The sequence below is a fragment of the Heterocephalus glaber genome, unplaced genomic scaffold (assembly GCF_053883595.1).
Source record: "Heterocephalus glaber isolate CG9 unplaced genomic scaffold, H.glaber_assembly_v1.0 deba00001461, whole genome shotgun sequence".
Classification (NCBI taxonomy): domain Eukaryota; kingdom Metazoa; phylum Chordata; class Mammalia; order Rodentia; family Bathyergidae; genus Heterocephalus; species Heterocephalus glaber.
The window spans coordinates 29,182,994-29,471,351 of NW_028258308.1; the positions used below are offsets into that span (position 1 = coordinate 29,182,994).

The 288,358-nt window shown below is 39.9% G+C and overlaps 1 protein-coding gene and 2 pseudogenes across 1 annotated transcript; 2 read left to right on the plus strand and 1 right to left on the minus strand.

The window, feature by feature from the left end:
* Nucleotides 1-5,087: 5,087 nt before the first annotated feature.
* Prag1 (PEAK1 related, kinase-activating pseudokinase 1) lies at nt 5,088-61,328 on the minus strand. Its single transcript, XM_004867644.4, has 6 exons — nt 61,198-61,328; nt 56,474-56,878; nt 52,671-54,463; nt 30,618-30,775; nt 19,644-20,398; nt 5,088-8,883 (listed from the first exon to the last, which is right to left on the minus strand). Exons 2-6 carry the CDS (start codon nt 56,789-56,791, stop codon nt 7,744-7,746), a joined length of 4,164 nt encoding a protein of 1,387 aa, XP_004867701.1. The 5' UTR covers nt 56,792-56,878; nt 61,198-61,328; the 3' UTR covers nt 5,088-7,743.
* Nucleotides 61,329-62,585: 1,257 nt separating this feature from the next.
* On the plus strand, nt 62,586-142,881 carry LOC101701249 (cytosol aminopeptidase pseudogene; annotated as a pseudogene).
* A 143,472-nt stretch (nt 142,882-286,353) lies between these two features.
* LOC101701616 (ATP-binding cassette sub-family F member 2-like) lies at nt 286,354-288,046 on the plus strand (annotated as a pseudogene).
* Nucleotides 288,047-288,358: the final 312 nt, after the last annotated feature.

Sequence of the window (288,358 nt, forward strand, 5' to 3'; positions counted from 1 at the left end):
AACTTGACTTTGCTTCCCCGACTAAATATAGCTGGAATGGATAGAGCCAAGTTATGGGAGAGAAGAGCCAGATCAGAGTTGACTAAGAGCCCAGAATCTGAACCCAAATTGGTCACTGAGGTTATGGCCCAATCTCAGGTTCTCCTGAATTGACAAAATAATTTTGGGGTTAATTTGGACTCTCTTCCCTGGAACCCTGAAATCCACTGGGCTATTGCCTAACCACATTTCCAGGGTGGAAATCCTCTTCCTTGGACATTTCTTATGCATGGGTCACCTTTCTACCCACATTAATTAGTACTGGAAATGAGAAAGAGTAATTTATCAAGATATTCACCCCATGGCAAAGCCCTAAAACTTCATTCTTGTTTTTTATTTTCACCAAAGATATCATGCCAACCTCTATTAAAAATGGCTAGTAGATTTTCATTATAAATCTATGACTCTTCATGAGATTTAGTAGGCTTATCTTCAGATTGAGACCAGGAGATAAAGGAACAAAGTGCAGGCTACTGGTAAACTGAAGGCAAAGGCCTGGATAAACTGAATAAACCTCAGGAAATTAGAGCACAAGGTTTAACTGGAATGAAAAGAACAAAGGACTAATGAAATCTGCTTTTCTGATGACAAGAAGCTAGCAAGTGGCAACTACATACCTTCATTTTCATACTTCCATCAGTTTGAAAATGGCACCAGACAACATCTGCCAATGACAAACTGCCCCTTTGGCACTCCAAAGACTACATATAAACCCCTAGATTTAGGTGCTTCCTGGAGTCCTCCCTTAGAACTCCTCTCGGCTAGTGAGGGCTTTTCCTTGTTCTTTCTAATAAACTACACCCAGTCTGCCCCCTGCTATAGTCCTGTTGCTTCATTCTTCAACATCCTTAGGACAAGATCCTGGAGGAAGGTAATTGGTTACATCTTTGGTCCCAATATGAGACTCAACTTCTGTACGGAGAGGTTAGTGTGGTGGAACAGCTGGATGATACATATACTCTTTTTTCTGTCTTTTTTACATTGTAAGAAATAGTGTAGAATCTGTTGGTGAGTTAAAAAGCTACTACAGTGGCTGCCACTCTCCAAGTAGAGGATAGGTTCCCTAGAAACCTGCTGCTTAATCCTCTGCTGATCCCCAGGGATAGTGGTAATGTTGACCAGACAGAGAGGTGGAGTTCTTTTCAGAGGCAGATTTCTGGATGGGTGGAACTGGTGAAAACTGGGGTGACAATTGTGAGACCCTGGCCGGCGCTATTCCTCCTTGGGTGCTCAAAGGTCCTTTGGTAGAATCTGGGTCCCTATGGCTTGATTGAGTATCCAGCAGAGTCCCACTTGCCCGTTGAGCCCAGCCTGCACTCCTCCATGAGGTGAGAAGTAAACTCTCTCGGTCCTCTCTAGGTATCTCCCTTTCAGAGTGATGTAAGGCCTCTCCATCAGAGCCCTCTCCTAAGCTTCCATTAGGAGTTGAGCTACAGGTTTGGGCTTTTCTCTCTCTCTCAGTATGACAGACCCACTCTTCAGATATGTTTTGACAGATGTACTGGGCCTGGAAACGGATTCTAGCCCACATTCTGGCCTCCCCCAGTCCCTGATGTCCCTGGAGTCTGGTCCCCCACCCTAAGTTTTATAGATTCAATACCTGGCACATAAGCCCTAGATACCCCAAAAAGATTTCTTAAGACAAAAGTTAGAGTTAAGGGAGAGCCTCTCAATGCATTTTACCTTTCCAACACACTGGAAGCCAGCCTCATCCTACTAGGGATCTCCTCCAGGACTGAGGAAGTCGGGGGATGGAGATAATTTTGGAACTTGCTCAATTACTTTCTTCAGACTCTAGAAGAGAGACAGCCACTTCTATAGGCAATAGCCACCTGGCACCACCGTCCCTCTTTTCTGGAGGCTGGGCTAAGGGATATCCTTATGAGACCTTTCTGTCATTACTGGGGGCCCTCAAGATTTATTACTCAGTACAAACCCATCTATCTACACCATGAGGATCAGGCCCTGGACACACCCTCCCAGGACTATGAGTCAACACCTAGAGCAGCTAATGTCCATGAGCTTGCTGAGTGAGGTTCATCACTTGCCTGCTGTCACAAACAGGGAGAAGACGGAGATGGAGAAGAGAGAGCAACAGAGGATGACAGGGGATGCCCTTTTCTCCCAACCTCTCTTAGGAGGAAAAATGCTGAGACTGAGAAGGAGCTTTTCTGTTACCTCTCCATGGGCTGTGTTCATTACCAAAAACATTATTGTAGGGCCAGGGATTTAGCTCAGTGGTTCCGGCACCTGCCTCACAAGCACAAGGTCCAGAGTTTGATCCCCAGTACCCCCCCCCCCCCCAAAACCAAACAACAGATTACTGTAGAAGTTCTAAGGCAGGGGAAGAGCTCTCAGAGGAGCGGTTTGCTGTAATAAACAGAGTCCTGAGGTGGCTGCAGCTTGGTCAAGGCTATTCTAAAATTAAGATAAACCATCACCCTAACCCTTCTTTAAAACAGTCCTTGCTTTCACAGTGTGAAAGGGTTTTTCGCTCTTTCCCTTTCAGACTCTTATTGGTGTTGTTACAAGAGATCAGTTTAGATTCACCTAAAAAAAACCCAAAACCACTAATCAACTCCTAAAAAGCTCTGACTAGTCCATTTAGAGTTATATACCTAACTATAACAAATTATTATGGTTCAACTTGGCCAATACATCTAAGAGTGCACTCTGATTTAAAAGTAATTATTTTGTGTGTTGTTTCTTGTTTGTCCATCTGAAGTAATTAAGGTACCTCTAGCTGCTTCAGTGGTTTTTTGAGCTCATATTAATTTTATTTTTCCTTTTATTTTTGCCCTTATAAACTTCTGGCTTTTTGGGGGCTTTCTGTAAAAAACTAGTTATGTAGGTTTTGGGGATAGTCAAAGTCACTTAAGACATTGTAGGACGAGGGCCAATAGGTTTGAGGCTTGTATGGGACTTGTAAATAAAAGCCTTAAAGTTTGGTTACATGAAAGTTATATATAATTTAGGTTAATAGGTATGTTTCTGTGTGTCAACTTTCAGATATATATTATCCTCCAAAATTTCTACTTAAGTTGGCTTATAGATAAGTAGACACTCATGACATTAGCCCAAATGCTTTTTGGTTCACATAGCTTAACAGTGGGCTAACTTTAATCAGTTGGTAAGAGTAAAGCTGGTAACATGTTTCCATCCAGGCTGTTAGCAAATCAAAAGATAATATCAAAAATTGTTTTTATAAGTACAATGCCTATTGTTGTCTTGTATAACAACGAAAGCTTTTTCTTGGTCATAGATATTATATATCTAATACAGAAGAACAACTGTCAGGAGTGGTTTGTGTTAACTGTTATGATTTGTTTTTTATGAGTCATCCAAAGTAACAATTAAGTAAGTGGGGATCCTGTGTGCTTGGAAAACTGCTGGACAAAACTCCCCCTCTGTGGCTAAAAACAGCAGCTGCCTGAACTAATTTGTTCAGTTTTCTCTACCGATAGGAGACTTTCCAATTTTTTCCGAGTCTTATGGTGGCACATCCCAAGAAATGTGATTATATTATTGTAATATATTTAAGGTATTTAATTATAATTATATTATTGTAATATATTTAAGGTATTTAATTATAATTAAAAGGTTAAGCTTTTTGTGTTCAAAACAATAGTTTTCTTAAGATATTAAGATGCCCTTGGTTAAAATTATAAAACTAAGGGGAAAAAATGTTCTATATTGTGCTAGGATAGTTTCTCGTGTTTTCTACTATTAGACTCAAGCTCTTGGTCAAACCTGTTTCTTCTCTTTTGAGAGCTTTACAACTACCAGGTGCAGACATAATCATTGGTAGGCTCTCCCCCTGATTTCTACAGGGCCCTGTATTGATCGATCTCACAGCTGTAGCCTTGTCTGCTGCCCTGCCCATGACCCCTCTCAGCAAGAAGCAGCCAGAGAGACTGATGCCCCCTACACTCCTAATGGCAATTAAGGTCACCACTGTTGAGGAGGGACTGAGCTCAGCCTGCAGAAGGACAAAGTTCAGGGACCTGGGTAGACTGAAGGAAGGTGAGGCCCCGGATAAACTGAATAAACCTCAGGAAAGTAGAGCACAAGGGACAAAGGCCTAATTGGAGTGCAAAAGACAAAGGACTAATAAAATCTGATGACGAGAATCCTATGGAGTGGCACCTGCATACCTTCATTTTCATACATCCATCAAGTTTGAAAATGGCACCTAACAACACCTGCTAATGACAAACTGCCCCTTGGCATGCCAAAGACTGTATATAAACCTCTAGATTTAGGTGCTTCCTCAGCACCCTCCCTAGGAGCCCCCTTCACCTAGGGAGGGTTTTCTTTGTTCTAATAAAGCCACACCCGGTCCATTCCCCACTGCAGTCCTGTTGGTTTCATTCTTTCTTCTTCCTTGCCCTCAGGACAAGAGCCCAGACGGAGAGAATTCTTTAGAAGATCTTCAAAGATTCTTAGATACTCAGCAAAATGGGGAAGGGCTGCCTCAATTATTGGCTAGGTATTTGAAGAATAAATTCTAGAGAAGTCAGCGAAGAAATATGTCTTCCCTCTTCAAAATCTTCATTATGTTTTGTGTATTTGTGTACATTACAAGAGTCTTCTCCAACTCTAAGCTCTTAAAAACCAGTAAGTGTTGGGGGTGGGGATTTACCTCAGTGGTTTCGCTGCCTGCTGTGCAAATGCAAGGACCTGAGTTCGATCCCCGATACCAAAAAATAAACAAAAAAACTAGTAAGTGTTACACAAACTGGTACCTGAGAGCTGAGCCACGTGTAATGATAAATTATCCCTGAAGTTCCCATCTTGCTTCTGGCATGGATATTAAAAATTTAGATGTGAGACTTCATAACTCCTACAAGCAAGAATTTAGGAGTAGAAAAATTTCCATATATTGGCATGAAAATGGGAAAGGCCTGTTAACAACAAAAAACCCTGTATTTGTGGAAAGAATATGGGTGTGACTTGGCTCAGAGCCAGAGAGAAGAAAACTTGGAGATTTAAATAACAGTGAGATTTAAAGCCAAGGAAAAAAGAAGTTAACTTACATATAGCAGAAGTATTCTTAATCTTTTGTTTTTCTGTTTATTAATTTAGTTTTGGTGGTGCTGAGGACTGAACCAAGTGCCCTTTCACCCAAAGCACACGCTTTACTACTAAGCTACACCCTCAGCCAGATATGTGTAACAGTCCTTTTACAGAGTTTCCTGACTTTTCTGACCCTTAAGCCTGCAGAACAAATCCATTGTTTCTGGGCCGAATCTAATTAGTGCTGGAGTTTTCTGTGAGATAAAGCCTTTCCTCCCAGCTGTGTTCAAGTTCGCAAAAGACCAGTTTTGTTGAACTCTTGAATGTAGTGAAACTGAAGCTGTTTGCCACACCTAATATTTGTAGACATGTGAGCGCCCACTTATGCTAAAGGACAAGTTGTAGAGATGAATGGGTGGCAGTCACTCCAGAGAACCACCTTGATGGAACTAGGCTTGGATCTTACACACTTGGATTTTACCAGCCATAGATATAAGAAATTGCTCCAGTTTAGAAAAATGCTTTTTTTCTTTTAAACTACGGGGACATTATTCAATGTCTTCAAATAAAACCTTCTTGACAAATTTCTTTTAGAACCAAAGCTGGGCAAAGGTTTGACCCTTCTGATGAAAGGTTCCTTAAAATTACACAAAAAAGAATTTTGCAACTGGTTGTTTGTTCTCTACATTAATGGGCATCTAGGAAGTCAGTTTAATTGCGCTCACTCTTTTCAATCAGAATTTATTGCTATAGTTTCTTTTACCACCTTAACTTTCTGCTTTTTTTAATTCTGAAAATTGTTTGCAGGATCTCATTTTTTAAGTGGGTGGCATATTAAAAAGGTGCAATTAATTCAGGGATTGAAAATATGCTTCTTGAGAAGCGTTTCCAAAAGGCACTGCTTTCCCCTGACAGAATGTTTGTTTCCTCCCTCCCCATTGTTTATTTGAAATGAGAAAGGACAAAAAAGCAAAAGACAGCAAAATGAGGGTGGAGGGTTTGCCTGGAAAATTCCCAGAAACAAACAACTGACAAAATAATACTCCCACGAGACAGATAGACCCTACAGTGAATTATGATTTCTATGTTTAAAGACTTTCTTTATGTGTACATAATGGGAAGCTGGTTTTAGCCAGCTCTTTCCTCAATGCTCCAGCAACAATTGAAATTACAAATGTGCCTCCAGGTGCTGTCTTCACCATTGATGCATGGAGATGTAGATGTGTTTACAAGACTAGAGGAAAGCCAGCTTGCAAAAGGAGTGAAATTAACATGCAGGAGGGGACCTGCAGGACTTCTCCATCCTGATTGGTTGCTAACCACATTCCCAGATTTCTTGGACCATCTATTAAGATCTTTGCATTTCTTTGAAATTGTCCATAGTTATTAACAAGGCCTTAGAAATTAATTAGTTTAGTTGCGGCGAGATTATGCTTTAGGAAGAAATACAAGGGTCTTGGGGCTGTTTCTCTTTGAATGAATTCTTTTTTTACCTTGTGTGTGTTTAGTTTTCTGAAGGAAAGATCTTCTGCTTCCTAATTTACTTTAAGCATTATTGAGGGCTTGGGGACAAATATTGGTCTTGGTAGAAAGCAGGTGCCAATAAATCCACTCAGTGAGTTTTGCTTTTAGAAATGGAGACCCAAAGGAGCTTGGAACAGTAGAGAAAGTACTGGTCTGCATTCATTCTCCAGCTTCCCTTGCCTGGGAGGCAGAACCTGCCTTCTCCGAGCTCCCTTGCTGTGTGGTGTCCTGCTGCTCTGAGTGTGGGGACAGATAGTCTCCCCATTTTTCCATCTCTGGGTGCAGAGGCCTCTGCCCAACCAGCTCCCTGAGGTCGTCTCTGTTCGGCAATTTTGGCCCTTGCTTCTGCCTCATTTGTTTGTCCTCTTACTAGTGCCCACACTTTTCTAAGTGGTCTCCTGTTAAGGGCTTCTTGTTTGAACCATCTTGAGTGGACTGTATTTCTGTCCACATCTCTGAATAACGCTAAAAGTGCCAAGCTTTAGCAAATCTGAAATGGGTTTAGAGAAGTGGGGTTGAATTCCAAACCACTGGGATCACACCCCCTGTGACTGGATTCTTTCTAGGTGGCTGCTGCATGGGAAAATAAGTGAGAAAGATGAATTAGTATCAACATGTCCAGGCCTCAAGCTGTGGACCACTGCTCTGTCTCATGAGAAGTAAAAGCCTGGAGCCTTCCAGTGAGTCTGGCTCCTGCTGCAGAGGTTTAGGTTCCTTTTTATCCACCAAGGATATTAGTACACTCAGTCCAATGGTGATAAAAAATTGTTTTGCTTGTGACTAACCAAAAAAAATTTTTTTTAATTGATAGGGGTTTTTAAATTGTCTTTTTTTTTTTAATAACAGTTTGGCAAGAGGGTGAATAGATTCCATAGTGGAGTACTGAGGCTGGGTTCCAGGCTCCATTCTGTTGCAAGAATGGTACTTAAGAGCTTGCACAGAGCTAGGAATGTACATAATTACAGGAGAAAACTGAGGGGAGAGGAGCTGGTGAGGAGAGGTGGCTAGAGTGGGCAATGACTTCCCCAGCCTTTCATATTTATATATATTATATATATTTTATATATTACATCCAAATATGACAGTCAATGTACCATTTCCCTAGGCAAGGCAAGGGTCTGGGCTGGGTGTATGGGGGCAGCACAGTGCAGGGCAGGGCTTTGCTCACAGAAGCTGTAGGAGCCTCAGTGATTGCAAGAGGGCTGTGGGTTGTGCAGCTGCCAAGTACTGGCAGCAAAGCCAGTCCTCCAACTCCACTCCCCGCCTACGGTCCACCGCCTTCTCTGCAAACTTCATCATCATCAAGGCCCGCTTCATGTCGATCCAGTTGTGCAGCGTGCTGGACAGCACCTCCTCGGAGGGCCCTGGAGGCTCCACCAGCTCGCGCCGCGGCCCCCACAGCAAGCACTGCAGCACCCGCTTGGCCTCCCCTATGCGGATGCGCTTGATGGGGTCAGCCTCGAGCAGCAGGTGGGCGAGCTGCTGCAGGCCAGGCGAGTAGAGGGACAGGGTGGGGATCGGGGGCAGGTCTTCCCGCCGGTAGTCCCGCTCCCGCAGCTGGGCCCGCACCTCAAATGGGTTGGGCTGGTGGAGCAGCTCATAGATGAGGATGCCAGTCTGGAACTCATCAAATTTGCGGTACTGGGAGGCAGACACGATCTCTGGGGCCAACCGGGCCTGGCTCTTCTTCTGCTGCAGGTTGGTGGTGCCTCCTGGCTTCTGCTTGGCTTTCAAGAAGTTGCTGATGATGAGCCGGGGCAGGTGCTTCTCACTGGGCACTCCCTGACAGGTGGTGCCAGTGAGGAGGCTGGGAGTGGCGGTGGATGAGGGGACAGCCGGAGAGCAAGGAGATGTGGCAGCGGACAGGGCGGGGGTGGCATGGGAGGGCCCCGGGGAGGCCTGGGGGCTACAGTGCACCAGCAGCAGGTTCTCCAGGCACAGGTCTCGATGGATGATCCCATGCTCCTTCAGGTGCTCCAGCCCATTGCAGAGCTGCAGAAGCAGGAAGCACACACGCCGCTCGTACACCTCGGGCTCAGCCTGGTGGCTGGCGGCTGAGTCACACACAAAGTCTGAGGCAGTCTGGTAGGGCACTTCTCGGGTGATGACCACCACACAGTCCTGTTCCTGGGCAGGGGGCTGTGAGGGTGCCACAGGCAGAGGGTCCTTGGTCGTGTTGGGGGAGGTCAGCATGCTGGAGGGCACTGAGGCGACAAAGTGGCCACAGTCCTGCTGGATGTTGAAGTGAACGGGAACAGAGGGGCTGCAGTATGAGGCTGTGTTGGGCTCAGGGGTTTTGCAGATCTGTGGAGAAAACCAGAAGTGAGGTCAAGAATCCGTGTTGTGTTCAATAGATGTTGGGACATTTGAGAATCTACATCCAAAAGGTAAGCGGCCCCTTATTTCACTCCATATATAAAATGGAGGGGATTAAGATGAAAGGGGATTCCACAGAGTTAAAGGTAAGTGCCAAAATACAAATTTAAAAAAAACATAAAAAAGTCTTGGAGACCCTGAATTGGGCAGTGATCTCTTAGGTACCACATCAAAAGCTTGAAAAGAAAAAAAAATTCATAAACTTGACCTGATAATTAAAAACTTTTGAGTGTTAAAATACACCTTTAAGAAATTGGAAACACAATTAGCAGACTGGAAAATATATTCGCCAAATACATATCTCATAAAGGACTTATATCTAGAATTTACAAAAAAAAACTGTTGTTAGTAGTTAACAAATAAAACTCAATAAAACAAAGATGAGAAACCCAGTCAAAAAATGGGCAAAACAAGCCTGGTGTGGTGGCACATACCAGTAATCCCAGCATTTGGTAAGAGGATCACTGCCAGTTCAAGGCCAGCCTAGGGTACATGGTGAGGCCTGTTGAACAATATAGCAAGAGACCCTGTCTCAAAAAACAAAACAAGGGCCAGGGATTTAGCTCAGTGGTTCCGGTGCCTGTCTTACAAGCACAAGGTCCTGAGTTCGATCCCCAGTACAAAAAAAAAAAAACCCACAAAAACCAAAAACTGGGTAAAAGATTCCAATGTATGGCAATTCACCATAGATACTGTCAAGTGGCCATAAGCAGATGAATAGATGCTCAATATCGTTACATAAAAGTTATTTATATACCTAATATTGTTCATTAAGGAAATGGAAACCACCAATACTTCAGTGAGATAAGTTCTGACCCATTTGAATGGGTACAGTAAAAACAGGACAGTCACAGTTGTCTACTTGGACATGGAGAAATGGGACCTCCCATACACTGCTGGTGGGAATGTAAAATGGAATACAGTGTGGCCATTTCTTAACGGTCACACATAAAATGCCCACATGTAAGTGGGGCCCCTGCAGAGCTGTGTGTTACTGTGGTATGGTAGAAAGATGGCTCTTTGTCCACAGTATGAGATGGATATATTCTTTTTTTTTTTTTTTTTTTGGTACCAGGGATCAAACTCAGGACCTTGGGCTTGCAAGGCAGGCAAGTGGTGGAACCACTGAGCTAATCTCCCGCCAAGAGATGGATACATTCTTAAGAAGCAAGCCAGTATCTGCACAGGACTCAGCCTCACACTTCAGTCCTCTCCACTAGAGCTGCGGCTACCCAAGAACAAATGTGTTTGGCTGCTGGGCTGCTCGTTCATGGGGACTTTCAGGAGCAGAAGCAGGCCCTAAACTGTTAGGACTTGGCCATGTTCTCTTAGGTAGTCCAGGTTCTAAACCCCGAAGAATATGCAGTGTCTAGTGGCTGGTACAAGTGCCATTGGTTATAACACATTTTCCTCCTGGGGTGAGTTATAGCAGCTGCAAGAAAACAGCAAGCTCTCCTGGGCAAGGGAACTCACTGGGCCTAAAGGCAGCCTCTGAGCTGCAGGTGGGAGTAAACAAGACAGGTGATCTCAAGCTCCTCTGTGGGAAGGGAGCCTGGGAATCTACACGTCTGTGCTTTGCTCGCCTCTTAATCTTTTCTTCTTGTGTTAACGACAGCACCAGCTGACTGAGCATCTCCAGCAGTCATCCTGCTGTCCCTCACTGGGGCGCCCTGAGCCAGCCCTGATGGCTCCAATTTCCCTGTAATTATATGGAAGAGGACCAAAGATGGTCAATCATCTCCTCTCTTGTGCAGTGAGATTGTGCAGTGTCTCCTATGCTTTATGCAGACAAGGATCTGCATGTAATCTGGAGAAGAAAGGTGCCTCACATCTACCTTTAAAGTACCAGCCAGGGGCCGGGGATTTAGCTCAGTGATTCTGCCACCTGACCTTGAAGCGCAAGGACCTGAGTTCTGTCCCCGGTACCAAAAAAAAAAAAAAAAAAAAAAGAATAAAGTACCAGCCAGCAAGCAAATACCAGACAACCCTTGCTTTAGTTTCCTGCACAGGAATGATCAGAGCAGTGTTTATGAGGCACCACAATGCTTGTGGCTGCTATTTTCAGAAGTTATATTGCAAGCACCTTTTCACAGTTATTTATATTGTAGCAATACAAGCCTTTCAGCATAAAAGCTGGCATGAAAGGGTTCATCCTCTGAAGAAAGTGTTTTAAAGCTAATTGGGGGAGGCAACAAATAACATATGAATTTAGCAATCTATTATAGAATCAGAAAACAAATAAAAGGGAAGTATAATTGTCCCAGGCACTGCTTCCTATTACACTAATAAAGCTGATTTTAGACTACATGTCTAAAGGGTATTGGTTGTTTTAGACTCTTTTTAGTACCAGCCTACCCAGCAGTACTTGGTTTTTAAACAGCACGCTATTAAATGAAAACAAATTTGGGGGAGAAGTCTTCAACAAAGGAGTCTTGCATAGAAACACTCAGTGACTGGCCAACCACTGCCTTCTGTGCCTCTGTAGACAGGTAGAAAGAACATTACTGTTTCCTTCTCAGCCCAACTGGTGCTCAATGGACTCTGGCAGATGCGAGTAATGGTACCAATGATGCACCCTCCACATGGTGTCTCATTAAATCCAAAGTAGTAGATGCTATGGCAGAGGAGGAAACAGGCTTTAAAATGTTAAGTTATTGTTATTGCCCATGATTAGGCACCTGGGAAGTATTCCAGAGGTCAAAAGCAAGACTTTGGGATGAAAAAGATTTGGTTTAAATATCAACTCTGTAACCTTTGTCAAGTTACAGGGGCTTGTTGTTATTTGAGGCAATTATGTTCTATTAAGTAGCTGGAGACAGTAAATTAGCACATGCTGAACCACTGCTCTTACAGAAAACACTGGGTGAGGTTTTCGGTGAAGCTCTGGTCCCAATATTTTCAACTGATCACAACATAGCTTTGTTTTATCTATATCTGTTTGAGATGCCTCATTTACTACATTTTCTACTTATTGACACTGAACTCAGTGCCAACACACGATAACTCAGAAGCTTAAGTAGCACACATAAGACCCATTATAGCTTTCTTGGGCTTACAAACACTAAAGAGACAACAGCACTATGCTTGGGGCCATTTTAAACAGCAAACTCACAAAAAAATAGGCACAAACATGAAAATATGAAGCACTATGTATACTACGGAAAGGATCCTTGCTTCCAGTATAGGCATGGAAAGAAGAAGGGTGGGAGTCCCTGTGTTCCACCTTAGCTGGAGATGTGCACACGGGGACTCATGTTTTCCCCTGTCCAGACCATGTCCACAGATGACTGGCAAGTGCTTTGAGTACTGATTTGTGGGTTACAAATAAATTTCAGTTGGTGGATGGTTTTGCAAATAAGAAATCCACAAATAATGAGGACTGAGTGTATTTATTGTAAAGTCTATTTTCTCTTCAATTTACCTGGGGTGGGGAAAGTTCCTTCCTGAGGGAGCCAAAGTGCAGTTTTAAATGAAACCATGCAGGTGCTCTCAGCACCACACCTAGCCTGGGGTGAGGCTCAGCCAAAGGTTGCCATGGTGACTGCTCCTGCCATTTCAGCTGGAGCCATGGGGTGGTGCTGAGCCATCCACTGGGAGCTGACCTGCAGGGATTGCACAACCCCAAGGGCACAGCTGCGAGGGGCTTGGAGAAGGTTTCCAAAGCCCCCCTTCCTCAATGGTATGAAAGCCTTGAGCCTGGCAAACACTGGGCCCCAGAGCTCCAGTGGAGCGGCTAACATTTTGCACAGAGTTGTAAATGAAGGGGCAGGGTAAATGGCAACTGGGCTGGATACATTTCAAAACCAGGAACAGGGCTCCTGGCAAGGCTCTCAGCTCCTCACTGGAGAGGGCTGTGGAGGGCCCAGCAGGACACATGTGAGCCAGCCTGGGTGCTCTGGGTGGTACACCCTCCTGGTCCCCAGGTCGTTCAAGTGTTGGATGGAGGGCAAAGGAGGGGGTAAAGAGAGAAAGGCAGCCCCTTCTTCATCCCCCTTCTCCCATCCATTTCATTTTCTGGGGGTCCTGATCTCAGTTTTGGCTTTAGAACATCACATAGACCTTTTGCTCAGCTCAAATTTCAACTGCTGAGCCAAGTCTTATGTCAAATGCAGGAGCCAGGGTTTCATTCATGAGTAAAAATCTGGGCTAGGTCACATCTGTTAAATCAAGAAGGGCCCAGAGGCTTAACACAGGTCCCTAACTATGAACTGGGGTTCTAGATGCATAAGAAATGAAACAATTTTGGAAACCACAAGCTAATGATTCCTGTCCTGTGCCACATATTCATGAAGTCAGGCTACAGGGGCTGGCTTTATTGCTTCATGGCTGTGGGTCACTGAGCCCATGATTTGAGGTTCAGAGTCAGGGGCGAGCAGGTGCCAGTCTGCTATTGTTCACTGGGACTCTGCAACCAAGGCTGTGTCTGACTTCAGTGCCGGCTCCCTGATTAACATGCACAGATGAAGGTGGCTGGCGGGAGGGAGCTGCTTCCCCTTCTGCAGATCCCAGATGACTGTATTCCGTCTAGACTAAAGCGCTAATGAAGTGGAACAGCTGCACGTGCGAAATGATAGTTAAATCCCCACCCCACCCCCAATCACCAGCCAGGCATATTTGCAAATTGATACTGTCATTGTTCCTGTAATCTTGTTTAAGTTTACTATACACTGAATGGTTGACACTATTCACTAAACTTCCTTTTCACATGGTACAGTGCTAGACCTGGAGTTTCCAAATCTCTGGCAAAGTCAACTAGTAAACTCCAGACTGTCTTCTTTGGAGACCAAGGTTTATCTTCTGGTTTCCTTATAGCTTAGACTTCTAATGAAGCAAGGAGCAACGCTTGTTTTCAACATCCTCTGGAAAGCTGAATTTCTTTGCATTGTGTAGAGCAGAATACAGCTAATTCTGCATTATAATGTGAGGCCCTAGAATCCAAGCTGCACTTCACAATCTCTTAAGAATACTTAGGAATAGAGTGAAGCTCAGCCAGTCCCAGCACCCGGAAGGAAGCTCCCTGCCTCCATCCCAGGCTCCTAGGGCAGTGAAGCTCAGCTGGTCCCAGCACCCGGAAGGAAGCTCCCCACCTCCATCCCAGGCTCCTAGGGCAGAGAAGGTGAGCTGCGTGGGCGCCAGAAGCACCCCCCCCATGGAAATGAGAAGACATATAAACAAGCCTCAAAAACAGACTTCTGGATCACCTACAGCAACCCCAAAGGGAAACGAGATGGAACACTCTGATACTCAACTACCTGGACTCTCTGAACTGGCAACAAAAGAGGATCTGGGAGAAATGAAATCAGAAATAATTACTCAAATAACAGCAAAGATTTTGCTCACGGTGCAAGACATGATTAATAAATCTAGAGAGGACACGGATAAAAAAATAGAGGATCTGAGGAATATGATGGAATCCCAACATAGGAAACAAATGGAATCCATAAAACAGATACAAACAGATTTCCAAGAGATTAAAAACTCCATCGAAAGTCTGCGCCAGCAGAATGAACCAATGTGAGGATAGAATTTCAGATATAGAAGATAAGATTGCAATTAGTGACCAGGAAAAGAAAAATTGCTTTAAAATTGTAAAGGAACACAAGAAATCAATCCAGCAGGTGCTAGACAATGCAAAGAAGAATAACATAAGACTGATTGGAGTCAATGAAGAAAGAGGAGAGAGTGCAGATGACATAAAAAAACTGTTCACAGAAGTGATGGCAGAAAACTTCCCAAGGAGGGGAAAAGAACTTGACATACAGATAAGTGAGGCATATAGGACTCCAAATAGCCTTCATCAAAAATCAAAATCTACACACAGGCATATAATAGTTAGGATTCCAGAAATCCAACAGAAGAATAAAATTCTACAAGCAGTGAGAGAAAAGAAACAAATCACATACAAAGGAAAGCCCATTAGAATCACAGCAGACTTCTCAATGCAAACTCTCAAGGCAAGAAGAGCTTGGAGTGATGTATTTCAAGCCCTAAAGGAAAACAGCCTCCAACCCAGATTGATGTATCCTGCAAAACTATCTTTCAAAATTGATGGAGAAATAAGATACTTTCATGATAAAGAGCACCTCAGGAACTTCATGAATACCAAACTGGCACTCCAAAAAATTTTAGACAATACTCTAGGAAAAGACAATGAGGATCACAACCCCAGGAAACCCAGCAGAATGAATCCATTGGGCGTGACAAAATAAATGCAAAGGGGGAGAATCCAACAAAAAGAAAAGTCATGACAAGGCTTTTAAAACTTTTGACTTCATCTCCCTAATGAGTGTATAATTCAATCTTATTATTGTACTGATTAGTATTTTTCTGATTCTAGAGTTGCACACCATTCCTTGTGCTATACTGGCTATTTATCATCTTCTTATGTCTACATTTTAATTGGGTTGTCTATTAATGAGCTCTAAGAATTCTTTATATATTCTGCTCATAGGTTACATGCATTGTAAATACGGTCTGTTTAAGGACTACTTTTCATTTTAATGATGTCATTTAAAGTTCTAAATTTTGATGGAACCTCATTTATCAATTTTTTCTTCTATACATAATATTTTTTGTATCCTAGGTAGTTCTTGCCTACCCTGAATTCATAAATATTTTCCCTTATAATTTCTTCTTAAAGGTTTATACTTTTAGGCTTTCTTATTTAGGTTCATAGATCCCTTCAAGTTATTTTCATGTATGGAAAAAAAGGGTTGAGGTTAATTTTTTATATACAGATACCAGGTGTTCTAGTGCCGTTTGCTGAAGACACTATCTCTTCCTTGGCTCTTGAATCGAGTTTATATTTTATAAAATGTTAATGTTAAATAATCTTTCAAAACTCAGTGGACCATATATGTGTGGTTCTATTTCTAGATTCTCTGTTTTATTCAAATGATCTATATGTCTTTCCTTACACCAACACTGCCTTGATTACTGTAGGTTTAGAAGAAGTCTTAAAATTGGGTGCTAAATGTCTTCCAACACTGTTTTTGTGTTTGTTTCTGTTTTTGGCTTTTCTGGGTCCTTTGTACTCCTACATAACTTTTAAATTTCAATATCCAGTTCTTCATTTATAGCAAGTATACACAGACCTGAATTTTTATATATACCTTGTGTTTTCTAATCCTGCTAAATTCAAGTACAAGTTCTAGGGGCTCCTAGAGATTTCTTAGTATTTTCTCTGTAGAAGATCATTTCATCTACATATAAAGATTTTGCTTCTGCCATGCCAATCATATCCTAGTTGTGTCCTTTTATTGCCAGACTATTTTGGTGGGGACTAGGTTTCAAAGTTTAATGGACAGATAAAGAGTAAGCATATCTGCCCTTGTTCCCCACCTTAAGGAGAAATCATTGTATCTTCTCCATTCATATAAGGCGTTCTCATTGGAAATATGGAGTACATGTCTTTAATTTGTTGAGAAGTTTCTGTTCTACTTCTAGTCTCCTGATAGCTTTTACCATGAACAGCTGTAGAATTTGGTCCAATACTTTTTCTCCAACTAGTGACAGGATCATGTGGCTTTTTCCTTTCCTCTGTTAAAATGATGACTTTTGGGGGTGGATCTTCCAATGCTGAACCAACACTGCCATCCCTATAACAAAACCACTTTCTACATCCTGCCAGATCTGACTTCTAATAGTTTGTTTTGTTAAACAAATTTCTATCTATGTTCATACTTTTTTCTTCTATTATCTTTATCCAATTTTAGGATTAGCACAATGTTGAGTTCCTATAATGAGGGGAGAAGTGTTCCTTCTTTTTTCTGCTTTAATTGTTTGATATAACTTATCAGTTAAAATGTTTATGAGCCTGCTGTTGTCATATAGGTAGGTTTTCAAGCTAGGAATATACTTCCTTTAATAGGTGCTATTCAAATTTTATATTTCCTCCAGAGTGAGTTTCATTAATTTGTCTTCTAAGTTACTTCTTAGGAGTTGTCAAATTTATTTCAAAAAAGATTTTTGTAATATGCTTTCTGTATCCTTTTAAATTCTGTAAAATCTGTGGTAATGTCTCCTAGATCTTAATATTGTAATTTTAAAAATGTATAACTGATATTGTGTAACAGGAAGAAAAGGTCTAAAAGACCAGGGGAATTGGGAGGGGTAGGGGAAGGGAAAAAAGGGAAAGGAAAAAATACGAGAAGAGGAAAAAAATGGAAACAAGGTCTTTGCAAATAGGGAAGGGTGGAGGGGGTGAAGGGAGGGTAAGAGAAGGGGAGAAAAAAATAAGAACCAAGAGACTCATGTAATGGTACAAGATCCCAATGATGAATGTAACTGTATTGTATACCTAAAATGTACCAATAAAGTTAATGGGGAAAAAAAAAAGACTACTTAGGAATATACAAAAACCTTTTGCCCCACGGCTTGGATTCAATGGTCCACCAGGTATCTGGCACCAGGAGGCCCAGGGCCCAGTTTTCTAGTTTTTGCTGTGGTCCCATCACTTTCCATCCCAAGGGCAAGAGGAATTAAGTCTCTTCCATCAAATGTCCACCTCCTAAAATGGAGAGATCAGCTGATCCTTAGACTGAAGGCGTCTCCCAGGTTCAGGGCCAGGACACAGGTGAGGGTGAGCTCAGGATAGTAAGTTCAAAGGGGAAGCAAAGGATGACTCACAGATCAAGTTCTCTGATTCACAGAGGGAAGGACATCTTAAGCCTGTCACCATCATCTCGTCTCTGCAGCTCAAAGAGCTCAAATAGTCCTGGGTCTGGGCCAACGTGATAACCCTTGGCTTTAATTTATCACATCCAGCTCATGTAGATGCCAATTACTTTTTCCTCTACAGATGGGGCTTGACTTAACCCACCACAACTTAACAATTTTCCTGCTTTACAATGGTACAAAACTGATAAATTCAATAGAAATTATACTTCAAATTTTAAATATTGATATTTTCCTGGGCTAATGGTAAACAGCATGACCCTCTGCCTTAACTCTGGGAATTGGCAGTGAGCCTCCATGAGCCACAGAGCCCAGTCATCCAGGTACTTATGAGAGGAAGCCACAGATACTCCACAATGCACCATGGTGGTACGCAAGGGTATTCCGTAGGTAGGTGTACTAAATGCATTTTCAACGCATTATATTTTCAACTTATGATAGGTCATAATAGGGACACAACCCCATCCTAAGTCAGGAAGCAGCTGCACTGGGCACAGCACCATTCTAATAGGAAGGGAAACTGGAATATTTTTCTTTTCACTTTGGTTGGGGGATTGACAGGGCACTATAGCTTCCTGGGAAGGTATCTGTGGGGTTTAGAAAATAAGGAAGCAATGATATTCAAGACATACTATCATAGTTCCAGGATATTTGTGTCTTTTTCCTTCTAGTACCTTTATTTCTGTACAATAAACTGAATCCTCCCAGTAACCACCTCTCTAGTTTTTTCACAGGAGGGCAGCACCTAACTGTAGACAGTCTGGTGAACATATCCATTAAGGTGTTCCCAAACTATTTTCTATAGTGGTGTCACAAATTCCTTAAAAGAAAAATCTCAAAACAAAATTCACTGCCGTTCCTTGCCTGACAATCATTCTATTTTCAAAAATTTTCCTGATTTAGAAGTACCCCACCAAGGCTTCAAGTTAGTTTACTCTTTGCATTTTCTAACTGGAAAAAAAAAGAATCCCAGGGGTCTCCTCTTCATTCTCCACAAAAGCCTGTAAGTATAGCAGGCTCACAGATCTACCAGGTGTCCAAGGATTACCAAAAGGAGATGGGAAGCTAGGTGTGATACACATCTGTAATCCCAGCTACTTGGGAGGCTGAGGCAGAAGGGTCACAATTTTGAGGCTAGTCTGGGCAACTTACTGAGATGCTATCTCAAAAAATAAAAAGGGTTGGGGATTCAGCTCAGAAATAGAGTGGTTGCCTAGCATGTGGAAATGGGTTCAATCCCCAGTACACAGACAGGGACGGAGGGAGGGAGTCTCTCTGAGAGAGAGACTGGAATAATCCATGGTAGATACCATAGTGGCCTGAATGGGCACAGGTGGTTCTACCACCTCTCTCAGAGCCACATGCTGAGAGAGCAATGATCCAGCATCAAAAATTAAAGATCTCAGCCAGGGATTTAGCTCAGTGGTTCTGCCGCCTGCCTCGCAACCTCAAGAACCTGAGTTCAATCCCTGATACCAAAAAAAAAAAAAATTAGAGATCTGTGTTATCTTGGGTTACTGGTAGTCATTTGACTCCTCTCCACTTAGTTTTCCTTAAGTGGTGTGATTATAATACAGACTTTGAAATCAGAGGTCAAATGCATTATAGCTACCAACTAGTTCTGGGCTGTGGGACCACAGGTAACACAGCACACTCAGCCAGGAGTCTAATTGTATAGTGAAGGCTGAGTCAATGTTATCACTTGTCCTGTTCAAGATGTCGCCTAGTTCTCATGTCCATTCTGCCTCTAACACTGGTCCACTTTTCTCACTGGATCATAACTCAAAGGAATCTTACCTTCATCCCTACGTACTCAGAACTTTGCAAAACACCTGGCATAGAGTAGGCATTTAGTAAAAACATGCTGAATAAATGAAAGAATTCTCCCTCGCACTAAGTGTTAAAAAGAAGGGTGGTAGTGAACCCTCCTCCTAACACCGCAAGAGGAGAGATAATTTCCTCAGGTCAGGACCAGCTAGTCATGGCCCAGAGAGGAAGGAGGTGGCACTTACTTTCACAGCATAGGTGCTGCTGGGGTCCTCAGAGCAGGTAGCACAGTAATAAATGGCATCCCCTGAGTCACAGCAGGGCTTGTTACACGTCAGCTTGAAGAGTGACCAGTTGTTCTCATTGAAGTGGAGCTCCTTCTTCTGGCCGCCCATGAAGAGGTCTTCACACTTGGCCACGAGGCGGGCCAGGGACTGTGTGTAGAGCCCCCCCAGCTTGGCGTAGGTGCCTTCCTTGCTGCTGATGCTGCTCAGGAGGCTGTGCAGCTGCAGCTGAGTGCTGCTGGAGGAGGCCTGGCTGGACACACTCAGCTGTGAGGATGAAGTGGAGGGTGCTGCTTTGCACTGCAAACTGGGGCTCCCACAGCTGCTTTTGCTGCCTACCAGCCCCGGAGCTGGGACCCAGTGACCACTGTCTTTGAAAGCTTTCTCCAGAGGCTCAGAAGAGAAGACAGGGTGGTGGCGGTTCCCAGGGCTCACAGAGCAGCTAAAGTGGGACTCATCATGGGCAGAGACGTTTGTTTCTGAGTGGCTTAGGGTCAGCTTTGGGCTTGCTGTTCTTGGCTTGGGGGAGCCTTGGGTCCAAAAGACACCATCGGGAGAGGAGGCCGCACGGCTCACTATCTTCTTCTGGGGAAGGGGAGGGGGCTGCACTGGGCCGCTGGGGGACATATTCTCAGTGGAACCAGAAGGGAATGGGACAGGAGCAAAGAGCTTCTTCCCGCCGAGCGTGGGTGAGTGTGTTGGCTCAGAGGATTGACCTGGAAAAGAGAAGCAGACCTATTAGGCTGGAGGCCAATGCCTCAGGCCCAGATCCCACAGGCTTTTTCTTTGACTGTAGTCAAACTAATTCATTTAATTTTACTTCTCTTCTATTTCTGGAATAGACAATATATGCACAGTGGTCCAAACTCAAAGAACAAAAGGTACACACAGATAATTAAGTCTTCCCTTTGCTCTGTCCTTCGGCTCTCAGTCCCTCTCATCAGAGAGCACCACTGCCAGTAACTTCTCATGTGTGCTTCCAACAATGCAAACAAATGTGCACTATGTGCGGCACATACACACACACGCCTGCACACACATTTACATAAAAGAAAGCACACACTACCCTCTGTTTACTTTCACGGCTCAGAGAGATTCATACAGGTATTCAGATCCACCTAATTCTTTAAAACAGGTATATTACAATATATCATCATACACAAGTATTATACTTTAACTAGTCCCCTCTTTTTTTTTTTGGTACAGGGATCAAACTCTGGACCTTGCGCTTGCGAGGCAGGTGGTGGAACCACTGAGCTAAATCTCCAGCCCTAATCAGTCCCCCCTTGATGGACACTTATGTTGCTTCAGATGTTTTGCAAATAGTGTTGTAAGAGGAATAACAGACTTGAACATGTGTGATTTGACCAGATATTCAAAAAAGTCAGTTTTATAGAGGGTATAATTTACTGAGAGTAAAATACCACTTTGTAGCATGCCGTTGAGTTTTCACAAATACCTCACTGGCTTAGGAGGCAAGGCAGGTCCATAGACATTTTAGAAGCCAAGGGCACATGTTTTTATAAGCGAGGAACTAGATCTAAGGAAAAGTGAGTCTTTCCAAGGCCCCAGGGTTCCCAAACAGGGACACATGGATATTAAATCAGTGCCATAAGTCTCTGCAGAGCACAGGGACATTCCCATAGCCTGTCTGGGCACACACATTGTGGAGACGGAGGGCTGGTTTATAGCAGATGAAGAGTGAGTGATATTTGTCTTAGCATATTACATGGAGGTTTCACAATGAAACAAGCATTTATGGTAAATAAGTATGTTAAACATGGAAAGTTGGAGAAAAAAAGGACAAATGGAAATACATTTCATTTCCTTCACTCTGAAAACTCACTTTAAAATATGTTCATGATTTTTAATAACAGCTTTTAGGGGGATAAAAGAAATGTTAGCCATAGTCATATGTTGTAAAGTGTACCCTACTATCCTGAAGGCTAAATGTCAACAGAAATATGAGTCTTAGATTTAAAGAAATGGCTAATTATGATGTGTCCCTCTCACTTAATCGACCATGCTATGTCACCTGAAAAGTAGAGCATCTACCTCTCCAGTGTTAGCAGTGAGACCGTGATTTAAAAAGCACAACAAAGGCATTAGTCCAAGGCAAGGGATCAAAAGCCCCCAAATGAAGCCCCTGGCCTTTCTAGGACTGCTTCTAAATAGTTAATAACCTCTGTGCCCTCACTGAGCCCTGCCTGCTGTGTCCAACCAAATCAGGCAGACAGGGTTCTGATGCAAAAATGCTGTACCAAGCCCTTCAGATCAAGACTTTCTCTCCATCCTTCAGATGTTCTATGGGAAGGGGGTGACAGATGAGCATGTACTCTGGTAACACTTGGCCCTGGGCAGGGTGGGAACTGACATTCCTGTCCCAGGCTCACTGACCAGGGCAGCCTCAGAGTAGGTTGGCAGGGGCTGCCTTTGTACTATGGTCCCAAATGCAAAGCCTGCAGGAGGACAAAGGTGGTCCACATGACCAGTTGAGTACAGGAGCTTGGAACCAGCAGGTTCATGTACAGAGAAGACCTGTGAAGTCAGGCTGAGCTGTTGGGCACCACACCAACATCCTGCCTGGCTCCATCTTGCCTTTTACCAGAACCAAGAGAGCACGCTCCCCCTTCCAGCCTGCAGTAGGCAATCACTTTTGCTCCCTATTGGTTTATCAAGATCCTAGCAGTCACCCTGTTTTGCTGATGGCAGGCAGAGCTCCTGCCTGCAGGTTGAATGAATGATTTATTTCCCTTACAGGAGGGCTTGGGTTAATAATAAATCAAACAGTAGTGGCACAGTCAGGACCAGCCAGCTTTCCATGCCCAGGAATTTCCTGCTAATGGTCAGAATGGAGGGTATTTAACATAGAGCCAGCGGAGGAGGGGAGACCCTGCTTCCCACTGATCTTGGCAGGCTCAAAACCTGGTGCCCACAGGTCTATCCTGTGCTCCCCAAGAAAACTCTTCTGGCCCCAATGGCTCCAAGGCAAGCAGATCGGCAGATGAAGGCCAAGGCAGCGGATTCACTTTCTCTCCTTCTTCCCTCAATCAGAAGAGACACAGAGAGAGGAGGATCACTTTCCAGCTCCTATGCTAACAAAGCCAGGAGCAGAACTCCTACCTATGCAGCTCTCTAAGCACCAGAAACCTTAGTCACCAAATCTCCAGACTGATGAGCAAAAGGGTGGATGGGTGGTGAAAGCACCTCAATTTCCTGGCCCTTCTGCCTTCTGAGCAGCAGAAAGTGGCCCCACTGAGGTGTCTGAGTCTGGCAGGGGGTAGAGACAGGGGCCTGGGCCTGGGGGTGGGAATGGAATGGGATCTGAATGCCTGATGGGGATTTAATCAGAGCCACCAGGGACAGGGCAACTTGCCTGGAGTTAGAATCCCTTCTGGTCTCAGTTTAGCCAGCCAGAGGGGTTTCTAGCACATTTTTGGACTGTTTGGTTCTTTAAGCCTGCCACTTATTTTCCCATCTTTATTGACTTTTCCTTGGTCTGCAACATCAATCAGCTCTCAGGATGCTGCCAACCTGGCCTTCTGCTTACCTCAGATTTCAGGGCGGTTGGGGGAGGGGCACCCTTACTAGGCTATGTCCTCATTTGAAAAAGGACTGGATTGCATCATTGGGAAGGCCCTCTTCAGCTAGTCTATAATTTCAGCACTCTCCATTTTCAACCTCTCCGAACATGTATTTTGTCTGAAAGTTGCTCCTGAAATAAAATACCTCAAAGCAGACGGTTATCTTGCATCAACAGTTGGTCCCTCTATCTCTAGTTCTCACAGCTTGCCTTGCCTGTGGTAAACTTACTAGTCTGGAAGGATAGCAGGAATCCTCTTTAAAAATAGTCTGTATCATCTCTTATTCACAAGATGACCAAAAAGAATCAAGATGCTCTGGCACAGGCCTTGCATATGGCCCAGCCCAGAAACTCACTCCTGTACACAGGCAGCTGGGAGAAGGGGCTGTCTCCTTTATCCTATGCTGTATTCTCACTTAGTTTTTTTGTTTTTGTTTTTGGTACCAGGGATCGAACTCAGGTCCTTGAGCTTGTGAGGCAGGCAGCGGAACCACTGAGCTAAATCCCCGGCCCTATGCTGTATTCTCTTGCTTTCCATGGGTGTATCTTTGATCAAATCTAAACCCTACCTGACAAATCTGGCAAAGGGTCCCAGGTATTAGGAGGGAGGGAAGGCTCCAGGGATTTGCATCTTCATCTTTCTGTGTTTCTTACGTGCCATGAGTTTGTACCCAACAGTCAGTCTACAATGCTTGCACACTAGTCAGAGGATGGTGCTGCTTAAAAAACTCTCCCCTCTCACACACATGCTCGTCATAAGAAGCCCGAAGTTACACCCCCTTTATTAGTGATATGAGGCTCTCCTGGAATGTGGACTTCGCACGTCTAAGTGGGCATTACAAATATAATGATTTTTGTTTTTTAAAAAAAGCCCAGTTCTGTGGCAGAAACGCCACCTTCCAACTTGTGTATCCTCCTGAACTTCCACGTCCTTAAAGCTTTCTGGGGGCTGAAGGGAAGGTATGCTAGTTTGGTGTACTTATATTTAGAAAGCAAAGGAATCTCATTTACAGTGGTTGGGGAAACTGGTTTAGACCTATGTAGACATGTAGGATAAAAATTGCCCCCATGGTACTGTGAGGTTTACCCTGTTTGGGGCACTTGAACTCTGATAGCTCCACACACCTCAGGACCTTAGAGCTTCTCAGGTATTAATATTCTTAGGTTTACTTTGAAATACATGCTCACTGTGGTCCTGAGCGATGAAGTTATTTCTCCAAAACATGAGGGATAGTAGCTATCTTCTTTGGGACCAGCCGGCACTGCCTGTCATTTCCTTGACCCTGGGAACCATCTTCTTATAAATATGGTCTGAGGCAACACAGCAGCTAGAGCCTCACAATTTGCAGCAGGGCTCATGCTGTGGATTTAGAAAACCCAGAGAAAAGAGGTATCCTGACACCCAAAGTAGTTCACTATTTACAGGCAAACTACTGATTCAGGAAAATCTACCAAAAAAAAAAAAATCCTCAACAACTTTGGCCAACAGCCAAAAGGACTCAGATCTAATGGGATATAAAACAAATTCAACTGCATCCCAGTTTTATGGTTGTGTTGATCACAGTATCCAAATTCTGGCTTACAACTATGAGTAAAAGGGAGTGAGAAACTTTTCTGGTAACTATGTCTACAACACAGCTATACCATGGTGGGTTTTAAATAATTCTTTGTACGGACAGGGCCAGAGGGTTCCAAGCACCAGTTCCTAAATTTTCCTTCCAGTTTCTAATTCTGCATATAAAGAAGGTACACAACTAGAGAGAAGAACACCCAGCAACCTTTCAGTGCTCTGCTTTGGAGGAGAGAAAGCATTTCTAGCAGGAAACCATTCACCATGTGGGGTGGTGCACTAAGGGGATCTTAAGAGATTTGGGGAAAGATATAGTAGTTTGGTGTCTCTATATTTAGAAAGCAAAGCAAAAAAAAAAAATCAGGAATCACTGGTTGGGAAAAACAGGCTAATCCTTGTGTAGAAATGCAGGGCAAAGGTTCACAGGTGGTACGGTGAGGTTCACAGTATGCTAGAGTCCTCTCTTCTTGCTGGCTGTTAATAGGTACTCCCATTGTTTCCACAGGCAAAGGAGAGCTGGGCTGACAGAGCAAGTGGTCAGTCCTGTTTTGAGCTGGATGAGTGCCCTTCAGCTCCTCTGTGCATAGCTCTGCTGGCTGATAGCAGCAGGGCCAGCACGCGGAGGCAAGAGGCAGAAGCCCTACAAAGTCTCCACACTCTGCTTTTTGGCTGTTTTTGAACTTCAGTTAAGGAGAAATGGATTTTTGTGTGTGTGAAAAAATAGAAGTATCCTATAGACGGGTTTTTAAGGAGGATAATGGACTATATAGCAGTAGGTGTCATGCAGATCTGTCTACTCAGCAGTCAGTATTTACCTACCAAGCACTAGGCATTGGGAACAAAGCAGATGGAGAAATCTTTGCCAAGGTCCTATGGCCTAATTCAATCCCCTGCCAGAGGTAAGAAAACCAGAGCCAATTATGTAAGCAGTGAAGCAGGGGGTCTGTCAATCGTGCCCCATACCGAAACAAGGGAACATGAAGGGTGGGGGCCCAGCAGCTCTTGAGCCGCACGTGTAACTTTTTCCTCCAGAGGAAAATTGTGCAGCCTCTTGTTTGGTTCCACAGTCATAACAGGCTCAATGTTACGTGGGAAAATAAAAGCAAAAACATTCCTTTAAAAGGAAACCTTTGCTTTTTCAAGAAGATAAATGTGGTCTGAAACTGGAAGCATGTTATTAACATTTTACAACTGGATGGAAAATGTGGCATTTGTGAGGAATCTCTCCAGACCAGAAAACAATATGAGAAGAATGTGATTTACAACAAAGGCAGAAAAGCCTGTCTCGGGTTAGAAAACTGGCTGTAGGTGGTCTGCTGCTCATGTAGCACAATTGTGGTTCCAGACTGGCGACCTTCCCTTCAAAGCTCCCTTCATATGCTAAACTGAAAGCAAAATTGACATTTTTTTAGATGACAATTTGAAATACAGACAAATTTTCAATGCATCAATTCTGTTTCTTCTGAGAATTTATCTTACAGACATGTCCACCAAATCCTGTCAACGTACAACACAGGATCCTACTGCACCCCTGTAATGAAAACAACCTAAACATACATTGAAAAGAGAAAGGTTTAACTGATTTGTACAATGAAAGACTGCAGCAGTTTTTAAAAAATTAGGTGGACCTAAAGATTCTAACTTGAAACACTTCAAGATATATTAAGTGCAAAAGGGTGTAGAATTGAATTCTTTTGGCATTTGAAATTTGGATAAAATAAAAAAATGTTCAAAGTGGTGATGGGAACTGGCGTGGTTGTCAGAAGACTTGACTTCATATCATATCTTTCTGTATTGTCCAAATTTTTGTCAAACACATGCATTAACTTGATTGACTCACGTGAGTGTACGACCCACTTTGAATAGTGTAAGGTGAAGCTTCACTTTGCTGATATTATAGCCCAGGACACTGAAAATCTTAAAAATGAATATCTTTTCACCTTTCATCCTTCAGTATAGATTTCCCAGAACACATTCCACAAATTGATTTGTCTCCCTGAGGGACTGAGGGTGCACCCTGCATTAGGGCACATCCCCAGTGTAATGTATTAGACCCAACCTGCACAATAGGCTCGTTTTAGAGTCATAAAATACCCTGGGGGCATATTTTGTTTTAAATACCCTTTCCAAGACCTCCTTTTTAAAAAAATGTAATTTCTTCTTACAGAGTCACAGGTGACATCAGTGGAGGTGGGAGGAGACCATGGATTGGTGAAGGTCAGGATGCTGCTCTCAACCCTTTAGCTTCTTCCTGCCTCCTCTTTCTCCCCAGCGCCTATGGCCATTGGAGTCACTGCTACTCATTAGGAAGAAGGACTGGGCAGTTCTCTCCACTGCGGAGTCCTCAGCACATAGAACTGTACCTAGCACATGGCTTGCATCCAACCAGGATCTACCACAGGAAGGACTGAACTGATGTATATATTGTAAAAATCTCTTTGGCACTGAGACTGATAAAAACAAGGTAACTACTGCCATAATATTTCATTGGCTTTCTCTAGCTTTTATTTGCTAGTAATAAAATTAAAGACAACTGCATGCCCTGGCACTTGTATTCATGTGAATTTAAAACCAATCACTGTATAGGTTAGACCACTTTCTTCTCTGTTGAAGTGCTAGTGTTTCAGTTAAACAGAAACTCTAATCTCCTTTCATCTCCACAGATAACTGAACTGCTGAACTGAATTTTGACATTATCCTAAATCAAAGAGGGAAATGATCTCAATGCAACATTAGGTTTGTGTAATTAAAAGTTACCACTTGAAGCACAAAAGTCTTCCAAAGATCATTTTTTGTGACCATTTAGCAGATCACTTCCCTCTCCCATCTATCCATCCACTGCCGGCAGCCCTCCCTTTGGCAGTTTTCACAGTCTTGTTCTGACACATGCAGTGTCCCCCTCCTAAACAGAGTGAGTTTGAGGCCAGCTAATACACAGCAAGACCCTGTCTCAAAAAACAGAACAAAACAAAAAGCCAGGAGATAGATCTCTCTCAAATGGGAAGGGGATCAGAAGATGGAGGGAGGGGACAGGGAGGAGAGGGGAAGGGAATGGAAAAAGGAATTATTATGTACACGTACTAACTCCACACAGGGAATGTAAACATTATAGACTGCTGACATGCACTAATAAAAATATAATTTAAAAAATGTAACAAAGCTATCGGTTTCAATTGTGTTTTTCTTATAAAATTTAAAACTTACTTTTTATCACAAAACCTAAATAGCAAATAACTAACTTTAACCACTAACCCTGATACATATCCAATAAGTTTCCACAAACTGCTATGATGATCTAGCCTGGGGTGACTTTTCCTCAACTCACTCAGGGCAGCCCATACTGTGGATGCAAAAGGCCAAAAAAATGCAGTTTTCATTAGTGAGTTCTTACTGAAAAACACATGGATAGTCTCATGGCATCTTTCCACTTTCCACATAACATTAGAGAAGTAGACATTACATTTTGGTTTCAGAGAACTTCAGCTCAAACGGATTATACTTCTTTTCTGATCCACAGCCTCAGGTTCACTACTAGATGTGAAGTAGTAACAGAGGTCAAGATGGGTAAATACCATGGAGATGGGAAGGATATCTGTGGGAGGAGGCAGGGGGTGGGCAGGGGTGGTGGAAGGAGAAACAAAAAAGATGAAGTTTCCATATGTGTGTGTACCAATTCCCCAAGATGACTGTAATTATTGTGCATCTCAAACACATATGAATATTTTTTTAAAAAATGGGCAAATATTTTAGCTTCAAGATAAAAGGAAGTTAAGACTTCATGGAATGGAAAGATAATTCTTCAACAACAGACCTCAAACACACCACACACTGCCCCAGTTAATGGTATAAAACTGAAGGAAGGATTTCTCACATTACATAACCAGTGCTTCTGTATATTCTCCAGATTAATTCTTTTAGTGAGGTTAAAATGAAGAGAGAGAGTTAGAAAGAGAGGATACAGAGATAGGGAGAGAGGAGGAGAAGGAGGAAGTGGAGGAGGAAGAGGAGGAGGAAGAGGAGAGAGAGAAAGGGAGAGAGAGAGAGAAAGAGAAAGGGTCTTGCCAGTTTCGGAACTGCTTCTGGTATAGAGGCATATGAAGAAGCGGCAGATGGAGATGTTGGGTCATAGATGTCATTCTGAAATAACCATGAACATATATTCATTTTCATTTATGTTATTCAGAAATTGGTATGAGAAAATGTCCTGTTTGGGTGTGACTATGGTCCTTATGCACATCCAGCAGCTTCTCGCTTCCTAGCTCCTCAAACCAGCGCTGGGCCTCAGCTCCCACCAGCCTCTGGTCCCAGTCCCTTTTACCTGCCACTGCAGCACACCTGGCTCTTCATTATGTTGGCATAACCCGAAAAGTCCTCTGCTCCTTGCTCTACCTCCTCAATTCCAACCATATTGCAGACATGAGCTTAAGTCACATTTGTCAAAAGCCCTTCTCAGAGCCTTCCCTCAGCCCTCATTAAGTTTCTCTGTTCTGGTAGCCTTTAGAAGCCCAATTTCCTAGCTTATTCCTTCCACCCATGTGGTAGGTGTTTTAATCTTAACTTCCTCAGCTAGTCCTTAAGAGTCCTGAGAACAGACGTCACGATTTACTGGTTCTGAAAAGGAAAGTGGTGAAGCAACTAAGTCCAGTTCTCATCAATCCCAGCTGCCTGGTGCCAGGCACAGGGGTCCGTCCTCGACTGCTCTCTCAGAACTGGTCTCAGTCCTCTCAAGAGTAGGTTAGGGCTGATCAGCACAGGCGGTTAGGGTTCAGAGGCCCAGCTGTCCAGGGGAATCATCTGCCTGGTTGAATTACTGCACAATGGACTGGAAAAAGGAAGAAGACAGGTGCCCAAAAGCTGCAGGAAAAGGAAATCATTTTTGTTACCTTCTCCCCAAATCAAGACTGAGACACTTCCTCTTTTTAAGTTACAGCTCTTAGAGGTTTCCTATGAGGACACCTCATTCTGACTCAGACCATAGGGTTATGTCTCAGTCAATACCCATCTTTTAAATAGAAAAATGTTGCTGACTGGGAAATTTACAGTGGAATCCCCTAGGGCAAAATTGCCTACCAAGAAGAATTCCATCTATGGGAATGAGAAAGAAAGTCATGCTAGCACATGTCTAAACTTGACTTGCTAATTAATACTCATCTAAGAGGAACAGAGAAGACACACACACACACACACACACACAATGTTGAAAGGGTGAGAGGTTTTAATATTGCCCATCCAGGCCATAAGTATGAAAATGTCAGGAGTTTATTTTTAGGAATTTGCCCAATCAGAATACAGCCATATATTATGCTTTGGAACTTGATCCAGAAAATGCGATGGATGGTGACCTAATGAAGCTTTTGTGGTTTAATTCAACAAATGTTTATATAAACACCTGTTTCATCAGTGTGTGTGCATGCAAATGAGGCAGAGATGCACATGCAGAGGGTGAGAGCTAGTGGCTCTCTTTAGACCTAGCCCTGCTAGATGGTTCATTACTCAAAGAATTAGGAGCCATGCAATGCAACAGGCTTCCAACTCTATCCTGTTCCTCCCTTTGTTGTCATGCTGATGCATTTCTAATTACGGACGGGAATGTGGATAACTCAGCTTGTCAAATATTCAACAGGAAATTAACTTCAACTGTTCCTTGGTAGAGACTATGTCATGGAGAAAGTGGAACCAAGGAAATAGGCTTTGCTCAGCCCTTTCAAATCCTGGCAGTCAACCTAGGCTGGGCTTGTGGGTCCAGGAGAACCTGAGCCTCTTGGTCAAGGGTGAGTCTTACCTCCATCACTGCAGGTCCTGGAGTCTGAGGCCAGGCTGTCCGTGGAGCTGGTGGTGAAACTGATGTGGACGCCCCGGAAGGATGGGCTGAGGCTCTCTGCAGAGCCCTGGCTGACTTTTTCCAAATCAGAGCTGCTCTTGTTCATTTTTAAGAGGTGCCTGGAAAAGGTTGAAAGAGAATAAAAGTAATTCGCTTGGTTTCTTTTCAGAGATGAGGCTAATAGGTCATGAACCTATCAGGCTCTTAAAACCTGGCTGATGCTTAGATATTGAAAAAGAAACCAAAAACAAACAAACAAACAAAACACCATGGGCTCTTCTGAAGTTGTATGCACTCGAATGGCAGGAGATTTCCTGAATGAGTTAGTAGAAGACTCTGTAAAATGCACACAAGCACCAAAATCCTCACTTGGGAGGAGGGACCGAACTGCCTTCACATTCTGAGCCCCTCTGTTAAGCAATTTATGCTATCTATTATATTCAGTGTGTCATCTCTAGGAAGAAAAAGCAAAGCATTACCAAACAGGACAATGTATAGAGCTCTGCAGAGGTTGAGGAGTATTTTCCAGATCCTAAGACAGTGAATTGTGAACTAGGACTAAAAACTTGGGATTTCTTTATTTGCCTGGTACCTTCTTGCGTGGCTTCAAAGGGTTTGGTTGGAATTAAGGAAGACTTCATTTAAATTTTAACCAGAACTCTAGTGTAGTGCTTAAATGGAACCAAGTTAGCATGGCCCTTTATCTAGAACCATGGAATCTGCCCTCTGGCTTTCTGTGAAACCTTTTGTTGTATCTTCTAAAACAGCATTATCAAAATATCAGAGACAGATAATACCAACTTAAGAAAAAAGAATTTGCCCTAGAGAAAACAGCTCCATTATTGGGTAGAGTGCTTAGCTTATTGATTTCTCCTTTCCCCTTCCCAAAACCCACATGAATATTTACCTCTCCTCTGATATTTTCACCATGAAATGAGACAGATCACAATCAATCCAGTCCTTTCCCTGTGGGTGGTAACCCACATTTGTCTGGACTGATATTTCCTGACGACATTCCTATTCTTACTAAGGGAGATCTATATTTCAGTATCTGCTATAAGAAACATACAATACACTATTGATTTGGCATCAGAACCACTGTTATTTAGTGCACATGACTTTACCGTCAAGAATTCATTGATCGGGCTGGGGATTTAGCTCAGTGACACCGTGCCTGCCTGGCAAGCACAAGGTCCTGAGTTTGATCGACAGTACCGCAAAAAAAAAAAAGAAAGAAAGAAAAAGAAAGAATTCATTGATCGTTCTTTGTGTACAACATTGCCAGCCCTGGGTTAGTTTTTAGTCATTGGAATCCCTTGCTTATAACAGAAAAGTTTAGAGAAAGTTTATAGCTACACTGAAAAGTGCTCTTCAGAAAACATATTTCTCTCCCCATTACCAACTTGTAGAACTATATTAAAGATGTTTTAAAGTCATCAAATATTAAGTGGCTCTGGCAACAGTGTTACAGACCAACAGGAGTCTTAATACTATTTCAGTATCAATGTTGGGATCTTAGAAATATCAAATCCTTACGAAGGGAAGTGCTATGGCAGCCAATGATCTTTATTTAACATTCTCCCAGAATATAATTATGGAAAGTTTCTTTTCTTTTTCACATGGGTGTCTCACTATGTTGTCTCTGCTGGCCTCCCAGTCCTCCTGCCCCAGCCTCCTGTGTAGCTGGGATTATAGCCATAAGCCACCACACCTAGCCTTACCACGTCCTCACTGGACCCAACAACAAGAGGCCAGGATAGCAGGTTGTGATAATGACAACTTCCCAGTCTCTGAGAGAAGTCAGCTCCAGTACAGCCCAACTACTCAGCTCTCCAAAGCTGTTTTAGTCCCTCCGGATCCAGGCCCAGAAAGTAACCGAGGAAGAAAATCTGGCACAGAGCCCCACTCTACAAACTTAGAGAACAACCCAGGTTTGGTGCAGAGACAAAACCAAGATAGTCATAAATATGTTCATGTGTGAACGCGCGCGCGCGCACACACACACACACACACACACACACACAAGTTCCTTACAGTAACAGTCATGCTGGAAAGAAAAGAATTCTCAGTGCCAGATGCAAAGAAGGAACTCAGCACTAGAGTTGTACCCGGGATGCTGCAATATTATATGTCCTATTGGTTTTGGTACATACTGTGTATAAACTTAATGAAGTTTGTTTCTATTCCCAGTTTTTAAAAGAGCTTTATATTTTTAACTTATTTACAATTACTAGGCTTTATCAAATGCTTTTTGTTCACCTATGAGAAAAACATATTGTTTCTCCTTTAATTTGCTAATCTGATGACTTACAATAATAACTTTGCTTTTAAATTTAAATTGATTAAAAACTTTTAAATTAATTTTTAACTTGTACGTACAAATTATACCTCTTAATTGGATACCATGGTACGTTACTAATAGCTTTTTTTTTTTGAGACAGGGTTTTGTTGTGTATCCTGGGCTGCCCTCAAACCTGCCATCCTCCTGCCTCAGTCTCCTGAGTGCTGGGACTACAGGTGTGCGCCACTGGTACTAAAAACTTTGGTTAAATCAGACCATGCTTGCACACTCTGAATAAACTTATTGCTGGATTCAGCTTTGCTAATATTTAATTTCAGATTTTTATATTTATTTTCAAATACAGGCTAGCCCATAATTATTCTTTCTTGTCCCGTTGTTATCCCTTTTTGTTACACAGGGCAAGTTAGACTCACAACATGAATTGAGCAACCTTTTCAATTATCTGATGTAGTTTTATAAGGATTATGCAATCCCTGAAAGGGTTACATTTCTTATGACCATAAGGTAGGAAAGGATTGCTTAAATAAGATTAAAAAGAAAATAAAGGAAACGTTAGATCGACTTTACATCTTTAAAATTTAAAACTTCTGTCTAATAAAATATAAAGTACCATAAAAAAGATAAAAGAACAATGACATATATTTTCAGTGCACACGAATGGTAAAGTATTGGTATCTAGAATATAAACAAGAATGCCTAAAAATGTAAGAAACAGACAAGCTCATTTTAAAGAGGACAATGGAGATAAAACAGAAACTCACAAGAGAAGAAGCAGGAAAGGCCAGTCACGTGAAAAGATGATCAACCTTACTAGTACTGTAATCAGATAGAAATAAAATGAGATTTCATTTCGCACCCATCAATCAGGTCAGATCAGACTGGCAACACTAGGCATTGTTAAGGATATGGGAAAATGAGAACTTTATTGGACTGTTTGTGGGACACTGACTAGTGCACACACACACACACACACACACACAACGATAGCTAGTTAATGAACACTGAAAGTTAAATGTACACATTCCTATAATCCAGGGGCTCCATTTTGGGATATAAATATCCTTGGAGAATGTTAATTAAATCACTATAGTAAATGAACAACAAAATCATTGTAGTAGGTCACAGCCATTTACAGAACGAAAGTTTGTTCCAACAAAATAGAACTAACCAGAAAATATGAAACTAAACATGAGGATTTGTGAAACTTTGTTTTGTAAACTTTTTGTTTCAAGTGTGTGTTGGATCATGATATTAAATGTACTTCCTATAGTGGATCATGCTCCTTAAGATATCATTCCTTTAGAATAAGGATCAATACTTTTCCTCAAGCAGCCAGATGGCAACTACTTGAAGTTCATGGACCTCACTGACTCTGGTGCAACTACGGAGTCTACAGGAAAGCAGCTACAGACTGTATCTAAGTGAACGGGCATGTTTTCCAATAAAACTTTATTTACAAAAATAGATGGCTAGATTGTGAACAATAGGTGATTGACTCTTGCTCTAAAAAAGCCTTGTCTAGTAGAAATATAATTGAAGCCCTATATATAATTTAAAATTTTCTAGTAATCAGATTATAAAATATAAAATAGGTGATATTCATTTTAGTGATGTATTTTAATAATAATGCATATCAAATAGTCATTGCAACATGTAATAAAAATTTTAATAAGATATTATATATTCTTTTCTTCATTTTAAGTCTTTAAAATCTGGTATATATGTACATTTATAGTACATTGCAATTTGGACTAACTATACTAAGCTAGTAGCTACTGTACTGTACAGTGTAAACTTCAAAAAACTCTCATTGATAAGTATGTTCACAATGTTACAAATACCAAAAATAAAATTGTAAATAGTTCAACTGTCCACCAAGAAAGAAATAAACTATATTACAGTGTTATGGTGGAATACCATATAGCAATCAGAAATAAACTGGATTATGTGTCAATATGAAAAAAATCTTAAAATGTTAAGAATCAAAATGAGTTTACAAAGTTTCAATTAGAGTGTGATACCATTTATATACATTTTAAAAGGACATGATAATTATATTTTTGTAGATCACAAAATACAAACAGTCCTCATTAACTTCAAAACAGTAATTGCTCTGGATAGCAATGGGAAATTGAATTAGAAATTACAGAGGGAGGGAGCTACCACTCTATCAAAATGCTTTATTCTTTAAAAAATCTAGGGCTGATAGTGTAGCTCAGTGATAAGAGTGCATGTTTAGTGTATACAAGGCCTTCATACCTTCATACAAGGCCCAATACCTAGCATCTCATACACACACACACACACACACACACACACACAAATCTAAAACAAATGGCAAAATGTTAATATTAGAAAAATCTTAGGGGCAACACTTGAATGTCAGATAAATTCCTCTTTGAAGTTCATTGTATGCTTGAAATATCTGATACATTAATAATGAATATTTTAAGCAGGGAAGAAATCACTAGAGCCGAGGGATGGCCTCTCCTTTTGATCTGCTGCTGAGCCTCTTGGGGGCCCAGGACACAGAATGATCAGAAGAGATCTCCGTCAAGCCCTGTGGTGGGAACCAGCAGGCTCAATGAGTCAGTTCCTCCTCAGCAGAGCCTTGTGGATGGAAAAACGTCGCTTCTCAGATCTATCAACTTGCTAGAACTTTGGGGTTAACCTTTCTGAATCTAGCCCTTGAATGAGAGAAGTCAAAGGAAGGCAGACAAAATCAGTCTACTTCTGTGATTACATAATAAATTCTTACAGGGTGTGTGTGTGTGTGTGTGTGTGTGTCTGTGTGTGTGGTGGGAAGGCAGGGACCTCCATCAGTAGACTTGGTAAAATCTTTATATTCAAGGCACAAATAGAATTTATGGCCTCTGGGGATATGACTGCTGCTTGCTTGCTGGAAAAGCTCATGAATTCAGGTTCCCACCAGGTAACAAAAACTCAGTAGACTGTGGGTCCAGTGTAAAATGCAAGGGGACATGCTTTTTCATACACACTGGGGTGACCCTTTTTCTTAATGGTAAAGTCCCAGGAAGGGCTGGGGATATAACTTAAAGCACTTGTCTTGAATACAGGAGGACTTGGGTTTCATCCTCCGCATAGCAAAACTAAAACAAAACAAAACTCAAGAAACAACTATTTGCCACAAACTGTATCAAAAAACATCCACCCTAAGAACCCCTGTTTTCCGCATGGTTTGAAGACCGCCACTTTAATTAGGGAACAAGCAAAACCACATCAAATTTAAAAATGAAAAGCAAGCTTTCCATCAAAGCAGACTTAGAATCAAGGTGCTTTTGATTCTTCAGTCTCTGTGTGCAATAGACTTAAGAATCCTTGGTGCAGGCTTACTGTCCCAAAGGTTTTTCTTCTGAGCCCTCATGGAGTACTTGTCAGATGTATGGCCAAATGATGGTATGAATATACCCAATAACTTAAGGGGAGTCTGTATTTTTATTTAAATGGCATGTTTCCTTCATTAAGAATAATTTGATTTGTCTTTCATAAAACTGGTGCAAACCCTTCATAAAATGAAATTTAATGTCACATAAATTAAGGAAGTAGCTTTAATGGACAAAATCCACATACTCTAGTCTTCCTTCTTTGGTGGGAGAAAAACATTCTTATCAGCTACAGTAAGAGTAGGTCTCCACAGATGGCTCTGCTAACCCTGTGATAAAGGGCTTAGTCTTGCTCAAACTTCCTTTCCTGACTCCCACTGTTGGTCACAGGCGAGCTGTGGAAAAGGCATGAGTCGGTGGTGCAGCGTCCTTCTAGATGCAGGCTTGCAGCTGCTGCCCAGTGCTTTTAGAATGGCTTTTCCCCTCATTGTCCTTGGAGAGCAATGCTTTGCCAGAATGGACCATATTATGATGGTAGAAACCTGGAAAAAAAAATAATCCAGCCGGAAGAGCCATCTGCCAGACTTCCTCATTCATAGGAACAAGCCTCATCTAAAAATATCCTCAGAGCTCCCTGAACTTGAGAGTGAACAAAATGTCTGAAATCCTTAATGGCGTCCAGGCCCTCGTGTGGCAGGGACCCTCTTTCAAACTTCACATGGCTGCTAGACCCTCAGAGGACAGCACAGTTGACAGTGAGACTGAAAAGAAGTCCCAGTCTCACTGCCTGACTGGTTTAGTTCATGCTCATCTGGCACAGACCTTTTTGCCTCGGAAGCTTAAGATCTGAAAACACAAATAATGCTAAATCTTCTCTTTAAATTCCAGCAAATATTCACACAAAGTCTTGGGACTGATCAGATTCACTACTAAATTTAGTCATGATACAGAGAAAACCTAAAGGAAAGTTTTAAAGAAAAATATTAATGCAGTGGAAGCATAACAAGTTAAAAATGCTACACATCTTTTGAAATCATTAGGAGGAACTGAAAAATTTAGATTCAACTCTCAAGTGCAAGTTTTAGACTCAAACAATTAACCTAATGCCTCAGTCAAAGAATGAGAACTTCTTACCATTCTAGACTCCAGCCCAAAGTGCGGTCCTCATCAGTGTGTCTGCCTGAGCCCTGTGACCAGCCGGCTGGTGGCTGGAGGGTCCCATGGAGTAGTCTTTGAGCGTGAAGGGCCAGCTCCAGAGCCACCCAGAGTGCTTTGTCAGGCTGCTGTGACTTCCCTAGCTCACAGCTCTCCCTTTTCCCCCAGTTCCTCTCTGACTTTTCTGTAAAATGCACTTCCTGCCAAAGCACAGGAAAATAGGCTCTGACTCTCTGACCTGCAGCTTTTAATCTCAGATTCTCTTCTTTGGCTCCATGATTAGAAGACATTCAGACATACCCTAAAATACATTGTTTCTATTTTTCTCTACTATTTAACCACCTTCTAAAGTCAAAATCACTGAATGGTTCCTGTTTGCTTAGTGACTAAGAACACCCATTTTTAACTTCTCTTATGCCTGTATTAACTGCAATGCATCCTCCTTCCTGTCTATCCTGAAATCCATCCCAGGTTTCTCAACACTAAACACTGACTGCCTGCTCTGTATCTAGAGTTGTGTTAGCAGCCGTTGAGCTGAGGGGACATGATAACCAGCTTCAGCAAACTTGCAGCCTTGCAGGGAAGTATTTATCAAGCTCCTCTATCTAGTCAGAGTTCAAGCAAAATCTTCAAGAAAGTCCTGAAACTTTGGGTAGATAAAACATCTTTACTCAAAATCTTTCTAAATACTGCTCTCATCACAATGTCTGATCCTGTTGAGTCCCACACAGAGATCATCCTCTATCTTGCCACCATATTGAATCAGCTCACAACTCTCGGATGACAGAAATACATACCTCAAATTCTCTTTGACAATCCTATTTTCGAATATTTCCACTCCCTGTCTATATATTACAAGATATGCCTAGATTTCTGGTTTGAAAAAAGAGTACTGTTTTGGTTAGGACACTATCACTTTCCCTCACAAGTCTTTTTGTTCCAGACAGGTTTTTCTTCTGTTTGTTCCCACAGCACCCAGTATTTCTTCTCCCTCCCCAGAGGAGCCCAGAGGAACTTTGCCCTTCTCCCCTTCAAATCTTCCATCCTCAAAACCCAGGATCGCCTTTACTTACTTGCTAAAGTACTTCAGTCTTCTCTGATGGGTCCCTCCCTTCAGTAACCCATGTGAACTGAGCTTGAACTGTTTCATCAAGCATTTGGTTATAATCCTATAAAATTATTCTAATTGTTTCATGTGAAGTAGACACATTACCACCCCAAAATTATAAACCATTTGAGGAGCTGTGTCACAGTTGGGGCATGCTGGAGCACAGAGTAATTATTAAACACTTCTTGATTAAGTTTATCCGTTTCTGTTTCAATACCTCAGGAGCATCAAGGAGAATAAATGATCTCTTTAAGACAGAATTACACTTGTCTGGCAAAACTCGCAAAAGGCATGAACAATGCACAACAGACAACCATCAGGAATACCAACTAAATAGCTGAAACCTTCCTCATATCTATGAAATACTTCAGTCTTAAAATATCCTGAACATGAAGAAATCTTACAGTTACAAACTTTTTTGGTCAGAAGATGGGGTGAGAAAGGCAAATTACTAAATTGGGAAAGGATTTTACTTTATCTTTGGTGTTCTTTTTTTTTTTTTTTTTTTTTTGGTACCAGGGATTGAACTGGGAACCTTATGCTTGCAAGGCAGGCAGTGGAACCACTGAGCTAAATCCCTGGCCCTCTTTGGTGCTCCTTGATGAAGATGTTGAGAGAGATCTTTTGCAAATGCCCAAGTGCCACCTGAAAGGGCTGACAGGGACAGCCCTGTGGGGGCAGCAAGTTTTGTTCCATGATTTATTTGCATGTATAAATAGAGAAAATAATTTTCATCTGTGGTCAGATGACCTTTATAGTCCCCACGATGCAGGCCTATTAATTTGCATTGCAATAAATGTTCTAACAATTCTGATGGCTCTACCAGCTTAAAAGACTTTTAGTTCAACTTTACACTGAGTGGAAACCATTTAAAAATGGGAATACACTTTTGTTAAAAAATAGAAATAAAACCATGATTATTTTAAAAAATGGAGAAATTGATGTTGTGGAATATTTATATACTGGCACACAGCTCCTGAAATTCTTGCACTCTCCAAAGTGATAACTGTCTTTTGTACACTAAAGACTGACGGTGGGGCAGCCCCTAGGCAGCTTTAGGATGGGGGTCGATCATAGGAAAGGGGTTGGGACTTCCAGCCCCACTGCCCAACCAAGGTTAAATTGGTTACCACAGGTGAACGGTTTAATGAATCATGCACATGTAAGGAAGCCACTACAAACCCAAAAGAGCAGGGTTTGGAGAGGTCCCAGAGAACTGAACTTTTGGAGGTTCCTGGAGGCTGCAGCGCCTGCAAGGGCATGGAAGCTCCATATCCTTCCCCACATATCTAGTCCTCCCACACATCTCTCTCCATCTACCATTCATCACTAGTCTTTACAATAACAGCTTGAGTGGAAGGAAGTGTTTCCTTGAGTTCTGTGAGCTCTTTTAGCAAATTAAAAAACCTGGAGAGGATGTTGGGGGAACCTTGACTTACAGCCAGTGAGTCAGAAGCACAGGTAAAACAGCCAAAGGTCCTGGGTTCAATCCCCAGGAAAACACACACACATACACACACACACACACATACACACACACGCACGCACACACACATGCACATACACAATGTGTAGGTTACAAGTTGGTTTTAGTCAAAGATCTAAATGCTTAAATTGGTCAACAGAAATTTGTAGAGATTTACCCTACGTAAAGACACACTTTGGCATTGAGATATACAAATATTTGTTAAAGATTAACCATTTAGGTGTCAGAAAATCAGTGAGGTTTTGTGATTCCCAACATACACGGCTGTATACTTCCCAGAGATCAGCTGGGATGCCCGGCACATGGGTGAGGACAGCACATGTCTGGAATTTCCTGGGTGGACAGGTTTTAACTAAGGCAGGGGTTTCAGCTAAGGGAGACGGAGTAGTGAGATGTAGAGAAGAGCATTGAAAACCTTCGCTCCTGGACCAAATGCCCAGTGCACTACAGGTTCATCTCCAACACAGTCTCCTAAGAGCCACATGTCTCCAACCACAGAAGGAAGCACAGTCAAGGAGGAAGCCTACACCTGTTCACCTAGAAAGGCAGATGGGAAGAGAAGATGACAAGAGAATAACAAGTGGGAGGCCAACGACTAAGCAACTGCCACCCACAGCAGGGCACTTCCCACCAGCTGCCCTGCCTACATGTGACACTGTATGTTAGGACCCACAGGAGCCTCAGGGAAGAACAGAAATGGAGTCATTTCCTAAACAGGTTTCAAAGTCTTAGGAAAAGCCAAGCATGTGGTAATGAAAGCATGAACATTGGAGATGCCCCCGAGTATCTTGGAAAAAAGCATTCAATCTAACTGTGTTTCAGATTCCATTTATAATATGAAGATAACAACAATGCTAGGAGCAATGTTAGGATGATTTGATGAGTTAATTTTTATAAAGTGATAAAAACAGCACCATGAATATAGAAAATACTAGTTAGATACTGAGTAATTATTTTTGCCACCTGGACAGAATCAGATGGGCTGGAGACTTCACTCTACCTTGATGCCCCTACTTTTATTATGGCATTTTAAGGAGCCTCAAGGAAAGAAAGTAACGAAGATGAGGCTTTGAGGACATACCCTATTCTAAAATAACCAGAAAGAGTTGATCTGTCTATTAACCAGATCTCATTTTGAATCGATGTGTTCAAGAGCTGGATCACTTATAGTATAGCCCCACCATCAGTGGCTAATCTGGTTGCTCAGGTTTGTCAGCCTGCTATCATTGTAAGAAAAACCTAAGAGGAAAAGAACAGTCCCTTTATTGTATTTGCCTGCCTCCTCCTGTATATGAGAATCTCCCCTGAATACTTTCAGCTTTCTAGAATTCTTCTCCCTTCATGCCACCTCACCATTCCCTACCCCCAGCATGTGTTTTTAGTGATTGACTGAACCAAACCAGTAGTGAGCTCTTACCAGATTGGGATTTAATGTGGTTCTAGTCTCCATCTATCCCTGTAAGAATCTATCCACCAACATGGCTTGTGCCTAATGGGAATCACTTTGTTTCCAGAGTACTGGTTTTGGCAATCCCCCCCTTCGAGTTCTCAGACCCTCCTTCTCTTGAATGGCAAAGCCATTTTGCTGATTCAGCACCCAAGCCCAACTATTTGGCTTAAGAAAACTAGATTTCATTTTTACCACATAGACCAATGGAATGGGCCAGAGAGCCAAGAAACAAAACCTTTCCTCTATGGGCAAATGATTTTCAACAAAGGCACCAAGACCATTCAATAGGGAAAAGACAAGCTTTCTAACAATGGTGGTAGGAAAACTAGAGACTCACATGCAAATTTGGACCCTTACCTAACTTCATACAAAAATTAACCCAAAATGGACCAAAGACCTAAAGGTAAGACCTAAAACTGTTAGAAGAAAACAGGAGAAAAGCTTCAAGATACTGGATTTGGCAATGACTTTTTGGGTATCATACAAAGAGTACAACTGACAAAAGAAAGATTAGATAAAGTGGACTGCATCGAAATTAAAATCTTTTGTGCATCAATAAGCACAATCAACAAAGTGAAAAGGCAACCATGGAATGGGAGAATATGTTTACAAATTCTATATCTAACAAAGGATTAATATCCAGAGTATATAAAGAACTCCTACAATTCAACAACAATAATGATGACAACGAAGATGACAACAAAAAAACAATTAAAAACAAGCAAAGGACCTAAAAAGACATCTCTCCAAAGATGTACACAATTGTTAGTAAGCACATTCTTCACATCACTAATAATTAGGGAAATGCAAATCAAAACTACAATGAGATAGCATCTCATACCTTTTAGCATAGTTACTACCCAAAAATCAGAAAATAATTAGTATTAAAGAGCATGTGGAGAACCCTGGTTCAGTGTTGGTGGTAAAACAAAATGGTACAGCAGTAAAGGAAAACAGAATGAAAGTTGCTCAAATAGTCAAAGATAGAGTTACAAAATGATCCAGCAATTCCACTTCCGAGGGTACACTCAAAAGAATTGAAAGCAGGGGGATGGGAAGTGATATTTGTCCACTCATGTTCATAGCAGCACTATTTCCAATAGTCAAAGAGTGGAAGCAAGGCAGCTGTCCACTGATGGATGAATAGAGAAGCAAATTGTGGTATATATGTGCACAAATTATCTATCTATCCGTTTATCATCTATCATTTAATGGAGCATTATTCAGTCATAAAAATGAAGAAAATTTTGATACTTGCTACAGCATGGATAAAACTTGAAGTCATTATGCTACATGAAGCAGTCAGTAACAAAAAATATATACTACATATAATTCCATTTATATGAAGTTTGTAGAGTAAATTCAGAGAAAAAGTCAGGGGCCAAGAAAGGAAAGTGGGAAGCTATTCTTTAATAGGTATAGTTTTAGTTTTGCAAGATGAAAAGAATTCCCCAGTATGAAGGTACACACAGCCTTCTGTATCCATAGGTTCCATATCCAGATTGAAACAACCAGAGATTAATAATCCTTGGAAATAAAAATGGCATCCTCACCAAACCCTGAGACTTTTCATTAGACATGTGATTAGGCATGACATTAGTCATGTGATTTCTCCTTAAACAATCCAGCATAACAGCCATTTACATAGTATTTACATTGCAGTAGGTATTACAAGTGATTTAAAAATGATTTATAGTATATGGGAGGATATGCATAGGTTATATGCAAATACATTTTGTATAAGGAACCTGGGAATCTGTGGATTTTGGCATCTTCAGGTAGTCCTAGAATTAATCCTTCATTATTATCCAGTGATGACCAAATTTGGTTCCAAGTTGTATATGTAAAAACGCCAAAGATGACAAATTTTATGGTATGAATAATTTACCATAGCTTTCTAAAAGGTTAAGAAAGCAGGTTTCTTTATATACAAAAAAAGATATAATGTTACTTTGCACGTTTCCACTGATTTATGCTAATTGTTTTGTGTGATATGTCTTCTTCTTGTCCTTAGTTTTTCACCCCATAATACCTGTTTAAGGTCCATCCATATTTTGTATATACTTTTAGTTCACTGCTTCTGACATCTCGATTAAGTAGTTAATTTCATACTTAAGAAATTTTATTTATCTGTTTTTCTAGAGCAGAGTATCTGCATTTGGTTTAACTTCCTGCTACTGTAAGTAATGTTGTAATGATGTTCCTTGTATACATCCTGTTATTGACCTGTGTGTGTGTGTATTTCTCTAAGGCATGTACCCTAGGGGAGTACAGTGTGCTCCAATGCTCAATTTTACTGGGTAATGATGTATTACTTTCCAGAACAGTTGCTCCAGCCTCCATCTCCAGCAACAGGGTATGGATAATTGTTTTCTTCTGTCTTTGCCAAAATATTGTATTATCTGATTTTGTAATTTTCATCAATCTAGTGAACACAAAGCTTACTGTTCCTTAATTTTTCATTTCTGATTATTAATGAAGTTAAGTAGTTCTTATTCTTGTCACATATTTTGTTTTTCTCTTTTGTTAACTGCCTACCTGTCCCTCTTGCCCATTTTGCTACTAGTTTCCCTACATTGTACTAGTTGATTTATAAAAGTGCCTTAAAATTCTATTAATCTTTTTCAGTCTTTAATATACTTTGTTCAGTCTCACAGTCATCTATTAACTGCCTATGGCATCATCCATTCAACAGAAATCTTTTAATTGGATGAAGTCAAATCCATTAATCATGTTATGGGATATACTTTTAAGGTCTTAAAAACCCTATGAGTGATTTTTAAATTAGCTTTATGGTTTTATTTTTCATATTTGGATCATTATTCCACCTGCAGTCCACTTTCGTGTATGATACAAATTATTCATTCAATTTTGTTTTTTCCATACAATAAGATCTAATAACAACCTGTCCTTTCCCCACCAGTACATGATAAGGGTTCCACCTATACCCAGAGCCCAATATGTAGCGATTAAATGAATGTCAATATAAGGAAATATTAGGCCCTAAACTCCAAGGGTCTGGTATATTCCACACACAAAGTGCTCGTGATCTTTCTTTACATGTTTGTAGGAAACATGAACCTACACTGAAAGCAGATAAAGCAGCAGGATTGGAGAATCAGGGTTTAGAATTCATTGTACAGAAAATGTATCTATTTCAAGTTTAGGAGAGATATAAACAGAGAGATGGCATTTTGAGAGATGTGAAGAAAGGTTGCCAAGTAAGTATGACACAGCAGCAAACGTTGGTCCTGTTTTTCTTCCATTATCTCCTAGAGACATGTGCATCCCCGGTTGACCAATCTAGATGTTCACCCGACAAGAAAGGTTAGAAAAAACCATATGTACTATGTGTCATGAAAATAATACTTTGTTCTTTTCCTCAATTTAAATTCACTATACTTAATTTCTGTGTTCAAACTATTCCTTCAAAGAATTCAGACCCAACTCTTGCACCCAGAACCTCACCCCCAATCCTAGACATATAAAATTAGTGGAACAAGTCCAAGAGGAGAGTCTAAGTGAACATGCATTGGTTAACACAAGATTTAAGGACTGAAAAAGTAAATTTATTTCTGGAAAAGGAAATTATACTTTAAATAATGGAAAATAAACTTAATAGTAATTATTTTTTACCATGGTTTAGTGTTCCAAAGAGAAAATTTAAGGATTATTCACAATCATTCACTGAGAAAGAACAAGACATTTTGATGTTTCAGTATGAAATATGAGACCTTAGTCAAAGACGATTACTTATTTTAGCAAACACAGGTTGGGGCCACTGGATTAGACAGACCAGATGTCTTCTCCGAAAGGAACTCTTCAATTAATACAGGAAACAGGTATTGATCACCACATATTTTGCATTTTAGATGGTAAACTTTAGATTTTAAAGCTGGTTTTGCTGGCATGTATGTTTGAACTTCCACCTCTGCACAACCTGCAGAATTAATTGTGACAAACTTCCCTATAGGGTGGCTTCCCACATGGAGCTCCAGAAAAAAATCTTACCTTCCTTTTGATGGGCACATATTGAGTGTACTGGTCTGCTTTCCAGTTTATGAAGCAAAATGGTCAATATATGCAAAGGAGGAGACATTTACTAATGTGGCTAACAGTTTCAGAGATCAGCTGGCTCCAAGGCAGGAATATCACAGTAGAAGGTGTGGTGGAGCAAAGCTACTTAATTCACAGGGGCTGGAAAGCAAAATGGGTCAGAAAGTGTGCTCAAGAGACATGCACCCTCAGAGGCACTTGCCCAGTGGGTGACCCACCTTCAACTGGGCCCCACTTCCTAATAGCACATTGCCCTATGAATGGATTAATTCACTGATATGTATTTCACCCACAGGACCTGATCACCTCTAGGAGCCTTTTAATCCAGCCAAGCTGACAATTTAGCTTAGTTGGCATGGTTTATGCTCCTATTCTGGTGGATTTTAAAATTTCAGACTTTTCTTTCTTTTCTTCTTGATCTTCAAGTTCATTTTACTTGCTAATATGTCCATTTCTCTAGTAATTCTTATATTTATTCAATGTATTTTTATTCCAATTAATTTTTCTGCCATGGAGTTCCCAAAGAGCAGGAGCCATTCTGAAGGGCTTCCTCCCACTCAGAAACATACGGTGATATCACCACCAATTATTTTCCCAGGTTTCAGACTTTAGAAAAGTTTATAGCATATATATAAATTGGTATGAAATAGGTAAGACCCAAACTACCACAAAGTCAGGGGGACCATTTGACAGGGATAGGTACCAAAATTAACTGGAAGGCAAAATATATGAGTAAAAAGGGAAGGATATTTAAAAAGTAGTCTTCAACCTGAAAGTTCCTCTTGTCACCAACAAAGAACAATTGTTTATATAAGTCTGCCCTTCAGGGAAACAAGATTAGCTATCCAGAGCACTGGACACAAGTTAATTGAAGCAGCCAATTTTACAAAGTTGTAAGGAAATATATGAACACTCTTAACATCCAACTGTTTGTTTTTGTTTGTTTTGTTCTTTTGAGACAGGGTCTCACTGTGTAGTCCCGGCTGGCCTTGAACTCACAGTGATCTTCTTTCTTGCCTCAGCCTTCCAAGTGCTGTGACTACAAGCATGTGCTGCAATGCCCAGCTTTAACACCCAACCTTTTTAGGGATCTTTCCAAAAGTCAATGGAAAGAAATAATGAGCAATTTAAACAAAAGATGACCTTCAAACTCTGATTGAAACTAAATAGCTGCAGAAAAGGGCACCAAGTATCCTCTGTAGTTAATCTATTAACCCTGATAGAAGGAATGCAAAGGCAATTGAAACAATACCAAAACAAAAACAAAACATGTCTTGGGCCACTAACTGAAAACGTATCTCACTAATTGGTAATTTCCACGGACACAAAGCAAGTGGGCCATCCCAGAAACACAGTCCTTTTGATTGTATGATGGACAGAAAAGGGCTCCATCAGACAGCTCAAGGTGTGTTTTCCAACCACTCCCGCTTAGAAAGCATACAAAAAAATCTGTTCTCATAGAAGCAAACCACACCCTAGAATTCCTTGCAACTCACTGGTGAAAAAAGTCTTTAGATGATTACTACCTGAAAGGAACATTCTTGTGGCAAGAAAGGGCTGGCTCACACACCTGCTCAATCAAAAAAAAAAAAAAAAAAGGCACAGTAATAGAATCCAGTTGCAAAAGTGCAATGTACAATCATTGGAGAGTAATTAATCCGAGAAAGGATGCACTGTGCCCTCATGGTGTTTGCCCACCTTGAACACTTAACAATTATTAATCTCAGCTTTTTTAACGAGGTGACGATGTCTTATCGAGCACAGATAGCCACAGAATTGTAATGGGTATCCAGTGAAAACTCAAGCCAAGAAGAGTTTAATCTGTAGTGTTTTATGGCCTTTAAAAACTAGGTTTTCAATTGTACAGTGAATACCTACCACAAATCTGATTTTATGCTAAAGTACGCTATGGAGAAGTTAATGAAGAATGCATGAGACCTGGCCCCTGCATTCTCGGGAGTTTACACTTTTTTGGAGACATGCAAACACAAAGCTACTTTAACGCAGTGCAAGACACACTGTGTTACTTGTCAAAATAACCACATGAACAGAATACCAGGACAACCAGGAAATCTGATTTCAGACGGACACTTCATATTCAGAGCTGCCTGCTTCTTTTTTCAAGATTTCTTGAGCACCTATTATTTGCCAAGCATGAAGTTTGGTGCTTTTCTGGAATATGAAATAAACAAGACATAGTCTCCACCTGCTACTGAAAATGTAATAAATATTTCTTGAGTACCTATTATGTGCCAGGCACCAAGCTAGCCCTTCTGGAATTACAGATGGCTAAGCACGCCCTTTGCCTTCAAGGAGCACCTGGCCTTTATTTTTCTATATAAATTGTTATCTACAAGTCTGTGCTAATCTTGGTAAAAGAGAACTGTAATTACTGCTGCACATCAATCTGAGTTTACTTTTGTGTTACTAAATAGAACACAGAATGTGGTAAGAATCCAGATCCTGTGAACCAGTCTCTTTAAAGGCAATCAAAGCAGAGGTGGAGCTTTGGTTGTCATATTGCACATTTGCTGATTAAATTCTTACAACTCAACCCTTAGAATCCTTAAAAGATAGAACTCAAGTAACTGACTTTTCAGCACCTTCTACAGAGCTTCCAAAAAGTAAGCAATTAGGGGTGGAGATGTAACGCAGTGGTAGAGTGCTTGCCTAGCATGCACAAGGCTCTAGGTTCAATTCCCAGTGAAATACACACACACACACACACACACACACACACACACACACACAGATACACAGGCAATTAGTAGATGTCTGATGAAGGAAAGAATCTCTAATCCTAGCCTTAGCCAAGGATGTATTTTGAAAGTAAGAAGATCTTAAAAGTTATATACTGCTTTCAAATCAGAAATTAAAAAAAATATAGAACTGCAAAATAGAAATCAAGTATGATTGATGGCATAGGAGTTGCCCTGTGTTTTCAGGTTCTATCCATAAACTCCTGGGAAAAGGCCAGCTATTAATTTGCCTCTGCTATGGGACAGAATATAAATTTTCATTGTTGATACATGGGCTTCATCCTATTTGCCAAACTCTGTATGTACTGGGAGGAGGGGTAATTTCGCCCACTGGAGTGCATCCTCTATTCTTTCTCTCCTGACCAGCTCTACTTCCAGCCTGCTTATTTAAATTTGGTCTACAGGCCTAAACATAGAGAAGATTCTTTTAAATACTGTGCTTCCTAATACATACTGTGATTTTCAAAATGCCACATAGAGAAGCCCAGGAAGCATGGAGTCTGGGTTTTCCTTCTAAACTGGTACCCCTGTAATTTGCTACAGTGGAAAGCACTTGGAGCTCTAATCAGATTGGATATGGAGCTTGGAGATGAATGGCCATCTCATTCCTTCTATTCCCATCATCGGGCTCATGCTGAGAAACCATGTTACAGAAGAGACCACACAATGAAGTCACTTTGGTTCCTCATCTTACAAAAGTAGCTGCTCCTATGGACAGAAAGGAGCTCCAACTATGACATCCCTACCTGTCTGTAGGAACATGGAAGGGGACTTAAGAGAAAAGCAAAGCCCAGGGACAGACTCAGCCTCTGCTCTTCAGCATCCCTCAGAGGAAGAGAAGAATTTACCAAGTAGTGGCTTAAAACTGTAATTGTCCTGAGTGATAACTTTAAAACAAAAGCATCTCTCATTTGCTTGGGAGAAACCTTTCTTTTGATTAGTCTCACCTGGGACCTATATAAATCTGGACCTATAGTCACTTAGAAACTGAAGGCATATAAACTCATCTTATTTCTGTCATCGTCAGGCCTATCATCTTAATTTAGGGTGTTTTGGTGAAGCACTTGTCTGCCCTAAGCAGATGGTTCTCCTTCAACTGACCTTGTCACTCAGAAGTCATAAGTCATTTTAAACTAGGTTTGCATCTGGAGATAAATAAAGGGTAGAAAGAAAGTAGATTTTGTTTGCATCTTAATTTCCCTTCAGGCGCTGCAGCTTTCATTAAGCTGCTTTAAGTCTTGAAGGTGCTGTTTAAACTAAAAGTCCATGCTTATTGCCTGCAGTTTTTCCTTTCCTAATCAGCAGTACTTGTCAATTCTCACCTTAAAGCCCCACCCTAGAATGGGGCAGGGAGACCCAGAAATTTGCTGAAGTTCATCATTTTAAGCTCATTTGAGTTTGTGGGTGGAGAAGGCTGCCTTGGCTGCAACAGATAAGGAAGGACCTAGACTCTTCCTTACCTGCCCAGAAGGAGGGCACACATTTAAACACCTCCAAAGAGGGCCCTTCAGTATACTAATTGGGCAAGCAGACTCTTTATCCTGTAGGACATCAAAGAACACAAATGAGAGTTTACAGAGGATATCTCAAACAGACAGAAAAGCTACTGCCAAACATTCAAACAGGAGAACCACAGAAAAGTCAAGTCAGAGTCAGTTTTATAAAAGAGGAAGATAGACAACCCAGAAAATCATGCTCTGTTCTTCCATGATGGCCCAAGAAAGCAGGTGGCTCTGTCTCTCTGCATTGAGTAAGTAGATATTAACACTGAGTTTCACGAAGCGACGACTCTCTCTAGAGTTCTAAGCATATATAACATACATAATGAAGCCAGTCCTTAGAAATAGGACCCATTTAACAGATGCATCTATGAGAAGAAATCAGCTTTACCTCCCATGTTGCTTGAAGATGTTCCACAATTTCCATTTGGACATTAGCCTGACATGATATCAGTGTACAGAGCTATTGGCACTGGACCAAATACGGCCTGTATTCTCACTACCACACAGATTTGCTTATACCCAACCTGACCTGCTAGGTTCAAAGATTTTGGAGTTCCTGGCCTCCTCAAAAGTGTACTCAACTCCAGAGTACTGAGTTCCAGAGTTAGAAGTCAGTTTTATGGTTCCAAGCCTGTCCTTTCATCTTCTCACATGGGAGATGTGAAGATTCAAGAGAATATCAGTAATGCTTAAAATATGAAAATGCTGCCCTGATTAAACTAGTTTGACTTATTTTAAATAGTATGAGGTGCTCTTTTCTTTTTTATGTTCTCTTAATTTTATTTCTTGATTTTTTTTTCTCCCCAGTTCTGAAAATAAGAACTTTTTGTTTTGTTCTTTAAAAGATGGAACCCAAAACTGCTGAGATTCCCACCTAATTTATGCAATATAGAATCCAAGAGTTTTATTATAACATACTGGACCAAAAACTCTGATCTCAACCCAGATGCTAATTAGAACTCTTCCTGAGTCATGTTGCTATGGTTATCAGGCTTTTTCCAGGTCTCATGATTCTTTAGTGAGACAGTTTTAGATACTTCTCCAAGGCTCAGGTGGTGTTTCCAGGGACTGGGCCAGGCTGATTCTCATTTTAAGGCACAGGTGTCAATGCCACAGTTTACATGTCAGGGTGGCTTTTGCCTACATAACTCAGTTCCCCATTAGATTTTGCTGTTCATCTCATTTCGGTGAAATGCTATAAGTGTTATTGTCATCCCATCCTAGAGAAGAGGAACCTGGAGACTCAATGACAGTGAATGGCTTGCTCAAGATCACTCAGCCTGTGAGAGAGATGGAATAACAACTTGGTTTAATGGCAGCACAGCTGATGCCTTCCAATAACCACTCAGGACCGAGGCACACAGGTAGAATGCCAGTGCTTTACACCCTGCTCGGAGACACCAGCTCATGCACTCTGTCTGCTCAGGAGCACATGCTTGGGGCTGGGTTGCCATGGACAGCGGCAATTACACAAGTTACTGTAGTTCTTTATCTCTCTTTTCTCATGTGTGGATTGGGGCTGGTAATTCTTCCCTCCCGGGGTTGTTCCAAGACTTCAGTGAGTTATTATGTCTAACCTCCTTAAATGCATGCCTAGCCCACAGTGACTACTATACAAAAAGGAGCTCATCCTGGCTGCTGAATCACTCATTCATTCAGGGAGTTCTCATTGAAGCCAAAGTGCCAGAGAGAGCCTTGGAACATCTGAGGGTCTGGCAGATGTCCGTTGTGCATGGTGGGCAGCCAATGCAATACCAGAACAAAGTCACAGCCATGAGCACAAGCCACGTTAGATCACACCACAGCCCGAGACACCTTGACGTTCAAAGTCAAGTGTCACAGCTGCTTCTCTCTGCGGTCACTTCCCTTGTTTCTGACAACAACCTAAAGGCACATCCACTGGACAGAACACTAGCTATGACATGACTAGAGAAAGTCTATTCAGAAAGCTGTCATTAAAAAAAAAAGCAGGTTTCTCCTTTTCCCTGATAAGAATCAGTTTTACTTTCACCAGGCTTTTTTCCAGAATTTAAATTCTAGGCAAAGCTCAATAGCTTAAGAAAGGCATTTATTTTTCTGGAGACTTTGAAAGGTACTTTAATCTGGCAGGATAGTGGTGAGGCAGTAGAGAAAGCTGTGAGTTTCAGCAGGCTAACATGAAACTACTTTTTTTTTTTTCTTTGAAAAAGAAGCACATCTGAGGGTTACCAACCTTGTGCTGCTTCCTCTTTTCTAACTTTAGCCCCAGGGCCCAGGCACTGTTGTGGTAATGGTTTATTAAGCATACACTTGGCTTTGTCAGTTTTGCCTCCCCCTGTCCTCCTAACTGCCTCTAGACCTCATTTGCATGTTTAAACAAATGAAGAAAAGTTTCAGAGTGTCCTTCAGAAAGCTTACAGAAAAAGAGTACTGAGCTATAAAAATATGAGCATACAGAAAAAGCGGTAGCTTGCTTCTCCTTTTCTTGCTTTTGCTTTCTCTGTAGCCATACTCAGGGGCTGGCTCTACCACTAAACTACTCTCCAGCCCGAGGTACTTCCTTGCAAGTTTCATTCCAAATACACAATCTGAGCAAGGAACTGCTTGAAGGTTTGTTTGCTGAGCACAAACACCAGCAACAATTCCTGTCCCCTGAAGGCCACACTGGGGATCTGGGTAGGTCACGTAAAGCCACAGAGGCCTTTGGCCAGACAGGGTTGCCTGGAAGACAGGACTCCAAGCTGAGCCCGGCCTGAGAACCTTCCACAGAGGCAGCAAAAGCAAAGGTATCCAGGAACAGAGTGCCTGTTCCTGCAAAAAGGTGTTTCTCCTCTAGAGCCAGGTCACAGGATCCCACAGACACTGCTACTCACCTGGATTTTGGAGGTGGGGGAGGAGGTGAGAATGCCTCCAGCCTACTTCTGTCCTTGGGGAACTCAAAGGCAAAAGAGGCCGATTTGCTCATCCCAGACCCGATTTTGCTGTTCTGCCCAGAGGAGATATCAGTAGAGTGGAAACGGTGCCAGGTAGAAGAGTTTGAATGGTCCACAGTGCCATTATCCATCTCTCTTCCCCAGCTCTGACTCATTTCCTGCTCCACCTCCTCCTCTTCCTCAATCCGGCACTGGCGACTCCAGGCACCAGTCTGGTACCTGGGCCGCCTCTGGTCCAAGGCAGAGGTGGAGGCAGCAGGAGGGGGCCACCTGGCAGGGTCATTGGTCGGGCAGGAAGAAGTGGGGTCAGCTGAGCCTCTGGATGTAGAGTGGGGTGCCCTGCTGCCTGAGGTCCCCTCACTGGGGTCAGTCAGTGAAGAAGCAGAAGGTGATGCCGGGGACCCACCCGGGCTGCTCTTGGACAGCTTGGGGGGAATGGCAGGCCTCCCCTTGGGTGTGTTTTCAGACCTATCAAGAGGATGGCTTTCCTTGGAGCTTGGCCTCTGCCCAGCTACAGTCTCCTCCTCGCCAGCCTCCAAGTCCTGGCCCACAGGACCCTGTGGCCACTGCACACCCACTGCAGAGTCTGGGCTGCTTAGGTAGATGGTTCGGTGGTCCTCCTCTGGGTGGGCAGCCATGACTGTGATGGTGGCCAACACCTGGGGAGCTGTATCTGAGCCTTCTTTGTCCCGGCTCCAGACAGACTTTGTTTTCTGAGCCCTCCCATCACCTGTCCATACCTGGCCCTGAGCAGTAGGTGCCTGCTTTGCCTTGGCCTGTGGCCTGGAAGGCACTGAAACTGCCTTCTTCCTCTTGGTGCTCTCCGCATAGATGGGTTCCAGATGTGCAGCCTCCCTCGGGTGGGCTGGGGGCTGGAACTCCGGGCACCTGCTAGAGGTGACCACGTGGCAGTCAGAGTCCTGCTGCTTCCCTGGAAGCACAGCTTCCTTCATGAGGGAGCAGTAATCATTTTCAAGGTGAGGGGCAAAGGGGCTGCTGGTCCCACTGCTCCCACTGCCACAAGACAGGCCATCAGAACTGGCAGCCTCAGAGTTGAGGGACAGCTTCTTGGGCCCCAGGTGGGCTGGGTTTGCTGAGGGACCCTGGCCACAGCAGTCCCTGGGGAAGCTCAGACTCCGCTTCTCTTCCTCTGGAGACCGAGCACTTGTTCCCCGCTCCCAGCACATCGGGGAAGAGTTGCCCCCTCCACATCTGCCCTGGGAGCCCTCAGCATGTATAGTCTCCTTGGCAGCTGGGGTCCTGGGGCAGCAGTCCAGGATGGAGCAGTATTCTCCACCTTCGCTATCCCCAGAGGGGGAGCACCTTTGATCACTTTCATCCTCCGAGGGCAGGGACTCCTGCGGGGGCTGTGGAGAAGGGCAGGGCCTGGGGCCTTTGTGACAGCCAGATGTCATCTCAGCAAAGGCTGCCAGTTTCTGGCGGAAGCTCTCTTGTGCAGAGGGCAGCTCTTGGCTGGGAAATGTGGGCTTCCCTTCCTGCCCAGCCTTCTCATCTGGGAAACCCACTGGGTGGAAGGCCATGTTCCTTTCCCCCCGGGCCTGCAGGCTGTGCAGACCAACCATGGCATAGGCAGGGGGACAGTGAGAGCTGCCATCCGTGCAGGCAGAGGGACTAGCAGGTTTCTGGACACCACGGAAGCTGCCCAGGTAAACTATGGGCACGTCTTCCTGCTTTGGGAGGGGGAGCTTGCTAGGGGCTCGTCTCCAGATGACCTGTCAAGGTTAAAAGACTTACATTAGATTTCATCAGAGAAAAAAGGAAGAGAGAAAAAGTGAGAGCCAAGTGCTGTGATATTGTCAGCATCTTCTATAGTGCAGTCCAGGCACATAGGAAGTGGACCCAAGGCGAGCTCTGCACACGCCCACCTTCTGATCTCCCTACAGGCTGCAATCACTGCTGGGGCACCCATAGGGCATTTACCTTCCCAGATCCTGAGCTGTGCTCCCCTCATCTCCTGCCCTCCAGGGTCTGTAATGCTTTGGACTTAAGTCTGGAAAGCAGGGAAAGAAAGAAAAACCTCTAAAAAGAACACATTGCTTTCTTTTTCACAAATATCCAGTGAAGCAATTGTTCTACAGGCTTAGAAAACAGAGTTTTAGGTTTTGTTTAATTTTTGTTTTCTGTTCTTTTTAAAAAAAAAAAAAAAAAAAAAAAAAAAAAGAAAATAACACTGTTACAGTGCATTTCTGAAGAAACTCAAATCATAGTGATTTTTAAAATCCCCAAGGTGGCTGGTCAGACCAGGGCAGGAGGCTGAGAGGTGGTTTCAGAGTTAGGTCAGGACTTCCTTTTTTCTTTCTGGGTTCCACCTCAGACCATGGGGAAGAGCTGCCTTTTCTCCCAGTTAACGGCAATGACCTCAGTTCTAGTCTTTGTGTGTGGCCGTAGTAGTCGAGTTATGAGAGAGATATGGACTGGTCATTCCCATCACTAAATTCACTGCCCACCTTCCTTTCTAAAGTCCTCATCAATCTCACTTTCAGAAGCAGCTTCAAAGTAGAGCCTGCATTTGTCTCCTTTCCCACAAATTTTTGAGCTTAGAGAGTCTGCAGCCCCTGAGCTGGTTTATGTAGGTGAAGGTTGATGCAGGTCAACAATCCGCTGGTGAATGGGTGTGACCAGGTCAGGGAAAGGGGGCAGCTCTGAAAGGGACAGGGAGCTCACGGCAATCACAGGAAATGCCTCTCTTCAATTAAGCCTTGAACCAAAACTGACCTTTGTTTTCACATACGCTTACATGCCCTTCCTGGCCCACTCACTGAGTTGGTCGGGGAAAACTAAGACATGCAGAGAGGTCAACACAGAGGGAAGCGTTCCTAGAATATCTCAGACATACTTATGGCCTCTAAAGACATATCCAGAGGCAGCAGACTCCAGCAGGCCTGGTCTATGTGCCCTCTCAATAATTATACCTTTTCCATGGGTCACCTGTGGGGTGCATAGACAGCCTACCTGCTAAGGATGTCACTGTATTAGTGACTCTAGATCAAAGCTGGTAAAATCCAAACTTTAAAACTACAAGTATGATGCTGGCTGGATATTAAATGATGATAATGAATTTATGCTAATATTTCAAGTGTGCTGACACCATTTGGTTATTTTTTTTTATAAAAATCTTATCTTTGAAATAATAGTGGTATGTGCTAAACTGATATGCTGCTTGGGGTTTGCTTTTATTTTTATTATTTATTTATTTATTTATTATTTATTTGGTACCAGGGATCGAACTCGGGTCCTTGCGCTTGTGTGGCAGGCGGTGGAACCACTGAGCTAAATTCCTGGCAGGGGTCTGCTTCTAAATCACAGTGAAAAGATGTAGATGGGGCAGATGTAAAACAAGATGGACAGAGTCAGTTACTGAAGAAGTGTTGGGTGGACGGGATTTATAATACAATTTTTGCTACTTGTGTGTATATCTGAAATTATTTGCTGATAATTTTTTTGCTGATAATTTTTTAAACAAAGTTTCATTTCCATTTGCCCTTATACAAATCTCTAGATCACAGGAGAAACTTATGAGGTGTTGGATTAGTGGTTATTAGCCTAAAGGGACAGAGAAAGGAGGGTGATGATAGCCAAACAGCAGTGGGGCAAAAGCAATCCTGGGGCAGGCCGACTGCAGGATGCTTGCTGCAACAGCCCTCCCTGGCTGCCAGCCAGCCACCAAGTGCTGGAAGAGGAGCAGCCTCGGTAAAGATGCCACAGGGATTAGTCAGCCTCACCTGTGGGACTTCAGCACTCAGGCTGGCCTCTGTCCATACATCCGAGGCCTCAGAGCTCATCATGGTGGGTTTCACAGCAATCGTGGGCTTGCAGTAGGGTGAGCCATTCACACCTTCATCTTCCACGCTCCTGGGAGGCAGGCGAGGTGGAGCGGGCAGGCTGCCTGTTCTGGGCTGAGGATGGCCTGCTGCCAGCTGGTGGTCACTCCGCAAACAGAAGCAGTTCTTGCAGGACCCGGGCTTCCAGATGTGCTCCACAAAGTCACTGCACGCAGACATTTTTGGGCTCTCACAGTTCAGTTGGGTGGTCTGGAGCATCGTGGGCTGAGAGTGTGCTGGATCATCTTGCACCTGGCTCTTGGGTGTAGTTTTGTGGGGGGCAGGAGTGGGTCCCAGAGAAGCCTCCTGGAAAGGCAGGACATGGGTTTGATCAGAGACCTGCCTTGCAGAAGACAGGTGCATTAACCATGAGTCTGATTATCTGATTGGGGAAGTGGGGGAGAAGGAAGATAAAAGGTAAAGATTGCATTCCATTTATTCTGGGCCCTTAACCAACTTGTCACAAGGCTCTTGGACACTCTCTAGCTGTATGGCCTTACTGGAAGTCATAAAAACAAAACACAGCTCTGTTAGTAGAATAGAGAGCATAAAACACATCTCAATCTCCTAAAGCACTAAGTGCTTGGAAGTTTGGAGCAGCTATGGGAAAAATCACATAGAGTTTACAGTGAGAAACATGTATGCGTGGGGGGGGGGGGGGTACAGAGCCTGGGGCACTGTCCCCCAAAACAAGAAGAGCAAAGTAGTAGAGGAAATAAAAGCAATGGCTTCCAGACAACAGCCCACAATTTTTGACCAAGAGCTATAGAGGAACAGAAGTAGGCCTGGGCCTGAGATGGACATTGTTATCCACACACCTGGCCAGGTGGAGATGGGAATGGATGGAAAAGGGCAAGATGAGGTTCAGGGGGACCTTGTTGGGAGATCTGGTTTCCTGGGAATTCTGCCCCCTCCTCTTGTTTACTTTGCATCATTCAACCATAAGCTGAGTGAGGTCAAGAAATCTGGGTGCCATGGGCCAAGGGAGAAAACAGAAGAGAAATAAATACATGGTCTCCACACTCCTCATGTCAGTTATTGGATAAAATACACATGAGAGAAGAGATTATTAAGTAGGAGAAAGTGCTCAGCTTATTGGAAGAGTTCACTGCTTGTGAGAGCAAAGCAGAGGGCACAGTGGGTAGCAAGGTTCCCTGCACATTCACCCTAAGGTGGTGCTCAGGGGCTGCAGACTAACCAGATCACCTGCATAATAACCTATCAGGTGGCTTCTAGCCCCATTCCACAGGTAAGTTTGCCAGCTCTGGAAAGAAAAGCTGACTTTGCTGGCAACCCACTCTTCTCATCTATTGGTTCAAGATACTGATTAGCTCACCATTAACCACCTACTGCTCACCACTCTCCTTCCCTACGTCAAATGAACTGATGCCCCATCAGGAGCGTGTTCCAGAGAAAAAGTCTGCCTTGAGACCTAGAAGTGAACAAATTCTCATGGACCAGGGAAGGGTTGCCGTAGGGGTTGCACTCGTTGCTCCCCTGAGAATGTGCTTAAGGTTATGCTCTCAAAACAACCAACAGGACTAACCAGGTGGAGTGTGCCAGGAACTCCAAAGACCATTCCAAGGTCTTTGTGGGACAGGCTCTCTCTCTTGTCTCCCACACTCACAGACAGGGGTGCTTGTTCAGCCAACTTTTCCCTCCAAAGTTAACAATGAAGTCAACTACTTCTTTGGGCTAAAGGAACACTCTGAAATAAAAGACTGTCTTTCAGCAATCACTCTTAGGGTCTTATGGATCCTTTTCTTTCATGATTGTTGGTGACGTTATTCTCTTCCAAAAACACCCAGGTAGCAGGTTCCTTGCCTGCTTCTCCAGGAGAGAAGTTCTCCAGAAGAGGTCACTGGGCTTCCACAGCAGAGGAACCAAAGCCAGGTTTGTTTCTTTCTCCAGCACTCTCAGGCCACAGAGACCTGTAGGCTTGCTGCTAAGTTGCAGAGGGAAGGGGAAAAATGAAGAAGTACTTTGTTCTTCAGGCCTGGGGAGTAAGTCCCCTTTGGAAGCTGATGGCTGAAGGTTAGGTAGTTCTGCCTGGCCACAGGAAAGACACCATCAGGCCCAGCTCTGTGTAGGCAGAGTCTCCCATTCCCCCTCCAAGGGCTGTTGGAAGATAGCTTAGAAACCAGCTCTGTGTGGGCTCCTCAGCTTCCTGCCAGATCTCTTTTTTGTATTTAGTTATTTTTGTGGTACTGGGAATTGAACTCAGGGCCTTCCCACTGAGCTACATCCTCAGCCCCTTTTCATTATTTTTATTTTGAAACAGAAGCTCACTAAACTGCCAGGCCTGGCCTCAAACTTGTGACCCTCCTGTCAGCCTCCTGAGTAGCAGCTGCTGGTTCTTGCCAGCTCTTGCTCAGGCTGGCTCTCTGAGGAGGAGCTACTTCCCCAAGGGCTACCCCAGATTCCCAGTGAGAGAGTGTATGGTGGCCACATCTCATTTCCTCCTCAAGAAGCAACCCAGAACACAAGCTTCTCACGAGGAAGGGGTTGCTTTGGGCATACATCTTGTTTCTAAGGATCCTCCTTCATCCCTCTTCATTGGCCAGCAGCAGTACTGGGCATCTGGTAGGTTCGAGTTTACTCTTGTGCCAGAAGTTCTTCAGAATCATGTAGGAGAGCCCTCTTTGCTTCCATCCTTAGCTCCAAAACTCTATGAACATTGAGTGAGGACAACTTTCACTACACAACTGCTCAGAGATACAACAGTTTTCCAGGAGCAACTGCTGAACACCAGAACAAAGTGGAAGCCTGGACTTCCCACCATCACTGATGCACTACATTCTGTTAAAACTGGTTTCTCTGTGAAGTTACAACCATGTCTGAGGAGCCAGAAAAGACTTTTCCTGTGGTGTTTCTGCACCTGGAATTATCTCCTGTTTGTTTGAAGCAGAAGATGCTGGACATGCAAGGGGTGCTCAGGAGTAGGGGCAGAGCTGGCTCCTCACCAGTGCTGCTCTCCTCAGCCTGGGAACTGCACCTTCCCAGCCCACATTCCTTACCTCTGAGGGGAAGCTGCCCCCAGAATTATGCAAATTCTCCCATTTCAGTGGGAGGCTGCAGTGTAAGATTGGAAAAAGAGCTAGGCATTCTTTCTGATACAAATCATGATAAAATAGCTTTGCTTCTGCAAACTTCTGCACCAGATTTGTGGCTACAATTTAGAAGACTGAAGCTGTCAGATTCACTCTAACCCTGTTTCAAAAAGGATCTGAAGAAATCAGGGTGGCAATATCCATACAATTAAATATTTTGGCTCAAAATGTCCCTCATATTTGCATCAGAAGTTGTACACTTTACCTTGAAGTGACAGAATTGAGGAAAACTCACTAAAAAAAATCTTTTTTTAAATAAGTGCACCATCTGAAACGGGAAATGTATATGCAAAGTGTTTAGATTTCAATAATCTGCATTGGCCAAGGCTGGAAAGTCAGAAAGGCGAAAGTGACACATACCAGGTTAAGTTATGATATTCACATAACTTTTAATTTTCTTTTTTCTTTCTCCAACCCCATGTAATATAATCCCAGCAGGAGGAATATCACTCTGCATCCACTAGTTTAAACCAATAAGAAGGATACTGAGTTCCACAGGACACCGGGACAGCAAACTAACTGCAGAATTCCCTAGGGCTTCCTGTCAGATTTCCTTCCGAGAAAAGGAACAGGAGAAGGGTGGTAATGATAGTTCGGGCCACTGATCAATAAAGCCTTGCAAATCTGATGCTGGACTGAATGCAGGGCAAAACCCCTGCCCCTAGTCCCCTGGGCTTTGCTATCAGCTCTGCAAAACCATGTGCTGGCCAGGCTTTCCCTGGGAGAAACACGCACAGGGTCCACGCTGTTCGCCGAGAACACTCAGCAGTCTGCATTCTCATTCTCAGGACTCAAAAATGCAGAGGTCCTATTTTCTGAGTGTGTGTGTGTGTGTGTGTGTGTGTGTGTGTGTGTGTGTGAGAGAGAGAGAGAGAGAGAGAGAGAGAGTGTATGTGTGTGTGTGTGTCCCCGGCTGGGGAGGGGCAGCACGATCAAAGGTTAAGAATGTGCGCACAATGTGCATTTCAGCGGGCTCAGCCGAGGCTCTGTAAAAGGGCATCACCGCGCCCCCTCTTGAGTCGCGCTGCTGCAAAAGAGGTAGTCACCCTGGACCCCCAAACCATCACACCGGGGTCGGGTCCCAGCAGCCGGGCGGCCTCTCGCTCCGGGTTGCTCTGACAATCCTCGCGGTGGAAGAAAGCAAGGCGCCCAGCGCTTCGGTCGCCTGCCGCACAGAGCAGCCAGACCAGCAAGACCAGTAAGGCCATCACGGCAGCCGGGTCCCCTCCCGGAACTCGGAGGAAAGTTTCCCCGCTTTTAACAGTGCGGCTCTCCAATGAATCCGAAACACCCCGGGGCTCCCCAGTCTTTCCCGCTGGGCCACCCCGCCGCGGCTCAACCCCCGGACGCACGCGGTCCGGACGCTCCGGTCGCCGCGATCCGCCGCCTGTCACCCGGGGAGGCGGACAGGAGCTCGCTCGCTCGGCCACCGCAGCGCCCCAGCAGAGCCCCCCAGTGCGGCCACGTTTGCCAGACAAAAAGAGGCGGGGTTCAGAGAAAGCGTCACGGGCTCACCTCGGGGCTGCGCTGCCCGGGCCTCGCCGTCGGTGGCCCAGCGATCTGCCGCCCGCCCGGGCGCCTCGGAGCATTGTTTGCAGAGTGTCTGAGCGCGGTGCGTGCCCGGGCCGCGGGCGGTGTCTTCTGCCTGGGCCCGGCGGCCGGGTGGCAGCTGCGAGCACGGCTCCGCCCCCTCCGCCTCCGGTTACGCCGTCCGCCCCAGCGCCCGCCGCACCTCCGAGGTCCGCGCCGCCCCGCGCCCCCAGGCTCGCGCGCCCAGCCCCTCGCCCGCGCACCTCCAGCGCCCTCCCCGGCGGGCGCCGGATAGCTCCAAAATCTTCCAGTCGCGTTCCTCCCTCTAGCTCTCCACAGCGAGGCTCCGCCCCTAGCCCGGGACTTGGCGCCGGCTGACCCCCGAGCCCGGCCCCGCTTTGCACCCCCTTTTCGCTAGTGGCTGTGCGCAGCTCTGCAGGAGCGGGGTTTGCAGCTTTCTTTCACTCCAATGCGTGTGTAGGCACAGGCAGAAGGGCCGTACATCCCTTCATCCAGCCGACTCAGCGGGACCTGGGCTGGGAGGGAGGAGGACCCGAGGAAGTACTTGAGGGGACCGAGTGGAATCGGAGAGCCGGCGCTGACAGGCCCCTGGAGGCGGCGCGGGCTGTGTCACCGTGGGCTGCTCTGACCCTGGCAGGAGGGTAGCTTTGGAAGGCTGGGGCTGGGAATTCCGACAGCGGATTCCAGGCCCTGGGAAGTTTCTCACCTCGAGGCCTCTAGCAAATTGCTCAACCTGTTTGAGCTTTGGGGTTCTGTGTGTGGAATGCAAGGGTTAGAAGGGAGAGCGGGCCTTCCACCGCTCTGGGACTTCAGGTCCTGCTCAGGCCAGTATTACACCTGTGTTCACACCGCTCCCAGTAAGTGAGTCATTCCTGGAGGTACAGGGAGTTCGAGACATTCTTCCTCGGGGCAAAAAATGTTTAACCTAGAATAGGAGAGCCTGCGACCCAATCAGTCCCCTCCCTTCCTCCGGTTGCTTAGGTAGGCCGCCTCGCACCTTGACCTGGGTGTTCCCGGCGCCGAGATCACCTTCCAGGGCCCGGCCTGGGTGAAACCGAAGAGGGAAGGACCCCACATAAACACCTGTCGCCTCTCTCTGTCCACAGAGAGGCGGTTTATTGTAACTCCAGTCGAGGTCTGCTGCCAGGATGAGCCCCTACCCAGAACAGCCAGGGCTGTGGAAGCCCTAGATTCCTTCTGCTCTCCTCTTATGAGGCTGCGAGGTAGCAGAACTGAGGGCGAGGAGACAAGTGGAGAGGAGGAGGAGTAAAGACATGTTTTTGCCGTGATTGACTCGTGTAAGAAATGGAAAATGGTAAACGGGAAAATATTGAATGCTTCCCCATGCTCCAATGTCATTGACTTCTCCCAAGTGTGGGATAGAACAGAAGGCAGTGGTGGTGAACCTATGGCACACGTGCCGCAGCGGCCCACAGAGCCCTCTGTTAGCATGGGAGCCAAGTCGCTCCAGCATTGCCCCAGCGGCTGAGTGTTCATGTTTGATTGCAGTGTTGGCACTTTGCGGTAAAAAAAGTGGGTTTTGAGTTGCAGATTGGGCACACGGTCTCTAAAAGGTTCACCGTCACTGATACAGGAGAAGGTGTAGAGGGATAGGAGAGGAACTAACATTTATAAAGTCCTTGCCCTGTGCCAAGCAACTCCATCAGGGGATCATCATTAGCTCCATTTTATAGAGAAGAAAACAGGTTCAGAGGGTTGCATTATTTATCAGGGCCCTTCAGCTGAAAAGGAGTCGTATTGAATTGGAACCAAGAGCCTGGTAGGCAATTCCATTCTACCATGTTGCTGTCTTCAAGTGCTGATGATCAGTCCAGCCCTATTTCTCCTCCCAACGGGAGAGGAAATCATTTAAACAAATATGTAAAGAAAACTCTGCTTAGGCTCCATCAGCATCCAAGTGAGCTAAAGGATATCGTCCACTCATTTATCAAAACTCAAGAGTGTATCGATAAGCAGGTAGATACAAAGCAGCCTGCACTAGGGAAGTTCAAACGTGTCCTGGGAGATGTATGCAGTTGAGACACATTGGGACTTTTTCCAAGGCTTTTGAGAAGTTTGTAGTTCCCAAGATTCAAGCTGGATATTTCAGCTCTTCCCTGTGACCCTCTGTAGAGCGATACCCACCTCACAGGATAAATAAAGACCATACCGAACACACAAGAGTCACTTCTACACTTTACTTCCTTCTCTTTATTTAATGTATCCTTAATAAACTTGCACACTAAAAAAACTGTTAAAGGAAGCAAAGGCTGTAATGTGATAAGACTGCTGATTCTATGGCATATGGACTGCAATTAAAGAGTTAATTCAGTGTTTCTGCAAAATAAACAGTTCTCAGGTGCTGTGCTCACACAAAATAAATGCATTAGACTGCATTATGCTGACACGTAATGTGCATCTTTTATGCCAGCTACATGGTCATAAAGATGGCTTCATCTTGCCTAACCAAAAGAATCAAAAAATATTTCACGAAAGTTGCTTAGATGCACATAAAATACCCATCCTCTTATGTAGTGCTGTGCCAGTGACTGTGAAGTATGTCATATCATCAGCTCATGCATGTCATGAACAATTCTGGTTGAACTTCCAAAGTGCACCCTGCAATGGAGAACAATTTGTGTATATACAACATTGTGCTTCTAGTTACTTATCAGTCCTTTTTCATGACATTTTTAACTGGTAGCCTTGAACTCCCTGATATAGACCAGATCTTTAACAAGAGCAATTCTCTTCAGTGGTTTAATCCACAGGCATCATTCTGTACAAGAGAGCAGTTAAAGTTTAGGAGATGAAGACAAGCTGTTAGCACAGGTAGTGCTTGGAATGAGTAAGATTAAGAATGAGAACAATGAAAAGGCAGAATTAGGAAATGCACATTATTAAATCATCTTGCAAAAATGCAAGCTGGGGTATTTGAGGAGGATCAGACAGCATAAAGATTGGGTCAAAGAAAATCCACACATTATATTTCCGCAGCTGGAATATGAATCTCGTGTAATACAGAGGTGTCTCCCACCATAAAGTGAGAAAGGTATTCAATTAGAAAATGAGTATTTATTGAGTGGCTTCTACTTATGAAGCACCGGATAAGATTCTATAGGAAAGCAAAGATAGATGAGCAAGAGGCAAAATGTAGCTCTATGAGAGGAAAATGAGCCAGGGACAATGCAGCATAAGACAGAAACACAAGTCATTCCATGCAGCCAGGGAGATTTGCCGATTGAGAGTGATTGCTACTTGTAGACAGCGGGGACTTTCCAGGCTGAGAGTGTTGTATTTGTGAAGGAATGGATGTGGGAGAGGCAGGAGAGTTTTTCAGAGATTTCCCATAGTCTGGCTTGTTCTGGAAGCAAGGCTGGAAATGGAAGGTGTGCTGGAAGGGCTTGGTTTCCAGGTGAGGCATGGAGAAAGCACTGACATTTTTGAGCAGTCAGATGGCACCATCTAAGTTGGGGTTTTGTTTATTAGCACTATCTGGATCTTGTATCCCAGATGGACCTGAAAGGTGAGAAGAGATTAGAGACAGGAGATGCTTTAGACCAGAGTTGGCAAACCCGTAGTACACATGCTGCTGCAAGCTGTTTGTATCATTGAAAGCTCTAAAAGGTTGGCCATTACTGCTTTAAACTTTCTGTGTCTGATTCAGATGGGAAGCAGTGGATTTTGTTAAGGGAGATGACCAGAGGAATAGAAAGGATGGATGGTGTATGGATGGTCTTGAGAAACATAAAGAGGGAGACATGGAGACTGAAATCTACACTGATTCACAGGGCACCATAATAATATATTCCCTAACTAAATAAAGAAGTACTTACTCCGTGTCAAGTGATTTACTTACTCTTGGTTCTAAGTGATTTATGTGGCTTCCCCAATTAAACCTCACAGAAACACTAAGGTGGAGCCTATTACTGAAGGAGAGAGAGAGATCAAAGATGCCTAATAGAATTTTAACTCCTAAAGATTGCTGGAATGATGGAGTCACTGCTATAAGTGAAAAAGTCAGAGAACTCAGTCTGTGGGTTCTTGCATTAGAACTGTGCTAGGGATCAGAAGTGGTGTTTCAAGCCATAAGACAAATGAAAGAGGCAGGAGGACTATTGTGAAGAAGGATGGCCCCTTGTCTTCCTGTCGTTTGAAAATCCAGGTCAATGTGAAAAGAGGTCGTTTGGACCCTTGATTACCCAGCAAGTGAAGAGGTGCTATCAAGGGAATTCCAGGCTTCAGTTAACTGCATGAGGTGGGGAGTGTTTGAGACAAGTTTAAGCTCTTAGTTACTTTGTTTATAGCAGCAGGAGGCTGCAAAGGACCCCAGGAAAGAAACAAATCAAACGGAAGGACAAACGTAGAGATGATGTTTCATAGAGATGAAAGTAGAGAAAAGGAGCATTTAGAGTTAGGGGAGGAGGTAACTGCAGATCTGAGAGAAGAGAGCATCTGTAAGCCATGGGCATCTTAAGAATTGGACCCTGGTAGCTTTTAAAGTCCCTGAACTACCAGGGAGCAGATTGGGAGTGAGTAAGGAGGCAAGGAGAAAGGGTCTGAAAACGTGTTATGAAGAGACATTCTGGGTTCCTCCTTTCCTACTGGATGGACACATCCTTGGGGCCGAGGAAGGCTGGTCTGACAACACTGCTCACTCTCTGAGTCTTTCCTCCCAGAGCGATAATCACCTGTTGCAGTTGCCAACCCAAACCCATCTCTTCCTTTTCTGAAGTGTGGAAGTCAAGTAAACTTATCAGTTGATACCTATCTTGTGATTATAGCATCCCATCCTTTTGTCCCAATTAAAAAAAAAACTTTATCCAGAGTTGGATATGGTAACTTGTGGCCTGTAGTCCCAGCTGCTAATGAGGCTGAGGCAGGAGGATCACTTCATTCCAGGAGTTTGAGGCCAGCCTGGGCAACATAGTAAGGTCCTGTTTTAAAAAAATGAACAACCAAACAAACAAAAACAAACATCACCATACAAACAAAACAAAACTAATATGCTGAGCTGCAAGACAGGGGCATCTAGTTCAGCGGTAGAGTCTGAACATGTCGCTAGCTTTGATTCCCCTCAGCCTGCCAAAAAGATAAAAATAAAAAAGCCCAACATCTCCATCTTCCCTGACTAAAGTCCAGGTACCACCACACAGGATAAAACATTCTAAATAATTTATAGTATATTCCAAGCACTGAATTTTTTTTCTGCCCAAACCGTAAGGCATTCTTTAAATAATAACCATAGGATGTCACAATTTTAAACCACATGGGACCGACAGCCAAAGGATCAAGTTCCTTATAATCATTCTTTTTGTCCAAACTCTACAGAGCTCAGATGTCACCATTGAAGAAGGAAAACCCACTTTTCCCTTTTATGTATAATGAGCATTAGATGTGCTTCAGTGAGAGAGAGATACATTGTTACCTTTTTACTAACCTCTTTTTCAAAAGGTTGCTGTTTTGGTTTGAATTGTGCCCCGCCTGCCAAAGAAGACACGTTGAAATCCTAACCCCTAGTACTCATAATGTGATGCTATTTGGAAGTAGAAGCTTTACAGAACTAATCAAGTTAAAATGAAGTCATTAGGGTGATCTCTAATCCAATATAACCGGTGTCCAGCTAGAAAAGGGAAACCTCTACTGAAACAGACACACAGAGGGGAGAGAGTGAAGACTGCGGGGTAAAGATGGCAATGTGACTGGCATGATGCATATAAACCCGAGATTGTCTTGCAATAGCAAAAAGTAGAAGAGACAAGGAAGGATTATCCCTTGGAGCCATCAGCCAGAGCTTGGCCTCACTGACACCTTGGTGTCAGGCTTCGAATCTCCAGAAGTCTAATGTAATAAATTTCCATTGTTTTACGCCACTCAATTTGCGGCACTCTGTTAAAGTAGCTCAGGAAACCCATATAGTTACTAAAAGGAAAATATTGCAATGACCGATATACACTACTGTTCCTAGTGAGAAGGTGATTTTCAAAAAATCAACTTCTAAGAATGTGACACATGGGAGCCATGCTAATTAGTGCCTGCTGTGGACATAATGCCAGACTACCCTATAACAGGAAAGTCAGATATCCTTTCATTCTCTTGTCCTACAAAAAGAATGATCACTTCTTCTTCCACAGCTCTCTCTTTCTCTGGTTTATGGTCTGTGGTTAGGAGAAAAGGCTGCTTCCTTATCTGAACTGGCAGGTGTTCAGGTGAGAACCTTATGTCTCCAGTCAGACAGCATGAAGGAGGACAAACCAGAGCCATGAGGAGTCACTGTGGTCCTCTACTCTTCTGGAGATGTGAATAGCTGAAGAGGATGTTAAAGATCAGTTAGGTGGAACTGACTCACGGACCAATGAGGCCCTAAATGATCCACAAATGTTGCCCAAGATCTCTTAGGAGTATCCTAACGCCATTCTCCTGAGTCCTCCAGGTTGTTTGGCTTTCATATGAACTCAGCAGTGAGTTAAGGATAGGAAAATGAGACCTACTAGAGGAACTGATCCATGACTCCACTGCTTGGCTTTGTGAGCTGCGGTCAGCATCAGAAAGAAGCAGAATACTTCATATTAGTAAGTGTCACAAAGGGAAACATGAACCCACTTGCAGGATCTGTTCAGTTACCCTAAAGAAAATCTCCTCATAGTACAGCCACTTGAAAAAGTAGTTGGTCAATTTCTTTAAAGGCTAGACATAAATTTGTCCTTTGACCCAGCAATGCTAGGTATTTCTATTCAATGACATGTACACAAATTCCCATACAGCATTATTAATGATAACTAGAGTGGAAACGGCTCAAATGTCCATGAGTCCATGAATGAATAAATAATACATGATAAATCTAAAGCAAAGGTACACTATTCAGTAATAAAAAAGAATGAAATACTAAGACTGGTTAAAACATGGATGATGCTTAACAACCTTATGCTAAGAAAAAAGTGCCAGACACAAAAGATTACTTAGGATATTATTTCGTTTATATAAATTATCCCCAAAAGGCAAATCTATAGAGATAGAAAGTGGATTAGTAATGGTTGCCTAGGGTGGGAAAAGGATATGGAAATGAGGATTAACTGTAAATAGGCATGAGGGATCTTGTTGGGATGAGAGTGTTCTAAAACCAGATTGTGACTATGGTTGGAAAACCTGACAAGTTTACTAAAAATAATTGAATTGTACACTTAAAAAGATTGGATAGTATTGTGTTGAATTGTATCTCAGTGAAGTTGACCATAAAAGACAGAGAATGGAATAGTGTTCAGTCTTGGAAAGGAAGAAAACCCTGACACATACAACAAGATCCGTGAACCCTGAGGATGTATGCCAAGTGAAGTGAGCCAGTCTCAAAGCACAAGTGGTGTCTAGTTCCACTTACATGAGGTACGCAGAGTATAAGGCGCACGGTCAGATTCATAAAGACAGAAAGCAAAATGGTGCTTGCCAGGCCATGAGTAGGGCTGAGTGGAGAGTTCACGTTTAATAGGCGCAGAGTGGCAGCTCAGAAAGATCAGAAAAGATTCTGAGGGCTGGGGATTTAGCTCAGTGGTTCCAACGCCTGGTTTGCAAGCACAAGGTCTTGAGTTCGATCCCTGGTACCAAAAAAATAAAAAAAGAGAAAAGATTCTGAAGATGGATAGTGATGATAGTTGTGAAACAATATTAATGCACTAATACCATAGAAATGTGCATTTAAAATGGTAAGTTTTACATTATATATATTTTATCACAATCTAAAAGAGAGCACATCTTTGTTTCTATTAGTGAACTGTTTTTAAAAGGTGAACTAGGTCTGAGAAATCTCTTCAGCCTGAGTCATTTGAAAGCCATCCTTTGTTAAGCTCCTAAATAATAAATCAATCCATTATTCCATACAATCACAGGCAGAGGCCACTGGCTGCTTGGAAAAGCCTGGATGAGAATGCAGCATGCTTTGTCATGGTTTCCTGGCCCATTCCTGAAAGTTGCCTTCCCCTCACCTTCAGAGTCACTAGGGTTTGGACTTTACAAGGTCAGAGTCTTTAGCAGGTTCTGGTCTCTGGGTTTTCCCCTCCTTGGTAGCATCACCCAAGAGATCTTGTTGTCATTTGCCACACCCAGGTGTGAAAATGTCAGGATGTGGACCACATCTTTGGATGTTTTTCTCACAAAGGTAAGCCCATGTTCTAAATCAAGTGCTCCTGAGGGTTGTTCAGGGGCAGGCAAGAAAAGAAAAGCATTTCCTATTTATCTAACAGAATATATCATTCGCCGCATGTTGTCAGTTCTGTAAACCTATTAAAAAATTCATATCTGACCTGGGGTGGCCTTTTCTCATTCTATCCTTTTCTTCTAAGGGTTCTCACAGTAAACATACCCATAAAAGATTTTAAGACAATCATTTGGACGCAAGAGTATTTCACTAATAATCATCATAGAGGAACTCCCATTTTCACACAACACATCCTGCAGAAAAAAATCTTTTTACCTTCCTTCTTTGCTTTCTTTCCTCCCTCCTCCCTCCCTCCCTCCTGTCTTTCCTTCCTTGTACTGAGGATTCAACCTTGGTTCTCTGCCACTCAGCTATATCCTTACCTCTTTTAATTTCATTTTTGAGACAGGGTTTTATTAAGTTGCCCAAGTTAGCCTCAAACTTGTGGTCCTCCTCTTTCAGCCTCCTGAGTATCATAGGAATGCACCACCATGCCCACTAATTCCTTATTCTTTCCATGGCACACCACTTAGGGGCGGGGAGAGAGAGGGAGAAAGACTTTAACCTTCCAGGTTTCTGAGAGCTTGAATTCAGTCAGGAGACAGATACCTAATTTCTGCATGGGGTAGGATGAGGTGGGCTGAGATGACAAAGGGGAGAAGATAAAATCTGTCATCTGGAACCTGCAAATACCTGTGCTTTTCCCTCAAATTCAAGTCTAGTTACTATAGATTATCTATAATCTATCTATGTCAACTTCAGAGCCTTCAACAACACTGGCTCTTAATAGCAAATTACCTTTCTTCAAGTTGTCATAACACATAGAATTAATATTCTTGGTTTGCTTCTCAGTAAAATGAGGTGGGGAAGGACTTACATAGCCAGACCAATCAATAACCAAGCATGGAAAATGCAAAAAAAGAGAAGTCCTTGTTTTCCAGTTCCCCTGTTTAAACTCCAAACCAGCACTGCACAATATTAGCGCTGCTGCGCTGGTTTAGTCAAAGATGGTTCTGAAGGGGAAGCACACAGAGATGGTGTGGAGTGGCTTCTGGAGGGACACTTTGTAGAATGTCCAGTAGCCACAGAACGTAGCAGAGTCAGTGAGTTTTTCAGTGACTGATGAATGGGGGCAGGGGGCACCATGCCTAGAAAGGGGGAGGGGGCCAAAAGCTTGGACTATTTACTGGAAAGTTCCAGGCCTTGTTAAGGAATCTTTATGATAATAGCTCTTTTGACCAGCTGTTCAGTGTTTTCTCTTTTCAAAGTAGTAGTGGTGGTTGGCAGGGAGAGATGTGGAGAAAGCCGGGTAGGAAGGGGGTCAAAAGCCACATGATGGGGCTGATTAACAAGCAGGCTTTGTGAGCAGTGGCAGAGAGACACCTGCAGAGCTGCGGACAGACTTGCCCCGTGGGGGTAGTTTGAATGAGAGAACAGCTCCCCAAAAGATGTATGAAAGCATAAAAGCACACACACACACACACACACACACACACACAAAGTGTGTATTTGTGAGATGAGGAGATTGAAGAGTTTTATCTCTGATTCTCCTTTAAATAAATCTTCCATTATCTAATATTCTCAACCGAGGTCAGCATCCCAACATGCCTGAGAGAGGACTCATGGCCAGGCTGTGGAGCTGATGTTTTGATCACAAAGGAATTCACTTTCAAACAGACACATATTCTTTAAAAAAAAAAAAAACAAATACAAAATCCCTTCCAACTTAGTTGACTAAGACAGAGTGGAGATGACAGAAACATTCACTTGCAAGGTCCCACCGAAGGAAAATAAATGTGACTTTCATATCAGGACACAGGGTCACTTTGTTTGTAATCCCCTGAAAGAGCAGGCATCATGATACAATTATCTTGTCAGAGGCCATCCAGAGAGCCTCATTTTTTTTTCCTTTTGGTATCGGGGATTGAACTCAAGACCTTGTGCTTGTAAGGCAGGCAGCATAACCACTGAGCTAAATCCCCAACTCCAGAGATCCTCGTCTTGGGGGCTCTGATGCAGCTCAACCTGTGCTTGGCAGATTGGCCTCAGTATTGGGAGCCAGCAGAGCCTCTGCTTGGTTTCCAGGGAGCTACATTTGGGTGGTTTGGAGAGGAGAGACTGTAGGAGTGGCAGCTAGGAGAGACCCAAGGTTTCTCTAGCCAGTCACCTCAGTGGTTATTTCAGCCAGTGCTTGACTATCTGTGCCAAATGCAGGGCAGGCGGCTGAGATGTGACCCCCTCCCCGAGTTCAAAATCGTTCTGAATCATTGGCAGCAATATCTTTAAGCTCTGAATGCAGCGAGCTGGAGGCTCCCTACAGAGCTCCACCCCTTAACCATCCGCCTGCTATTGTTTCGAGCCTCTAGGTAAAAAACTGGAGACAATGTAGAGCAAAGAAACAATTTACTTTGTGCTGAGGACACACAGCAAGTTGAATCACCTGGCTGAAATTGGGGTCTCATGACTAGATAAAGCCTTTATTGCTTGTGCCAAGTCTTCTTTCGGCTACTCCAAGATAGGACTCATGTACTCTCTCTGAAGGCTTTTTTGGTGTGTTCTTAAAAGACCCAGTACCCAGAGATACTATTGTTCATGCCAGCACCTTTCCTTGCCTCTCTGCCTAGTGCACACGGTTTTCTCCTTACACTTTTGTAGAAAATTTAAATATCTTTCCAGTTAAATATATTAAGGAACAGAGGGTTTTTATTTGCTTTTCTAGTAAAAGAAAGGAATCGTAATAAAAATTGTGCTTTCTGTCTCTAATGTAATTTAAATATATTTAAGTGTTATTGAGGGATGTATTCTCTTCCCATCAGAAAATCCTTCATTTTATAAAACAAATGATTAAAAAATAGAAACATTTTTTGTGAAATGGAAATTTAGAAGTGATATTGAAGCTTGTTATTAGTGATATACAGTTCTTAGGGTTTCTGTGATGTAGAAAAAGAAAGCTAGTATCTAAAATTGAGATACTCTGACATGATATTACTTAAAATAAGTCATGTATTCAAATAGATGATGTTTAATAACTGCATATCAATAGCACATTTATTTTTAACCAATGCTACTGAAAAACAGCAGAATCTTCTGAATGCTTATCTTAAATTCTATTATGTAAGGACTTTTCAGGTGTCAGTGGAGTATCTTGAAATGGACAGTCAGAAAATATAATGAATGTACAAGGCAACTGAGAGAGAAAACAAAGTCAGTTTTTCCTAACACAAAAACTCCTTCATAGAAACCTGGACATTTTCATAGGGTCAAGTAATCCTTTTGGGGGACCAGCCACTGGAAAACCTTTCTGTTCAGAAATGTAATCTGTGTTCCATGATATTCCTTGTTTAAGATATAACTCAACCAAACAAATGGCTTCTTTGGGTCTTGTCATTGGATGGTTACCTAGTTCACACTTTTTGGAAAAAAAAACACAGTATCTTTTAAGATTAAGAAGTCCTATGAGGGCTTCATCTTTCCCTTATGCAACATCTACCATCACAAGGTCAGTGTTAAGCCAACAAAGTGACAGGTCACCAAAACAGTGAATATGGTTTTAGACTCACTGCAACGTTGGTTGGACATGGAGCTGATAGATGAGGAATAAGCAGAGTTGTCAATCTAATACAACAAGAGTCTGGACACTGTTTGTAAGAAATAGTAAGACTGGGAGCTGTGACACCCAGAAAAGTGGACTCCATGCAAGGAGGGAGTATATCAGGACCTCATTTTCATTTACACTTGTTGGAAGGTTATCTGGAAGTTGGAATTCATTTTCATGAATGCTAGGACCAGTGAGAGCAGGTTAGAGGGAGGTTCAAGGAGTTCACAGACCAAAAAAGCTGTTTGTGACATAGTGAACATGGTTCCAATATTGTGAGGTATAAAGACTGGCAATCAGATAGCTGATTAAGATATTATTGTGAACGAGTTTCCCACATTGCATGGAGCTAAAATTGAAGTGCTACACAGATCAGTTTCACTTCAAAGTTTTTCAAATGTCTGAGGATTTTCAATTCTTAAGATGTAGTATCTGTAGACAAATAGGATCCCAGCTTTGGATGAATGAATGAGTCAAGATTGTATATAAAGGCAGGATTTATGGGGGTGTGTATGAGAAGGGGGAAAAGTTGTCCAATATCAGTCTATATGTCTTCGTAAAAGAAGATCTTTCTCAAAAAGATGGGAAGTCATGCAGAAAGCAATACCAACTTTCTTTCCTACTTCATATCCAGTACTCAATTCAGTGCCTACATGCGGATTTTAGGCACTCTATCACCTTACAACTTTGAAAAACATTGGAGTTTTTTTGGTGTTTCCAGCTTTATTCTTATGGCAAAATTAGCCAATAATTTGACTTTTGAAGACATTGTTTTAAGAAAAGGTACCATGTATTGAGTTAATTTCACACATACTATTCTGTTTAACATCTAAACCCAGTGAGATAAGCTCTATTATTCTAATTTTAAAACTGAAAGAATTGGGGAGAACAAACAACGTACTCGAGTTCACATAGTCATCAAGTTATTGAGCCCAGATTTGAATCTAAACCTGCTTTATGCCACAACCCCGTTTACAGGATCCTGCAGCCCTAATCATAGGGTTTTTTTTTTGTGGATCAAACCCGGATCCTTACGCTTGCAAGGCAGGTGGCGGAACCACTGAGCTAAATCCCGGCCCTCCTTTGTGTTTTGAAAGATGAGAGATAATTTTTAGAGATGCACATTACTGCTGAAATAAATGGCTTGACTTTATAAGGATGGAGCCATTTTGTCTCAGTGGGTAGGAACTCCAGCTTTGAGGATGCATAGAGCAAGTGTCGGTTCTGCTCTCTACATAGCTCAGTACTTCTCAGAAAGTTCATTAACTTCTCTAGGTCGCGGTGTCTTTATCTGAAAAATGGGAGCACTAATACTACTTGCTTTAGTGGACTATTTTTAGTTGTAAATAAAGTCATATATGGAAAGTCCCTACCACAATGTGAACAGTAAAAGTGAATGTTAGCTATTATAGATAATATATATTCCTTCTTACCTTATACTTCTCTACTTTGAAGCTTGCTGATGGGAATTGAGTTCCCAGAAGAGCCAAGTTATGGAGAAGATTATAGGAGCAGTGATATGATTTGGATAAGTGTCCCCCAAAGACTCATGTGTTAAAGGCTTACTGCCCAGTGTGACACTGCTGGACAGTGCTGTAGACCTTTAGGAAACAGAGCACAATAGAAGGTCTTTTGGTTCTTGGGAACATGCCACCAAAAGGAGCTGTGGAACCCTCTTCCTTTTGCTTTCTAGCCAATAAGTAAGTGGTTTTTGTTCCCACAATACACTCCTGCTGTGATCTATTGTCTTGCTGCATGCTCAAAGCAATGTAGCCCATTGATTGTGGATTGGAACCTCTAAAACTATGACCCTAAATAAACCTTTCTTCTTTAGAAATTATTTCATGTATTTTGTTATAGTTGTGGAAAGCTGAGCAACACAAGAGCAAAGGTGAGGAAATCAGACTGTTTCTTGGAATCTAGGGTTACTGATAACTGCAGCACTCTCTTCAGTTCCACTTGGTTTCTTGTGTAAGATTATTCTTCGTAGGTTAGCTCTGCTAATCTTTCCATCTCTCCCTCAACACATAACACAGTGCTCAAATGCTGGCTGTCTGATTCACTCAGGCAAGCACAATGAGTGGTCTCAGGTGTGGAAAGAAATGAGCACACACACTGCTTGGAAAAGGCAGAGATCGGCAGGTTATGCACAATGCAAGACTGAGCGGGTAAATTAGCATGGTGATAATGATGTGCTTTCCTGAAGATCTCAGAATAAGGTACAGACTGCAATACCAATGCAAATCAGCAGCATGTCAGGGCTACATGAATGGCTTCACCACAGTTCCCTGTAGAGCAAATGCAAAGGATGCATGAATGGCCCTATTTTGCAGAGAAGTAAACAAATATAAGCCCCAGCAAATCAGGGATGTAGTTGGCACTAGGAAACAGGATATTTAAATTATACTCTGGAGATAGCTCAGTTGTTCAAATCACTGTTGGATGCAATCTGAGATCTTCACTTCAATCTGTAAAAACCTAGATTTGCTTGTCTTTCAATTTCCTTGCCCCATCCCTGGAAAGCCTCTGATTTTACTACTCCTTCCTTCTGAAGACAATTACGCCCCAGCTACACTGTTTCTGCTAACAGCCCCTGGCTTTGAGTCCAAATGAACATGTACTACACTTTTAGGAACATACCACTGTCCCTGAAACTCCTTGGCTAGCTTATCCCGGCAACTCCCTATCTTCTCCCCATAATTTATTTTTCAGCTCTTCAGGCCAAATTAAAAAATGTGACCATTTAGTTTTCCTGGTATAGTATCCTTTTAAAGGGCTGTATTAGTCTGTTCTTTGTTGCTAATAATACAACACCACAGACTGGGTAAATTAAAAGACAAGGGATTTATTTTGATTCACAGTTCTAGTCCAAGGTTGAGGATCCACAACTGATGATGACCTTCTTGCTGGTAGAGTCCCAGTGGCATCATATGACAAGAGATGGGGACAGCCAGTATGTGTCCTCTGGTCTCATCCTTGATATGAAGCTGCCAGGATTCATTTATGAGGACTCCACCCTGACAACCTTATTTAGTCCCAGCCAGCTCCTAGAGACTCCGCCATAGTTCAATTATTTCCACCCCCTAATATCTCTCAATGGGGATTAAATTCCAACTTGAGCTTGGAGGGGACAAGTCTTATTCAGACCGTAGCACGTGCAAACCAGAAACAGAAAGAAAGAACCAGAACTCACTTGGTGTGTTTAATGCACTCATGCAGAAAGAAGATCGGCTGTAGCATCAAGCAGACTCCTCTCCAGAGGGTGGAGGTATGCTCTATAGCATCTTCACGTACCAAGGTTTACAGTGACTTCTAAGAGCCAGTGAAAGTGTTGAACAAATAGACCAAAGTACTGGCAAAGCTACTTCAGAAGAAGTGTTTAGAACTGCATGGGGAATAGGGTTTTCACTTTGCTATTTTCCTTCCTCCTGTGGGTCAGGGCTCTTTCTTGTTTCATGGATCTCTAGAAGAGTGTCAAGATTAAGGCTTTCATAATTGTTTTCTTTTTCCTCAGAAACCATTTTCCAGGAACAATTCTTTCTCCAGACACTGACATCATTATACATTATTTGTAGAGGTCACATTTATTGAGGCAGAATTTACATATAGTAAATTAACTCTTTAGGGTATTGCAGTTCTATTACGTATGTACAGTATATTCACTCTTTCTAGGCGTTTCATTTTGAAAGACTGGTACAGTCATATAACCACCGCAAGCAAAGTATAAAGTATTTCTTGCATCCCTAAAACATCCACCACGCCTCTTGTGTTATCAGTCACTTGATTCCATCCCAGTCCCCTGGCAATTGCTGATCTGACTTTTGTCCCTAAAGTTTCACCCTTTCCAGAAAGCCATATGAGTAGAATCATGTAGTATGTAACATTTTGAGTCTGACTTCTTGCACTTACCATAACACTTCTTAGATTTATCCAGGCTATGTCATATAGCAATATGTGTTCTTGCTGTTGAGTAGTGTTTCTGCCATGGAGTGTACTACAACTGCGATAAGACTGTCCACTTACAAGTTGATGAGCATTTGGGTTGCTTCTGGGTTTTGGTGATTTTGAATAAAAGATAATTTTCAAAGCAACTTGTAACTTATGTGGCAATTACTGATGATGTTTTTAGTTTTGTATGAAGTTACAGAATAGTCTTTTGCACTATCAGCTGAAGAATTTATACTGAAATGTGATCATAACCAGGGAAAGTTGGATATGGCAGTTTGTCATAGATATTCTAATAGGCATATCTATTACAAGCATAGATGTTCTTTATATGCTTGTAATTTCCAGGCCTGTGGCTTTCCAGGCCTGTGGCTTTCCAGATGGAGAAAAGAACAGCACTTCTTGTCCACATGCAAATTGGCAAAGGTACTGTCAGTTGAAGGGACATAGAAGACAGCAGCCTCCAGTGCCTGGGATCCAGTAGTCCCTAAAACTATGATGTAAGTAGTCATTTGTGAATGTTTCTAAAATGTTCCCCGTAGGAATTTGGGAACCAAATTTTAGAACTCCCAACCATGTTTCATTTTGAAAATTACCTACTGAGTAAGAAGGGAAACACATAATAAAAATATCAAAAGTGTAAGATCTGTAAGTACTGATTTATTATATAGTACATGCACCTTAAAAAAAAGGAATTTGTCTTTTAGATATTTTGCCTCAGGTATAATGGTGTTGCAACATGCTGTGGTATCATGCTGTGAAAGTATTAATATTGAAGCTTCTTTCTTTTTCCAACTTCTTTATTTTCCCAGAAAAATGGATAGGGAAAGAAGGGGAAAAGGATAAGGAGGGGAAGAAGGAGGAGGAAGAGGAGAATGAAAAGGAAAGGGAAGAGGAGGAGAAGGAAAAAAGGGAGGAGGGAATGGAAGAAGGGAGTAGAAAACCTGAGTAATTATTACAGCACCTTTTACTTTAGAATCTCAAAAGTTGTTTTCAAAAATCAGACACACTTGATGTTCTGTGATTTTGAAAGTATGAAAAACTAAGCAGGAACTGGAATATTTTGGAGGATAATTGTGATGTGGTGGCTCATTTTGTATATCAGCTTGGCTGGGCCACCAGGTGCCTAGATCTGTATTCAGACATTATTCTGGATGTGTCTATGAAGGTGTTTTTCTTTTTTTTTTTCTTTTGCTAAGATGAACATTTACCCCTGTGGACTTCGGGTAAAGTACATTACTTTTCCTAAGATAGGTAGGGCTTACCCAGTCAGTTGAAGACCTTAACAAATCCAAGACTGATCTTCCCTGAGCAAGAGGGATTCTGCCAGCAGATGGCTTTTAGTCTGAACCACAGTTCTACCCCGGGTCTCCAACCTGTTGGCTTACCTAATAGAGTTTGGGTTTACCACACCTCCCCAAATGCATAAGCCAATTCCTCTTTTCTTTTTAAAAATCTCTTTCTCTTGCTCTCTGTAAACACACACACACACACACACATACACACACACACACTCCTTAAAATATCACATTTTAAAAAAATATTAAAAACAATTTATTCCAACCTTTACTCTTATGCACTGAACCTCAGAATATTTTCTGTCCAGTAACTCACTGGCTACTGATGCAGCTACTTTAACTTTTTGAACTGTTTTAAGGTGTTTTTTTTCCTTTTGTTGGTTTGTTTCATATAGCAAGCTCAATGTGTTTCCCAGTGTCTTCTAACCTTTAGACCAATATTTGTCATGCAGCCTTTTTGTACACAATTACACATTTCCCTTGCCCAATTCATCTTAGCTTGACTGCTCTGTGTGGCAGAATCATTTCAAAACAGTAAATGATTTTGTGTGTTTGTATCCAACACGGTTCTGCATATCCCTTGTCCTTCCTCCATATGACATTTATGTCTCCTTCACCAGAGATGGGAAAAAAGCAGAATGTAGAGGACAGAGTCAATTCTGTGTTCCTGGAAATATCAGGGACAGAGTAGAAAGAGCACTCCATTGGAAGCATCTCCCCTGATGGCAATGAGGGACAGCACACTAGGTCCTGTGAGTCTGGTGGCCAGGGCCAGGAAGGACAAAGGGTCCCTCAGGATGCAGCTTGGACAGGTAATATCTGAGGACTAGATGAATCCCAGACTTCACAATGCTTTAGGCCCAAAGGCTGAGCAAGAAAGGGGAGCTAGAATCGAACTGGATTAGGTCTCTTCCACTTGGTGGGGGTATGAAACACAATTTTAGTTGAGCTCACAGAAAACTCTGGTAAGATTTCTTGCTCACCTGAGTGGATACAATGAGTCCCACATGAGCTCTTATCCATTACTCGAAAGAAGCTAGAGAATATGATTGTTTTGAGACCTTAGAAGGGTCTGGAATTCTAGACACAGGGTAGGAAATCATAACTCCAAGTAAGCACTCTGGATTCACATGCAAGTACTGTTACTTTAGTTTCTTGTTTCTGCTCCATCCTGTTACCTACATTCCTTCAAAAAGAGATTACTAAATGCTTGCTGTAGGATAACTGCTGTGCTAATTATTGGAAAATCAAAGACAAAAGAGCTATTGTTGCTAAGAGGAGAGGTAGGAGACACAAATATGTGAGCAAATGCAATTAAATGACAACATTAAACTGGTTTTAAAAATGTAAAATAATCTCTTTTCTTTTGCAGACTTGCTTAAAGGCAGTTTCAGAGTTTTTATCTTTAAAAATAGAGAAGTAAAAGGGAATGGAGGGCGAAAGGAGAAGAAGTAAGGAAGAAGTGCATATGATCTAAGTATGTTATATGCAGATGCAAAAATGAAATATTACTCTGTATAATTTGGATGAACTAATAAAACAGTGATCTTTACATGACACCTTGAAGGAACTTGCCAGGATGTAGAGCTTCCAAGGAACTGAACTCAATAATGGTTGGGACCACCCTATAGAGCAGTAAGTCATTCATAGTCCACTGACAGGTGAGGCAGTACTGGCTTATTGGTAGTGAATGTGGATTTTGTGAACAGTGTAAATATATGTGATAGATAACATTATTATATAGTTATCATGCATATCACCATTACTTTATTCCTCAGAACTCAATGAAATAAATACCATTACTAGCCTATATTATCGATAAGAAAATCAAGGCTTAAAAATATAAATGACATGCTGAGTGTCAAACAACTAATTAGGAGCAGAGCAAGCATTAAATCAAGATCTAGAGCCAAGGAGCAGAGCTGCCCCCAGTGCAGAGGAGGTGAACTTTCCAGGCTGTTGTACCACCCCTCAGTGCTGAGGAGCTGAGCTATGTGGGTGCCAGCAGTACACATCCCTCTCCCACTCTGCCTCACCATTGAATTGAGAAGAAATGTAAACAAGTCTCAAAACCAGACTTCCAGATCACCTACAGCAACCCCAAAGGGAAATGAGATGAAACAATCTGATACTCAACCACCTGGACTCCCTGAATTGGCAACAAAAGAGGATCTGGGAAAAATGAAATCAGAAATAATTTCTCAGATAAGAGCAGAGATTGTGCCCATAGTGCAAGACATGATTAATAAATCTAGAGAGGACATAGATTAAAAAAAAAAATAGAGGAGCTGAGGAACATGATGGAATCCCAACATAGGAAACAAATGGAATCCATAAAACAGATGCAAACAGATTTCCAGGAGATGAAAAACTTCATTGAAAGTTGACACAGCAGAATGAGCCAATGTGAGGACAGAATTTCAGATATAGAGGATAAGATTGCAATTAGTGACCAGGAAAAGAAAAATTTTTCTAAAATACTAAGGGACCACGAGAACTCAATCCAGCAGCTGCTAGATGATGCAAAGAAAAAAAACATAAGACTGATTGGAGTCAATGAAGAAACAGGAGAGAGTGCAGATGACATAAAAAACTCGTCACAGAAATACTGGCAGAAAACTTCCCAAGCAGGGGAAAAGAGCTTGACATACAGATAAGTGACTCCAAATAGCCTTGATCAAAAAAAATCTACACATAGGCATATAATTGTTAAGATTCCAGAAACTCAACAGAAGAACAAAGTTCTACAAGAAGTCAGAGAAAAGAAACAAATCACATACAAAGGAAAGCCCATCAGAATCACAGCAGACTTCTCAACACAAACCATCAAGGCAAGAAGAGCTTGGAGTAACATATTCCAAGCCCTAAAAGAAAACAGCCTCCAACCCAGATTGATGTAACCTGCAAAACTATCTTTCAAAATGGATGGAGAAGTAAGATACTTTCATGACAAAGAACACCTTAGGAACTTTGTGAATACCAAACCAGGACTTCAAAGAATTTTACACAATAACCTAGGAACAGACATTGAGGATCACAACCCTAGGAAGCGAAGCAGAATGAACCCATCTGGCATGACAAGAAATTAAATGTAAAGGGGGAGAACCCAACAAAAGGAAAAAGTCATGGCAATGATAAATCAATACACTTCAATTATAACCATCAATGTTAATGGTCTCAATTCACCAATCAAAAGAAAGAGACTGGCAGAATGGGTCAAGAAGCAAAATTCAACAATAGGGTGCATGCAAGAAACACACTTAATTCAAAAGGAAACTCATAGACTGAAAGTTAAAGGGTAGAAAACAATACTACATGTGACAGGAACCCCCCCAAAAGCAGTAGGTATCCTCTTTGAAGATCAAGTAGATTTCAAACCAACACTGATGAAGAGAGATAAAGAAGGACACTACATCCTTGTAAAGGAAACAATCCAAGAGGAAGAGATGACAATCATAAATATCTATGCACCAAACACTAGTGTGCCCAATTATATAAAACAAATACTAACAGACATGAAAAGTCATATATGCACTAATACAATTGTAGTGGGGGACCTCAACACCCCACTGTCACAAATAGATAGATCAACTAGACTAAAAATAAGTAATGAAATACTAGAACTCAATCGAACTCTTGAACAAATGAACTGAACAGATGTTTACAGAGTCTTCCACCCCACAAAATCAGAATACACATTCTTCTCAGCTGCACATGGGTCATTCTCAAAAATAGACCACATACTCACACAGAGAACATGTTTAAGTAAGTGCAAAGGAATTGAAGTTATCCCCTGTATATTATCAGACCATAGTGTGATGAAATTGGAGATCCATAGCAAAAGAAACTCAAAAACTTTCATAAACATGTGGAAATTGAACAACACACTTCTGAATAACCAATGGGTCACAGAAGAAATCAGACCGTTCCTACAACTAAATGACAATGGCAATACAACATATCAGAATCATGGGACACAATGAAAGCAGCCTTATGAGGGAAATTCATAGCACTGAATACTCATATTAGGAAAACAGAGTGAGCCCAATGAAATAACCTGATGCTGAACCTCAAGCTTCTAGAAAAAGAAAAGCAGGACAATCCCAAAGTTCATACAAGGGAGGAAATTATAAAGATCAGAGGAGAAATCAATGCAATGGAGACTAAGAGAACTATACAAAAAGTCAATGAAGCCAAGAGTTTTTTCTGCGAAAGAATCAACAAAATCGACAAAACCTTAGTCAACCTTATCAGAAAAAGTAAAGGCCCAAATCCATGCAAATAGGAATGAAAAGGATGACATCACAATGGACCCAGCAGAAATGCAGAGGTTCATCAATACCTACTTTGAGAACCTATACGCCAATAAGATGGAAAACAGAAGAAATGGACAAATTCCTAGATACATATGAATTACCAAAGTTGAATGAAGAAGACCTAAAAATTCTAAACAACCCAATATCAATCAATGAAATTGAAAACATAATTAAAAACTTACCAACTAAGAAAAGCCCAGATCCTGATGTCTTCACTGCTGAATTCTACAAGACATTTAGAGAGGAACTGCTGCCACTACTGTTGAAACTCTTCAATGAAATTGAAAGGGAAGCAATACTCCCAAATTCATTCCTGGAAGCAAGCATCACCTTGATCCCCAAAGCAGAGAAAGACCCAACAGAAAAAGAGAACTATAGGCCAATCTCACTAATGAACACAGATGCAAAAATCCTTAATAAGACACTGGCAAATAGAATGCAGAAGATCATCAAGAAGATCATACATGCTGATCAAGTGGGATTCATCCCAGGGATGCAGGGATGGTTTAATATATGTAAATCAATCAATGTAATACACTATGTCAATAGAGCCAAGGACAAAAACCATATGATCATCTTAATAGATGCAGAAAAAGCATTTGACAAAATCCAACACACATTTATGTTAAAAACCCTACAAAAAATTGGAATAGATGGTCTCTATCTCAATCTGATAGAAGCCATCTATGAAAAACCAACAGCCAATATCACAGTAAATGGTCAAAAAACTGAAATCCTTCACACTAAAATCAGGACCAAGACAAGGATGTCCACTATCACCACTCCTGTTCAATATAGCTCTGGAAACATTAGCTATGGCAATTAGACAAGAGAAAGAAATAAAAGGAATAAAGATAGGAAACAAATAAGTCAAATTGTCATTATTTCCAGATGACATGATATTGGAAGACTCCAAGAACTCCACCAAAAGTCTTCTAGACTTAATAACCAGATTCAGTAATGTAGCTGGATACAAGGTCAACTCACAAAAATCAATAGCTTTCTTCTACAAGAACAACAGACTCACTGGGAGAGAAATAGGGCAAAGAATACCTAGGAATCAACCTAAGGAAAGAAATCAAAGACCTCTTCTCTGAAAAGTATAGCATTCTGAATAGACAGACTGAAGACGATATTAGAAAATGGAAAGACATCCCTTGCTCCTGGGTAGGAGGAATCAAAATAGTGAAAATGACCATACTTCCATAACTGCTATATAGATGCAATGCAATCCCAATTGAAATCCCAGCAGCATACTTCATGGACCTTGAGAAAACAATGCAAAAATTCATTTGGAACAAGAAGAGACCTAGAGTAGCAAAAGCAATTCTAGGCAACAGAGACATGGCAGGGGGTATCACAACCCCCACCTTGAAACTATACTACAAAGCTACTGTGATGAAAACAGCATGATACTGGCAAAGAAAAAACCTGAGGACTAGTGGAACAGATTAGAAGATGCAGAAACAACTCCAGACATACTCAGCCACCTCATCTTTTTAAAATTTTATTTATTTATTTATTTATTTATTTATTTATTTATTTATTTATTTAATTTTCAGCCACCTCATCTTTGACAAAAGAGCCAAACACCCTCACTGGAGGAAAGATAGCCTCTTTAACAAATGGTGCTGGAGAAATTGGGTTTCAACTTGCCAAAGATTACAACTAGACCTATATCTCTCACTATGCACTAAACTAAAATCAGAATGGATTAAAGATCTAAATATTAAAACAGAAATGCTTAACTGGCTGGAACAGAGGTTAGGTAGAACTCATGAAGACATTGCTGTAGGAAAAGATTTTATGTACAAAACCTCAGTTGCCCCTGAACTAGCACAATCAACAAGTGGGATCTCTTCTTACTAAAAAGCTTCTGCATAGCAAGAGAAACCATCAGCAGTTTGAAGAGACAACCCACAATGTGGGAAAAAATCTTCACCTGCTCTTCCTCAGCCTATTATCTCGAATCTATAAAACATTTTAAAAAATCAGACCTCCCAAATTTAAAGACTCAATCCAGAAATGGGTAGCTGAAATGAACCAACATTTCTCAGACAAAGAAGTAGAAATAGCAAATAAATACATGAAAAAATCTTCCATATCACTGGTCATTCAAGAGATGCAAATGAAAACAATGCTGAGATTCCATCTCACCCCAGAAAGAATGGCTGATATCATGAAATCAATCAATAACAAATGCTGGCAGGGCTGGGGGTAAAGAGGAACCCTGCTCCATTGCTAGTGGGAGTGCAGACCGGTGCAACCACTATGGAAATCAGTATGGAGGTACCTCAAAGAATTAGGACTGAAGTCCCATTTGACCCAGCTATTCCCCAGCTGGATATCTTCCCCAAAGACTTAAAAGAATCATACTACAGTGATATATGTGCATCCATGTTCATAGCAGAACAATCTGTAATAGCTAAAATTTGGAAACAGCCCAAATGTCCATCAACTGGAGACTGGATAAAGAAAATGTGGGGTTTTTTCATATAAAATGGAGTACTATCCAGCCATAAAAATGAGAAATTAGAGACATTTATTGCTAAGTGGATGGACATTGAGGCAATACTCTCAGGTGAAATAAATAGGACACACACGTGTAAATACTGAATAGTTTCTCTAGTGTGAGAAACTGAAAGTGTAAATAAGGACTAAAAGGTATAATAGATAATGTGAAATAGGAAGAAAAGGGTCAAAGGGGAAGGGGAAGTGGGAGGGGTAAGGGAAAGGAAAGTAGGGCATGAGAAAATGAAAAATTGGAAACAAAGTCTTTCTAAATAGGAACAGGTGGGGGGTTGAAGGGAGGGAAGGGGAATGGGGAAAAAATAAGAACCAAGAGAGACTATGTAAAGGTGAAAATTTCCAATGATGAATGTCATTATACTGTATACCTAAAATGTACTAATAAAATTAATTTTAAAAAAGATAAGTAGAACATTTTAAGCAAAAGGAAAAACATAAAGATCTGACCTAAAATAATCCTTTACTTACTATATATTACTGCACCCTTAAAAATGCAGTACAGACATTTAAATTCCCAAAGAGTTAGTAACATTGTCTTGTGCTTCCATAGTTTTGTTAAAACTCGGCCAGGCTTATATTCTCTATGGCTTTTTTCATGGCCATGGCAGAACTGTGGCAGAAACAATAAGACCTGCAAAACTGAAAATATTTACTCTCTGGCCCTTTCTAGAAATTTCGCTGACCTTGGAAGTATGATTGGAGAAAATGACAGTAATGCTTCACAAGTGATTTAACTTGGTAATTTTTTCCCAATCAGAACCACATTCTTACTTATTTATCTTGAAACTGGTATCCTTGTATTATATTGAAGGAATTGTAGGGACATCAGAGAGTCTTGCTAGGTCTCTGTGACCTAGTTTATCTTGTTTGAGCAGAAATTAGTTGTTCTCAGGTCTTCTTGAACAAAGTCCTTCTGAATGTATGACAAGTGCCATATCATGATTAGCAAACTTCTGAAGGATCTTATTTGTGATTAGACTGGGAATTAGTGGCATGGGCTAATCACCTTTGAGAGAAGGACAGAAATAATTACTTTAAAACTTGGAACATTATCTGGGTTTTGGAGTGACAAGGTAGGCAGTTCTGTTGTGATTATCTTATTTGAATTAGTGCCAGTCATGGCAAGCCAAGAAAGTTCCTCTGAAAGGCAAAGAGAAACATGCCTGGGGTGGCTGGGGCATTTATTTACAAAGCCATGTATATGCCGCATATATGTGTGTGCGCACAAACACACACACACAGAAGTGCACATACGGCATTTCAGGCACACCAGCTAACAATTTCCCCATTGAAATTTATTTTGATCTGATTCTTCTATTGCTTGCAAGTGACAGGGTTACCTTTACCTTCATCCCATTCTTCTTTTTCTCTTCCCACCTGAGACTGATTACATTTGCCTTGGGCTTTTCCCCTTCTTGTGCTAAAACCCACGCTGGTGACTTCAGAGCAGGTTGCATCAGTTTTGTAAGTCATTCTCTTCCCCAAAAACTTCCTACCAGTCTTCATTATCACCATTCTCACTTCTCTTTAAAGGGTTTGCCTAGATAGTAGCTCAAGCAGTGATAGGGACAGTCATATGCCCTAAAGGGGTGACTCCATTGGGAGGATTCAGAGGATGCCCACTCATCCTGAGGGTGGTACACCCTTCATGGTGTAATGGAAACCCAGGAACATTTAAATTATCCTGTGCAAAGCTATTTATTTCCTGGCAGAAGTGGTGTCTGATTAGAATCTGAAAGGATGAGTAATGGTAATTCCCACGAACATGAAGGAGTGCAGGAAAGAGAATGGAAGAGTCCAGACAGAGAGGTAATGAATGTTTTGGAGTCTTGGGCAGTGCTATGGTTTATCTCTAAAATGTCCCTCAAAGACTCATAGGCTCATAGGTGAGGCTTCTGGAAGGTGATTGGATCGTGGGGGTGAGAGCTGGCTTGCTGATAGGAGGTGGGATCTGCTTGGAAGAGCTGGGCCACTGGGGCTATGGCCTGGCAGAATTTATCTCCTGTCCTCCTTCCTTGATCTTTCTTTTCCCCCTGCCATGCTATGAGTAATTCTCCTCTGTGATGCCCCTCTACCATGCTGCTCTGCCTTAGAGCCAGCCAACTATGGACTGAACCCTCTACAAACTGAGGCCAATTAAACCTTTCCTCCTTTAAGTTGGGTATTGTGTCCCAGAGAAGAGAAAGTAACTAAGACAGGCAGCCACTTGGCCACTGGTTCTGCATAGCCTCTCTTGGGTGGAGTTCTCGCCTCACCCCGTTGCCTACTGCCACTTTGCAGTTGGTGTTGGGGAATGAATGAAGCCCAGTTCTGCATTTAAGGAAGTATTTCTGCTGATCTATTGATCTCTGTTAAGCCCTAATTCCTATTTCTGTTTCTTCAGCTAACACTGTCTTTCTTAGTCAGTAAGAAACAAATGTTTAGCATTTACTTCTACAAGCAGGGAAGGGTCCATTCACCTAAGCTGGTGCCAGTTAAAATCCCTCCACAGACCTGCTGCTCTTCATGTGAACTGGAGTAGAAGCAGGATCTGGCAACCAGGCTCCTTAGACAAAGAGCTGCCTTCGGGGACTTTCCTTATTTAGTGAAACTATTGTTGACGAACCAAAACGGCACCCAGACTCCCACCCACGCTTCATTCAAGCCAGGTGGTATGCTAAAGGCTTTGTGTAAGCAATGGTCTTATTCCTTCCAGAAATTGTTGGCTCTCACAGAGGACAGTTCAAGTGTCACCCTGGAGGTTTCATAAGCATGGTTGGTTAAGATTCAGCATTAGCAAAGTCTCTTTAGAACATAACTTAAATACATGACACTCTGAGTTTACATGTAGGTAAACTCTTCCCTAGTCAAAAGCTTTAAATATCTCTGTTGCATTAAATAATAAGTAAGAATTGTAATAAAGCACTCCCTGAATAAAGACCTTAGAAAGTACACTGCTAAGTTTGATGGTTGGAAGACTGAGCCTATTGACTCTCTCAGAATTTGTATGTCATTGTTAATATTTGCTGGTGACTTTTATATACTCTACATAATATGGTTTTGTGCATTGCTACAGGCACTGCCTTACACAGTAATGTGACAGGAGCTTATGAAATTCAGCATATTTTGGAGCAAAAGCATGACATTAAGACTCTTCTGACTGGCTTCCAGTTCATCTCTGCAGTGTTACAATGGTGACATTCTTTTTCCAAGACTGTCTTTGAGATGTACACTACTAGACTATGATTTCATAGCTACTTATCACTTTGGGTTGATGTTTTTGCATCCTTAATCACCCACAATTTAAAAATATTATTTCAGAACAAAATTTGAAAGAAATATTAAAAAATATTTTAGTAGCTTTCTCAACCCTTAAAAATTGTGCCTTTCTATTTAAATATTTGGACAAATAATGCATGAAACAGTTAAATCTGATCATGTTTCTAAACTTGCTTTTTGTATTTACTATGGAGAGAGCTAGCGCACAGAAAGAATTTCACCACTCTTTCAAGGATTTATGACAAACACCTTTTTTAGAACAGATATTACAAAGAGATGTCAGGATATGTTAAGAAAAAAGGATTGGTTGATTTCATTACATCTGATGCATTTGAAAATCGATTGAAGGGATCCTGTTTCATATCAGAAGAGGGAATCTTGTGGAAGTGAGAGCCATGTTTTGAATAAGGGAAGAAGTGAAGAGTAACAGCCTTCTTTCCCATGTTTCCTAATGAATGTCCTTTGCATATCTCTAGCCTAACACTTATCACAATGAGGTTTGATTATATGACCTTTTATCTGCTTCTCTTACCATACTATGGAGCTAATGTATGGCAACTATATGCACTTAAATTAGTTTCCCTTAATCCTGGCCACATTAGGTGCTCAATTAACATTTTGAAAGCTTTTGGCAAAGCTCCCTTTACTATCTATGAAGGTACATGTATTAAGCAAAACAGAACATATATTTAGTTTGATAAGACCTTTTATTCATAACGAAGTTTACTTAGGATTAAACATAAGTTATAATATAACAGGTATGATGGACCATACACAATTAAAAATAAGTGCAATGCATTTTAAAGGGCTTTTCAAAATTAAATGTAAGCTAAACTGAGGAAAAATTTCACCCTCAAGAACTACCAAGGACATTAGCTAAACAGAGTAAAAGGCAGAAGGAGGAAAATTAGCAAAATGAGATTGAATGAATTATTTGAATAGCTAACTATACAGTCACTATAAACTTCTAAAGGATTTTAGAAGTGAACAAGGAAATATTGCTAAAGTAAAGCACCTTTACTTATTGTCTACAGATGTTATGGAAACAAAATATTTCAGTAAGTCATACTGATAACTGGTTGATTCAACTCTTTGTAAATGGAATGCTTTTTTAAAAAAACCCTGAATAATGTAAATATACTGGTTAATCATTAGAGGATTCCAAATCTTTTTTCTTCTACTGCTTAAACAACAAAAGATTGTAAATCCTTGAAGTTTCCTTGGAATTATCTTAGGTAAAGTCCAAAGTTTAAGATGGTGTTTCATAAACCATAAGCCTTGCCACTTAACTACCTTTAACCACGGAAAAGAGTCAAACACACCTGATGTTTGGAAGAAGTCCCTACTTTCCTGCCACCATCCTATTTATAAAGATTCATATATTTTTGGCCATTTACCTCATGACCTATCCAGAATTTTGAAACATAAAACACTTTACTTAAAATTGTTTGAATTTATAGAAAAAGTGTAACAATAGTACAACACTCCCACATACCCTATATCCAGCTTCCCCTTATGTTAATATGGTATGTTTGTTACAATAATTAGTCAATATGAGTGCATGATTATTAACTGAAGTTCATAGTTTATATTAGTTTTTACCTAATTTCCTTTTCTGGATCAGGATCGAGTATGGCACACTGCACTTAACTATCAAATTTTATTATGCTGCTCCTTGCTTGTAACAGTTACTTTCTTTATTTTTGCTGACTTTGACAGTTTTGAAGACAAATGGCCAGACATTTTGTAGAATGTCCCTCGGGATTAGTGTTCCATCTTTCTCAGAATTAGACAGCCTGGGGTTATTTAGGAGGAGGACCACAGATAAAGTGTAACTTTCAGCCCATGACACCAAGACTGTCAACATGACTTGTTACTGTTGGCGTTGGCCTTGGTCTCCTGACTGAGGTAGTGTTGGACAGTTTTCTCCCGTTTCTACACTGGACTCCAGAGGGAAATCACTCAGCACAACCGAAACTCAAGGAGTGGAGAATCGTACTCACCTCCTTGAGGATGGAGTACATAATATATTTGGAATGTTCTGCACAGATTTGTTCCTTTTCTTTCTTTATTTCATTCTTTATTCAATCAATCATTAGCATAGGCTTATGGAATGCTTATTTTATGTTTCAAATTACAATCTAATTGTACTTTATTTATTTTTGTTTCTCAATTCTTTATTTACTTTGCTCTAATTTTGGCAATTAGGAGATCTTTCAGTTAGTATCTGTGTTCCTTTGATATTCCTCTATTATTGTGGGGTTATGTAGGTCTTTTTAAAGCACTTTTCTAATTCTCTGACACTGCAAGATGCTATAGTCTCATCTTGTGTATTTTTGACCACATGTTCAGAATTAGCATTTTCTCTGTGGAGTCCTGGTTCCTTTTCAGAGAATCGCATTAGAAACCAAGACCCGAGTGTTCAGTGTATGTGGTGTCCTTTATTCTTTTAAATAACTGTACAGAATCACTATAAACTTACAAGGGATTTTAAAAATTTAACAAGGAAATATTGCTAATGTAAAGCACTTTTACTTATTGTCTTTATATGTTAAGGAAACAAAATATTTTATAAGTCTTATTGATAAGTGACTGATTTAACTCATTATGAATGGACTTTATTTATTATAGCCCCTCTTTTGTGGGGGGTAGTACTGAGGATCAAAGAAGCCAGAGATGCTATGCCACTGAAATACATACCCTGACAGAGTAAGGAAACATATCTCTCTATAAATATTTCTACATGTAACTAAAGTACATGCAGACACATTTGAATCTGTATTAAGCAAGAATACATTCACACAATTTCCAATTCAAATCCATTAACACATGGGTCCTTATAGCTTTCTCTCTTTATCTGTAGACTCTCATTCCAACAGTGATAAGTTGATGCCCGCCAATGACCATCCATTTACTTAACTGTTCATTTCCACTCTATGTGTACAGCAGTATCTTCATTGCTATTCTATACCTCCAAGGGAAACTGCCTTATCAACTAAAGCACAATGCTTGTGTATAGATTCTTTTGCCTTTAGTCTTACAGGCCCCACTCATTTCCAAAGTCTCTAAGGACAGCACATCTCACTGCTTCAGTGAGGTTGTTTCATCAGTACAGTTAGATTGAAATACAATTAGATTATCTTGTCACTTCCTCATTCCATCTTTTTGTGCCTGACTTATTTCACTTAATATAAAGTCCTTCAGTTCCATATTGGTGCAAATGACAGAATTTTATTCTTTTTATGGCTGAATTTTATCCATTCATTCATTCTTTATTCATTCATCCATTGTTGAATACCTAGATTGATTCTACAACTTGGCTACAGTAAATAATGTTGCAGTAAACATAGGAGTGCACATATTTATTTGACCTACTAATATAATTTTCTATGGATGTATACCCAGTAGTGAGATTACTGGATTGTATGGTAGTTCTATTTCTAGCTTTTTGAGGAACTTCCATACTGTTTTCTGTAATGGCTGTACTAATTTACATTCTTACCAAGAGGGAATGAGAATTCCCCTTTCCCCACATCCTGTTCAGCATTTGTTATTTATTTATTGTTTTTGGTACTGGGGATTGAACTCAGGACCTTGTGCTTTCTAGCCAGGTGGCGGAACCACTGAGCTAAATCCCCGGCCCTCAGCATTTATTATTTTTTGTCATTTTGACTATATCTATCCTTACGGTAAGATAATATTACATTGTGGTTCTGATTTGCACTTTCCTAATGCTTAGAGATGTGAAACATTTTTTCATATATTATCCATTTGTATATCTTGTTTTGAGAAATGTCTATTCAAGTCAATTGCCCATTTTTCAGATCTTTCTTTCTTTCTTTCTTTCTTTCTTTGAATTGAGAAAGAAAGTTGAATTGAGTTCCTTACATATTCAAGATATTAATTCCTTGTGGAATGAATAGTTCACAAATCTTTTCTCCCATTTTATAGGTTGTCTATTATTTCCTTTGCTGTGCAAAGTTTTTAGTTTAATGTAATCCCATTTGTCAGTTTTTTTTTAAAAAAATTTATTGCCTGTGCTTTCTTGTTCATATCTTAAAACCTTTTACGACTATATAATTTTTAAATTTTTGCATAAATTAAAGTCTACTTTGTGCAGATTTGGTTTCATAGAAATAAATTACTTGATATCCAATAAAACTGATAAGCTAGGAGGGATTCATTAATTTAACAAATACTTCCCAAGTCGCGGCTTTTTGCTAGGCCCTGTAATTTCGTGGGGCTTTATCTTAGAGTTTCCAGTTCCTGTTACATCCTTGCATAATCAGAGGATGGGCATTCCCATTTAAAAGGCATTGGCTTAGAAAGCTGAGTTAAGGTATTTATAACCACATCTCTAAAATTCTGAGATTTCTTAGATCTCTGTATCCAAACTTCTCTCAGTGATTCTGAAACAGTTATCATAGTACAAACTGAGTCTGTTGTCTCACATAGCCAAAGAAGGAAATTCTGAGCAGAAAGGAGTTTAAAAGGTAAGCACTGGGCCCTGGATTTATCTCAGTGGTTCTGGTGCCTGCCTTGCAAGCTCAAGTTCCTGAGTTCGATCCCCGGTCCCCATCCCAAATAAATAAATAAATAAATAAATAAATAAATAAATAAATAAATAAATAAATAAATGGCAAGTGTTTATTGGACATAAAATAAGAAAAATAGCTCCTGGTGGGTATCTAGGAGAGGTTCCTGAAAATGCTCAGTTGTTTAGTGGCCACCTATCACAGACAGCTCATTAGGTTTAAAATGACAATTGAAACTCAGGCTGCCTAAACCAGTTATTCAACATGAAGAGTATAAACAAAATCTGTTTTTTAAAGAAAAACCAATCACTATGCATTTTAAATTCCTGGAAACTCAGGAACTTAGTAGGAAGGGACTGCATTCCATGTTGCCAGAGGAAGTCCATTCTTGTTCAAAGTCCTAGTCCACTGCTTATTCTTATTTTAATTATCAATGTGGCTTATCATCTAACTCTATTTCAGGCCCTTTTCCTATCTGTCTATTTATAAACTAACTAAGCTATCTTTTACAGTTTCAGAATCTATAAAAATAATTTATTTAGAGAATAACATTTACATAAAGTTAGAGTCATTTTTCTTCCACTCTTGGTTAAAAAAGCAATTTAAAACTCATGGAGGGAAATAATAACTGCTAAAGTCAGTAGTAGCTTTTGTCTAAAACAAATGCCATCAGCACAATTTAAATTACAATCCCCTTTGTCAATCTGGGATTGCTGGAAACAACAATTAAGCCACTCTACACTTGCAAGTAATCTATAATATTGTTTTTTATGGGCTTTATTTGCACCAACAACATAATCTAAATTGCTAATGAAATTGCACATGTAAAATTATGTCATTAAAGGAAGGAAAGACAGTTTGTTAGTCTTATCATTGGAAGCAGGAGTGAAAGTGAAGGAACAGGTTTTCTGGCATTCACAAATTGGCAAATAGATAATCTTCCTTAAGGACACAAATGCTTTTTAAATCTTTCCTCAATTATCTTGCCTAATTCCCAGAATGACCACATAGCCCATATTAGTATAGGGTAGTCTTAGATGAGGAATATCTATTTCTACAGCTGCTATAGCAACTGAATACAATTGATAACTAGATAGGAGCAATATTCTGGGATTGTACAATTGAGATGAAAAGTTTAATAATGATTTACTTAAATTTTAACATTTATGAAATATGGACTCAGTTGACACTGGATAGTATCTTTTGATGTGTAAACACTACCTCTCTGGGGGTTGTAAATAATGTTTTGTGGGTAGAGCCTTCTACAAAATACTGTCATAGTATTATGGGTGGAGGGGCTGTAGGGGGGACCTTTCAGTATGTAATCATAAGGCAAACACCTACCTCTTGTTTATAGAAAACTTGGAACCCAGAGAAGGAATCCAAGAGTGGAACTTCCAGCTGAGATCTTAGGAGGTGCCTGACAATGTTGATTAGCTGTAAGAACAGAACTCTATGTCTGATGAGGTAGAAAAAGATTTTCCCCAAAACTTTCTAGAAAATTGTTTTTATCCATGGGAGATATGTGTATTTTGCTGTCCAAACAGTTGCTTCTGAAAAATTAGGATTCATCACCAGTTTACGGAAAAAAATTTGTTCTCTGAACTTCTCTTCCAGGCAGGCTAGAGGAGGAAATGAGAAGGGGAATGGTTTGCCTGAGCTCATGCCTCCTGGACTGCAGCCATTGTCTATAGGAGGTTGTATTGGTGATGACATATGCCAGACATTGGGATAGTCCTGTGATTCTGGGATTACCTTGTTCAAGTTCTGGGGGTGGGATTATACCTAAAGGAAAGGCTTAATGATCAATGATCCCTGGAGGGAGAGGAGCTGCCTTCTGGACCAGATGGTGAGGGCTCTTCTCTTTCTATGGAGACTAAATTGGGCTTTTCTGAGGTAGGGGAAAACCTGGGGAAGCCTCTGTCTTGGGGACACCTAGGGAACCTAGGCCAGGGTGTAGAGGTTGGGTTAGAGCCTGAAATTATGAGTGTACAGTTCTAAAAGTAGTTGTGAATGACATTTAGCTATCCCCAAATCTTCTGTAAAGTCCTACTCTGACCCCAATCCCAAGATGTACTATGCACTACATATAGATGTACTAGGGGAGATGAGGTTACCATGTCCCTTCTGGATGCTGGGACATGAATGCTTATGATGACAAAGATGTATGGCCCTACAAAACAGCACTCTGTGAATGGGAGGACAGAAACATAAAACAAGGAAACCCTAAAACTTGTCTCTGAGATCACACACTGTGGCACTCCGAGAAAGCTCCAAATAGCTGGGAAGTTAGGGACAAGGATTCATGGCGGGGGGCGGGGGGGGGCATATTCTAGTAACTAAACTAGAAGGGGTTCATGAATTCATGTCTTGGTAGTGCAAAGGCAGTACACTTTAAATTGAAAATCATATTTTAGGATTACAAGAAACACAAATGTTACACTTAGTTTTTCTTAATCAGGTCCTTAATGCTTTTCTATATATTTTCTATCATGAAAGGCACGATATTGCTTATTAGAAACAAATTCAGTAATCTAATTTGAAAATACCAAGGCTAGATTTTAATAATAGAACACTACTTCAAACTTTTTAAGCTAGATACACCCCATATCAGTCCCTTCGTCCTTTTGTCCTCACATGGGACCTAATGTGTGCTCCAGGCAATTACAGAAGCCACAAGAATGTCCTGATGTCTGATGCATGTCACTTCCAACAGCAGCTCACATGGAATGGTGCCATTCTTCTGTGCACACACTCACTCTTCTCTTGCCAACATCCTTCATGGTGGTGGAGTACTTATGTTCTTACAATCTTAGTCTGTGATTAGAACCCATATTAACATAGCAAGAGTAATAAATGTGCAATTGGAAACTTGCCAAACATTTGTAGAGGACTGTACCCTTCATTAAGTGCTTAAAAAATATTTGACTTCATTTGAATAACATTTTCCTGCCAGCATCACGATGGGGTTTCTTTTATATTTTAAATAAAGGTATAAACAACAACTCTTTGCAAAAGGCCAGGCAGATGTTAGCCCTGACTAGCTTTCTAGATTTAGCACATGGGGAATTGCGTTTCATTTCCTTTTTTAGTATCACAGGGCTTGATCTTCAAACAAATGCAAGAAGTGGGGTCTTTAAACTCTGGGTGGAAGTAAGCTAATTATTGACATTGGAGCCACTGATACTTGACACACTTAAACAATTCATGCCCAGTTGCTCCTTAGATTACATTTCTACGGTGGCAAAGAATTGGCCCCATAAAAGACCCACAAGACTCCGCTCAGGGCTTTGGCAGACGGCAACTTGTCTTGTGTGTTCTGCGTCCCTCAGAATGCCTACTGTAGAGACTGGCACAAAGGAGATGAGTGCAGTGCGCTGCTTGCAAGGGGAAAGGTAAGGTGATTATCACTGAAAGAACTTCGTCTCTGCTCTCAATGTTGGCCAACAAGTGACAGATTAAATCGTCTCCATTGCTAGGGGACATATTGATTAGAATCCCCCTTTCAAGGAGAGAACACTGAGGCTCAGGGAACCTAATGTTAAACTTCGCACAGTACAAAAGTGGGAGCTGGATTCAAGCTGTGTTCCCCAGATTTTAATTCTGTAATGTCATGATGTTCACTCCTTTAAAAAAATTCTAATTAATCTCTGGAAGGTTCATATTAATCTAGGTGCTGATAAAAATTGTATTTCACCGGGCATTTAGCTCAGTGGTTTCACGGCCTACTGTGCAAGTGCAAGGACCTGAGTTCAATCCCCGATACCAAAAAAAAAAAAAAAAAAAAAAAAAAAATTGTATTTCAAGAGGAACTCATGGCAGCACTTCAAAATGTACATTTTTATAAATGTTACCACAAAAAACCAAGCTGAAGTGTACCATGCAACGTTGCTATGGTATGTCTACAAATTGAGGCTCTGGTCCCAGATGCACCATGGAGTAAAGGCATTACTTTTGGAAGATATATATTTTCTTGAGGGGAGGGGGAATGGGAAAAAAAAGAGGCAGAATAGATCATGTACAGGTACAAATTCCCTGTGATGATTGCTATCATTATGTATATCTAAAATGTATCAATTAATGTTTTACTACAAAGTGAAATTAAAAGGTTTTAAGTGTGCAAAAAGGTATGTATTTTCTCACTTTGGTTCATCTTCCAATTTTTCAAAACATATGTGACTCTTTGCATGTGTTTTTGCTTCTGGGATAATACGAAATTTCAGGAAATCACACTGTCTGCTTCAGTGGAGCCACTTGGGGGAAAAGGACTATATAAATCTCAAGGTCACCCTCACTATATGACAATGCCACCATCAACAACGTCATCACCGTCATTCTCATCATCGTCGTCCTCATCATTGTCATTGTCAAGTTTTCTTAGGACATGGGAGACGCTGTAGTTTTCTCTTCCACTTGTAAATATCACATTTATGATTTTTTTCAGCGATATGTTATCTTCCACAATCTCCCATGCCTTTTCAAACCTCAGCTATTTTAAACACGCCTAACAGGATACAGAGTTCTAGGGGGCAAAAACAAATATCCAAGACTCGTTAATGGCAGGGGTTATTAACAAACTCTTTTTGATCGTTCAAATTCTTCTCCTTGTTTATTTAGAAATTATCAGCCTTCAAAAATGTCTTTGAAAAAACATGTCTTTGTAGTTAATTTGAACATATGCTTTTCCAACTCACCCCTGCCCAATTTCTAACACACACGCACACATGCACACACACAAACACACAGGCATGCACATGTGCACACACTTGTTTCAATAACATTAAACTCTTGTTTATGTATTTATGTTATATAAATCCAAATGTTTTGTTGCCTGTCCCTCAACATCTCAGGTCTTGGTTAGTAAACACTCTAAATACACACTAAACACTTACATTACAAGAACAATCCCTGTGTTTAATAACTGTGACTAATAGATGGAAGTATTAATTTAATTTTCTTAACCGCCTAGTAGATTTTGAGCATGCAAAGAGATATGGTCTTTGAATATCAACATAAAAATTTTTTTAAGAACCTGTCTGAAACTGTCCTCAAAGTCTGTGGCATCTTTTATTATGGTGGCAAATTCTTGCTATTCAACATAGACTGGAGTTTTGAAAAAAGTTCCATCCAGAGGCAGGCTGTTACATAAAGTGAATAATCAAGCTGAGAATTGAGAGGAGTGTGTGTGTGTGTGTGTGTGTGTGTGTGTGTGTGTGTTAAAAACAAGCTTTGACTACAATGCAATGCTGTGATTCTCAGTAAATAAGTAAAAGTCCTAGGAATTGTATGCTCTCTGTGGTATATTCGGAACATGTATCATAGCTGAAAAATAGAACAGCAAATTCTTTCACTAAACAAAAAATAAAAATAAATTTCAACTTAAAATTTAAATTTCCTTTGGTGTTATAACAAGTGTTATGAGTTTGGGTTAGAGTGCAGTCAAAAGGTTTTTTTTTAACACTTTTTACGAGATTTGAAAAGGCTAACATATATTGTAGTAAGACTTTTTTTTTGGAGTAGCTTCCAACCAAACTTTAAAGGCAATTCAAAAAATAGAACTCTAGAAATGTTTTGAAAAATAGCAGCTGCATTGTAGTAAAGTCTTCTAGGGTAGCTTGTTTGAAAGTGTTACTCATTTTAATAGTCAAACTCTAGTACAATCATGTAAAAATTAGATTAATATTTGATATTCATGTCTTTCCTATCCAACTATTTTCTCCCAAAGTTGAAGGGGTTTGCACATTTTAGACTAATAATCTCCACAATCCCTAGGAGAAAAGACCAAGTTGTATAATTTTTTTTTATTGGGGTCTTGGCTCTCTAAAACTACAGGTTCTACAGGAACATCAAATGCAACTCACATGGTTGAGTTGTTGGTTTTTTGGCCAAAACATGGCTTTATGCATTACATTTACAAAACTTCAATCATGCAACCTTTATCAACATATCTAAGCATCCTCAGACCTAAGTATCCTCATGGCCTTTTGCAGGACAATGGCCTGGGAAGAAATTTCCCTGATTTTTCCTTCCCAGGTGGAATCATCTGGTATTTTAGACCACCATAAAAACAATGTGATAGAGTCTGGATAGAGATAGCCCTATCTATTGATCTCTGCCTGTAGCATCCTGCCCGTCCATCTTGAGAGACAAGGGAGTACCAAAGCGTAATGCATTACCACTCCCAAAATGAAAACAGTGCATTTCCTACCCTGCAAAACTGTCCTATTGTGGACGTAGAAAGGCTCTACTAAGATCCAATTTGTTAGACAAGAAAATAGCATGTCAAATGTGGGGGCACTAATGACCAGGGTCTTTGTTTCATCATTGTGGGGCACTTTTGCATTGCCTGGCCCAGCAGCTGTGCATTTGCAGAAATCCACTGAAGCCAAATGTCGGGAAGGAATTCCCTAATTGTGCCTGTGACATGATTCAGTTATTTTTAGGGTTTCAGCTGGTGTCCCTGCCAATTCCACATGATCTAGAGGATGCTCCATTTCCTTCTATTGAGATAATTTAGGAAATGACTATTGGATGGAATTTTATTCCCTGAATTACCACTAGTGCTACTTTACAATAAATAAGATCTTAGAATTCTTTCCACTGTACTAATACATTTTAGTTGTCTCCTCACACTTGAAGATAATAGAAAATTATGGAAAATTGGACTACAGGAAGTTTGAGAGTCTCCGGCTTCTATTACTTGATTAGTAACTCAAAGAGCGAGCCTAATGTGAAACGCATACACATAGTAGTTTTCCCTCTGGACTCTGCAGAGGATGAGACTTTCTGCTCCAACTCTCCAGGGATCCAAAACCTTTCATTTTTAATGGTCTCTCATGTGATTCTTGAAGTTTGAGACCACTGCTGACAAACCCTACAAAAGTAGGAGAAGGAACTTGAGGTTCTCAGATGTTCCAGCCCATTATACACTCATTTGTTTCACATATTGATTCCTCTTTCTGGTTTTATTTAAAGGAAGGCTTCTATGGCAAGAAAACAAAAAGTTAGAGATATTCCTCTAGTGAAAAGAATTTTTCTCATGCTTATCTGCAATGAGGATGTCTTGCTGGTTAGGATACAAATAAATGGGCAAGAAAGTGAGTTTGTCCAGATAACTGCACGACATAGAAAGCCTCTTACTTTATCAGTCTTGGGGACACAGTTCAGCACCTCCAGCTACAACTAACTTGTCAATCCAGGGGTTTTGAAGATCCTTATGAATGTTGGTAAGGGTACTGTGATTATGTTCTTTCCTCAGTTGCACACCCAGGAGTCCACTGCTCATCTAATTTTCAGTCTTGGTCTTCAGCCCAAGAGTCTCTCATTTCAGATAAGAGTTAAGAATATGACACACACAGACATGACCACAGAATGCATTCCATATGGTGGCTTATAGGTCACATAGAACAAAAATATTAAGACATTATAATGTGGTTACTTGTAAGACAATTTTGTGTATTATGTGAATGTTTGCTTTCATAAATGCCTGAGGAAGCCTTTCCTATAGTACCAAATTTAGCAAGCAGTCTAGAAGATGAGACCAACAACAAAACTGGAAAATAGTAGATTTTCAAATTTTAAAACTATCCAAAATTCACATGGCATGCTGTTGAATTTCTTATGTTTTAATAACTCATTAATATGCTTCAGATAAGTCAGTATGTTAAAAATTCCAAACCCATAAAATATAGCACATGGTAACTGTCATACGTTTATTATTTATTTTGCACTATTATATATAAAGGTCTCTATATACTATACAATCTGTGAGATATAAGTAAGAAAGCACAGGCTGAATCAAGCCTCCAAAAAGTGCAGAAGAGAGAAGGAGTAATGTTCACACTAGACATTACAATAAATGCAAGGATTTGAGAGCTATGTCATCATGTAGGAGAGACTAGAAGGTCCAAGTGATTCTTTTAGCTGCTTCTGTTCCATTATAGTACATTTTACCATGGGTCATTTTATGTATTTTGTGTGTGTGTGTGTGTGTGTGTGTGAATGCATGCGTGCATGTGTGTGTGTGTCTGGGTGTTTGTTTCTGCATGTTTCTCTCCTATTTTTGTTGGTGTTATTTGATATGATTTAAAAGGAAAAAGATCATTTTGAGTGTATATTCACTAGAAAATTCAAAAGTTAACCTGAAGGGAATTATGGTTGTCACTGTCCTATGGATCTTTCAGAGATATCTTGTGAAAATATAGGCATATGTGCATGTACTTATTCTTTTTTAATGGAAACATAGTAATATATAATATTCTGTACTTGTGACCACTTAGAAGAAATTGTATGTTTAATGATAACATAGTATCTTATTACCACAATTATTTTAACCTATTCTCTACTCATAGGCACTTACAGTGCTTTTGGTTGGTTTCTATTCTAGTAAATTCCCAGAAGTAAAATTAGGGACTGTGCTATGGCTTGTGTTTAGATGTGTCTCCAAAGCCTCATGTGGATGAAGTCAGTATTTCTTTTTCTGAGGTGGCTGAATCTGGAATGTGTGATGCTGGGATTAAGGGCATATGATTACTAAACCACTACACTTGAGTGATTGGTTTGGCACTGCCCTAAACCCAGTAATCTGGATGAGATAAAAGGGGCAGAAAGAGGCTGTTAAGGTCCCTTGTTGCTTTTGCTACCATATGGGTGGCATGAACTGTTTCTACTCTGCGATGCCTCTCTGCCGTGTGCCACTCTGCCTTGGAGCCAGCCAATTATGGACAGAAACCTCTACAAACTGTGAGCTAAATAAGTTCTTTCCCCTTTAACTTAGGTTGTTAGGTATTTTGTCTCAGCAACAAGAAAAGTAACACACAATCAAACCTTTACAAACTGTGCACTAAAGTAAACTTCCTCCTTTAACTTGTGAGTGTTGGGTATGGTATTTTGTCCCAGCAATGAGAAAGTAGCCAAGATACTTCTATACTATTATGTATTTTTATTTTATCTTATTCATTTATTTTGCTGTACTAGGGATTAAACCCAGGGCTTCCACACTAGGATGCATCCTCAAGCCTTTTCTAATTTTTTTAGAGTGTCACTAAGTCAGCAAATTGTCAGGCTTATACTTATACTTGTGATCTTCCTGCCATATCCGCTTAGGGCACTGGGAAAATAGGCATGTACCGCTACACCTGGCTGCATTATATAATTTCAGTTTTTTCTCTTTTTTTTGACACAGGAAAATGATATCATTATTTTCTTCCACATTACAGTTTGCTTACATAAACCTACAGTTGTCTAATTTCTTTACATACAATCTTCTTTCATCCCAGATCTTGTGTCTGGAGTATGTTTCTTTCAGAAATTCTTATTTAGAAATTCTTATAGCGAGAATATTAGTTTTTATTTGTCTCAAATATCTTTATTTCATCTATATATTTGAGTAAGAATTTTGTAGTATAAAATTCTCATTTTTGAGTATTTTTTCTTAGCATAATTCCACTTTCTTCTCACTTCCATTGCTGTGCTGGGCAAGTTAGCTGCCAGTCTCAGTGTTACTCTTTCATGGATGATACTTCTTTTCATGCTGGCTGCTTGTGAGTAAACCATCTCATTACTTTCCCCCCACAATATGATTATGTTGCACATACCTGTAAATTCCTAAAACTTTAATCTTTTTAAATATGTTCACTGTTTAAATATGAAAATTGGAGATTTTCATGATAACAGAAAATCCTTAGAGATTTTCAATTCAGATATTGCCTTATCCTCATTTTCTCTATTATGTCCTCTGCAACTCTGACTTGGATTCTGTGATTCTGAAACATGTTCTTTGCTGCTAGGTTTTTAATGCCTTTTAAAATTTGTCTACTTCATTTTCTTTCTGTGCTGAATTTTAGGTGATTTCTGCAGGATTATTTTCCATTTCTTTAAATTATTTTTTAGCTTTATTTGCTGTGTAACCTCAATATTGGGTTTGATTGGAATTACTAGGGTTTTTTTTTTTTGGTACTGGGGATCAAACTCAGGACCTTGTGCTTGCAAGGCAGGTGAGGTGGCACTGAGCTAAATTCTGGTCTTGCAATTACTATTAATTTTTAAACATTCTTTCAGATTCATTTTGAACCTTCTTTATTAATTTTATAATTATCTATTCATAATGTCTTCTGTTTCTATGTTTATTATGATTTTTGACTATAGATATATGTACCTTGAGGTTTTACTTTTAGTAAAAATTGAGCCTCTGTTTAAAGGTAAATTTCTTCCAGAGTGTAGATGCATTTGCCTCTGTCTGGTGCTAGGAGGACATTTCCAACAAGATTCTTCTTGAGTTTTCCTTTCAGAGTCTCCTCCTTGGTTGGGTGCTAGGATTTGTCTTGCGACTTTCACACTTTGAACAGTTGTTCAAAACAGAACCTGAAAGTAATCATGGTTTAAAATATATCCAGAGGAAAAGCCAAATTCAGTGTCTAGTTACCTCCATGCATTTCTCCCTTTAATTAATGTTTACTCTCCAATTATTTTTATTCTCTTGTTTGTTTATGAATTGATTTTACAAGTTTTTTTTTTAAAAAGCTAAATAAATAAAAGCAGCCTCTGTCTTTGTTGTTTTGAGAGGAAGAATGGATTAGAGTATTTCTTCAGAGTCACATCAAGAAACAGTAGCTCATAAAATTTTCAAGAGCTGAGCTTCAGATTCTAATTACTTCCCCCAGCCACTTCATTCTTGCTTCTCTGCAGCATACTCCAAAATCATGATATGGGAGCAGTTACAACATGGCATAATGAGGAAGTTGATCCATTTCTGAAACTCTACAAACTCATCAGATTATTTATTCCCTCTAAACTCTGTAAACACTGAGTATTCATTTACTCAAAACATAAAAATATACATACACACATATACACAAATAAACACATTTTAATCCTGTAAACTGACCATAAAATTGGTACCAGATAACAAAATCTATAGTTTACAGTTTCAGGGGAAAGGGGTAGTCATCTATATTTATAGAATAAAGGAATGATATGGCAGGTTTTCTGATAGTCTCTGATGGAGTCACCTGTAACAATGGAAGGTGTTGGGCAGTGTTACACACCAAAACTGAAGCAATGACAGCCAGGTTTATAACTTTTGGGAGGTTTTCCTCTGGGGTTATCTGCTTGATGATATACTAGGCCTGTGTTACAAAGCAGGATACTTAAACTCCAAAGAGGAATTCACAGTTTTTAGGAGAAAAAAAAAATCAGGGCTTTTCTAAAATAATGATTTCATCTGATCCCCTTATAATTTATTTTTTTGCCAGTTTATAATATGTGAAATGTATTAATATAGTTTTACATGTATATAATTTATGTAATCATAAATGTATTCATAATTAGGAAACATCAAAAAGTTACTGAGACGGCATATAGCTCTGAGGTAGAGTGCTTTCCTACCATGTGCAAACTTCTACTTTTAATCCCTAGAACACACATACAAACACACACACATTCACACACAAGTCCACAAAGTTATTAATTGGTCCAAGTGGAAATACAGTTACAAAATCTTAGAGATCACTTAAAGAAACAAAGATCCCCTTTTCCACAGCACATGTAGAAATCTGTGAAGAACACAGTTGAGATCCTAAAACTTGATAGCAGGGATAGGTCATAAGAAGAAAGTCATCAAAGAAATAGAGAATGTTGATAAAAATGAATGAAAAAGTATTCCACTTCAGTACTAGAAAAAAAAGGAAATGAGAATAAAAATGTAGTCCTATTATTTCCCAGAATCTTTTAGTTATTTTCATTTTATTTGCTCTACTTATTCATAATAATCACCTCGGTGGTATGAGCCCAACTAACCACAAATGATAATCATGTAAGTGTTTGGATTTGCTGGTACAATGATTTGTTGCACAAGGCTCTGAGTTGCTTACAGAGTTTATCCTGAACCATCTCTGTGTTTCCTTCAAAGGGAAATAATGCTTGGCCTTGACCCAAACATTCACTCTGCTGCCTGATTAGAGAAGTGAGAAGCTGAGTTAATTGCACTTTTGGGATATTCTTGAGGTGCAGAGAAACCTTTTATTTTCTTTGGGAGGGTATTTCAGACCTTGAGGTACTGAGTTACCTTTTGAAATGGGTGATCCCAGTCAGGGAGTTGGATGTCCTGCGGTATTAGGGTGAAAAGGAGTCTTTAAAAGCTTATAAAGAGGACATGTGCCTCAGTGCTTTGCTACCTGGCTTCTGTGAGACATAAAGTTATCTGCAGAAACCCCAAATTGTGCAGAAACCAGAGTGGTCCCTTCTAATTAGCCCCTGCAAAATGTCTGTGCTTGGCAGTCAGAAGCAAATGCATAGGCATACAATGCACAAAGAGCAGTCTTTTGTTAGCACCAGGCATTTGCAGGAAGTCTAGGGTGGATGTGGAGTAGGGGAAGCTTTTCTGTTTCTTAGGGTGCTACAGAGAGATATTATTGATGGGCTGGGGTGGGGAGATAGGGGCTAAGCGGGCCTAACTCAATTAGTTTATTCTTTGCTAGGTATTGGAAGTACAGAAATGAGTAAAGTAATTTCCCTTCTGGGAAGAGCTCACACCATATGAAGCTCAGTAATTTGCCCAATGTTTAATGAAAAATTGTAGGTACATTTGAATCTGCATCTATTTTCCTATTCACTTCAAAGATTGCGAAAAAATTTGAGACTCAAAATGTGTTGAGAACAGCTGCTCTAGAGAAATTAAAAGCCCACAAGTGTTCTTGGCCACCTTTTCATTCAAACTGGATGATAGTTCTTAGAATTAGATATAACCATCTAGAGCACTCAACTTGAAATACATGGAATTGGTAGACCTTTTCTGAGATCCATCCCTGTAACTCTTACTCCACTGCTGAAGGGCCTAATAAACAGAACTCTTCCAGGCATATGAAGGTAGTGGTGGTGGTGGTGGATTCTGTTTCAAAGGCTTCCTGCCTTTTTTTTTTTTTTGACATGCACGTAGATGACTGATTCCCAGTTTAAGTCCTTAGGGTAGAAAAAGAAAGTTTCTATTGCAATATTTTAAACATTTCTTCTATACACCTTCAAGAAAGAAGAATGTACAATATGAATAACATGTGTAGCAGGGCATCAATTAGGAGAAGCTGTCATTTTATTGAGCACAGACTCGGGAGCCAGGATGCCTGCATTTGAGTATGAGTTCTTGCAGTTATTCACTACTTAACCTCAATTTCCTCATCTGCACAATGGGAACAATAATGCTATTTGCTGCACTAGGCTTCTGTGACTTAATGGGTTGAGGTCTGTAAAATCCTGAAATCTGTGCCCTACTCATTGTAAACGCTTATGTTGTCATGTTCTTAACTGTATTTCTCCCCTCAGATTCCCTTTTCCTTCTTGGCCGTTCTCTTCATTTATTAACTGAGCTGTTGTCTGTGACTGCTGACACAGGAAAAGGACTTGATGGCAGAGACCAGTGAGAAGAAAAAGTCTTCTGTGGCTTTTGACTTTCAAAAGATAAGTTCTGAGGAAATGGAAAAAGGACAGAGATAATGGATGGGCAGAATACCAGATGAGTACAGGAAGATGCTTTGTTCTTCACTTCCGTATACCCTGGTTAGAACAGGATGCCATACACTAGGGGAGAATAAAGTGCATGGGGCTCTGTGACAGCACAGACACTGGTGGGTCTCTGGGAAAGAGGCCTGCGAGCCTCTGTTCCCATGCCAACTGTTAGGAATACTGGAGCCCAAACCCAACTAAATAGAAGCAAAAACCAACCAACTAACCAACCAAAATCCTCAGGCATATAAATTCATAGACTCTGAGCACACAATAAAAGCATGTTCTATCTCTATAAGATTCTGGAGAAGTGGTGATGATCATCTGGTGGCAGATGTGGCTTTAGCTTACCAATTTCTCCAGGCCTGGTTATGGCCTGAGCATGGTTTCATGGCCCCTGAAAGTGACAGAGGATGGAAACTAGGTCTTCTCAGCAGCAGCCACCTGAGTTGGACAGGATTGGCCTATTTGGCAGGAACCAGAGTGAACCAGACATCTCCTCAACCCTCCTGGGCTAGGAGGGCCTGCAAAAAGGAAAGGAGGGAACACTGACTCTGAAAAACAGAGGACTGAAACAGAAATTATAATGAGCTATGAAAAAAATCACATTTGAATTTGCAGACAGGGATTCATACCTGTTCTACCTGTTCCCTCCATGACTCAGACATTGCTGTCCTTCAGGGAAAATGAAGTAAGTTTTGGCTTGAAATATTTAGTTCATTGCTGGCAACATACGAGTCACCAGGGTGTGTCTCCACGGTCTGCCAAGGCCCAACTGAGATGAGAAGAGCCTGGGGACTCGGGAGCAGCTGACACCGTGAGATCACAGCTGTGGCACATTACGATGGGGTGTGCTGGGAAGCTCTCCATCATGAGGGGACAGAGAAGGGGAACATCAGTTAGATTTCTGGGGTGTGTTCAGTGCAGGGTCCTATCCTGTAAGCTTGGAACATTATCATCTTGGGCTCCCATTCTTTTCCAGCCAGTATTCTCCAAACACACATGAATTGGTGTCTGGTATGTTCTAGGCATCATGTTAGATGCCACGAATATTGGTAGGTGAACGAGACATGGTCCCTGGCCTCAGCATGTCCATTACAGGATTCCAGAGAGATCCTTCCCATGCACAGTGGGGTAGGCATGGTGGAGCCATGAGGGGAAGGAGGACCAATTTGAAGTCAATGAGGCAATTCCTGGAAAAGAGAACTCCTAAGCTAAGTCTTGGATGATGAGTAGAAGTTTTTTTCAGCAGACAAGATATATGGGTAAGAAATTTCTGGCTGAGACACAGTCTGAGAAAAAAAGCATGTAGGTGAGGGACACCAGAGTGTGCAGAAAGGACAAAACATTCAGCATCACTGGATGATTAGGGAAAGCCACAGGGTGGAGAGAAATGAGGCTGGAGCTGGAAGGTTGGGCCAAATCATAGAGGGCATTGAATGTCATGATTAGGCATTTAACCTCTGTTCTGTAGTTGATGCAGAGCTACTGACTGGTTTCTGACAAGATACTAATATAGCTATGTTTATGTTTTACAGAGATTAGCAGCATTTGGTGGGTGGAGGCCAAGGGAGGAAGGTTCTTATGAACCAAGAACTCTGGTGAGTAGTTCCCAGATTACATTCAAGGCTTCACAGATTCATCCACCAAGTCTTGGTTGTAAAAGGAGGTCAAAAGGAAGTTTCATGCTGGCTGGGAAAAGCCTAAGATGTGACACATCTGTGCCAAGATGTGATATATAGGTTGGGTTTTAATGACCTAGAAGAGCAACAGGGCTATTGTCCTTGGTTTCCAGACCTCTGCTTAGTTTTCCTATGGCAAACTTAGGGTCTGGAATCCTCTCTATCCCTGCTTCCTGATCTGGCTGCTATGTGGAGATTCCATCCTCAGCTAACTGTCTCATCCAGTGCAATTGCCCCCTACCCTAAGTGCAAAAAGGCTATTCCTGGAATGAGCTACCAGGTCATCTGGCCAGGCAGCACTGGTCAGTGCAATGGGATGCACAAGAGAGGAGCTGCAGCTGCTGCTGAAACACTGTGAATTTCTACTTAGTCAGAACAACACTTTCATAATTAACAGTGTGTCTAGGGCTTCTAGCAATTGCAGTAACTTGATTATTATCTCACTCAGTGATTTGGCTGCATTTCTGAAATACTGTTCTCAGTTCTGCTGTCTTTAGTCAGGCTCTCCTGATTTATTATTCATGCCTGTGTCTCGGATTTTTCACATCCTCACAGCCTTCGGTGGCCCCTGCAACATTGTCTGGGAGGTGGAGGGGAGGGAAGAAGGGTGGGATGTGTACAAAAAGGGAGGGGGAGAATGGGAAATTAAAATGAAGACCCTGTGGGGGTGTGGGGGATATAGAGCATTGGGGCAGCTCTGTGAAAGGTGGGATGAACATGTAGGATAGGTAGGCTGAAAAAGGTAAGAGAAAAAATGCTCAGTGAGACAAGAGGATGAAGCAGAGAGAAGTGTGGCTCTGCCGTGGAAAAGGAAATTATGTGACATGATTGCAAGATCAAATGCAGCTCTTGCTATTGATTAGTTTATCTCTGCAGCACAGCACTCAGCTGCAAAAGAGGAATCGTGGCTGGGTGAATGCAGGCAAATGAGCTTGCTGTGCAGAGTTCTGAGGAGAGAGAGTTGGCTTCATTGCTGCCCTGCTGTTTTCTTAGGAACCATAATGATTTCTTTTAACAGAGCCCTTCCTCCTGCCTGCCCTCAAATTCCTCATCTTTTAGGCTGGACAGTCCTGTTGATTACATTAATTGTTTCAGCACGTTCTGTGGAGGCTGTGGTGTCAATGACTCAGGCCCACAGAAGGTTCCATTAGAGAATGGCTGGCTAATGTGGGCAGCCGTGGAGATATAGCTGAGCCCATGGGCACCTGATGGACAGGAGCAAATCTGTCAGTGTTAGTGCTGGAGAGATCTTGGGGGTTACCTAGCCTGGCAGTGCTGCTCCAAGGCTAAAAGCATACCCACCCCTGCATTCCTTTCCATACATTTAATTTAATTGGTCTGGGTAAAAGCCCTTGTATCCCTATTTAAAAACCATCAAGTGAGTCTGAGGAGCATCCAGGGTAGAAATCCTTTGACTTAGTCCAAAATTTTCATTTTCCTATAAGAAAACTACAGATCTCAAAGATAATGGGGTGTGCCACAATTTTTATGGCTAGGAAAGATAAGGTCCTCTAACCTGTAGGCTAGTGGTCTCTGTTAAAACAGGAGTCTCTCAGCATAAGTGCCTTCATGGCACAATTTCTGACCCTTTCTGGAAGGCAACTGAGCAGTCAGTCCCTGATGTGTCCATCTGGGGCTTAGCAGTCTCCAGGGAGGTTATTTTCAGCCTACTGAATGTGACACCATTGAAGGACAGACATGTAAATAACTCCTACAGGAAACACAGAAAGCTCTATCTCCCAGTACCAACATAGTCACACACAGCCACACACAGGCACACCCATGCACGCATGCATGCACACAAACAGTTCCTCAGCTTGTCTCTGAGAGCAGGTGGCTTTGTTTAGGAAATGCAGGCGCTGCTACCAGTAGAAAATAATGTGCAGGGAGAAACATGAACAAAGGGAACTGGCTGTGGCTATTCCATTTCAGAGTTCTCCCTTTGACTCCTGCTGGGGCACGGCATTTCTTAGGGAGCTTCAGACTTTGTACACAACTGACTGGACATGGTGAAAGTGAACACTGAGGTGGAGAAATCCAGCTAAAGGATGCTGTTTCTTTTCACAGGAAGAGTTCCTTTCATTGACAACTTGTAGAATTTCAAATGTAGAAACTGCTGTATGGAAACTTTTTAATGTTCCACTCAAATGCCTTTTTCTTTTTCTTTAGTTTATTTAGTAATAAATAGAATAGCTGTGCAGCCTAATAATACTCCGGACAAATATTCTCTGTTGATATATGAATAAGAGATTAACTTCATACAAGGTTGCATTCCATTTTGGAGGATTTTTTGATCACATAGAAGTGCAAGAGGAAAGGAACACAAATGAAATGGCTTAATGTGGAGATAGCATTTGTGAACTTATTCATTCCCAAGCCCAGTGGAGCATGATGCAGAATAATGAATCCAACAGTCTTCCCCCAAAACATACACATTCTATCTCCGGAAGATGAAAGTAGCATTGCATCACACATCTGGTGGTTGGCAGCCTTCACTCCTGGGAGAAACATCTCCAACACATGTTGCTGAGAGAGGAATAATTCATTACATGGCATGGAATTCATAGTCGTGTGTGCTCTATTTAGGCTTCAGGATGTTTATAAATTTTCTTCTGATGAATGAGAAGTTGACAAACAGTTGGAAGAGCTATAGATGTAGACCCAGAAGAAAAACAAAGCATACTGTTTACTACAAGTGCTGACCTCAGTGTACAGAGCTCTCCAGTCAAAAACAATGACAGGCCTCACTTTTGCAGCTCCATGTAGCCAATACTTGCAGCTATTTACCTGAAAAACACTTTGTAGTGTAATTTGAAATCAGTATTGTGATGGATGCCCCCAGCCATGCTCCTTTTACTCAGGACTGCTTTCGCTATTCTGGGTCTTTTGTATTTCCATTTGAATTTTAGGATTGCTTTTTCTTGTTCTGTGAAGAATTTCATTGGTATTTGGATGGAGATTGCATTGAATCTGTAGATTGCTTTTAGTAATATGGTCATTTTAATTCTGCCAATCCATGAACACTGGAGGTTGTTTCATCTTCTGGTATCTTCCTCAATTACTGTCTTCAGTGCTCTGAAATTTTCATTGTAGAGGTCATTTACCTCCTTGGTCAGAGTGATCCCTAGGTATTTCTTGAAGCTATTGTGAATGGAATTGTATTCCTGATTTCTTTCTCAGATAGGGACACTGACAAGTGTAAATTGTAAAAAATAGCATCCTGGTGGAGTATTATTGAGATTTTTATGACTTCAGTGAGTGAGGAATTTCAGTACCCTTTGTGAAAGTTTTCCAGGTAGGAATCCTTCCAAGGTTCTATGAGAAAGAAGAGCTAAATTTTGCCCATGACTGAAGACTGCAGGACATCAAAGCCAGAGATGGGGGGGGGAGGGTAGAGGGCAATAAACATTACCTGCAGGCCGAACAGGTAATGCCATAGGATAGTGTGCTATCAGTTCTCAGCATTGTACTGTTTCAACCATAATAATTTAGAAATTTAAAATATTTAAAACTAATTTAGAATTGGGGTTTCCTACGTGAAGGAGCTAGGAACTATTTGCATAGAACTTTGGGTCCCAGTGACCCTTTTCTTTGTATGAGGAGGGTTGGTTTGTTTCTTTTTTGATGAATGAGGCATCTATTCATATATAATCCTTGTTGAGGCCATAGATTTTCATAAAATAATGTAAAGACTTGTGAACCTTAGTCATACTGTTGAGTTTCTGCATTTTAGTTTATTGCTTCAAAGTCAAACGTTGCACATTTTCTCACCTGTGGTCCCAGAGGCCCTCTTACTTGGCATACCAACCCCTGAGGTAGGCAAAAGATCTAAGTCCAGCCAGGGACTCTACTTCACAGTTCTAGACCCAGCAACTGTTCCAGTGGGGGGAGACATGACCATGCTGGCTTGATTTAGATCTCATATATGGATTTTCTACATATGAAGTGAAAGATATTTTCTCTTTTTTCTTGTTTCATGGGCTGTGAAGTGCCTAGAATGGTGTCTGACACATATTAAGTGTGTCTTCACATTAGTATTAGTATTGTATTAGGGTTAGGACATGTCCTCAGAGTTGCTAGTGGTCATAGTCCCCTCCTCATTGAGCCTGAAAGAATGAGGCCAAACAAAACAAAAGCTGAGATGAGAGGTGAAGAGAGAAATCTACTACAATTCATGTGTATTCCTCCTTTTTGAGGTCTGGTTCTACAGGTCAATAAATCCCAGTTTCTTGCTTAATCTAATTTGAGTTGGGATTCTGCCACTTATAGTCAGAAGTTCTAACAATAAAGGTAACACAACATTATTTGGCAAATGGTTAGCTGTGAAGAGGAGAAAGGAGTAAAGAATGATACAGGAGTATGTAGCAGGGAGGACTCAGTGACAGGTTTTGAAGGTGGTGATAATAAACTCTGGTGACAATTTTTGATGACAATGAGTTCTGGACATAACAAATTTTAGGCTTGTTGATTTTTCCATTTGCAGCTCTCCATTTATTGTTTGGAAATATGGATTGAAAGTCAGGAGGGAGTTCTGAGATGGAGGAAGGGATGAGAGTCACCTAAATAGAACTGCAGCAGAATTCTATGGCACAGATGAGGTGCTGAACGAGGCCCAACAAAGACAAAGAAGTAGGCAAGGGAGAGAGACAGGTAATGGGAGCTGCCTGGTCCAGGGAGAGAGGACAAGGACAATCAGCATATATATCCTGAGAGAGGTCAACAGGATGGTTCTAACAACATCTCAAATGACTCAAAGAGGCTGACATGGATGGTTGCATTTTACAAGCAGTTTATTGGAACCCAGTGAGAAAGCAGCATTTCAGCACAGTGGGAGCAAATCCTAGATTGCAGAGGGCTGAGGAGTGGATGGGAGAGAAGAAAGGGAATAGGGTAGGGAGGCAGAGAAAAGAAGGAAAAGGAAATGTGGGAATTCTGATTGATGAAATCAGATTACTTTTTATTCTTTTCTAAGAATACTTATGATTTTAAAACATTTGTATGCTGAAGAAAAGTAAAAGGGAAGAAAAAAATCTGACAAGTAATGACTAAAAAAATAGTTTAAAAGAAGTGATAAAGAATAAAGGATGTAACTTCAGAGAGAAGAAAAAGATACTTGCTAATTTAAGACAAGAGGGTGAGAAAAATGATTACAGTGAACCAGAGAAAATTGAATGTAGAAGAGTAGGTAAGCAGTAGCTGGAATCCTATCAAGTGATTTCAATCTCAGGAAGGTGGATTACAATGTCCTGTGCTACGGGATGGCTGGGCTAAGGGACTGGAGTATGGGAAAGATCTGGAAATGAACTGTGAAGGAGTACTGAAGTTAGGAAGTGCGAATTGGCAGTGGATTGAGTCCACTGCTACTAACAGCCTAAGATAAAGAATAGCCAAAACTGAAGGTGTGTTTCCCCAGTCCAATGCGGACTCAAAGAATAAGAAAGTCTAGTATGTTGATGAGTCTTACTGAATTAAGGGAACATATTTGACTCATTCATTAGCTGGATCATCAGGTACTCATCTGGCAGTCTGTGGATGCTGCGTAGCACAGTATCTGGCACCAAAGGGAAAGACACTAAACATTTATTTCACTAAATAAAAAAGCATTAAAAAATAAAAAAGCATTCTCTATTTTATGATGTACTCTTTCATCTTAGCTCTGAAACACAGGACTCACATTCCTCCCTCCCCCCGAGTTTGTTCTGGCAGTCTGATTAAAAATGACAAGATGTTTTGGAATCATCCCTGTGGAGAGAGTGTGGAGATAGCAACAGGAAAATTGAGAAGTAGAAATTCAATAAAAATGCATAAAGATGTTTGTGTTATCATTGTAAGGAAGGGAGTAGAGGGTGTTGAATGTGTGTGTGTGCAAGTGTGTGTGTGTGTGTATATGCGTGCACACGCACCCATTCTCCTAAGCACAACTACTGATCATCATTTTCAATAATGAGCCATGGATCATATAGATAGGAAGAAAGAAGGAGATCCTGAGTAAGTAGTTCTGGGGAGAATACAGTGCAGATCAATTTGAGCAGGGCCAAAATGTTTCTGGGGACACGAGACTTCCACTTCTGAGATGAGAAAGTTCCAGGGAAATGAGCGTGATTAGGCACCATAACATGTAGAGAGAAACATTAACAAAAAATATTCAATGTCTATGTTTTTGACTAAATAGAGTAGTTGCAAAACTCTTGGAGACTGTGGAAACTAGTGTCCTAGGAAATCTCCTGAAAGAGAACATTTGATTTACATTGGAAGACTGAAAATTGTTAATTGTACCAACTGTACAGATTTTTAAATTGGGCTTCTGGGAAGATTTCTAAAACTTCCAAATAATTGATCGGAAGCTGAAAGCATAAGCGAGCTCTCAGGGTGACATTTTATACTATACTGTTCCCCCTTCTTTAAAATTTATATTGAGAACTGAAAGTGTTGGTCTGAAGGTTGACTGAGCAGCTTTTGTGCAGTACAATGATCTATCAGCTTTTGGAGAAGAGCTGATTTTCTCCCTGTTCACCCCACACCTTGCCCCCAGGAGAGCACCCTGTGCTGAGGATCATCCTGCAGTCCAGGTTAGCACCAGGTTAGCACCACAAAAAGCTTGCATGTTTCCAAGACCAAACAAAACATAGGCCAGATGGGGCCTTATTAGCTTGCTTTGGTGCTGATCAGTCCCAAAAGCTAAATTAAATGCCCAAAATGTAGCAAGAACACTATGGACAAAATCCAATAGAGAAGAGACACACATGACAAAATGATCTTTCATTAGCATAATCACATGAATCCAAAGAGTCTGGAACAATAGGGTCTTCTCTTGAATCCTTCTTAGGATGTGCCAATAAACTCTGATTCAGCAATGGCAGTTGTGGGTGAATGGGTGGGGAACAGGAGTGCTCAGAGGTTCTCTTGGGGGAATTAGAATTGCACAGAATGGTTGAGAAAGTAGTGGTGGGAAAAACAAACACAAAAGTCCCTGAGCAAAGGGGAGGCTGTCACACAATTTTCCTAGCTGACTGGCACCTGCAGAAATGGTGTGAATTACTGCTCCATTCAAATCCTTGCTTCATACCTATGGGTCTGAAGCTTGGCTGCACATTGAAATTACCCGAGGGGCTTTAAGAACACTGGAACCTTGTCCAACCCAGAGTTTCTGATTTAGATGATCTAGGTTGTAGCTTTGGCACCCGGCTTTGGGGTGCAGCCAAGATAGGCAATTGATGAACAAAGTGCAGGAGAAATGGCCTCTGTGTGTAGTTCTAAAGCTTAATGTGCCTCAGAGTCACCTGAAGGGCTTGATCTTGGGTTCCTGATTCAGTAGATCAGGGTAGGGCAGGGTATCTGCAGTTCTAACAGATTCACAGATGGTGGTAAGACTTCAGGCCAAGGATTGCATTTTCAGGCTTAGGTTAGTCCCATGTTACTGTATCCTAACAAAACAAAATACAACAAAACCAAACCTGGAGCATTCTTTGCTGACTGTACAGAGACAGAGCTCTGAGGATCCCAAAGAATGTGGTGTCCTATGCATAATAAGCTAGCTACAGGGGGTTGCACATACACGTCCCTGCCCCTACTAGTCAAAGAAACTTTTCTTCTCCATTACAGCTTGGAGCCCTCATTGGGTCCTCAGGTAGGACCCATCATTCCCTGGCTAAGGTCCACCATGGTCAGGGAACTGCAGTGGTGATAGTACTTCATCACAGTGATATTAACAAGTCATAGCTACTCTTTGTGGAGTGCCAGTTGTTCTAGCAGAAGATGTTCTGGTACTTTCCGTACATCATTCAATTTCATCCTCATGTCAGGAAAGATGAGAATTATTATGCCCATTTTACAGATGAGGAAACTGAAGCTCAGAAAGGATGACTTGCCCACAGTCTTGGAGTCATTAAGAGAGAAATATGAAGTATGTGGCCAGGCCTGGAAGCAAGGTCTGTGCTTTCCACTGCCTTTCTTCCTGGTCACAGGTGGAAGGAACAGTGTGGGGAGGAAGGTGTTGGACCTTAGATAGTAAATGCTGTGGCTTCCACCATGAGATGCAGCTGACTGGACAGGTCATGCCTGACTCCACTCTCATCCCCTCAGTTCTCAGGTCCTTGTCTATGAAATGTGAGCTTTGACCAGATTACTGAGGCTCCTTCCTGCTTTGGCTTCCTAGAACTCTGTCTATGACTGTTGGAACTGTGCCTCTTTCTCTGGAACTCTGCCCAGCCTGGTGATGCCATAATGATCTAGCACACTGTTTCCAGGGAGCAGGCTCTCCAGAAAGAGTCAGGGGCAGGTACTGCGGCGCCACACAGCCAAGTAGCTGGAGGTTGTGTCAACCTCTCCCAAAGCCCCTTGATTACACTTTATAACCCAGCTGTAAAATGATCATCTGTAGTGAAACTTGGCATTTGAGTCTCTGGGATGACAGAAGATCTAGAACAGATCACTCCAAAACCTGAGAGTGGGGTGGGTGGAAATCAGATTTGCTTCACTGGGTGATCCAGTCTTGCCTGTCATCCTGGAGCAGCAGCTTTGAAGGTGTCTTCTCAGGAGGAGGCTGGGTAATGGGAGTGAGTTTGAGCCCAGTTTGGTTTGGTTCTCTTCTCCTACAGCCCTTCTCCTGGGGCCTGCAGGGAGTGGGTGGGACTGTAGGAGGCTGTTCTCACAGATCTTTATTATGACAATTCCTAGTATGATGAGTTACTGTGGATAATATCACAAAGAATTACTTATTATTTTCCTCTAAGACAACTACACTTGAAGATGAATTAGGAAGCTTAAACTGGAGTTTACCCTTTTGTTCAAATGCTAAGAGGAAGGGGTAAGGTGGACCCTGATATCCTTCTCTGTAAAAATTATGTAACCTATTGGAGGATAAGTAGACAAAAATAAGGGCAGGGCTCAGAGAGAATGGGTTTCAGGAAGCCTACTTTCTAATAAATTATAGAGTTTTTTGTTATGGTTGTCATTTATTCATTTTTATATATTTCTCTTACAGCTATGGTAGAATATAAATGATATAACGTTTACTCAAAAAATTTTTAAGTGTACTATTCAGTGGCACCATTAATTACATCCATCTTGCCATGCTATTACCACCAACCATGCACAGAATTCTTACCTATAAAGATATTTTTAACTGTGTTAACATAGTACTAAAAATAACATCTTAAAAATCAATAGTATTTTGAATTGATTACCTCCTTTGTAGGAATTCAAGACATTTTACAAATATTGTCTTGACTGTCTTCACATTGACTCTAGGTAAAAACAAAAAGAATAGGCGAGTGGGACAATTAGACTAAGAAAAAGAAGAGAAAAGGGGAAAATGCAATTTTTCCCCAGTTTTAAAATGATATAGAGAGGCTTAGTGAATAACCAAGGATCTCACAAAGTATCCAGTGACTGATGATTAGAATTTGGTTATTTAACTTGTAGTTCAAGTTTTATTTTCTATGAAAGACTGTGATGTCACTGGGTGACTGTAGCTTCAATCAAAGGAGAAAGAATATGTTTTTAAGGTTTCAGGATAAGGTGGACTTCCATGACATGGTAGAGAATTTTTCTTGGTGGACACATGGTTGGAATGGGTATGTTGGTTTGGGAGTGAGGGCTGGGGAGGATAAACATGCTTTGATAGAGGGCAGGCCAGAGTACATCACTCTCCCAGGTTCTGTCAGTTGCTGGGCAGCTGCTAATAAGCTTTGCATTGTACAAACTGAGTTGTTTTAAGGCAGAGAATGGAGGATTAACAGGGCAAGAGCTTTCATTTTCTGGGAATTAAAGCTACATGGCCCCATACTAAGAGAGGAAGAGAGAGAGGGAGAGAGGGAGAGAGGGGAGGGGAGGGAGCAGGGGGAGAGAGAGAGAGAGAGAGAGAGAGAGAACAAGAAAGAAAAAGAAGGTAGAATGTGTATGCCAGGTGAAATTCAGAAAGAAAAAATATGTTTTAGCTAGTTGTAGGTAAAGGATCAGATGGAAAAGACAGCAATCCATGTTAGTAAGTTGCATTTATTTTTCAATTAGGTGAGACGTTTTTTCTTTTTAAATAATTTTTCTTGGTGGGGAGGATAAAAACAAAATTTGTCTTCATAGAAGTTGTATTTCAATTAGATTAGGCTTTTTGATGACTGGACAATTTCCAATGAATGTCTAGAAGCAAGAAAAGTCAGTGTACCTGGTACAAAGTTTGAATCTGCTAAGGTCCAGGTACAATCAAGTGTAAACTTTGATTAAAAGGCAGAAAAGAGCCTAAGAATCAATCCTGCAATTAGAGCCAAGCAAGTAGAAGACTGTCATTTATCCTGGAAAAGACCTTCCAAAATATGTGGGGAGAAGGAAGCTGGTTTTTAGTGAACAGAGTATACAATTAATTGGTCTGCTGGTCTCCCCTCACCAGTTATAGGGTTTAATTAGCTTTTCACTGAAAGCAAATGTAAGCACATAATAGACTTGAGCTTTGTTGTTGGTACTGTTATTACCGCTAAGGTATGTCCATTTCTAGTAGATCAGCAGGAAGGCCAAGAGTAGCACACTTAGGATCTCTTTCCTTCCTTCACTCTTTGTAGGGAGAAACTGGTTTTATACCTGCTGCTTTGCTAGCAGTTGTGGAGTGATATTTCAGCCTTGGCCTTGGAAAGCTTACAGACTAGTAGAGAGAGCTGGAAATGTAAGTATACCATGTCACAAATGCCATTGTCATTTGTCAGCAAAAAAGTGTTTGGAAAGATGCAAAAAATAGGAGGGATAGTTTATTGGAATGGTGTACATATTGGTCACTTTTCCCTTCCTGAACAAATACATGGCATTCACAACTTAAAGGAGGAAAGTTTTATGTCAGCTCACAGTTTTAGAGGTTGCAGTCCACAGTTGGCCACCTCTGAGGTCAAAACTTTATTGCAGAAAGGCATGACAGACGGATGCTGTTCATTTCATAGCACCCAGGGAACAATGTACAAGAAAGAGCCAGAGTGAGGGGCTGGACCCTTCAAAGCCATGCGCCCTGTAACCTACTTCCTCCAACTTCCTCATATCATAATGGCCTATTATGCTGTGAATCTATGAATGGATCTAATTACCTTCTGAAAGTCCCACCTCTGAACATGAGCCTTTGGGGGGGAAATTTAGATCTATGTGATAACAGTGCATAACATACCAGGGAAGGCTTTTGGGCAGAGGTGACTTCTAAGCTGTATTTAAAAAATAACAGAATGGGAGTTTTTTCAGGCAGGAGAAGTTTAGCAGAATATTTTAAAGCATTGATGGGAACAGGAGCAACAGAAATGAAGGTTCAGACTCACCAGATCTTTGCAAAATGATTGCCAGTTGTAATGGGGTCACTGATAATTTGTACTGCCTGGAGGGAAGGGGAGGGTAAGCTGGACACACGTCCTTAGGCAACAGGGGGAAGGTGAAATTAAATAATGGAAAGTTAGCAAAAGGTAAAAAGATATTGAGAATAAGTGAATGAGAAAGGAGTAAAGCAAAATGGAAAGCTTAAGAAAAATCATATTAAATCCCTAAACAAGAACTACAAAGTGACCAGAGTGGGGTCAGATGACCAAAAGACAGACCTTTCCAGTTTAAACCTGAGGATGATGCAGCCTGCTTGAGACAAAATTCCTAAGCAGAACTAGGACAAGGTGATTCAGTCAAGGCTGCCCAATGTATAAAGACTAGAAGCCATCATTTTCTTTTTATTTGGCCCAACTTGGTCTCAATGCCTGATGGAGTTGCTCCTGTCTAGGAGAAAAGGAGTCTCTAAATGACTCCAAGGGGCAGCAACCAGGCCATCCTCTGTCTCATACCTGTAAACTCCCTCTCCTGCCTCCCCTGAGCAGGTTATGACCTGGCTCTCTATAGCGGGTGGGGCAATCCAGAGACCCAGGTGGTAAAAAGTTACCACTGAGAGACTAGTTGTCTGTTTCTACCTCCCTCCCTTGCCAGGTCTATGCAAGGAGAGCTTGTTCTAGGACATAAAACTATAGACCCACAGCAGTTGAGTGTGAGGAAAGACCATTAAAATCTCCTAATTTAATGGTCTTCAAATTATTTTGACCAGTTATCTTTGGCAATAAAAATCATTTCAGCAGGTATTTCTAGTCAGGTGCAATTCTCATTTTTATTTGTGTATTTATGAATATAGACATATATATTTTAGTGCTGGGGATTGAACCCAGGGCCTCCCTACCATTGACCTATACACTTAGTCTCCATTTATTCCTTTTGAAATGATATACTTCTGTACTAATATATTTATCTCAAAATATATACAAAATTATATTTTAAAATACATAAAAGTTATAATATTTTCTTCTTGTACTTTCAAGGATTGTTCTTGTTCCCTTTGGATATAGGACCTCTGTCTTGGAGTCAGTTCATCCAATGTAGCCTGATATATTAATCTCCTTTGTAACTGTCTCCTGAGAAGAAATCTAACCTTTCATTGAATGCCTAGGAGCAAGCTTACTCAACTTTTGGAAACTTCTAGGGGTCCCCTGATTACCATGTTCCAGATGGCCAACCCGGAGTCTTCCATCCAGCATCACAAGTAGAATTTGGGTCAGAACTGAACACTTCCGTGGGCATGCCCAGGGAGGAGCCCTTCCTGGATTCTGGCTCTCCTTGGATCTCAGCACAGTCTGAGTGACAGAGCTGGGAAGACTGCAGGACGGTTGTCTAACTGCCATGGTAAATGTTATCATTGCCTCCGGTATGCAGAAAAGCAAGAGGAGCCACATTTGCTGCTGCCAGGTGGCAGAAGAACAAAAATGGGAGCAGGGCAGGAGGTGCTGGAGGGATATCTGGAAAAAAAATCAATAAAGCCTCACTAGTGTGCAATATTTACTATAAACAGCCCTTGATGGTTTGGAGTAGGAGAAACTCAACACAAAGCAGTTCTTTCTCGGGGACCATGGGAGCAGGTGTTCTAGAAGGGAGGATAAAGATGGCAGCCATGGTGGGATCAGTGATGAGACTTTGACGACAGTGACAAAAAGTGACACTATTCATGTGGACTGGCAGCTGGTGCTATGGCACACAAGGCCTCCTGATATTTCCTAAACATACATTTCCAGATCCTGTGTTGTCATAACATGTAAATGCTTGGAGACTATGGGCTATTTTCTCAGTTATTCAGCAGGGAGGTTTTTCCAAAGTACATAAAGCCTAGAAGTGGAGCTCATCTAGGGCTAAGAATCCTTAACTGATAAAGAGGGCAGAAAGTCCTGGGGAAGATGGGAAACACAGGCATACCTTGCTCTAAAACAACTCAACATGTTCAAAGAACTGATTGGAAACTCTTCTCCTTCCAGCTTTTTGCTAAAGCATTTAAGGAACACTCCCCTTCAAGAACTAAGCTGGGCTGGGGTGAAGGACTTTTCAAGCAATTTATTGAAGAGATTTTGCCCTCTTTCCCCTCTTCTACTCCATCTGGTTTTGAGTGACCAGATAACCTGGATCCTGAAGCCAGGTTTAGAATCATGGTGATTTTAATTTGGTCTCTTACTGTTTGATACTGAAAGAGCAATATTCCTTTGAGGTGAGTACTCAATGTCTCAAGCTGTTCTGGGATTTGAGGAAAATGTAGAACCTTCAGGGTTCAGGGAAAGAGAATTGATATTAAAGAGAGACCAATTTGGGTTGTAGCTAGGGGATTCAACTGTAGTAACTGGGTTTTTTGTTTGTTTGTTTTTCTGGCTTAGGAAGGTTTTTCTAATCCTCAACTCTGGAAACATGCCTTGTTGCCCTGGGCCCAGGGCTAAGCAAGTACTTCAGGTGTGACCAGTGATTACACCACATCTTCTGGATAATAGTGATTGATTCAAAGATGGGAACCCCAAACTGGCCCTTATCAAAGTCTGATGTATAAATATGAAGTAAGCCTCCATGGTCGCTAAATAGGATGTTGTGAATTTGGGGCTCTTGGGCACCATGTTATTACTTGACGTGTAGAGACTTGGAATGAAGCCAAGCAACAGGCAGCAGAGATGAAAGGTAGATGCATGTGTGCAGATTCATGGGAGAAACAGAACCCGGTAATGTGGTGTCAACCACAACTCTGCTTTCTATTTGTGCACCATGAGGAAGCTGCCAGGGAGTCCTTTCATCTACACTTTTGAAATAGAAGCAGACTCTGATGCTAGGATGACATGTCACCAGCTCCTCTATCACAATCTTCATTTGACAGTCAAATAGCAGAGCATCTGTACTGGAAAATTACAGTGTTTTATTTGACCTCCCTGTTTCCTGCTTTGATCCAATTTGTCTATTTTTAATACAGCAAAGAGGTCCTTTCGTTGTTATTTGATTGACAAAGAGAGTTTTGAAACATTATTTCCATCCTGTCACTCTGCTGCTCAAATCTCCAAAGGATTCCCATCATATAACCCCCAGCTACAATCCCCAAATCCAAAGTCTTACCAGGGCTTACAACTCCCTATCACCTGCTGTGCATCTCCTCCTGAAAGCTTATCAACTTTCTGACTGTCACTTGAAGAAAATATGCACATTTCCAGCTTGAGGACTTCAAGTATATGGTTCTGTCCACCAGGACTAAGGCACAGCTAGTCCCTCATTTCCTGTAGGCCTCTACCCAGTGTCACTTCACTAGAGAGGCTTTCCCCTAGCCCATTATGCCTCTTACCTTTACTCACTCAAATCTCTAGCCTTTGACTTGGTTATTTTTATTTTTGCATACTATATGTTTATCTCTCCCTCTCTCTCTCTCTGTTTATCTCTCCCTCTCTCTGTCTCTCTCTCTGATTGTTGTTAATGACATTCTCTTTGCTATGTCCTTCACACAGAGTGGACTCTGGCACATAAATTAGTGCCATGAATTCCAACTGGCCTCCCAGGCTAGTCCTTTGGGCTCTTCTATTTACTCCGTCAGTTATGGCCAAAGCCTTCCTGGCTACCTGAACCTGAAAAATTCTTTTTGCTTAGGCTACTTTGAGTTGTGTTGGAATAAAGTCATTTTTAAACCTGGAAATTTGGGGCAGAACTATAAATCCCTAAAGATAAAATTAATTGATATCCACCAAAGCCTTTAATATCAGTTCAACCTAAGTATGCTAAAGATGTAAACAGCTGAACCCAATGAAAATTTTAGAGTTTATTCATATTCTTTCATAATATTGTTTGTTTTTAAATTGTGTAGTTTGAATTTTTTTTGTTATATTCTTACTCTTAAGTTTTAGCAGGTCTCAGAGTCAGTTCTTCTGTGGAACTTTATCCCTGAAGTCAAATATAATTCAGTGAGGAAATGGGGTTCAATTTAGAAAACTTCTGTTTATGCCAACTTCTCAGAAAGGTAGTCTGTTAGCTTTCTGTTACTGTTACAAATATCTGAGATATTCAATTTATAAAGAGAAAAGGTTTATTTTGGTGTCTGGTTTCCATCCATGATTGACTAGCCCTCTTGCTTTTGGGCCGCAAAACACATCACAGAGGGAGCACGTGGTGGGGCAAAGCTCCCTACCTCCTGGCCAAAAAGTGAAAGAGAGAAAGAGGAAAGAGCCCAGGTGCCACTGACCCCTTCAAGGGCACTCCTGCAATGGCCTGAAGACATCTCACTGTGTAGCCTCCCCCCAAAAGGTTCTGCCACTTCCCAATGGCACCTCAGGCTGGGGACCCCTTTCTTGTGAAAGTGTGGTGTGAATGCTTCATGTCTTTATCATCTGGACAGGGCAGGGCTAAGTGGGATGTCAGGAGCTAGCTCTACTGTAGCAATAGTGATGTTCTCCAGGCAGAACAGAGTGGAGACTTCTTCTCAGCTGCAGGTCACAGGTTTTTTACCTTTGTTGCATCTTAGATTCATCTGAGCAACTTTTAAGACTTTTTATCTAGGTTGCAGCCTGGACCACTTAAATAAAATCTGTGGGGGTGAAAAAACAAACACAACAATAAATAATATTTATTGAGCACATGCTTTCCATGAGTTATTTCATTGAGTCCTAACAATAATTGTATAAGGTAATGCCATTATTGTCTCATCTAAACACGAGGAACTGAACTGAGGTGCCCAGAGTTTATGTAGCTTGTCCTAGGTCTTGTGGGGAGCCAGTGAAAAGCAGTAGCATCTAAGCCAGGCACTTTGATTCTACAGCATAAGCTCATTCATAATTCAAATTTTTAGTACAAAAATGAAATGCAGCTAAAAAAGTCAAATATTTCCTCAAAACTCATTGCCAAAAATGAGTCTATCAGCTCCACATTTATGCTCCTAGCTGTCCTCTTTCTTTATTCTCCATTTTCAACTATTTCCCCTATTTCTTTTTTCTTTTCTTTTTTTTTTTGGTACCAGGGATCGAACTCAGGACCTTGTGCTTGCGAGGCAAGGAGGCAGGTGGCGGCACCACTGAACCAAATCCCTGGCCCATATTTCCCTTATTTCTTTTGTACTGATGTCTCTGTCTCTTTTTATTTTTCTTTTTTTTATGATGGAGCTTTGCATTCAGTTGTAAGTATTGATTCTTACCATTCCACAAGGGAAATGAGGTCTTAGGTGTCATTGCCTATCCTGCTCACTTTCATGATGACTATGCAAACACACTTGTTCCTTAATATCTCCAGAAAGTTGTTTCCCAACACAGATACTGAAATTTGCAGATGTTCAAGTCCCTTATAGAAAATGTATTTGCAGGGACACTACTATATTCTGTATATACATTAAATCGTCTGTAGATTACTTATGTTACCTAATACCATGTAAATCCTACATAAATAGTTGTTATCCTGTATTGTTTAGGGGATAAAGTCGAAGGAAAAGGTCTGTCCATGTTTAGTAGAGATTCAATCATTTTAAAATATTTTCCATTTGTGACACAACCATTGGAGAGCTGCCTGAACTGTTTATGGCTGAGCTGTCTGGGATGCTCACTACATGATTATTCTTTCCTTCCTTAAGTCTGCTCTTGTTTTAAGTAATAATAATGACAGTAAGGTTTCTGGTTTGCTTTATTGTTTGTTTGGGTCTTTTTTTTTCTTTGATGGAATGGAGGATAATTCTCCTACCCTTGTAGAGTCTCTGTTTTTTCCAAGTTGCTCTTTTTCTGTTGTACAGTTCTGGAATCTGCCTTTCTTATCTGAGACTTGGGTCAGATGTCCTGTGTCCTTGGTTATTTGCTCCTGGGAAAAAGGAGGACAAAAAACCCCATATTTCTTTTTTAAATGTATTAAATTCTTTTATTGGTACATTGTAGGTATACAAAACAATTACATTTCTCATTGGGAATTGTACCATTACATAATGCATCTTGGTTCTTATTTTTTCCCCATTCCTAGCCCTCCCTTCATGCCCTCCACCCTTCCCTATTTACAAAGACTTTATTTCTATTTTTTTGAATTTTTAATCATTTTTCCTTTCCCTTCTTTCCTTTCCCCTGCCCCTCCCACTACCCATACCCCTTTGGACCTTTTCTTCCTATTTTGCATTATCGATCATTTATTCTAATCATTGTACATTTTAGGTATACAATATAATGACATTCATCATTGGAAATTTGCACCTTTACATAATCTCTCTTGGTTCTTATTTTTCATCCTTGCCCAGCCCTCCCTTCAACCCCTCCAGCCCTATTTACAAAGATTTTGTTCCTATTTTTCCATTTTCTCATATTAATCCCATTCCCTTCTGTCCTTTCCCCTATCCCTCCCACTTCCTTCCCCTTTGCCCCTTTTCTTCCTATTTCACATTACCTATTATACATTTAGTCCTTATTTACACTTTCAGTTTCTCACACCAGAGAAACTATTTGGTATTTATTCATGTGTGTCCTATTTATTTCACTTAAGAGTATTGCCTCAATGTGCATCCACTTAGCTATAAATGTCTCTAATTTCTCATTTTTTATGGCTCAGTATTACTCCATTTTATAAAAAAACCACATTTTCTTTATCTAGTCTCCAGTTGATGGGCATTTGGGCTGTTTCCAAGTTTTAGCTATCACAAACTGTGCTGCTATGAACATGGATGCACATATATCACTGTGGTATGATTCTTTTAATTCTTTGGGGAAGATCCCCAGCAGTGGAATATCAGGGCCAAATGGGATTTCCAGTCCTAGTTCTTTGAGGTATCTCCATACTGATTTCCACAGTGCTTGCACCAGTCTACACTCCCACCAGCAGGGGAGGAGGGTTCCTCTTTCCCCACAGCTCCACCAGCATTTCTTATTGGTTGATTTCATGATAGCAGCCATTCTTTCTGGAGTGAGGTGGAATCTCAGCATTGTTTTCATTTGCATCTCTCCAATGACCAGTGATGTTGAACATTTTTTCATGTATTTATTTGCTATTTCTACTTCTTTGTCTGAGAAATGTCTGTTCATTTCAGATGGCCATTTTTGGATTGGGTCTTTAAATGTGAGAGGTCTGATCTTTTTAAGTTCTTTATAGATACGAGATAGTAGACCTTTGTCTGAGGAAGAGCAGGTGAAGATTTTTTCCCACATTGTAGGTTGTCTCTTCACACTGCTGGTGGTTTCTCTTGCTGTGCAGAAGCCTTTTAATAAGAAGAGATCCCACTTGTTGATTGTTTGTGCTAGTTCATGGGCAACTGAGGTTTTGTTCATAAAATCTTTTCCTACACCGATGTCTTCAAGGGTTCTACCTAATCTCTGTTCCAACCGGTTCAGAGTTTCTATTTTAATATTTAGATCTTTCATCCATTTGATTTTAGTTTAGTGCATGGTGAGAGATACAGGTCTAGTTTTAATCTTTGCCAAGTTGAAGCCCAATTTTTCCAGCACCATTTATTAAAGAGGCTATCTTTCCTCCAGTGAGGGTGTTTGGCTCCTTTATCGAAGATGAGATAGCTGAGTGTGTCTGGGATTGTTTCTGCATCTTCTAATCTGTTCCACTGGTCCTCAGGTCTGTTTCTTTGCCAGTACCATGCTGTTTTTATCACAGTAGCTTTGTAGTAGAGTTGCAGGTTGGGGATCGTGATACCCCCTGCCATGTCTCTGTTACCTCGAATTGCTTTTGCTATTCTGGGTCTCTTCTTGTTCCAAATGAATTTTTGGATTGTTTTCTCAAGGTCTATGAAGTTCGCTGCTAGGATCTCAATTGGAATTGCATTGAATCTATATAGCAGTTTTGGAAGTATGGCCATTTTCACTATATTAATCCTACCCAGGAGCAGGGGCTGTCTGTCCATTTTCTGATATCATCTTCAATCTCTCTTTTCAAAGTGCCATAGTTTTGAGAGAAGAGGTCTTTGATTTTTTTCATTAGGATGATTCTTAGGTATTTCAGTTTTTCGGATGCTATTGTGAAAGGAATTATTTGCCCTATTTCTCTCTTGGTGAGTCTGTCATTTGTGTAGAGGAAAGCTATTGACTTTTGTGAGTTGACCTTGTAACCAGCCACTTGACTGAATTTGGTTATTAAGTCTAGAAGACTTTTGGTGGAGTTCTTGGGGTCTTCTATATAGAGTATCATGTCATCTGCAAAGAATGACAATTTGACTTCTTCATTACCTATCTTTATTCCTTTTATTTCTTTCTCTTGTCTAATTGCCGTGGCTAATGTTTCCAGAACTATATTGAACAAGAGTGGTGATAGTGGACATCCTTGTCTTGTTCCTGATTTGAGTGTGAAGGATTTCAGTTTGTGACCATTTAGTATGATATTGGCTGTTGGGTTTTCATAGATGGCTTCTATCAGTTTGAAGTAGAGACCATCTATTCCAATTTTTTGTAGGGTTTTTATCATAAATGCATGTTGGATTTTGTCAAATGCTTTTTCTGCATCTATGGAGATAATCATATGGTTTTTGTCCTTGGCTCTATTGATATAGTGTATTACATTGATTGATTTTTGTATATTGAACCATCCCTGCATCCCTGGGATGAATCCCACTTGATCAGGGTGTATGAACTTCTTGATGATCTTCTGCATTCTGTTTGCCAGTATCTTATTAAGGATTTTTGCATCTGTGTTCATTACTGAGATTGGCCTATAGTTCTGTTTTTCAGTTGGGTCTTTCTCTGCTTTGGGGATCAAGGTGATGCTTGCTTCCAGGAATGAATTTGGGAGTATTGCTTCCCTTTCAATTTCATTGAAGAGTTTAAACAGTAGTGGCAGCAGTTTCTCTCTAAATGTCTTGTAGAATTCAGCAGTGAAGCCATCAGGGCCTGGGCTTTTCTTAGATGGTAAGTTTTTAATTACATTTTCAATTTCATTGGTTGATATTGGGTTGTTCAGAATTTTTAGGTCTTCTTCTTTCAACTTTGGTAATTCATATGTATCTAGGAATCTGTCCATTTCTTCTGTGTTGTCCATCTTATTGGCGTATAGGTTCTGGAAGTAGGTATTGATGATCCTCTGGATTTCTGCTGAGTCTGTTGTAAGTTCACGTTTTTCATTCCTAATTGCATGGATTTGGGCCTTTTCTTTCCTTTTTCTGACAAGTTTGGCTAAGGGTTTGTCAATTTTCTTGATCCTTCCGAAGAACCAACTCTTGGCTTCATTGATTTTTTGTATCATTCTCTTAGTCTCCATTGCATTGATTTCTCCTCTGATCTTTATAATTTCCTCCCTCGTATGAGCTTTGGGGTTGTCCTGCTCTTCTTTTTCTAGAAGCTTGAGGTTCAGTATCAAGTTGTTTAATTGGGCTCCTTCTGTTTTCCTAATATGAATATTCACTGCTATGAATTTCCCTCATAAGGCTGCTTTCATTGTGTCCCATAGATTCCGATATGTTGTATTGTCATTGTCATTTAATTGAAGGAACTGTCTGATTTCTTCTTTAATTTCCTCTGTGACCCATTGGTTATTCAAAAGTGTGTTGTTCAATTTCCACGTGTTTATGAAATTTTTTGAGTTTCTTTTGCTATGGATCTCCAATTTCATCGCACTATGGTCTGATAATATACAGGGGATAACTTCAATTCCTTTGCACTTACTTAAACATGTTCTATGTGTGAGTATGTGGTCTATTTTGGAGAATGACCCATGTGCAGCTGAGAAGAATGTGTATTCTGATTTTGTGGAGTGGAACACTCTGTAAACATCTGTTCAGTTCATTTGTTCAAGAGTTCAATTGAGTTCTTGTATTTCATTACTTATTTTTAGTCTAGTTGATCTATCTATTTGTGACAGTGGGGTGTTGAGGTCCCCCACTACAATTGTATTAGTGGATATATGGCTTTTCATGTCCATTAGTATTTCTTTTATATAGTTGGGCGCACTAGTGTTTGGTGCATAGATATTTATGATTGTCATCTCTTCCTCTTGTATTCTTCCCTTTACAAGAATGTAGTGTCTTTCTTCGTCTCTCTTAATCAGTGTTGGTTTGAAATCTACTTGATCTGCCAAGAGGATAGCTCCTCCTGCTTTTTTGGGGGGTTCTTGTCACATGCAGTATTGTTTTCCACCCTTTAACTTTTGGTCTATGAGTTTCCTTTTGAATTAAGTGTGTTTCTTGTATGCAGCATATTGTTGGATTTTGCTTCTTGACCCATTCTGCCAGTCTATTTCTTTTGATTGGTGAATTGAGACCATTAACATTGATGGTTATAACTGAAACATATTGACTTGTCATTGCCATGACTTTTTGTTTTTGTTGGGTTCTCCCCCTTTCCATTTAATTTCTTGTAATGCCAGAAGGGTTCATTCTGCTTTGCTTCCTGGAGTTGTGATCCTCAATGTCTGTTCCTAGGATATTATGTAAAATTCTTTGAAGTGCTGGTTTATTATTCACGAAGTTCCTAAGGTGCTCTTTGTCATGAAAGTATCTTATTTCCCCATCCATTTTGAAAAATAGTTTTTCAGGGTACATCAATCTGGGTTGGAGGCTGTTTTGTTTTAGGGCTTGGAATATGTCACTCCAAGCTCTTCTTGCCTTGATGGTTTGTGTTGAGAAGTCTGCTGTGATTCTGATGGGCTTTCCTTTGTATGTGATTTGTTTCTTTTCTCTGACTGTTTGGAGAACTTTGTTCTTCTGTTGTATTTCTGGAATCTTAACAATTATATGCCTATGTGTAGATTTTTTTTGATCAAGGCTATTTGGAGTCCTATATGCCTCACTTATATGTATGTCAAGCTCTTTTCCCCTGCTTGGGAAGTTTTCTGCCATTACTTCTGTGAAGAGATTTTTTTATGTCATCTCCACTCTCTCCTGTTTCTTCATTGAGCCCAATCAGTCTTATGTTATTCTTCTTTGCATCATCTAGCAGCTGCTGGATTGATTTCTCATGTTCCCTGATAATTTTGAAGCAATTTTTCTTTTCCTGGTCACTAATTGCAATCTTATCTTCTATATCTGAAATTCTGTCCTTACACTGGTTCATTCTGCTGTGTAGACTTTCAGTAGAATTTTTCATGTCCTGGAAATCTATTTGCATCTGTTTTATGGATTCCATTTGTTTCTTATGTTGGGATTCCATCATGTTCCTGAGCTCCTCTCTAGATTTATTAATCATGTCTTGCAGTGCAGGCACAATTTCTCCTGTTATCTGAGAAATTATTTCTGATTTCCTTTTTTCCAGATCCCCTTTTGTTGCCAGTTCAGTGGGTCCAGGTGGTTGAGTATCAGAGTGTTCCATCTCATTTCCCTTTGGGGTTGCTGTAGGTGATCTGGAAGTCTAGTTTTGAGATTTATTTACGTGTTTTCTCATTTCGACTGGGGCGGGGGGCTGTTAGCACCTGCATGGATTACCTCCTCTGAGCTGGGTGAGGTGGGACAGGCGCCGGGAGCAGCAGTAGGGATGGTGACCGAAAAGCCCTTTCCTGTGGGCTGGGAGCAGTGGGAGGGATGGTGGCCGGGAAGCCCCTTCCTCTGGACCAGGAGTAGTGGGATGGTGGCTCAGAAGCCCCTCCCTCTGGGCCCGGGAACAGCGGGACTCAGTACCTTGGTCTGGTGGTCTGGTGTCCTCTGCGTCTTTGTAGTGTGGAACCAGGTGGCTGCCTGTCTGCAGCGGGGTGTTTCGGTGTCTTCCGCGTGACTCAGGACCTCGGTAGGGCATGCACAGACCTGCCTGTCTGCAGTGGGCTGATTTGGTGTGTTCTGTGAGACTCAGGACCTCGGTAGGCCATGGGCAGACCTGCCTGTCTGCACCGGGGTGATTCGGCCACAAAACCCATATTTGTAACCATGTACAGTACTCGGGGTGGGCCTGCCTCTGTGGTGGCACCGAGCATTTCCAGAGGCAACTCCAAGACTCGTATCTTTCTGTATCTTTTCTCAGACTGATTCTATTTCCCAGAGAAGCATCTTCCATGTCCTGTCTGGAGGATGTAACCCCAGATTTCTCCAGTTCAGGACTAGAGTTGGGAATGTAGGTTGGGGATGTTTCAGATAAAGCTCCTATTTTGATCCCAGTACTCCTGCCCTCAGCTGGCTCTGGCACCCTGGGCCTATGGATCATGCTTTTGTCCTCCTTAGACAATAAGCCCCCAATCTTCTTCAGGGAACAAGGGAGGGGCACTTGCCTATCAGTGCAGACTTGAGGAAGGGACCTGTGCATCTGAACCCCATGAAAATAGCCTTTGTAACAGCTCCTTTAAGGTCCCAGTTACACTCACTTCCTAAGACACCCATGTTGTGTATTCCTGGGGCTTTTCAAGGTTCTAAATGTAAACTGAGTTGTTTCTCATCTTCTCTTCCTGATGACTTAGAATTCAAATGTTTAGAATATGCTGTCACTTATCATTTGTCCTGCTTTGTAAAAATATCACACACACACGCACACACACATGCATGTGTGACATTTGCTATATCACGTTTCATCCCAATCTGTTTGTCCCCATGACTTTGAAGCCCTTCCTGAAACCTTCTACCCTCACTTTACTGAGGATACAGACAGGAACTAAGAGTGCTCAATCCATCATTCTTAATGGGAGAGTCAGTACCTCCATTAAAATGACAGAAAGCCAACTACTGTACTTTCTGCCATTGCATATGGATATAAGCACTTCTGTGATCTATTCCTTTTTATGATCTTGCTAAATGGGTCATGAAGCCTACAAATGCCCATAGCATGGATGAAAAATGATGTGGAAACATAAGGTACATAGCCAAGACCACGTCACAGGTCCCTGCTGTCCAACCTAGCACCATTTCCATGAGTTTATTTTGTGTCCTGGGCTAAGCTGAGCAGAACATCTGAAACTGGGCAGGATGATGCACCCAGGGCCCCCAGAGATTATGAGAAACTGTAACTCTGTTTATCACCTTGATTCACATTTCAGGTTCACTGCCTAGCTCTACAAAGCAGAGACACAGAAGAGGAAGCCCAGACTCAAGCTCTTTTATTCCATTCTTGCCTTTCTTTGACAGCTTCAATTGTGAAGGGAGCTTAACATTAGGAGCAGATAAATTCAGAGATCATCACATTTGTAGTAACTACAAAGGGTGAAAAAAAGCAGGGGCACTCTCAGACCCTGGAAGAATGAGAAAAACACTGAACTTTGTACCTAGGCTGGAGAACAGTGATGTTTCTAAAATGACATTTGCTGTCTGGATGGCATTTGGGAGCCAAATATCCTGCAGCTCTTTAAGCAGTGAGTGAAGTCAGCTATTCAGCTAATTGTGAAAACAGGGGGGCCCCTCTGCTGATCAAGCAATCCTTGTAACCCATGGATTAAGGACATACATTGTGAAGGTGATTTGTGCTGTTGATCTTTGAAAATAAAATATGTAGGAAACTCTGACTATTACACATACCTGTGGTAAACTTGCCTTGTGGTTTAGGAACAATGGCAAAATCCACCATTCTAGCCTAAATAATAAACAGATCAATAATAAAAAGAAATGCAAAATGGTAGTTTGTGGACTAGGCTTGATAATTGGTGCATGCAGAAAACCACCTTATTTTCTCTCTCCAGTGCATTAGAATCCATTCTGTAGTTGTGAAAGTGAGTTCATTTCCCCAGGGTTGGATGAATATTGAAGCAAGTCTAAGGTCTTTCTCACCATTCACCACTAAAAAGTCTTTCAGGTTCTTTAAATCCTAAGATAAGTCTTGTTGCAGAAATTAACTACTTTAGTAATTTTGATTGGCCTGCCCAATGTAGGTGTCCAAACTGTAAACTTCCGCCAAGACAATATTGTTCTGTGTTCCACTTCCTGTTCTGGGCCTGCCTGGGGCTCAAGATATGACATTGAGATTTTCTTATCCTCCTACTCCTGCCTCATAACACTGATTTAGACTTTTCTCGGGGTGAAGCAGAGGGAGGGGAAGGATCAGAAGATCTTTCTTGATTGGCACAGATGTAATCAGATAGTGGAATGGACGTGGACTGTGAAAGATATTCCATCACATTCAGCATCTTTCCCTTGGGGCATTTGTGATTGTGGCCTTTCTAGTGAAACAGTGCTGGTCCTTTGGCTGGCTCCTGATGATGATTCCTCCTTCATTTGGGTGTTGGAGCTTCCATTGGATTTCAGATCCCCCTATGCCTGCGAAGCCATCTATGTTGTCTGGGTCTCCCATGGCTCACTGTGTGGTCCATGAGCAGCTTTACCCTCAGTGCAGTCCTGCTTCTCTTTCTCTTGGTTCTTCTTGCCTGGGCCAGTGGTCACAGCATCTGTCATAAGGTTTTTGCCAGAAAAAAATGAAGACTAAGGTCTGTGCTCTGCAAACGCGGTAAAGATGCAAATCAGGTTACAAATTCTGTCACCATGCTCTACTTTACTCCCCAGCAACTTCCATGGCCTGGAGGGAAAAGTCCTCTATTCTCCTCCTCTCTCCACAATCACTCCTATCCTTGGCCTCTCTAGCATTCACCACTGAACATGAATGGGGGTGGTAGTGTTTGATTCTTTTTCAGGCTCCTTTGATGCTTTTGGGTCATGCATTGGGCCAGCACTCAGTGGTTTGTTCTGGGCCTTTGGGAGCCACAGTTGGATGAAACATGTTCCCCAAAGGTAACATCTTAATCCTCACAGCCTGTAAATATTATCTTATATGGCAAAGGATGTGGTTAAACTAAAGTTCTTGAGATGACATTATCCTGGATTTTGGGGTGGGCTCTTAACACTACCGTAAGTATCTGTATAAAAGGGAGGCAGAGGGAGAGTAGAAATATGGAAGATGAGACTGTATCATGAAGGTGGAGGCAGAGATGACAGCGATGCAGCCATAGGTCAGGGATCATGTCAGCCACCAGATACTGGAAGAATCGACCATCCCCTAGGGCTCTTAAGGGCACATCATCCTGAAGACACCCTGACTGTAAGCCAGTGTTTTTCACTTGGGTCTTCTGGTCTCCAGAATTGTGAGACAATACATTTTTATTATTTTAAGCCACCGAATTTGGGGTAATTTGTTATAGCAGCCACAGGAAGATAATACAAGAGCCTTTGCCCAAAAGTAAGGGAGAAAGACTCTCATTTTAAACACTATGTTTAGGGGCTGGGGGTGTAGCTCAGTGTTAAAGGGCTTGACTAGCATTCCAGAGGCCCTAGGTTCCATCTCCTATGTCTTCTTCAAATTAATGCCCCCCAAAATCAAATACTCTATTTAAAAGCGATAATTTCTCAAGTTATCTCAATGTTCTCATTAAATACTACTTATCTCTGTTTCAGGTTATTGTTGATATGCTTGACTTTTACAGATCAGTTTGAGGGCCATGATCTGACTGGTGGGATCTCTGCATGTGTTACTTCCTCTAACAGCGAGGCCTTCCAGCAGGAGTTTAGTTACTTTTTGGCCTTTGTGATTCTTTCACATTGTAGATAAACTTTCTTAATGGTCCCTTTGTCATTCAGGATTCCTGATCAGTTGAAAATAACCATCTATACAAGTCTATTTCTTTCTTAACAATTAACAGGGGAGTTTAATATTACATTTTCCCCAGGGGAGTTCCCAGTGAGATCATGGGACAATCTGCCCTGTGCCCTCCCTGCAGAAAGCACAGGATTCTCCTGCTACAGACAAGAGATAAGAGATAAGAGATGTGATTGACACTTTTGATATAAAACTGGCTCTCATTTCTGGCATCCTGGCTGCTGACTCATAGACATTTGGAGTTGTATTGGAACTCGAGGTTTTGTTACCCAACCTCTAGAGTTTTCCAAGGAGGCCTCTGAGTTCCCTGGATGAATGCCATGCTTGCTGCCTCTGCCACTCTGTCACACAGTTTCCTCATCTCAAAAGAGGGAGGGAGGGAGGGAGGGAAAGACAGAGAGAGGGAGAGAGAGAACATTATCCACTCATTCAACAAACAGATGTTAGACAGGGACCACATGCCAGATTTCCTGCTGAGTGCTAGAGTTAGGAACACCAACCAAACAGTCCCTGACTAATAGAATACAGTCTGCTGAGTCACACTTCCCTCAGATCCCCTCTTTCAAGTGAAGGCTTACATGGAAGCTCACTCTCCATAAGACACAAAAGCAAAAGTCTGTGGCTGGAGCAGATGCCTAGTAACATGGGTGGGGATTGGGTGACTGGGTGCTCCAAAACTTGGTACTTTCACTTCTCTATGGTGTCTAGGGTCTCAAGAACCCTAAGACTCAATGACTTTTTGACTTGGAAAAATGTTACAAGTCAAACCTAGCACAGGAACTGTGAATCCTGCCTCTGGGGACATTCCACTTAGTTTCTGATCTTGACACTGTTGCTTTCAAACTTTGAACTCTTGTTCAAAATACTTAATACCCCCATGTCTCTATATCCTCATAACCACTTCTTGGTTGTAAAAAAAATGAAATGAATTCATTCATGCAAAACACAACAGTGTTAAGTATTCAGGCAATGTCAGGTAATATAATACTTGTGTTTGTGAATTGCCTTTCAACTCTCCACAATCCGATTGAACTGTCCTCATTCCTCAGTCAGGATGGAAGATGGCCATGGAACATACTTGAAAGTTTAGGAAAATTCCAGTCAACTTCAAAGCATTCTGATGAATGATCATGTAATGCTCACCTTCTAATGGTCAGGATTGAACTTCCACAAACTCTGGATGCTTTGGATGCCAAACCTTGTCAAGAGAACAGAAGGGAAGTCATCAGGGGCTTCATCTCACTCCATCAGAGGGCTAACTTCTCTTTACAAGTTAACTACCAAGATGTCAAAGGGAAATTAATAAGATCACCAGGAGGTTTTGGCTTTGCGACTAGAAAAGAGATTTTTTTTTTTTGGTATTGGGGATCAAACTCAGTACCTTGTGCTTGCCAGATAGGTGTGGTGCCACTGAGCTAAATCCCCGGCTCTGAAAAGAGATCTTTCTGTTCAGTCAGCTCTTACTCAAGATTCAACAATAAAGTGAATGGAAGCAGTTGAGAGTATCCCAAAGCAAACTGGAAAGAAATTTGAACTTTGGAGAACTTTGGGTAGGAGTTAGAGAAGAGGACCTCCAAGACCTGCAAGGGAAGCAATTTTGAGGCAAGTGGTAGGGACAGAGGGCATGGAGGTACAAAAGCTGAGTGGGCCCATTTCCTGAGAACAATTCATCTTCCCTCTCAGAGTTGTTGCCCCCCCCCGCCCCGAGGTCCTAATCCTGAACAGTTGCAAACAGACAGGAGATCTTGCATATGATTCTGGGGAAGACTCAGCTAGTGGCAGATGTAACTCAGAAGTCGATGACCACCTGTGCCCTGGTGTCCACACTCTTCATATGGTTGTTTGTGATAACATCTCCCAAGTTCCAGTGCTCCAGATCACGTTGCTAAAGGACACTGACAATAGATCAGAGAAAAGAATGATTCCTCTCAGGTGCGCATCCTCACCAACCTCGCAGCCTGGGCAGCTTTCCTGGAAGATATGTGGGAATAAGGAGACTGGGCTGTGTTCACAGTCCTTGCCTGGGTGCCCTAATTCCTGTCTCTCCTGCACCACAGGGGTGAGCCCAGCCAGTTGGAGGTGGAGGAAGATGCTGAGTAATTAGCTCAACCCTCCACCATGTTGGAAGTAATCCAATAGCTCCTGGAGCGGAGCCAAGTTCACATCTAAAAGAAGAATATGGGAATAGCAGTCAAGATAAACTAAGAAGGAAGGCTAGCCTGATGTATACTGGATGTCTGGTATGCCAGACATTAAATCTGACAATTTATATACACTCTCAAGTTTATTCTCAAAGATGAAGTTCCAAGGTTGGAGTTACAGCATCACTTTACAGGATCACTGACTTTCAGTTACCTGCCTAAGGCCATGTAGGTTTTGAACTCAGACCTCTACTATTTTTGTTTTGTTTTCTTTCATCTTGTTTTTGAGACCAGGTCTTGTTAGGTAGCCCAGATTGGACTTAAATTCACAATCCTCCTGTTTCAGCCTCGCCAGTGCTGAGATTACAGGTGTGTGACACCATGTCAAGTTGCATTCTACTTTTTTTTTTTTTTGGTACCGGCTATTGAACTCGGGACCTTGTGTTTGCAAGGCAGGCGGCAGAACCACTGAACTAAATCTCTGGCCTGTTACATTCTATTTTGAAGGAAGAACTCTTTATTTTATTCAAATGCTGCCCCTAGACTGGGCTTGAGAGCTGCTTAAGGCTACAGCTGCCTGGTTTCAGCTAAAGAAAATATGAACCAGAATTTCTAAGATGAAGCTGAGGAATTTGCCTCTGTCAACTTTTGTATAGCCCTTCTGCAATTTGGATACTCAACTGGAGCAGGGACTAGGATGTGGCATTATGCTACCCTCTCCCCCCAGCAACCTTTGACCCCTGGCTAATGTAGCATTACTGCCTGGAGAAAGGCCTGAGATGTCTGGGATTTCCAGCAATGGAACCTGCCTTGATCCATAATAATTCCTTTTGTGCTGGCTCCTCGGCTCCTTCCTTGAAAGGACCTTGGAGATACTTATCTCACCTGCTTCCTCCTGGGCTCCTGGTACGGCCTCCCTACAGGTGGGATCTGGCTTTGATATAAACTCACTTTTTCAGATTTTCTCACTTAAATATTTGGGAGGTAGTAGCTATGAGCCTGCAGCCTTTTTTAAGCACTTCCTGTGTACAGTCAGTTCTCATTAGTGGCTGTAGTTCTGTTCTATGGAGTCACAGTAACACTGAGTTGACAGAGATACCAAACCAGTACTCCTATGGGAGATTTGGGGTGAGGGTCCTGTGAGCCTCTGTTCAGAATGTTCATCAACTGGTCCAGTAAGCACCTTGGATTATGTGCCTTTCTGTTTAGAAATACCTTATTTAATATATTCTGCTGGCTTATTAACATTGAACCCATGGCAAACACACTATAACTCATGCTTGAACAAAAGTTGTCTAAGTACACTATTTTCTCCATGAGGCCTGTCACAGCCTTCTGCAATTAGAAACACCAGACAGCACTGAGCATGATGCTTGGGGCCATTTTATACAGTGAAATCACCAAAAAGTACAAAAATGTGAAAAGTGTGTATTAGTTAGGCAGTGAAAAGGTTGTATGTTTACAGTCTGAGAGCTGAAACAAGAAGGCAGAGAGTCTCCTTGGTCCATCACAGCTGGAAACTTGTCTTTTTGTTGTTGTTGTTTCTCTGCACATGTTCACAGTGACCACAAAAGAGCCACAAGAACCCATCTGGAATTTACAAATATTGGTAAGAGGCAAGTTCACAAATACAGAATGGTGAATTATGAGCATCAATTGTATTAGCTCTTTTGATCTTCACACCAGCAGTGTGATGTGGCCTCCATTGTTGATCCCTCCTTGATTCTGATAACCTTCAGAAAAATGTATTAGCAGATTCCAAAAATATGTCACTCTCATTGTGAAAGATGACAAAACTGGAGCAACAGGGAGGTCAAGCAACTTGACCAAGGGCACACAGATAGTAAACAGCCATGCTGGGTTTTAAACTCGGTGAATGTGGTTCTAATGTTAAGCATGTAACTGTTGCTCTTTAACAGTTGCAAGCTTATCTCTGAAATAGAGTTGCTCATGCTGAGTCCCCACCACTAAAGTGACATTGATAGAATGAAAAAAGAAAATAAGAATGGATTGGATTTTATAGTTTTAGGCACTATAGATATTCATTAGGCCTGTTGCCTGGGGGCTCTTAAATTTGGGCTTCTACACTATGTTCCAGGGTTTCTGGCTTCAGTATTAGTTGGTGTAACATAGATTCTCTAAAGTTCAAATTTAGATGTAAAGTGAGGCTACATTTTTAGTAAATACCTCAAATCGGCCTGATGTCTCAGGCTTTGGAAAAACCCACTTAAAAGTCAGTATTACTTTGAGGGCTGGCCATGTAGCTCAGTGGTAGGTGCTTGCCTTGCATACACAAAGCCATAGGCTTGAACCCCAGCACTGTCAAAAGATAAAATTCAGTGTTGTTTTGAATAAAGATTATACATTAAAAATAGTATCGATCTGTAAAACTTATAGCATTCAAAAATTTTCAGACTTTTAAATTTAAGTTCAGAGTTTGATTTAATTGGGGGAAATATGACCAATAAAATGATTTAAAATTAATTAAAAATTAAAGTATTTTAAAAAATGACTAGCTTCAAGATTCCTATAATACCAAAAAAGATGAAAGAAAAATTGGCTTACCCAGAAACTTTTTTCTCACTGAATGCTAGATTCTTGCCTTGCTCCAACACATAAAACTCTTTCATCAAGGGAGAGGCAGATTATTCTTTCCTCTGTTTATCAACTTGCTCAACATCTGCCTTAAAGGGAAAGAATTACAAGTTCACTAGAAACCCCAGCAGAAACTAGGTTAGCGTGTTAATGTTACTGTTAGACATCTGAGCACTTAAAAAAAATGACTACCTGGATAATCATTGTGAATTTTGTGCTATAGTGTTAATAAGTTGTAGCTCAATTTAAAAAATAGAAATTGATGACTGCTTTTGAATAATTCTACTCCTTAACTTCTCTTCTTTCTGGCTTATCATAGAAGTCAAGATCTACATATGCATCAGCTCTTATTTTTTCTTCCTGGTTTTATTCTCACTTGTTCAGTCCTGTGCAGAAGTCAAAGGAGTTGTGGCTAGAAGGCTGCTAGAATATTCATCATCTTAATGTTACTTCTGATAAGAAGGGATGGGCATGGACTTGCTATGCCTCCTGCTGTTCACCTCTTAAACAATGGAATGTACTATGAGTGCTTCAAAGAAACAGTTACAAACCACCTCAAAGGAACTAACTGTAAAACCACCTACCATCCAAGGTTCCAGGCACTTCAATGTAACAGAATCTCAGCAGAAGGCAGTATGGTTCTGTGAAACTTCCTGTCCAGGCAGCAATCCACCAACCCCATCTTCCTCTATTAGGTCAATTCATCTTTCAGGGCCTTGGAAGATGAATAGCTGAAGGAACACCTTGGCAATCACAGTTTGGGGTAAACAAAGCCTAAGGGCTCCGAGCTGTGGTAATGAGTGGAGCTCCTTTGTCCACATGCTTCTCCCTTTAGCAGTACAGTACTACTTTGGAATTCGTTGTTTTTCAAGTACAAAAGGAAGGCCTTTGACCCCTGGCTGGCTTGCTCATGGAGCAAGAGATTGGTGCTGACCTGCCTGCCCTCCTGGACCTGCTTACCTGAGAGGAGACCCACACAGGGAGTGGTGGTGATGGGAGGATGGCAACCAGGGTTCGGGAATGTGAACACTGGGTTTTGTAATAGGGGAGCATGCATCCCAAGCAGCTGCTCCTGATTTTAATGCTTTTCTCAGGCTAAAGGATTTGTTCTGTGGCATTCTGAGCTACATTGTGTAACAAGGATGGCCAGATGGTAATCATAACCATCATTTCCATTTCAAATTTGTACCGTATTGCTCTCTCAATTTATGCTCCCAGTTAGAGGACATTAAGATGTTCAGCTCTGTGATAGCCACCAACACAGACAGCTTTCCAGAATTATTGATAATTTCAAGATTTCTTATCCTTTCTTTTATGATGCATGAAAAACAGCATGGGCTCTTGACCCAAGAACTATTCAAGCACTTGGTTTCTTGAGGATTTACGGGGGGTTCTAGCTGACTTGCAGTTAGGGTCACTGGAACTCTGGCCTGGAAGGGTTTATCTCCCTCCTCATCTCCCTTCACCCTCTACTTCTTCTTCTGTGGTCCTCTGGTATGTGGCCCTGCCACAGAGCCCCTTGACTCTGGAAACTTCTACAAATTGAACTAAAACAAACTTCTTTTCTTTTAATTTGTGGATGCTGACTATTGTTTGTGTCTCACCTTTGAGGAAAATGGTTAAGACAGAATCCTAGGCCTTTGTAACTAAAACATTATAATTGTACACTTGGTGATTTCTTTACATTTCTTTGTCAACAGGTAAAGGAATACAACAGGTGTGAAAGATTTCTCTTAAACTTTAAATTGGCTAGTGAAGCATACTGATACTGATACTGTTTGCTTTTTGACCTTCATCCCTACACTTTAAGATCTTATACTAATTTCTGAACTTTGAAAAATAATAGACAGAGTCACAGTCCAACGTCTGGGAGTGAGGCATCTCTGGGTCTAGGGTTTCGGCACTGCATACATGATGAAGGGCCTTGTTCTACGAGTCTATTCCAAAGACAAAGAAGATGATATGCCACATTTTACAAGTGCAGGAGAGAGTTTCAATAAATTGGTGAATGGAAAGCTGAGAGATATTTTGAACATGTCTGGACCACCTCTGAAGACAACCAAAACCTGAAACTTCTGGTCTGCATCAGAACTTCCCCAGAGTGGTGTTGGTTGGCCTCAGCAAGAGGACAGCTGGAGTGGATGAGCAGGAGAACTGGCATGAAGGCAAAGAAAACATCAGAGCTGCTGTCACAGAGGGTTGTGGGCAGGTCCAAGACCTGGAGCTCTCTTCTGTGGAGGTGGATCCCTGTGGAGATGCTCAGGCTGCTGCGGAAGGTGCAGTGCTTGGTCTCTATGAATACAATGACCTAAAGTAGAGAAAGAAATGTTGGTGTTGGCAAAGCTCCATGGAAGTGAGGATCAGCAGGCCTGGCAGAAAGGAGTCCTCTTTGCTTCAGGGCAGAACTTGGCGCACCAGTTGATGGAGACTCCAGCCAATGAGATGACACCAACCAGATCTGCAGAAATTACTGAGAAGTCTCTCAGAGGTGCTAGTAGTAAAATGGAGGTCCATATCAGACCCAAGTGTTGGACTGAGGAACAGGAAATGGTCTCATTCTTGAGTGTAGCCAAAGGCTCCGATGAGCCTCCAGTCTTCTTGGAAATCCACTACAGAGGCAGCCCCAATGCAAATGAAGCACCCCTGGTGTTTTTTGGGAAGTGGCGGCATCTCCATCAAGACTCCTGCAAATATGGACCTCATGAGGGCTGATGTGGGGGGAGCTGCAACCATATGTTCAGCCATTGTGTCTGCTGCGAAGCTCAATCTGCCCATTAATATCATAGGTTTGGCCCCTCTCTGTGAAAATATGCCCAGTGGCAGAGCCAACAAGCCTGGAGATGTGGTTAGAGCCCAGAACGGGAAGACCATCCAGGTGGATAACACTGATGCTGAGGGGAGGCTTATTCTGGCTGATGTGCTCTGCTGTGCACATACATTTAACCCAAAGCTCATCATCAATGCTGCCACCTTGACAGGTGCCACGGACGTAGTCCTGGGGCCAGGTGCCACTGGGGTCTTTACCAATTCATTCTGGCTGTGGAATAAACTATTTGAGGCCAGCATCAAACAGGGCACCATGTCTGGAGGATGGCTCTCTGAATATTATACAAGAAAAGCTGTAGATTGCCAACTTGCTGATGTTAATAATGTTGGAAAATATAGATCTGCAGGAGCATGTACAGCTGTGAAGTTCCTGGGGGAATTCGTGACTCATCCTAAGTGGGCACATTTAGACATTGCAGGTGTGATGACAAACAAAGATGAGGTTCTGTCCCTGTGTAAAGGCATGACTGGGAGGGCTACCAGGACTCTGATCGAGTTCTGACTTCGCTTCAGTCAGGACAGTGCCTAGTTCAGACACAGAAATGCTTCATCTGTCTTACACTGGGCAGTTAAACTTCAATATTTTTGAATGGATAAAAATTTTTTAAAGGCAACAAAAGATGGCATTCTAAAAGGTAGAGCAAAATGAAAATTGGTGTGCCTTGATTTTTTATTTTATGCAAAGTTTTATAAAGGTAAAGTTAGGTTGTTAAGGTATTCATTTTATGCATAACATTATTTTAAAACTTTCTGAATATATACATTTAATTGAACGGAAAAATTGTATTTCATATCTGTGGTTCTAGGAACCTAAGCAAATTAACTGTTACTATGTGATTGTCAGAAACAATAAATCCAACTTTTTGTGCAAAAAGCCAAAAAAAAGAAAAAAAGAACAATAATAGACAAGCACAGCAGGTGAAGCAAGAGCTACCAGGGCCAAATAAATAATGATTTATTGAACATCTATCTTATGTTAGTTCTTAAGATCCAAATGAAAAGGAAATGTGTCCACATTCTCAAAGTATTAAAGTAGGATTTTTGTCAAAGTAAATCTCTTATAGAAAAAATTAGAAAGGATGAGAGGGAAGAAAAGAAAGTATCCTTTCTTTTTACCAGGCTGCTTTCTTGTTAAATACAGCTGGAACTTAGCTCATGCTGAAGGGGTCTTCATATTCACACGAGACTATTTTAGCCTATTGCTCCAAGGACTGGGTGCCCTCAATTATATTTTACAAGTCATTAATACACAAAACCTAGACAAACCAGATTCCAAATTTTCTTCACATAATTGCACATTTTAGCATAGTTGCAAATAATTATATGAATTTGAATGAAAATGATTAAATGAATTTCTTCTAGAATATGGTATCTATTCCAGAAGATAATCACTAAAGTCCTCTCTGGTCCTTGAGTTCTATTCAGTTACTTTTACCATGTTGTTATTTTAAAAACTCATAATGTGTTTTTGTGCAATTAAACTTATTTTGAGATAATTGCAGGTACCCATGCAGTTGTACGAAATAATACTGACATATTCATAAACAATCTGGATATTGTCGCTGATATAATCAAGACACAGGAAATTCCTGTCATCACAAAGATCCCTCAAAGTCCTACCTACTTTCTTCCCACCCCACTTCCTCTTTAATAACTGAAAATCACTAATCTCTTTTTTTATTTCCATAATTTTTAAATTTCAATATGTTATATAAAAGGAATCATGTAAAAAGTGAAATTGGGTTACTTTTCCACTCAATATAATTTTGTGGAGATTCATCAAGACTTGTGATGGAAGTATTTCAATGGTTAAACATCTTTTAGAATTCCCTTTTGATTTGTCTGTAATGTGTGTGAGTGTATCTCTCTGAATATGAATTTTAGTGGTTGCTATAAGTGTCCCGCTATGTATTTACATTCATTGTTACAGTCTACTGGTGGTGTCATTTTATGAGTTTGAGCAAGATATAAAAACTTTACCTCTCTTTACCTTCCCTTGTTTATAATTATCTTAAGCCTTCCTCTATACACATTTAGAATCACTTTAATAAGTTTTATAATATATGTTTCAGTCATCAAACATCATTTAGAATACTCAAGAAGGAAAAGATTATATTGGCCCATCTTTTTACTTACTGTGTTATTTCTTTTCTTTCCTTCTGAGGTTCCTTCTTTTATCAAATCTTTTCTGTTTAAAGAACTTCCTTTAGTTATTCTTTTAGCTGGCAACAAATTTTGCTAGCTTTCCTTGTCTGAGAATGTTATAATATATTTGCTGTGTATAGGATTCTGGGTTGAGAATTCTTTTCTTTCCAGATTTGAAAAATATTGTGCTACTTTGTTCAGGATCTAAGATTTTGATGAGAAATACATTGCCTTTCTAAGTGTTTTTCTCCTTAAGTAAGGTGTCATTTCACTTTTGTTGGTTTCAGAATTTTTTTCATTAGTCATCAGAACCTTAATTACTATCTGTTTCTGCATGGATTTTTGGGGGAGTTTATTGTGCTTCAGGTTTACTCAGGTTTTTGAATCAGTAGGTTGTTTCTTAACAAATCTGAAAAATTATCTGCCATTATTTCCTTCAGTAAATTTTGGCTGTGCCGTATTTTCTTCTCTCTTTGAGGCACCAATGAAATGAATATTAGCTCTTCTGCTAGAGCCCACAGTTCACAAGGTTCTGTTAATTTAATTTTAGCTTATTTTCTGTATCTTGTTCAGATCACGTAATTTCTACTGTTCCCAGTTCACTGCTTTTATTTCGCTATCCTCTAGTTTGTTGAATGCTATCTGTGGATACTATTAAGTCCAACCATGGAGATTTTCACTTCAGTCATTTTATTTTCAGTTCTAAAATTTCTATTTGGTTTTCCCTTATGTCTTGTATTTCTTTGCTGAGGTTTTCCGTTCTGTCATTTGTTTCAAGTGTGTTCTTAATTTTTCTTGAAAGCGTTTTAACAATGGCTGCTTTAAAAATATTTGTCAAGCAATCCCTCATTATCTCTATCATCTCAGTGTTGGCATCTATGGGTTGCATTTTTTTATTCTTTTAAAAATCTTTCTGGTTATTTGTTTGATAACTGCTTTAAATTTATATCTGAACATTTCTTGTGAGACTTTGGATCTTATTTAGACTTTGTGCCTTAGCTGTGTGTTTCTGTGTTTCCTTTCTAACACTGCTTCAAACTCTTACAATGAGACAGAAGAGTTCAGATTCTTTACTCATCTTCCATCGACATTCAAGGTTGTATGTATGTGTGTGTCTGTATGCCTGTTTGTGTGTTTGGGGGGGCTTTTTACTGTCAGATGATGTGGGATTTCCAGCACTGTATATAGGGTTCCCATTGACTAGTAATGAGGTAGAGGTGACCTCATTATTGCTAGAAAATCTTGAAAGTCCCGAGTCTCCACTAGGTTTCCTGTACCAACCCAGATGTTAGAAGGATATGCACTTTGTTGTCCCTGGTGGTGGAGAAAGGCAAGACTTCACAAATGGTTTCCATCAATACCACAAAGGGGTCTCATTACCAGGGCTCTGTTTGGCCTTCTCTGGCAAGGGGTATGTTGGGGCATCTTGTGGTAGCACTGCATGGGTAGAACACTAGAGTCCCCATTTGGCTATGTTGGCATGTGTCTTAGTTCAGGCTGCTATAATAAGTTACCATAGATGAATGCTTATAATCAACATAAATTTATTTCTCAGAGTTCTGGAGGCTTGAAGTCCAAGATCAGAGTGCCAGTATAGTCAGGTTCCAGGGAGAGCCTCTTCTGGCTTATAAATTGCTAGTTTCTCAGAAGGTAGAGAGTAGAAAGAAGCAAGATTGCATGAGGCTTTTATAAGGAATACTAGTCTCATTTATGAGGGTGCCACCTTCACGACCTCATCTAATGCTACTTACCTCGCAAATGTTCTACCTCCTAATGTCTCAGTGGAGGCTATAGTTTCAAGATATGAATTTGAAGGAGATACAAAAATGGCGCCCTCGATAGCATGATGGGGTGGTGGGGTGGGGTTACAGTTCTTTCTGTGGTAGTATCTGAAATAGAACAGCTATTGTCTGCAAGTTTTTGTTTTAATCTTACAAGACTTTCCCTCTCTTGGTCCTAGCTAGAAAGGGCAGGATTGGGAGATGTCAATGTCAGTAAAAGAAACTGCCACCCACCTCTTGTGACAAAACCAACTATGTTTAGTTACTTAGTTGACTGCATGTGTTGGCAGTTCTGGGTGGCTGATTTCTTCAGTTCCTAGTCTGGGATTTATGATGCTGAAAAGATCCTAAAAGAAAGAGGCTAAGAGAAAGTGCAGGAAACGCAGTGTTTTTCCTTTCCTTAGGCTTTGAGGATTTTTAGCTTGTCTTCCTTCTTGTTTCTACTTTTCAGATGAAGTTTCTACCTCCATGGAGTTTACATTCTGGTGATGGAGGCAGATGCTAGGCCAGTGATTGCACAAACAACTATTTGGATGTTGTCTGGAAAAAAAAAAGGGCAGCTGACTCCCATGAGTGAACATCATTGCATCATGAAAAGCCCTTTGTTAAGTGCTTCATCACACATGAGGCTGCAGAAGAAAACTTTACCAAATGTTTTCTCCTTCTAACTTGTTTAAGAAGCAACTTTAGTCTTGGTCACATGCAAAAAAAGCTGTTGCAAAGGTGATCGTTTTCTTTACACATCTAAATATAACGTCAATAAAAGAAACTACTACCCACCTTTTGTGACAAAACCAACTATGTTTAGTTACTTAGTATTAACCACTTGAAGCAGACAGATGATTCCCACTCCTACTCTCTCTACCCACTCAAATGCCAAAAATGTCTGACTTCTTTTAAGTTTTCACCATTTTTGCAAACAACATTTCCATCCATCCAGTTGTTCCAGTTTCAAGTACAAATCTCATTCCTCTCTTTCCCTTGTGAGCCCCTGCCCTCATCTGGGCCAGCAGCAAGGCTTGGCAGGTCCACTCCCCTCAAGTCCTGCATCTGATCCCTGCATACCTCTCGCATCAGGGCTGTTAACCCCCTAGTGCTCTGCTTGCATTGCTTCTGGCTTTACATGGTTCTTCTGCAGCAGCAGAGCCCTTCTGAAATTTGAAGCCAGGTAATTTCACTCCCCTGCTATAAGCTTTTTTGATGCTTTCCCAGAATATTTAACACACAAGGCCAGCAATCTACCCTGAAGTTTAAAGTTTTCCTGAAACTGACTTCTGCCTCTTTTGTGTGTCTTGTTTATCTTGAGCTATTGTCCTCCTGGCCCACCCAACTCCAGTCACAACCACCATCTTCCTTCAGACATCACTGTGCTAGCTTTGCCTTAAGGTTTTGTGCCATGTGGTTTTTCTGCCTGGAATCTTCTTCCTTCTAACCTTTGATGGCTGGCTCTTTTTTTTTTTCAGGGTCTGCCTTTGTAGTTCAGGCTGGTCCTGAACTCACTCTGTAGCCCAGGCTGGCCTCAAACTCATGGCAGTCCTCCTGCCTCAGCCTCCCCAGTGCTGGGATTATAGAGGAGAGCCACCACGCCCAGCAGCTGGCTCTTTTTGAAGTCAGATCTGAACTTAAATGCTACCTCTTCTGGGAGACCTTTCATCATAATTTAATTTAAGGTAATCTTCAATTGCTCTTTATCCAGTCACCTTTACAAAACTTTCCAGCAAAACACACATCATTTTATGCCTTTTCTTCCTTTTTTGTTTTCATTCTATTCTGTCTTATAAAATAGAAACTCCATGAGAGAGAAGAGAAGGTTTGTCTTTGCTATAGCTTGCATACTAAGTGTCCACCAAAGGTCCATGTATATGGTAAAGGGTTGGTCCCTAAGAAGGTGATATTGTGAGGTGGTGGAATCTTTAAAATGTGGGACTAATGGGAAGTCATCAGGTCATTGGGAACATGTCCTTGAAGGGACTATGGGGCTGGAATCCTCATTCTCTTTCTAACTTCTTGGCTATGAGGTGAGGGGATTTGCTCTGCTGTAAGATTCACAGCATGATATGCTTGCTGCCTCTCCAAAGGCATAAAGCAACAGGACCAATTGATTATAGACTATAACCTGCAAAACTGTGAAACAAAATGGTCCTTTTCTCTTGATAAGTTGATTACCTTGGGTATTATAGTGATGCAAAAATGACTAAGTCTTGTTCACTGTCCATACTAGTTGCTCCGTAAATGTTTATGAAAGGGAGGAATGAGAAGTCATCAGCCCTTTTCTCATTACTGTGAAATATTTAATGAAGAATAGACTCCAATGGCCATGGGAAGATGTAAGAATGAATAACAGGATGTATTTACTAAAAACCAATGTTTTGACACAATGGAGTACATTATTTTAGAAGAAAATAAAATCACTTTCTTTAGTCCTCCTAATAGAGTAAATGCCTTTCAAGACAGCTTTTTACTCTGGGAAATGCTAAGTACACACAAAAGCAGAGAGAATAATGAAAAAAATCTTATGTAAGCATCATAAAAATCTCATCAAGCTACTGCCAATCTTCTTTTGTATGCCCAACCACCCCAGTCCTTGGCCCCAATTATTCTGAAGTAATTCCAGATGCCATGTCACTTCATCAACTTATTAGAAGCCTGAAACTGTTTTGCTTGTTTAATACGTACTGTATGTAGTATGTATTTATTAATGTATGCCTCTGTAACTTGTTTAAAATTTATTACATTTAATATTATTCAATAATACATTTAATAATTTAACATTATTAAATATCCATTAAGATATTTAACAATTTAATAATATATTTAATATGTATTTGACATGTGCTTTTGAAATTATTTACATTTATATTTAATATATTGAAATATATTACATGTATATGTTCTTTTTTTTACATATATGTTCTTTTTACCAAAGTACACGTGCTTTTTATTGAAGAAGGAACTTGCTTAAATTAAAACCTTGACTTTGCTTACTACGTATAAAGTCTTAAGACAAGCTACTTATACCTGTGCTTCTGTCTTCTCATCTGTAAAATGGAAATGATTACTAGTGCCCAGCTCACAGGCAGCTGTGTGTATTAAATATGTTTGTATACATCAAGCATCTAAAATAATCCTTAGCCCTCAGTAAGGGCTTATAAGTGCTATTATTATCATCCTCAGAGACAGTAAAGTGAGCAATATGATTTTTCAGAGTTTTTTTCTAATTCTACAAACTGAATGAAACTTGACTAAGTTCTATTCAAGCTGAATGAGACTGTAAAGCTTCATGAAAAGGATGCCATGTTTTACTCCTCTTCTGAGAACATATGGTGGAGAAAAGAGTAACAAGACTTTTTGGTTAAACTTTAGGCCATACTATGAACACATTTTATGCCTTAAAGGCTTGAACCCATTTCTGAGACAGAGACGGCTTCCTCCTTGAGCCTTGGGACAGGACAGGTTTGGGAACGTTGCTGAGGAGGGCAGGTCTCATTGAGCGCCATCTTCCTCCTTGGAAGCTGGCTGGGCTCCTGCCTTCCTCCTTCCTCACCCAGTTCCCCACTGATATATGCTCTCAGAAAAGCACTGCAGAAAGTCATGCATTTGGAGGCAAATAATTACAGTGGCTGACACACATCCTGCATTGTGTGTTAACATTGGACATTTTCTGTTTTGTGGAGCCTCAGTCTCCCAGTGGCCAAATGTGTCTTCTGGGTGGTCCCCAAGTCTAATGTCCATGGACCACTGTTCCCATTGTGAAAATGACTGTGGCAGATAATGCAAATGGAGCACTATGAAGCCAGCCCTCCTTCCTCTTTGTTGGGACCTTTGCATCTTCTAGGACTAGTGAGGCAGAGTCTGGCATATGTGCAGGGACAAGGTGACCATACTAAGGAAGATGAGGACTCAGCTGGTACAACCCAAGCAACATTCTCCAGGGAGGTCCTGGGTTATATTTGCAAGTGTTTGCCAAGCCCAGAGTGCCATTAGATGTAGTTGTTCAAGTCCAGGCACAGTCACCTCCCCAGTAACTGGAATGGTTAAATAATGGTAATACAGAGACTCTGCAGGATAGGCAAACATAAAGGGAAAGAAAATCTGATGTGTATATTGTGGAAGTCAAAATGAGAGATCTCCCACCTTTTCCCAAGTTCTCTTGAACTTGAAGCTCAGTTCAGAAGCTGAGGGTGTATAATACAACCCTATCAATTGGAAAGAAATGATTAATAGGAAAAGTTTATGAGGGTCTGTCATGTACGTATCTCCCGAACAGAATGGAAGCAGGCTGCTCCAGAATGGCCTATCTGCCATTATGAAATCCAGCACCATGAACAAAAATTAGCCAAATTTAATTCTCAAAATTAGTCAATCACGTAGTTGAACTTTGTTAGATTATTGGCAATATCTTCAGCAAAAGAGTAAATCCCCCTTTTAAACAAATTAATTCTGTTTGAGAACAATAACATTCATAAAAATAGTATCTAATGTTTAATGAATACTTGTACCAAGTACTCTGAGGACTTCATTATTAATAATAGCCTAACTTAATATTTACATTAATAATATTCTAAGTTAACATTAACAAGCTAATATGAGGTAATATGTACCAAGCAATGGCCTGAGTGTTTTATAGGTATTAATTCATTTAGCTCTCACAGCAACCTTATAAAACAGGTTTCGATGGTCATAGAGATGAGGAAACTGAAGGCCAGAGGGCTTAAGTGACTCATTCAATGTCACAGAGTTGGTAAGTAGCAGAGCCAAGTTTTAACCCAGACACACAGAATCCATACCTGCATCTCTAGTTGACTGTAAGGTACAATCTTCCAGACAACACAAAGCCCTTGTAGCTTGCTCTAGCACTACCACATTGATGCTATTGTGCATATAGTGCTGGTTTAAGTACCAGGGTGTGGGGCACTAAGCAGGGACAAGGGAAGTGCAAGACAAACTCTCTTTGCAAGACATGAATGACCAATGTCATGGGATGCCTATAAGGATATTTAAGCCACAGCCTCACATATCATAGGTGCAAATATCAAAAACAAGCACAGACACAAGGCTCCCCTCTTTGGGTTCAAGGTTGTCAAAGAGACTCTCAAAGTTTCCTAAGGGAGCCTTGAATTTCTGGCTAAACCTATCATTATCCTTTGGCAGACTAAATACTATCTGATGTGTACATGTATACTACTCTTTTTCAAATGTATGAAGAAGATGTAATAATGAAAATATATACTCATTTAAAATGGGTTCAGGTGATAATAATGAAGAGCCTGAGCTCAGGTGATATTTTCTCAACTTCCAGATATTAAAAGTGCATCACTAAAGTATACATTAATTTTTCTGGCCTAACAGCAAAAATTGGGAGCCACTTGCTTAGTGTCTCATGGTGCATGAGAAATCAGTGTGGGTTGAAGTGGGTAAGAAGGAGAAAGTAGAAATTGAGCTGAGATTTGTTATTCTATCAGTTATCTGTTTCTGTTCTATAGAACATCACCAACCTCAGATATATGATATAATCATCATTTATTTTGCTCACTGCTCTGAGTCTGTGGATCTGAGCTTGGCTGAGCAAGGCTCACTTATGTATCTGTGTTCCGCTGTGGCTGTCCAGGTATTTGGTTGATCTTGGTTGAATGCACTCCTAAATCTGGGGCTCTGCTGAGCTCACTGGGCTAGCTTGGCTCCAGTCATTGTCCTATTCTCCAGCAGGCTGGTGGGGTTTGTTCTCATGGTGTCATGGTAAAGACAGAAGAGAGTAGAAGAGCACAATAACCTCTGATGCTTTGGCTAGCAACTGTCACACGGCCACTTCCACTTCATTCTATTGCTCAAAACAGGTAATGAGATCAGGCCAGCTTCAAGGAACAATATGGTTCCATCTCTTGATGTGAATAGTTCCAAAATCACATTGCAGAAATTGTGGATAGGGAATCCTTGGAGCTACTTTTGTAATCATTCTACTACAACCATTGAAACCATGTAGCCCATTTAGGATTTGCAAGAGTTGTGTCTAACAAGAGTCATGTGTTTTCATGATTTCATTTTAAAATGGTTCATTGGGTTGTGTGGTGTAGGTGAAAAGAGGGCTCTAAAACCTCTCTGACCAGAAGATGTTCTGTTTGACACTAAGACCACTTCATCTCTTCTTCACATGTCTTGGGAAAGAAAGGAATGCCATGTACAGATTAGGAGACTTTGTTTGAATTCAACAAGAAAGTAGCCTTGTTTACAGAATAGTGTTGGTTATGGGGAAGGAAGGGGCACAGGGACCTACAGTTGTGCCAAACATGTGCCACATTTTGCCACCTCTGCCTGAGAGCTTCTCTAACAATTTTGAGTGCCATCCTCTGCCTCCTCCTAAGGAAAAAGTGGGCATTTCCATGGGAAGCATAATTCTATGGTGGCATGAGCACAAAGTCTAATCTGCTTCCAAGATTAGAACAGGACAACGGGACAAAGATTTTTGTGTGTATGTTCTGGTAATCATCTGAAACGCTCACACACAGTGATCATATTGTTCAAAGCAAATTTCATTACCCACAGTCTCAGCCATGACTTGCTTTTTTAGAACCCTCTTTGTTTCAGATTTGCTGAATTATTCAGGCTGTTAAAAAGCTGAGTGTATGTAAGAAGCCTTAAATCAAGTCATCTGTCTAGAATATTTCCTTTGAGGAATGTTCCTTTTTTCATTCTTTTTCTCTACTAATCCCCCTTCCCCCACTTTTTTTTTTTTTTTTACAAAAACATTTTAAAGAGTAAATTGCTTTACTTTTCCTCTAATGGTACCCTGGAAAGAGGCAGCTTTTTGAAATACATGTCTCCTGTGCATGCCAGAAAAGAAAATGGGCACAGTTATTATCAGCTCCTGCCATCAAATTTCCTTAATTTAAAGCAGTATTCAGCTGTCTGAATTAGGTTTAGACTCTAGAGTTGTGTATCTTATCAGTGGTATTTCTTAGGAATATACAACAGCATTTAAGAATGAATATGTGATTTAAGGTGGATAAAACGCAGACAATGGAGAATAGAAGAAATGTTGGATTGGGATAGAAGGGAGGGTGTATGCACCTATAGATGGTGGGCAGATTCAGAAAGAATTGGGGGAGGAGGAATTACCCACTGAACAGCAATCTGGCAACTCCTATCACATAGATCAGAGAGCCACTGCTGCTTCTCTCCACAGGTTTTTGATATAAGTGTCTAGAAGTGGATGAGCCTTTAAGATTTGACAATCAAAGACCAACCTCTAAAAAATCACTAACCTCTTCCATTCAGACCACTATATCAACATTTCCTTCTAACTTCATGCCTTAAGAAGATTGTGGTATCCTCCATTGGGTTATTTTCAGCTCTGACATCATTATTATTTGGGGCTGGAATCATTCCTTGTTCAGGGGAGCTGTACTGTACATTGTAGGGTGTCCATTAGCCATGCCTGTCCTCTTGCTTCCAGTAGCATCATCCTCCATCCTTTCTATGACAACTCAGACTGCCTCCAGACAGGAAGCAAAATCATTTGTAGTTGAGAACCACTACTTAAACATAGTGACCCACAAACTGCTCAGAAAAATACAAATGGTGAACAAAGGAAACAGACAGAAATCATTGCTGTGACTTTTTAACTAACTCAAGGAAGGAAAATTACCTTCAATTTGTAGGTAGAAACAGATCATTACTTCAATCCAAATAAGAATGATAACAAGGCAGAACATCTTTGTAGAAGTATTGTGAAATTCATGCGTGCCTGGTAGTATAAGATAAGGAAACAGGAGCCAGTCACAACTGGTCAAACTTTAGGAAGAAACACAATTACATGAAAAAAGTCAGGGAGTAACCAGAACCCAGTGACTTGACTCTCTGTACTTTGGAACTCAATTTTAAATAGTGCTGGGAAGGATGTGGAGAAAGGAGAACTCTCATACACCACTGGTGGGAATACAAATTTGTACAGCCACTCTAGAAGACCGTATGACCATTCCTCAAAAAACTAGAAATAGGACTACCGTATGATCCAGCAATTCCACTACTGGGTGTTTATCCAAAGGAAGTAAAATCAGTATGTCAAAGAAACATCTGCTCTCCCGTGTTTATTGCAGCATTATTCACAATAGTCATGATGTGGAAATAACCTAGGTGTCTACTGGTGGGTAAGTGGATAAAGAAAATATGGTATATATATTCACAATGTAATATTATTTATCCACAAAAAGAATGAAATTCAGTCAGTTGAGGCAACATGGATGAAAGTGGAGGTCTCTATGTTAACTGAAATGAATCAGGAGCAGAATGACAAATATGTTTTCATTTATATGTAGAAGCTAAAGAGCTGATTTTTTAGAAGTAGAAAGTAAAATGGTGGTTACCAGAGGCCGGGAAGGATTGGAGCAAGAGAGGGGAATATAAAGAGGATGGTTAATGGATACAGAAATACAGCTGAATAGGAGGAATAAATTCTAATTTTCTATAGCACAGTACAGCAAATGGTTGATGACAATTAATAGTGTATTTCAAAACAGATGATAGGATTTTAGGTGTTGTCAACACAAAGAAATGATAAATGTTTGAGGGGATAAATATGTTAATCACCAACTGGGTATGGTCGTACACATGTAACCCCAGCACTCCACTGAGGAAGGCTGAGGCAGGAGAACCACAAGTTTGAGCCCAGACTGGGTAATGTAGCAACAGAGAGAATTTACTTCAAAATTAACAATAAAAAAGGAGCTGGGATGTAGCTCAGTGTGAAGGCTCTGGATTCAATCTTCAGTACCACATAAAAAGAAAAAAAATAGGTATCAATTACCTTGATCTGACCATATACACTGTATACTTATAGTGAAACATCACACTATAGCTCATAAATATGTACAATTAAAATGTATTTTTAAAACATTAAATATGTCCTATTTGTGTGCCATCTTAACATTACTGGTGAGAGTGTCACCTGGTGAGACCCATGAACATAAGTGCAAGTATTAAGTTCCATCTTTCACCTTCAGGTAGCCAAGAGTGCCCTCACCTGTATGACCCTATTGTGTGCCAGCCTCATCTCTGTTATAGGTATTTGTAATGCTCATTGTCTCCCCATCTTTAAAAGATACTGTCCCTCTACTGATCCTAATCTCCTTAAGACCTAGGAATGGTGTCTTTTTACTAACATAATACAAAGAAGGGCCTTCATAAATGATTAAGCTCTTACAAATTCCCAATAGGCAAATTCAAATGGCCACAGAGTTTCTAGTGCTTTATGGTTACTTCCAACCCTAAATTAATAATACAAATCTTATGCTTGCTTTAAAAAAGATTGGAAACTATAAATGAACATTATTTATTTTTCTCAGTGTATGTTTTATAACTATACCCAAAGTGAATAAAATGAACTTTAAAACTTATCTATGTTTGGAATTACAATCATGTGTAATTGTGATATGCATGACCATATATACACTGTGAATATATGTAAGGGTAATTTGTGTTGGAGAATCATTCATTTATTTGCACTAATCAATATGTGTTGACATGATATACTTATGAATAATAAGACAATATAATGCATAACCATCTTTTCATGCAAGAGGAGACATTTTTGGAGCATCAAATTCTTTTGTAAAAATACTCGTATTTTCTTTTTTTATTCACATCTTGCATTCACTGACATCTCAAATAAACCCAGAGAAATAAAGTACTAGACTATTGGGAAATCCCTGTCATTTTGTTAGAAATCTCAGAAGAAAAAGCACTGGTAAACCATAAATTTGACAACTAATTTCAACAGCTACTGTCAACTACTTACGCATGTTTCATTAACACAAGAAGCTGAACTGGGAATCCAAAAGACTGTGACTGAATTAATAAGCCCAGCTTCCTTTTACGATGATAGTTCCTTTAGGGCATGCTAATAATGGGCCTCCCTGTTCTTCAGAGAGGAATGTCAGAACAACAGTTATAATAAGAGCTAAGATGTGAAATGACCTATGTACTTTCAAGTTCTGCAGCACTTCTTTGGTCTGTGTTTGAATCTGATTACTTCACTAGACACTGTATGAAATGCATGGCTCCAGTGACCCTTGTAGCTTTCCCTCAACATCTAGGGGAGCTATCTACTCCCTCTTGTAGCTCCCCACATCCCCTTCCATCCAAGAGGGTGAGGGAAAGTGATAAGCTCACCCCCTAAAAGGAAACCATGCTTTTAAAATGTTTCTTTTGGAGAATAGATTGGTAATACCATGTATATTACCAGTAAATTACCATGTAATACCAGTAAAGATCAGTCAGACATTTGACTGGACTGTCCTGGTTTGTTCTGAACAGTGTTTCTCCATAGTCTGGGACTAGTAAATGTATTGATGGTGAGCCAGTCCCAAAACAAATGAGTCTCCTGCTCTGTGATGTGAAATTGAACCAAACAACTGCAGTCCCCAGGAAGGAGTAGGCCTGACTCAAAATGTAACATATCCAAGAAACAGCCCTAAGGCAGAACTGTAGACACGTTGACTGAATGAATGGATAAGGATATTACAGGAAATACCCCTGAATCCTATTTTAGAGTAAATTCATAACGTGAAAAATTGAGCCAACAAATCAAACATCTATTACCAAAGAGTTTATTTTATGCTTCTCTTAAGTTTTGCATTCCCCTAGGATGCGTGAATGCAATTGATTAAGTATTGAGGGCTGCAGGCAAAGCAATGCAGGAACTTTTCTTACTCTGCTCTACTCTCTCATGATTTCTTCTCCTTAAACAAATATGTCACTTGTGTAAAGGAAAAATAATAGAAGCTATTTTTAAAACGCAAATTAATTTACAAAGTGACTTTAAAAAAATCTTGTCTGAAGTAGTTTTATTCACAGTGTTGGAGCTGGTGCCAATGCCTGGCATAGGCAGATGTGCTGTGAGTGGGCTGTGTGTGGCACTGCACACGGTGGGTGGGAGCGCTGAGCCAAGGCTCAGGTTAGCACATGATGGGCCCATAGGCACAGTCTGGGTCTGGCACAGGTGGGCTAAGAACTTAGGAGTCCTTCCCAGTGAGGGTGCAAGTAAAGGAAAGTGACAACAATGTTGAATGCAAGGGAAGGCGGTCAGTGTCTCAGTTTGAGCTGCTGTAACAAAGTACCATATATCATCAGGTGTTAGCCACAGGAACTTATTTCACACAGTCCCGGAGGCTGGAAGTCTTGACGGTGCAGCACTGTCAAATTCTGGTGAGGACTCTCTTCTGGGGTGTGCACTGTTGTCTTCTTGCTATATTTTCACATAGCGGAAAGAGAGCTGGCTAGCTCTCTGGCTTCTTACAAGGGAACTAATCCTGTTCGAGAGGGCTCAACCATCATGACCTAATTATCTCTGTAGGACTCATCTCCTAAACTATCTCATGATGGATTAGGATTTTCATGCATGAACTTTGGGTGGACACAGGTATACAGTCCCTTGGACAGTTTATGCTAATCTGAGTTACTGGACTCTAGGATTTTTATTGTTATCAGATACATTTTGCTGCCCCTGTAGTCTCTTTGGGTATTTGAGCATACATATAACCACCTTACATAGGCGCAACACTAAATGGTAAGTGTCAGTACTAACCATCCACTGCTATATCAATAGCAGTTACTGGACCTGAATACTTGAAACAATTATAATTATATTTTTCCCTGGGAAAAATTCCAATACTGTCTTCAGTTTTCTGCATTGTGTATTCCAAAGCTGAGTTTGCAGCCATATTATGTAATACAAATCAATTCACCAACACCTCCAGCATCAGTTTTCATGGGAAAGAAAGCAATTAAGATTTAGAGCAGGTGCTGCTTTGACTATTAATTACAAACCCGGTGGAACACATTGAAATGTGCAAGATAATTCTGAGAAACATCTCACTTTAAATTGGAAAATGCTCCCTTGTTTTTTAAGTGGACAATTTTAAGCAAATTCAAAGTGTAAATATTTGAAGGTATCCAATAAAAATTTGAGGCTTTCTGACACTTAGATTATGAAAGAAGTTAATTTTATTAAATGATACTAGGAATGAATCAGGAGTTTGTAGGTTATTTTGATGCATGAAACTAAAAAAATTTATATTTAAAAATAAAATAGAATAAAATGAAATAACACAAAGAGCCTGAATATGGAAAGAAGAGGTCTTCTGTCCATGATGAATGTCCATGTTGTCCATGGTGGGCTCCGGGGTGTTTCCAGCTCCCAAGGAGTGGAGGGAACAAGGGAAGGGGAGGTTGGGATCCCACAATATGGAAGAAAAGTGTGGAATGCTCTAGGAATACCAGTTATTGATTAATTGAGCTTCTTCTTCTTCTTTTTTCTGGTAATGGGGATTGAACTCAGGACCTTGTGCTTGCCAGGCAGGCATGGCACCACTGAGCTGTATCCTCGGCCCTAATTCAGCATCTTAAACCCAACATACCCTGCCTCTGCCTTACATCACTGGATGAGCAATGTTAAAAGGATCTAACATTTATAGTCAAGAAAAACTATCAAATGCAAATATGAGCTCATAACTAAAATCTCATAACCTTTTAGATAAGATAGAGAGACACCAAGACTTAGAAGCAAAAGAACTGAAATAAAAGAAAAAGGAGATAATAGGGGGACAAAATGATAGCATGACAAGAAATGATATTATGAATCATTTCTTCATAGGGAATAGGAGGTCACATATCCCTGAAGCAAAAAACAAGATTGATGAGTTATAACTAGAGGTTACGGAAATAAAAATCATGATTATTGGACTAACACTTTCAATAGGTGGACGAATAGTAGAAGAGACAGAGGGTAAGTGCAATGTGGTAAAGAATGGAGCTATGACATCCCCTGAAAAGGCAGTTCAAAGAGCCAAAAAGATGGAAAGTGAAAAAGGAGAAAAAATCTGAGAGAACAGCTTCAAAAATTGTAACATTTACCTAAGGAAGAGAATGAGAGAGAGAGAGAGAGAGAGAGAGAGAGAAATAGAATACTAAAGACACTAACAGAACATTTCCCTAGGCAGAATTTTAATATCAATTGGTTAAATTTTATTTCTACTCTCAGAAATTAAATATATTGAAATTATGATAAAATAACTGGATTACATTCACATGCTAAATACTCTCAGATGGACCAAAAACTAAAAACAGCAAGATAATGCAACTATTGCTTACAGGAGATAGAATAATTACACAGAGATTGAAAAGATTTGCCAAACTGATGCTACCAAAAATCCTCAAGTGTGACAATAATATCAGACAAAATAGAAATCAAGGCAAATAAAAAGTGCATTAAGGAGAGCAAAGAGGTACATTTCATTGTGAAGAGATGTGACTATCCAGGAAGTTATAACACAAACCTTAATGTAATAAACAAATTGCCTGAGCTACATAAGCAGGAACTGGCACACATACAAAGAAAGATAAGCAAATCTACAATCCTAAAGAGAAGACAGATTTATTTATTTATTTATTTATTTATTTATTTATTTATTTATTTTTATTAGCACATGTTTAGTACTTTCTGTAATGAGTCTACATTCAGGTCTCTAGCACTCCTCTCTGTTATCTGTCAGTGATTTGTGGTATCAGTGATGAACAGGGTAGGAGGCAGGCTGAGGGCCTTAGTTACCACCTGGAGTTGTGCCACTGCAATTCCCTGCCTGTAGTCTCCATCCATGGCAGCTGGCATGCTCAGGGGAAGGAGACATGACACTAGTTGCACAGACTACATGCACCCCATGTCCCCTTGAGCCCGTCTCATTTGCCCCAAACCTAGCTAACTCCACTATCCACTGACCATAGGGAAGAAGCTGAGTTTTAAAGGTTGTGGTCTGTTTGCATTTCCATAGGAATTCCTCAGAAATTCCTGAACAGGTAGAGATTATATTTGTAAAGACTCTAACCCACTGGGAACAAAATTTCATTTATAATAGTCTCTATCCACTTGGCATTTCTAGTCAGTCTCTCTCTCTCTCTCTCTCTCTCTCTCTGTTTTCTCTATCACTTGATCTTGATGCTCTAGAATTTCTCATAATTTGTGTTCTCAACTACTTTTCCACGTTGTTCCTGAGCCCCTGCTAACCTTGACAAATTCATACCTACACTGCCTTTTTAAGGTTTTGTGTCAATTTCATTTTGTTTGTATTGAACCTTCCTCCACTCCCCCTTCCTTTTTCCTGCATCATGGGCAACTCAATTCGGTTTTCTTGAATTGGAGCCAATAAAGATGTTATCTCCAAGACATTTCTTCTCATTTCCTTCCAGCTAACCCTTCTCTGGAGCTCCAGCCTTATTCAGACAGCATTTTCTGGGGCCAAAGAGCCAGCACAGGGAGAGAGCTATAGAGGAGGCAGCAGCCTTACTGAGCCTGGGCCCAGGCAGGTGATTTGAGCCAGTGAATGGGCCAGATGGCAAACTGGCAAGCGCAGGCCCAATAAAGAGAGCAGCTGCTATGCAGCTCCTCTGATCCATGCCAGGTGGAGTGCGGACTTAGAGCTGCCAAAGATCTTAATTTTTAAGAAGCCAGAAATATCTCTGTTATCAGAAACATCACAGGTTGCCCAAACCCTGCACAATTCTTCAGCTAGACTTGGAAAGCAGTAGGAGCTAATTACTGACTGTAGCTCCCACTTTAGCTTGGTGAAGATTGCTATCGCCCACATGGTGAACAGTACCCCAAACAAAACAGAGAGCAGATGGGAGTCCAATGAGGGAGCCAGCCCTCCTGCCTGGTCCTCTCTGGGGATGACTTGGTGGAGCAGCTGACATGCACCACGCAGACTGATGTGTCAGGCGCTACGGCGGGCACTTCACATGTGTTATCCTGTGGAATTCTGTCAATAACCAGGAACCCAGGAACGTCGATTACCAGATTGAGTAAATAAAACACAAGAGGCCCAGTTAAGTTTGGTTTTTGCTAGGTACACACTTATAAAAATGTATTTGCTTTTCTGGAATGTGAACTTAACCTTGGGTCCCGTGTTTTATTTGATGACCCTACATGAGAGTTCAGAACACTCCTAATCTTGTTTAAAGAACAGATATGTCTCTGGCAATTGGTTAAAGTCACCCATCCAGTAATAGTGGTCAGGATTCAGAAAGCCAACACTTTTCTTCCACATCAATGTTTCTCAAACTTGGGTCACTAATTTTGTGGGCCCAGCAGGTAAGTGACAATCCTCAAACTTAAAAATTATTTTTAAAAATGTTATGATTTTATTCTAATGATAATCCCCACACCCCAGGGCCTCACTATGTAATCCAGGCCGGCCTCAAACTTTCATGATCCTCTGGCTTCAACCAAGTGCTGGGATTACAGTCATGATGCCTGGCTGTTCTAATGATAATTTTAAATATTGCTTATTTACCAGGTATACAGATAAAAAGTTGGATCGTAATTTGAACTAATTATAAAAAACATTTATAAGACATTCTAGGAAATTTTAATATAGACTAGATATTTAATTACATTACACTGAAAGATTAATGTGATAATGGAAATGTGAGTTAGTCTTTGTTTAAAAATAGTCCAAATGCTTTAAAAATACACTTTGAAATATTTACAAAAAATAGAAGTGAAAAAAAATAGAAGTGATATCTAGGAGTTGCTTCATAATAACACTGTAGGAGTATAAGTGAAGAATGAAAACAAGATTGGCCATGAATTTATCATTGTTAAAACTGAGTGGTAGGAATGCATATGAACTACTTATATATATATCACCTGTGTTTATATTTATACTATTATATAGTTTTGAAATTTTTTATAATGTAAAGTAAAAAAGTTTACTTACTATGCAATGACAATTTGCAACTAAAGGGATATTTACATGAAACAGACTAATTTCTTTAGTTAATATTTGTCAAACTAAGATTCAAGTATTCTTCGGGATTCTTGAGAATTACACTTTCTTTGAAATAGGTACATACAATTATCACATTTGAGATATGCCAAGTGCTATTGTACTGTTAAATACATACAGGTAAAATAGAAATACTCCCAGAATTTGGAGGATATTGGAAATCTATTTTTTTCCCCATTAACTTTATTGGTACATTTTCAGTATAAAATACAGTTACATTCATCATTGGGATCTTGTACCATTACATGAGTATCTTGGTTCTTATTTATTTTCCCCTTCCCTTGCCCTCCCTTCACCCCCTCCACCCTTCCCTATTTGCAAAGACTTTGTTTCCACTTTTTTTCCTCTTCTCATACTTTTTCCTTTCCCTTTTTTCCCTTCCCCTACTCCTCCCAATTCCCCTGCCCTTTTAGACCTTTTCTTCCTGTACACAGTATCAGTTATACATTTTTTAAATTACAATATTAAGATCTAGGAGACCTTACCACAGATTTTACAGAATTTAAAAGGATATAGAAAGCATATAACAAAAATCTTTTTTGAAATAAATTTGACAACTTCTAAGAAGTAACTTAGAAGACAAATTAATGAAACTAACTCTGGAGGAAATATAAAATTTAAATAACACCTATTAAAGAAAGTATATTCCTAGCTTGAAAATCTACCTATATGACAACAGCAGGCTCATAAACATTTTGACTGATAAATTATATCAAACAATTAAAGCAGAAAAAAGAAGGAACACTTCTCCCCTCATTATAGGAACTCAACATTGTGCTAATCCTAAAACTGGATAAAGGTAATAGAAGAAAAAAGTATGAACATAGACAGAAATTTGTTTAACAAAACAAACTATTAGAAGTCAGATCTGGCAGGATGTAGAAAGTGGTTTTGTTATAGGGATGGCAGTGTTGGTTCAGCATTGGAAGATCCACCCCCAAAAGTCATCATTTTAACAGAGGAAAGGAAAAAGCCATATGATCCTGTCACTAGTTGGAGAAAAAGTATTGGACTAAATTCTACAGCTGTTCATGATAAAAGCTATCAGGAGACTAGAAGTAGAACAGAAACTTCTCAGCAGATTAAAGACATGTACTCCATACTTCCAGCGAGAATGCCTTATATGAATGGAGAAGATACAATACTTTCTCCTTAAGGAGAACAAGGGCAGATATGCTTACTCGTTATCTGTCCATTAAACTTTGAAACCTAGTCCCCACCAAAGTAGTCTGGCAATAAAATGACACAACTAGGATAGGATTGGCAAGGTAGAAGCAAAATCTTTCTATGTAGATGAAATGATCATCTACAGAGAAAATACTAAGAAATCTCTAGGAGCCCCTAGAACTTGTACTTGAATTTATCAGGATTAGAAAACACAAGGTATATATAAAAATTCAGGTCTGTGTATACTTGCTATAAATGAAGAATTGGATATTGAAATTTAAAAGTTATGTAGGAGTACAAAGGACCTAGAAAAGTTAAAAAAAACAAAAACAAAAACATTGTTGGAAGACGTTTAGTATCTAATTTTAAGACTTCTGTGAGGATCACAACCCCAGGAAACCCAGCAGAATGAATCCATTAGGCGTGACAAATTAAACGCAAAGGGGGAGAATCCAACAAAAAGAAAAAGTCATGACAGGGCTTTTAAAACTTTTAACTTCGTCTCCCTAATGAGTGAATAATTCAATCTTGTTATTGTACTGATTAGCATTTTTCTGATTCTAGAGTTGCACACCATTCCTTGTGCTATACTGGCTATTTATCATCTTCTTATGTCTACATTTTAATTGGGTTGTCTATTAATGAGCTCTAAGAATTCTTTATACATTCTGGTTATAGGTTATATGCATTGTAAATATGGTCTGTTTAAGAACTACTTTTCATTTTAATGATGTCATTTAAAGTTCTAAATATTGATGGTATCTCATTTATCAATTTTTTTCTTTTATACATCATGTTTTTTGTATCCTAGGTAGTTCTTGCCTACTCTGAATTCATAAATATCTTCCCTTATAATTTCTTCTTAAAGTTTTATACTTTTAGGCTTTCTTATTTAGATTCATAGATCCCTTCAAGTTATTTTCATGTATGGAAATAAAGGGTTGAGGTTAATTTTTTATATATGGATACCAGGTGTTCTAGTGGTGTTTGCTGAAAACACTATGTCTTCCTCAGCTCTTGAATCAAGTTTATATTCTATAAAATGCTAATGTTAAATAACCTTTCAAAACTCAGTGGACCATATATGTGTGGTTCTATTTCTAGATTCTCTGTTTTATTCCAATGATCTATATGTCTTTCCTTATACCAACACTGCCTTGATTACTGTAGCTTTGGAAATCTATTTTTTGATGTTAAAAATTGTAAAAGTCTTTTCTAGAAATTTTACTTCTGTGGATGAGGGACAAACTTTCCAGACCATGCAATGAGATAGCCATGTGTACTTATAATATACAATGGAGAAAATTCCAAGACTGCTTTCTGTTTTATAAAATATGTTTGTCCTGGAAGTGTCCACTGGCAAATGTCCACTGGCAGGTCTTGGAACCTTCTCCTTATCCAAAAGTGTTAGGTAAGGTGATAGTGACTGCAGTGAGCTCTACCTTGTGCCGTAACCTCAGAGGAGGTTGTTATTACAGAGCTTCACAGTAAGAACATGTCCCACACCTCCCCTGGAACAGCAAGCATTGCTACTGGCCACCTGCCAAGCTCATGGCTCTTTTTCATCTGCTTCAGCCTTTAAATGTAGGAAGACCTTTGCTATTCTAAGAGCATCCAATATCGGGTATAAGGAGTGACCACAGGCAGAGGAAGAAGAAGATGGCAAGTGGAAGAATAGTACAGTATGCAAAAGAGAAAGCACTGAAAATGATAAGTAGTAGCAGTTGTTAAGAAGTTGCCTTCAGGTGTGGTATTTGGTGGTATTTGTTATAGTGGAGAACAAATACTTCCCAATGATGTGCTCTGAGATGCTGATTTATTGCCAGGTAACCAAGATGGACCCAAGTAGCTAGAGGCTCATGGCCCATCCCCTTCATTGAGAACAGCTTTGTTTGGGGTAGCTACAAGTGACCTTGGTGTACCATATATATGTCATTTTCCATGAGTTCCTTGATATGAAAAAACATGCTACGGCGTTTTTATTTATGTTTGTACAAAAATAGACAACCAGACTAAGTTGACCTTTCCATTCACCACTCATTACTTTAAACTCCATGTAAGAGGAGCTTCAACTCTAAGACTCACACCTACCTGAGTTTCACAGGTTGTTACTCAGTTCATCCTGCCTGGACACATGGCAGTGTGAGATCATCATTAGATGGGTCATTGGCAAGACCTGTCATGGACCTCTGCCTGGTAGTCTCACTGCACAAGTGAGGATTTCCCTGCCCTTGCTGCATCCCATGACACAGGTGGGCTTCTATCAGACAGGCTGGGAAGTGATTTTGTACCGATTTAAATAAAATGTTCAGAGAGAAAAATGCTTAGTGCCTTTAAATATTTGAACAATTTTTAGAATAACAGAGTAGTTGGAAAGGAAAACATTTCAATATACAAGTATAGACTTAATACAGTGATGTAAAATACCTGATAGGGAGGAACAAAGGCAGGCATTTGCCAGATAATGTATGTTATCAGATCCTATAATATATCTTTTCTTTGTATTTTTAGGGGGGATACAGGGCATGGGGATTGTCAATGCTCTGTTAACAGTGTTGGGTAGAAAAGAATAGTAGCTCGGAGGAGGAAACTGGCCAGGGACTGCCTGGAAAGGATAAAAGATCATGAGATTAGCAAGTTTCCGGAAGGATCTATCTGCAGCTTGGTGAGGTCAGCCTGACTGTTTTGTCGCTGCCAGCTTCTCGCTCATGATTGGATTTGTAAATGGACCAAAGTCATAGACATTCATTCTGCAGCAGTTCAGGAAGGCAGATAGGGAGTGGAGTCCAAGAAGACAGGCCGAGGGGCCCCAAACCAGGCAGGAGAAAGGCATGGAAGCGATTAGCTTCTGAGGGTCTAAGTCAAGCAAAAAGAAGCAGGCAGAAGGTGGGACTCTGTAACACATGGATTTCCCCATTGTCACGGTAGTGTCACTGCTGTGATCTAAGTGCAGGTTGACCCTAGTCCACCTCACTCCTGGCTGGGTATAGGAAATCTGGAGTTAGCATGTGTGTACAGACACTCAGAAAAGCAGGCTTCATGGGAAGTCTCCTGAGTCACTGGGGCAGCTATCTTGTTAGAGCAGAGAGAGTAACTCTAGGGTCAGCAGGTAACAGGAACAGGCTTTTAGATGAGAGTGTCCTTCTCAGAATTCAGAGAAGGGCTCTCCTGTTAGACCGGGGCTAGATATTGCATATAGCAGTGCTTCTCACATTTGAATATGTGCATGAATCATCTGAGGGTCTTGTTGAAATGTACAATGCAGATTGTGATTCAGTATCCTGGGGTGGGGGTGTTAAAATAACTGCATTTCTAACTAGTATCCCAGTGGAACTGGCCCTGCTGAAAACAGACTGCCCTGACCAAAGTACCGAAATATAGAAAATTCACAGCAAAGATTTTGAGCTGAAGAGTAGTCAAAGTCAATTAGCATGTTGGTTTTTACTTGGGTGTGAGTGAGGCCATGTTTGGATTTAATAATAAATTTTAGTATGTTAAAGATTATTGCTATACATAACATTGTCCCAAGGCACTAGTGATTCTTTAGCATTTGTTGTAATGGTGATTAATTTGTACATACAGTATTTTATATCTTTCATTCCTTTAGATATGAGTTAAATTACTTTTAAAAATTGTTTTGTTGACCTGGGGGTATAGTTCAGCGGTAATGCACCTATTTAGTGTGTATAAAGCCCTGGGTATGATCCTTGGCACTGCAAAAATAAAAATAAAATTTGTTGCATAGTAATTATTAAATAAATACTTGTATTTTCTGAGTGAATAAATGAATGAATAAGCAAAGATGAAAAAATTTATTGTGCATTCTGACTTAGCCATACTAACTGGAAATACTTTATTTCAGGTTGAAATGACATAATCAAAATAACCATTTCAACATGTGGCATTTCCCTGACTAGAAATGCAGTTTTGTAAACACGATCACTATTCAAGTTTACTTCCTTGGATTTATCAAATTTTTGAATTTTTGAAATTTTTGAAACATACATACACACATACATGAATAAACATTTCACATGAAAGAAAACCTCCCAGGGTCACTGCCAGCGGAGTGTGTTGATAGTAGGCTTTCAGAGGTGCCCAAACGCTACATGCCCTTAGAAGCAAGTTACTGGGGCTCTAAATGAGTTATAACATGGTAAGTGGTGACGGTCAGAGGGATCTAAACAACCTCTGCTTGGGTGGAATTCATTCTCACCTGGTTATATTGGTGCCAGGGCTGGGTGACTGTGAGGGTCAACTGTTTTCTAGCAGCTTATTATCCTCTCTTCCAGGAAAGACTCACAAAATATTATTCAATTTGCACAGTTAGAAATATTTCTGAGGCTGCCTGAGATCATTGTTTAGTGTAATTGATGTTAATATATTAAAATGAATATGAATTTTAAATCAGAAGGGGCAAATCCATGGTCAAGAATTACAATTGGAGCTACATGGTTAGACTTCTTAGTCATCAGAATACTCACTGGTATAAATTGCAGCTTTCTCCCTACATTCCTACTGGACAGGACTGAGAGCATGAGAGTATGTGTGATATGATTGAATTTAGGGACACTGGGAAGTATGGCCTCAAAATGTTTCCCTTAGCAACTTCCATTAACAATGTTAAGATGAGATTCTTATCCTAATTTATAAGTGCTAGAATTTATGGCCCGGTAAGAGGCAAAGGTAACTGAATTCTATGCCTATTGTTAAGCCTCATTAAGCATGAATGGAAATTTAAACAAAGTTGAAATAGCAACAACAACAGAGCAAGGAAGGACAACACCCTGCAAAAATGTGCACTTTTGATTCAAGGAAAGGAGGAGCAGGTTGCTATAGTAGGCCCAAATCACTATTTAAGTTGACCAAATAAATAAACAAATGAAGGGGTTGTTATCCTACATGGGCACTAGAAAAAGGCCAGCAACCTTGCTCCTCACATCCAGGGCAATGGACAGGAAACAGGAAAGGAAGCAAGAGGCAATGGACTTTTGTATTGCTTGTTCAAGATCCTGGATCTATTTGCTCTTTGCCACTCACAAGGCCATCCAGAAAGTGCTGTGTCCTCACATAAGGCTGTTTTTGGTCTCAGGCCACTATAGGACCTTTAAAACTCTTCCCAGGGGTTTTGACTTGGGATCCAGAGATGAAAGCAGCTCTTTTTAGATGCACAGTTTAAGAGCTGTCAGTGAATAGGTTTCCTTCCACATGAAAGAACTAGTCTGCAGCATGAGCTGTGGATGGAGAGCACCCAACTGCGTTTCAGTTGCTATTTATACTTCTAACGCCAGCTCATCTGTCTGTTCTGTGGGTTGATTGTTTCTTTGATAAATTCTGCAGGCCAAAATTCTTAATTTTGGTTAAGTGAATTCAAGTTGAGGTTTTTTGGGTTTTTTTTCACTTGTAAAAGTTAAGGTAATTAATTAAAGGGAACATGAGACACTGGGGGTAGAGAATTTGTGCTAAGAATTTAAACCCACATTTTCTTAAAGAATGCTAGGCTGGAGTTTAAAATGAGCACATACTGACTATGTTGGTCATATTTCCCATTGGTGGGACACAGTAATCAATACCCACAACTTAAGGAGGAGAGGTTTAATTTGGCTCACAGTTTCAGAAGCTTAGGTCCATAGTGGAAGGGTGTGGCAGAGCAAAGGTGGTTAGTTTATAGTGGCTGGGAATCAGAGCAGGGGAATAGTGCTAGAGAAAGAGGTGTGGGACCAGATATAGATGTCAGGGTCACATTTCTAGGACCCACCCTGACACACCAGAAGTGTGCTTTACTAATCCCCTCAGCAGCTCCAAAATCAATCAAGTTGACATGATTAGACTTAACCACCACATGAACAACAATGAACAAAAGAGGGTCGGGGATTTAGCTCAGTGGTTTTGCTGCCTGCTGCGCAAGCACAAGGACCTGAGTTCAATCCCCGGTACCAAAAAAGAAAAAAAAAAAAAAAAAGAAGTATGAACAATGAACAATAGGCAAGAGAAGATGGCACTGAGCAGAGATAAAGAACCACAGTCATAGTGATGCAAAAAAACAGCTATAGGATCTTGGGAAAATGGCTTGATCTGAAGTTTTGCTTCCTCACTATATGATGCCCTTTTGAGAGATGGTATAACAGGGCAGTTATGAGCTTACAATTGGGAGCCTGATGGTAATTCATTTGTTCGCCAATGTGTGGAGTTCCTGGTTCCTGCCAAGAGTCAGGCACTGGGCTGCACACGGTGAAGTTGAGGCTCCAAAGCAAGTAGGTGTCCAGTGCTTGTTGCATTTGTAACTCAGAAGAACTAACAGATGAGAACAAATCATCCCAACTAGGTGTGTGACTTTGAGAAATGATCATGGCTTTTTGTAAGGGAATATGTTGTACTAACTTTTCTAAGTGCCTTATGTGACAAAGCTCATTTAATCTTAAAAACAACCCAACCAGACACATTCCATAATTATTCTCATTTTGCAGATGGAAGAAAGAAAAGTAAATAGCCAGGGGGATATATCAAAGTTTCAGGAGTTAAGCTCAACTCCAGACAGTCTGATTCCAAACTCCATGCTTGTAAACACCAAAGTGATATGAAGATCGAAGCAGAGGTTGGAGTGAAGCAGCTATAAGCCAAGTGACTGCTAGAGCCACCAAAAGCTTAAAGAATCCAGAAAGTATACTTTATAGAGCTTTTGGTCAGAGAGCACCCCTCAGACACCTTGATTTTGACTCAAACTTTCAGAACGATGACAGAACAAAGCAACCAACAAGTTTGTTGTGATATGTTACATCAGCCACAGCAAACAAATATGCCCTCCTTGGTCCATCATTAAAATCATTCCCTTGTATACCCTAAGTTTGATGAGATTCAACTCTGCATCTATTCCACACCACCACTCATGCACTTCAACATGGCTAGAGAAGACTTCATCCTAACCAACTGAACTCATGATTAATGTATTGCCTTACTTCTCCTGTCCACTATGCTAACCATGGTCTATCTTTCTCAATTTAGCAGCTAGAGTCATCCCTTAACAGTGCAAGGGATAACTCTTTATATTTTAAGCCTTCTAGTAGCTTCCATCTCACCCAGCATCCATGCTGAATCCTTCCATTATAATGGCCCACTGGGCTCCACCTTCATCCTTACCTGCCCTTGTCTCTGCCACTCTGCTTGGCTCCCAAGCTCTGAGTATCTAGCTTCTTACCGAGTGTCACATTCTATACACAGTCTTAAGGTAATCTCCCCCCAGGACTTGCTCCCTCACTTCTCTGTCTCTTTTCCCTCCCACCAATTTCGTTCTTCTCCTTAGCTCTACCCTGCTTGACTTTCTATGTTCTCATTTCCCTTCTAGTTTGTTAGGTACTTTCCCTCTAGAACGTGAGCTACATTACCATGGGGACTTTGTTTTCTCCACAGTTGTACACTCAGTTCCAAAAAGAAAGCCTGACATACAGCTGGCGCTGAACAAATCTTTGTTGAAGAAATAAATGAAGGAAAGCAAGAATGAGAATGAAGTGCAGTAATAATGGGCTCTGATCCCCTCTTCCCCTGCAATGAATGTCCAAAGGGGCTTCTCAGTTTTTATTAAATGAACTCTGTGGCCTCTCCACTCTGGCACGTCAGTCTTCTCAGACTTATCCAGATACCAGGGGGAGCTAGAACTTCCTCCTGAACTGAATCCCTCTCTCCTTCCTACACTGTCCTCCTCAATGGACTTTCACTGCCCTAGTGATGAGGGTCTCCTTTAATTTAGCTCTCTCTATATCTGGCCAAGAGCAAAAAGAATGTGTCCTTTGTTTCTTCTAAGAAAGAAGAATAACCAAATTGAAAAGGAGTCAATGATTTGGAGAAAGAAATTAAAATAATATTTTTCTCAAAAAATAATGAGTGGAAATATGTGAGAGATAAGGAGACAAAAATTATGAAATATTCATCTAACACAACCATTATTTTAGAAGGGTGTGGTGGTGCATGCCTATAATCCCAGCACTCTAGGAGGCAGAGGCAGGGGGACTGCACGTTCAAATCTAGCCTTGGCAACTTAATGACTTAGTAAGACCCTGTCTCAAAATACAAAATTTTAAAAGGGTTTGGGGTTGAACTCAGTGTCAAGGCCCTGGATTCAATTTCTAGCACTGAAAAACAAAACACAACAAAACAAGAAACCACAATTTTATTTTCAAGATAAATTAATACTTTTATGACTAGGCTTTTGTATTAGTCAGCTTTGTGTTACTATAATGAAGTACTTGAGAAAATTCGCTTATAAAAAGAAAAGGTCTATTTATCTTATAGCTTTGGAGATTCCAGTCCAAGATCAAGTGACTCCATTGCTCTGGGCCTCTGGCAAATACATCACATCACATAAGACCACATGGCCCAGCAAACCACTTATGTGACACGCAGAACAGAGGGAGAGGTGACAGTGTGGAATTCCCACACCTTCCTCTGAGGGCACACCCCAGTGAGCAAGGCACACCCTGGGCCCCACCTCCCTCTCATCCCCTCCCAATAGCACCAGCCTAGAGGCCAAGGTATTAACCCAGGGAACTTTGGGGCCACTTATCCAAACCATAGCAGTTAAAAAACCTTCAATTATTTTATTTCCTTGGCTTAATTTGTCAAGCTTAATCTCTTCTTCCTCTCTGTGGATGACAGCTTCAGTGCCCTTACATCTCCTGAGACACCTTGTATCTTTCCCACTGGAAACTGTGTTCTCTTTCACTCTTCAGTGTGTGTATGTGTGTGTGTGTGTGTGTGTGTGTGTATCAAACACAGAGATGCTCCTGTGCATCCCTGTGAAAACTCTATCTACAAACATCAGAATCTGAAAGATGACTTCAACTGGGAGTTATCTGGTATAATAGATACTGTGAAATGGGGAGAAATGTTCAAGTGGGAAGGGGAGCTAGGGGGCTAGGGAGCCAGGAGCGGGAAAGGGAGAAAGGAAAAAGAAAAAACAAGAAAAGAAGGAAAAAATGGAAACAAAGCTTTTTTAAATAAGGAGGGGAAGAGGGGTTGAAGGGAGAGGAGGGGAATGGGAAAAAATATGAATTAAGATGTGTCATGTTCAGGTACAAATTCCCTATGGTGAATGTGACCATTATGTATATCTAAAATGTGCCAATAAATTTGATTAATTAAAAACAAAAAAATCATAACAATCGCCAAAGCATTTTATCTTCTTTTCATTATCCTGTGCTACCATTCCCCTCTGTCCCAATAAATATTTATTTATAGAAATTTGTCTTCACAGATGCCCTAGTGAAATTTACTTGTAAATATGCTTCAATGAACTTGGGGAAAGAGCATCTGCCTTGTGGGAGAAAAATTCTCAAATCCTTTCCCAGAAGGAGCAAAAGTCCTGATAAACTTTTTGTCACCTGGACTTCCTGCCCTTTGGGAGTGCCTGGGGCTAGTGAGCTGTGGGGTATGAGTGTGAGGGGAAAGTCCATTAGGGCAGGAGTGGGGCAGGAGGAGGTCACTGACAACAAGGAAGGAGAAGCTCACATCCAGGAGAGCTTGGCTCTGCCCACTTGACGTTCAGCTGTTTGAGGAGCTTACTGTGTATTTGCTGACATCTGGCAAGCATTCTGCCCTGAGAGTCACTTTCCAGCAATGTCTGTGTACCAACATGTTTTCTTTGCATATGTATGCTAGTGGCTTCCCATTCCCTGGGGAAAGGCACACCTTGTCCAGTCATCTTAGGTCACCAGCATCTGCTTCCTCCCCCAACCTCCCTTCTCCCTGCAGCCTCACTCTTCTCCACATTCCAGCTGCGTGGGACTAAGCCCGCTCCCCAAACACCTAGGCTCTTTCCCAGGTCTTCTCACACTGTCCTTCTCCTGGAAAGTTCTCTCCTTAAACTCTCACGGTTAGCTTTTATTCAGTGTTTAGTCCTGAACTTAGGTACTATTACCTTGTTCTCAATGACTGGGCTCCTATAGCCACCAGTACTTCCTACTGTGGGTAACTTCTATAATACAGAAGGGTCTTTTTATCCTACTCTACTGTAAACTCTTCAAAGACAGGCTTATCTGGCTTATCATTTTAATTCCAGGACCTGACATATGACAAACACTCAAATATAAGTGAAATCTATTCCCTTGTTATTTTTTAAAAATAAAAGTGGCCCCTTTTTGCATTGAGCTCTTCACCTCACCTTTTAAGTCTCTGTAAGAAGAACAAGGGAATTTACAGTTTCCTTATTTCCAAATATGCTGGGCCAGAAGATTAAATTGTATAATGGAAAGATAAAATGAGGGATGTGTGAAGGGATCTGTCAACCAGGCTATCAAATCTCATCAAATTACAATACAAGCTTTGGGAGGAATAAAAGAGAGGAAAAGAAAAGGAGCAATGAAGGAACCACTTTAATCTACTTGGAAGTGAATATTACAGTATTTTATGCTCTGTTTCTCTTACCTCAAACACTAAGGAAAAGTTGGTATTACTTTGTAAAATTATATTATGCATTATTCACCACATAATCTCTAATATAAAAAGGTCATTTAAAAGGATGGACAATCTTTTGCTAACATCAACTTGTAAGAGCACAAAATAGACAGCCTTGATGTTCACTCAGGGTGGAGACAGTTGCTCCCATCCACAACATTGCCATGAATTTCTAGTTTACACAGGAGGCTGGAATAGAGGTTATCAAGCAGTACAAATAAAACATCATGCATCTAACCCAGCTAATTGCAGAACAGCCTTCCTTCCAAAGATTCCTGATATGGGAATTATAAACTCAGATGGGGAAAAGTCCCCTAAAGAAGCTCACACATGCTCAAGACTGCAGCTTGAGACCCAGCCCAACCGAAAACAGTAGTCTGGCATTCCAGTTCTATCAGTGCTTGGAGGAGCACAAATTCTGCAAGCTCCCTACCACTAAGTGACATGTTTGGGGCCAAAGTAGTGACATGGGCTGCCCATCTGTGTCTTCAAGATTCAAGGAATGCTTCACATTCCTGTTGAATATAATCACTGCTGTGTCCAGTCCAGTGTTCATTTAGTCATTATCAGGTCAACTCTTATCCGTGTATTCTTCCCCATTCAGAACCCAAACTCCACCTCAACACTCCCTTCCACACCCTTCCATGTGCTTTCTGAAGTCCTATATCCCCATTGATATTGTTGGACTTTCCCTGCAGCTTCTCTGAAAGAAGACTATCCTCATGGACTCTGGAAACTCCACTTCTTCTGGTGGCCAATCCAAGTGAAAGCTACTTCTCTCTCACAGCTGACCTACTGAATAGTAGGAGAGAGAAAAGATGATTTCTCTCTTGACATGGATGTTCACATATCATTGCTCACTGTATTGATCTCATGTTGTAGCTGCAGACAAAAGAAACAAGTGGCAATGTCCACTTCCAATTCAAGGGAACCTATTATCACTCATTATTCACATCCATTTTATTTGCCCCTATGCAGCTGAAGAAATTATTTTGAAAGAACAAAATAGATTGCATTACCCTAATGCTTAAAAATGCTTCCAAACCCCACTGTTGCATTTTGAAGAAAATACAAATTACTAGAAGAACATGTAGGACCTTTGTCTTGCCTACCTCTCCAATCTCATCTCTTGCAGTGTTGCCACTTCCCAAAAGCTGCATCCACACTGACCTTCTTTCAGTTTCTAAGTGAAAGAAACATGTTCTCTCTAGCCTCGAGGTCTCATCATAAATTTCTCTTTTCTCCTGGAAATCTCTGGCTTCTTAGGGACCCATCACCCATATCTTCAGGTCTTAGCTTCAGACTACGTTGAGAGCAGCTTTATGTCATACCACTGTTTTCTTTTACTCTACCCTGTTTTTTCCTCAGAGAAACTAATAGAATTTTTAATAATATGTATTTTTAGATTACTTGTTGATTGCTTATCTCCACATTTGAGTGAAAGTTTCATGTTAGAGCCCCTATTTGTTTCACTTTATAAGTTTAAATGGTCTACACAAAGCCTAGCACACAATAAAAGTTCAATAAATATGTGTTAAATGAATTAATCAATTTATTAAAACTATATCAGTACTCATAAGAAGTATATTATACATCAAAAATGTTGAAATTTATTCTGGAAATGTTTATTGCACATCTACTACATGCTAGATGGTGCCAGCTACTTCCCTATGTGTTAAAGATGCAAGGAGGTTCTGTCCTAGACCCTTCCCTCAAAGGGATTCTCATCTCATAGAGAAGTGATGGAAAATGGTGTGATGAGTCTCACTACAGGGAAAGATCAGACTTGTCTAGAGCCCAGGAGAGTGGCCAGCTCTCCTTAAGACTCGAAAAAGGCTTCCTGTTGGCAGTCACATCCAAGATGCATGCTGTCAGCTCGGACATGCTTTGCAGGGTCCAGTGCAAACTGAAAATGTGAAGGTTCTTCTTTAAAAATTGTTTAAAATTTCAAGATGATGACAGCATACCATTAAACCAACTGTGGGGCCCTTCTGAGTCCAGGGCCCTGTGTTAGAGCAGGGGTCACACATCCTTGGAGCTGGTGCTGCTCTCTGGTTCCCTAAAAAATGGTAACAGGATGTGGATATACAGCTGTTAGGCAGCCTCACAACCTAGGATTGCAGAGTGAGGATGATGCTAATGTATCTATCCTCCCGTCTGAGAGAGGCAATAGATAGTATTTTCCTTTAGAGCACATTTCTGAGGTGTAGAAAGGTAAAATTCCCACTGCTTCAATAAAAATTAAAAAACATTAGAATATGAACACCATGCTTCCACTAGGCCAATTTACCAAGGAGAAGGTAACTTGTCCTCTTCCTCCCTGCTTCTTGGTGTATGAGGCAAGTTGGAGGAGGAGTGTACAAAGCTTGTGCATCATAGAAGCAGCGCGGATATTCTCTACCAAAGCGGTGCAGGCGAGTCAGCACCCAGGCTTCAAATATACCATGACTGCAGGAAGAACTCCCCAGGGATCCTTCTGCCTGGAAGAACTTGCCTCTAATAGCATTGTTAACAGCATTTTCCTGCATCTGCCTCTCCTCTCTCCTTTCATTGCATTGAACCTGTCTGATTGAACACTCATCTTCATCAAATAGTCAAGATATTGAAAGTTGAGGCCTTTCAGGAGTCCTTTGTAGTGGACCTCAGGCACCTGAAAGTTGGTGGCAGACACCTCTGTGGATCGAGAAGTCTTCCAGCACCCCCAGTCACCCTACAGAAGCAGCTACTTGCTGCTTATATTCCTAGGTATACCTTGTACCACGGTCTAGGTGTGTGTCCTCTCTAAAACTCATGTTGAAACTTCACCCTCAAAGTGATATGTTAATAACATTTGGAGTGTGGCCCTTGGGGTGTAATTAAGATTACAAGAGTCATGAGGGTGCCCCGCATGACTGCATTAGTGACTCTATAAGAAGAGAAAGAGACCCAAGTTAGCAAGCTTGCTCTGTGTCACCATGTGACACTGTCTACCTGCCATTACCTGGCAGGAAGACCCTCACTAAATGCTGGGCAGATGGTGACACTGTGCTCTCAGGCTTCCTAGCCTCCAGAACCATGAGCTAAATGAACCTGTATTCTTTCTATGCAATTATAAATGTAACATTCAGTTATGGCAACAGAAAACTGCCTCAGACCACCTGTTTGCAGAAAGAGCACCAGTCTTATTTTTGGGGGAGACTTGCTTAGGATTCAAGGACATAACCAGGAAAGTTGAAGAAGACTTGTCAGTCTAAGGAAAACAAGATAGGACTGGGGCCTGTCTAGGGCTCCTGAGCAATCCAGGCCACCTCTTTCTCTTTAGGAGCAACATAAAGCTCTCAAAAGAAAAGCAGCTACCAACATAGTTACTGAGACTGTGAGCAGATGCATGTTTTATATGGGGCCTGGATGATTCTCTGAGATGTCAAGAAGAAGGAGGGTGCCTGCGGCTTTGATTTAATTTAATGGAGGCACAAGGGCTTTATAGTTCAGACATGTGTGGGAATGTGTTTAGAGTGACTGTCAAACCCAAACGTGAGTGCCAGGAAGGAAACTTTCACATTTTCCACTCCCTGCAGCTTCCTTGCCTTCAGATCTCCCCAATTTGCAGCCTGTGTACTTGCCAAAGAATGTTGGCACCTATCACAGTTGGTGGTAGAGGAGAAGAGCTGAGACAGATGTTCATTTCACAGATGGATGAATGAATGAAGGAATGAATGAATGCACTGCTGCTGGACTTGGCACACCACCAGATGGAAGTGGATGAAGATGTAATTTGTCAAAAGCAAATTAGACTGTTCTAGAGTAATATGGGAATGACCATGAGAAAGCTCCACTCTTCAACAAGTGCTAACCAGATTACTCACATTTTTGCATAGCAATAGACTTTTGTCATCTATTATATAATGCATACATTTAGGAGGAAGAATGCTTTAATTAATGTGTGTATCTGCTTTATTATTAATGCTGTAATACATAAAATGCCTTGGGATTCACTAAGATGAAAGCAAGCAATATAAACATGAGATATTATTATGCTTCTTATAATTACAACCCTTAGACACAACAGTTCATTTATCAGCTCCCATCATACAAAGTACCCCGTCATGCTGCGCTAACAAAAAGCAATTGTTGAAAGGGTTCAACAAGGCCACAGGATGCCATTTATTATTGGCTCACTGTCTATGGGAACACTTTGATGCAAATCAGGTGCCTCAAATTCCACTGGCTGAGCCTTGAGCATAAATTAATTTTTAATAAGTTTAAAGAACAAAAATTAGCTCTTCCTAAATTTTCCTGGTATGTAGTTATTGTTTCTCCTGAGGTAGTGAGGACTCACAGCATGAGGTTGTTCTTCAGCTTTCTTATGAAGTGCCTGAGTTATTTGATATCTGGGGAACAGGGTTGGAAAATGGGGGATAATTGGTCCTTTTTATTTTTCCTGGTTATATGGACCACAGCTTGCACTATCTCTTAAAATACATTTTCAGTGGGGCCTATATGTCCCTCAAGGGGGCAAAAAATGGTTCTTGCAGAGGGTGTTGTGTTAGTCACATTTGTGTCACTATAACAAATACCCAAGATAATCAACTTATAAGGGGAAAAGATTTACTTTGGCTCACAGTTGTGGAGATTCCAGTCCATGATTGGTTGGCTGTTTTTGCTTTGGGCCTGTGGCAAAGTAGCACGTTATAGTGGGCATATGCTGTAGAGCAAACCTGTCACCTCATGGCCAGGAAGCAAAGAGAGGAAGAGGAAAGGCTGGGGTCCTCCAGTCCCCTGCAAGGCCCTACCTTCATGACCCTCCCCAGTAGTCCCCACCTCCTACAGGTTCTAGCAACTCCCAAAATCACCACCCCAGAGACCAAGCTTTTAACAAAATTAGCCTTTGGAGACACATTCAAGATTCAAACTATAGGAAAGGAAAAAAATTCCTCTTACTCTTTTTCATGTATAAGCTTAATTATAATGTAGTATAGACTAGCTCTAAGTAATGTTTCTGTGGTATTAAAGTTTCATGGGGAAGGATAGTTAGGAAACAAACCCTGAAAGTTTTCTTAGGGGAATGATAAAGAAAATAATGTTTTCAAGACACTGCCCTTGTCCTTTAAGAAGCAATTTAATGGGTGGTCATTAAACCTTTCCTTCATTTTAAGGGAGAACAATTTCAGAGTGATGGGGAAGAGATAAATCCTCTTAGGAAAATGCTGTCCTACCATTGAAAGGAAGCCTCACATTTCAATATTTGGATTTTCTCTTATGGTTTGAATTTCTAATCCCCATCAAAGTGCAAACATCTTTTGGTGAGGTAATACCAAATTTAATCAGCTATCATTTGCTTTTCTGACATGAACTTTTCATAAGGGCAGGAGAGAACAAAGGGTACTGAATACCTGTGGGAGGAAGGAAGGTAAGATTGAGGGAATGTACAAAAAGGAAAGGTCAAAAATACAAATGGGCCAGTAACTGAGTTCAACCTGTGAATTCAATGATCAAAAACTAAGATTATTTCCTAGAACCTTTTTACAATTTCACTTTTCTGATGTATCAGAGGGAAGCTATCACAGTCAATTCAGAGTGCCCTCCATTTCTTGGAATGGGGCATGAGTTCCGTGGCAATTATGTAGCCCAGGGCACAAGAGATGATAGGTCATGATGTGGCAGGCCATCAGTCATGGGTACGTGCAGGTCAGAGCTGAGTCACCCCTGCCAGGCCCTTTAATGTATTCGGCCTCCATTCTGAGAAGTCAGTGTCATTTTCTGGCCTTCTCTGAGTACACCACATTCTTTTCGGTCTTGTCACCCCCAAAGCCTTCTGCCCAGAAAGAATTCAGGTTTGCCTTCCTTTCCATATCATGCCAAACATGTTTATAATTTTTGTCCGCAGGCTTCAAACATACCTTCTGTCCTTCCTGGCTCCCTTAAGACTTGAGCTGTAGTGATTCAAAAGCCCTTAACTGAGTCTAGATTTCATTGCTCTGTGCTGCTGCACCTTTCCTGAGGCAAGGCCAGCAGGATGGCCGGATGGACTAGATAGGGACAGGCTGAGAGAAGAAGGGAATCCCAAGAGCACAAATAACCAGTTCCTATTTCAAAATATTCTACAATCTCAAAAAATAAATGAAGGCACCATTTTTACAACTTGAAGATTCACTCACTATGCAGCACTAGCTTTTCTTCTGACCATATTCAGAGAAATTGCCTTGCAGTTTATCACGCAAATTTATCCTCTGCAATGCAAACCTGCAGAAGGCTATCTTTCCCTCTCACTCAAATTTATTACTGGGCTGCCATACATGTCAACTAATGTATTAATAATTTCAGCTCTCAAGGTGAGATTTGGCCTCAAAAAAGTCAGGAGCATGACTGCCTTTTAACAGCAGACTACAAATGCAGCTAAAAAACCAAAGTTTATAGCAGCATAGGTTAACCTATTCCATCTTTGTTTCACTGTGTGTGCAGGACCATTTGCCATTACTAGTGTTAAAAGACAAAATAGCAATGAATATAGTTAGATTTTGAATTGCCTGCTATTTGATTTTTGTGAAACAGGACAGCTCTCAGAACCAGAACAAGTTCAGTGAACCCACTTCCCACAATTTAGACTTAGGAACAGAAAACAGAAATGAGGTACAGAAAATGAGATAGCAAGACAGGTCCACAGGGTACAGCACAACCCTTGTCTTACTTAGCACAGTTTGAAAAGTTTGTCACCTGTGCTGACTGGGGCTCAGAAGCTGGGATTGGCAGAGACTCAGATATTTATTCGAAGAGCGTGCTCCTTAGTTAAGCGTTCAGTCAGTTTGCCTGCCAAGTTAGGTTGTGGCTCATGACATTATGACTTGGATATGGAGGTATCCTCAGGCCCAACTTTGATTTATCCCTTAGGAATGCTGTAATCATGAAATGAATATGACCTTCATATAGGATGCTCTTGATTAATGTGGTAAACTTTTCTCTCTCTCAAAGTCACACTTTAGGTAGGAAAAATGAATACTTTTATTGTAGTGATTTCTACAGTCTGATAGCTTACATTTACCACCCACATTTGATCCTTAGGAGGAATTCAAGGCATTTTCAACATGTCATCTTAATCTTCCCTTTAGGGACTTTGACGGGAACTTCTGGAAGCAATGATGGTGGAGATGCACACTGCATTTAAAGAGAAATAAATGAAAGATTATATTTCCCTTCCATGTTCACAATATAAATTAGAGCAAAACATTTTTAATAAGTCTTCCCTTTACTCTTACTCATGAATCCCACAGTTCTAGTAAAATGCAGAGATTTTCTTACTCTTTGTTACCATCTTAGCGTTTACCCAGTTATCAAACAGAAAATAAGACAAACCAACAAAATCCTCAAAGCAATAACAATAGAAACTCACAAAAAGAACAAAAAAAAAAAAGAAAAGAAGGAAGGAAAGAAGAAAGAAAGCAAGCAAGCAAGCAAGCAAGCCTATTAACCTGACAACCAAGTGATTTTTCAAAGTTTGGTTTTCAAAATATTTGGTCAAGCTCACTGATCTTCACCATTAAGATACAATGACAATGCTGTGATTGGAAATGCTGCCAAAAACAAGTATGTCATCCTAAGTTACAAAGAAAACAAAGACAACAGAGAATCTTCACCAAGTTTTAACATGTGAAACAGCAGAGTGCTGACCCAGGTCCTGGGAGGCTAACTCAAGGGGAATCAAGCAAGGGGCAGCTCATTTCCATTTGACAAACCAGCCCTGGGAACTCAGATAAAAACTTAGCTTCATAAATACTACAAATCCGTTTTCCATTTTCTTCAAAGTCCTGGCAATAATTCAAAGCCAGCTCATGAAGCAGACAAGGGTTCTGTTTCTAGCCAAAATCTGTGATAGCAGAGACTCTTTATCTAGGCAATATTAACAATAAGCGTCTTCTTTCTGGGCCCAATTGAGTTCTCCCATGGTACCCATTGCAAGTAAAATAACTTCAAGAAGCTAGAACGTGAGGCAAAGACATTCAATGAGTATGATACTAATAGCACTTGCGAAGAGTTTATTACCCTTTTACATGATGATCTCTCTCCCTATTGTTTTCAGTAATCCTGTGAGACAGGATTACTACTGGTTTTATTTTACTGATGAAGTAAATGAAACCCTGTGAGATTATGTACTCTACAGCCAGAAGTGTAAGCGAATCTGACTCCAGAACTTAATTCATGCTTTTAACCTCTACAGCTCATGGCACAGATCATAAAAGCAAATATTGTTATCCTCCTATATGTGTATTTGTGAGGAAAAGTAAAGTTATTAGTAGACTACCTAGGAATTATTACTCACTCCTAGATGCTAGACTCAATGTGACATACTAATAAACAAACAAAAAGTCAATATATGACATATTTTCAGAATATTGTTAAACACTTTCAAATCATGATTAAAAAATTAACATTAAAATTTGAAGTGGTGGGGCATGACAAGGTAAACAATTGCCAAACCTTTGTTTGATGGAGAAAACAATGATACCAAAGTATAATTTTCAGGGTTAAAAAGTGGCTCTCAAGAACTATAAAATGAGTATATGCCAAAGATTTTATTCAACTCATTTATTAATGAGTGAACTGGTAACATGTTAAAACAGGTCCAAAGGGCATTTGGAAAGCAACATGAGCTATTTAATAAATTCCTGGGTTAGATATAAAGCTGGTTAATATCCATTTCAATTTAAACTGTAACCTACAGGTTATCTCTTCTACAAAAGAAATTATTTGCATTTCTATTGCATAAAAATTTATTAAATTGATCTCTCCTTGGAAAGATATTAAATAGGGAAATAAATACAAAGTCAAGCTAACAATGGACTAGAGACAAACAACAAGAAAACTCTAACCACTATTTTCTTTTGTTTATTTTCAAATTCATATAATCTTTCTGGCAATACTTACTAAAGCAGCGAGATAGAGTTTTATGTCTAGCCTACTCAGAATAGGCACTCATGCACTCAGTCAATATACAATTTTTTAATTCCCAAAGTAAGCAGGAAGTATGGGAGGGTGGAGGAAGAGGAGGAGGGAGGAGAAAAGAAGAAAGGAAGAAGGGAAGCGAAACAGAGGGAAAGGGAGGGAAAAGAAGGGAGGGGAAGGGAAGGGAGGGAAGGGAGGGAAGGGAATGGGGAATTAAGACATAAGGGGAGATAGGAAAGGTGAAGAGAAAATTTCAGTCTTCCATTTTTCTTTAGCATAAACTGTAGAGGATAATGGGGCTCATTTTATAGACAAAATGACCCAATTTAAAAATGAGAGAGGCCTGATTATAAATAAATGTGTTTCTAGCCCCTCTGTACCCCTCCAGATCTCTTGGTTCCCCCTCAAATGCCATTCTATCCAGGAAAGAAGAGGTCTCATGTAAAGAACAGGAAATTAAGTAGGTGAATTTACTGAGGGTGGTGTAATCCAAAAATATTCTAAATCTCTGTTTTCCTTGGCCTCGTTCTTACTTTTGTTTGTATTGCGGATTAGAAAGAAATTGGTGACTCTTCAGTAAGTAGTTAAATATTGACTGATTCTAAGAGCTTAGCTAAACAGATCAGCTCCTGATCTTGCTTGTGCTGACTTCTCTGACTGTTCCAGGAGATTTTTGAGATTGACCTTCAAATGTGACAATTGTGTATTTCTGTACTCATAATTATAGCTTATCTACACTAGCTTGGTTTTTATTCAAATTGAGAGGCAAATATAGCACTGTTCCTTTTCTCCTTTCAAGTGAATAAAATGTCTTCTCTATTAACAAAAACATCCTGTAGCAAAAGGACAACTGGATTAAACTTCCAGGTGAACAAGGTTTTGTACTTTAAAAGCCCATTTAGAATAACTGGTCATCAAATCATCTTCACTGCATGCCACATTATCATTCCCTTCCCCCATCCTATATGAGCTAATGATTTATCAACTCAGTTGCTTTTGTGCTTTTCCAACAGGGAGACATGAGGTGGTAGTGTTCATCTCTGTAAGATTTCAAGGCATTTTTACATTTTTAGATTGAAATATCTAGGAAAGTTTCATAATGAATATTAAGCATTCTTATGAAAAATAAATTAATATAGCTTTTTATTGATTTATGTATCCTTTATCACCTTTTTAATATGAAAAAGTATAAGCATGCAAAGTTAGAGTAACTAGTAAAAGTTTTACTCACATCAACCGCCTCCAGGGTAATTTTTAAGAAAATCCCAACCTCATATCATTTTAGCCTTTTTTAGTACACGTTACTAGTAGATAAAAATTCTTTTTTTGGTACCGGGGATCGAACTCGGGACCTTGCACTTGCAAGGCAGGCTGCAGGACCACTGAGCTAAATCCCTGGTGATAACAATTCTTAAAAAACAAGCAATCATACCACTGTTACAATAGCCCCACAAATTCACAATAATTCTAGTCACCCATTATGCAATCAACATTTAAATTTCCTTGATTATTTCAAATATCTGCCTTTTTACAATTTATTGAAATTTAGATTCTGATATGGACCCTATATTACAACTACATTTTCTTTCAGTCAGTAGTTTCCCCTTCCTCCTCCTTCTCTTCTTTCTCCTGCTCCTCATCTTCCTTCTTTTTCGTTTTTTCTCCTTGCAATTTACTTGATGAAGAATCTTTCCTTCAGTCTGGATTATGAGCTGAGCGCTGTATTTCTATGATGTCCTCAGGTGCCTGTGTTTCATAATTTCTTTTTGCACTAGTGCTTAGAGCTAAAGACTTTTTCAGCCTTCCAGCTCTATCAGGCTGATGTTCTTGGCAAGATACTTCAGAGAAGAGTTACTTTTATCAGTAGGCACAAAATGTCCCTTTGTCTCTTTAGGTGTGATGTTAGGAGCCACCGCCTAGCTCCACTAACTCAGGAGGAATTTCAGAACTGAGATATTCTAATTACACCAGTCATTTGTGTGTTGTCTAAGGACAGTCTGGGATGCCAGGAAACTGTTCCCATTTGGAAAGGAAATGGCTTCCTGTTGTCATGACCACTGTCCCCTTTGGCTTCAGGAGGGAATGGAGGATTGGGCAAACCCTTGGTGTGAGTGTCATAGCAGAACTGGTCTCGGTTCCTGCAAGAGTCAACTGTAGACTGAAATGTGCTTTCTTTTCCATGATTCCCATATGTCCTGATGTAGAGAAATTGAGAAGGTAGATGTAGAGGGAATATAGTTTTTCTGTATGCATTTCTATCATGAACTAATGGGACAGGTGAATTGAGCTTCCATTCTAGGGTGAGGACACAGAGGTGACAGGTGAAGGCAAAAGCTGCTGTCAAGGTGTATAGGGCTCCAGGCAGGCAGCTGGTCTCAAGGACTTTTACTGGCTATGCCTCTCCTCTTCTCCAGACCCTCCACCTCCTCAGGGAGGACCTGACCTTTTCAGGGATGGCCATGACTCCCCTTTTCCCCATTTGGAACCCTGAAATGCACACTCTCCCCCGTTTCTGCTTGTGCTCTCCCTCCCTCCCTCCCTCCCTCCCTCTCTCTCTCTCTCTCTCTCTCTCTCCCTTTCCCTCTCCCCCTCTCTTTCTCTCTGTTCCCTTCTGAAGAGAAAGCCCATGTGCCCTCATTCTAAGTATCTGAGAGCAAAGTCCACAGAATGAGAACTAGAATTTGGGCTGGCTCTGACCTAGACCAGAAGGGAAGCCAGGAAAGAAAGTTTTAAGGTATTTTTGTGTGTCCAGTCCAGCTCAGCAGCTTCAAAAAATTGGGACACATACCTTAGCCAGGAATAAATGCACACATTTGGTTGACAATGACTTGCACTGTTTTTCTCAGCAATTTAGCTCAGATTGCAGTTGGGCACATTGATTGTGAACCTTGCCATCTGGTGTGCTTGATAACATCTGAGCAGGTAGCGTGGGGGCTGGGATTGGAATGCAAGCTTCCCAGTGTGAACCTTTGGTGATGAAGGCAACAGTAATGACATGTTCCTGGACTTTGAGCTATATGGAGAGGGTACTACTGCAGCATTAGCAGAAGATATAGATTGTGTGTGGGTTTATTCCTAACTTATGAAAGCTCAGAATTGTTAATGTCTCACAGTGATACTGGCTACTTCCCTTATTGCTGTTATTAGTATTGATAATAATATTAACAAAATCAACAGGGTTTATTGAGTACTTATTAATGTTACTTCTATGAAGAAGGGATCCAGAAGGGTGCTGCACGTAGGAAGAAAGTGAGGCACAGAGAAATTAAGCAACTTTTGCAAGTCACACAGCTAGCAAGTATCAAAACCAAAATTTTAATCTAAATTATTTTAAATTACCACCATGGGTATCTATTCCTATATTTATGCTTTTCGTCTAAAAGAGGGGGCTAGATGTAATGTTATGGGGATCTCTCTTCATTGTTTTTAAAGCAATCTGATATGTTAGCTAGCATCTGACACCAACAATGAGAAGCAGCAAGAATGAGTTTTGAGGATTTCTGCGGCTTTTCCAGGACTTTTTTTTTTAAGGTACTCGACCATGAATTTTACCTCCTGAATTTCTGAAATCAGCCAACTTCTTATAATGTAACCAAATAATAGGAATATACTGAGTAAAGATACAGAGGATTTGTCCATGGTGATCTCTAGCATTAGATGTTCAAAGGTTTCTTCCCCTTCTTCCAAGGAAGTTTCCTCCTGATCCAAGATTCTTACACTTACATAAACCCTGATCAAAAGGGTGAATTTGAAGAAAAGAGCAAAATATGTACCATAGAATCCTTGAAGCATGTAATCAATGCACATGTATTTTAATGAGGGGGGTCTCAAACAGGGAGTTAGCATTTTCTTGAATAGAGGTTAAGGAAAAATTCAAGAAATTAGCAAAACTCCAAGAGCTTATGAGAAAACTTAAAATTCTTTCCTGAGAATGAAGGTTGTTCAAATGGAGGACATTTTATTTTCCACACACAAGCCCAGAATCAGTGCCCAGCAGATAGTTGGCTTTGGAAAGAAAACAATGTATGAGAATAAAATAGGATTGAATGTAAAAATACATTTTTATTTTCCTGTCAGGGCAGAGTAAAGTGCAGACATAACACAAAGTAATGGAGGAGGAAGAAAGGCTCTACAAAAGTCCTAAGGGAGACAGACTATCAGGGGGAGGTATGTGTGAGAGAAAGAGAAGAGGCGGCTGGGAGGACGAGTGAGTTACTGTGTGCTAGGCACAAAGTCAGGTGCTGGGAGATGAGACAGCCCTGAGTCCAAGGTGATCCCAGGTTTCTAACAGAGCAAAGGTGCTGGATTAAGATGCCACCTATAGAGGCAGAACAGTCTTAGGAAGCAGTCTCCAGAGACAACTCAAGAAAAATGTGAGGGTGATTTTTCTGACCCAAGAGTGTAAACATAAGTGTGTGTGTGTGAGTGTAAGAGAAGAAATTTTCTAAGATTTGGCAGCTACCAGCCAACCTGATGACCTAGTACAGGAGAGAGAGAGTGAGAGAGAGAGAGAGAGAGAGCGCGCACTTAGGAGGCAGGGATGGTTCTTAGCATCCTGTCTGGACCCTGACACTCTTGTGCTGATATTGAAAAACAAAATTTTCTGAACCATGACACTGGAAGTTCTTCATCTGAAAATAATGATAGCTTATTTTGGTACACATGATTATCAGTGTTGACAGTAGAGGAGAGGCTGAACATCATTACAGCTTTGAAAACTATGCAAGCTACATGAGAAATCAAATGGTCATAGAGGTCATGGAGGTTGGTGGCAGAACACGTAAGAATTTGTGGCTAGAAAGTTTGCTTCTCACCTCACAGAGACATTTCAGACAACTTTCCACTAGCAGTTGTCTAACTTTTGCAGGATGCAAAAAGGCAGACCACCAAGGTCATACATACGTGGCTCACTAGGAGCTTGTACATAGCGCATATATGAGTGAGCCAAACTGATTCTTGACTATATTCTATCAATCAAGAAAAAGACATCTCAGGGCTGGGGATTTAGCTCAGTGGTTCTGCTGCCTGCCTCGCAAGCGGAAGCCCAAGGACCTGTGTTCAATCCCTGGTACAAAAAGAAGGAGAAGGAGAAGGAGAAGGAGAAAGAGAGAAGAAAGAGACATCTGTGGGTTTTTCCTCTCCCCTTCTTTCAAAATTTCCCATTCTTCTCTATTACTCCTCTGTCCTTATGCTCATACCCTCTGCATTTTGCAGAACAAATGCTACTTTACTTCCATGATGAATAAGCAGATGTGTTAAAATACTCCCAATGCAGCTACTCACTCCACTTTTATCAGAGGTAAAATGTCTGGAATCCAGATGAACATTGCAGCTATGGAAAAGAATTTCCAGAGAACTCCGACCCAGGGTTTAAAAGTTAATGTATGTGAGCATTCCTCTGGATGATGGAAATGGACATGATCCTGTTCTCCTGGGATCAAAGATGATGTAGATTGTTCTCACAAAATCATCAATCTTTCTCCAAGACATACTCACAATTCTGCATACAGTGTCATCCTAATGAGCTCTTGGTGGGTTTCCTGAACAGGAGCTGAAAAATGGAACTATTATATACAATCTTTCCTGGAAGCCTTGCTTTTGTTCCTATAAACTTGCATCTGCAAAGACACAACATAAGTCCCATGCTTCCTCAGCACTAAAATATAATATTGAAATGAATGGCAGGAAGATTGAGCTCTTGTCCTAGGTGATCTTCAGGAGAGGGCCCCCTTGGGAGTGACACCAGCTTGTTTGGGAATTGTGTCAAGTGTGGACGTAGACTGAAGCAGATTAAGTCACCCCAATCAGAAAGTACAGAAAGTAGGCCGCAGCTGGTAAGCTGAGGTAGTGGTAGGAAGGCAAGCTACTAAGCTGATCTGAGATCACTGGTGAGTCTATGAATATTTTTGAGTTTATTTTTATTGCCTTTGGCTTTTTCTTACTGGAATAAATTGTTCTTAAAGTCTGGGTTTGCCGGACTGTGCAAAAAGGTCCCACCAGGTGCCCTTGACACTTGCAGTATTTGGGTCTAAGAAAAGAAAAGGAGAAAGAAAATCAGCCCTCATAAGCTGCCTATTGCATTTCAGATTTCTCATGATTTCTTTTTAAAATGAAAAAGAGAGACTAAATATAATTATCCTCACTTTAATACATGATGAGACTAAGGCTCAAACAAGTTAAATAACCAGCCAAAACTAAACAGCTACTAAGTAGGAAATCCAGAACTGAAAAACAGGGAACTATTTCAATGATTATCATCTCCACCACATCACTCATTGTTCTGGAACAACAGTTTTTGAACATTTTGATCTCAAGACCACTTCACATTCAAAAAATTACTAAGGATCTAAAAAAATTTGTTTATGTGGGCTTTATTTATCCATATTTGCCATATTCAAAGTCAAAATTGAGAATTAAAAATATCTACATATTCAGTCCAGTAAAATAATAAGTCCATTACATGTTAATATAAATATTTTATGAAAAAGTTATATTTTCTGAAGAAAAATATTAGTGAGAAGAGTAGTATTGTGGTACATTTTTGTAGGTCTTTTAATGTCAGGCTTAAGGAAAGACAGTTGGATTTTCTTATCTGCTCTGCATTCAATTTATGGTGATATATTGTTTAGGTTGAAGCAAGTAAAGAAAAGCCAGCCTCATATAGATACATAGGGAGTATTTAAATATTCTTTTCAGATAATTTTAGGTATTTTTCTTTGAAGGTTGTTGCAATATGGGTCATGAAACTTAGTGAATGAAGATTCCATATTTTGTTACATTAAAATCTATTTTTGAAACCTTTAAAGTTTCTTTTTCATAAAAGTCTCTCTTACACTTTGAATGGCTCTCTTGCTCATGCATGATTTTGTCACATTATTCATTGATCATTTGAAAATAGTTTATTGACTTATACCAATAGTGGGATTCCTAATAGTGAACATTTTGTTATTTTCTACCTATTACTGTGAAAATCACCTTTGATATTCTCAGAAAAGTCTTTGAGTATTGGATGCAATTTGACCTGTTGAAGCTCAAGGTGGTAGACACAAATTTAATCACTAGTAACAAATGTTTGTCATTCCTGAAGTAACACATGTACTTTGCTCATCTTCAAGAAGATGTCTATCAGGTACCCAAGTTCAAATATGCATAGTGTGCCTGTCAGTCTTTTTTGTTTTAAGTAAAAACAAAAACAAAAAAAATGAAGTTCCACGAAGAAGTAATCAGCTTAGTTCACAAATTAACAGTACAAGTACTTTCTCGCAAGACAATCATCACACTGAGTTGGTTGACTATAGGACCAAGATCTTTAAAACTAATAATTTTTTATGACTTTATCAAATACATGCTTAAGTGAAATAGGAAATACATTTTCTTTCATTTTATTTTGTACATCAAATGGATGGCTGTAAATAAAATAACTAATATGGTTTGTTGCCACTGTCTTCATTCATATCAAAGCACCAGTGGTTTTTCTGAGTGCTGCTTTTGTCTTATCTATCTATACCAATGCTAATACAGTATAAAGGAGTTAAGACCTTAATGTTATTACAAGAGTATTTTTTACTCAATAGACCCCAGGAAATGTCTTGGGTGTCCTGGTGGGTTGCCTATGAGCTACTTTTTAAGAACAGCTATTCTGGAAAAACTGGGTGACCACTCTTGGGGCTGAGACTCCAACATGACCCAACGGTTCACAGCAGATTGGAGGTACTGGAACCCAGGATCCAACAAGTAGAATTCTAAAACTCTTCCTCTTCCCAAATTGTATTATTTTCTATCCTCATTGAACTTACATATTAGTGGGGAGAGACTGACAATAAATAATTTAAATAAGTAAATTATATAATATATGAGGTGAAAGTGCAGTGGAGAAAAATAAAATAGGGAAAGAGTCCAGGTGTGGAAGGGTGTCCATGTTTAAAAGAAAATGACCCTGGAAGGCAATTTAACCTCAGTCACTTGAGGATACCAGTATTATTTGAATTTTTGAGATGAGAAAATGGAGGCATAGTTGGATGGAATGATTGGCTCAGAGTCTCATAGCTAGGAAGTGGTGAGTCTGGGATTCAAACTCTAAAGCCTGCTCCTCTCTACTGGCACAGGATTTTTACACATATGTAGCAGGTCTCAGATACTATATTTCTAAATTAGTTATCTATGTTTAAAGTTCTAGGTCAATTAAGGAAAGGGAGATGACAGATTTCCAAGTGAAGCAAAGAAAATCAAAGAAGAGGTAGTCCTTCTAGTGGATTTCCTTCTAGATACTGAATTCTTTTACTCCCTTTATTCTGTAAGTGTTTAGTAAGTGTTTGTCTTGTGCCATGCTGTGTGGTAGGTGCCAGGAGAAGACACAGATCCTCCTCTCATGAACCTCACCATTTTGCAGGGAGGGAGAGAAGGGAGAGAGAGCATTGCAAAGGCAGGGAGACCTTCGCACACCCAAATCAGGAGCATCACCACTAGGTGAGTTTAATTTGGTTACAGATTAGATATAAACACGTGTGCTTGCACATACGAACATGCTTGTGTGGACACAGCTGATTCCTAGTCTGTACCTGTATTAGATGAAAATTTTTAAAAAGACCCAAAGACTTCCATTCTGTGGTACTATGACTATGGGAACTTTATAAAATAGAAAAGTTAAAAGCAAGAACCCCATTTAATTTAACATCCACATAAGGAAAATACTCTATATTTTACAGATGAGGAAAGTGAGGTTCTGGGGGCCTATTTGCTCTATTTCTGATCCACTGGTTCAGGCTCCAGCAGCTGCACTGCACATGGGACCACCTCCCATGAGGACAATGTGCCCAGGCCAGAGCATCTCATGCACCCTTTGGTCTTCACTTTCTGCCTCCCTTAGGATTCCGTATTGGTCCTCCCTTTCATGCTGAGTCTTGTATTCCCTAACCCTTGCTCACTCCTTTCAAGTGACAACAGATTTGCTTCCTTGGGCTGAACCCTCCGCACTGTCTCTAAGGCATTTCTTTTTCCTGCCTCCATCTGCTTCTGGTTACCTGGGGAAACCCTCTCTTCATCCAGTCACAAGTCCTAGGTCCCCCAGAACCAGCCTCCTTGTGTAGAGCCCTGATTACCAATCACTCTCTGAGTTGTGAGGGCTCTGAGAGGCAGCCTCCTTACATTATCTTCACCATGATCTTGCGACATCCAGGTCCTGGCCCTGCAAAATTGCAATGCTTCGCATCAAGTTCCCAAGGCTTTTTTTCTCTTTGAGAACTATGCTTCTCTGCAATTACTCACCCAGTGATAAAATGAAGCATTTCTGGAAGGAGTTCAGAGTCAGCACAGACTTCTCTGAATCATAACTGTTTTCTCATGCAGTCATAGCTCATCTTTGGATTCTTTTCTCCTAGTCTATCTTTCTGTGCAATAACTGATTTTTCAATGAGTTTGAATGAGTCATGGAGGATAAAATTATTGATTCATTCATTAGGTTACTCAAACATTTATCAGCATCCCTTATATGCTGGGTTTTTTGACCGCTTTGCTTTCTGGTGGTCAATCAATGATTGAATGAGTTGGATCCATGGTATATGGTTACAGAAACAGGTTTGTTAGGATTTTCCCTCAGTTCTTAATACGTACTCTACTTAATGATGGATTCTTTCCCTTGGCCTTTCTATGATTTTTCTGAGCACTTCTAAGTAAAAGAATAGCCTATAATCAATTTCATTAAGATGCAAGGATCAGTGTGTAGTTCTGCATTTTACTTAATACTTCAATACTTATTTCCAATAAAAAATGTCTCTCTCTTGCTCTGGTTACAGATTAGCTTGCTGCCACCTATGTCTACTTCAAGATTGGAACACAAAGAGGCAAGCAAATGGATGGTAGAGAGTTCTCACTGTCACAAATACGAAGCTTCACCCTCAAGGACCCTAGAAGTTACTCACTCAGAGTTTGCTGATTGCTGGGTCCTTCTGGCATCTTTCTTGACCTGAGCAGATGCTCCCTTTTTGGATGGCTCTTCCCAGTCCCCCACAGCTTCTGCCCTGGGAACTACATGGATAGCCCCTTGCTGTGGAGAGCTGTCTTCACCCTGGGGGTGACTTTATTATGTATCTCTAGTCTTCTATTGTTGAATGGTTGTGATTGTTGTTTCCAAGGTTTTAGCAGTCTTAAGAATGGTATGGCTGTCTAGAAAAAAAATACTGTTATATTATTTTAAAAAATCTTTAGACTTCAAGTCCAGTATTATTTTCTATACAATAGCATAGATTCTCACTTTAATCTATTTTAGTGAATTTAAGACTATGTATTTATTCTTCTGACAGTTGTATTTTAATTAGAATACATAGCTTTGATCCTCTCAAAGATATTTCCAGCATGAATGAGAATGTTCGGCTTGTTCTTCTTGAAGCCCTTGAAGTTGGAGGCACAGAGATGAGATCATCTGTTTCACAGATTATAACTTATAATTGGTAGTTGTTTACAAGTTTCTTCCATATGGCACAATCATTCTGTTAGGATTAGACTTGGCTCAAGTATTCTGTTGGACAACAACAACACAACACAACAAAAAACCACAAAATTTAATCCTAAATTTAAATCTGTGCCTTAAAGAAAAAAATCTTGGTACAATAAGAAAAAGCACTCGTGCAAGACTTCATGTGGACTTGCAGAAGATGCAGGCATGGAAGCTGCTGGCTGGGTTTAGGTCTTCAATACACCTTCTACAGTGAGTCCTCCAGCTGATAAGTGCTCCTTCCTTTCCAGATTCTCAGTGCTGTGGCTTATTCTCAGTTCCACAACTATAAACATCCTCTCCTTCTACCTAGTTTGCTTGTTATCATTGTTGACAATAGGGAGGATTTAGTGTGTGTTCTTTACACTGAACTTTTTATCAAGCCAAAGATTTACTGTGCACTTACATGAAAAGTACACAAACAAAATAGTACTCATCTCCAACACCTCTGATCTGGTTGAACAGAAAAACAAGTAAACTATTCAAGGCAGAGTTAAACATATATCATAGAAAGGTAGAAGCTATGGCTCAAAAGAGAGAGTGATAAACTTGACTGGCAGATGAAAGTCATCTAGAGGTATGTTAGTCAGTTTTTTGGTCTCTGGGATACAAACTCAACACTCACAATTTAAAGTAGTAGAGGTTTGATTTGGCTCTTGATTTCAGGGGATTCAGTCCATGGTCACTGGGTTCAAGGCAGGAATGTCAGGGTAGAAGAGCATGGTGGGGTGAAGATGCTTAGTTCCCATTGGTCAGGAAGTAGAGCTGGAGAACAGTGCCAGAGATAGAGGGGAAAGGCACTAAACAGAGACCCACCAAGGGCATGCCTCTGTTACTACCCAGACACATCTAGAAATATGCTCTACTGATGCCCTAGCTGGATCCTAAAGCCAATCAAGTTGACACTTCATCCTAACCACCACAAGAGGAATAGACAAGACTACTTTTTTTTACGATATGTGCGATTTCTAAATAAGTAAAATAAAGTATCTCAGTTTAAGAAAAACAGCATGAGTAAAGGCAACAAATATAATGGTATACTTGAGGAACAAAGGATTATGTTAGAATTTGGACATACAGCTGTGCTTCCAAAAGCAGAGATCACAACCTCATATGACTCTTAAGCAACTGAAATACAGTATAAATACAAAACACACATGGAGTTTTAAGACACATGTGAAAAAGAGTATAGTATCTCTCATTAACAATTTTTACATTGAGTAAATGCTGAAACAATACTTTGGATATATTGGCTTACATAAGACAAATTAAATTCACCTGTTCCTTCACGTGTTTTTAGTGTGGGTACTAAGAAATTTAGTAGTACCTATGTAGCTCATTTCTATTAGACAGTGTTATTCTATAAATTACAGTACTATGAATTTAACAGCAAGAGTCTGTGCATTTTCTAGGGGAAGTATGAGGCTTTGAATATTTCTGAGCCAGTAAGACCATGATTTGCATTTTTTATAGGCATGATCTTTAGGATCATGACCCCCTTAGGCATTTAATACTTGAATAAAATGTGTTCACTGAATATATGTACTTTAAAAACTGATTTCTGATCAAATTTTTCCTGCAAATGCTCTTTTACTTTAAATCATGCTTATCTGAGAAAATTCAGATAAGCAAAAAGAAATAAATAAAACTCACCTAAAATCTGTCACCCAAGACAGGTACTATAAATATTTTAGCATTCAGGTTTAGAATTGTACTGAAGTATTACTCTTAAACAGTTAAATTAATGGAACTTGTACTATGGTACAATTTCCCATGGAGGTAGTGTCTGTACCACAAATGATTTTCTATTGCAGTATAGTATTTCACTGCACTAAATAGTCCTTTATTGTTGGCCCTTTGTTGCTAATTTTCACTATGTTACCTTTTCTCAGTTCTTCTACTTCTAATTTGTGAAAGTCATGAAGAAAAACAACAGTAAAGGGGTACATGGACTTTCATTTTCTAAACTCAGCAAGTAAAGCAGGTGCATAAACATCAACTGTTCCTTTAAGAACGCAGGCTGCATTTGATTGTTAAGCAGCTTTATGCCTTCCCAGTAGACACAGCAATCAAAGTGATTCCTGTCAATAGAATAATTACTCTGCTTGTGTATGTGTGCAATCACATATGTTAGGTTTTGTGGAAGGTAGAAATAAGCAAAAGAAGACTCTCTTTGGATAAGTTAGTCCTCTACTCTCTTGTTGATATTTTGAAAACTTACTAACTTACATAAAATTTAGATATATGGTATGAAGAACTTTTTTTCCTGAACTGTTCGAGAGAATATTGCTATTTAGTGCTAAATTATCACCAAATACAGGTAGTGAAGTGTCTCTGCAAAGACGTGTCTAAAATGCAATCATCAAATTCAGAAAGTGAACCTTGATTCATGAGAGCCATTGAACCTCTGATTCTCTGCACTTGTCCCCATAACACCCTTGATAGCAAAAGGATCCAGCACAGAATCATGCACAGCATTTCTTAGCCATGTTCCTTTAGTTTTTTTCTGACTGTAATAATTCTTCAGTCTTTCTTTCCTTTTCATGATCTTGACATTGGAAAGATTACCTGGTAGGTATTTTATAAAATCCTTTTAAATGTTGGGTTGATATTTTCTCATGATTAGATTCAAGTTCTACATCTTTGGCCAGAAAACCACAAAGTGAACCGATGTCCTTCTCATTTCATTGTATAAAGTGACACAAGATTTAAATTTTCTCTATTTCTTTATGATGAAATCTGATTAAGGAAGTCTCTGCCAGATTTCTCCACTACAGAGTTACTCCTCTCTTTTGTTATTAATAATTGTTTGGGGGAAAATACTTCAAAACCATATATTTTGTTCTCTTTCAAACTCTCAACATATTTATATTTTACATCAGTGTACAACTTTATTCAATTTTTATATGTTAATCATTATTTTGATTCTGACATTGTCTCTGAGGTGGCCAATTCAAGCTGATTTCTGCATTCTTTTAATGTCCTCAACATTGCTTGAGCATTTTCTTGCTTTATGGAACAAGAAGATATTTCAGATTCAACTTGTGCTTTGCCTACTCAAGGCCTAGAATCATCTTGTTTTAGTGAAAAATTGTATTTGCAAAACAAGATATGGGCACCAGGGGTGCTCATTGTGAGTAGGGTGTGCTACGGTTTGAATGAGATCTGTCCCCCAAGGGTTCATGTGTTGAAGGCTTGGTCCTCAGTGTAGCAGTATCAGCAGGTAGAGAATCTCAGAGGCAGATCCTAGTGGGAGGTCATGGGGGAGAGGGGGTGTGATGCCCTTAGAAGGGATTAAGATAGATGTCCTGGGACCACTGGTTATTTCTCATGAGAAACAAGCCTCTCGTGAGAAGGTTGTTATAAAACAAGAAGTCTGGCCACTCCCTTCACTCCAGCTTCCTTTCTGATCTTGTGAGATTTCCCTCTACTCTGCCTTATTATGACATCCACTGTTTGTTTAGGTCATCACCAGAGGAAGAATTAATGGAACCAGTAGAACTTGGGCTTTTAGCTTTCAAAAGTGTGAGCTGAATAACTTCTTTTCTTTATGAACTTATCCAGCCTCTAGTGTTTTGTTACAGCAAAGAAAAATAGACTATTTCAGGATGCCTAGGTCCTCTCAGTGGACAGAGCTAGAAAATACACATGTATGTACACACACATCACACCAAATGCATCTATCTTTATTTCCATACCTATTTGCTATATTGAAAACTATGAGTTTATCTTTTTAAAAATTAATATTATTGGGACAATTTAAATATACATAATGATCACATTTATCATAGGGAATTTGTACCTGTACATGGTATATCTTGATTCCTCTTTTCCTTCCAATTCTCTCGCCTCCCTTCTGCCCCCTCCTCTCCTTATTTACAAAAGCATTGTTTCCATTTTTTTCCTTCTTTTCTCATTTTTTTCTTTTCCCTTCCTTCTTCCCTCTTCTTCCTTCCCAGTTCCCCTTTCCTTTTGAGTCATTTCTTCCTATTTCACATTACCTATTATACATATTGGTCCTTTTATACCCTTTCAGTTTCTCACACCAGAGAGACAATGTGATATTTACACACGTGTGTCCAATTTATCTCACTTAAGAGGATAGTCTCAAGGTGCATCCATTTAGTTAGAAATAGCTCTAGTTTATCATTCTTTATGGCTGAGTAGTATTCCATTGTATAAAAAAAACACATCTTCTTCATCCATTCATTGGTTGATGGGCATTTGGGTTGTTTCCAAGGTTTAGCTATTATAAACTGTGTTGCTATAAATATGAGTGCACATATATTATTGTGGTAGGATGCTTTTAATTCTTTGGGGAAGATACACAGCTGGGGAATAACTGGGTCAAATGGGAGTTCTAGTCCTAATTTTTTGAGGAATCTCAACACTGATTTCCACAGTGGTTGCACCAGTCTACCCTCCCACCAACAGTGGAGAAGGGTTCCTCTTTCCCCACAGCCCCGCCAGCATTTGTTATTTTTTAATTTCTTGATAGTAGCCATTCTTTCTGGAGTGAGGTGGAATCTCAGCATTGTTTTAATTTGCATCTCTTGGATGACCAATGATGTTGAACATTTTTTCATATATTTATTTGCTATTTGACTATGAGTTTATCTTGATATCTCTAATTGTAGTCCAATACCACAAAGTTATTTTCTTTTTCTTCCTTCCTGTATTTGTAAAGCCTTCCTGACAGTTGAGAAATTTGATTCCTTTATCCTTAATGTCACATCCATAGTTAGTCTGCCTCTACATCCATAGCTGTCCATCTCTGCCACCACACCCTCTTCCGTGCAGACATCTTCAAGCCTTGCCCTGTGTGGGCTCTGGCATCTTAGGCCAGGTTTTCTTTGCCCTTGGGAGGCATCCTTCTCACTGTGATTATTCTCTGACCTTTGGTGCTGGTCTGCACACCTCCCTATCTGATTTCCCTCCTCACCCTACTTGGTCTCAATCACCATACCAGGCTACCTTTTGTCTCAGTTAATTTACTCATTACTGAGACAAAATACCGAACACTGGCAAGTTAAAGAAGGAAAGGTTTACTTCAGCTCACAATCTGTTGAGGTTTCAGTTAGCTGGCTCCAAGGCAGGCCAACATGGCAGAGGTGCAATGCAGAGGGGAAACAGTCTGGCAGAGGAGGCAGGAGACAGCAAAGAAGCAGCAAGCCTGTTTTCCTTCTTTTCCCCTTATATTTCATCCAGGTTATAAGCCAATTGATTGGTGCCAGCAACACCCAGGATGGGGCTTCCCATCCCCCACACCCAGAACTATACTAAAAACAATCAGTGGACTAATTTAGTATCACACACCCTTAATCCCAGTATCACACACCCTGTATCCAGCCAGCTCCCAAAAGCCCCACCTATGAGCACATAATGCTTTGGGGGACATCTAGATACAAGCCCTAACACCCTTCTTTTTATCTAAGCCTTGACACCCCACCCTAGCATATCATGACCCCTTTCTCCCTCCTCATAGGTACATTTACCAATGACTTTAGGACTGCCTTGTTCAGGAAATGAAAGAAAGGGAAAGAAAAAGATTCCAATTATATTTGATGTAAAAAGTTTCCTAGTCTTGACCTTAATGGAAATTTACAAACCAACCCAAGTTAGGAAGAAAAAGCATCCTTTGTCACTGGACAGATAAAAGAAGAGTTCTCAAAATTTTCTTTTGTAACTCTATCCTGCTTTGCTATTATCTACTCTTTCTCTACACTTCTATTTATCTCTGCTGCTCCTGATATACACTGTAACATGTTAAATGAAGGGCAAGAGGACATTTGAAATTTTCATTTGCCAGTAACAGCAAAGGAGAGGAAATGCTCAATTTAAGTGGCATGAAAAGATAGATAACTAGGCAAATACACTCCAGCCTTGAGCACAGCCATTATGGTATTTTTCTTTGACTATTTAGATGTCATAAAGAAAAACTCATTGCTTAGAGTCATTGCACTTTGATGAAATAAAAAATAAACTAGATGCCTCTTTATAGACTTTCAAGGGTTCCCAGAGCTACTCTGAAAGGCCTCTTCTACCTCAGATCCTGCAGTTCACTGATGACTTCCTGCACTGCCACTTTTTGGTAAGGCTGCACTAGCTGGAATGTGCTTTCCAGCTATTTTAAACTATAGTTGATAGCTTTATCATACCCCAGGCATGGTCTGGTTGAAGGAAGACATTCTTCCACATGCTGGAGTAATCAGTGCTCACTGTAAGCACTACCACTGTGGATGTGTCATCCCTGCATGAAAATGCAAGCCCAACAACTTCCCTGTACCCTCATCTTCAGGCATCCCTTCTTGGTGCTGAGGACAGAAGCCACAGCCTGGAGCAGCAGCCTGGGAGCTCCCCACTATGGCCGGGGCAACTTCTACAATTCAACTTCTACAATTTAAAATGGAGGTTGGTCAAGTTCAGGCATCAGTAGACACCAGTAATTGGAACCTAAAAATAAAACAAGCCGAGAAAGCCTCAAAGACTTCCTGGAAGGTAGAAGGGACAAGAGGTTGCAGAAGGCTGTGTGATGACTTCTAATGGCCTGATGTGAGTCATCGGGAATTTTCAAATTGCCAGGAATGTCATTGAGCCCTGTGGCCTGCTATATTGAAGAGAGGCAGAGCTGAGTATAAGGAGCATAATAGTCTTTAGTGTTCAGAACACCAGTGGGAGGGAGGAGGCAGCCCTTGTGGAGTCTGCTTTCCCCCCAAGGGTCTGAGGTAGGCACACTCCAGGCCCTGATGTCCTTAGAGTTCAATTCTATCAAGAAATCATATGCCAAGTTCTTTACATGTGGTAAATATAGGATGTCATAGTCAGCATGTAATTCTGCCTACTAGAGTTTTCCTTACATTTTGTAATGTCAAATTCAATCATGTCTAAACCACTTACAAAGATTTTCCTGACAAAACCTGCTTTATCTTTTGGCAATGATAGTCCCATAGACTTAAAACTGTGAGATTCATGTTATATTCTTCTTTGTCCCATATTCTCCTTTCTTACCAGGGCCTCTCAGTTCCCACTTCTAAGAAATTCCTTTACAACCAATCCATACCACCAATCCTTTAATTTTCTACTGCTTGGTTTTTAGTTCATACACTAATTGTCTCACATGGTTCTGTGCTAATTTAGCCTCATTGTTTCATTAAATATTTTAACTTAATGAATAAATACTTAAGTCAGCTTATCAGAGAAATTCTATCTATAGGTAATATATTCTATGGGTTATTATGAGTTAATTCTTTTTTTTTCTTTCATTAAATTTATTGGTACATTTTAGGTATAAAATGCAGTTACATTCATCATTGGAATCTTGTACCTTTACATGATGAAAGGAAAGAAGGGAAAAGAAAAAATATGAGAAAAGGAAAAAATGGAAACAAAGTCTCTGTAAATAGGGAAGAATAGGGGGGATGAAGGGAGGGCAGGGAAATGGGGAAAAAATAAGAACTAAGAGTTAATTATTTTAAAATTAAAACTAATAATTAGCATAAAACTTGTTTCTTCATTATACTGTGGATTTTTATATAGACTCTTATTCTATTGCTAAAATAATTTATACAAATTTGAAGAAAACCATGTCACAGATGAATCTCAACTTTTCCTGCTTAATGACTTTATAACCTCAGCCAAAATGTATGGGTGAAATTTGGAGGGTGGTGAGAAAGAGTTCCAGAGTCAACATGAGTTTGGCTCGTGTCTTTATATTTGTGCCTTTATAGGCAAAAGATCACAGTCTTGCTTAGAGTCCAGTAATGTATAACATAAGGTTTATAAAGAGCATCTTCCCTCGTAAAATCTGCTTTGTCTTCTTTCTCAGGCTAGTAGCAGATCTAGAATATGGAAAGGATGGATTGCTGAACAAAAATGAGGCTCCCCTAAACATAAAGAAAAATTTACAAGTTACTGCTTCTTCATATAATCCTGAACATTTATTGCTGTTAGGAAATATTTAGGGTGCTGAGACATGGTGATGAAACTGGGTGACACAAAATAGAATTTTTAGACCACCTCTACCCTGAAAAATCATGTTTTTAAACATGAATGATCATGATAATAGAAAATAATTTATTTTGAAATCAACCTATCCAAGCACTTAAACTGAGTACTGGAAAGAAAAATTTTACTCTTTCTAGAACCGTTACTCCCAGTATCTTTGGAAAAATAGCCAATTTACTTTTTCATTTGAAGATGAGATACAAACATATTTTCCACCAAGTGTTTTTGAAAAATTCTTTGTGACTCTTAGCAAAAACTTCTAGTAAGATACAAGAAATAAAATATCCTGAAGTTTGCAAATAAAATGTTCAAACAAAGAAAAAAACAAAAGCAATAATTGGACACATTTAAAATTAATCATGAGTGCATTTTAAGCAAAAATTATGATAAACATTTTGTAATAGTCACAATAGTATTTTGTTTCTAGGTATCTAATGTTAAAAATGTACCCTTTAATTTACTCAAATTCAAATATTATAACAAATAATGGAAATTTTGCATACCTACTTTTTAAAAAAGCTGTTTATGTTAGCTAAGTGTTCTTGAAGTTTAATTGGTAATTATATTAAGCCTTAAAAATAAAGATTGCTTTGACCTTTTAGGATATTGTTTTGAATTTATTTATTACAATGCACTTTAAAGGCATAATTTATTCTTTTATCAAACACTTTCTTCCAGCCACATAATAAGTCTCAGTCCTTAGCTTCAATACCAAACAGAAAATATATGGCCATTGGGCTGGGGATTTGGCTCAGTGGTTTCGCCGCCTGCTGCACAAGTGCAAGGACCCGAGTTCAATCCCTGGTACCAAAAAAAAAAAAAGAAAATATATGGCCAAAATTTCATACAAATAATAAGCAACAAGGTCAGATATTAAAAGCCACATAGAGATTAGACTGCACAAATTAATGTATTCCATTCAACTGAAGAGAGGCAAATTATATACAGTATATAGTGAATGCATATCAGTGCTTACTTTAGAGAAGCAGTCCTTTTAGGAAGGAATTAGCTGTGGTTGACTAAGTTTGCAAAGTACAGCAAAGTTTTTAAATGAACAATATAGGAAGATATTTCACTTGACCCAGATCAGAACTGAAATCAGTTGTAGGCTGTTTATGTCTGTGATGTGGAAGGCACACACTGCATCTATCTTTCTATAAGTACACAGATAAAGAGAAGAGGTAATTAATGGTTACTGCTGGCCTTCCACTTTAAACTTATTCTACAGAAAGAGACATGGAGATAGAGGCTGTGGCCAATGGTGTACTGGTCACTACTTTAAGGTACCCAAGTCACAAGGACTATCTCAGTGTATCCCCACTGGTCATTTTTGAGACAAGTTGCTTTCTGGGGCTCTACTTCCAGCCAGCAGCAGAGTCCATACTGGGAGAGAACTTCAATGCAGAGCAGAACAGGCCACTGCAGTCCTTGTTAATGCAGCCTGTCTGGGGCCATGGAAATGCTACACCTGAACAGTTCATTCCCAGGCCTGGCACTGAGACGGGGGTCCTTAAAGAGGATAGATGAGGTCTTCTTTACAAGAGGAAATCTGAATATACCAAATGGCCAAAGATCCTGATTATGTCCTGTGAGATAGGTTTTATGAAATCAAATTTCATTTTGTTTGTGAGGTATAAAATGTACAGTCTTGCTAAAGAAATCTGAACTTTCCTAAAGCCTGCCATGACAGAAGTGGAGTGGGAGAAGGCACTGGATAACAGTATTTCACACCCAATTTACTGATGGATGTGATGTGCGTGCCTCTCTTCTTACATCAACCTTGATTTAAATAAGTGCAGTGCAGACCCAGGAGTCAGAGAAAAGCAGGGTCTGGCATCATCACAGATGTGGTTAACACAAAGAGGGGCAGAAGATAGAGGAACATTCACTTCCTGATCTGTACCTGGGTTATTTCCATTCTGATTGGACAGAGTCAGTGGGAAAAGTTCATTCTGATTGGTTGAGATTGGAGCATAACCTCAATTCATTTGAATGTCAGATCCACTGGAATTCTGTTTAAGCTGAGGTACTTACAAGCAGCCCAAGAAATTTAAAAAAGCTCTCAAATATAATCATTCTGAAGAGTAAAAAAGAAGGGGAGATAGGGAGAAAAAACATGGGGGAAAAAGTTGATCACATTTTGGATTCAAAGAGGCAAAAAATTTAGGCGTCTTTTTTCCTGTGTGGAAAATTGTTTTCCTCAAGCCATAAACAAGGGTAAAAGAGGAAAGATCTGAACAATCACATTGTTCATGGCACTCCTGAAGCAGTCCCTAAACAGTGTGGCTCTGAGTATTTCTGTCTTCCTCTTCCCTTGTCTATAAAGCACTTCAGCTTACTTAGTTCCAATCTTTACTGTATATCATTTCTGCTATTCATGATTTTTTATAATTTTACAAATGTGTACCTAAAAATAGAGAGGAATGATATCATATTTTTTTGTTGTCTCCATTATGCTTTGTAGGTTGTTTAACATCTATCTGACTGGTTGGTGAATACAAATAAACCTAGTCTTGCTTAGTGAATTCAGTACTCTCCACTCTAAAGTAAATATGAGTGAAGAATATCACGAGACTTTTATGGAGAGAAAAGACTGTCTTCTTTGTTTCATTCTTTTATCCCCTATTGTTTCCCAAAATGAGAAGTCTCTGCTAGTGGCCTCCAGTGACAGCCTTCAGTGTGTGGTTATGTGGTCTTGTATGTGGGGATGGTAACATGGTTGCTTATTCATCATTTCTGCAGAATGACTCCTGTTTCCAGGCAGAGAAGTGGGTGGATGATTATTCTCTGGTTAAACAACTTCAGGGAAAGAAAGACTGGCAATCTTCAGTGAGCTATTTCAGTTTCTAATAAGTCTTTTATATAAGCACTTCTTTTTTATATTCAGTTTAAACCCTTCTGATAAAAATTAAACCAAATTTTCTTGGTTTTATTCTTTCTAAAGATAGATCAGAAGGGGACACCATCATGTACTTTTTACTGGTTATGGGTAAAAATCTATGGAACATCTAGATTGTTTATTGTCATAGTCTAGATCTAAAATGCTCCCCCAATGTCATGTGTTTGGAAGGTAATTATACCAGGGGGGGTGTTATACTCATCAGTGGCTTGATATTTTGATGAAGTCAGTAGTTCATGTGCTATTAAAAGGTAGGTCCTGGTTAGAGTTTGTGGATGTGACTTGGAAGTGTGTATTCTTGTCCCTGACTCCTCTTTTCTCTCTGTTTCCTGGCCACCATGACATGAGCAACTGTCCTCTGCCAGGCCCTTCCACCATCTCATTTCTGCCTTGAAGCCAGCCAACCATGAACTGAACTCACTGAAATGGTAAACTAAAATAAACATCTCCTCCTTTAAGTTTTGACTGTCAGGTATTTTGTCCCAGAGATGGGAAATCTGACTAATATAGTTATCCAGTCATGTTTTACTGAAATGAGCACTTTACTAGGAAGCCCATTTGAATTCCTCAGGACCTAAAAGGGGAAAGACAGATGACATCTTGTTGTGAGATGTTTTGAATTTACAAAGAAGGGAAAGGAAAGTATCAGATTTCATTGGACCTGTCCTGGGTGTGCTATTTTGTGTTTTGTGGATAGGTTTTGTGGGAAATAGAATAGATTTGTTTAACTGGTTTGGATGTTTAAGGTGGGGTTGTGAGATGGGTTGGGTAAAACATCTCTTTGATGAAAGTTATCTTTGTCTATCATCTTTGTCTTAAAGTGCTCTCTTCCTTACCTACTTTGATTGGAAAAAATATCCAGTCAAATTCTGTCATCAAAGTGGTGACTCTTACTCAGACAGGAACCATATGGAATATGTATACAAGACTGTCTGTTGTGTGGAATCTGTGGAAAGCAGACCACCCTTCCTATGGGTCAGCTGCCAAAGTCCTGAAATAGCTCTGAGGACCAAAGCTTTTTGTTACGGTATTTTGCTTTTTCCATATTACAAAGAACTAGAGGCGATGACGAAGGAATGGCTTCATTCCCATCATTTTTCACTCTGACTCCCCCATACTTAATTTATTACAATTCCTCTGTTTCCTCTCACACCCTCTCACCTGTTTAAATTTGGAAGAAAACCAGAGAAAGAGGAAAGGAGGCCTGGACAGACCTCAAACTGAGAAACCAGCTGGCTCCATTGTATGCTATCAGCAGCTCAAGACTTCCTGCGGCATTTCCATACACCACTCCAAATGCTGGCTGAGACAGAAAATTCCATCTCATTCTCTTCGCAACTCAGAGCTCTAGCATAGATTGTGTCATTCATTTTTCTTTATTCCTTTGCAATGGATTTACTTTTTTTAATGGTCTATTGCCCCACATTAAAAAATCCTCTTAAAATAGTTTAATTATGATTTATAATTATAAATCCCCATGCTCTTCAAGAATGGGAAAATCAGATGAGTAGTTAGAGATAATCTAACCCATCTCTCTTACTTTCTGCTAAGAGAGTCAGAGGGGTAAAATGATCTCCCCTAAATCACATGAGTTGGAAGAGCAGGATCCTATCCTAGAAATTCACACAAATGCTTTGTGTAGGACTCTATAGGAATGGTGCTTTCAGGCATCAATGTCCAAAAATAAAAATATCTGTGACTTTGAAGCAAGGTATTTAAACTCCCTAATAATTAAGAATGATGAGAACAGAGATGAAGAAGAAATGAGTGGCCACAGCTTCATACCCTGAAATGTTAAATTCATTGAAATCCAAAGGAATGTTAATTAAAGGTGCTTTACTCTGGGGTAAAAGTACATAAATAGCTCTTGTAATAGTCAAGACAAAACTTTTGACCTTTTAGTCATGATTTAAGCATTATGGGGCTATGTGGGCCATTATCTACATTTCTTTTTGTTATGAGTTATTTCAGAATATAGCTTCACAAGGAGGGAAGATGAATGCTACCATTAGAATATCCAGGAGTCCTGTTTGGACCAATGAGTTATTTAACAATGGAAAAATAGTTAACTCTCCTCCAAAACACTTATGTCCCAGCTAGTGTCCCTCATTGCCCTCCCCACCTTGGGTTCGGTGGATTATCAGGCAGTGCCAATGACTAGTCAGGCCCAAATCCAGAATGATGAGAACCAGGCCACAGGCTACTATCAAAGTTTTCCTAAAATCAGATGCTATTTTGCAGAGATAACAGATAATAGAGGAGACATCTATTAAGAGGTAGTTATTTCTTTAGAATTCTAAGGACAATTGTATTATTAATAAAGGTAATTTAAAATATTCCGAGGGCCAGGATTTAGCTCAGTGGTACCACTGCCTGCCTTGCAAGCGCAAGGTCCCAAGCTCAATCCCCAGTACCACAAATAAATAAATAAAATAAAATAAAATATTCCAGTAATTAAAAAGTCATGAGCAGCAATGACAGAGGATCTGCTGATACCACAGCTGTAAGAAATACAAAAAGACATACTTCTTTCACTTTTCAAATGATTCAGAAATCCTTGAACTTAAAAAAATTACTGCATGACAGGTTCTGCTAATTTGATTTTGTCAGTGGTAATGTTATTTTATGGAATGCTTTTTATTTTGGAGATGGTCTCTGTTTACTCAGTGTTACTAATGTGAAGGAACAAATTTAAACCACCATCCTCTAGTCTTTTCACATTTTTTTCAACCCTCTTTTCTGAGGTGTTCAAGAAGAATTGTTGATAAATTAATGTATCTCCTGGGCAATCACATATTTTCTCATTGATTCAGCTGATGATAGGTTTTTTTTTTTTTTTTTTTTGCACTGCTGTGGAATTGAACCCAGGAATTCAGATGTGCTAGGCAAGCACTCTGCTGCAGAGCTACACCCCCAGTCAATTCTTTTCTTAATTTTAAGCTCTCTAGTCTACCCTTTGGCAGGGACAGGATGGCATAAAGAGGACTCAAGTTTAGGAGCCAGAGCATATGGGTCCAAATTTCAACCCACAGGCTTGCTGGGGACCTATGGAAAATCATCTGAAATCTCGCTTCTTCTGTCTGCAAAATGAAATCTCAGATCAGACAAACTATAATGTTGCTTCAAGTTGAACACTCCACAACTCCAGAGAAATCAAATCCTGCCCATTGGAATCATTTTAAACTGGAGTGAGAACAGTAAATTTCTCAAAAAGAAAAAGATCTTATTTTATACCAGATATTATAATTTCTTTAAAAGGCAAATTTGAGTTAGTCATAGTGTAATAATCCCAAAGTTTTGTCAAGATTGCAGAAAAAGTCAATTTCAAAGTGAATCACTGTCACTAACTTCTCCATTTGTTTTCTATATTTAACTGAATTCTTATCTCTTTCATTGTCCCTTTTTTGACCATAATTTAACTAGGTTTTAAAATAAACATGAACAAACTTGGCAACGCCACACTGTAGTTCTGAGGTAAAATTTAGCTAAGTGCATTTTTCCTGGTCATTTAGTGCAATAGTAAATGATGCTTATACATATATACATTACATTGCGAAATCCATAGTGTTTTTATACTGAGAAATCCATACATAGCCATTTCCCTGGTGAATATCTCATGAAATCAATTTCTGTAACACAAAATAGAAACCTCCGCCTTTGCAGACTATCCTTAGGGCAGATGGTATTTGATAGGATCTCAGAATCATAGCCTAAGAAAGGATTTACCTTCAGCATTCATGGAGCACATTTCTATCAGTGGCCCTGGGGCCTTTCATCGTGAAGTCCAGGAGGCTCCTATTGCAATGTTCTGCCAATTAAACCAGAACCAGAAGGTTCTCTTTTGACACCACAGACTAAACTCTCTTGAGTTTTTGTTTTGAGACAGGGTCTTTCCATGTAGTTCAGCCTGGCCTCGAACTCAATATGTAGCCCATGCTGGCCTCAAACTTGCATCAATCTTCCTGCATCAGCCTCCTGAGTGCTGGGATTACAGGAATGCACCACCATGCCTGGCAAAATTCTCTTAGAATGAGCCTGAGCCAGGCCCGGCAAAATTGATTTTACTTGACAACAAGTTATGCAGAGTAAGGCTCCAGTACGTTTGCCGTTCAAATTCTCATGGACCATAACAGTTAGTATATAATGCTGTATACCAAGTTGCACAAATCCAGTAAGCATTTTTTGAGTACCTGTTTTGAATTGGGGAGTATGGAGGCCCTGAGAGTACTAAGTTAATCATACATAGTTCTTATCCCTCAAGAGCACTTAGTTCCATCTAAGGTCCAAGGAAATCATCACAGAGCAACTAATGCCTATAGTAAAGGGAGAAGAAGTGAAGGGAGAGAGAAGAGTAGTCATGTGGACAAGCAGGGAAACCTAAGAAAGGGTACAGAGCCTAGACAACCTTGATTTAATTCCTTCCTCCCTTCCTTCCTTCCTCCCTCCCTCCCTTTATTTCCTTTCCCTTCCCTTCTCCTTCCTTCTTTTCTTCCTTCCTCCTTCCTTCTTTCTCTCCCTTCCTTCATTCCTTTCTTCTTCCTTCTCCCCCTCCCCTCCCCTCCTATCTTCTCTCTCTTTCATTTTTTTCTTTCTTTCATGTTGCTGGAGATTGAACCCAGAGCCTGACAAGCCTGACCTCAGCAGAGAAATGCAAGCAGGTTGGAGTAAGCAGAGCATGGGTCAACTGACTTTTCTGTCAAAGGCCAGACAGTAAATATTGTAGGTTTTGTGACCATCCAATACTCAACTCCATGACTGTGGAACAAAATCAATTTACCCTGTTTCACATCACAGTCTTCCAAGTAAACTATTTTAAACCCTAAGTTACTTTTCTTGTTGCTGAGACAAAATACCCAGCACCCAAAGTCAAAGAAGAAAAGGTTTATTTGGCTCACAGTTTGTGGAGGGTTCAGTCCATAATCACCTGATTCCAAGGCAGGATGGCATGGCAGACAGGCATTGCAGAGGAGAAACAGTTCATGGTGAGCAGAAGGTAGCAAAGCAAGCAAAGAGCCTTAGCAGCTTCTTTCTGCTCCTTTAATACTCTATCTAGGCTACTGGGATTAGTCCAGTGCCAAATCAATCAGTGGACTGCTTTAGTAATCACCAGCCCTTAATCCCAGCATGACGCACTCCAGATTCAGCCACTTCTGAAAAAGCCTCACCTGTGACCATGTGAGGTTTTGGGGGGACATGTGGACACCAGCCATAACAACCCCATCAGGTGGTAATATTGGCCCATGGGCCACAGTTTGCTTGCTGGTCCTGAAGAAGAGAATGGGTGCATTCAGAGGAGAATAAGCATGGGAACTGGCAAGGTCAAGGGCTTGTAGTGAGGGTTGAGCCGAGAGGACTCCTTTGCCAGGTCAAGTTGCCTGGCTTTGTTAGAAGAGAGAAATAGTTAAGGCCTGAGCTGCCCACATGAAATTAGAAGCCAAATGGTCTTAATACCTCTTGCAAAAGGAAATTCTACCCTGATCAAAGGCACTGGCAATTTTATCTCTTCTCACAGAATTCCCAGGGTCCTTGGAGGTCTGGTCTAAACAACCGGCAAAGCAGGACATTTCCAGTTGGGCTGTGCTGTTCCCTGCCAATGCCCATATCTCTTCTCAGTAGGCGCTATAGTCCCTGGAGATAAGGGCATGCTGAGATTTTTCACAAGGCTTGCTCAATAACAGAAAGAAACAGAGGCTTTAGATAGTACCTGGATCTTCTTCACAGAATTCAAGTGTTTTATTCACTTACAAAGAGATGTGGGAAATTACATAAAATTCATGCAAATATGCTTTTTTTTCCATTACCATTTTCTATCTCCTTTGTTTCCAGACTTTCACTCCAACAGAATTTGCTATGGACCCAACTGAGAATAATTTGGCTTGTTGCTCTCATCATGTGATAATTTGACTGGTTCTCTGCCACACATTCAAAATATACCCTTAAGTGAAATGGTATCTGTGTTCTTCTTGTAACTCCAGAAGCTAAGGGGACTCTGAAACCTGCAGCACCCAGATAGGTACAACACAAGTAGCTCCAAGTAGGTGAGAAGGAGTGGGTTCTTTTGGTGATTAGATTCTCTTGCTAGGTCAAAGGTTTCTACAGCCAGTGTGGGGGAAAAGGGGGAATTAGCTACTGTAATAGCTATGGGAAGAAATAGGTAATGTCACCTGCTTTCTGATGAAAGAGTTGGACTTTGGAGAGAAGATATATGGGCAAACTAGGCTTCAAGTCTAACTGGGAACAATGGTCTTTTCAGCATGTATTTCTGCTTTTATAAATTAAAAGAGTTAATAAGGTTATGAGTCAGTATCATAAAGATTGAGATAATATCTAAAAGGTTATTGACATACAGTTTGCAGTATTACTAGAAGACAAGACTGAATCATAGCCTCCCAGGGGTGGAAGCAACTTCAAAGGTTATGTAGGTTAAGTATTTATTTAGCAGTAACTGGAGCCGTGCCCAAGTTGGTGGGTATGTGACTGTGAGGCTGTAATCTGCTCTACCATTGCAAATATTAAACAGTGATATGGAGGTAGTTCTCTGGGTACTCTGGTGGTTGAAAAAGAGAAACATGGGCGGGGGGGAATCTACCAATTAAAAATAACCCTTGTAAGCCCAGTATGGAGGTACACAACTATAGTCCCAGCTACTTAGGAGGTTAAGGCAGGAAGATTGCATAAGCTCAGGAATTTGAGGCTAGCCTAGGCAACACAGCAAATGAGAATGCACTTAAAAAAAAAAAACAAACACAGACCCCAGGAGCCCTGCAGCAGATGGCAGTATCCAGCATGTAGTGATTATAAGCATCTTTGAGTATTTCATAGCTTCGTATAATTGGGAAGGCAAATATCTAAATTGAAATCTATACATAGTTTCCCAGTTACTGCTTTAAAATGGTAGCTCTATAGTTATAAAAAATTATTATGGTGTGATGGTTTGGATGTCAAATGTTCTCCAAAGGTTGTATGTTAAAAGATTGGTTGCCACCAGTGGTGTTGTTGGGAGGTGGGGGAACTTTTAAGGAGCAGAACCTAGTTGCAGGAAGTGAGGTCATTGAGAAGAAGCCCTTAAAGGGGATATTGACACCCTGGTCCTTGCTCTTTCTCCCTCTTTGTTTCCTGGCTGAGCAGTTGCATAAACTGAGTAGCTTTGTGCTGTTATATACTCCCTGACATGAGGTTCTGCCTCTTCATAGGATCCAAAACAATGGAATCAACTGAACCTGGACTCAAACCTCTGAAATCGTGAATAACAACAACAAAAATCTTTCCTCCTTGAAGCTGATTGTCTCAGGGATTTTGTCATAGCAATGAAAAGCTGACTAAGACACCTGGTGACCTAACTCCAAAGTGAAGTCCAGCTTCAGGGAAACACAGTTTCTGACTAGAACCAACTGCTGAAGACACCGAATATGTATTTTAGGATGAAGAATTGGCCTTTCCAGAGAATATGACCTTAAGCCTTAACTTCACCCTGTGACCACCTAAAGGGAAACATTTCCCCAAATACACAGCCAATGACCCAAATAAATGCTTCTCCAAACTTCATTGAAACTTGGGCCTTTGTAAATGGTACAAAGATAAATACATGGTTTCAAAGATAAATAAATGAATAATTAGATTCAACAATTCTGAAATAAAGAAAAATTATGGCTAGGTCAGATTTATAAGTTTAATGCAGCACCAAGTATCAGCCAAGGTCAAAAGTCTCTGTTAATAGTAATTGCATCTTCCACCAGGCATGGAGGTGCACACCTATAAGCCCAGACACCTGGGAAGCAGAGGTGAGAGGATTTCAAATTTGAGGTCAGCCTGGCAACTTGGCAAGACTCTGACTCAAATTTTTAAAAAGGTCTGGGGATGTAGCTCAATGGTAGTGCACTTGCCTAGTGTGTGCAAGACAGTGGATTCAATCCCCAGCACAAGAAAAACAAGATTTAATTATATCTGTAAGTTCTAACCAGCTGTTGAATTCAGTGTAACTATTAGTTATGGTTGATCAAAGAAGATAAATTGACATTACAAATGCAGACGATCAGTAGAAATGCTGGATCTGCTAAACTGCAGCCAGCACTCTTAGCATTATCATAGAGCACAGACAGGGAGAGCACAGGAGCACGCCATTGTGCCCCTTCTCACATCCTTGGTCAACCAGCTGTCTCAGTCCAGGAACCCTTACTACTTGACTCAGACTCCGTGGATGACTCCATGAACTCTGGCATGATCCTTTCTAAAAATTCAAATTTGGGGACCCTACTTTTATTTTATCACATTAATTTTAAGTGATATGGTAGAGAAAAAGGTTACAAAGTACAGTATAAATGGAGCATGACTCCAGTTTCCTAAGATATTTACCTTAGTCCTTTCTCAATGATGAATTATAGATAACTTTTATTTTCTTTTTCATGCTTTCCTACATTCTATAAATATTATTTTAATAGTTAGAAAAGTATTTTTTAAAAGTTATTCTCAACAAAGTATGTAAGAGAAAATAAAATGATAAGCATAAAAAGCATTTAAGCTTGCTAAGCAATTAAAATACAAATTAGAACAATTTTACACCACTACATTTATTAAAATAAGGAAAACTTATTAAATTCAAATTTTGGCAAGGCTACTCAGGAACAGACACATCAGACATTGCTCTAAGCAGGTTAAATTGATAGAATATTTTTAGAGAAGAATGTATAATAATTTTTAAATATTCTTAAGACTTGATTAGGCAATTATAATTATAGTAATTTATCCTAAGGAAATAATTCAAAGAAAACAACACAAACCATAGACATAAGACTTTTAAAGACATTTATCATTCTTAAAAGAAAAAGAAAACATAAAATGTAAAATAATAAATTGGTTAAGTAACTTGTGATACATAACACTAGAATTTTAAGTACCTGTTAAAATGTGAATATCATGTGAAAATATGAAAATTATTTGTAGTAACTCATTTTTATAAAAAGAATAATGTATACATAATATGATTATAATGTGTAGAAATATGTATACTTTGGTAATAATTAGAAGGAGATCACAGAAATTAAAACAATTGTGTTTGAATCATGAGGTTATGAATAAAATTGTCAAAAAGAATTTAATATTTAATTTATAATGTGAATTTCTTTGAAGTGTTTTAATGTACAATATTCTCTTCTGAAATATGAAATTATTCTAAATAGATTACATTATGTGGTTTTTGAGATAGGAACAAGGTTGTCAACCTCTTTATTTGTATACTTAATTAGGTCAGTATTGTGTTCTTAATTAGAATAAGAATGCATCTACATTCTTACAATAAAGAAAAACTTAAAATTTTATGAAATTCAATCTCCCTGCCATAAAATTTTTCTTTTTTAGTTTTTCCCTAAAATATGAAAAATCTTCTAAGAAGGTACTGGAGTTGAAATATGGTTACTCTGGCTTAAGGAGAGACATAAAATGGATTAGAATTGAGAATCCAGAAATAAATCAATACAACTGTAGTCAATTGATTTTTCAAAAGGATGCCAAAACCTTTCAACAAGGAAATAGTAGTCTTTTCAACACTTAGTGGTATAGTAACTAATAGCCAGAAGTAATAGAAGGAAGTTGGACTCTTAGCTCACACCCAATTTTAAAATGAACTCAAAATAAACTAAATGGAGAAATTTAAAGAACTAAGAATATAAAACTCTTAGAAGGAAACATTGGAATAAACCCTCATGAACTTTAAGCAGTGGAGTCTTGGATATGAATGATACCAAAAGTACAAAAGCAAAAAAAGGGGTGGGGTATTAAAATTAAAATGTTTTGCTTTACAGGGTATCAAGAATATAAAGTGATAGCTCACAAAATGGGGAAAACGCTTGGAAGCCATATATCTAATGAGGCAATAACAAGTGTTGGAGAGATGTGGAGAAATTGGAACGCTCGTACACTGTTGGTGAAAATGTGAGAGAGATGGTGCAGCCTCTGTGAAAAGTGTTTCAGCGCCTGAAAAAGTTATAAAGGTACAGTTAAGACTCAGCAATTCTACTCCTACATTTACCCAAAAGAGCCGAAAACACGTTTATGCAAAAATTTCTACATGAATGTTCAGTGCAGCATTATTCAAAATTGCCCCAAAATGGAAACAATTGAAATGTTTATCAACTGATCAGTGAATAATCAAAATGTGGGAAAATTATTCAGGCACAAAAAAGAATGAAATGCTGATACACATGACAATATGAATGAACCGTGAAATATTATGGTAAGTAAAAGAATCCCATCAGAAAACATGACAAATCATATGACTTCATGTATATGAGATGTCCAGAATGGGCGGATTAGTGATAGAGGGAAGGTTAGTGATTGCCAGGGATGGGAGGGAGGGGAGAGAGTGACTCTAGTGAGCAGAGGGTATCTTTCTGAGGTGATAAAATGTCCAGGAGAGTAAGATAGTGCTGATGGTAGCATAAGACGATGAGTATCCAAAAAAGAAAAAACCCACTGTATTGTACTTTAAGATGGTTAAAATTGTGAATTTTATGTTATGTGAATTTTATCTTGATTTTATAAAGCTTTATAAGTACAGAAACTGCAAAATGTACATCTTGTATACTCATAAAGAATTGGTGCCTTGAAACAAGAATTCTCACCTTTAAGGCTGAGAATGTAGTGCAGTACTAGAGCACTTGTTTAACATTGTCTAGCACGCCAAAAAACAGTGTCCTTTATCCTTTTTTGCCATCTTGGTTCTCTGTTCCAGAGCTGATTCTGTGAGATCTCCAAGAAGCTGACAATGGAATCCCTGCCATATAAGTTAACCAGATTTGATTTTTGTTGCTTTTAACCAAGAATCTTAACTGACACCAACAGAGGCAGGGGTTTTGAAAAGCAACTACAGGGCATTTCAGATTACTTTGCAATCATAAAACTTTAAGGACAGAACATCTGAGCACAATTCCAATACAATAAAAATGGTTTGTGCAGGGCCGGGGATTTAGCTCAGTGATTCTGGCACCTGCCATGCAAGCACAAAGTCCTGAGTTTGATCCCCGGTACCAAAAAAAAAAGAAGAACAACAAAAATGGTTTGTGCAGATTTTTACAAATGTATGTTCTCTCTTTCTGTAGCAGGAGATTATAGCAAGTCTCAGAGGCCATGATGTTTGAAGAGAGTTTAGAAAGTCACTTCCATCTTGGGCACAGAAATCACGAAGATACCTAGCATTCTAGAGTATGAAGAAGTCCAAGAAGTTATTAGAACAAACAAATGAAAAGCGAAAAGCATCTTCATTTTCTGATGAGAAACACTCTGCCAAGAACATAGTGCTCTTACCTATCACATTATGAGCTAATAGAGGATTGGAAAGCAGGCATTCAAACTTCAGGTCAAGGCACCCTGTCATAATAGCTGGCAGCTTCCTTTTTCATGACCTGGAAGCTCCTCAGAAGAATAGAATCTCTCTTCAGAATATATAAAGGTTTCATCCTTTATCCAGTGTTCTGAGGCTGCCTGGGTCATTTATTTATTTAGAATTTATTTTATTTTACTTGTAATTTATTTAGACTTACTGCATTGATGAAGCCAAAGGCTTGAGTCTGGAATGGGCAGTCAGTCTAGCTCATGAACCAGTGTCAGAGCAGTTGGTTTGCCTCAGGATCCATAGTAAAGTGTGGAAGTGTTGGCTCCCTGTGCTGGAAAAGGGGACTCATCTGGGGTCCTGGACAGGAGCATGTGATCAGCTCAGTGAGTTCTGAGCAGGACAGACTATAGAAGTTGCTCCCAGTGGGACCTCAGCAAAGACAAATGGCTTGAGCTGTGTGTGCAAAGGCCATAATATTAGAAGCCTTTTGCTTTAGAAAACAAAGTGTAGATTCCTCACACTCACACACACTGAAGAATTCCATCTGCTGAACAAAATAGCCTTCCCTTTCAGAAAGTATCCTTTGTCTTAAGGTAAATGACAGGTATTTCTTCACTGGAGAACTCTCCTATTTCCCCTCCGCTCTCTACTCCATACCAGACCTGCCCTTTAAAAGGGAGAAGAGGACCAGCCCTAAAAATATTCCATTAGCATGATGGCTCACTAGCATTGATACCCACATACCAAGTTCTCATCAGTGGGATAAGTTTGGGGAGAACACATAACACTAAATAAATGCAGAAAACAGACTTAGTAAATTCAGAGCAGTGGAAGATGTCACTGAAGAATGGGGAAGATTTTATGGAGGGAGAGTGAAGTGGGAGAGGTATGCCACTGTTAGTGGGTGCATTTGTAAACAGGCACAGGGAAAAGGCATATTCTGGGGATCCTACAAAGAAAACTGGATGAAGAGGAAGGTTCATTTAGGAGGAAGCAGAAATGAGTTTGAGAAAAGCAGGCTAAGGCCACATTGGAGGCCTTACTGTAGTGACAGATTAAGGAAGCCATGTGTCTATTCTGTAAGCAGCAGGAAGTATTTGAAGTCTCTCCAGCAGAAGAGAAATGATAATCGAAGGTGTGTTTAGGGAAGAGGACTCTGATAGTGATGTGTAGGCTGGACTAGAGCTGGGTACAGGGGGCCTAGAAATTACATTCACTCAGGCAAAAATAATGAAGTGTGAATGGAAGTGGAAGGAAAGGTTTGTGATCCATGTCACTACCCCTGATGAGTCATGGACAGAGAGGAAGGAACATTTACTCTTCTGTTAGGAAGCAGTTCTGCTGTATTGAGACCCAGAAGATGCGATTCTGAGGTGGACCAAGATAACAAAGACCACTGCCTTGTGCAATGAGCCTGGCCTTGCACTACAGGGAGGCAGCTGGTGATCCTGATCTTGGAGCTGACAGGTCTCACCTGACCACACAGCACTCAGTGAGAGTATTGCTGAATGACGCTTTATAGAGGAGAAGCTCTGACTGAATACAAAATGCATTTGACAGAAGAATCCCACAGGTTACTTCAATTGCCTTGTTCAGTACCTACACAGCCAGGTAGAATCTGAGATCCATGAAAGCTGAGTCTCCTCTTCAGTTAGGTGGGCTGATGCAGGCCCTTCTCCCGGCCTCCTAACCCACTCTGTTTCTGTATTGATAAGTGACTGGATCTGTGGCCAGGCCGCTGGGGCTATAGGACCTGCTCCACAGCTCACCCTCCAAGCTCTGTGATCCCATCCCACCTGCTCACACATACAGATTGGAGTTGGGATGGAAAGGAAGAGCAGACTAGAAGAGACATCCTCATTTTATTACAAAACCTTTTAACTTGACTACATATTGATGTTAAGAACCTGGGTTTCTGCCAGTCCATGCTCATCCAAGGCTACTGGTCAGATTATTCTGCCTGAATTAAACAGTCTTTTGAGTCCAACATGTAGTCTATTTTTGTTTTGGTTTTTTTTGTACCGGGGATCAAACTCAGGACCTTACACTTTCGAGGCAGGCACCAGAACCACTGAGCTAAATCCCTGGTTCCCCAACATGTAGTCTAATAGATATTGAACAGAACTAATCAAATATTTGACTGTTCAGTCCAAATTACCAAGGAACACCAATAGACTACCTTCCTAAAAATATGTAGGAAGACTTACTCAGACCCTAAAATCATACCACTATGTCTTCAGTAATCTTTTTTTCCTTTTTTGTTACCACTTATGTCCAATGTATCTATGTTGAGGAGTAAATTTTCCTTGTTATGGATATTTATAATCACTGATTTTTTGGTCCATCACCCCAAAAGGAGAAAAGAGGTGTTGGCCTGAAAAACTGGTGAAGAAAAAAAATGAGACAAAGGGAATTCAAACTTACTTATGCCATGGACATATAATGATGGTCAATGTACACACTGAGCTCAGGAAACAGAAGGAGGAGTCTTGGGTCTTTGGCTCCCAGAACTCAGAACAAAAGCAGAAGCCAGACATGCCAGGACCCCTGAGTCATGCTCTGCAATGTCTCGTCCTCTAATGAGCAGGTTCAGCAGGAACAGTTGCCTCTTTCTGTTTCTTCCTCACTCAATGCCCATTGTGGAGGATCCAGAGGAAAATGAGGCAAATTCCCCTTGTCAGCACTTCCTCTTCTCAACTCACTCCCAAGAGCTTCAAGGACACAGGTAGCAGAAGCATTTCTGGCATGTGAAGTTGGGGGGAATCTTGACCTTCTTGAGCATTGCTGGAAGGTTCATTTGAATGCAAACTCTATCTTCCAGGAAACATACCAGGTGAGTGGAAACCTTGATTCCCAGCAGAGCCACACAAGGAAGTAGGAAGATGAGTGAAGTTTCCAGAGTTCTCTGCCATCAAACAGAGAGCTGCACTGAACCATAAGAGCCCAGAAGTCTTCCCAGCCCAGACTCAGTCCTGGGTTCTCTGATATGCATTGGCCCCAGCCCAGTGGTCATCCTGAATGGGCAGCTAAGAATATATAGAGAAGATAAGTCCTAGTGACTGTTCTAGGGGTGTTGTGGTTTATGTCTAGATGACCCATTCAAAGCTTCATGCAGTCATAAGTGGGGCTTTTTCATAGGTACCTGAATCTAGAATGTGTGATTGAGTCATGGGGCAATGCTAGGATTAAGGGTGCTATGATTAAGGGTGAGTGATTACTGAATCAGTCCACTGATTGGTGTGGCAGTGCCCTAATTATTCCAGTATCCACGATACAATATAAGGGACAGAAAGAGGCTTGTCCTGTCTCTTGCTTGCTTTGATACCTTCTGCCTGCCATGAACTATTTCTCCTCTGTAATGCCTGTCCGCCATGCCACTCTGCCTTGGAGCCAGCCCATTATGGACTGAAATCTCTACAAACTGTGAACTACATAAACCTTTCCACTTTTAACTTTGAGCTTCAGGAACTTTGTCCCAGCCATGAAAAAAGTAACTAAGATAAGAGACATGGTCAAGAAATGTACCAGGCAGATATCCAAGAAAGAATTGTGTATGTTGGTCTGTTATGGGACACAGGCATTAGATCAGAGGCCCATGGCTAGCATCCTCCATTGTGCAGGCTCAAGGTGGAGGATGAGCTGGAGGGTATTTCACAGGAGTCTATGCCCTACCCTGCCTCAAATATAACAGCTCCTTGGGCCTTCCCCAATCTCTGAGAGCCAGGTAGACTTGCCTGGGCCATGGTTCAGTCTCAGCCTCCAGCACTGAAAAATCCTCCCTCAGATGTCATGGGATCCCTGGAGGTTTCTATTATCATATTCTCTCTGCTGAGTGAGATTCTGTAACTCCACCAAGTGCTGCCTCCTTACTTTGCTGAAGACAAACTAAAACACTTCCCTAATTTCCATTGGGGTAATAAATAAATAAATTTAAAAAACCAAAGATACCTCCAGCCACAAAGAAAAGCATCATGTGCCTAGCTTGGGAAGAAATTCTAAAAGTCTGCCAGGCTCTCCTGCTCTCCCACACCTGGCTAGTCCTCTTTTGACCCCTTACTGAGAGAGTTAAATATGTCCCTTTCACTTGTGGTTCTTCCCTCCTTCTGCCTTCCTTTCCCCTCTTTCTTTCTGTATTCTATCTCTGCAGGAGCAGATTTCCCTCAGGCCTTTTGAGTTTCATCATCTAACCTAAGCTATAATCTATATTTCTTTTGAGCAAAGACATAGGTGTTTCATAAAATCATGGCAAGCCCTGAACTTTTGATTATTAAACCATTGCTCCTAGGAGAAATTGAGGATTCAATAGTCCCTACAAATCTCTGGTCCTAATATTTTTTCCAACCAATTGATGCATAACCTTATTTTATCTGTGCTTCTTTTTAAAGACACTATGTTTAATACATATTGTTGATTCATTAACAATATTGAACAATATTGAATATTAACAATATTGAACTCATTGAATATTAACAATATTGAACTCATGATCAACAGCTCTGTAAGTTGTGCCTAAACAGAGCTTCTCTAACACATAATTTCTCTGCCAGTCACATTCTAGGGTTCCTGCATCTAGGAACACTAGACAGCACTTTAGTACTATTCTGAAGGCCAATTTAAACCTCAAAATCACCCACAAAAACCCTAAAATGCAAAAAAAATAAATCCACCTTATCAGTCAGTGCTTACTAGAGAAACAGATTTAATACAAGATATGCAAATATATAAGAATTTAAAAGATTGGTTTGGAATGGCTGACCATAGAATCAAGTGTGAAAAAGTGCCAAAGAGCTGTCTGCACACTGAGGATTTTAAGGATCCAGTGGAAGACCTGGAGTTCACTGTAGTGTCCTATGCAAGTCCATATCAGGAGGCCGAAGTGTCTGTGCTGGAAGCCAGGAGATGATATCAAAGGTGAAGACTAAGACTGGAGCTCCTTCAAAGAAAAGGAAGCAAGCCTTCTTCCTTCATTTTCCTTTTATATCATTTTAGTAGCAATACTCCCTAGGGTGGATCTTCCACACTCAGAACTATGCTGAGCCAGTTTAGTTGGGTGCTTCTTACTCAAGTTGACTCAATCAACTATCACAGCCACTAAATACTGTCACAAAAAGGACACTTGGGAGATAAAACATAAAAGAATGCTGCCTTGTTTAACCTTAAATGGAAACATTATTGTCAGGTGACTCAGTTCTTTCGCTGTTCTATAGAAGTTTGCAAATGGCATCACAAAAGCACAAAATGTATTGATTTGGGCTTATAAATATGTGTTAGCAAGTAAGCAAATTCACAAATATGAAGCTATCCAATAACTAGAATCAACCGCACACCCTTCCCTAAGAAGTATTATGATGCTGATTGTTGAGATAGAAGTTTTTCCATTTTTGTCACATGTACATCAGCTTTTGCATATGATTTCATTTGAAAAGTTGATTCTGCTGGTTGAAGAACTTTGGCTGTGGAAACCTGGTCCACAGCTCATTCAGGTTGTAATTATCAGTCTAGAATACTAACTGGGAACTGATAAAACTAAGAAGTTACAAGGTTGAGCTGGGTGTGCCCATGTGAACAGAACAAAGACAAAAGTCTGAAGTGGGGGAGTGTTGGCACCCTTCCCCCTTCCTTAAGTTCATAAAGCACTTCTCAGACATTTTAAACTTTCCAGAAATATGCTGCAGATTATTGCCAATCTTGAGAATGTCCTGGTATTCCAATGAAAAGACAAGATCGTTAAAAGAAGCTCAGGTGTTCATGTTGAAAGTTCACCACCAGTTTCTTCTGGTGGAGTTTAACTTAAGGCCCTGGGATCAGCTGAGGTTGAAAGGCAGTCAAAGCTGCCCCGTGATAGGATTACTGCAAGAGATTTTATGTGTTTGGAGAGTCACCAAAATTCCCAGGTATGGCAGCACTGTTTTCATAGCTCTTCTCGGTTTGCTTTCAGCTGTTAGGCATGATTAATTGAAGGATAAACAGGTGGGTCCATGCATGTGGATGCTACTTCCATTTTGTTATTTGAACAGCATTTACAAGCCTCAGTCTTTTGTGGTCCACAGGTTGTGATTCTTGGCTGTAGTGCTCCAGCAGCCAGCCTCAGGGATGAGCAACAGTCATGTTGACAGACGGCATCTCAGTCATCCACCTTGCACCTTCCTCCACTGTCACCACCACCCAAGAGAAAAGAGTCACATTGGTTCCCTTTTGAAACTGGGTGAAATTCAACAGTGACTTGCCAAGTTTACAGTCAGTGAGAAGAGCTTCGTCCCAGGGGCAGATAAAACAAAAATGATTTCGGATGTTAATCATACTATAGCTTTATGAATTTGAGAATCATTTGATAATTTTTAGTTGATGTGTTCATTAGCTTTTCAATCTTAGAACAACATACTGTACCTGGGATAAACAAACTGAAAGGAGGAAACATTTATTTTTCCTCGTAGTTTCAGAAGGTTCAGTCCCTGGTCACCTGGCCTGGTTACTGTGGCCTTGTAGTGAGGCAGAACATCATGGCAGAGAACATGTGGTGAAAGAAAGCTCATGGTGGCCAGGAAGCAAACATGAGAGGAGAGAGGCATCAAGGTTCAAATATCCCTTCTAAGAGCACAACCTCAATGACCTGCTTTCTCCAACTGGGCCCCACTCCCTAAAGTTTCCACAGCCTCCCAATAACATCACTAACTTGGGAATCAAGACGCTCACACATGAGCCTTTGGGGAAAATTCTAGGTCCAAATTATACAAGTTGTTTAAGAAAAATTATCAAAAATTTATATTTCAAGTGTATGGAAGGCAAAATTTTATCTCCACTCTTAAGATGTTTTTAACATTTGGCCTTATTGACATAAGGCAGATCAACAGGAAAAGAAGATATAAATTTACTTAACACAAGTTTTGTGGTTGTTGGCACAAAGAGCCTTCATAAGGAAATGAAAACACATTGAAGCAGTTAGGAACACACTGATCAAGCAAACTAGATAAAGAGTAGCAAATTATGAAAATGTGAGAAGGCAAAGGGACTTGGGCTAGACACTGGAGAATCATACAGAAGGATAAATAGTAGTCAAACAAATCTGTACAGATTTTCTTCACCTCAACTTCCCTTCCTTGATGGTAAGAATGATACTTTCTTTATGATATGGGGATGGCATCTTTTACATGGCAATTGCATTTTCTACTTCTAAGAAAGAGAGGAAGGTCAGAGTGGTCTTCTTGTGCTTGCTCTATTCAAGTGACTTAAAGTCAAAATAGTCAACCTGCCAGAGAAGAATATTTTGGAGTAGTATGTTAACTCCTTTAAAAGCAAAAGCAATCATAGATCCTCTGAATGTCATATTGAGGCATTATTTTAGAGTGTCACTCAAAAATTATGTAATTTCTGGGCTGGGGGTTTAGCTCAGTGGTTCTGCTGCCTGCATCACAAGCACAAGGTCCTGAGTTCGATCCCTGGTACCAAAAAAATTATGTAATTTCTTGGAACTACTTCTTCAACTTTGCTTCACATTGAAAACACCTGGGGATTTAAAAAATACAGCTGTTTGCCTCCTACTTTCAGACATCCTGATTGAGTGGTATAGGGTGATATGGTGGACCAAATAATGACCTATCAATGGTGCCCGTGACCTCATCTTTAAAACTTGTGAATATGTCTCTTGAATGGCAGTGGGGACTCTGGAGATATTTTAAGGTTAAGGGTTTTCAGATGAGGATATTTTTGTGGATTACCCAAATAGGCCCAGTATGATCTCAATGTTTCTTACAAAAGGAAGGCAAGAGACTCAGAGTCAGAGAGAGAAGATTTAAGATTAGAATCCAAGGTTAGAGAAGAGAGAGAAGATACCATGCTCTAGGTTTGAAGATGGAGGAAGGACCAAAAGCCAAGGAAGTCAGGCAACCTTGAGAAGATGGAAAAGGCCAGGAAGGAGTGAATTCTCCCCTACAGTCTCTAGAAAGAACAAAAGCCTTCAGACCCATTTTTGTCTTCTCACCTCCAGAACTTAAGGAAATAAAATTTGATTGCTTTCAGGCACTATGTTTGTGGTACTCGGTTCCACATAATAAGAAATTAATACAGGTTGAATCTTAGATTCATCAGGATTTTAAAATCTTTCCTAGTGATTTTAATGTGCAACAAATTTGGGAAACCACTGATCTAAGGAAATGTACCTGTGCTTGGCTTAGAAATAACTTTGATCAGAGCCAGACATGACCATGAAGTTCCATGTTACTTTGTAGATTTCTACTGGTAGAGGGGATAGCCTCAAGGTCATGATTTTATTTCCCTGTAGGACATTAATAGTTTTGGATCTAAACTAGGAATCTTACTCCTGCATTTCCCCCCAAAATGCCTTATAAATATCAAGTCCCCCCAAATATTTTGGGAACCAGCTTTACCAACCTACTAGATCTCTTAATGACTCCAGTACATTATTGATACATGTTCATTCTAGGTTTATATGAGAGTCATGCATTTAACTCTTTAAAATACACTTTTACATGTTCAATAAGTATTTATAAGAAGGCAAAAAAAATAACATGAGGATGCCAGTTTTTCCCCTTGGAAGAGCTGAAAGTAAGATTGAAGAACATCTGAACTTATGGCTGTGAGGCTAAATCGTCACTGTCACCAACGCCATGGAAACTGGAGCCAGGGAAAATGTGTTTTCTGCAGCCACTTTTCTAGGGGCAGGGATGGCTTTCAGTGCACATTCTGCTTCTTCATAGCTGTATGATCCTGAGACTATCCTCTCAAATTTTTTCATCTGAAAAATTGTAATGATGTGCATCACATCATCAATGAAGTATTCAATGAATGTAGTGCATGTAACGCACTCTACCCATGCATGGCTCCAAGGTAATGCTCAATTTAAACACTGCCTAGACAGCTGAGCAGAATAGCTCATGTCAGCCTGCTGGCAGCACCACCCCCTTTCTTAACCTCTGGCAGTGACAAAGATTATATTAATACTCAAGACAATTGTAGGGGCAGGTAGATTAAATTAAATGGCTGAAAGAGTAAATTTGCTTCCCAGAAGAGCTAACATTAAGGTAGGTTGAAAGTTCAACTTCAGGGAGAGCCTGGTACAGTTTGCTCTGCACCCAGGCAGCCTGCAGGGCTTTGGGGCTGCTGGCTTAGTTCCAACTTGTTGATAAAATGCCACTGGGGACCTGCTTTCTCTTTGACATTTCTGCCATTCAGGTGTTTTCCTCACACTGATATGCTGGGCCTGGCTTCAAGTTACATGCTGGGGCAATTAAATGGGAATTCGTGGGCTTTCCATTCTTTCCCCTAATTCTCTCTAAGCACTGCTGAAAGGGTGGGTGCTGTTTGCAAATGAAAAGAATCTTGGACCAAACAGGCAACCAGCAGCAGAGGTTACTGCCCTTTAAACTTGTTTTGCTCAACTCAATGTATCAACGTGTCCACGTGCAAAAACATGGGTTCTTCATTAGGGTGGAGGACGCAGCATCTCCCAGTTGACTTTAGGAAACTCTCCCTTGGGCTGCTGAGGTTGAGATAATGTTAGAAAAACTTGTACACAGAACTGGAAGTCAATCAGAGCCAGCAAAGTCAGATGATTAAGACTCTGAAGAGACTGGTTTCAGGGGTTAAATACCTTGTCTGTCAATTGACCCAACTGTGAGTCAAAATAGATAGGAATGACAGCCATGCAAGGAATTCTGACAAGATAAAGAACCAGATAGGTAAAGCCTCATTAAGGGTCACCCAGAGGTTATGTATAAAATAAGAGAAGTCAGGCTACATCCATCACTAGATTTGGAGAAACAAAAGCAGCCATATGACATTACTGAATACAAGGGGGGCAACAGCCTCTCATCCATGTAAATGCATCAGATATTTTCAGTTACAAGTATAAGAAATTAATATATTCCATCGATTAGTTCCTCAACAAATATTTACTGTTGTTCTACAATTCCCAGACACTGTGTGTATTCCCAGCAAATAACACATAAAACAACTACTATGGAGGTATATTCCTAAAATGATGGTGTCATAGAAATGAAAGATATACAAATAATATTTTGAGATTATGATTATTTTATGTAATTTATCCTTCGCTTCTATATGATGAAATAGTTCTATTTTTAGACATGTAAAAATAAGCTCTTTTCTCTTCCAATTTTAGGAGACTGAAAAATGTAGGGAAGTTTATTTCCTAAACAATTCATCCAGTGCATATAATTATTTATTTGCTACAGACAAAATACCACATAGGGAAAATTGTTTTTGCTTCCTCTGGAGTTCCCTCACCCCTGTCCAGGCTCTGACCATGATATGCTCAGAATCCCTGCCTCAGTGTCATGACAATCCCTGGAATGAGCCTGACCAGAGAGGAGCTCTGAGGCTACACTTCCAAGAAAAGACTGGAATATAGATCCAGAACCTAGAACCCATCCATTTAAATTCAATTCACACTTAATGGTAAAAAATATACCTTTACTAATCTGTATTCAATTGAGCTATTTAGTGTATATGGTCATATGGCTTTAAAAATATGGATTTTATATTTCATATATAGTCTCAAATCATCCTTTTTAATTGAAAATCTCATTTTGAGAAACATGGAAAATCATCATGGAACCCAAAACTCCTGAACCTAACTAGCCAAGTCTGCCTAAGTGTGCTTTGGTCAACTACACCTGAGTGCCAGTGAGGTGACTGAGTAGACCATTTCAGAATGGGTTGTTTCAGAGATACGGTGAGCCTGGCTATAAAATGGGAATGGGATTCCAGCAGAGCCCTGACGCAGACTCAAGTGTTCACTGCATGGAATTTCGGCCCTGTAATGGAGGCAGAGGCAGCCCTTACCTGAGCTCCCAGTGAGTAGGTGGGGAGAGACACCAAGCCTTTGACAAGATGACTCTTCAGCATTACAAACATAGCATCTGCACTCAGATGCCACTGCAGAGAAAGAGGATAAGGTGACAAGAGAAAGCTCATGTGTATTTCCTCCACCTACCCCAAGAATGCTCTGGGACGTGCCTTATGGTGTGATGAGCCTAGGTGGGCCCATCCACACAGCACCAAATGTAATTTGTCTCTTTGGTATGGAAGTATTAAAATATTATAAATTCAGCCCTTAGCCTACACATTATTTCGGGACTTATATTTTTAGCTGCTTCAGTAGTGATAAACTATGAAATGTGTTTATAACCATAGAAAGTCAATTACATTAACAAGTTTTCATGCCCTTGTGTTCAGGAGCAAAAGTTGGTACTGGTGTACTTACTTCTGTTGGATGAGGTCTAGGTATCCTTCTTTTTCCCCATGTTAGTTGCAGTCTCTTAAAAGCCTCTTCCTCTGATCTCTCCAGATGTTACATGGTCATTCATCCCATTCTCAGAACAGAGTGCAAATTAAACAAAACAGAAAGAGAACATGTTGAATGTGAATCATTTAGTTCCCTGTTACAAACTTTCTGGCTGTAAAAATAATAAAATGCTGCTGCTTTTCCCAGTAGGTCCCCCAACCATGTCGATTTCCTTTTTTTAAAAAAATGTTTATTAGTACATATTTGTAGTGCATAATGATTACATTCACTGTAAGGAACTGGTGCATGTACACAACACATTTCACTTTTCGTTTTTTAGAGATTGCTAAAAAAAAAAAAAAATATCAATGGATGTGACCAACCTGCAAGGGCTGGGAACAGAGCTGTGTAGATCAAGCTTGAAAATTCATATGGCCTTTCAGAGCCCCATTTGGATTTGACCCCTTCAATTTTACAAATATGTCTAATTTAAATGATATGTATTCCTAAAAAAATGGCCTAGAAGTTGAATTTCATGGATTGTCATTACATTGATTAGTCTTCTCCTATTTTAAAGAAAATTCTATAATAAGTATTTTTTTTAAAAAATGAAGTTACTATGTTTGTACTTTATTTTCATAATGGACTTTAGAATACAAAAGAGGGCTTCAGGTATGTCATTAGTTGCAAAAAATCTAGGGGAAAATGTTTTGGAAATGTAGAAAACTTTTAGTCCAACTCTTTAGACAGTTTAGTAGTGATATATTGCCATAGAAATAATATTGCTATAGAAATGATGCCAAAATTTAGCTGCTGAAAACCACAAAAGTGATATTTCACGTGGTTTCTGGGGTCAGGAACCTGGGAATAGGTTAGTGGCGCAGCTCTGGTTTGAGGTCTCTCACTAAGCTGCAATTAGGTGTCAGCAGGGGCTTCAACCCCTGAAAACTGAGCTGGGCTAGAGGATCCACTTCCAGGATCCCTGGCAGAGCTGCTGGCAGTAGGCCTCAGTTCTTCCCACTTGGCACTCTCTAAGGATCCACTCGAAGCTTGGCTTCCCCAGAGTACCCAGCTCCTTGAGGAAGAGAGCAAGCAAGATAGAAGCCAAAGAAGTTTATAAGCTACTCTTGGAAGACATACTCCGTCACTTCTCTGTGTCCTACTGGTCACATGGGCCAACCCTGAGATGATAAACTGAATCCCACGGCAGGATACAAAAGCATGAGTCTCAGAAGGCGGGAGACTGGTTTCCATAAAAAGCAAATGAAACAATGAACATTTTGAGAAGCCTCATACTGTAGTTTTTTATGCATCCATATGAAGATTAAGAAGTTTTCCTTGTGGGAAATCATGCATGCAGAGCCAAAAACTCGAGATGAAAAGCAATCAACTAATAGAAAAATTATTAAATTAAAATATTCAAATGAGGAACTAAGAAAGGTATCAAATACTGAAATTACTTATGAGACAGACAATTGAGTATCCATTTTTCAAAGGAAATAGCTGAAAATTGGTTTCACAAGTCTTGGGTTCTGTACCTAAGGGCTATTCCTAGTGACCAGGTATCAACGAAGGAAGGAAGGGAAGGAGGGAAGGAGAAAAAATGAAGGGGATGAGAGGGAAGGAGTAGAGTAGTAAAAGTATCTTTGGAGAACTTTAAAAGTGTACTTGGGCCTGGGATTTAGCTCAGTGGTTCTGCCGCCTGCCTCGAAAGTACAAGGTCCCGAGTTTGATCCCCTGTACCAAAAAAAAGTGTACTTGGTGGCTGGGAGTACAAAATCTGGAAGTTGAGCTGCCCAAGAAATCTAGAAGTTTAGTTGCTAGTGAGTTGGCAGCCATTTTGTAAAGAACAGTTGCTGGCTTGGGATTGCTAGTTTGGGAGGAGAATGTATAAACATTCCTTATAGAACAGAAGACGATTCCACAGGAAAAGGAGCTATCCTAAATCCACTCAAAAGAAAGTGGTGGCCACCTTGTAGAAGGACCAGACCTGTGGGGATATTCTATGTAGCCTAAACCAATTTTCTTAAGAAGGTAAGAGAAGTTCTAAACATGGAGCAGCCAGGTGATGAAAAGAAATTGGCCATACTGTAGGAATTACTGTCTGAGAATCACAACAAGAAGGTCCCCAAATAACCCCAATATGGCTGATGGAAGAGTCAGTTTTAAGTATCCATAGGTCCAGAGAGGGTGAGCCACCTTAGACTGGTAACCACTGAGCAAGAACTTTCCAGAACTCCTTTTCCCTCTTCCTTCTCCTTGCCTAGACCCTCTCCTCAAGCTACACCCCAGCAACCAAGCAGCTCTCAGTGAGCCCCAGGTGGGAGAGGCAGGATTTAACATTAACTCATTTGAAGTTAATGGGACTGGACATTTCCTGTGATGGAAAGTGCAGTATATTTACATACGTGTCACAAAGTAACTGAAGAGCTTTCTTTTACCTAGGAGCAACCAAACTAAATTAGGAGAGTTTTAGTCCATGGGCAGGGTTATGAAGGGACACCAGGAGACAAGGCTACACATCTGATTGTATCCCATGGTTTCTTGTTCAGTTTATAAATTTCATTAGTGATTGTCTCTGACTTTGAAATAAGAGTCATTTTCAATTTGAGGCATCTGATTGCTCCCAGAGTTACAACTAGAATTGTCTACCCTGTCCAAGGTGACAGATAGAGAGAAAAGCAAATTACACAATAAATGGAGCCAAATGTCCACCTTGTTGTGTGATTGCAGAATGGAGCCTGTGATGTCGGTGTCTTCTGTGATGTCAGTGCCTTGTGATAAGGTCTTGCCCACCGACATCAAGGCCAGAAGCATAAAGTGCCCTCAACTACTGGCTCTTCACCCACTGGTTAATTCCACCACTTATTCATGCAATAATACTTCAAAGCCCCTGAGTTCTTCCTCCCACTCCTCCTGGAAAACCTGCCTCCCCAGGTATTGAATGACTTGTTTTCTCTGCCTCCATGACTTCTCCCAGATTCTAGCAGCTGCATTCAGCTAGAGGATAGATTTCCTTCAAGAAATATATGGGCAGGGTTTAGAGAAACTAGGTATTATATGTAAATGTGTAATGAGTCAGATGCCTTGCAGGTCTCTGACATTCTTCTGTTATATATTTACCTATTTTTATATAGAGAGGGATGCACATATACATCATGCTTACATTTACATATAAATGTAGAGAGATTCTCCATAGCATAGAGAAATATGTGGAATCTGGAAAGTTTGAATTAAAATAGTCTTTTATATTTTTATAATTTTGTTTTTGGTACTGGGGATCGAACTCGGGAACTTGTGCTTGCGAGACAGGCACCGGAACCACTGAGCTAAATCCCTGGCCCTATTTTTATAAAATTTACAGAATGCAACCTATTTATTTCTCCTATGAAGATATCTTCTCATTTTATAGCACAACCCTCACACATCTTGTGTGTGCCACAGAGGCAGTATCATTTAACTCAGAAAAAACCAAAGAACTCATGCCTTCTGCTGCATAGAACATTTTAAACAGCACTTTTTAATCTTAGGTGTTTGTTAGGAAGATTTTCCACATATACTTATATATCAAAATATCTAGATGTTTAATATATCTGAAGTTAATTTGGGTGTATAGTAGGTGTATTAGCCAGCTTTCCCATCCCTGGGATAAAATTCCTAATATCTATAACATAAAGGAGAAGAGGGTTATTTGGCATGGTTTCAGTTCATGGCTGGTTGGTTGGTTCCAAGGCAGAAATAGCATGGTAGAAGGGCATGACAGAGGAAGCTGTTCTACCCAAGGAAGCCAGCAAGCAGCTACCATGGAGGTGGGGGTGGGGATTGGCAGCAAGAATACATCTTTTCAGGTCACACCACCAGTGGCCAACATCTGGCAACCAGGCCTTGCCTCTTAACATCACATTCAGCTAGAACTCACCAATGGATTAACCTGCTAATGAGTATAGCAACCCCATGATCCAGTCACCTTCCAAAAGGCCACCTCAGAACATATGAGACCTGAGGGGGAACATTTTAGATCTAAATCATAACAGCAGGAGATAAGAATGCATCAAATCACAATTTCACGTGGGTAGCCCAATGGATCAGCAAATTCTTTTTAATGCCACATATTGAATAGTTCATATTTCTTCCACTGATTGGAAAGCAAATCTTTAACATATACTTAATTTTCATGGCTCTGTTTCTGTATTTGTTTAGCTCTATATCCATGCCAGTATAAAACTGTTGTAATCACTGTCATGTTAAAGTATATTTTGCTATCTGGTAGCTACTCAGTCCCTTAACTCTCTTTTGGCTCCAGCTTCTCCCCAACCATAATGCCTTCATCTCCTTTCTAAATCTGTCCCTCCTTCCTAATACTCAACTCAAGCACAGGACACCAGTTTCAGTAACAAATTTAGGAAGTAAAGGCAGGAAAGCCTTTTTATTGATCACAACTTTGCTACTTACTAGCAGCATTAAGGATATATTAATAGGTAAATCATTTTTAGAGAATGATAAACAACAGTCATAGAAGCTTTGTCCAGAACACACCTGGAATGCCAGGCATTGGGCTGGTGCCACTTCTGGTCAGAAGTATCCCCAAAGGAGAATGCAGCCTGAGAACAGCTGGATTCTGAATCACAAGAAGGATGGCAGTTGTGAGAGAACGCAGGGCCTGCTGGTGGTTGTCTTTCAGTTTTAAAAGAGGTTGGCAAATTCTTGTCAAGAAGAGGGTAAAAAAGAAGTTAAAGAAGACTAGTCCTCAACTTTGCCGAAGTGAGTTTTCTAGGAAAAAGAAATCCCTAAAATTAAAACAGTTAATTTGTGAAGTAAGGGATGCTTGTTATAAAAAAAAAAATTTTTTTAAAGTTGTCTCCCATGTGAAGGATTTCTTTCTGGGTAGAAAGATGAATGTGGTGCTTCTGTGCATCAAGTGGGTCTGTTTTACTAACTTTGCTTTCCCTGCCTTGAAACTCTACAGCTCATGGGACTTTGCTGCATTTCCAGTGACTATGGAACTTCTGGCCTATACCAGACATTTGTTTTGTAAAATTTCTTGAGCTGCTTTTTCTCTGAAGCTGTTATTTAAATTTCTACTATTTTCCCTGAATGTAGCAACTATTCCTTAAAATTATTTTCCTTTCACACACTTAGCCTCCTCCCTTGCGTGTAAAAGTGGCTTAATCCATAGTTATTTATTGTTCTACACTGCGCCAAGAAATTCACAATGCCTTGTAGGATCCTGTACCTGAAATACCAGCTGTCTTATGGCGACTGTCTCTGAAACTCTCATTCTCATTCATTTCTCCCTCTCCTTTCCCTTTCCCATTATTTTCAAAGGAAAGAACAATCTTCTGCTGAAAGCAAACCTTTTTGCTTTCTTGTGGTCAGAATTATAGACAGGAGGGAACAGATGGCTGACTTGTGAAGAGACAAATTCAGGCTGCCAAAGCTTAACAAAGCTAATAAAAGGTAATTTACTGAAGACTTAGAAAGGCACGGGGCATTTGAGATTTTTTAAAGCCCCAGACACCTTGCCTTTGCCAACTCTTCTCCGCTAGCTCTCCTGCCCCAACCCTTCAGCAAAACGTGAGGTTGCCAAGGAACATGGGACGCCCACTAGGCTGCGACTCTCCTGAGCACTTGCTCAAGACTCCGTGGCGACGGCTGGTGTGCTGTTGTCTCCCAGAAAATGGTCTTGGCACTGTCCAGCTGCCTGGGCTGCATCTCAGTGCACCTGGCTGTGGTCCCAGAACCTCTGCAGTGAGAGCTAATGGCGTAATGCAGCATTGGGGTCTTTATTTCACTGTGGGGGAAATCCCTGGTTCAGATTCTCATTTCATTTTCCCCTCCTCAAAAGCTCAGCTTGATGCTTTCTACACCTGCTCTGTTCTGTTAGCATTAGTGTCCAATCCTCTTTTTATCCCTGATTTGCTTTGAATAGAAAGCTGAACAAAACAGCCCCATCTGCTTTCTCAGACTTTGTCCACAAAAACAGAGCCTACAACTTCTGCTATGATAAGTCCCTTGGCCATTGCTGTAAGCTATGATGCTCACTGCCACACCAACCCCACACAGGACAGCAACCAGGACACCAGGAGGATATGCTGGTTGTGTTTCTGCTTTCTTATGCTCAGGAGAGAAGTGTTGTAAGGCGTGAATGACTCATCACAGAACATCCATGGGGCAGAGGGGCCACTGGGGCCCAGGCTGGCAGAACCAATGCAGAAAACCTGAAACGAGACAGACAAGTCATTAGCGACCAGGACCACTGATTTCTTTCAGTTGTCAGTGATAAAAGGTAATGCTGCATCCTGAAATGTGGCCTGGAGACTTGCAGACTGCAGAGATATTTGCCTTAATTTAGACTTATGAAGACCCAGCCTGAGTTTTGAAAACAGAACAGCAAACATTTACAGAACCCTGATTACTTTATATAACTGGTAATGTGCTAGGAATTTGCAGGGCAGGGAGACAGGAGTTCACATTCAGTTACCAGAGACAAATGCACATTAGCTTGGTGTGATGATGTTACAATGGGGTGTGCACTGGAAGGGTGGGCACACACAAGAGGGATTCCATCCACCTTCTAGAAAAAAACTGTGTTTGAGATTGGACTAGAAATTGAGCTCCTAACAATCAGGTAAATCAGAAAATACGAAGGGTTTAGGGACATGTTAAGACACAAGCAACGAAATAAGACACAAAACAGCATGATCTAAGACACAAAATCATGATCTAGCCTGGGGCATGCACACCCATATGTGCAATTAGTTAGAAGATAGAGAAGTGGGAAGAGAGGATGGAGTTAGGCAGGGTCACGTGGCAAAAAGCTTCCTGTTTTAAATGAAGAAGCTTGGGTAAGGGAGCTGCCAAAAGTTTCAAGCAAAGTATTCCGGGATCAAGTTTGCCTCTTCGAAAGATGGACTGTTTCTTTTGCTGTTTTTTGAACACACCAACTATGCTCCCTTTTTAAGGCTTTTTCTTCATGTCTGGAATGTCCCTTTCTGGTGATTCCGTGGTTTGCCACTTTCACGTCTTGATGTTATCTTCTCAAAGGGGCTCACTCTAATCACCCTGTTCAAAATGGCAAATGACTGCCTCTTCATTCCAATCTCTCCCAGTATCTATGCCCTGCCTTTCTTTCTTCCACAGTGATCACAATGTAATTTATCCATTTATTCGATTTTATTGTCTGCCTTCCCCCTCTCTCAGTGTAATGTAACCTTTGTGAGAACAGTGATCTTTGTGTATTTGGTTTACTAACTGTACCCCAAGTTCCTAGACTAGTACCTGGCATACAAAATACCCTTAACAAATATTTGTTGAATTAATAAGTAGCAATTATTCCAATGAGAGATCATAAAACAACTAGGATAGTAATGTGGGGAAGAAGCAGAGGAAAAACTTTAGATATATTAATAAGGCTTCCCAATTGATTGAAAATGCTGAGTGAAAGAGAATGAACTAGAATGAATGTTAGGATTGAATGATTAACTGGGACAGAAGGGTAGTTGGTAGGGGGGAAAGGCAAGATAATGAATGATGAATTCAATTTAGAACATTTGCAGATGGCATTGTCTATAGAATTCTCAAATGGAAACTAGCAAGTAGGTAGAATATCATCATAAGGCTCACTGTAGAGATCAGTAGATGGATGCTGTAGAATAAGGAGTCATCAGTGCATTGACTTAATAATAAGTTAATGCATAGGACTAGATATCAGTAGCCAGGAAGAACTGTACTTTATGCTATCTGCTTACAGAAGAAAGAGAGGTTCCAGGAACATTTCAGAGGGGATAGCCAAATGCGTCTAGAATTTCAAATTTTATTTTAACAGGGAAGTTTTTCCTATAAAATGTGATCTACAATTTCCCAAAATGAAACAAAGAATTTTAAAGGTTAAGAATACAACATTCTTTGGGTATTTACATGTTATTAAACTGAAAAGCACTAAAATGCTCACACAAGAGAATTTAATAACATTGCTTATCTCAGTTAATTACCTAAATGTTGGTAAAAAGGCAAAACAAATTTTTCCCTCTAGACTAAAACCCCCTCAGCATCCTGTGGGCTTTTAAAAGACATTGCAGGAAAGCAAGTAATATTATCTCCCTTTACAGAAGGGGGTCAGTTCACAAAGAGTTTATAGTAATTCCCAAGGATTGGACAAAAGTCAGAGGGCAACTCCTGGAACAAATCTTCAAATCTTGAATCTCAAGGCCCCCAAATGGAGGTCATCTTTCTGGCCACAAAGGATTAGACAAATTTATGAGACAATCAGAAGACACAGCAATTATGTTACACTTCTTGGTTTGAACCTTAATTGTTCACTCTTTTCTCTGTTGTTTAAAAGCTTGTCTCCTTTCATTTTTTTTTTTTTTTAAAGTGTGGATGCTTTAGAGCCAAAGCCTGCTTTTCCTTGTATGTCCTCTGGTCTTGAATCCTTCTAACTGGAGGATTGGGTCAGGATGTGGAGGTGATGCCCTGCTTTCTCTGTGGTGCAGAAAGGGTTCCAGATTTGGTTTCATGACGCAAAGCCCTGAAATCAGGGGGCAGGAACCTGGGAGATGGGCCAAGGCTCTGGCCCTAGGGATACCAATGAGCCTGGAAATATTCACTCTCTAAGCCTTGATTTCTTTGTACTATGAACAGAGGGAACTAGAATTCATCTTTTTAGACTAGTTCTTCCTGAAAATGTCCACAACTCTATGTTAAATGAGTAAGTACATTTGAGTGATATTATCAAACTGTAGCCAATTGCATCCAAATCAATCAAAATGAATAAACATCTATATTCCTGTGCCATTCTTGTTTACCAGAATTCTGGAGACCCCCACACAGGACAGTCTGGCTATCTGGAACTTCTCCCCAACTAAAGAAACAGTGGGAGTTGGGGGGCAGGGCTTTGAGGTTCATGGTAGAATGAACATGCAGTGGGGAAGTTGCTTTTTTCTGGAAAATGGGTTTTGGGAGATGTTGGCAAAGAAGCTTGTGGAAGTACTGGACAGTACATGATGGGATTCTTCTCATGGCGTCTTGAGTCTCCTGGTAAGCATCAGAAAGCACCAATGGGCACTACACTGCTTAGGGCAGTGAAGGGCAGAACTCTTTGTTCAGCTTTACATACAAACTCAAATTAATATGCCACACTGATCCTGTAGATTTATGGGATCAAAAACAGAAACAGATCAGTGCTCCGTCCTTATTATCAGTTTACCCAGGAAAACTAGTGGGGAAAGGCTTGATGTTTTTAGCACTTCCTTGAGTCACTTGGGGCACTGTGGGAATGGAGCCAATGTGTGCCCCAAGTGCCTTTGACAATGTGTTTTCATACCATTTCAGTAGCATTTAATATTTCTTCCTTATCTGAATAACCCAAAATAATAATGTCAGCACAGAGGGATAGGTGGCAGTGAAGTCATTAAGTTTTCTTTGTAAGCCTTTGTAACAACTTCATGAATTATGTGAAGAACCTGAGTGAGGTTCAGGTGAGGACACTCCTGGCCCCCTCAACTTACCTTCCCCCTCTATACAAGGAAGGTGTAGACTAATTGATTGACAAGGTCGCCCCCAGCACTACCATCCTGTGACTGTTACCATGTGTACCTTGTTACACACAAATGACCACCAGGCACGGGAATGTAAGTTATAGGAGTAAATGCTTTGGTCTGTTCACAACACACTATGAACTCCTTTCCAAAGACAGGTTGTGGTAAATAGTGAATATGTTGATTACGAAAATTAGTTTCTTTTAAGCTTTAGCTGGAGGTATGGCAATAGTGTGCTGTTTCCCACAAATATGATGTAGTTGAACAAATATTTTTCTAACAAAAATCATTTTTGTAAAAGCTGTGTGTTTTTACACAACTTGTGATAATAAATGTTATCTTTATGTTAGCTACAAAAAAAACCAAACAAACAGAAGATAGCAAAAGGAAGATGGAGAAGTTGTAGGGACGACATTTAACTGTTGCACTAGAGAATGAGGGCTTTACCCAAATTTATGAGTGATGATGGTCTTGAGTAATATGTAATGATATTTGGGTTACATTAAAAAATGTATTGGGCCAAAAGCCAGAAATCTTTGCCCAAAATATTAATTTAATATTGCATCCCAGAAACTTTGAGTCCCAATATAAAAATAAGATTGGGAAAAATAGTAAGTGTTCTTGACTGCCACTTTGTTCAGATCCAGTACTGAAAAAATGTCATACAAATAGTATGAAACATTTGCTAAAATCAAATACATAAAGCTATTGCGAATATATATGTATATCTATCTACACATATTGACAGCAATTAAAGGTAGTATTTAAAAAACAAAAACTAAGCACAGATGGTACAGCAATTAGTATGACTAATATTTTTTAAATCTATGTACATGCATATTTTCTTGGGAAAATATCAAAGGATTTACGTGATATGCATAGAATGGTGTCACATGATGGGACTTCATATTTTACTTTTTAAATGTTTCTCAACACATTCTAGCTGAATTTTCACTACGTTTGTGTTCAGTTTTTAAAAGTTGAATGTGCAAAGTCCTGAGTTTGATCTCCAGCCATGACAAAAATAAAAATCTGAAAAATATACAAGCTGAAATCAGAGACACAAAAGCCTAGTTCAAAGTGATTCCTACCCTTTGGCTTCTTCCCAAGAGGGCAGTTAAAACTGTCTTAGAAACAAGTTTTTCCAGGATCATCATCCTCATTGGAATTCTACTTACAGGACTCTTTAGACAGAATGAAAAGAGGCGGCCTTTCTGGCCAAGGTTTGTTTCCTCCTACTCTCTCTCCTGAGACTATATTTCCCTCTCCAGGACTAAGAAAAGTACCATATTCCTCATGGGCCTTATTAAATAAACTTTTTGTTTTAAATGCTCTCTTACCCCAGAGTCTGTTTTTCACAGTGGAAGGAGAGGAAGCCTACAGAGTGAGAAAACTAGAAGAAGATTCTAGATAAACCCATGCTCCTTCAAGGTCTGTTGAAAAAAGAAAAGTAATCTGATGAGCTTTTCTCATCAGATTTAGGATCCTCTCATATTTAAACAAGGTGCCTAATGAGGAGTTAAGCAAGCCTTGGGCTTCAAAGATGTTGCAAGTCAATGTTAGTCAAAACTAAAAAGACCAAATGTGATTCCAGGTCACTTCTGGACTGCAGGAAGGGCAGTGGTCATATTGGATGGAAGTTCCATATGGCCATCAAGACAAGCAATGCTAATCCATTTGAAATAGTCAAGGGCATCTATCAGCAATCCACCAGTGAATATTTATTGAGCATCCTGGATAGGAACCGGCTCTTATTTAAAACAGAAAAGAAACACATCATGGTTTCATCAGAGAAGAACTCCAGAAAAAAAAAATCTCCAAGCAATGAGAGAGATATATACAAGCATCCCTAACTCTCCCCATCCCTACCTCTCCCCATCCCTACCCCCCACAGAAGCTTCCCTTTCCCTCAAGAATTTGATTCTATTATCATAAAATCCAATTCTTCTCCCTTTAATGCCCTGTTCAAACTTGACAAAAACATCTTTTCCTTGGTCCCCTCAGGGAAACCTAGACAGCCTGATATTTGCAAGAATGCTCTACCAAATATTAAAACACAGTATAAAGATAATATTTTACACAGGGGTAGAGTGTTGCCTAGCATGTGCAAAGCCTTGAGTTTGAGCCTCAGCACCAGTAATTATAATAATAATAATATTTTACAGAAAAAATTATCTTGATTCCAAAGTAGGTTGGTGAGACCAATGTCACTCTGCTGGAGGCACAGATAACTACCATCAGTCACCTTTATGTTTGCCAGCTCATTTTGTCTCTTGGACAATTTCTAAGAGTCACAGTTCCCTTACAGATTCCATATTATTTCCTAGGGAAATACAGTGTCCCTTTATCTGAGAGCTATGTCAAGTTCGTGATAGTTTAAAGAGAACTAAAGAATATCAGCCTTGTCTCTTGCCCTTTCCCCTCATTTTTTATGTATTATACAAACTGAATACAGTGCTCAATTATTTGAAAAAGAAGAGTAGATACTCTAAAATCTTGGTCCTGTCCAAAATTAATGCAGTATAAGTATAGTTTTTAAACAATGGGAATTAAAGTCAGAAAATACTTATTAAAGGACTGCTATGTGCTAAAGTCTGTATAAAATATAGAAGACTTATAAAGATAAGGAAATCATGGCTTCTTCAGGAAGTTTACAATTTAATAATGAGAATGAGACATAAATTTCACTGTAAGACAGAACGTGAGTCCACAAGATTTTATTTTCAAATGTCCTAAGTTTTCTGAGAAGAGGAAAAGAACAGATCCAACTGGAAGCCAAAAGAAGACTTCTTAGAAGAATTACCATGGAATAAGAATTGAACTATGAAGTGAAGAGAGATGAAAGGCATTTGAAAAAGCAGGAACGTGAATAGCCAAGACCCAGAGTTGGAAAAAGTATGACCATAATCAAGCTACTACTGAGCATGCATAGGAGAATAACCAACAAAGAAGCTGGAAAGCTGATTCCAAGGAAAGATTTGTGCTTAATTCTGTAAGTGATGGTAGAGTGCTACTTTTGAGCATGGGAATATGGTGATTTGAACGGTACATTAGGTGGAGGAGATACTCAGAAGATGGCGGAGTGGTGAGCAGCAGAGACAGGGCCAGTCCGAGGATTGGTGTCCAGGCACTGGAATAAAACCATGTGAGGAAGAGAAGAAGACGTGAAGTGTGTCCCCAGGACCCAGGAAGGATCTGAAGTGAGAATTGAAGCCCCCCCAGGAGAGCAGAGAGTCCTTAACAAAAAAGAAGGTTAACAGGGAGCACATCCTACCTGAGCCTGAACTTGCTGCAGGGGAAGGGTGGCTTCAACCTGCAGTCCAACCGTGACTACTGGAGACCCCAGAGACCTCCACAGAGACATACACCACTGGAGTGGAGCAGTGCACACAATGGACTGCAGTAGTTGGTGAATTGTTAGAGTTTGGACATCCCCCAGGAGAGAGTGATCGGCTGGTAGCCATCTTGGAGAAAGGCCAACTGAGCTCAGAACTCAGAAGAGCTGTGGCCAGGTCCATCTAGTGGCTTTCAGTGCCAGTGTCGGAATTCAAACCCACAGAAAGTCAGGGAGCTCAGATCGAGCCGTTGGGGGGGTGGGGGTGGGGGAAGACTATTGGAGGCTCTACAGGTCTAGTTCTAGCCTTACAGCCAGAAACCAGCCTGAACATCAGTGGAACTAAAGGTGCACACTTGCTGAGATCATCCACTACCCTGTCATAAAGCTATGGCTGGCTTGCTGGGATTAATCAACTTGGATCTGTATGCTGTCCACATTGTCTACCAGTGAGAGCAGAGACAAACCTTGAAGTAGACTTCCTTGTTTCCTCATTTCTCTCCTTTCTTGTTTCTGTTTCTGTTTTTGTTTTGTTTTTCCTTGATTGTTCTTATTTTAATAGGAATATGAACATAGCTGCTAGTTTTCTTATTGTTATGTTTTGTTCTGTTCTTATTTTATTTCTTCCTTCCCTCTCTCCTGTTCTTCTTTACCAGTTTTCCAAGGTTTGCCTGATCTTCCTTTGTCCTGTAGGCTTACTTCTGATCTTTTCCTCTTCTATTTCTCTACCCCAACCCCCAGCTCCTTTTAAATTTTCTTCCTGGAGGGTAAATTCATTATATTGAGGGCTTATTTAGTGCAAACATTTTTCTGGTTTGTTTTAGATTTTGTTATATAACCACAAATCTAGTTCATACAGTCAGGAGTGGCAAATTAATAGTTACCATAGTTTGTCATTTTCTAGGCTGTGTTTGATGCTATTGCTGATGCTGATTGTACTACTTTAGCCAGGTGACATAATTGTCCTAATAAGTTATTCTTCCTGGTATATCAAGACTGAGATTGTCTAAGGATCATGAAAAATACTATAGGCCAGTGCCAAAGAACCAGGGGCTAGGCCAAGTTGGCAGCAACTTCTCATTCCCAATAAATTGAAGAGGATTTTGCAACAGACCAAAACCCAGAAGCCAGCTATACCTGGAAGACACCTCTGAGAAGTACTCATTTCCTAAGTGTTCTAAATACTAGCAATAAAGATACCATAAACAATCTACAAACATCAACCCAGGAATTAAACCAAAAACAACAACAGCAAAATAGAAATGAGAAGACACTTAAACAAAATGCACACCCAGACTTCCAGGTCACCAAAGGCAAACCTAGGGGGCACTGAGATGGAACAATTGGAAAGTCATTCACCTGGACTTTCTGAAGTTGTAATACCACAAGTAACAAAGCAGATGAAAGAGGCTCTAGAAAAACATCAAATCAAATAATTTATCAGATAACTACAGAAATAGTGACCATAATTAAAGACATGATTAGTGACTCTACAGCAGATACAGATTTAAAAAAAAAAAAAAGAGGAGCTTATTAAAATGATGGAAAGCATGAATGCCCAGCATAGGAAAGAAATGGAGTGCATGAAACACATCCTAGCAGATATTCAAGAGATTAAGAACTCCATTGAGAGTACCCACAATAGAATGAGCAAATGTGAGGGCAGAATATGAGATATAGAAGACAGGAGTGTAATTAGCAACCATGAAAAGAAAGATTTCTTTAAAATAGCAAGGGGTCATGAGAAATCAATCCAATAGCTGCAAGATGATGCAACAAAGAATAATTTAGGATTTATCAGAGTCAATGAAAAAGTAGAAGACAGCTCAAAAGACATAAACTGTTCACCAAAGTAATCATAGAAAACTTCCCAAACAGGGAAAAATAAATTTACATGCAGAAAAGTGAGGCATATAGATCTCCAATTAGCCATGATCAAACAAACAAACAAACTAATCCTAGACATATAATAGTCAAGATTCCAGAAACCCAACAGAAGAATAAAATATTAAAAGCTGTTAGAGAAAAGAAACAAATCACGTCTAAAGGAAAGTCCACCAGAATCACAGCAGACTTCTCAACACAAACTCTCAAGTCAGGAAGAGCCTGGAGTGAAGTATTTCAACCCTTAAAAGAATACAACCTCCAACCCAGATTGATATGTCCCACAAAACAATATTTCAAAATAGATGGAGAAATATGATACTTCCACTACAAAGAACACCTGAGAAAAGTCATGAATGCCAAGCCAGCACTCCAAAATGTTCTGAAGGATAGTCTAGAAAGAGATAGTGAGGATTACAACTCCATGAACCCCAACAGAATAAGTCCATCGGGCAAAGGAAGAAATTAAGTGGGGCGATAAAGGGAGCCCCAAACAGGAAAATAACATGACGAGGATAAGTCAATATATATCAGTTATAGTCATCAATGCTAATGGTCTTAATTCACTAATCAAAAGAAACAGACTGGGAGTCTCATGGAACACGCCGAATCAGCCTGCTGCAGACAGGCAGGTCTGTGCATGCCCCACTGAGGTCCAGAGTCCCACAGAAGACGCTGAATCACCCCGGTGCAGACAGGCAGCCACCTGGCTCCACACTACAAAGACGCAGAGGACACCAGACCACCAGACCAAGGTGCTGAGTCCCGCCGCTCCCGGCCCAGAGGTAGGGGCTTTGGAGCCGCCGTCCCACTGTTCCTGGTTCAGAGGAAGGGGCTTCCCGGCCACCATCCCACCCACTGCTCCCAGCCCAGAAGAAAGGACTTTTAGGCCACCTTCTGTCCTGCTGCTCCTGGCCCAGAGGAAGGGGCTTCTGAGCCACCATCCCACTGCTCCTGGTCCAGAGGAAGGGGCTTCCCGGCCACCATCCCTCCCACTGCTCCCAGCCCACAGGAAAGGGCTTTTGGGTCACCATCCCTACCTCTGCTCCCAGCCCCTGTCCCACCTCTCCCAGGTCAGAGGAGGTAATCTGTGCAGGTGCTAACAGCCCCCTGCCCCAGTTGAACTGAGAAAACACATAAATAAGTCTCAAAACCACACCAGATCACCTACAGCAACACCAAAGGGAAATGAGATGGAACACTCTGATACTCAACCACTTGGACCCACTGAACTGGCAACAAAGGGGGATCTGGAAAAAATGAAATCAGAAATAATTTCTCAGAGAGCAGGAGAAATTGTGCCCCTAGTGCAAGACATGATTAATACATCTAGAGAGGACCTCAGGAACATGATGGAATCCCAACATAAGAAACAAATGGAATCCATAAAATAGATACAAATAGATTTCCAGTACATGAAAAACTCCACTGAAAGTCTGTACAGCAGAATGAGCCAATGTGAGGACAGAATTTCAGATATAGAAGATAAGATTGCAATTAGTGACCAGGAAAAGAAAAATTGCTTCAAAATTATCAGGGAACATGAGAAATCAATCCAGCAGCTGCTAGATGATGCAAAGAAGAATAACATAAGACTGATTGGGCTCAATGAAGAAACAGGAGAGAGTGGAGATGACATAAAAAAATCTCTTCACAGAAATAATGGCAGAAAACTTCCCAAGCAGGGGAAAAGAGCTTGACATACAGACAAGTGAGGCACATAGGAATCCAAATAGCCTTGATCAAAAAAAATCTACACATAGGCATACAATTGTTAAGATTCCAGAAACTCAGCAGAAGAACAAAGTTCTCCAAGCAGTCAGAGAAAAGAAACAAATCACATACAAAGGAAAGCCCATCAGAATCACAACAGACTTCTCAACATGAACCATCAAGGCAAGAAGAGCTTGGAGTGACATATTCCAAGCCCTAAAAGAAAACAGCCTCCAACCCAGATTGATGTACCCTGCAAAACTATCTTTCAAAATGGATGGAGAAATAAGATACTTTCATGACAAAGAGCACTTTAGGAACTTCGTGAATACCAAACCAGCACTCCAAAGAATTTTACATAATATCCTAGGAACAGACATTGAGGATCACAACTCCAGGAAGCAAAGCAGAATGAACCCTTCTGGCATGACAAGAAATTAAATGGAAAGGGGGAGAACCCAACAAAAAGAAAAAGTCATGGCAATGACAAGTCAATATGTTTCAGTTATAACCATCAATGTTAATGGTCTCGATTCACCAATCAAAAGAAATAGACTGGCAGAATGGGTCAAGAAGCAAAATCCAACAATATGCTGCATACAAGAAACACACTGAATTCAAAAGGAAACTCATAGACTGAAAGTTAAAGGGTGGAAAACAATACTCCATGTGACGGGAACCTGAAAAAAAGCAGGAGTAGCTATCCTCTTGGCAGATCAAGTAGATTTCAAACCAACACTGATGAAGAGAGACGGAGAAGGACACTACATCCTTGTAAAGGGAAGAATCCAAGAGGAAGAGATGACAATCATAAATATCTATGCACCAAACACTAGTGCACCCAACTATATAAAACAAATACTAACGGACATGAAAAGTCATATATGCACTAATACAATTGTACTGGGGGACCTCAACACCCCACTGTCACAAATAGATAGATCAACTAGACTAAAAATAAGTAATGAAATACTAGAACTCAATCAAACTCTTGAACAAATGAACTTAACATGTTTACAGAGTGTTCCACCCCACAAAATCAGAATACACATTCTTCTCAGCTGCACATGGGTCATTCTCAAAAATAGACCACATACTCACACATAAAACATGTTTAAGTAAGTGCAAAAGAATTGAAGTTATCCCCTATATATTATCAGACCACAGTGTGATGAAATTGGAGATCCATAGCAAAAGAAACTCAAAAACTTTCATAAACACGTGGAAATTGAACAACACACTTCTGAATAACCAATGGGTCACAGAGGAAATTAAAGAAGAAATCAGACAGTTCCTTCAATTAAATGACAATGACAAGACAACATGTCGGAATCTATGGGACACAATGAAAGCAGTCTTACGAGGGAAATTCATAGCAGTGAATATTCATATTAGGAAAACAGAAGGAGCCCAATAAAGCAACCTGATGCTGCACCTCAAGCTTCTAGATAAAGAAGAGCAGGACAACCCCAAAGCTCATACAAGGGAGGAAATTATAAAGATCAGAGGAGAAATCAATGCAATGGAGACTAAGAGAATGATACAAAAAATCAATGAAGCCAAGAGTTGGTTCTTCGAAAGAATCAATAAAATTGACAAACCTTTAGCCAACCTTGTCAGAAAAAGGAAAGAAAAGGCCCAAATCCATGCAATTAAGAATGAAAAGGGTGAAATGACAACAGACCCAGCAGAAATCCAGAGGATCATCAAGATCTACTTCCAGAACCTATACACCAATAAGATGGACAACACAGAAGAAATGGACAGATTCCTAGATACATATGAATTACCAAAGTTGAACGAAGAAGACCTAAAAATTCTGAACAACCCAATATCAACCAATGAAATTGAAAATATAATTAAAAACTTATCAACTAAGAAAAGCCGGATCGCTTCACTGCTGAGTTCTAGAAGACATTTAGAGAGGAACTGCTGCCACCACTGTTGAAACTCTTCAACGAAATTGAAAGGGAAGCAATACTCCCAAATTCATTCTTGGAAGTAAGCATCATCTTGATCCCCAAAGCAGAGAAAGACCCAACTGAAAAAGAGAACTATAGGCCAATCTCAGTAATGAACACAGATGCAAAAATCCTTAATAAGATACTGGCAAACAGAATGCAGAAGATCATCAAGAAGATCATACACCCTGATCAAGTGGGATTCATCCCAGGGATGCAGGGATGGTTCAATATACACATTCCATCAATGTAATACACTATATCAGTAGAGCCAAGGACAAAAACCACATGATTATCTCCATAGATGCAGAAAAAGCATTTGACAAAATCCAACATGCATTTATGATAAAAACCCTATAAAAATTGGAATAGATGATCTCTACCACAAACTGATGGAAGCCATCTATGAAAAACCAACAGCCAATATCATACTAAATCATCAAAAACTGAAATCCTTCACACTAAAATCAGGAACAAGACAAGGATGTCCACTGTCACCACTCTTGTTCAATGTAGTTCTGGAAACATTAGCCATGGCAATTAGAAGACAGAAAGAAATAAAAGGAATAAAGATAGGTAATGAAGAAGTCAAATTGTCATTATTTGCAAATGACATGATACTCTATATAGAAGACCCCAAGAACTCCACCAAAAGCTTTCTAGACTTAATAACAAAATTCAGTCAAGTGGCTGGTTACAAGGTCAACACACAAAAGTCAATAGCTTTCCTCTACACAAATGACAGACTCACCAAGAGAGAAATAGGGCAAATAATTCCTTTCACAATAGCATCCAAAGAACTGAAATACCTAGGAATCATCCTAACAAAAGAAATCAAAGTCCTCTTCTCTGAAAACTATGGCACTCTGAAAAGAGAGATTGAAGATGATATCAGAAAATGGACAGACATCCCCTGGTCCTGTGTAAGAAGGATTAATATAGTGAAAATTGTCATACTTCCAAAACTGCTATACAGATTCAATGCAATTCCAATTGAGATCCCAGCAGCATACTTCATAGACCTTGAGAAAACAATCCAAAAATTCATTTGAAACAAGAAGAGACCCAGAATAGCAAAAGCAATTCTAGGTAACAGAGACATGCCAGGGGGTATCACAATACCCAACCTGCAACTCTACTACAAAGCTACTGTGATAAAAACAGCATGGTACTGGCAAAGAAACAGACCTGAGGACCAGTGGAACAGATTAGAAGATGCAGAAACAATCCCAGACACACTCAGCCACCTCATCTTTGATAAAGGAGCCATACACCCTCACTGGAGGAAAGATAGTCTCTTTAATAAATGGTGCTGGAAAAATTGGGCTTCAACTTGCCAAAGATTAAAACTAGACCTGTATCTCTCACCATGCACTAAACTAAAATCAAAATGGATTAAAGATCTAAATATTAAAATAGAAACTCTGAACCAGTTGGAACAGAGGTTAGGTAGAACCCTTGAAGACATCGGTGTGGGAAATGATTTTATGAACAAAACCTCAGTTGCCCGTGAACTTGAACAAACAATCAACAAGTGGGATTTCTTCTTATTAAAAGGCTACTGCACAGCAAGAGAAACCACCAGCAGTGTGAAGAGACAACCCACAATGTGGGAAAAAAATCTTCACCTGCTGTTCCTCAGACAAAGGTCTACTATCTCGAATCTATAAAGAACTGAAAAAGATCAGACTTCCCAAATTTAAAGGCCCAATCAGAAAATGGGCATCTGAAATGAACAGACATTTCTCAGACAAAGAAGTAGAAATAGCAAATAAATACATGAAAAAATGTTCAACATCACTGGTCATTCAAGAGATGCAAATGAAAACAAAGCTGAGATTCCACTTCACTCCAGAAAGAATGGCTGCTATCATGAAATCAACCAATATCAAATGTTGGCGGGGCTGTGGGGAAAGAGGAACCCTGCTCCACTGCTGGTGGGAGTGAAGACTGGTGTAACCACTGTGGAAATCAATATGGAGATACCTCAAAGAACTAGGACTGGAAGTCCCATTTGACCCCACTATTCCACTGCTGGGGATCTTCCCCAAAGAAAAGAATCATACCAGAGTGATATATGTGCACCCATATTCATAGCTGCACAGTTTGTAATAGCTATAACTTGGAAACAGCCCAAATGCCCATCAACTGGAGACTGGATAAAGAAAATGTGTTTTTTTTATAAAATGGAGTACTACTCGGCCATAAAAAATGAGAAATTAGAGACATTCATAGCTAAGTGGATGCACATTGAAGCAGTACTCTTAAGTGAAAGAAATAGGACACACATGAATAAATACTGAATAGTTTCTCTGGTGTGAGAAACTGAAAGTGTAAATAAGGACTAAATGGATAATAGGTCATGTGAAATAGGAAGAAAAGGGGCAAAGGGGAAGGAAGTGGGAGGGATGGGGGAAGGATAGAAGGGAATGGGATTAATATGAGAAAATGGAAAAATAGGAACAAAATCTTTGTAAATAGGGAGGACTGGAGGGGTTGAAGGGAGGGCTGGGCAAAGGTGAAAAATAAGAACCAAGAGAGACTATGTACAGGTGCAAATTTCCAGTGATGAATGTCATTATATTGTATACCTAAAATGTACCATTGATTAGAATGAATAATCGATAATGTAAAATAGGAAGAAAAGGTCCAAAGGGGTAGGGGTAGTGGGAGGGGCAGGGGAAAGGAAAGAAGGGAAAGGAAAAATGATGAGAAATGGAAAAAATGGAAATAAAGTCTTTGTAAATAGGGAAGGGTGGAGGGCATGAAGGGAGGGCTAGGAATGGGGAAAAAATAAGAACCAAGATGCATTATGTAAAGGTACAATTCCCAATGAGAAATGTAATTGTGTTGTATACCTACAATGTACCAATAAAAGAATTTAATTTAAAAAAAACCCAAAAGAAACAGACTGGCAGAATGGATCAAGAAGCAAGATTCAACAATATTCTGCATGTAAGAAACACATTTAGTTATAAAAGAAATTCATAGACTGAAAGTCAAAGGATGGGAAACAATACTCCATGTGACAGGAACCTGGGAATAAGCAGGGGTAGCTATTCTATTTTCAGACAAAGTGGATTTCAAGCCAAGACTAATTAAGACAGACAAAGAAGGTCACTACATTCTTGTAAAGGGAACAATCCAAGAGAAAGAGATGACAATCATAAATATATATGCAGCAAATACTAGTGCTCCCAACTATATAGAACTGTACAGTAGGTAAAATAATTGGGCATAAATATGTAGAATAAATTGAATGGAGACAGGGACTACAGTTGGGGAAGTCAGGTGGTGCAGTGCTCTAGGTGGAAAGGAATAAGCATAGCAACAAGGTTACAGCAAGCTAAGTGTTACTGATAAGAGAGGGGATGAATATGAGGGGCCCAGGCTGCTGCAGGCTGGAGTGATCATCACCAGAGGCGGAGGACCAAGTAGAGTAAGGAATCAAAATTATTCCGAGAGGTCCAGCTTTAGAGGCTCAAAGAGATTACCCATCATCCTTGATGGGGACAGTGGGAGAGCGATCCTATTTGGAATACAGTTGAATATTCCTTATCCAAAATGTTTGGGAACAGAAAAATTTTGGATTTTTGTTCAGCTTTTGGAAGATAGATAGATAGATGATAGATAGATAGATAGGTAGATAGATAGATACATAGATAAATAGAGACAAACATCTTGGGTACAATACCCAAGTATAAACCTGAAATTCATTTATGTTTCACAAAAACTATACGACTATACACATAGCCTATAGGTATTTTATGTAATATTTTTACTAGTGTACATGAAACGATGTTTTGTGGAATAGAATTTTCCTCTCGTGGCATCATATTGCTGCTCAAAATGTTTTGGATTTTGGAACATTTTAGATTAGGGATGTCCAGCCTATCTTAAAACTGTAAGAAAATGAAACAAGCTTAGGAAGACCTTTGAAAAGAAATGGAGTTCTAAAACAAAAGGTCCCTTTCCTTTTCTCTTTATCATTTTATGCAATGTTCAAACATCAATCACATTCTGCGTACAGTGCCTACTTTATAAGATGGGAATCCTTCATGAGTATTGCTATTGGCAGTCCAAATATTCTCTCCATCAATGAACCAATTCTGAAACTCCCAGTAAAGTTGATTCTCTCTGTACAGCACCAAGGATTCTCTAATGTAAAGGGTGAAACACAGCTTAGAGATGAGGCAATCATAGCATGTAAAGGAAGTCCTTGATTTGAGATCTCTTACAAAAACAAACCTGTGGGCAGAAATCTAACTTTGCAAACAGTCCTTAAGACAAGAATCGAAGCAAAGAAAAGGGCAACATACAGAATGCCTCAGAATATAAACACATTCTGTTTTTAAAATCTCTGATCCAGAAAATCAGACTCGTTGCCAATAGTGCAGAGAAAAACCCTGTGCTTCCAGGGACCAGCGGGGACAGATGGTTGGGCCCTGGTGGACCTCATATTTTTGCAGCAGAAGAAATAGTCTCCTGGGAAGACAGTGGTAATTCCTGGATGCTGTCTTAACCATTTTCTGCTTTAGATTATTTTCCATCTTTGTCCCCCTTCTTTGGACTTTGGGGATCCAGGAAGGATACCTTTTTATGCTCAATAACCAGCTGAATTTTTAAAATAAGATCTGGGGACTCCTTTGTCACCATGCCAGTCTTGGGTGGAAGCTTCCAAACTTAAAGTGACCAAACATTCTGGTTTCCTGGGACCTGTGCAGGTCTTGCCTTTACTTGTTTTTATCTAAAAGTTACATACAGTAAAAAGTATAGAGGCTAAGTGTTCAATTCAATGATTTTAGCAAATCTATCTACTTGTAAAACCAAATTAAGATACAAAACATTTCTAGGACACCCCAAAAATTTCCTTATCCCCTGGTCCAGTCAATCCACTTGATAATAACTATTCAGATATTGATCAGCACAGATTACTGTTTCCAGCTCTTGAGCTTCATATAAATGAAACCATAAAGTATGTACTTTTTAATACTTGACCTATTTTACCCAAAACCATGTTTTTGAGATTCATCCATATGTTGTAATTTTTTCATGCTGAGTATATTTCATTGTTGGTGGACATGTGTGTTGTTTCCACTTTGGTAAAGTTTTTAAACATTCTTGTAGAGTCTTCATGTAGAAATGTATTTCCTTTCTCCTGAAGATATACTTAATTCTGGGATCACTGGGTAGTGTAGATTTAACATTCTTTAAAAGAACCTGCCAAAGTTTTCCAAAATGGGTGTCCCAGTTTAAACACTTAACAGCAATTTATGAGAGAATTTTAGTTGCTCCAAGTGTTAGCCAATATTTAAATGTTATCGGTCTTTTTAATTTTAGCCATTTCAGTGATTATGAAGTGGTATCTCATCATAATTTTAATTTGTATGTTCCCAATGATCAAGGATGTTAAATATCTTTTCAATGTGCTCACTGGTCTTTCACACTGCTTCTTTTGTAAAACATGTGTCTAATAGTTTGCCCATTTTCATTGGCTTATTAATTTTTCTCTCTTCTGACACACAGCAGTCCATTACATAATCTTTGCACCATTTTCATGAAATATTAATGTGTGGAAAATATTACCTTCTAATCTGTGAGCTTGAATTTTTATTTCCTTAATATTGTCTTTCCACAGGCAAAAAGGATTTTCAAATTTTTATTTTTGAATATAGATTCATGTGAAGTTGCAAAGATAGTATAAATATATCTCAAATATATCTGTGAATAAAGAGTTGCCCCTTTATTCAGCTTTTTTCTAATGGTTGCTTCCTATGTAACAGTAGTATAATATCAAAACAGGAAGTTGGCATTGCTACACCTTATATATATAGGACTATGCTATTTGATCCCAACTATAAATTCTGTGACCAGCATCATAACTGAGATACAGAATGATTTCATTACCACAAAGGTCCTTCTTTTATTGCTCCATATAGTCATATCCATCCCGCCACTACCACCACTTTCCCTAACCCTTGACAACCACTAATTTGTTCTCCATATTTATAGTTTTTATTTTGAAGATAATATGCAAATCAAAACATACAGTATGTGACCTTTTGAAGCTATTTTTACTCAGCATAATGCTCTTGAAATGCCAAGATGTTACAGGCATCAATAGTTCATCCTATGTAATATTTCATGCTATAGTTGTATCAGTTTATTGAACCTATTGAAGGATATTCTGGATATTTCCAAATTAAATGGAATTGTTTTTAACTTATATTCTGTTTGTTTGCTATTATTTGTATTTAGAATACAAATGAATTCTGTGTATTTATCTTGTAGCCTTTGATCATACTAAATTCACTCAGTAATTGTTTTATTGATTCCTTAAGACTTTGTACATAAATAAACTATGTGGTTACAGTGGTCTTTATTTCTTCTTTTCAGGTTTTATGACATTTATTTCTTGCTTCATGGCACTAGCTGGGACCCAATATCAGACATTCTTATCTTTGATCTCAGGGAGAAAGTATGTAGTATGTCTCCTATCTTAGTCACTCTCCTTGCTTAACGGAGGAGAGATTTACTTTGGCCCACAGATTTCAGAGGTTTTCATCTATAGTTAGTCAGCTCCAGGGCAGGAACAGCATGGTAGAGGGCAAAGCATAGGAAAGCTGCAGGCACCATGGCATCCAAGAAGGAGAGAGCAGGGAGGAGCCAGGGAGGGATATGAACCCTTCCAAGCCACAATCCTAGTGACCTGTCTCTAGCCAGGCCCCACCCGCTAACAGTAAGTCAGCTATAGGCCCTCCCATAATTCAATCACCTTCCCAAGTCCCTGCCTATGAGTTCAGGAGGCCTTTGGTGGACATTCTTGATCTAAACCATAACATCACCCTTAAGTACGATGTTATCAGCATTTCTTTAATATATTCTTCAGTGGACTCAACAAGCATCCTTTTATTTGCTATGAGTTATAATCATAAATGCATGCTGATTTTATCAAATGGCTTTTCCTTCATTCATTGAGCAGATCATGTGTTTTCCTTTCTGAGGATGAATTACATTGATAAGTTTCAGATTATCAATCTGAAAGTCTGTCACAAGCATAATTATTAAGAGTTCCCTTTTCACTCTCAAAGGTGTCCCATGTTTCACAAGAAATTACACATTTCTCCTTTCTAGATTCTTCTCTTTGTTTCACATAAACACTGGTCCTCTTTGAATTTACAGCTTTAGGAATCTGCTTCTCCTGTCATACTGGATTTGCCTGATTTTTTAGACAACCAATGTGTTGGAGGCCTCCCTGATGTATAGGAGTAAACTAGAAATTTGGGAATCTAAAGAACATACATAATGAGATATTAAAAATAGGCAGAGTTCTAAATTCTTCTCTTACCAAGTCTTTCTGGGAGATGTTCAGGCCCACAGGGAAAGGTCAGACTATGGACCCAGAAAATGTATTTGTCTTTTTCTCTCACCTATTGCTCCCCACCTTGTGCATTGCAGAACCAGATATTCCACAGAGTAAGATCCTCTGGAAGTTTAAAGTTAGAATGAAACATGTTAAGTGGCAAAAGAAAGGCCTTTTATACTTCAATAATATAATAAGTAAATATATTTAAGGAAATATTCCATATCTGGTAGCAAAAGTGTCTTTTGGGAGTTTTCATTTGGTTTGGGGGTGCTTGAGAGGTGACGTTGAAGGCTGGTTTAAAATACTATCTAAAAAATCATTCAAATAGTACCTAATGTCAAGGAGTAAAAGTAGTTGGCATTTTGACACCATCTTTAAATGGAACCTTCTTTAGGCTGAGATTTCAGAGACTTGGTTTCTAATCACAGCATTCACATGAACTTAGTATGTGATCCAAGGCAAGTCATGCCACATATAACAACAGCAATAATAGCTGGAACAATAATACATAGGAATATGTCAGATATTTCACATACATTATTTCAAAGAAGAAAGTTGTCAGGGTAAACCCGAGAAAGAAATTCAACTGTAGATACAAGAAATATCCAAAAGTAATAAATACCTCGTGGTGATATGGAGTTGTCACAAAGTGTCTCACTGAATCTTCACAATATCCTTGGGGTGGTTCTACCCCCCCGCCCCCAGGAAAGTGAGACTCTGAGAGGGTACCTTGCCTGAGGCCAAGCAGCTGGAAAGTGGCAGGACTGAAATTTAAATCCAGGAATTCAAGCCCTACAATATTTGTTTTAATCTTGATGTTCAATGACAAATCTCCTAATGTGGGAAGCAGACATACAGAAAAAAAATACAGGCTTTTCTAGGATAACAATCACAAGCATGTAGGTAGAGAAACTATGTAGAACTTTATTACTATGACCATTAGTTTCACAGTTGGCATTTACTGAATCCTTATAGGAAAAAAAAAGCACTTTTCACACACTTCTTTGTTCCTGAAACTAGCCCTAAATTACAGGCTGTGTACATTTCATCAATGCTGGCTACCTTGGCATGGATGCTCCTTCCAACACTCAGCTACTTAGATTCTGGTCACTGTCTGCAAAGTTCCCCTGCTTTGCTCTCTCCTGGGCTTCCTAGAAGCAATCTCATTCACGAAGGAAAATTCATCCCAGTCCTTGGCCTGAGAATGCCTGCTCCTTTCACTGGCAAACTCCCAGGCCTCACTAACCATGGGTAGGGAGATGGATTCCATGGGTGCACATAATGGAATGTCTTCTAATATGAACTGAACACCTGAACTATGTGACGCTAATCTGTGCTTCTTCCTACACTAGGTGTGCAGCAGAATCCACTGAAAACCTGTCCAAGGTCACCACCAACTAGGATAGGAGCCAGATAGCAAATCCAGGCAAAGAGTGCAGAACATCTAAAATAATATCATGTATCAGAGACAAAAGAGGATAGCCAGGAGCTAAATGAAGCAAGGGTTGCATTCCAGGGCTTAAAGGAGTAGCAAAATTCAGGTTTAAAGTGTGGCTAATTCTGTTTTGTATTGGTAGAAAATGTCATATGAAAACCCAGAGCCAGAAGATGGGTAGGTAGGAACCCAGGGCAATAACTCTCATTGGGAAATAACCTTGGCTTGTTCTTGTTTTTCCTTAATTAATTCTTTCCCTAATAAAACCACTCCTCTTCCATCAAGATGGAGAATTTTTGGGCTAGGACTTAAGCACTCATTTTGTCCCTGACATAAATTTTATGATCCTGTCATAGTGCACAATTATGCATTCTTGAAATTCCTTAATAATGACATGCTAATGTTCTTTGTAAGTGAAAGCTATAAGTGGAATACTATTCCAACAGTAGTCCATGTTATGACTTCTGCAAATTGCTTTGGGACTCATCAGACTCTTGTTCTCTGAGCAGCATGCCAGAATATCACTTGTACAGGGAATTTTCTCTAAAGTGTTTGCAATTCCTTGTAGGCTCATCACAGGGACAGCCTGTCCAATGACTTGGGCATCTTCAAATTCAGTATGCATGTAGATGTCTCATATCTTGGGGCTTAAAGGAGTGAATTCTCAACTTGCCCCTGTCCTCTGGGCAGAAGCTAATTGTTTCCCAGTCTCTGACCCACACACAAGACCTTTAGAATAGCCAGAAATGTTTCCTGGAGTTCAAGGAGCTCAGAGTTCAGGGGAGTGACATTGTTCAATGATTAATGACAGGAAATGCTTAGTCAGGATTATATTTAATTTATACTCAGGTGTTGGCAATTTCTTATGGACAATTATTTCTCCAGACATTTTCTCATTCCCTCTGAACTACATGACCATGATTGTTAGATGTGTATTTGGGATCACAGATCTTCATGAATAGTTAATGAGAGATAGAATCACCAGTGTGTCCTCATTCAGCACCTGCATCCTATTGTTCCTGTATTATTGCTAGCATTTTTCCAAAAATGATGACATTTTCCTCTATTTATAGAACCACTCAGCTAGTTGAATACTCTCCAAACAAAACAAAAGGAAAAAATGAATATCCTTGTGTTCTGCCTTGTGTTTCAGAGTCTCTAAGATGTGTTATGCAGCTGAGTTACTTTACATTAAGCCACTTTACCTAACTCCATTCCTTGACATGTTTTGATTTGGCTCATGTAGATACTCTTAATTTCTTATATCTAAAAAGAAATTCTGATATAAAATATGAAACTCTGGATTTGCTTTTTGGAGGAAATGAGGTTTTTAGTAATTTCTAAGGAAGCTGAAAATAATTGCTTAAGCAGATGATCAACAAGCAAACAAAAAGTGCACCTTGATCACTGAGGAAAAGATGCTCTGACATGACCATCTCGCCTTAGTGGGCTGAAATGCTGAGCTCTGTGAGGACATCTGGTAAACCCTCGTCTCTATTGTCTAACATTGTTTCATCTGCTTTCATGACTGTCATTATAGTTCTCACTTCTGTGGCTTGATCCTAATTCACTGTGCTTTGGTAAGAAGCAGATTCTTTCACAGGCACATGTGGGTTAATTGAATACATGAGTTATAGCTGCCTTTCTATACTAGAGTCAAACAAAGTTCACAGTAAGAATTTAATCACAATACATCCCTTCTTTTATCTACACAAGCTTATGTCATCAGTGTATTCTCATATAATTTAGTGTTAAACTAGTTTATGTAACTGTTTCCTTCTCTCTTCTAACAACCTTTCAGTTGAGGGAAAATAAATCAATGTTTAGAAATCTAAGTCAATTTCATTAGGCCATCTTGATCCAAAGCCTTCTCACATGTATACCATATCCTGGGAAAAATAAGATCAGCTGTACAAAAAAAATCAATGTAGAAAAAAACAAATTGGGATATGTTATGTACATGTACCCACTACACACAAGGAATGTAAACATTATTTACTACAAGCATGTACTAAAAAAAAGGAAAAAGGGTTCAAAGGAGGGGAAGAAGGGAAGGAAAGGGGGATAAAAAAGTTGTACATGTCCCAACTTCTCACAAGGAATGCAAACATTATGTACTGTACACATGTATTAATAAGATGAAAAAAAGGCTGTATCTTATACTTCAGAAGAGTTTATTGTTTGAATAGGATCCTAAGTTTAACCTGAAATATGACCCATTGTTACTGAAACTAAAACTCCTGAATTAATTTTAATTAACATTTTTTAGAATAACTAGTGCTATAAAAATGTAAGCATCACCTAGTTTAGAAGAAGAACGAGTTTTGATTGTGTTTAGAAACTGGTAATATTTGGCAAAGAGTCTAGGGTACCAGGAACATAACCGAGTTGGCCAAGATACTTGGAAAATGAAGAACTGGTTTTTGTTTATTTATGGTCTTGTAAAACATATTTGAGTGATTTACTTAACCTTCCTGAGCCTCATTTAACAGGAGTAAAATTTAAAAATTAGTTGAAGCTAATCCAGTGGCTTATTGTGAGGATTAAATAAGAAGATTCAGGTTTTGGGCACATATTAAACACTCATATTAGCTATTAACTTTTTAATGAGGATAGGACAATTATAGCTCTTCAGGTATCATTTAAAATGTGCTCTAAGTCACAGGCTTTTATTCCAGAGCTGCTCTAAAGTCCCACAGTACAGAAGTCAATGGGACAAAATTCCCAAAAGATTTTGATCCCATTAAAATAATTGAGGGAAAGCTTTCTTTTTATGGTTTGGATCTAAAATGAACCCAAAGCCTTATGTGTTTGAAAGCTTATGGAACATTATAGCTGACTTGCTGATAGTAAGTGAGGTCTGGTTAGAAGAGGCAGGTCACTGCGAGCATGACCTGGAAGGGTACATGTCCCTTTCCTGCTCCTCCTTCCATGTGCTCTGCTTCCTGGTTGCCATGCAGTGAGCAGCTTTCTTCTGCTGGGCCCTTTTACCACACTGTTTCTGTCTTGGAGCCTGCTGACCATGGACTGCAACTTCTGAAACTATGAGCCAAATAAACCTCTTCTCCTTTAGGTTGTGGCCACTGGGTACTGTGTCTCAGAGAAAAGGAAAGTGTCTAAGACAGGAATTGGTTCCAGCAGTGGAGCTGTTGCTATGACTATACCTGACCACGCGGTGGTTCAGAATCCTTTGGAACTGGTGTGTAGGAGGAGTTTGGAAAAGTTTGAAGATACCAGCTAAAGAAGCCCTATCAGGTAACCTTGATGAGACATTTGGATTGGTGTTCAGAAGACCAGAATGCTTAAAGAAATGCAGATGACAAACATGAGACTCAGAAGATTTCAGTTGGGAACAAGGACTCTATTGACAGTATGACTCAGGATTATGTGTGTTATGCTATTGCAAAAAAAAAAAAAAATTGTCTATGTTTTGCCCATTTCCTGAGACTTTGCAAGAGACTGAGATTAAGGGTGGCAAACTAATTAATATGGTAGAGGAATTTTTTTTTTGTATTAAATTCTTTTATTGGTACATTGTAGCTATACAACACAATTACATTTCTCATTGGGAATTGTACCTTTACATAATGCATCTTGGTTCTTATTTTTTCCCCATTCCTAGCCCTCCCTTCATGCCCTCCACCCTTCCCTATTTACAAAGACTTTATTTCCATTTTTTCCATTTCTCAGCATTTTTCCTTTCCCCTGCCCCTCCCACTACCCCTACCCCTTTGGACCTTTTCTTCCTATTTTACATTATCGATTATTCATTCTAATCAATGGTACATTTTAGGTATACAATATAATGACATTCATCACTGGAAATTTGCACCTGTACATAGTCTCTCTTGGTTCTTATTTTTCACCTTTGCCCAGCCCTCCCTTCAACCCCTCCAGTCCTCCCTATTTACAAAGATTTTGTTCCTATTTTTCCATTTTCTCATATTAATCCCATTCCCTTCTATCCTTCCCCCATCCCTCCCACTTCCTTCCCCTTTGCCCCTTTTCTTCCTATTTCACATGACCTATTATCCATTTAGTCCTTATTTACACTTTCAGTTTCTCACACCAGAGAAACTATTCGGTATTTATTCATGTGTGTCCTATTTCTTTCACTTAAGAGTACTGCTTCAATGTGCATCCACTTAGCTATGAATGTCTCTAATTTCTCATTTTTTATGGCCGAGTAGTACTCCATTTTATAAAAAAAACACATTTTCTTTATCCAGTCTCCAGTTGATGGGCATTTGGGCTGTTTCCAAGTTTTAGCTATTACAAACTGTGCTGCTATGAACATGGGTGCACATATATCACTGTGGTATGATTCTTTTAATTCTTTGGGGAAGATCCCCAGCAGTGGAATAGTGGGGTCAAATGGGACTTCCAGTCCTAGTTCTTTGAGGTATCTCCATACTGATTTCCACAGTGCTTGCACCAGTCTACACTCCCACCAGCAGTGGAGCAGGGTTCCTCTTTCCCCACAGCCCCGCCAACATTTGATATTGGTTGATTTCATGATAGCAGCCATTCTTGCTGGAGTGAGGTGGAATCTCAGTGTTGTTTTCATTTGCATCTCTCGAATGACCAGTGATGTTGAACATTTTTTCATGTATTTATTTGCTATTTCTACTTCTTTGTCTGAGAAATGTCTGTTCATTTCAGATGCCCATTTTTGGATTGGGTCTTTCAATTTGGGAGGTCTGATCTTTTTCAGTTCTTTATAGATTCGAGATAGTAGACCTTTGTCTGAGGAAGAGCAGGTGAAGATTTTTTCCCAAATTGTGGGTTGTCTTTTCACACTGCTGGTGGTTTCTCTTGCTGTGCAGAAGCCTTTTAATAAGAAGAGATCCCACTTGTTGATTGTTTGTGCTAGTTCATGGGCAACTGAGGTTTTGTTCATAAAATCTTTTCCTACACTGATGTCTTCAAGGGTTCTACCTAACCTCTGTTCCAACTGGTTCAGAGTTTCTATTTTAATATTTAGATCTTTAATCCATTTTGATTTTAGTTTAGTGCATGGTGAGAGATACAGGTCTAGTTTTAATCTTTGGCAAGCTGAAGCCCAATTTTTCCAGCACCATTTATTAAAGAGACTATCTTTCCTCCAGTGAGGGTGTTTGGCTCCTTTGTCGAAGATGAGATGGCTGAGTGTGTCTAGGATTGTTTCTGCATCTTCTAATCTGTTCCACTGGTCTTCAGGTCTGTTTCTTTGCCAGTACCATGCTGTTTTTATCACAGTAGCTTTGTAGTAGAGTTGCAGGTTGGGGATTGTGATACCCCTTGCCATGTCTCTGTTACCTAGAATTGCTTTTGCTATTCTGGGTCTCTTCTTGCTCCAAATGAATTTTTGGATTGTTTTCTCGAGATACGTGAAGTATGCTGCTGGGATCTCAATTGGAATTGCATTAAATCTATATAGCAGTTTTGGAAGTACGGCCATTTTCACTATATTAATCCTTCCTACCCAGGAGCAGGGGATGTCTGTCCATTTTCTGATATCATCTTCAATCTCTCTTTTCAGAGTGCTATACTTTTCAGAGAAGAGGTCTTTGATTTCTTTCATTAGGGTGATTCCTAGGTATTTCAGTTTTTTGGATGCTATTGTGAAAGGAATTATTTTCCTTATTTCTCTCTCAGTGAGTCTGTCATTTGTGTAGAGGAAAGCTATTGATTTTTGTGTGTTGACCTTGTAACCAGCTACTTGACTGAATTTGGTTACTAAGTCTAGAAGACTTTTGGTGGAGTTCTTGGGGTCTTCTATATAGAGTATCATGTCATCTGGCAGAGGAAATTTTAAGACAGCTCAATATGCAAACTGTGTTGTGGGTACTTTTGGCTGTTTTAAATCAGGCTTTTAATAAGAATCGAGAGCAAATGGCAGAGTCAAATGATTTTAAAAGTTCTCAGTTTTAGCTGAAAGGAAGCACCTACAAAATTGGGACACGGGGTTGCATAATTGTTGAAAAGATCAACATTAAAAAGAAGCCAAATACTTTGCACTCAGACAATAAGAATGACACTATCTTTACTTTCAGTTTTTACCTGCATCACTATTTTTTGGAATCACAGAAGTCATGTCTAGGAAGAAAAACTTCTAGAAGGAAGCTGTTCAAATTGTAGAATAGTTCTCATCTGCAACTCAGGTAACAATTTTTTTTGTTACTATGCCAGGTGCATATCCAACACCTGCCAGGCAAAGCCTATACTTGATCACTCCTTAGGGCTCTGCTTCCACCAACCCCTTTATATTGGAATTCAAAATCAGTGAGAATGGTTTTCTATGAAGAGCAGTATATAAAGACAAAGCAAGATGCCTCTCACTTAATCTATGTACCATTCTCTTCTTTTGCCATTAACAATTTCTGGCTTTAGAGGTTGGTAATGCAAACAGGTGAGAAGTGTTATCAATATAGGTATAAATATCAGATATATAGATTCTATAAGCTGTATCAATTCTACATATCTAACATTAACATGATTTTATTGCTAATATAGTAATCACATATATTTATTTTTTAATCTACATTTTTAAAGATAATATTCATTAGCAAATTCTGCAGCATAATCCACACATTATCTGGATGAATATATGTTTGAATTATAGAACGTTTGATTGATAGCATAGATCTATATGGATCCACTATCATTTACTGACTAAGGTCTGTTTTAGATTTTTGGCTCATTTTAATCCATTTAATTTTGAAAATGAAAGAAGTTAAAATTATTCAATGTTAAAATAAGAAAGATTATGCTATTTTAAAATACTGCTTTTTTTTCTTAACTAAAACCTTTATAAGTGGCAGAATAAGTGACTAATTTTATAAGAAGTAAAGTTTCTTCTAGGACAAGGAGTAGACATGTTTCTTATTCCATTTGGCTTAAAATTTTTACCTTTGAGAGTAGTGTTCTGGGTCAGGACAATAAAATAGCAGGTGTTTAAAAATACTGCAACTGAAGATTGGATAACAGTGAGAACTAACAAAATAAAAATTTATATGGCCAATGCACATGTGGAAAAATATTACCTTATTAATAATCAAACCTATGCAATGCAAATTCCAATTGACAAGAATCACTTTTGCCTTTGAAAGACAAAGTTGATTAGGGCATGGTAAAATAAACACAGTCATATACTTGTAGCTGCTTCTCAATGTAAACTTCACAATAAATGTAAAAATCCCTAGAAATCTTCAAGTCCTTTAGCCCAGTAAATCAATTTCTAGAAACATGCACCAAGAGAGAAAAAAGGCCTGTGTGCTAATATTTAGTTTTAAACATAATCACTATAATATTATCTGTGAGTCCAAATTAGAAGCCTAACATGTGTCTCACAATAGAAGAATGAACAAATTATGGAATACAAAAATTTTACAGGAATTAACAGTTACATTTTCAAATAATATTTAACACCATAGAAAAATTTTAATGATAAGTGAGATACTGAAACATTTTGCAAAGAAAGCAAGGATATCAAGCTGGATATGCACTCTCATTCACCTTACCAAACAAACAAACAAACAAACACACAGAAGTTTACCATGATTGTGTTTTAGAGACATAGGAATTGTCACATTGGGTCAGATTCCAGGGGAAGAGTCAAAAGAAATCCTAAACCACATTTCAGGAGGACATAAGTCTTCTCTAGGCAATATTTTCCAAATTGCTTAGCAAAAACTCCTTCATGTGAAACACATTACAGTTTACACAATCTTTCGGGTATATTTTCTCTGGATCCTTAAAACATTTCTTTGAGATTGGAGGCATGGTATTGTCTCCTTTTTATAAAAGAGAAAACAAAGGGTCAAGGAGATGCCCTTGATGGTGAGTGACGCTGCCCAACTTTCACCATCATTCTTCTGCATTTTCATATTGGTCACTTCCTCTGGAGATACGATTCTTCACAAACAAGGTTCAGTTGGTTTCAGAGTACATTTCTGTCTCCCATATAACTACCTGTCAAAAAAAGTGCACTGTTTACATTCTTTTTTCAGTAATAAGGATTGAACCTAGGGCCTTCACACTAAACTATATCTTTAGCCCTCTTTATTTTTTATTTTGAGAGAGAGTCTCACTGAGTTTCCCAGACTGGGCTTGAATTTGCAATCATTCTGCCTCATCCTCCGAGGATGGAGGAATTGCAGGCGTGTGCCACCATGCCCAGTTACATTGTTTACTTTTAGTCTACCCTACCCTATGTGCTCTACAGGAGTTCTAGTATTAATATGCACATAAATTATTTATAATATACATTAATATGTATATGGTAACATTATATAATATATAATTAGACATACAATATGGTACAGATGAGCCTAAGCAGACCAACTGCTACAACAAATAAACACAGTTGCAGGCACCCTTTCTTGGAAAGGTAAGACAGAAGGCAGGGGATTCAGGGATCTGAGAGGAATTTCTAGGAGAACACCGAGGACCCAGTGACATTATGATGTGTCAGCTAAATAAGTTATCACCAAAATCTGTACTTGGCTTTTATACGAAGCCCACAGCATGTCTGTCCCTACCAGTGTTATGACACTGCACCCAGGGCTACCTGGGCCAGGGTTCTTCCATATAAAGGTGAGTCACTGAGGGATCTTGTCAGAATGTGGACTCTCATTTCTTGGATCTGGGCCGAGGACTCATTTCTAACAAGTTCCCAGGTGATGCCACTGGTCTAAACTAAGGTTTGGAAGTCAAAGGTGTAAATCACCAGTACCAGGTGAGTTGAGATAGAGTGTCACTGGATCCCACTCTGTAGGCTGCTTTAAAAAACAAAACAAAACAGTGTCTTGCTTTGAACCACAAAGCAAGACCCTTGCCTGAACTCACTAAGTGGTTCACACTGGCCTCAAAGTCACAGCAATCCTGCTATCTCAACCTCTGAAGTGCTGGGATTACAAGTGTGCACCACCATGTTCCCTAAGGCTGCTTTTCTATAGCTAAAGCACTGAGCACTCTCATCTCTTGGTTTCTCCACTAATAAATGTTCTGTGTTGTGTGAAAGTCTTATGTAACAATTCTCAAGTTTGGCTCTACCATGTAATCAGCTAGGATTCTTAGAAATGTGATTCCCAGGTCATTTGCCAGGATTAATAAATCAGAATCCCTAGAGATGGGAGCAGAATCCAAGACACACAAGTAATTCTAACAAGGTAAGAAAGTTAATGACAATTTATGAAGGGGATGTAGGGGGCAGAGAACTCCATCTGTCTGACTCCAGTCTATGCTGAGGACATTGTTTAAGCCTGAGCCCATCCTCTGCCTTAAAGATTAACCTGAAAGTCAACTGGAAATCATTCCCCCAGAAGCCTGTTTACAGAGAGAAGTTGCTTTCTCTGAAGACAAAAAAGGTCACTTCAAGGAGAAACCACTACGGGAAAATCAACATGGGAGCTGGAGGACTAAGCTTCGCCCTGTATGATAAATTCATTCAAGATTTTACCTTTCATTTCTGTAGCTTATTAACCTAACCATTTTTTTAAAAAATTAATGATTTTACTTTTCTTTAAGAAAGTTCAAAGACATTAAAACAATAATCCAGAATGATACAAAAAATCAATGAAGCCAAGAGTTAGTTCTTCGAATCAACAAAATTGACAAATCCTTAGCCAACCTTATCAGAAAAAGGAAAGAAAAGGCCCAAATCCATGAAATTAGAAATGAAAAGGGTGAAATTACAACACACCCAGCAGAAATCCAGGGGATCATCAATACCTACTTCCAGACCTATATGCCAATAAGATGGACAACACAGAAGAAATGGACAAATTCCTAGTTACATATGAATTACCAAAATTGAACGAAGAAGACCTAAAAATTCTAAACAACCCACTATCAACCAATGAAATTGAGAAAGTAATAAAAATTTATCAACTAAGAAAAGCCTGGTCCCTGATGGCTTCACTGCTGAATTCTACAAGACATTTAGAGAGGAACTATTGCCACTACTGTTTAAACTCTTCACTGAAATTGAAAGGGAACCAATATTCCCAAATTCATTCCTAGAAGCAAGCATCACCTTGATCCCCAAAGCAGAGAAAGACCCAACAGAAAAAGAGAACTATAGGCCAATCTCACTAATGAACATAGATGCAAAAATCCTTAATAAGATACTGGCAAACAGAATGCAGAAGATCATCAAGAAGATCATACACCCTGACCAAGTGGGATTCATCCCAGGGATGCAGGGATGGTTCAACATATGCAAATCAATCAATGTAATACACTATATCAATAGAGCCAAGGACAAAAACCATATGAGTATCTCCATAGATCCAGAAAAAGCATTTGACAAAATCCAACATGCATTTATGATAAAAACCTTACAAAAAATTGAAATAGATGGTCTCTACCTCAAACTGATAAAAACCATCTATGAAAAAACAACAGCCAATATCATACTAAATGGTCAAAAACTGAAATCCTTCACACTAAAATCAGAAACGAGACTATCACCACTCTTGTTCAATATAGTATTGGAAGGATTAGCCATGGCAATTAGATAAGAGAAAGAAATAAAAGCAATAAAGATACAAAATGAAGAAGTCAAATTGTCATTATTTGCAGATGACATGATACTGCATATAGAAGACCCCAAGAACTCCACCAAAAGTCTTCTAGACTTAATAACCAAATTCACTCAAGTAGCTGGTTACAAGGTCAACACACAAAAATCAATAGCTTTCCTCTACACAAATGACAGACTCACTGAGAGAGAAATAAGGAAAATAATTCCTTTCACAATAGCATCCAAAAAACTGAAATACCTAGGAATCACCCTAATGAAAGAAATCAAAGACCTCTTCTCTGAAAACTATGGCACTCTGAAAAGAAAGATTGAAGATGATATCAGAAAATGGACAGACATCCCCTGCTCCTGGGTAGGAAGGATTAATATAGTGAAAATGTCCATACTTCCAAAACTGCTATATAGATTTAATGCAATTCCAATCGAGATCCCAGCAGCATACTTCATGTATCTCGAGAAAACAATCCAAAAATTCATTTGGAGCAAGAAGAGACCCAGAATAGCAAAAGCAATTCTAGGTAACAGAGACATGGCAAGGGGTATCACAATCCCCAACCTGCAACTCTACTACAAAGCTACTGTGATAAAAACAGCATGGTACTGGCAAAGAAACAGACCTGAGGACCAGTGGAACAGAATAGAAGATGCAGAAACAATCCTAGACACACTCAGCCATCTCATCTTCGACAAAGGAGCCAAACACCCTCACTGGAGGAAGGATAGCCTCTTTAATAAATGGTGCTGGAAAAATTGGGCTTCAGCTTGCCAAAGATTAAAACTAGAACTATATCTCTCACCATGCACTAAACTAAAATTGAAATGCATTAAAGATCTAAATATTAAAATAGAAACTCTGAACCAGTTTGAGCAGAGGTTAGGTAGAACTCTTGAAGACATCAGTGTAGGAAAAGATTTTATGAACAAAACCTCAGTTGCCCATGAACTAGCACAAACAATCAACAAATGGGATCTCTTCTTATTAAAAGGCTTCTGTACAGCAAGAGAAACCACCAGCAGTGTGAAGAGACAACCCACAATGTGGGAAAAAAATCTTCACCTGCTCTTCCTCAGACAAAGGTCTACTATCTCGAATCTATAAAGAACTGAAAAAGATCAGACCTCCCAAATTGAAAGACCCAATCCAAAAATGGGCATCTGAAATGAACAGACATTTCTCAGACAAAGAAGTAGAAATAGCAAATAAATACATGAAAAAATGTTCAACATCACTGGTCATTCGAGAGATGCAAATGAAAACAACACTGAGATTCCACCTCACTCCAGCAAGAATGGCTGCTATCATGAAATCAACCAGTAACAAATGCTGGCGGGGCTGTGGGGAAGGAGGAACCCTGCTCCACTTCTGGTCAGAGTGTAGACTGGTGCAAGCACTGTGGAAATCAGTATGGAGATACCTCAAAGAACTAGGACTGGAAGTCCCATTTGACCCCACTATTCCACTGCTGGGGATCTTCCCCAAAGAATTAAAAGAATCATACCACAGTGATATATGTGCACCCATGTTCATAGCAGCACAGTTTGTGATAGCTAAAACTTGGAAACAGCCCAAATGCCCATCAACTGGAGACTGGATAAAGAAAATGTGGTTTTTTAATAAAATGGAGTACTACTCAGCCATCAAAAATGAGAAATTAGAGACATTTATAGCTAAATGGATGCACATTGAGGTGATACTCTTAAGTGAAATAAATAGGACACACATGTATAAATACCAAATAGTTTCTCTGGTGTGAGAAACTGAAAGTGTAAATAAGGACTAAATATATAATAGGTCATGTGAAATAGGAAGAAAAGGGGCAAAGGGGAAGGAAGTGGGAGGGATGGGGAAAGGAAAGAAGGGAATGGAATTAATATGAGAGAATGGAAAAATAGGAACAAAATCTTTGTAAATAGGGAGGAATGGAGGGGTTGAAGGGAGGGCTGGGCAAGGTTGAAAAATAAGAACCAAGAGACACTATGTAAAGGTGCAAATTTCCAATGATGAACGTCATTATATTGTATACCTAAAATGTACCAATGATTAGAATGAATAATCGATAATGCAAAATAGGAAGAAAAGGTCCAAAGGGGTAGGGGTAGTGGAAGGGGCAGGGGAAAGAAAAAATGATGAGAAATGGAAAAAATGGAAATAAAGGCTTTGTAAATAGGAAAGGGTGGAGGGGGTGAAGGGAGGGCTAGGAATGGGGAAAAAATAAGAACCAAGATGCATCACGTAAAGGTACAAGTTCCCAAAGAGAAATGCAAATGTGTTGTATACCTAAAATGTACCAATAAAAGAATTTTAAAAAGAAATACAATAATCCAATTAATTATCCATGTTGATTTACCAAAACCCTCGTAGGTCCCAATGGAACTGAGGCCACACACTGTATGTTAAATAAATGAGCCCTTATAAAAAGGAAAAAAATTTTTTCTATGAAGTTGACTCATTGAAGCAACCTAAAATAACTGAAATCATGTTATTTTAAAAGCAAAATTGTGAAAAAGAAGAGTTTACAAATACATAAAACACGATATTCATCACAGTTTAATAGTTTTCCATCCATCTTTTTCTTTTTTGGTACTGGGGATCGAACTCCAGACCTTGCGCTTGTGAGGCAAGCTGCGGCACCACTGAAATAAATCCCCAGCCCTTCATCTTTTGATATCTCTAGTTTTCTCATGACCGAGAAGAAAGACAACTTTTCTACAAGGTCATATGATACATATTTTAAATGACCATAATGTATTTAAAATATTTTATTTTTAGGAGTCTCCCAAATTTTTATTATAACTTTATGATGTACACATCTAGTACATTTGTCTTCACTCCACAAGAAAAAAAAAAAGTTATCAGTAGAGATGCTTAAGAAACACTCAGGCTGAAGAAACAATCTCCTCCCTCAAGTGGGGGAGAGTTTATTTCTTGGCCACTGCTCAGCCATGGAGTATCTAGAATCGAGAACAATAACATTCCCTTGATACTTGAAAACTAAGTTGTCAGAAAGGCTCCAAAGTGTATTCAGTTATTTATCCATCCATCCATTCATCCAACAAGTATTTATGAAGCAATTACTATGCTCCAGGTAGTGTTCTTAACCGCAAAATACAGATGTCAAAGTTCTTGTCCTCAAGCAACAGTGATAAAAACAACATGGTATTGGGACAAAAACAGACAAGTAGATCAATGGAAAAGAGTAGAGGATACAAAAACAACCCCAGATGCAATCGGAAGTTTGATCTTTGACAAAGGGGCCAAGAGCATATCTTAGAAGAAAGACAGTCTATTGAACAAGTGGTGGCAGGAAAACTAGACATCTGTTTGCAGAAGATTGAAACTGGACCCTTGTTTCTTACCATGCACTAAACAAAAGTCAAAATGGGTCAAAGATCTAAGCATTAAAACAGAAACACTGAACCTACTGGAAGACAAAATAGGTGAAATACTTGAAGTCATATGTGTAGGAAAGTTTTTTTTTTTGAACCTCAATTGCACAAGAAATAATAACAAGAATTAATAAATAGGCTTACATCAAATTATAAACTTCTGTACACCAAGAGAATCAGTTAGTAGAGTGAAGAGACAACCTACAGAATGGGGAAAAAAATCTTTGCCAGCTAGTCCTCAGCCAGAGAACTAATATCTAGAACATATAAACAATAAAAAAAATTAGACTACCTAAAATAAAAGAGCCAATCAAGAAATAGGCAAATGAAATGAACAGACACTTCTCAGAGGAAGGAATACAAATGGCCAACAAATATATGAAAAAATGTTCAACATCTCTGGCCACTAAAGAAATGGAAATTAAAGTAATATTAAGATTCCACCTCACACAGCAAAGGATGGCAATATTGAGAAGTCAAAGAATAAAAAATGCTAGTATGGCTGTGGTGAAAAAGAAACCCTTCTACATTTTTGGTGAGAATGCAGACTAGCACAGCTGGTATGGAAATTTGTATGGAAAAATGAGAAATTTACATATGACCCACCTATTCCCTTTCTAGGTATTTCCCACAAGGAGCTAAAGACATACTAAAGCAATACATACATACCAATGTTTATAACAGCATGATTCATAATATTTAAGTCCTGTCAGCATCCAGTATACTCATCAACAGATAAATGGACTTTTTAAAATGTGGCATCTATACATAATGGAATACTACTTGGCTTTAAAGAAGGATAAATTTGAGACATTTGGGGAAAATAGATGTATCTGGAAAATATAATGTTGAGTGAAATAAACCAGTTGCACAAGCTCAAATACCATATGGTACCTCTCACTTGAGTGAGGCAAAGTAAAAACAAAGAGAATAAAATAAAGGAAAGATAGAAAGAAATAAGGGGCTAGATCTCTTGCAAATGGGAAGGGGTCCAGGAGATCAAGTAAAAAGGGAGAGGGGGAGATAAAGGGGAAGTAAGTAGAATTAAGATATACCATGCACAAGAACCTAATAACCTCAACAATTGTAAACATTGTGTCATAAACACGAGCTACGAATAATAATAACAAGAATGAAAATGGGGAAAGGGGATTTAGAGGTGAAGGTTGGGAAATGGGTGGGAAGGGGACTACAAAAAGAAACAAGCTATACTATGTACATGTACTCACTCTCCAAGGTGAATGTAAACATCGTGTACTGCAAACAAGTACTAATCAAAGAAAAATATTTTAAAAGCCTTTGTCATCAAGAGTTTAGAGACTCATGGGAAAAGCCAGCTTATGGAAGAAGCCACGGGAGAAGGCAGAGATAAATAAGTCAGGTGCAGGTGTCAGACAGCTGGGTATTTGATCGCAGCCCTACCACTTTCTTAGCTGTATGAACATAAGTAATTCACAGTTTTCATATCTATAAAATCTGGATACCAAGAGTGCCTATGCCAGATGGCTGTTGGGCAGACTGAATGAAATCTTCCATGGAAAGCCATTTAGCCCAGGCCCAGAGATATTCCAAGCAAGGCAGGAATGTGAGACATGCATGTAGCACAGTGGTGGCACCTGGAGCCATTAGTGACTCACATGGCTGGAGGACAGAGGCACTGCTGCCTCAGGCTGAAGTGAATATAAATAATACTGTGTTGGAGACAGTGAGCCAAGCAAAAGTGGAGGGCTGTCTCAGGTCAACCTGGAGCTACAGAGCATTCTGTGTGTCAAGGCAGAGACACCTAATTATCAGTGAGGCCGAAAGCAGAGGAGATCAAGATTAGCCTTGGAGTGTTGCTAGTTGTAACAGTGGGTGCTTCCTGCTTCTTTTGAAAAATGCATCTACATTTTTATGCCCTCTTGCACCTCAAAGGAATCTTTGAAGACTTTCCTTGACCACTCTTACTTCTCCCCATCCAATGAAATTTTAATGCCACAGGTACCCAGTAAATCTGTTTATATGTTATGGCCCTTTAGAGGGACTACAGACCATTGTAATAGCTATGCTTTTGTTTGTCCCCCAAACTAATTTTCACTTCTTCTTGGAGCACTATCATTCCAATGAAAATGCATATGATCAACTTCCCATCTGCTTACTGGGCCAGACTCAGTCGCCCATTTTTCAACCATGAACACTGATATGTATACCTATCTCTTGCTGTTAAATTCAAATTTATAAAGTTAATGTTATGTTCATGTACCCTACACCAGAGTTTTATAGGATTCTCTTAAAATTCAAAAATTCAGAAGAAATTGGTTTCAAAAATACAGTACTAATAGCAGCTGTTCTCTGTGTATCAGGCACTGAGCTGTGTATTTTACACATAACCTCAATAAATCCCCACACTGTTCTGTGTGTCCTTACTTGTGCTGTACATATCAGGGTGGTCAGCAGTGAATCCAGTGCTATTCTGCCAGTCAGTGGCAATGCCAGAAATGAGTGCAGCCTTGTCTGACTCCAAGAGTGTGGGCTTCAGCATGCTAACAAGCACAACTCTCTCTGGAAGTTTACTTAGAACTTAAAAGTGAGCTCTACATACAAAAGAGTAACATACTCAAAAACATTCATGTTTTCTCATTTGCTCTTCTGAATGTCTTACCCTCTTCCCCAGCCTAAGATAGGAGGATGCACAATCAGTGCCACTATGCACGAGCCAATCAAAACAGACTAAGCATCAGCCATTCAAAACAGTCCAAGCACCAGCCAATCAAAACAGACCAGGAACCAACTTATCAGAGCAGACTAAGTCATGCAGTAGGAGAAGAGTTCTGACTGCTAGCAGTTACATCAAGTGCCCTGTTTGAGGTATCTGAATGTGTGGTTGGGATGGGAAAGTGGCTTGGGGCAGCAGCTGGTCATCCACCAATGAGATATAGGCTTGGTTCTATAAGACTCCCAGGGACCTTCTTTCACAGAGTAGAGAATGGGCTGCAAAGTGTGTTGCCCCAGCCTAGGAGAGTAAGACATTTAAGAAGGGGAAAAATAAGACCCAAAGATCATCTGACAGTCCAGACGGGCTTGGGGAAGGAGACAGGAGATACAAAGGGAAAGCAAAGAGAGCAGAAGGAGAATATTCATCTCCACCCCACCTATTTTTCCTACCTTGTTGGACAGGGCATTATTCAGAAACAACCAAAAGTAAAAAGCCAAAAGGGTTTCTTTACTTCCCCTGCCTTAATTCTAGGCACTTCCAGAATAGTACAAGAGCAATGATCAGAAGGCAGCAGAAGAAAGGTGTTTAGATAGCTTGAGGCAGTGCTCCTGCTTCCCCCACAAGGTATCCAGATGGCTCAAAGGGCATCTAAGCCTCCAGTGCCAGTGGACTGCCAGAGGCCTGGCATTGGGACCAAAAAGCTAAGGAAGGAAATAACTATTATGACAAAGGGAAAATAGTCAGAACCCTGGCTGGAAAATGGCTGGGAAATGGGGAAATGGAAATGGCTGTGGAAATAAGTAAAGATCAACCAAATGAGAAAACCAAAGCCTATGTAGTAGGAGCTTGCTGTAGCAAGAGACTCAACCCTCATCAGTTGGATTTTGCCAAAGATCCCAAGGCAGAAAGAGGAGTAGGACAGTTTATAGTAGAAAAAGGAAAACTTCCTATATACCCTGTTTGGAAGCTGTTGGTCTGGCGAAGCTGGAAGTGGGCTAAATAGAATCCAGGCAACCTAGGTGACTGGTTAGGGAATGTATTTGCCTTTTTCTGGTTAGTCCTAAATTAGAAGTGGGGACAAAAATCCAGTAAGTTTTCAGTTATTAATAAGTCCTGACTTTGTGGGACCAATTCTGATGAAATTATTCTTTTGCCACATGCTTTATTCCTAGAGGTAGTAATATGACTTCCTGCAAGTCTGACTTACAGCAGGCTGATCTCTGGACTGGTTGTTTTGGATTAGCAATTTCATAGGGTTCATCCAAAAAATGAATTAATATCTTGAGTTTTATTTCTAGTATACAATTGGGTGACTAGAAATGTTTTTTAAAAACCTGTGAAGCCAATTTTATGTTCATTTTTATTTAGAATTGCTGATATGTGCACACACACACATGCACAAACACACACACACACAAATGCTGAGTGATTTTTTTTAAAGCAAAGAGTGAGAAATTTAAAAGTACCCCTCCTAGCTCAGCAGAGAGGCTTAACCATTACAGGTGAACAATTTTATGAATCATAGTTTACTTTGTCTCTCATTTATCTGCTCTTGAAGAGGGCCTTTATTTAGCCCTCCAAGTGATGGGTTTGAATTCTTCTTCAAGAGATGTTGATAATCAATAAAATTAAAGTTTAATCTCCTAGATAGAGTTGGCAGAAGGAAGGCAGAGGAAGTAAACAAACATGTGGGTTGGTCTGTAAAGAAGTATATAAACCAATCTCAGGTAAATCACAAGTAGTTACTTGTCTCTCCCAGGCTATCAATTAAGAGGAAGCCACCACCATCCACTGATGTTGAGAAGCCTGTTTGCTATTGATTCTCCAATGTGCTGGATGAAATCTTTTCAGACATTTTTTAATTTGAAGCCCCCTGTAATTATACTTCTTGCAAGAAAGAGCAATCAAATTTTCTGGCCCAAAGCCCATTTCACGATGAATCAGAAGTGAGACTGCAGCAATTGGTATCCCAAGGAATTAATGAGCCTTCCTCTCAAAATTTTCCTTTAATTAATTAATTAGATACTATGTCCTTCAGATACAGGCCATTTTAGTCACTTTTTTTTCCTACTGGAGTAAAAATTTGTCATGTATGGAAAAGTTCAAGGTTTGGCAGCGCTGTCAAAAAACTGAGAAAGTTCAAGCTCTGAACACTCTACCAGGTTACATCATATTACTGAGGTTAAAGTTGAACAGCTATTTTATTTCCATATCCATAAAGGTTTTATTTCTTTTGACTGATTATCTTAGCTATCACATACAGCATATATCACTGTTTCTTCCACACCTTTGATACTTAATCAAAAACAGATTTAACATCTGTCTTGTATTGTCAATTTTTCCCCTTTCCCTTATATTGTAAATGCAGTGAGAGAAGAAATGATGTACTACACCATGAGTATCTACTTCAATGCTGGCCATAAATATATATCTGTGGAGTACTAAGTGGACCTTCATCTACACAATAAAGGCTTCATATGTCTCCAAGAGCACAGAAGAGGTCCCAGGTTAGCACTGTCCCTCAAAGTTACTGCTTTGATCCCTAGATTCAAAAGCTGAGGCATTAAGTTTGATGTTTATCTTGTAACAATGGAGAATTTTGAGAAACAAGTGAAAAGAAAGCTATCCTATGTGGGGGCATCCTGTACAATTATGCAGAAAATTGCCAAAATTACATAATTTTCAAATGCAAAAAAAAAAGCCTAAGTGAAAGCAGGTCAGTAAGATACAGTCTCCTATCTTCTCCCTTGGAAAGGGGCCCTGAAGCTCCGGTACTCGGCATCCCTCCTACCTACACCTGCTGTATGCTACAAAACAGATTGCATGCTGGCCTCTTGGCATGAATTTTCTAATAATGTCATGACAAAGTTTCTGTACACTAAAGAAATAGAAAACCAAAGGTATTACAGGGAAAAACCCTTACCCTCAGCTTCACCATTGAGAGCCAAACATTCAGAGTTTGGCAGTAAGAAAAAAAGGACATGTAAAGAACACCAAAATAAACAAACAAAAAAGCCCATTGATTTTTGTCCCCTTTTCTTCTTACTTGGTTTGAAATAAAAACTTCACCTCAGAAATCAGAAATGAGTAAAATCCCCAGAAAACATTAAAAACACTTTTCATTTTGCTTCCAGGGCTGAGCCTTTCTTCACTGCCCATTGCTACATTTGCCAGATAATCCATTATGGGAATAAAAACTCCAAACGCTGACAAATAAATCATTCTGAAAGCCAGGGCTTCCCAAGGGTAGCATTAGAGATTATCAGTCAGGAAGAAATGTTAACATCCATTTTCCCATCATTGCAATGCCCTTTGTTAATGCATTTTTCCTTTGCAGAAAAGGCACAATGACCTGCATTATGGGGACATTTTATGCAAATAGAAGTTAGTCTGTGTGAAACTGTTCTGTACTTGTCACTGTAGCCCTGGCAAATACCCCTCACAGAAAGATATTTATCTTGGTGCACAGCCACCTCACATGGCTTTCAGCACATTAAAGGATCTACTCCTCAGGTCTCTACTCCCAAAGAGAAATGATTAGGCTCTGAACAAGCAGGGCCCCAGGTAATAGAAGAATGTTTTCAATAGCAGGAGAGGGATGTTGCCCTATCTCAGTTCCTGAGACTGCACAGGGGCAAAGTCCTGGTCAGTCTAACACTAGCTAGGAATCACAAGATTTCAGAGCTAGCTCAGTCTCATTTTGTGTATTCACATCAGTAGGAAAACTGAAGCTGGGTGTAGTGGTGCACATCTGTAATCCCAACACTTGGGAGGTTGAGGCAGGAGGATTGAGGCAAGTTCAAGGCCAGCCTGGGCTACATAACAAGATGCTGTCTCAAAAAACAAAGCAAACAAACAAAAAAACTAATAGGACTTGCCCAATGTCAGAGAGCCCAATAATAGTTGATAAAGATAGTGCTAATAAAGATAATAGTGGATAAATATCAGAATCTAAGCTTTCTGGACCACATATTGCCTATATTCATCTATTGCTTTGGTCATTTTCTTAATAAATATTAAGATTCAGGCACTGTACAAGGTTCTGAAAAGATAATAATGAGTAAGATATAATATATGCTTTCGGAAGGCAGTCTTAGTTCAGAAGGGGAGACAGAACTAAAATGCTAACTACAAAGACAGAAGATTTAATGATCTCAATGCTTATCATCACAGATGCGGTAAACAAATTGTGGTGTGTCTATAAAGTGGAAAAGCAAGCAATTGTTAAAACAATCACAGGCAAATCTATCCTGATGATGTAGAACGAGGTTGAAGTTATGCAATATTGCCAAGTAAAAAAAGCAAAGTATATAGGGTAGCTATCAATCCAGTTATATTAATCACTTTAATGTCAATTCTAAGTGCATTATTTAAAAATAGAGCTTATCAAAGTAGAAAAAAATATCAACACCAAAGTGTATGCTGTCTATAAGAAACTCCCTTTAAATATGCTGTTTTCTTTGTCATCTGAATCGAGGAAGTCTTCATTCCCTGTGTCTGATTTTTGCCCCATTTCACTGTCACAGGAACTTTGGCTCACATGGCCAATGTCAAAGTCATCATCATCATTATCATCATCATACACCCACACCACTCTTCTGTTATTGAAGCATGTATTTTACCATAATAGATCATATTCATCATGAATAATCTGGTGATTCTCTTTGACCTCCTCCAAAATTTGCAAATATGGTTTTTCATATTCCATTGTACTGAATTGGGGTACTTTTATCAGAAAAATCAAAAGAAAACTTTTTTTTAACAAATCCTAGAGTGATGTGGGTCTATTGAATCCTCTGTGATGCTTGGATAAACATATGCAAAAGTAGTTAAATGGAACATAACATGGGTAAAAATCTTGTTTACCCACAGGGATAAAGTGAAGAAAGGTATTGAGATGTACAGCCAGCTGCTATTACAGTAAAGTACAAACTTACAGTAGAAAAATAAGGGATGGGTCTGCTGGGCCAAATAAGATGCTCGGTAGGTTAAGTGCATGTGATTACTAAATTAGTTCACTGATTGGTTTGTTATAGTTCTGGGTAGGGTTAAGGGTGCCCTAGCCTGGATGTGAATGTTACCCATCCTAAGAGGGGGTAGCCTGGATACAGTATAAAGGGACACTTGTCTCTTGTAGCTTGTAGCTTGCTGCCTTATGTCTGCCATGAACTGTTTCTCCTCTGCAATGCCCCTCTGCCATGTCATCTTGCCTTGGAGCCAACTATGAACTGAAACCTGTATAAAATATGAGCTAAATAAACCATTCCTCCTTTAACTTTGAGTGTCAGGTATTTTGTCTCAGTAATGAAAAAAGTAACTAAAACAACGCCTAACAACAACCTTTCAAAAATACGAGACAAAAACTAATAGAATTGCAAGGAGAAATAGATGAATACATTATTACAATTAGAGACTTTCACACTACTTTATCAAAAATGGACAGATCCAGGAGGTAGAAGACAAGTAAGAACACAGTTAAATTTAACAACAGCATCAAGCAACTGGATATAATTAACATCTACAGATTAATTTATTCAATAACCACAGAATACTCAGTCTTCTCAAGCATATATGGAACATTTACCAAGGTGATCCACATTCTGGGCCATAAAAAACATTCCAAAAGAATTTGAAACAATAGAAGCCATACAGGGACTGCTCTGAGAACACAGTGAAATTAAATTAGAAACCAATAACAGAAAAATAGCTGGAAAAACTTTAAAAATACTTGAAGTTTAAATAACACATTTCTAAGTAATACAGTTCAAAGAAAAATACCTTAAAAGAAATTTTAGAATTTTGTGAATGGAAAATATTATTTAGCAAATCATGGGACACATCAAGAATAGTGTTTAGAGAAAAATATATGTATACAAAACATATTAAAAACATGTAGTAGAATATTAAAACAATCTTAAAATCAAGCATTTAAGCTTGATCTTTAGGAAATTTGAAAGAAAAAAGAAGAGGGAGGAGGAGAAGGAGAAGGAGGAAGAGGAGGAAAGAACAAAAAAAGAGTATAAGCACACATCTTACACCATCCACAAAAATTAACACAAAATCAGTCACAGACCTAAATGTAAAACACAAAACTATAAAACTAGAAGATAATACAAGAGAGAAATGTAAGTGATCTTGTGTTGATGACTTTAAATAGATACAGCACCAAAGACATGATTCATGAAAGAAAGTATTGATAAGTTGGGCTTTATTAAGTTCTAAACTGTATGCTGCATAAAAGACACTATCAAGAGAATCAATATGATGTGAAGAAAATATTTGTGAAAAATATATCTGATGAAGGAATGTTATCCAAAATATTCAAAGAACTCTTAAAACTTAACAGTATAAAAACCAAATAATTCACTAAAGAAGAAATACAAATAGCAAATAAGAATATGAAAAGATGATCCACATCTTATGTCATCAGGGAAATGAAAAATGAAAAAACAAAGAGATAGACTTAACAACATTTGTAGAATTAATATCAAAAGATGGACAACACAAACTACTGGCAAGAATGTAGAATAACAGGAACTCTCATTTATTGCTGATCAGACAGCAAAATGTTACAGCATCTTCAGAAGGTAATTTGGTGGTTTCTTGAAAAACAACATATTCACCGTACAACTCAATAATCACACTGTTTGGTGTTTATTCAAGGGAGGAGAATATATGTCTGTCAAAAAACTTGCATGTGGATTTTTATAACAGCTTTATTTATAACTGCAAAAATCAGAAAGAAACAACTGCTAGTAGGTGATGGATAAATAAACTGTGGTACATCCAGATAATTCAGCACCAAAAAGAAGAGATATCTAGTCATAAAAATACAAGAAGGAAACTTCAATTCAGTTTACTAAGTGAAAAAGCCAATCTGAAAAGACTACATGCTTTATAATTCCTGCTACTGTATATGACATCTGGAAAAGGCAAAACTGGAGAAGGTAAAGATATTAACGACCCCCAGGGGTTAGAGAAGAAAAAAAGTCTGAATAGACATAACACGGTGAATTTAGGGGACAATGTAAACACAATATAGGATACTATAATGCTGGATATATGTCATTACAAATTTATCTCAAGCCATAGAATGTTAACCTACCAACCCTAATATAAAATATGGACTTCAAGTGATATTGTTACATTAGTGTAGTTTTATGAAGAGCTGAACGAATCTATCACTGTAGAGGAAGATGTTGATAATATGAAAGATTATGCATGTGGAAGAATGGAGGTATATGGGATAACTTTATATCTTACTCTTAATTTTTCTGTGAACCTAAAACTGCTTTAAGAAAAAAATTCAAGTCTTTTTTTAAAAGCAAAATATAAAATAAGCAGTTTGGATTTGATAAATTGTTTTTAACCCTATTTTAAAAATATATATCATAAAATTTAGCATCTTGTCACACTCATCTGTGGACTGGGTGGAGCCACACCTCATGGATCAGATGGATCCCTGCTTCCTATGGACCAGACAGAGCCATGTATTGGTCCCTAAAGAACTCCACACTTTTGGATTTTGCACCCTGGCTATGGCTAACCACCAATTCCTCACCATTTTTGCACTTGTTTTCCTTCACCAAAAGGCAACAGAGACTCCAACCAAGTGACCAAGTTGACAATGGACAAGCCTAGTACCCATGGAGAAAAGATAAGCATGAAGGGTTGGCAGATCCATAAATAAATTACAGACTTCTCAGCATTGCTAGCCCTAAGAAAATTTATAGTTATTGTGATTTATAAAAAAAAAAAAGTGTGGAATTTTGCCTTGAAAGTGACTCTTTCATTGCAGGATAGAGTTGGAGAACATATGCAGTACAGTACTTGCCATATTGCCACAGAGTATTTAATCAGGTATCATTTTGGGAAGAGGTTAATTATTTAAGACTAAGCCATAGAACAAATACAGAACACTTCAGGGTTTTCAGTGTTACCCTCCCACAGTGACTGGGTGAGAGACACTCATGGGAGACAGGTGTGGAGAAGATGCAGGCTATGCATAGACCCCAAAGAAGTTTTAGCTCAGGCCAGGAAGGACACAGGCCCTTGTCCTTCATGTTGAGTATGGCTTTCAGACACAGCTGGATCTGAAAGTACTAGCATTAAGTCCAGCAGTATGCCTGAACCTCCAACCCACTGCCTATATCCAGCAGAAACCAGTGATCTGATTACTTTCCCTATTTAACAATATAAGCAAGGACATGGCTTGGCTTGGATGGTTGACACTGTCTGGGCTAAATGGAAAGAGGGGCTTCTGGACCAGGAAGGACACCTCACAAACCCACAGGCCATAAAGCTAGATGGAGAAAACTGTGACTTGCTGAATTCCAAGATTCAGCTCCTATAAAAAAAGAACACTCATTCAAAAATATAGAAGAATTTAGAGGAAGGGGTGCTCAATACCCCCCTCCCCCCTTCATTGGCTTTTAGAAAGTTTGGAGGTTTTTATCCTTTTTTCTTTTCCTCATCTAATGTTTTTTCTTCTTATTTTCCTTTTTTCTTTTATTTTGCTTTCTGATTTTTTTATTTTCTTCTTTGATTGTTCTGTCTGTTACTCTTATCTAATACTATCAATTCTCTCTTATCCACAATAGTATCCTTTATCTCACTTTTCTCTCCTCTTTCTCTTCTTCCATTGATTACTTTTTCAAATTTTCCTTTTTTCATTCTCTGGTTCCCTACTTCCTGTACATTTACTAGAATAATCATTAAGCTTCATGAATCTTAAGCTAGTTGTGTAACTATGCTAATACTGTTGAATACTGTTCTATTGTTAGTGGAGGTAGGGTCATTGCATTTAGTATGCATATATTGTGTATCAATATTTGGTTGTTCTTAGTGTTTATACCATAATTACAGATCTCTTGCCTATAGCTAAGGGTGGTTACTGGTTTTTAGGGCACATCAATAACCACTTTGTCTTTGATGCTATTATTGTTGCAGATTTTATGGCTATTGCCCACATGGCACAGTTATGTCTATGAATTTGCTTTCTTTGTATACCAATATCTGGATTTCCTTGCATCATTAACAATACTGTAGCCTATTCCCAGAGAACTGAGTGTTGGAACAAATACACTGCAGACTTCTCTATCAAATAAACAGAGGTGGTTGGATCTTGGGACAGAGGCAAAGGCCTATAGTTAGCCACATTCAAAATACACCAATGAGAAGAAGACACTAACTAAAGAAGTCTCCATACAAGCAAGAAAGTCCCTTGCTATAATCAATGCACAAATCAAAACAGAAATAGAAACATGAGAAGACAAGGCAACAAAATGATTCCCCAAACTCTCAACTCCCTCAAAGCTTATCAATGGATCATCAAAGGAGAGGAAATCAAAGCCACATAGCTGAATTATTTGAAAGGCTAACAGAAGATTTAAAAAAAATATATCAATAAGGTGTTTAGCAAGCTCAAATAAGATATAACTAAACAGATAATGGACATAATGAAAAAAACAATAAGCAAGTTTACAAAAGACATTAATAAAGAGCCCACTGAGCTAAACAAAATGATACAAAACATGAATGATCAGCTTAGCAAAAAATTAGAGTCCATGAAAATGTACCAAGCAGAAATCCAAAAGGTTAGGAATTCTGTTGAAGGTAGGGGCAGCAGAAGCAAACAATGTGAGAGAAGAGTGTCAGAATTAGATGTGAATGACCAGTTATTCAGAGATACCTTAAAACAATAAAAGAACATTAAAAATGAATCCAACACCTATGAGATAATGCAAAGAAGATTAATCTAAGATTAATTGGTATTCATGAAAAATCAGAAGACAGTACAAATGGTATAAAAAACTGTCTATATAAATAATAGCAGAAAACATTTTAAATATGTGGAAATAATTTAACATACAAATAAGTGGGGCATATAGAACCCAAAATGGTCATAATTAGAAAAGAAACTCTCTACAAAATATCATAATCAAAATCCCAGAAATCAAACACAAGTACAGAATCATAAAAACTGTTAGGGAAAAGCAATGAATCACTTATAAAATTGAGCCCAAGAATTACAGCAGACTTTTCAATACAAATCTTAAAGTTTGGGAGAGCTTGGAGTGCTGTTTCATCCCCTAAAAGAAAACAGCTTCCAACCAAGACTGGCAGGTATATCCTCCAACTACCAAAATTAATGGAGAAATAGATATATGCTATGACAAAGTACACCTAAAGAAATTCATGACAACAAACTAGCACTCCAAAAAATTATCAGGAATATCCTAGAAATGAAGCCAATAATGCCAAAAGGTCTAATAGAATGAATACATCAGGCAGGGTGATCCATTAAGTAGGAGAGATGAAAGGAAATAAACATAGGAAAACAATGAAATAACAAGAATAAATCAATACCTTTCAGTAGTAACTCTCAATATGAATGTTTCAATACAAAATCAAAAGACACAGGTTGGCAGAATGGATCAAGAAATAAAATCCAACAATAGTCTGTATCCAAGAAAGACACTTAACTGAAAAAAAAATTTACTGACTAAAAATGAAAGGATGGAAATCAATATTCTTTGCAAAGGGAGCCTGAAAAAAAGTAGGAGTAAGTAGCTATTCTATTTTCAGAAAAAAATAGGCATAAGCCTAGAGGCAAAAGTCCCTACATGTTGGTTCAGGGAACAATTCAACAAGAACAGATAGCAATTATAAACATATATGCACCAAACACTGCTGCACTCAACTTCATAAAATAAACATTACTGGACATCAAAGATCAGATAACCATCAACATAATTATAGTGGGGACCTCAATACCTTGCTGTCCCAAATAGGCCAATTAGACCAAAAAAAAATCAACAAAGAAATATCAGAGATCAATAAAAATTTTTAACAAACTTAACAGATATCTACAGAGTGCTCTTTATAAGTGATTCATTGCTTTTCTCTAACAGAATGTACATTTTTCTCCACAGCTCGTGGTAGTTTCCCAAAAATGAATAACATGAGCAAATTTACTTAACTGCTTAAGTAAATGCAAAAGAACTGCATCTCATAAATCTTACCAGATCATAGCACAACAAAACTAAAAATCAATGGTAAAAAAATCATAGAAATTATGCAAATGAATGGAAAGCAAAAAATATATTCCTGAATGATCAATAAGTCACAGAAGAAATCAAAGAAAAAAATTAGACAATTTCTAGAATCAAAAATAATGCCAGTACAACATACCAGTACTTATGGGACACAATGAAAGCAGTTCTAAGTGGGAAATTTACAGCTGAGAATGCTAACTTCAGAAAAACAGACTGAGCCCAAATAAATAACCCAATGATGCACCTCAAGGTCCTAGAAAAACAATAATTGAAATCCAAATCCAGTATAAAGAAGGAAATTATAAAGATCAGAGCAATAATTAGTGAAATTGAGACAAAAAAATAATCAATGAATCAGACCTATTTCTTTGAAAGAATAAACAAAATAGATAAATGTTTATCCAGTCTTATTTACAAAAAGAATGAAAATGTTACAAATCAATGCAATTAGAAATTAAAAGGAAGAAATCAAAACAGACATTGCTGAAATCCAGAAGATTACTGGTAACCAATTAAAAAAATCTGTATTCCAATGAACTGGAGAACTTAGAAATAAAGGATAGTTTCCTAGATATATATGAATTAGCAAAATTAAACCAAGAAGATATAAAAACCCTTATCAATACAGTACCAAACAATGAAATTGAAGCAGTAATTTAAAAGAAAAAACTATTAACTAAGAAAAGCTCATGTTCTGATGGATTAACTACTGAGTTCTGCAAGAACTGCAAGGAAAATCTAATGCCAATATTCCTCAATCTCCGTAATGAAGTTGAAAAAGGAGGAGCATTCCCAAAATTATTCCTGGAGGCTAGCATTACCTTGATTTCAAAACTAGACAAGGATCCAACCAAAAAATAGAATGATAGGCCAATCTTTTTTTAATGAACATAGAGGCAAAAATCCTTAACAAGATACTGGCAGATAAAATACAATAATCATTAAAAAGATCATACATAATGATCAAGCAGGTTTAATTCCAAGAATGCAAGGATGGCTCAATATAGACAAATCAATAAATATAATATTTCACATAAACAGAAGCAAATACAAGAATCACATGATCTTCTCAATACATGCAGAAATTTTTTTTTACACAATTCACATTCCATCCATGGTAAAAACCCTGAAAAAACAGGTATATAAGAACCTTATCTCAAGCTGATAAAAGCAATTTATGACAAACAAATGGCCAATGTCATATTAAACGAGGAGAAGCTGAAAATTCTCTCTCAAATTAGGAATAAGACAAGGGTGTCTATTTTAACCACTCCTATTGGATATTGTACTCAAAACATTAGCCAAAGAAATCAGGTGAGAGAAAGAAATAAAAAAATTCTACAGGAAATAAAGAAGTTGAAATATTATTATTGGCAGGTAACTTGATTCTCCAAATAAAAGACTCCAAAAACTCCATCAAAAGACTTCTAGAGAAACCAAATTCAGCAATATAGCAGAATACAAAATCAATACACAAAAATCATACTGTTCCCATGTACCAATAATGAACTCACTGAGAAAAAAATTAGAAAAGCAATATCATTCAAAAAATCATCAAGAAAAAATAGATACTTAGGAAATTATCTAACTAAAGAGGTAAAAGACCCCTACAATTAGAACATCAGTACTCTGAAAAAGGAGATAGAAGAGGATATCAGAAAAAAAAAATCCCCTGTTCCTGGATAGGCAAAATGGAAATAGACAAACTTGTCATAGGTCCAAAACTGATACACAGATTCAATTCAGTCTCAATCAAAACACCAACAGCATTCATTACAGAACTAGAGAAAACAATCCTAAAATTCATAGGGAATCAGAAGAGGCCCAGAATATCAAAAGCAATCCTGAGGAATAAGAGCAAAGTAGGCGACACCACAATCACTGATTTCAAGTTATATTACAAAGCTACAGTGAAAAAAAAAAAAGACATGGTACTGGCACAAGAACAGACATGTGGATCTATGGAACAGAAGACAGGATGAAATAAACCCAGGCACATTTAGCTATCTGATATCTGACAAAGTGGCCAAAAACACACATTGTGGGAATGATAGCCTCTGAAATAAATGATACTGAGAAAACTGACTATCTACCTGTAGACAATTGCCTCTAGACCCATATATCTCACCATGTACTAAATCAACATCAAAATGGATCAAACGTCTAAACCTTAAAACAGAAACATTTAATCTGCTGGAAGATAATAGATAATACTCTTGAAGACACAGATGGAGGCAAGGACTTTCTGAACAGAAACCCATTTGAACATGAAATAACATCAAGATATGTGATTATGTCAAATTACAAAGCTTTTGCACAGCAAAGGAAACAACCAACAAAGGGAAGATACAATCCACAGAATGAGAAAAATGTTTGTCAGCTATTCCTTGGACAGAAAACTAACATCTAGAATATACAAGAATTCCAAAACAGTAGACCTCCAAAATAAAATAGATACATCTCAGAAAAAGAAATATAAATGGCTAATAAATCCATGAAAAAATGTTCATCATCTCTGGCCATTAGCAAAATTCAAATTAAAACAGCACTGTGATTCTATCTTACTCCAGAAAGAAGGCTACCATCAAGAAATCAAACAATAACAACTGCTGGCAAGTCTGCACAGGAAAAAGATACCCTCTGCATTGTCAGTGAGAATGTAAATTACCACTGTGGAAATCAGTATGGAGATTTCTCAAAAAACTAAAAATGGAAATTCTGTTTGACTCAGTTATTCCTCTTCTATATATCTTCATGAAAGAATTAAAGATAACATATCCCAATGATATATGCACACTCATGTTTACAGCAGCACAATTAATACTAGCTAAATCTTGGAAGGAGTCTATATTATATGCCCATCAATTGAACAATAAATAAAGAAGGTGTGGTATTTATGTTCAATGGAGTAGTACTCTGCCATAAGGAAGGATAAACTTGAGTCATTTGTAGGAAAAGGGATGCATCTGGAGACCATAATGTCAAGTGGAATAAATCAAATACACAAGCTTAAATATTGTATGGTTTCTCTTATATGAGAAACTTAAGATATAATGAGCAAAATACAATATAATAGGAAATATGGAGATAAATCTTTTGTGTAATGGAAGGAGACAAAGAGATAGAGGGGGGAGGGAGGGGAGAGGAAGGTGATGAAAAAACAGTTAAGATGTTATGTACATGTACTAATTACTATGTACTGCAAACATGTTATTAACAAAAAATAAAAATTGGAAAATAAAATTTAGCATTTTAACATTTTTAAGCATTGAACTTAAGTATATTTAAGTGTCTTTAAATGCTATTTGGAGTCAGATGTGGTGGCATAAGCCTTTTATCCCAGCACATGGGAGGCTGAAGCGGGAAGATTGCCATGAGTTGGAGGCCAGCCTGGGCTATATAGTGAGTTCAAGACCAGCCTGAACTATATAAAGAGATCCTGTCTCTAAAAAACAAGTTATTTGATATTAAATACATTCACATTGTTGTGCAATTATCATGACCCTCTATCTCTAGAACTCATATCATCTTCTATAACTAAATCTGTACCCATTATACACTAATACTTCATTTATCCACCCTAGCCTTTGACAAACTCCATATACTTTCTGTGACTCTAGGAATTTAATTGCTTTGCACACCTCACATAAATGGAATTACACAGGATTTGTCTTTTTGTGCCTGGCTCACTTTATTTAGTTTTCAAGTTTATCCATATTATAGCATGTCCCTAAATTTCCTTCTTTTCAAGGTCAAGTAATATATAATAAAATAAAATAAAATAAAATACAATAAAAAGAGAGCATATATAGAATAGAATATATGGAAAACAATAGAATATATAGAGAACATATATTCTCACATTTTTATTTACCCATTCATAATGCATGGGCCTCTGAGTTGCTTCTTCCTGTAGATTATTGTGAATGACGCTACTAGGACATGAATGTACAAATATATCTTCAAGCCCTTGCTTTCAGTTTTTCTTGTTATATATCAAGAAGTAGAATTGCTGAATTATATGATAAATCTAGTTTTAATTTATTGAAGAACCATCAATCTATTTTCTATAGTGGCTGTACCATTTTACATTCCCAACAATAGTTCACAGTGTTCCAGTTCTTCCACAGCCTTGCCAATACCTTGTCAATAGTACACACCCTAATGTGTGTCGGGTATTTCTCATTATGGTTCTTTATTGGCCATTCCCTTACGGTCAGTGATACTGAGCATCTTTTCATAAGTGCATAACCACCTGTATATCTTCTTTGGAAAAATACCATTCAGTTCCTTTGCCCATATTCTAATTGTCTTTTGTTTATTTTAGTTGTTGAGTATGAAACATTTTTTAAAACTGTGTCAACACTTACTTTTAGTGAAATTGTGTATCAAAACCCATTATACAAACTAGAAAAAGGCAGGGAACCATTCCGGTTGAATTGTATTAGTCTTACAGGCCTGGAGCTGAGACCCAGATATTTTTAAGTACTCCTTTTCCCAGCTCTTCTCCACTGGCTCTTCTGCACCTTCCCCCAGCAGCAAGAATGCCTCTGGGGCACCTCCATGGAAACCTTAGATCTCACTGAAATAAACAGGTTTGAAACTGCCAGATAATCTCTAGGTTGTCTTATAACAGACTGTGTTTATGTGAAAAATTAACACATTTTAACTGTGTGAAGGAGAAGCTATTTAAAATAAAGGAACATTTATCAATATTTGTTTTCAGAGAGCATGCTATGATGTTCACTTTCTTCCATAAAGATTTTTTGATTTTGAGGCTGAGAGGTGAGGCCCATTCCCTGAAAGAACAATAACTTACCCCTGTGGTTCATCACCATGTCCTGTGACCTGGTCAAGAAGAAAGCAGGCAAGAAGGAGGAAGCTGTCAAAGGTTAACAGCTACCCAGAAAAGGACATAAGAGCATGAAGACTCTGTCATTGAACTATGGTGGAATAGAAGAAAAAAGAAGAAAAAAGAAGAGGTCAATGGCAGAGACCACAGAAGAAAATCTGCTGACCAAGAAGCTAGAGGACTTTGAGATGAAGAAAGCTGCTGTTTACGCTCTCTCTAGTGTCCTGGGATCTCATGCCAACAATACTGATGGCCATATTATCAACACCTCGCTCACTTTGCATGGACAAGCACTGCTCAGTGACACCAAACTAGAATTATGCTTAGACCAGTGTTATAGCCTCATTGGCTTAAATGAAATTGGAAAATCCATGCTGCTATCTGGAAGCACCAAGTGCCCATCCCTGAGCACATTGACATCTACCATCTAACTCAGGAGATGACCCATAGTTAGAAGACACCCTTGCATTGTGTGATGAAAGCGGTCACAGAGCAGGCTCTGCTGGAGAGGGAGGCTGGCTGGCTCATGAGGACGTGGAATATGAACAGTTCACAGAACTCTATAAGTGCCTGGAGAAGCTGGACGCCAATGCGGCACAGATGAGAGTCTCATGGATCTTGTACAGTCTGAGTTTCACACCTGCCATGCAGCACAAGAAGCTAGAAGACTTCAGTGGGGCCTGAAGGATGAGGGTTATCCTTACCAGGGCCCTCTTTATTCAGCCTTTCATGCTGCTCTGGGATGAGCCCACCAACCACTAGGTCTCAGATGATTTTGTGTGGTTGGAAGAGGAACTAAAGATATTTAAGCACATTCTGATCCCTATGTTCCATTCTCAGGATTTCCCGAATGGTGTCTGTACCAATATCATCCACATGCACAAAAAACTGAAGTATTAGATGGATAATTATGATTAGTATGTGAAGACACAGCTGGTGGTGGAGAACAAAATGAAGAGGCTTCTCTGGGACCAAGATCAGATTGTACAACATGAAGGACCACATTGCAAGATTTGTTCATGGCAGTGCCAAGCTAGCCTGGCAAGTCCAGAGCAAGTAGAGGACACTACAGAAGATGATGGCATCAGAACTGACAGAGAGGGATATGAGCAACAAGAGGCTATCTTTTTATTTCTCACATTTTCTTGTCACAATATGACAAGATCCTTCCACCTATTTTTATGATGCAGAATGTGAGCTTCAAGTATACAAAAGACAGGTCTTATGTTTACAATAAACTAGAATTTGGTATTAGCTTGACATACAAGTGGCTTTCATGGGGCCCAGGGGAAGCTGCTAACTGGGCAGCTACTGGATAGATCATGTCCAAATAGGGCATTATCAACAGCATTACAGGAGCAGCTGGATTTAGATATCTTACCTTTGGAGTACCTGATAAAGTGCTACTCTGAGATCAAGGATGATGAAATGAGGAAGATCACTGGGTGATACGACCTCCATGAGAAATGGCAGGTAAGTCCAATCCAGAACCTGTTGGATGGGCAGAAGTGCTGCATGTGCCTGGTGTGGCTGGCCTGGAAGAACCACCACATGCTCTTCCTGGATGGGCCTGCCAACTACCTGGACATCAAGACCAATGAGGGGCTGGCAGATGCCATCAATGAGTTTGAGGGTGGTATGATGCTGCTCAGGCATGACTTCAGACTTATTCAGTAGGTTGCAAGATTTAAACTCAGGCAGATGGATATTAAAGATGGTCCTCCTCCTCCCTCTTCTGACTTCCCTATGAGAGGTCTGAGTGTTCTGGTGATTGAGCTGCTGTTGGGGCACCATCAGCCTGCTGCAGTGTAGCTGGGTCCATGAGGTCTTGTGCACCATTCTGCTGATGTCATGATCTGACCTCTCATTCCATGAGTCTCCCCTTAGCCCTGGTTTTGTTTTCTAGTTTCACTTACTCATAACCAAACATGGTCAGAAAATATTAAATGGAAAATGTAATGCTAATAATAATTCATAAGTTTTAAGTTG

Excerpts from the sequence above, each read along its gene's own strand:
- Prag1 (XM_004867644.4), bottom strand. The coding sequence starts at position 56,791 with ATGCTCCAGACCACCCAACTGAACTGTGAGAGCCCAAAAATGTCTGCG. Across the intron at positions 30,776-52,670 it reads CCCCCACCTCCAAAATCCAG|GCACCTCTTAAAAATGAACA; the intron begins GTGAGTAGCAGT and ends AACCTTTTCCAG. Across the intron at positions 8,884-19,643 it reads GCAGCACCTATGCTGTGAAA|ATCTGCAAAACCCCTGAGCC; the intron begins GTAAGTGCCACC and ends TTTTCTCCACAG.